The 246,271-nt window shown below is 51.6% G+C and overlaps 14 protein-coding genes and 3 non-coding genes across 20 annotated transcripts; 11 read left to right on the forward strand and 6 right to left on the reverse strand.

Annotated features, from left to right (window-relative positions):
- Positions 1–14,139: 14,139 nt before the first annotated feature.
- Positions 14,140–19,634, forward strand: LOC131211270 (stress-activated protein kinase JNK). 2 transcript variants are annotated; one of them, XM_058204678.1, is made up of 6 exons: positions 14,140–14,252; positions 17,799–17,928; positions 18,517–18,714; positions 18,799–19,063; positions 19,140–19,423; positions 19,497–19,634. In XM_058204678.1, the coding sequence occupies exons 1-6, from the start codon at positions 14,140–14,142 to the stop codon at positions 19,632–19,634; spliced, it is 1,128 nt and encodes a 375-aa protein (XP_058060661.1). The 2 variants fall into 2 exon arrangements, with proteins under 2 accessions (XP_058060661.1, XP_058060660.1); XM_058204677.1 differs by lacking the exon at positions 14,140–14,252 and adding an exon at positions 17,057–17,175.
- An 8,118-nt stretch (positions 19,635–27,752) lies between these two features.
- LOC131208291 (stress-activated protein kinase JNK-like) lies at positions 27,753–32,580 on the forward strand. The gene is made up of 4 exons (XM_058200970.1): positions 27,753–27,969; positions 30,959–31,171; positions 31,260–31,389; positions 31,469–32,580. The coding sequence occupies exons 2-4, from the start codon at positions 30,963–30,965 to the stop codon at positions 32,402–32,404; spliced, it is 1,275 nt and encodes a 424-aa protein (XP_058056953.1). The 5' UTR covers positions 27,753–27,969; positions 30,959–30,962; the 3' UTR covers positions 32,405–32,580.
- Positions 32,581–32,669: 89 nt separating this feature from the next.
- Positions 32,670–34,423, reverse strand: LOC131208242 (cyclin-dependent kinase 1). Its single transcript, XM_058200895.1, has 2 exons — positions 33,985–34,423; positions 32,670–33,900 (listed from the first exon to the last, which is right to left on the reverse strand). Exons 1-2 carry the CDS (start codon positions 34,131–34,133, stop codon positions 33,153–33,155), a joined length of 897 nt encoding a protein of 298 aa, XP_058056878.1. The 5' UTR covers positions 34,134–34,423; the 3' UTR covers positions 32,670–33,152.
- A 588-nt stretch (positions 34,424–35,011) lies between these two features.
- LOC131209183 (methyltransferase N6AMT1) lies at positions 35,012–36,280 on the forward strand. The gene has a single exon (XM_058202184.1). It carries the CDS (start codon positions 35,012–35,014, stop codon positions 35,687–35,689), a length of 678 nt encoding a protein of 225 aa, XP_058058167.1. The 3' UTR covers positions 35,690–36,280.
- Positions 36,281–38,744: 2,464 nt separating this feature from the next.
- On the reverse strand, positions 38,745–48,935 carry LOC131210287 (guanine nucleotide-binding protein subunit alpha homolog). Its single transcript, XM_058203513.1, has 6 exons — positions 48,750–48,935; positions 43,935–44,073; positions 43,640–43,848; positions 39,412–39,543; positions 39,186–39,325; positions 38,745–39,102 (listed from the first exon to the last, which is right to left on the reverse strand). Exons 1-6 carry the CDS (start codon positions 48,933–48,935, stop codon positions 38,745–38,747), a joined length of 1,164 nt encoding a protein of 387 aa, XP_058059496.1.
- Positions 48,936–55,562: 6,627 nt separating this feature from the next.
- LOC131209960 (probable G-protein coupled receptor Mth-like 1) lies at positions 55,563–176,590 on the reverse strand. Of its 2 annotated transcripts, none has more exons than XM_058203135.1 (7): positions 175,509–176,590; positions 174,400–174,616; positions 122,912–122,990; positions 77,221–77,402; positions 61,116–61,254; positions 57,430–57,601; positions 55,563–56,249 (listed from the first exon to the last, which is right to left on the reverse strand). In XM_058203135.1, the coding sequence occupies exons 1-7, from the start codon at positions 176,301–176,303 to the stop codon at positions 56,058–56,060; spliced, it is 1,776 nt and encodes a 591-aa protein (XP_058059118.1). In that variant the 5' UTR covers positions 176,304–176,590; the 3' UTR covers positions 55,563–56,057. The 2 variants fall into 2 exon arrangements, with proteins under 2 accessions (XP_058059118.1, XP_058059117.1); XM_058203134.1 differs by having other exon boundaries at positions 57,430–57,631.
- On the forward strand, positions 98,482–98,555 carry Trnat-agu (transfer RNA threonine (anticodon AGU)). Its single transcript has one exon. It is a non-coding gene; the product is annotated as a tRNA-Thr (tRNA).
- On the reverse strand, positions 110,592–110,665 carry Trnat-agu (transfer RNA threonine (anticodon AGU)). Its single transcript has one exon. It is a non-coding gene; the product is annotated as a tRNA-Thr (tRNA).
- On the forward strand, positions 114,284–114,354 carry Trnag-gcc (transfer RNA glycine (anticodon GCC)). Its single transcript has one exon. It is a non-coding gene; the product is annotated as a tRNA-Gly (tRNA).
- Positions 176,591–182,503: 5,913 nt separating the features above from the next.
- Positions 182,504–193,966, forward strand: LOC131209580 (rhomboid-related protein 2). 2 transcript variants are annotated; one of them, XM_058202676.1, is made up of 6 exons: positions 182,504–182,580; positions 187,838–189,080; positions 193,022–193,093; positions 193,163–193,234; positions 193,307–193,483; positions 193,548–193,966. In XM_058202676.1, the coding sequence occupies exons 2-6, from the start codon at positions 188,553–188,555 to the stop codon at positions 193,869–193,871; spliced, it is 1,173 nt and encodes a 390-aa protein (XP_058058659.1). In that variant the 5' UTR covers positions 182,504–182,580; positions 187,838–188,552; the 3' UTR covers positions 193,872–193,966. The 2 variants fall into 2 exon arrangements, with proteins under 2 accessions (XP_058058659.1, XP_058058658.1); XM_058202675.1 differs by lacking the exon at positions 182,504–182,580 and adding an exon at positions 185,328–185,447.
- A 511-nt stretch (positions 193,967–194,477) lies between these two features.
- On the reverse strand, positions 194,478–205,738 carry LOC131207935 (uncharacterized). The gene is made up of 7 exons (XM_058200571.1): positions 205,612–205,738; positions 199,612–199,734; positions 199,317–199,538; positions 198,758–199,246; positions 195,856–198,684; positions 195,657–195,791; positions 194,478–195,595 (listed from the first exon to the last, which is right to left on the reverse strand). The coding sequence occupies exons 1-7, from the start codon at positions 205,736–205,738 to the stop codon at positions 194,478–194,480; spliced, it is 5,043 nt and encodes a 1,680-aa protein (XP_058056554.1).
- A 17,685-nt stretch (positions 205,739–223,423) lies between these two features.
- LOC131211220 (cilia- and flagella-associated protein 91-like) lies at positions 223,424–226,022 on the reverse strand. The gene is made up of 3 exons (XM_058204622.1): positions 224,956–226,022; positions 224,740–224,896; positions 223,424–224,662 (listed from the first exon to the last, which is right to left on the reverse strand). The coding sequence occupies exons 1-3, from the start codon at positions 226,020–226,022 to the stop codon at positions 223,424–223,426; spliced, it is 2,463 nt and encodes an 820-aa protein (XP_058060605.1).
- A 2,346-nt stretch (positions 226,023–228,368) lies between these two features.
- On the forward strand, positions 228,369–228,997 carry LOC131207936 (uncharacterized). The gene is made up of 2 exons (XM_058200572.1): positions 228,369–228,769; positions 228,833–228,997. The coding sequence occupies exons 1-2, from the start codon at positions 228,437–228,439 to the stop codon at positions 228,995–228,997; spliced, it is 498 nt and encodes a 165-aa protein (XP_058056555.1). The 5' UTR covers positions 228,369–228,436.
- A 336-nt stretch (positions 228,998–229,333) lies between these two features.
- LOC131210763 (uncharacterized) lies at positions 229,334–230,193 on the forward strand. The gene is made up of 2 exons (XM_058204056.1): positions 229,334–229,816; positions 229,918–230,193. The coding sequence occupies exons 1-2, from the start codon at positions 229,334–229,336 to the stop codon at positions 230,035–230,037; spliced, it is 603 nt and encodes a 200-aa protein (XP_058060039.1). The 3' UTR covers positions 230,038–230,193.
- A 661-nt stretch (positions 230,194–230,854) lies between these two features.
- LOC131207937 (uncharacterized) lies at positions 230,855–231,815 on the forward strand. The gene is made up of 3 exons (XM_058200573.1): positions 230,855–230,894; positions 230,969–231,552; positions 231,615–231,815. The coding sequence occupies exons 1-3, from the start codon at positions 230,855–230,857 to the stop codon at positions 231,813–231,815; spliced, it is 825 nt and encodes a 274-aa protein (XP_058056556.1).
- Positions 231,816–237,903: 6,088 nt separating this feature from the next.
- LOC131208882 (elongation factor Ts, mitochondrial) lies at positions 237,904–240,713 on the forward strand. The gene is made up of 3 exons (XM_058201803.1): positions 237,904–238,006; positions 239,552–240,135; positions 240,216–240,713. The coding sequence occupies exons 2-3, from the start codon at positions 239,568–239,570 to the stop codon at positions 240,584–240,586; spliced, it is 939 nt and encodes a 312-aa protein (XP_058057786.1). The 5' UTR covers positions 237,904–238,006; positions 239,552–239,567; the 3' UTR covers positions 240,587–240,713.
- On the forward strand, positions 238,061–239,416 carry LOC131208884 (uncharacterized). Its single transcript, XM_058201804.1, has 2 exons — positions 238,061–238,227; positions 238,302–239,416. Exon 2 carries the CDS (start codon positions 238,393–238,395, stop codon positions 239,191–239,193), a length of 801 nt encoding a protein of 266 aa, XP_058057787.1. The 5' UTR covers positions 238,061–238,227; positions 238,302–238,392; the 3' UTR covers positions 239,194–239,416.
- Positions 240,714–246,271: the final 5,558 nt, after the last annotated feature.

The raw sequence follows: 246,271 nt of genomic DNA on the forward strand, positions 1-246,271 counted from the left end.
CCTTGGCGCGATCACACAACGGCAGCCACATCCCTTTCAGGCATCATCTGTCTGGTGCAGTAGCGCGTGGCAGTGGCCGACCAGAATCAGCACACACAGGAACAGGTTGCTTTATATTTGTGACAGGAAATCTAATCTGCTGCTGCTGCTGCTGCTGTGTAACAAGCACCGATCTTGCCGTCGTCCTTGCCGCTTGAAACAGCACACAATGACGGCAGCAGCAGCGGATGCGCTGTGAATATAGTGCTCTCCATTCGATGGTGGTTTGATGGCTCAACGAACGAATTCCTTCTGCCATCTTTAGACGTAGTTCGATGGAAGGTATTACCGACGCAAACCAGATGAGGCCGATGCATCGCGCGCGCTGAATTAGTTCGCCAGTTAGCAATTAGTTGTGCTTGAGCAAAGCACACCCAGGCGCTGCCGATTACGGCGATACGCTTATGTCGGCGCAAAGCCCTGGTGCCAGCTACCGTGCCAAGTGTTCTGGCCTGGCTGGTCCTGGCTAGACGGACGGACGTTGAGTTTGCCGCATTCAGCACCATTTTCTTCGCCTCAGTAAACCTTTTTAATGATGGCTCCTTGCGCGCTCCTCAATCGGCACAGCGACGATAACCGTCGGACGGTGATCCGTCTGTCGAGAGTCACCTTAAGAGCTTAATTAGTGCGCATTATAGTAGTTTTATAGTTCAGTTTCCACCGGCTCGGTGTGACGTTGGGCCCGAGACTGGATTGAGTCCGGTAACTGGCTTATGGACCTCATTCGGATCACGTGCATTTCAGCTGCGGAAGCAAGCTTCACGGGCACATTCACTGCATTCGCCAAACATGGCCCACTGAAACACGGATCAATCTGGTCCACAACGAGCTGAATTCATCAATAGTGAAGAACGGTAGAGAAAAAATTTAATTCAACGTGACGATGACGACAATAGATTAAAATAATGAATATGTTCCATCAAATGGAGAAGATCAGGGAGAACAAAGTTGTTGATATGTCCTGCGTTGGCCCTTTGAAGTTGGCCTCAGAATCGAGGCCACGCCAACATGTTGCTATTTTTGCCAGTGGGGACAGCAGCACGGTGAAAAACTCTGAATAGACCTAACCTTCGGTGAATGTTTGTTTTTTTCCGGCCAGTAACGCCATTGCTGGATATTAGCCCTCTGATAACCTTTCTCTAGCTGCTGGACATTTTTACGTTCGACTCGAAAGGCACGGAGTACCACCACCCGGGGCAAGAGTGCAGCAAAATCAAGTACAAACAACCCTGCCCATCCGTGACCCGTCGCGTGCTCTGGCCACCCAGAGCGTGGAAGGGTTTTCGTCCTTCGTCCTCCCGGTTAACATTTTCCTCGAGCGAAGTGTTTTCGAACGACCAATCGACCTGGATTTTTTTTTCACTGTCAACTTTTGCGAACGGACCAGAGATACGGATCCTTTGAAAGTGTGTGCCTGTGCCGGAGTGTGTAGGTTGTTCGCCAGGATGCTGTTCTCTGCGCTTCCGGCACTGTGTCCATGACGCACTGCGACATGATGTGCTCCGCTGGCACAACATTCCGGTGTTCGATGATGTGATGGAAGAAAATAGGTGGAAACCCTGAAGGGGCTTTACTAACTAATGCTCTCCCGTGAATGCATTAAAACTGCCATTCGGATTGGTAGCTTTTCAACCGACTAACTCTCTGGGACATGTAAATGGAAACTCACAAAAAGTAATGCTGTTCACGACGGCTTACCCGCAAAACACACGTCTCGGTTTACGAGGGGAGTGATAATTTTATTTGACCCCAAACCTAATGGAACGGCGCAGCAGCTCGTGGGCAATCCAATCGAATCACGTTTCCCTGAATCTCGGCTTTCTATGCGCCTGGCTGGCACCTGGCAAGCGGCAGCCCGGGACGCCGCGCCGATGTGTACCACCCGAAGACAAGTAAATCATTTATTCGTGCCCCAGCAATCTGCACTCCATCATCCAGAGCCTTGCCAGAGCCTGCACAGCGTGATCGGTGAAATTGGATATTGATCGCAAATGGTTCGCCAGCAGCAGCAGCGGATCGGTCGGGTACTCGGAAGTTTTGCGACGACCAACACCGACAGCAGCAGCCCCCTGGCAGGAGCCCCACCGCATGTGTAATGTATTGGAAAATTATACCGTTATGCTGCACCGAGAAGGACGGACAGGACAGAACCAGGGACAGGACGCGACGGTGCGGTGCAAATTGAATGCGGTTTTTCTGTGACAGCAGTTCAATTTGGTCCAGAGTGCCCGCGCGTGTCTGAGTGATGTTTCGAAGTTGTTTTCCGTCTGTCCCGTGAACGGTTCTGGACCTGACAGAGTGGCTCCAGCAATTGTTTTGCGCTAATGATCTGCTTTGGATGGCCTGCGTCCGAAATGTAGTCCTTGCTAAAGGATTTCTTTCATCGACAGCGACAATCCAGCCTGTGTCACTTTCTCGCTGACATAGTCTGGTCACTTGACACATGACTTTTAGTGGCCATTGTTCCCATCAGGTAGCAACGACAATCATAACGGTGGTCCCCGAGTTGACATTTTTGGAAAAGGGAGCGAGTAAATATTGATTTTCAGGTCGCCCTGTAGCGTCCGTCTACGCTGGCATGTTGCGAGCTGTAGGCGCGCTCGATTGGGTCGGGTTCCGCTCGATGGCAAGCAATGTGGCTCTCTGCTCAGTCTACCGACAGCACTGCGGCAGAAGTCTCTTGGGCGGTCCCCAACAGGAGAATAATGATGCACGGTGGCCCGTGGTCAGCGACAGGCCGGCGGTGCCAGCAAACAAGCAATCATCAACACACGGAACAATTCATCCATTCTGGCTACACGTCAGGTGCCGTGGTGGGATACCATAAATGCGTAGATAGCAACATAAATAAATGAACACGCAATATTGGCCACGCTGGCCCAGCACGGCGGAAGTGCACGTGGAATGCCGTACCGGCGACTTTTTGTTCAATATTAATTGACGGCCGACCAGACGGTCCGTTTTTTTGTGAACTGAAATTTTCATTTCCACAATCCTGGCCCTCTCGAGTACGGGTACGGGTGCCCAAGTTGGAGTGTAAAAATCGACCTCCCCAAAAGGAGGGATGGCGCATGCTGGACCTTCTCTGGCCCCCATACGGCTGAGTATGGCTGAGTTGGATCGAAGCCACCGAAGCCAGTCGTGAGGTGTGGCGGTGTACCCTTAGGCTTTCACGAGCCTCTGGTGGCGCAGCGCTGTAGCGAAAGAAACAACAACGCCCGTCAGTGGCCACCATTCAATCCGATAGCGCGCTGCACTTGGGCGTGTTGGGATTGAAAATGGGGCTATGCTTGCAAGTCATCGATTCGTTTGGTGGTTATTTTTTTCGTAATCGAAATGCAACTCGCGGTAAAAACTCGCAATTACTCAAACAAATCAAAACAGCCCGAATCGAAAGCCCTTTTGATGGGATATCAAAATGCACCTCTCCAAAAAGGCACGATTCTGAGCGCAAGGGATCCAGTTTTGTTGCCGTTCGATCGATAGAGATTCGCTTGAGTGGTTCCACCGCGCGCAAAAAGTGTCGATCTCTGATATTTCGACACTTTTGCGTACACTTAGCCCCCGTCTTTTGGGTGTGCTTGTGACGTGGTTTGAAATTTAAATTAAATCCCCAACTCGAATCAATTCTGGCGAAGAAAATCGAAAAACTTTGCCGACATCGTTATGTGGCCGGCCGATCAAAATGCGTGATGGAAAAAGAGGAAAAGTCTGAACATCGCAATCGTAAATGTTTGAGCAATGTAAACTTTTTCTGTGCTGTTTTTGAGGAAGCAGAAAGGAGTGCAGAAAAGTGGTTTCTTTCCCTTTTTTTACAATCGTCGCGAAGAAGTTTGCGTTTATTTGCTCACTCTTCAGACGGCTTCCGCCAAAACAACATCTAACCCGTGTGCGCCCGCAGGCCCTGTGATTGATGCTCCTCAAACGGAACAATGTCCGGAACGGCCAAAGAAAACGCCCAAATCTCGATAGTCCCGCCGAAGATAAATCAATGTCTATCTCGAGAGCTGGAAGACGCTAGACAACACGAATCAGTCACGAAGAAAGTGGCCGTTCCGGTTGACGTTCGGTTGAACCGGAACTGTAGTATCCAGCCTGTGGAAAAACCCCATGAAGAGGGACACCGCAGTCGACATTCGACTGTTTTGTGCAAAATCGATTCAAATTGCAACTTCCGAGTCTGGTTCGCAAGTGGGGTCCCCTATTTCTTCTTCACAATTCCCATTTAGAATCAATAGTCTGAAAATTACATCCACTACGCAGTAGCTCCCTACTTCTTCAGTTCGATTCTGCCTTGTCCTTCGGGAACCAAAATCGGGCCCGATATGGGAAATGAACAAATGCAAAAGTAAACAACTTAGAACGTTGTGTACATGATAGGAAATTTGCGTCATTGTGTTGGAGTACTGTGTTCCGCAAGACCAGCCAGGGCCGCCCTTTTTGCAGTGCTGCTCTAACCCGAGGACACACCGCGGCGTTTGCCAAACAGAGACCCATAAAGGTTGGCGGAAAATTAACAATAAACAAAGCCTGCATGATTAATGTGATTATGTTTCATGGTAATTAAAATAGAATAAATGGCAAATGCTCTCAATTCTGTTTAATGGCCGGCCCCCCCGGGGAAACTCCAATGCTCTCCAGTGCGCCGTTCGTAGCGAAATAAATGAGCATTTTAGCTATCTGGCACACTAGTGGGATGGTGGCCACAGGATCACGAATTGCCCTGTTTTCATATTCTTTTTTTTCTGTCGGACAAAAACTGTGTCTCCCAACAGGGCGGCAAAGTAGAAACAATTTAAAATTATATGTTCATTCACTTGTCCAACAGTAGTGCTGGGCGCGCACAGGGTATGGAGGTGTCCGCTGATGCAGCACCCGCGGGTCTATCTCTTGTTTGATGCATACAAATTTATTAATGACCCCGGGGGCGGCAGACGGGGACAGTGCATGATGTTATTTTGCGCTACTGTTGCGTATGCAATTGCTGCAATTATACATGAAAACCATATGGAACCGGCAGATGGCAGGATATCGCAAATTAAACCGATTACCCCATGGACCGGTGGCATTTGTTGTTTCACTGTTCATTTGCGGACCTTCACACTTGTGTTTTGATTGGGACCCCTATCGGATACAGCTCTGTTCTGATTGTGCCTTCGTGATGGTATCATTAGGGGTCTGCAGTAACGCCTGTTTGGTAAACTGACTGAATAAATAAACTTGGAAACGACCCGGTTTAACCAACTTTGTCACAGTAGAGGATGGCCCAATTCCTGCTCAAATCCTCTCTGCCCAACGACTGACAGCCTGAGAACCGGAAACTCTGTCCGATGCACGAAAGCATTAAATCCTCATCACCATCGCACCATTCAATTAGTTAGGCGAGTACTTTGCTTTTCCTTGTTTCTTTTCCATTTTCGGGGCCTTTTGGAAACTCGTCAAGGAGGAGTTTGTGGACGAACAGAGAAAAAAAACAAGGTTTCATCACTCATTGAAGGGCATAATTCTACCCTCATCACTCCGCGCACTTTCCATTACTGCGGATAACATCATTACAAACAGCGCGATAACTGCACGAGCGATATCCTCTGCTGTCCTGACTCTTCGCTGTACAAACGAGGCAAATTGCAAAGGCGCTTCGCTGCCCCTAGCCGGCCCTAATGGCACGCATAATGCGTATTCTAACTTAATAATTTGCTCACGGTTTTTGGGTTGCGTGTATTCCACGTGGCACCGAAAATAACTTCCACCCATGTACGACCTTTGGAAGGTCCTTTCCGTGGCCACACGTGCCGCGCGTCGTTGCGTCTACTTATCAGCTGGACGCTTCGTCATCGCCGCGTTTAATTTCGCAAAAATCAAGCCACTTGTGTGGTGTCCTACGCGATCTGCGTTGCTTCAACTCCTTGCTTTGATTTTCTAAGACGAGTTTCTAAGTCAAACCCCTTCTGGGCTTTAAGGCGCCAGATTTTTAAAGACTGAACACGATACTACGGGCTAGGGTGGTCGCAGATTTTGCAGATTAATTCGATTCCCACAAACAGCTCATCACAACCCCTACGCATCCGAACGCCGCCACGTTTCTCAGCTGGGTGCCCTTTTCGGTTCTTCGGATGAATAATAACTACTCACGCATAATTTCCACCACTGTCATCATCGTAACGTAACCTCCCGAAACCTGAAACCGGATCAAACACACCCGGGTGCTGCGGAACGTTAACGAAGAATTCGGAAAGGGCAGATTAGAGTGGTTCCCCGTTTACTTCACTATTGTGGGCCTTAAAAGGGATGATTATGCCTCCTGGGGTCGGCGACACCTCGTCGTCGGTTGAGGGCGGCTACTTTATCTGTTACATTTCCTCGAATTAGTGCTTCTTTCGTGGCGTTTTGTTTTTGTCAACACGCTGAACAGTTCCTTAAAATCTCTCCGGCACAACGAGTGCTGCTACCGGTCCCGGATTTAGAGATAGTCTCGAAATCCAGTTGTGAATAACTTGCTCCCTTTTAAAGCTGCAACTCATCTCTGTGCAGTCTATGAATATATTGTAATCGGGAGGCACTTGGGAGCTTCGCCAGTTCCTTTTTTCCCATCCCGTCATTGTGTCTGTAGCCAGACGGACAGTTTTGATTTTTAATGTGCCTGAACGTCAGAGGCGCGAAGAGTTTTGTCCATGTCTCAATTCGCTAGTTGCTCACAACGTAAGTGACAAGTTCAATTGAAGCTCCCCGTGGCCACAAGTTTACAACCTAACTGACGTTGGCATGTTTTATGTTCATTAAATATTTGAAACGCTGGCTACGGTGCAATCATCCCGGAACCCTCGGATTCCGTGGCGCGAAGCATACAGAGGAACCACCCTTACCCAGCGGTTGACAGCAGCCGGATGATGGGATGTATGTAAGCCCAGATACACATCGGCAACATATCGTCCCTGTACTCCACGGACGGGGCTTTGTGTTCCCTTTTGGGACAGCTGGAATTCGGTGTGAGGCATGTCTAAGCCCAGAGTGTGAGACATTCTTCGGTATGGAACGGAATAGATACCGACGTCCATTAAAACCCAGCGGCCTGAAGGTTGCAGTCTGTACCGATAGTACTTCTGCCGACCCTCTCGTGATGGCGCAGGAAGGTTTCACAACAGAGACATTCATTTGGACACGCCCTCACTCTCACCGGATTGTCCTCGGCTCCCGAAGTCGAGCCTGTGAGGCAGGATTTATGTCAGCAATTGAGCTACGAATTCTGCCCGCTCTGCCGCAGTGTTGTCGTGGTGTCAGAAAAGATGACAAACTTATAAACAATTTATGCTACGGTTCTGCTTCGGCTCGGCCGTCGTAAATGGGATGGAAGGAATCCCCGGTGCCACCGTATCTGGTGCGATAATAATGAAGGGAATTGTGGAAGCCGGAATGCAAATGAAGGCGATTTGCAGATCACGCCGCAATTGCAATTGCGGACGAAGATTTATATGATGGACTGCCCTGCCACCAGGCTGGGCCGGCAGTTACAGTCTCATGTGGCAGCAATGGAATGGAAATTAAGCTATTTGTTGGGTCGAAATGATCAGCACGACCAGGCGCCTCCATTATTGCTCCAAAATGTATGTATCACGTGCAGGTGACAACCTAGCTCATACTCGTAACGGTGCTCAGAGACACCGAAAGATATTCGACAATGGAACTAAATGTACGAAAAAAGAATTCTCCGTTTTCGGTGTGCGCTTTCGAACCTTCGAACGCGGCGGTAATCATAATTGCCATCGTCATGAGCAACGTGTCGTGCTTTGTCAACCGCGGGCCCGGCTTGACGTGTCAATGTTTCATTCGTTCACTCGGTCGTTGGGTGCTACATTTCGGTTTACCTCAAGGGAAGGGACCATCAGCGAAGTCATAAAAAACTTACGAACCAAAGCAAATTTAATCATGTCGATAAAAGTATGGCGGGTAACGGAACAGTCGTGCCTGGGCAGTCGTTGTACCCAACTTTCGTGGCTCATTAGCAGAGAAGGTTCCTCGCTAGGATTGCGGTCACCCTGTGCGACCCAACTGACCCAGCTCTCCACAACTGCCACCCGAAACGACTGGACGTCCATCAGCGTTGTGGGTTTTGGAAAGTGTGACGCTGTTGTGGATTGCGAGATTCCCCCGTGAGGTCCAACTCCTTACTGCAGAGGTTATCTACTGACGCACGTGAGGGTCTTTCATTAGCTCAGAAATCTGCGACTGCCATTGCAGTGTCGCTCTCTGCTCCAACTAGACATAGATTACGCATAGTCTGCCAATAAGGGTTCAATTACGATAAAAGCCCATCCCCCCCCGTGTGCGACCCCAGCATCAGCCTGTGTCCCGTCACCAATATTCCTTTTCATATTTGTTCCCCCCTCGGATGGAAGCTCATCGCGCGCTGGGTGAGAAAAAGAATATCATTATGTGCAGAACATGGCGAGCGCAGAGCACATAATAAATGGGAAGCATCCTGGAGTCCTGGCGACGGCATGTCGTTTTTGGGGCCCAGCAGGGTGACGTAGACTTCATGACGGGTCTGAAATGTATGTTTGTATCAAAATCGATAACATTATGCGTCCGTCACTAAAAATAGATGTGTTCTCGGCGGTCCCGCGTTCCCGCTTCGCGCGACGACGATGGGGCGAAGAGTACATTACATGCGCACATCACCACACCCAGGCCGCTATCGATTGATGGACGGCACAAAAGGACCTTTTTTTGTCCTTCTTCTACCTTAAATTGGTGCCCTGATATGATTGTTGTAATGTGCGATGCTTCGACGTAACGAACCCGGCTTCTCGGTGATGGTTGCGGGGCCATCAGTCGATGATGGCGGATGGCCGGCAGCGGAGTATATTTTAGGATACTTTATGGCGTCGTCCAACGGCCGATTAACAGTAAAATGATCCGATTCATCTTCTACCTGCCTGTTTTGCAATTACGCTGCTTTGTGCCATAAATATCACAGAATATATTAATGCTGCTTCTCCGTGAGTCGATGCTTTTCGCGTCTCAGTGCGTTCCACAAGCAACATGGTTAGCAAATGAAGCAGAACAACGTTTATCAATGGATTCGCACCGTTCGCGGAATGAAATTGGAGCTGCCCCTGGATTCGCGGCTCGGTAGTAATTTCCAGTCTCAGGAACGCTTCGCCCTGTCTTGCTGTTGATTCTTATTAGCCTAACAAATTCTCGAAAATATCACAGTCAGGTGAGGTGTTTGGCACTTTGGGTATTCGGAGAAATCAGACACTTGTGGGGGGACGGCGCTTGATATATGCGGAGAAGAGGATGCAGAATAATATGAATGAATTTTTCACCGCGCACGCGGCGCGGTTCTTGTGAGAATCATCACAATTGGTGATTTTATTTACATAAGTAAGGCGTGATACACTTTTTGACTGCCTCTCGCTGCGCCGTGCCGAAAGTCTAAACTTTATCGTTTGCTCTCTTTCTCTGGGCAGGTACAGTTAAAGAAACGCCGGCACCATAGAGTTGACACCATCCTCCTTCGCGCTATGATGGGATCTTCTGCATTATGGTAAGTGATGATGCCATCTTTAACCTCGCGTCTAACGGTGGCACATGGTGCCCATGGGCCGATGGGCATGATTTTGCGAAAGAAGATTTGGGTACGTTTTTTTTCTTTCACGTGCGCCCTTCGTTTGCGATGTTTTTTTTCGGTAACGACGATTCGTCTTCCCGGCAGAGCGTTGCCATAAATCTTCCCATCTCTCTCGGCCGGGCTCGGCTTTGCTAGCCGTCCGCCAATGATTCTCGGTCCTGGCAGTAGCAGCAGCAGCTAGCCGGCAGCATTGTTCCCGGTGAAACAAATGCTTAAGCATTAATGCTGTTTCATTTTTTCCCCATCATATAACTCGCAGTGCCGCTCAGAAAGGCAGAAAGCGATGGATTATGGACTATGATTATGATGGTACTGGTGCTGCCGTTGTTGCTGTTGGCGGTGGTGCGGCTTGTTGTAGCTTTTGCCGGAGAGCAACGATGAAACATAGGGAACCGAGTCCAGCGCGCATTCGGTACAAGTTTGTCGCAAAAACTGCAGCCCGGGTTCGGGCAGGGCGGCCAACATGCGGCGCCAGCATGGTGGCCTGTGCAGCCCACACCCCGGCTCTGGCTCTGGCTCTGGTTCTGGTTTTGTTCTTTTGCGCTGGTCTGTCGCCATGTTATTTTTGGACCACGGCCAAGGAGAACATCGCCAAATGGGGCGCGCACTCAAATGGGGTCATTAGATTGGGGACCGGCTGACGATGACCGCGGTACGACAGGGAGACGGTGAAGCTATGCTTCATCCTCTCTCTGTCCTTTGTTTATCCCTTTGACTCGTTATCACTCGGTTCCCCGGGGCGCTTCGGGGAGGGAACTGGACCGAACCCGTTGAACGGGGTTACTGAAGTGACGAAGCATCGGAGCATATTGCTGCGATGGTCAACTGAAAAGAAGGATTTTGTGTTCTTGGGAAGACCACCATCCATCGTTTAGTGATCCAGCCACCAACCGTAAGCCCACTGACCCGAAGATAAAAGGACCACTAAAAAGTAGTAATGTGCAGCCCGTCCGTTAGTGTCGCTTGACCAGTTTAATGGCATTTTTTCGATCCTCCCACCGCGATGTTCGATTGTAATTTTGTAAACTGTGTTGGATTACGGCAGCTCTTCTCGTAAAAGGTTTTTTTTCTGCTAAAAATCGGTTGCGCTTCAATATAGTTTTATTTATTAAGAAGTTAGATAAATGTGGGATGCTTGATCGAATGAAACGGTGGGAAGTCGATTTTGAGTGGCTTCACTAACCTAGGTACCGTTAAACTGGGTGATGCTTTGGCTCGGATTGACCTTTTGATAACTTTTCGGTTTGTATTCTGCTGCCGGGTTTTAATGTCAAGTTAATCCGACCGTGCCTAATCCGTTGGAAACAGCATGACAGCACCATTAATAGGTTTTATATTTTTATTCCCGGAACTTTCTCTCGCAGAAACTTGTTTTGCATTCTAACGACCCCTAGTCGTGCAAAACGGATTGGAAAGAAACCACAAATTCCATGAAAAACCATAATTTTCATCCAACATTCCTTTTGCGTAAAGGCATGCCAACATGGTGAACTGGCTCCAGTAAATACGAGGATTATTCGAGACATCTGCCTTCCGTTGAAGTAATCCTTTCTGTAAGTGTTTTTGTACGCTGGCGAAAAATGGGCGACGCAAACGATCATATGATAACTCTTGAAGCAAGAGCTTGAAGAAGAGTGGCTTTTCCTGGGGTATTATTGAAAGCATTCTAGGAACGAGCACCTAACTTTGCCTCGCAAAATCGTGCACACAACATAAGATCTTCTCCGGCGGATGGTGGGTTAATGCACACAGCGATTAATTACTCATGTCTAAATAACCATTATGCTATTAGGGCCGGCCTACGCACGTCTGCAAACATCATCACGTCAGGCTTAAACCTCTGCCACAGAGCTAATGGGGCAGCGTTCGCAGCATCTCGTGTGGTGCTCCACCGCTGACAACACTTTTCGTTTCAGTTTTGCACCGTTTCAAAGCGGAACCACCCTTCAATCAGCTTCAGAATGAAGTTGTCAAATGTGTCGTCCTGCTTTTCTCCTGGAACTCTTCAGCAGGACCATCTGCTGCGCGCACCTGTCACTGTCAATGCCAATCGGTCATCCCTCCCATCCATCCCAGATGAGGCCATCCCTCAGCTTGGTCATTAAATGACGATCGTTCATTACGATCCCGAAAGCAAATAGTAGGACGTCGTGAATCGCCGGCAGCTTCCGAGCGAGCGTTGGAACACACCCACCGTCAGGAAAAGGAACATAGAACTCGCGCCGCCCCCTTCAGTTGGTGGCTTTAATCCTCCCGAATCGCCAACATAATGCTGTGGATCCTAGACACCGCACTGTTTTGCTGGTTCCTCCTCAATCAATCATTTTTAATGAGCGCAAACACCGTAACTGCGGAACAGGCGAATGTACTTTTTTGATACATCCTTCTCTACCGACACCACCGATTGGAGCATTGGAAATGGAATTTTATTTATTCATGGCGCTAACCGTTGGCAGAGGACGAGAATGACCACCAACCACCGCGACACAACTCTCGCGCCCTTTAGGGATTTAAGAAAGCCGATCAAAAGCAGAGAAACTTTGAATGGGTTTTGTTTTGACGATCGTATTTCGATGGTCAAATACATCAACTTTATCGAACCGGAAACAATCCCCGTCCGTCCTTGTTCCCTTGGTGTCTAGCCCAATATCGCTTGGCTCGAGCGCCACATCCCGAAGGGGCGATGTTATTTAAGTAATGGGCCGGAAAGTTTCGATCGTTTTTCTCCGTTTCTCCACAGTCCTGGAGCGTGATGGATCGAAAGTGGGCCAAAAGTTCACATTAAACTCGACATCGAATCTCGATTCTGATTGTTTTTCGGGCGAATTGCAATCAATCGCCCGCCGAAAAGTCTCCGATGACTGGCTGGAAGATCCGACGAAAGACGTGAACTTACTGGCAGATTATCGAGTCGCCTGGAGATGCGAAGTTGTAAACGTGCCAGAAAAGCTGCACCATATTTGTGCTGTGCTTTTTTTATGAAATGGATTGTGTTCCAGACCCAATCGTTGTTTCCCGTTTGCTTTTGCGCTCTCTCTCTTCCGCTCACTTATTCTACTGGCCTTAAAGACCGGGATGATGATGGAGCACTCGGTGGCACGAACACTCTTACGCTCCGTTCCAACTATGACCATTGTTCCGAGCTTTGTAAGGTCCTGCCTGCCGAAGAAAGTACAACCCCACTTGGCTGGCTGAAGCGGAAAGAAAAGTTCAAGTTTTTCGCCAAGAATTAACTTTCACCAATCGCCGTTTGCCGCCGGCGGGCGGACAACGTTTCCTCCGTGCAAACCTCCGCGAGGCCAGCCCGAGTTCCGTTCCGAGTTTAATTAATCGAATGTAATTGTTGTACTAATGATTTCGCTTTGGTAGCCTGAACTTTTCTCCATCGCTATGCTCTGTGCGCGCGCCTTTCATGTTCACTGTGCTCTCGAAGGAGACGCCTGGTGCCGCTGCACAAATTGTTTCTTTCCGGATAAAACCGGCGGGAATAGTATTTCATTTGCTGTTCTCTGCCCACTTCTCTGACTTTAACCGACTTTGGTGGTAGGGCAATTGGTGATTAAGCAGACGGCAGGTGCTGTTGTTGGACTGGCACCGTAAAGCCATTTTGTATTTCCTTTGATGTCACGCACAATACAGGGACTTCGTATTCAGTTGCTTGCGTTTGTGGAATATTGAATTGTTTATTGTCCCGAAAAAGCCCTCAAAGCCTTGCCAGTAGCGCACTTTAAATTGGTGCCCAAAACTTACGATCCGTTTTGATGGTTTTCCATCTTCGATATCACATATCGTTCGAATCCAAAGGACTCCAAAGGCTCATTAGGTGCTTTCCAAGACGTTTTCGCAATTGCGTGCAAAAACACACTAATGTACCCACTGCTCCTGCAGCTGGACTTTTCTTAGCCGCTGCCAAAGTACCGCCATCGCCATTTTTCAACCCTTTTTCGGACCGGAAATAATGATGACTGCGCACAAAAATAATGCCTTCTGTGGACCACTTCAGCACAATCGGACGCGCAGAGAAGCGAAGCAAAACAAGAGGGAAAGAACACCCACCATTTTGAAACGAGCAAAGTTTTCCCGAATCACCCACCCGGCGGGGGGGCAGCGAGTGCAAATGTTCCTCACAGTTCCTTGCCATTCTTCGAGTATTGCCATTAATGGAGAAAGCAGTTGGCTGACGAGGACGGACCCTGGGAGACGCCGTCCTAAGCTTCGTTACCTAATAACCCTTCCAAGTGCCATTACTCGGTGATTGCCGTAGGCGGAATATGGGATGGCAGAGAGTTTGAAATTAAATTTTATATACAGTTCCGTATTGTTGAATGACTTTTTGGGTTCGGATCAACTTTTCCTCGCCAACAACACCGTTCACCGTTAACCGGGCTTTCCGTCTTCATCTCTCCTCTTTTCCCGCAGACAATAACAACAATTAAAGGACAAGTGCGAAACAACACCGTGGCTTCAACATGAGCTCACGTCACGCCTTCTACACCGTCGAGGTGGGCGATACGAAGTTCACCATTCTGAAGCGATACCAAAACCTGAAGCCGATCGGATCCGGTGCTCAAGGCATTGTATGGTAAGTGATCGAGAAACGTGCGCCACAGATCTCTGCCGGGGCTTATGCGAAAGTGATGTCCTCACAGTGGCCATCACCATGGGCCCGCTGTTACAGCTCACACTCGACACACTTTGGTAATTAACCTCCTTTATCGGAACGGAGCAGACAAGAAATGCCACTGTGACATGGGTTTTCGATTACTCGCCCGGTCCAGACCTATGCTCTGTGGCTCCTCTAACACAGACCACAATGTGATTAATAGTTGAAAGCAGGCATCTCGCGACGGCACGAATGATGGACACTGAACACCGCGAACAACCCATCAAGTGCCCGAAAAGTCAATTCTACAATTACCCATCCGAAGCCCGCGGGGGAACACGTGCCGACGCCATTCTGCAAGGCAGCGGAACCAGTGCACCGTATTCCGTTTCTGGTGAAGTTGGGCCAAAAGTTTCCAGCCACCACACGCTGCTAGTGATGAATAAAGAAGAAGCACATTGCGAATTAGTTCGCCTCGGCTCTCCGGAGTGCCGGGGTGCAAAAGGTGAAACAATTTTCAATTATGCACAAAGTTGAACTTCTACTGCCGTCATCCGTGTCTCGGGTCGGTCGGTCGGTCGATGTTTCCGCCCCACGATTGGGTTACATCGGAACATTGCAAGCATACCTCCCGGGTGCAGCATCCCGGACTCTGCTCGTTCGTTTCTTTCGCGGAATGGCTTTCGCTTTTCTCGGGCAAGGAGTAAAGGCCCCACCACAACCGGTAGGGATTCGTTCTGTTCCGAAACAATCACCGAGAAAAGGTGTGCCATAACCGGGCACCACCGCGTTTGGTTGGTCTCTTTTGAATTTGTAATGATTCCTGACGTACTGTTTTTTCCGCACAAAAGCCACCAGCACCAGATCTTGGGTGAACACGAACATTCATTAGTACCGTTGGTTGGCAAGCGCCCTTTCGGGTGAACGAATTGAAACACCGGTGGCTCGCGAAGGGCACAGATCTCTCGGGGTGAACGAAGGCAATTTCAATTCGTTACCCAGCGAGCGGAAAAATCGTTGACAAATATTAATATTGCCACATAAATCTTACCGCCAGCCACCGCGGAAACGCGGGACTCGGAAGCCGGGTGCCTCCGGAGACAGCGACATTATTTGGTATGTTTAATTTGCTTGCCCTCCAGGGGCAGATAGTTCGTTTTCTTTCTAGCATTTGAAAGCTTTCGTTTGCGGTAGAAGATGGAATAGACGCTCCGTCGTGGCTCCGTCGAGACTCGCGGTGTATTCGGTGTGAGAATTGACGCTGCTTTATGCATGAGCCGGAGCATCGTTTGCCGCCGCAGAAATGACATGAGGCGCAGGACCACAGAACTCCCAGAGGAAACTATGGCTTGTAGGAGAAAGTTTCCATGCATGAAATTTGTGCGCTGTGATGATAATAATAATTGTTATTATTTTTTACGCCGGTACGGCAGTGCTTCCAGATGATGATGGAGGAACCCAACCCGACACTGCCGGGCGGGACTTCCTCACAGAACTTTCACAGCACTACTGATGGGCAAACTGAGAAATTGCTTCAAACTTTACCGCACAGAAAATCCGGTGCTAATCACCACTCCCGTGGCTTGTGGCAGCCTCCGGAGGCTCCCTAGGGCGGGAAAGAAAGCGCCCGGAATCATGTTTCTGGTCATGCGAGCCTGACGCTGTTTGGTGGTGGTGGTGGTACTCTCGATATATCGGTCGGTCTCTCGTGGAGTAAAACAGCAGATGCCACAACACACGGCTTTGTGACGCATTGGGGCGTGCACTGATTCGTCGCTCCGGAGCAAGGATTATGTTGCAGAATTGTTTACCAATTTGCATATGCGCCCGTGCGCCGTCGCCAAGTCACCGGCACCGGACGGGTAGCATGTTCATGTGCGTCGGTTTTGCCGCTTGAATAATAATTAATCGCAAACAGGAGAGTAATTAAAGCGATTTTACCATCCAACGTTACGGGAGGAGGGACCACCGCACCTAATGGCCCGGAAGCATCGATCGGAAGCACAACCGCCATCGGCCCAAGCTGGGCATGTGAATAAAAGGAAAAAAGGCGAATTCACCCAAAAGTGTGCTCAATCATTGTTCAATCAATGGCTTCAGATCAATGGTGCATCTTCTATCAAGTGCTGCTGACCCTCTCTCGGGAAAGCTTTGCCGCACAGAGTTTGGCCTCAAAAAACGTGCGATCATAAATCACTGCTCGCGCGTCGTGCCTGACTCAAACAGGATAGGGAATTGATAAAAATCCTGTTGAGCCCGCGAGTCATTTTCCATTTGCAAAAGCTTTATGGTTTGGTGGCTTTTCGAGATATCTTTGTACCCTTGAGCTATTATCATCTATCCGATGGTGAAAGAAAGCGGAATGCTGTTATCAAAAGTACATGCTTATTGGTGGTGAAATGAAATCAGGAAGCTTTGGGAAACCTTTGGTTTTTTGCTTTGCATTTGGTGCTGACTTTTTGTGTTTGTTTTATATTTACGTTAATGGTTTTGTATTGTTTATGTTCTTTTTCATTTCGTTTCTTTAATTTCTTTTTAGCTGATCACGGTGCAAATAGTTGTTCGAGTGATGTAACACAGTTTGTTCATTTTTGCTGGTTGTTTTATTTTCTTTTTGTTACGTTTGTTGGTGTGCATGTAACTCTGAAGCTGGGGTTTTAACAGACGGAAGCCGTGAGTTGAAATACAGCAAATATTTCGATTGTCATCGAAGAAAGCACACGAAAAAGGGCTGTGGGGAAAGTGTAAAGAAGCGACCAGCTCAAGACATTTACAGTAAAGCCATGAACAGACAGCCGACAGTCAACTATGTTAGGTACCAGTTCGGGGACACGGAGTTCGAAGTCCCAGACCGGTATATTAATCTGGAGGCAAAAGGTTTCGGTGCGCAGGGCACAGTGTGGTAAGTCTGCCAGTAGCTGTAACTTTGCAACGCTCTACTAATGAGTGCAAACTAACAAATTACTAACACAATCATGGTGACGGTGTCTATTAAAACTCGGTTGGCTTAACAAACACTGGCAAACTGACAGCACTAACCGATATTAATCGTTGTTGCAAAATCCTCGCGAAGCCGCAACGATAATGCCGCAGAGCCATAATGCGTTTATTAAATAAAAAGCTGCCGGCATTTTAGAGTGTGACTGCCGTCGAAACAGTATTACGTTCGTTTTTGCATATGGTGTTCGGCGACGGCGCGACATCCTGAGCGCTTTTCTTTCTTTCCGCAACGCTTCTTGACAAGAGTTTGTTCCAGTTTGCTGCATGGGTCCCTCACACGCAGCGGGCGCGGCACACTGCTGCAGATGTCCGCAGTAACATTAAAATTTACATCTCCCTTCACTTCTCTGTCTCTAACGAAATCCATCGACGGCATCTGGTCGGCCGGTTTCGGCCCTCCCCGGTTGCCCTTCTGTGGCACCACTCTGGGGTCCGCCTGGCCGGCCGGTATCGTTAGATCGGAAAAAGGAAATGGAAAGGTAATGTGTGTTTGATTTATTCTCTGATTTTTATCTCCCATTTCAGTGCCGCATACGATACAGTAACCCAGCAGAATGTTGCCATCAAAAAGCTATCAAGACCTTTCCAAAATGTCACTCACGCCAAAAGAGCCTACAGGGAGTTTAAGCTTATGAAATTAGTCAATCACAAAAATGTAAGTATGCGTTTTCTGCTGCTTCCGACAGTCAGTCAGCCGTGTAAGAAGTCTCTCGCGTCAGCGATAGCATCTTGGGCTGTCACTTCTTGGAATTAATGTACAACAGCACAAAACATGTGACCGTAGCCATATTCAATTAAATATGTAACAAAATTATCCGAATCGTAGCGAATGAAGCGATGAGTTTGCTCTCCCCATTTCCGCGTAAAAGGCAGAAGCGGGGCGGGACTTGTTCCGTGAATCCATTTATCCCGCATTTGCTGGCGCCCTGCTGTCTGCTAAGACGCTTAGCCTTCCGCCATTTTCATTTTCTTCCTTCAATAAATCGTCGAGCTTTTCCTCCAACCTTGGCAGTCGGCAGCGCTTCGTGCTGTGTGATTCGTTTATGTGCGCTCAGAAACAAGCAAACAAAAACACAGCACAGCAAGAGGCATCCGGTCGCCGGGATCGCTTCGACAAGCGGCGAATGAATTGTCCTTGTTCCGGTCGCCGCTTCATTCGCAAATATCGATTAATCCGGACGAAATGGTGCGGCGCGCGCTGCGTACGTGCAACTGATACGAATCCAATTTCATTCCTCTCCAGATCATTGGACTGTTGAACGCATTCACGCCCCAGCGTACACTAGAGGAATTCCAGGATGTGTACCTCGTTATGGAGCTCATGGACGCGAACCTGTGCCAGGTCATACAGATGGATCTGGACCACGAGCGGATGTCCTACCTGCTCTATCAGATGCTGTGCGGCATCAAGCATCTCCACTCGGCTGGTATCATTCACCGGGTAGGTATCGCACCCGTTGGCGGTGGCCAGAGTCGTCGAGTGGAATTATAATCTAACATCGTGACCCGTTCACCCCACCCGCAGGACTTAAAGCCATCCAACATTGTAGTCAAATCGGATTGCACACTGAAAATATTGGATTTCGGACTGGCCCGTACGGCCGGCACGACCTTCATGATGACGCCATACGTCGTGACGCGGTACTACCGTGCACCGGAGGTGATCCTCGGTATGGGCTACAAAGAGAACGTGGACATCTGGTCGGTTGGATGCATCATGGGGGAGATGATACGCGGTGGCGTGTTATTCCCCGGCACAGATCATATTGATCAATGGAATAAAATTATTGGTAAGGGTCGTGGAAGCACTCGGCTCGAACGCACTGAAACCGCTGTTACCAATCTCTCGACTGTTCCATGTTGCAGAACAACTGGGCACTCCGTCTCAGTCATTTATGACACGGCTGCAGCCGACCGTGAGGAATTACGTCGAGAATAGGCCTCGCTACACAGGATATCCGTTCGATCGGCTGTTCCCCGACGTACTGTTCCCGACCGATTCGAACGAACACAACCGACTGAAGGCTAGTCAGGCGCGGGATCTGCTCAGCAGGATGCTCGTCGTCGATCCGGAGCATCGCATCTCCGTCGATCAGGCGTTAGTCCACAGCTACATCAACGTTTGGTATGACGAAAGTGAAGTCAATGCGGTAAGTAAGCAAACACCACACCGTGTTGGCTGCGCGCAGTCTTTACCGAGTTCTCTTGATTGCATTGTTACAGCCTGCACCGGGCCCGTACGATCACAGCGTGGACGAACGCGAGCACACGGTCGAGCAGTGGAAAGAACTGATTTACCAGGAGGTGATGGAGTACGAGGCACGCAATAACCTAGCGGACGGTGAGGGTGCTCCACGGTAGAAACCGGGGGATAGCTGTCCCGTCAGCACCACCGGATCACAGCCATCTTCAGACCCACACGAAGTAGTACCATCCGCGGCGGTGGCGGCAGCAGCAGCACCGGAACAGCTGGCGAGCAGCGCCTCGTCGGAACAGCAGGAAACAACCGCTGCTGAGGAAGGGATGTAGTTGCCCAAGGTTCCCACTAGCCATGCTCCCAACCCACTATTTTTCCGTCACCATTCTTCGCCGCAACCATTCTTTTACTCATCAATCTGCGCCGACATTGTTGGTGGTGGTGATGACGTTGATCAGTGTGCTAAGCACGCAGATTTTCAAGTAGTTTTCTCCCGTCATCCTACTAGGTGCGGTAACTTCTTCAGGTGTTCAAATAAGTCTCGAAGTCTCGCAGAGCTTTCTCGACCACAGGGCGCCTCTTGCGAGCATCGTGCTGTGCATGGGTGTGTGTTTTGCGTGGGTGCGCGGACAAGGACTAGGAGCAGCGGAGACGGAACGGCGTTCCTAGGTGATAACGCCGGTACTGATGTGCATTCTTAGAGTGATAAGGTTTCAAGAGCATCAATGTGTCAGTGCGCGGTGGAATGTATTGTGTAGCGAACATTTACCCGGCAGGCTGTCTGTCTGGTTCTGGTCATCAAAGTGCAATAATAATTGAGCGAAGCCCAGATAGGTGTGTGCGCGGTGGCAACCGCGCAAGCAGAAAGCGAAACACTGACCGGTGGTACAATAGCCCGTAACAAGGAACGTGATATTTAGAACCGAGCACATTGTTCTTAGAAGTTCTTAGAAGTCATCAAGGCTCGTTGCCCATTGTGTAAAGTTTACTTAAGCCATAAAGTTCAGCGAATGGATGACGGGGTAGGGGCAGAAGAAACGCGGAGATATTTGTAATCGCGCCCATACAAACACACCCACACGCACCTACACAGATATAGACACCCTCTCCAATGCGCCCTCGCTCCTGGCATTACCGGCACGGTCTGCTTGATGTAGAGTGTTGTGTGCTGTGTGCGACTTGCGCATGAAGAGAACTTTTGATCGATGGTGGTACCCCTGCCGGTGTTGTGCCCCACGGAGGACCGCTCTACTGTGGTGTGTCCAGTTTTGTTTCTAACAAAATATCTCTTGGCCAATACGGCAACCCGACGATCCGGCTAACTGTTGTGCGTTCGACTAGACACTCGACTGACGAATGGGTCATAGAAACGGTGCCGACGAGTGCGGAAAACAAACTGAAACCCATCTTGCTTCATTTCGATAAACACACTGCCCTCTATTTGAATTTAGTGAGACTCAAACGGCAAAGAAAGTTCGATTCAGTTAGATTGCCATAGGAATGATCATGCGGCACCGTGAGCTATATGCGACGGCACATTGGAACAATCCAGCAGACGGCCCAGGAACCGATTTCAAAACCTAGTTTTTAATTGTGTTTTAACGGAGTGGATAAGGATCCAGTTCGTCCTGCGTCTCAGCGAGACGTGCATTCGCGTTGCCATGCTTTGGGAAGGCTCTCGCCTAGCCTCTTCCGTTTTTTACCGTACCCTGCTCCGTGGCATGGCTCTCGTGGAGCCGTTGGGAGGTCCTTGAGAAAAACCGACACCCATGGGGGGTGCAAACAATGCAAAATAACCACAAGCACGTACTTAACCAACACGGAGGCGACACGTTAAAAACGGGTTTAGTGCACCAACCGGTTCGTTTCTCGTTTCAAAGTTGGCAAACCATCATCGTAGCACCAAAATGAAGCAAAAAACACATTTAATTAAACAAATAGACTCGTAACGCGTCGTAATCACCGATGCAGAAATCACCGACACATAATATACACAATAGCGTTCAGCATACTTCTAGTAGGGGGCCGTTATGGACGCATCCGTTGACGCATCGTCGGAAAGAGGGCAGTACTATTTACTTTTAGTAACGTAACATAAACTGTAGCGGAAACTTGTGTACATAGAGCCGGTGGGCCTTTCCTTCCCTTCAAACCGAAAAACTACAAACGAACGGGGGTTGCAAACAAACAAAACTAAGCAAAACTTAAACCAACAATTCGGTAGTTGATAACGGCAACCACAGCACAGCACTACAATGGACTTATCGCAAGAAAAGGGGGTTATATAAAATGCGCCAGGTGTGTAGAGAGCAAATTCGCTAATTAAGCTATATAATTACGGTTATTAAAGACAAGAACCGGGAACGGGAGCTGCCCCGCTTGCCCGGGCTCGCCTCATCCTTTAATGTATAATGAACAAACACTCAGCCACACACATCACATCGTTCGCTTCACATTACCGCGCGCCCGCTAGTGACCGCCCTGGCTGGCGGTCGGAACGCGACGTGACAGAGTACAGAGCGACGCTGAAGATGCTGATGATCGTGGGACAACCGGACGCGCTGTGTATGAGAGTGATTAGACCGTGTAAACAATATTAATAAAATAAATAGATCCGCTTACGGTACGCCGTCGTTGGGGTGGTGCTACCGTTGGGCGGTAAGTTCGAGTTTGAGGCCCCGCCGGCCGCATCCGGGGACGGCGGGACGTGTGTATATCAAACAGATGATGGTGGTAAACAAATGATGAACAACTAAACTTATAAACCAATATTAACACCTGTTTCCTTTCGTAACGCCAGCCACAATTTTCTTCAAACCTGCCTCTACAATTGCCACTCTACTCTCTATTTCTTACTAACCAACTAATGACCGTTGTCCGGATGTCCGGAATGTGTAGGAAAAAAACACTAAACTAAAGCACACCTTCTTCACCCACAAAAAAACAGACACTCATTCGTACGCCGAGCATCAGATATGCGAATCGTTTCATACAAATAATTAGAAACTAGAACAATGAAGCCCTACTTGGCGGCCATGGCACCGAGCCAGGCGGCCAGCAAACCGAGACGATACGATAATGTATGTCAGGTAAATAGAAGAAAAACAGTTTACAAAACACAACCCCTTAATCTTTGGCCGACGAAGGAACAGAGAGAAGAAGACAAAAGTATGCGTACCGCCATGAAACACGCCATGACCTGGTACGGTTTTACGATTCCGCCCTTTTTATAATGCAAAGATGATGAAACCAAATGCGACAGAGAAAAGGAATGCGCGAGAGAGAGAGAGAGAGAGAGAGAGAGAGAACTTTGGAAAGCGACGTGTTTAGCACCACTCGATAGGGAACTACGTTGAAAGGAGGTAAAATAATCTGTCGATAACAATTGTAGGCGCTTTTCCACTACATTCTTAGTAAGATTTCGAACTAGAAGGACCGCCGCGCGAACCCACGCACACACACCATCCACACACACCAAGTATAGTGTCCTTTTGTTCCGTTCCGCTGACCGACCGGCTGGCGAGTCAACGTAAACCAAACCTAGTGACAATCGCTTCGTTTTATTTCGCGCTCGTTCCGCGGGGGGCCCTTCTTTGCATCCGCACGAAGATGGCCACACTCTCGCAAAACACAAACCGACCGGAGCTTCCAGTTCCGTGCCCGAGCAGTAAAACGCCGGCAGCAGGTCTAGGATCGCGTGCTTACCAAACCCGAGGGCTGAGGAGGTTCCATAAAATCATCACCATTCAAAAGTATAACACGTCCAGATTCGCGGGAAGAACGGGGCGAAGGGGGGAGGGGCGAGAAGTGACCGAGGTACTCGAAGGCTACATTGAATAACATAACGCAAAAACTTACACACCAAGCATAGTTGAAGCAGTAAATAGAAGTTCACAAACCAAACCGAAGAAAGGGGCAAAGATATTTGACTGTTGGCATCCTCCTCCGAGTGGGGAAATAGAAAACAATAGCATTTGCTTGAGGAGGCACCACACGACGACGACACCACCCTTCGTTTCTCGCTCGAATCAGATACGCTTCCGTTGGTCCGCCGCGATCGGCAGTATGGTGATCAGCAGCTGATCCGCCACTCGTCTCTCATTGGTCTTTGGAATCGATCGATCTCGTAGGTTTGTGGCTAACTTTAAGAAATTCTAAACATGGTGAGACATGGTGGTGCAACAGGATAGCAATACACGCAAACGCAGAAACGAACCATCACAGGAAGACTTCGTGGCACGGGATGGACGAGTGTCCGGTGGGCGAAGATAAGATTGACACGGACACACGGTACACAGCGCAGAGTAGGTAGCAGGGGGGAGGGCAAGCAGTGCACCGGCACACCGGAACCGAGCGAGAGAACTTATTGGACACAATATTCGGAGCAAGAAAAAATTACAAAACACACACAAATAAACAACACAGCATTAAGGACATGATAAATAATATTTTGCGAGTGAACTGCGCCAACGCGCTCTGGCCGTGCCGTCGGGCGGGGTGACAGCTTAAAAAGGATATAACAGTAAAGAGAACGGATATTAGCGGTTCGTAAACTAAGTTCTAGCAAACAAACAAAAAATAAATGAAAACACAACACAACAAATCCCCGTCACGCAGTCCCGTGTATGGCGCGAGCGCGCCATCCCGCGGACGAGAAAAGGTAGAGCCCGTGAATAAGGTAAATCTTGTAACGATAAAGCAACAAAAAATGAAACAAAACGCAGGTTAATCGCGGGTGGGAAAGGAAGGAAGAGGGCCGTAGCGAAGGCGCGCTGGGGACACACACCAGGGGGGGGGGCGCGCGCGAGAGTAATCGAAGTGCAAAACCCAACCATACTTGCTGCTACCCAAAGTGAAACTCAAGCAAACCAGAAATGGACGGGAAGTGCTAGAGGGCAGTGACGTATCGAATCCGTGCGATAAGCGAATAACGGGGAAAATAAATGAATTAATAACTACCAATACAAGCAAGAGGGAGTGGCAAAAGGTGTACCCCGCATTTCCGTCTGTCAACGGACCGCCGAAATCTGTGGCCTCTTGGAGGGCCACAATACAGGGATTAAGAAAGTGGTTGATTGCGTCGGTTTTTTGATAACGCGCGCCGCACCGCAAATCTCGACGGCTCCGACCCCCCTTCCGAGTACACGCGGTGGAGGCACAATTACAAGCGAGCGATAGCGTACGCTGACCGTGAATCATCGACCGCGGCATCACCAACCTAGTGGCACAGTGACCGTGACTACCACCGCGAGAACCGCCAAACATATCTCGTTTGACGTCACAGCCGTAAACATCTCCCATATGCCGGGCCGCCACGCCGCGCTGTTACGCAATGAGTGACTCTCGGCCGAGAGCTCACACGAGAGCTCACGCGATCGACGCGGCGCGGGTCACAGCTGATCGTAGCGCGCGCTCTCCCGAAGGATTCACGGCACCGCCGCCGCCGCCGTTCCGGTTTTCTTTCGCTCGCTCGCGCCAAATCCGTGGGAGCTGCCGGCGCCACTTGATGGACCCGCTGACTCATAGCGACTCGCCGCTCACCGCCGGGGACATCGATGGAGATATCTTCTTTTAGGTTTTCTGTTCCGTTTTCTTTATTACAGGTTCAAAAACTGGATCCTCTTCGTCGATCCCCGCTAATGGCCCAAGAATCCGAGATCGCAGACAGAGAAAGCAGGCGACCACCGCTGCGGACATCAAACGCAGGCGCGGCTCCAAGCGCATGAGTCAGCCGCTCGATGATATCGTCGCGGAGCGGACTGGAAGCGAGCCCAAAAATAGCCCCACAAATCGCGGCGATTATCGACGGGGGCAGATCTCGGCGCGAACGATGATCGAGAGCCGATAACACCACACCGCACCGGTCCTCTGGTCCTCTGTAGTGTCCGCACCCGGAGGCAGTGGCAGCTTAGTGATACGCCGTTCTTAGTGAATCATTGCTTAAAACATTGCCGTCGCCTCCTCGTGTGGAGATCGTGTTGGTTGAGAAGAAGCGAAGAGCCCGGCCCACGATGCTCTTATCAGTGTTGCAAAATGGAACGACGGTATGATCTCATGCAGTCGGCACGGCGGCTAACCGTAGGATAAATCTTCTTCAAAACGGGGTGCGTCCGTGACGTTGACATGACAAGTAACTGGCGTGCCGTTTTCTCTCCTGACGATATCTACTATATCCGGTGTCCGAGTCCAGTTCAAACGAACCCCTGCCAGCGCCAAGATAAGACGCGCGCGCGGTCTTGTAAATCTCCTGGGATGCTCCAGATTGCGGCGGATCGGCGGGTAACTTTTGGGGAAGCACACACAGCGCATCCGTGTGCGCAATAGGAAGCCCCTAGGATCTGTTTCGGCCATTACATGTTAAGCCCCCTCCGCGGGGCTATCAAAGGACAGTTGAGAGAGATGACCGGTGAAAGTTGCTGAGTGTTGGCCACGAAGTTTTTTTTAAAAAAAAGATCAAACTGTCAACTGTCTCCACTCGTACCTGGTCCATCTAGTGTTTGGATTGTCCGAAGATGTCGTCCAAGTTTTCGGCTTCAGCTTCGCCGAAGAATCAATCAGTCAACATTTGTCGGAAGCGTGCGCCATCGACAGTCTCCTTCTTCTCCGACAGTGTGGGTTTTCCGAGGGTGGAAGTAAGTAATAAGAAGTGGGTTTGGAAATAAACTGTTAATATTTTCCAATTTTCTCCAGGCGCATAGCACATGCAAGCGGAGCCCTGCGGCTTACCCTGCTGCGTCTAGTTTCCGCGGCCGAGACAGAAGCAGAGCTTAGTGACGTCGTCGTGAATCATTGCATAAAACATTACCGTCGCCTTCTCGTGTGGAGATCGTCTGTGGAGAAGAAGTGAAGAGCTCGGCCCACGATCCTCTTATCAGTGTTGCAAAATGGAACTGTATGATCTCATGCAGAAGGCACGGCGGATAACGCTAGGATATATCTTCTTCAAGACGGCGCGACCGTGTCGTTGACATGACAAGTGACTGGCGTTTTCTCCTGGGGATATCTACTATATCTGGTATTCGACTCCAGTTCAAACGAGCCCTGCGCATCACGTGCGCGTTCTATACATCTCCTCCGATGCTCCAGATTGCAGCGGATCGACGGGTAATTTTTGGGGAAGCACACACCTAGGGCCCCTGATCCCTGTTTCGGTCTCTAAATGTTGAGCCCCTTTGTGGGGCTACTAAAAGACAAGTTGCCGAGTTAGGAAACGGTCAAACACAACTGTCTTCACTCGCACTTGGTCCATCTAGTATTTGGTTTACGGCGGTGTCTTCTTCATTTTCGAAGAAGAATGCGACGATGATGACGCCAGATAAAATGGGCACCAAACCGTCACTCGTGATGGGTGCATTGGCTTCTCTTGCACGACGTGTGAGTTTTCCGAACCCCAAATAAGGCTTTTAAAAGTTCGTACAGTTTGATTGGAAGACTCACCAGGCATTTTGAAAGTAAGTTTTTAATATTTCCCAATTTTCTCCACGCACATAGGCGCCCCATTTCGTAAATGTAAAAGTTTATAAAAAAAGCGTTTTACAATTTCCAGAACGAAGTTTGCCGTTTTAAAAGGCAAGTGATCGGCAAGTTTAAAATCCCAACCCTCGATGGACCACCCTATCGAAGGCCGGCCTACAAACTGTCGCTTTTCCGATGCCGAGGCGCGCGAAACGGATGTTGGAGTTCCCCGTCGAGTTGCGCAAGAGTTGAGCGAGATCCGGGCGATCCGGGCCATTCGGGGCGGCTCTCAAGAAAGGCGTCCTCGCGCGAGCCTCCACGGGCGTACCGCGAACGTCATCGATTGGCGGCCAACCGTCCAACCAACCACGACCCAAAAGCCCCGCGCGATGACGGCGCGGATGATTCATTGGATAAAAACTCCTCCCGCGACACCACAGCCGCGATGTAGCGAGCAGCATGTGTATGTGATGTCACTCGCGCCCGGCTCTCTTTCTCGCGCGGTGTCTGCACTCGCGCACGCGTTTGGTTCGGCCACAGTTTCAGAAATTCCGTCGTCGCGATCGGTCACACCGCGCGCGCTGTGTGTTTGTGTCACTCACCTACGCTCTCGCCCGATCCCGTTCGATCCCGGCGCCGCGACACAAAGCAACACAAAGCCCCCGGACAGACACGACTCCCGTGGGGGGACCCGTGAGTAATTGCGAGCGGACGGCAGGCGCGGGATCGAAAGTTTGCCCGCGGCGGCCGCGACACACAGTGTGCATTATTGTTCTACCACTTTTCCGCGGATTCCCGGGACACCGCGGAGCATAAAGTGACACGCGCGCGGACTGTGGTCGGTGTTGGTGGTGGGCCCCGTTTCTTTGTGCACGGCCAGCCACGAACCACTCTGCGCCCAAGAACCACCTTTGGCGCCCGGCCGCTTGTGTGTATTTGTGCAATTTAAATATTAATCCAACCTGGAACGCGCGGTGCCCCATCGCCGATCGATCGCCGCGTTCGCGCGAAGTGCCATCGTCGTCGTCGTCGTCGTCGATCAAGGTGAGTGATCCCCTTGGCTCCGTTCGCTTGAACTTGCTCCTCTAGTCACCGAGGGCGCATTAGTCAGCTGCTCGCGAAATACCGTTCCCATCACGCCGCACGCACGCACGCACGCACGCACGCGTGGTCCGGAGTTGTGCTCGCTCCCTCGCTGCGTGATCGTGATCCTTGTTTTTTTTTATTTCGACCATCCACCCAAACCCGGCACAGGTGATGAGCAAAATCGGAGTGCTAAAAAAGGAGACGCGAGCTGCCGGTGATCGTGACCGAACGCGCGCGACCGAAAGCGGAAACCGCCAGCGTTCCAAATCTCGCGTTGGCGCGCGCGTTCCTTTTTTTTTCGCGTTGATCGATGACGTCGCGGTCGCGTTCGCGGAAAGCGTGTGAGTAACCCCGTCGGTGGTGACGCCCGATCTGACATAATGTGTGCGAGTGGATCGCGTCCTGCCTAGAGAGAGAGAGAGAGTGCGGGCGAGAGGGTTTTTTGGGAAAGGCCCCACGCGATCGTGAGCCTGATCGCGATCACGTACTCCTTTTAACCCTTTTAACCCAGCACTGCACCTCGTACGCGATCGCCAAAGGGTTCCATCGGAGAGAGAGAGAGTTTGCGAGAGAGAGAGTCCACTTTCTTCGCTACGGGAATTACGGATTCACTCTCGCGCCACTATAAACCCACAACAATGAGTGGCACGTGCGCGTCCACTTTGATTACGCATTCTCGGTGGGAAGCTGCGCTCACTTTGCGCCACACTCGCGCAGCTGACTGGCCACGGCGGGATGGGGCCGCGGCTCACTCATTGTCATGCACATTGTGCTAATCGAAGCGCGATAACGGGCGCTCTGGTGGTGACGTCGCTCGGAATTGCCGCTAGCTTTGATCGAAAAATTGGGCGGTCAGGAACGGGCGCCTGCCAGTCGGCGGTGGACCGGTGACTCACGAACTCGCCATGTGGCGTGGCGTGTCCATTAATAGCGCCATTTAGCGATGCTCCCGGTTCGCTTATCACATCAGGGCAATCAGTGACGTGTGATGGCAGATGATGATCACACCGGCCGCGTGTTTCGGACGAACGCTCTGTCCATCATCATCACTCCGGGGCAATGCGGTGTCAATTATTCTCCGAAATGGTGGTTGCGGGGAAAAAATTGTACAAATCGAGCCTGGCTTGATTGAGTTATGCTCTTTTTTTGTTTGAGCCTCTCGTTGAATGTTTCGGAGATAAGCAGAACGGTGGTAAATTTGGTATTGAAAATTTGGGGAAATTTGATAAATAACACCCCAACTATTAGTCAGTGCGTTGTCTTGAGAAACAACAACATTTACCATTAGCGGTCATATTTTAGCAATTTCGGCCTTCAAACGCTCCTTTCGGGCGTTTGGGTTCACCAGTTGCACTCAGATAACGATCGTTTGGATTCCGGAATGAAGTGATGGATCAATGTTTCATCCACTGTCAACGCAAAAGTTACGATTTGATAATTTTAAACATGGCCAAGCACTGCTCTGAATCATCAACACGTTCTTTTGATTAACAGTGAGCATACGCGGCACCGAATTTAATCAGAGCTTTCTCACAGCTCAAGGAATATAAAGCCAACGCGTTCTTTTGCCATCTTTACAATGTCCTTATAACACTTTTCAAGCCAATGCTTCGCTTGAAAGGTATTTTTCCTCATCAAGAGGTATTGTAAGGCTAAAAGACAAAACCTATTTCGTCTAATCCTTGGTTCTGAAAATAACAAAAGTAGCTTAATGCTCTTAGTACAATAACTAATAATCTTATGAGTCTTCTTCTTGTGAAATTTTAACACCTTTAAAGGTTAAAAGTAGCTTAAAAAGCGATGAATTCAATAAGATCATGCGCTATTTTTTTCACACCATGTGTTAATCCCTAGACCCAAATTGGCCATGAAAGGATCCGTTTTATGGCGACATTCTTGCAATTCAAGAGGTTGTAACACCGGTACTAATCCCCCTGGCACACAACCGAATCGGATTGCACCAGATTTGAATTTGAGTTTGGATGACAGAAAGCCTCACGTGCAACCATTTCTGTATGATTTACCGAATGCGAAACGTCTTTTCAAATTATTATTATTATTAAAACGAAAAGAGCCGTAATGGACGTCAACTTCAAGTTTTCAAGCACTCAGGTTGAGGCTCTGTTAGGCCGTTTTGTTCGAACTGACGCCTTTCGCTTAGAAACCGATTAATCGGCGCCGTGAAACGGATGATCTACGGACGAGCCACAACCTAAGCAGCTTCAATGGGCGCTAAACTGTTTAAAATCACAAATCGAAACAATTATTCTTCTGGTGTTTCAATTAACCACAGCCTGGTGGTACAGAAGAAATAACTGTCACTCGCCATTTTCCTTCGAACTCTGCGGAACCCCTGGCCGAACCTACGGCGTGCTGATTCACACTATCGGCCAACACGTGTGCCGGCGCCGGTTATGCTCGCCGAAACCTTCGCGCGCGCGTTCGATACATTGCTTTGCCGACAGTTTGCGCGCCTCGAGATGTAGCACCGTATTTGCATTTTAAATGTGGTCGTCCCTCATTTATGGCCACTTGCTTGTGCAACACAAATTTGTAACTTCGCTTCACTTCGAACACGCCGAAACGTAGGGTGCGTACCATTACAAAGTGATCTTTTCTTTAAAGAAAACTTCTCGGTAAAGTGGGGTGGTGCTAATTGTGAGGGTAAACGGCGTAGCTCAAATCTTCCTAATTGACCGGTAAAGAAGGTGATCGACACGATCCCCGAAATCCCCAAAAATGAGCGCGCCCCGAGGGCATCGAGAGTAAGTGCGCCTAAGCGAGAGGGAGTCCGAGCAGTGTCCCTTTGTTTTTCGTCACCCGCGCCCCGGTGCCACGTGTGTGCGTCTGCGATTTAATTATCACGCTTTAGGTCGGGCCGCACAAGAATCGATCACGATCACGCTCACGAATCGCTGGCTCTGGCCCCCGTGTTGTTTGCTTGCAGGAAAATGGAATCGTCGGTAGACACCCCGAACCAAGCGCCGCCAGCGGGGGACGCCAATGGAAACCGAACCAACTCGAGTTCTCCGGCCGACGATCGCTCCGCCCGCCCGCCGTCCGGGATCCCACAGACTGTCTGCTACTTCGACCTACCTCGTGACCGGTTTCCGCCTTCGCACATGCGACCGATCGGCATCGGTGTGCAGGGTGCAGTATGGTAAGTTGCTGCGGGCGGGCCCGATCTTGCTGTTCCAAGGCAGAGACTACCACCTTCCTCCCCTGTCCTCCTGTTTTCCTTCTTGCAGCAGTGTGACCGACATGAAAACGGGACGCCGGTTGGCGGTGAAGAAACTTTCGCAACCATTCCAGAACGAAACGGTCGCCAAGCGGGCGTACCGCGAGCTGAAGCTGATGCGCCTGATCAATCACCCCAACGTAAGTCTGGGCACGGTTGGCACGGAGCGGAGCGAACAGAAAGGGCCATCCATCCACGTTTCCTCCTCTCTCCCGCCAGATCATCAAGTTGCTGTACGCGTACACACCGCAGAAAACGCTGGACACGTTCCGGGACGTGTACATCTTCACCGAGCTGATGGACGACAGTTTGCGGAGCGTGATCGGTAAGCAGCTCGATCACGAGCGGATATCATTTCTCGTGTACCAAATGCTGTGCGGTATCCGGTACCTGCACGCGGTCGGCATCATCCACCGGGACCTTAAGCCCTCGAACATTGTCGTGTCGTGCAACTGCGATCTGAAGATACTGGACTTTGGGTTGGCGCGCAGCGTCGAGTCGACCTTCACGATGACCCAGTACGTGGTGACGCGCCACTACCGGGCACCGGAGATCATCCTGCAGATGGAGTACGACACGCGGGTGGACATCTGGTCGATAGGGTGCATCGCCGCCGAACTGATCAGCGGCCAGGTGCTGTTTCCCGGAACCGATCACGTCGACCAGTGGATGTGCATCGTGCAGAAGCTCGGGACGCCACGGCCCGAGTTCATCGATCGGACCACGCCCGGCACGCAACGGTACATCCGCAACCAGCCCCCGGTGCCGGCGCTCCCGTTCGAGGACATCTTCCCGGACAGTGTGTTCGATGGCACGGCGCCCAGCAGCCATCCGCAGCTGACGAACGCAATGGCACGCGATTTCCTGCGCCAGATGCTGGCCTTCGATCCGCAGCAACGGCTGTCCGTCGACGACGCGCTCCACCATCCGTACATCAACGTGTGGCACTACGAGCCCGATTTTCACCGGCCTCACCCGGTGATCCCGTACGATCATTCCATCGACGCGCAGCATCTGACGGTGCGGCAGTGGAAAGAGTTGCTGTTCCGCGAGATCGAAGACATCCAAAGAAGCATGACGCTGGACGAGGTAGGAGCTGCCGGATCCTCCGAAACACTGTCGCCACCACCGCCATCGTCGTCGTCCGTTCGCTGACCGGCCCGCCATCCGCCGTGTGCCATTCTGGGGAGGCACGGGAACGCCGCTTTCCTTTTGAGGCTGTTACTTGTAAAGAGATTCTAAGTTATCGTAGGCTTTAGGCGATAGATCGGAGCATTTCATGAACGATCCTCTCTCTTCGCGGGATGAACGTACCGAGAGGGAGGGAGCGTGGGGGAAACAAGGGTGAATAGTGGTCGGACCCCGGGGCCACGAGAAGAGAGCGATAGTTCATCAATTTTTTACTAGCAAATTAGGGTTTTTATTAAAAAAAAAACATTCTACAGTCGAAGCTGGTGTCCGCTGCTATTTCGTGTTTTCTTTTCCGTTTAGAACTTAGCTACATCCTTACATTGATACATCCTGGCCGAACGGAGCCATCGAGTGATCGAGTGAGGTGCTGGATGCCGAGCCGAAATTGGGCCGCGCCCGTCCCGAGTAGAGATTCTCTGCTCTTTGCCGGAACGAATATTTACACACTCAAGCAACAGGAAGAAGCGAGTTCCCGACCCAAACACCCGCGACGAACACGGCCGGCAGACGGAGCAAACGGCGGAAAGGTAGGAAGGTGCACGCCAAACGAGAGACAAGAATCGGCCTTACAACGAAACCGTTTTTTTGGGCAAATTTTTACAACGATATTGAGATATTGGGACCTTTGATGGCCCCTTGCTTCGGGGGGAGATTATATAGAGAGAAATTACATAAATATGCTAGAGGTAGAGAGGGCGGCGCACGGTGGCCACTATTCAGTCGGAATGATCGAACGCTCGAACCCATCGAAGTACTTGTGCTCGAGGATCTTCTTCGCCGAGATGCGCAGCATCGGATCGTACACGAGGCACTTCTGGAGCAGATCGATGCCGGCCGAGTCGAGGTTGGACACCTGGTTGGCCAGGTTGTTCTGCGTCCAGCACGGGAACGTCGGCTTGTAGTCCGGCAGCGAGGTCACCCCCGGCCAGATGTCCTCCGTCGGCGTGCGCAGAATGCGGAACATGCGGAACAGCTGATCGATCTCCGAGTCGCCCTGGAACAGCGGCTTCCGGGTGGCCATCTCGGCGAAGATGCACCCAATCGACCATATGTCGACCGGGCACGAGTAGCGGTGCGACCCGAGCAGCACCTCCGGCGCCCGGTACCACAGCGTCACGATCTCGTGCGTGTAGTGGCGCACCGGGATGCCGTACGAGCGGCCCAGCCCGAAATCGGCCACCTTGATGACGCCGTCCTGGTTGATGAGCAGATTCTGCGGCTTCAGGTCACGGTGCAGGACGCGCCGCTTGTGGCAGAACAGCATCGCCGCCGTGATCTGGTACATGTAGCTCTTGACCAGCTCCGGATCCAGCAGCTTCTCCGCCGGCCTGCTGTCCATGTACTTCTTCAGGTCCATCGACAGGAACTCAAACACCAGGTGCAGTTTGCTCTCCTCCATCACCACATCCTGCAGTTGCACCACATTCGGGTGGGACAGTTCCTTCAGCAGCGAGATTTCTCTGCGGCGACAGAAGAGAACCCCGCCATGGGGCGAGACATTCACGTTCACGACCCAAACCGAGCCCCAGAGCCGCCCTACTCACCGGATCGCGGTCGACGGGATGCCCTCGTCTTCCGTTTCGAGGCGAATCTTCTTCAGCGCCACCAGCTCGCCGGTGAGCTTGTTGCGCGCCTTGTAAACGACCCCGTACGTGCCCTCGCCAATCTTTTCGAGTTTCTGATAGTTCTCCATACCCCCGGCCGGATTCGCGGACGCTCTTCCGTCTAGCTAAACGTTACTCTCTCGGTGGTGGTGCGCGGCAGCTGCTCTCGGGCGCGTTGTCGTAATGGATGATCGTCTCTCGGGCGTCGCAACAACTCGTCAAACAACGCCTGCTGCGTTCCTTTCCCGTGTTGGTCGTTTCGAGCGCACGGTGCGTTTTCGTTCTAACATCGGCCGTTTGGCTGATCGGTTTCGGTGCGCAGGTACACAGTGTAAAGGCGCGACCGCGCTGTTGTAAACAACAATCGAGCGGGCCCACGGCGTTCGTTATGTTTGAAAAGGGAGGGATTTTAACCGTCGACCAATGAGCGCGTGCTTCGATCGCTTTGGCGTTTGACATTAGACCGCTTTGGCGTGCACGCCGTTTGACAGCTGCCATGCCATTACGTTTGGCGATGTTTTTCGTCTCGCCTCAACAAATTTGCGTTACTTTGAGAGGCCGAAAATAAATAATTTTGGAAACAGACGATTTTTATCCACTTAATAAAATTCGGTGTGTAGAAATAATTATAAAATCAGGAATAACTGTAAATAAAAATTGTGAATCTGCGTACGAAAAGAAACGAATTCAAACAACCCTGAATATTTCAGCAGTTCAACTACCTTCTTGCCAGATCTTCGCTCCTGTTACTTTTGGACGATTTGAAGCAACATTTTGGTTGCGAATTTTTATTCGGCTTTAAATTACCGCGATTAAAAAAAAGTCATCGAAATTTCACAATCTCATATGGAAAAACATCGCCAAACAAATCGTAGAAATCAACGACACGAACAAACGGACAGGTAAACAAACGGATTGTCAACTGGGACGTCAACGAATGCGGAAAGCGAAGAAACCGGCGCATTCGATGCAAACTCCCATCTACAAATTCGAACCAACCGATTACGATGTGGTGTACGAGCCGGCCGAGGACACCTTTTTGTTGCTCGACGCGCTGGAAGACGAGCTGGAGGACATCGGGCGCCGGCAACCGCTGCTGTGCGTGGAGATTGGCCCGGGCAGTGGAGTTATCATCACGGCACTCCGCCAATCACTCTCCCTCGCATCCAAGGTAGTGCCTCACTGTCTTGGGTTCGATATCAACCCGGCAGCGTGTCGGATGACGCACCGGACGAGTGCACTGAACGGAGCGGCCGTCGATGCGATCAACATGGATCTACTCGGTGGTCTTCGGTCCCACACCGTCGATCTGCTCGTCTTCAATCCGCCGTACGTGCCAACCCAGCCGGCCAGCAGCGGATCACTTGAGGAGCACATAGGCGAGTTCCGGCGATCGGAACCACTAACCCACTCGTGGGCGGGCGGTGCGGATGGGCGGGCCGTCACCGATCGTGTCGTTGCCGATTTGAAGCGTATCCTTGCTCCCGGTGGCCTGCTCTATCTGCTGCTGGTGAAAGAGAACAAACCGCAAGAGGTTCTGCGATGCGTAGAGCGGCTCGGCTTCCGGGGGACCATCGTCAAGGAGCGGCGTATCCGCGGTGAACACCTTTTCGTCCTGCGAATCTGCGAGACCGATGCACGATGAGAGAAACCGACGGAGGGCGGATGGACGGATTGCACTGTTTCGACATTATTCTTTTATTTTTCCTTCCGTTCGCACTCGCAGAGCGCGCCCGGCTCGGCAATACGCGTCGAGCGCGAACGGTGCGTTCGTACAGTGGTCTAGAGAATCGTAAAAAATATGTACACATTATCGATTTGTGATCGGATCGGCCTCCTTCTCTCAGATCGGCTTGGACAGAGACAGATAAGCAAACGCACGGTGCCGGAGAAATCGGAACAGGCGTCTCCATCGGTTGCTTTGGGATTTGGGTTCGCGAATTGATCGAAGCTAGCTAACGGACGAAATGAAAGTTAGTGGCCGCCAGTGTGCCTGCTTTGTATAGCCTTCTTTGATGCTCGTTATTATTCGAGATGCGGTAGACTGGGGTCCCGATTTATGTATATTGCCGAATAACTTGTGTTTCGTTTTTCTTGTAATTAGCGTTCTGTGTTTTCCTTGCGCGTATCCTTATCATCTCTCTAGTCCTTGGCTACGCGCCCTCGCGTACACCATATCCATTACACGACCTACACGGTTTCCAATATACAAATAAAATCTCCATAAAGTAACATCGAACAACAACTTATATCTTCTTTTTTATGTGTACAGATACATACAAATACATACATACGCTTGAAGAGTCGGGGATCGGGGACGTGAACTGATGATAACGATGCTTCGTAACGAAAGTAGAAGAGCACACGAACGACCCTCCGTGAAAAAACCTGGCCCCATGTCTCCTCCAGAAACTGGTTGGTCTCTAAGGACGCTCAACGCGGTCAGTAAGATGTGCGATCGCGGATCGTGGTCAAGCTTGATGGGTTGAGGGGGGGCTGCAGTCTTGGAAAATATGGTGCATGATGTTCTAGGTGTCCTCTATTCGCTCCTCCCGCCCACCGAACGGTGGCAAAAAACTGTTCGCAAAAGCGAACCGTATCAAAAAGCGATTAAGTGCAACGGAAAACTGTTTTCCCCACAAAAGAAGGGTGTCCGCTTGTGTCTCGCGCCACCAAGAGAGCGGCCGGTAGAGCTGGCATAAGTTTGCCTAAAATGGTGTTTTCGGTTCTGTTTGCTCCGCTTGGTTAGTCTTTTGCTTTCCATCAGTGCGGCGCTCCACTTTCTCGCTCGATCAGTTCGAGTGGGCATTCGTTGGCTCTTAATGTTAATTCCGATCGTGCTATTAGTTTTCGGGCGCGACACGCCAGGATTCGTTTCCAAGCCAGTAACGGCGGCGACAAGCGGATTCACTCTAATCTACGAAGCGTACCCTTTCGGTCTCTTTCGGTTGGTCTCTGTTGATTATTATTCTAATTCCTCCGTTCGATCTTGCTCCATTTGGGGTGTGTTTGTGAGTGTGCGTGCGGTGAATTATTGTTTATGATTCGGCAACGAGATGCCACAAGTTTCTACGATTAAATGCTTCCGACAAAGGTTACACGAAGAAAAAACTGCCTTCAGCGTGCAGACCACTGCCGGTCAGTTCGCTCCTTTCTTACGTTACTTTCTATCTACAACGGGCTGCAATGGGCTGACCGGGGCAGCTCGATCTCGTGGCGTATTCGGATTGGGAATTGCTCTGCTCTGCTTGAACTACATTCTAATGATTTGTCTTTCTTCGTAATGCGTGATCGCTGCACAGGCCAGGGTCAGAAGACAGAACAACAACACCGACAGCGGGGGCTACTTGTTCCGGTGGGCGGATGATGGAAAGCGGTTGCCGGCATCCGGGAATGTATGCGAAAAACAACGGCGAAAAAGAACAGAAATCTCTTGGTGCCTCGTGGGAGCACCCTCCTTATGGCACACACTCTTCGCGCACTCGACAAGAAGGCTCAACATGGCAAACACGGGTGGGTGTGTAATGACTACAAGTGTAAATGGGTTGGTTGTAAAAACACAAACAGGAATTAGGTAGATGTGATGTTATCGGTTACAATCTTCTTCCTTCAGCGCGCCTTTCGAGTCCACCATTGCGCTTGCCACACACAACTGTGTTATTTCTATTGCTTCATTCCAACGCGGCGTTTGTGTGGTGTTCTTCGTCTTGTAAGATTAAAATTAGTATTTGGTTTTTTGTTGTGTAAAAGTGGTGGTGGAGCGTCTCGGGGGTTTCGTTTTAAGCATTTCCCTACATTCTCGTGGTTCACACGTATTTATTTAGTTCGTTCGAGGCGTTGGTTCGTCGCCTTCACGGCGCCTTCTGGCCGCCCACAGAGAGAGTTTAGTTCATTTCTTCGCCACTTTCGTCACCGAGCTTCCCTCTGCAGAATAAGAACTATTCAATGTAGTATAATACACAAAGCTCCAGACGCTCGGGATGGGCTTGCAAGCGTGGGCTTTGATGACGCGGCGATCGAGGGAATATTCTGAACGTGGAAAGTTAAATAAATAACGACGAGTAATGGTAGCACAAGAAAAGAAACATCAAAATGTGGAGCCTTTCCTTCACCGCATAAAGTAAGCTAACAAAAACAAACGAGTGAAACATGACGACGATCGTGGAATAATTCACATATTCCTCTAGTGGGCGAAAACAACGTCTGCAAAGATCCTCTTCTGTCCTATGGCAACAACCTCTGTCGGGGGGTGGGTTCGGGGTCTTTGCAGTGTAAATTGTGTCTATTCGAGGAGTAAGTAAACAATATGGCATCGCTCACAATTTCTGTCTCTTCTCGCTGCACCGTCGCCGCAGAACAACAGAAAACAACGATCGCTAGTGGCGTAAGGAAAGCTCACCTCAAACTTGCCGTGTGCCGTGTATATGTCCATCAAAGCGATTCCCTATTCTTTAGGCGATTTCAAACAACAATTAGAATCAAACAACGCGCGCGTCTAACACCGATCTAGTTCTTCCTGGACTCCGCGCACCATAGCTTCATCGTAAAAAGAAAGCAGCCCACGCGGGCGCCGCAGCATACCCAATTTCCTCTTCTTGTATGCTGTGCACGGGGCAAAACGGAACGGAAAGAAAACAATGAAGAAAGAAAAACTAAGCCGCGCCCCGTGATGACACACTACCCGCTCGCTCTCTGTCTCTCTACTGTAGCATCAGCGCCGACAGGTTACGGTTCAGGATCGTGTCCTTCACCGAGCTGAACACGACCTGAATGTTCTGCGTGTCGACCGCGTTCGTGAAGTGGTGGTAGATCGGTGTTTTGGTATTTTTCCGCACGTTCATAAACATCTGCAGGATGAAGTTCTGCACGTCCAGGATCGAGTGCGGGTTGCCGGTGAACTGCGGGTAGTACCAGCGGATGTCGGTCTCGGGATTTTTCACCTTCTGCTGCAGGAGGTCCGTCTTGTTGAGAAACAGGATGATCGAAATACCCTGAAAGGTGGTATTGTTCACTATCGTGTCGAAGATGTTCCGCGACTCTTCCAGACGGTTGGTTTTCCTGTGGCAGGGAAGAAGAAGCAAAGAAGGATGACCGTGATTGTGAGCATGAAGCGTGATCTTGTGCGGATATCCCTATCTTACCGGTCTTCCGCTAACACCTGATCAAACTCGGAGGTTGATACGAGAAACAGGATCGACGTGACGGAACAGTCGAAACATTTGGTCCACTTCTGGCGCTGCGTTCGCTGGCCGCCGACGTCAACAAACACAAATGGAATGTTCTGCCAAAAACAAAAAGGGGAACTCCGATTAAAATGCATCCATACCGCACTTGGGTGGATTTTGGGTGACCCGCAACCAAACTCACCTGTATCCTTATCGTAAACTCAAATACACCTTTAGTTGCTTTGCGACAGTGCAAAATATCACGATGGGTGGGTACATAATCTAACCTTGACACTCGCTCTAATTCATCTAGGAAATAACTAACAGAATCACTCTGTGGAGAGAAAAGAGAAGAGAAAGAATGGTGAGTGTGCTGCGCAATGTGTCGTAGAAAGTGAAATTATGCCGCGAATCGGGCATATTAAAATGTAACATTTATCACCCGCTTCTAATCTACTGAAGGCTCTTGGAACGTTAAAATAAGCGCCTAATTAACGGGAGCGGCTGGACGAGTGTGTGTTCGATTGGACCACTCTCTCGTGCGCGCCCGACCGCGGGAGACGCTAATCTTATGCAAACAATCTGCCAATGGCCGCCCAAGAACATTGCCCTACATTGGTCACCCAACATTGGCCGGACGATGCCGTGGGCAGCACTACTTTGGGGCAGCGCTCTTTGAAGGCTTGTGGAGCAGCGGGTTCCGGGGCTTGTTAGAGTCTGGCCGGTTCTTATCAAACGAACGGCATCACAAATATTATAATTCGAATAACACTCTCGCCTTCGATACCGTGTCCCCGGCACGCCAATGGCTGGCGTCTCGTGTCCGGAGCCCGATGGAAGTGCCACGGAAAATTTGCATCCCTAGCGAAAGGGTGTAATTGAAATCGGAATAAATAACTTCCGCAAGATAAGGAAGCGAAGGGCCCGTTGAAAGGCCATAGGTTAAGCTTCCAGCAGCTGAGAGCTGACTGAGCCGCCACGTTCGGTGTAAAGTGGGCCGAAAAACAAGGGTCCACAAAAGAGGGGAACCCAACGAAAACCGCAACAGAATGAAGCCCACCACCGCCGGCCACACGACTAAGCGAAACTTGTTTCACTAAATAGCAAATTTATACACCGTTTAGCTCTCATCGCTGTCAGCTTCTCTTGGTGAGGAGGAAAATTTGTCCCACCACTGGGTCGGGCTCGGGTGGCCACCCGTTCCGTGGGTTTTTAAAGTATCGCTGCAGGTAATTGCCACCACGCACAGCAGCATTAATCAGCGGGCCTCACACAACAAGAAGTCTTGTTCTCCCACACGCGCGCCGCGACAGGTTGACGCTGCTGGCTGGCCGCCCGCCACCAGGAGAGCTGCATATGTTTCTGTGCCACTGTGCTCCACTCCGATATGGTTTCGCCGCGTTCGATTGCGCCAATCGCGATTTGCGCCCGCGGCCACCAGATGAACGGGCGGACGCGACGGTGTTGTGTCTTGACGGGGCGTCCGTGGCCGGATCAGGGCCGGTGTGCAACGACAACCCGGCGTTGTCGTGGCTTATTGCCATTCGCACTGCGGAGGCAGCGAACGCGCTCGCTCCTTTTTCGCACATTCGCGCGCACACCAAACCGCAAGCGATCGACAGGTTACATAAAATCCGAGGACCATGTGTGTGCCTTATAATAAACGAGCTTCGTCTTGTCGGTGGCCATGCCGAGCAGCATAGCGAGCGAGTGGCCCCGCTCGCTGTTGCCGATGGTGCGGGCTTTGACGGTTGTCATAAATTTAATTAAAATTGAAATGAAATACAAATGCCGAACCCGCCGCTCGGCCGACGTAGGTTGCGGATAATGCCCGACCGTTAATAGAGCCCCCTTCGCCGCTCCCGTTTTGTGCCGTTTCATAAATTCTCTAGCAAAACGGCGTGCCCTATCATGGATCAATTCATCTCACTCGTCCTGGCCGCGCGCACACGGAAGCCGTGCCTTTCACGCGAGCAGCTTCGTCGTCAGCTGTCGCCGCCGGTTGGTGCAATAAATGCTCATCGTCCTGGTGGTGTTGTTATTAGTAGAAACCGCTGTGGCCCGCACGCCCATTTGCAATCATTATTTATTTTATTGGCCCTTCGCCGGGGGCTAGAATTGCAGCGCGCAGATACACAGCAGCAGCAGGATTCCGCGCGGGATTTGTTTATGATTTTAAGCTGTTCGACCAAAGTGCACCAAGTGCAATTAGCGCTTCCATATTATGCGCTGCCGGAAGCACTTCGTGAGCGCTCGGTTGCGGAGACGCATTGAAACAATTTTCCCGAAAAATGTGATCGAATTGATTGGGGGCCACTTTTTCCTAAATTACGCGCCACGTTACGATGGCGCGTGCCCACCACAACCTTGCGAAGCAATTTTTTAATGCACTATCTGGTGCGCAGCGTCGCTCTCGCGGTGCTGGGGTACGGCGGGTGATCGTCGAAGGCGGATCAATCGTGAACCAGAAACCAGATTGGCTTCCATGGCGCGCGCAATGAGGGAGTTGCGCTGTTGCGCCACCACCGAACGCTGCGCACAATTTTAATTTAATTAGAGCGCACTCCCAGAGCTCGAGAGGCGAGGGGCGAAATCGCTTATTTATTTACTTTATCCTTCAGCACCAACCGGCAGCGGAACCCTCTGCTGCGCCCCCCAAAAGTTAGTGTGCGTCTCGTTTTCCGTTTCATGTTCATTCTTGCGTTTTTTTCTTGCATTTCCTTGCCAGCCGCCAGCAGCGAAGAGATAACAACTTCTTCGTAAACAGTGCGCGGGCGTTTCGCGAAAGGCGCACCGGCTCCCGGCTGCACCACTCGCGGGGGGGATATTATTTTTAAATGCTTCGCACACACTTCTCACAGTGTGTTCGTTGACGATGGAGAGGAACGATCGAGACACACGATCGATGATTTTCCCGGAAAGGAAATCTGCGGCTCAGCATCGCGCTCAGCCAGTGGTTAGCGCCGCACAGGCAGTGGGTGTTTTCGCACACTTTAAGCATCACTTTCGAATAATCAACCTCGATCGAGATCCATCACCGTCGCGCGGGCGCGTTAAATGATCGCGGCCCAGCCTGAATCGACGCCACACCGAAAAACAAAAACTGGCCGCATCCGCTTCTCGTTGCGAACAAACACATTCCCGCTCTTTCTGGGTCAAGGCCTATTCGCCGACGACGACGACGACGGCAATGTTTGCGGAAAGAGCATAATCGGGTGAAATATGGCGTCCGGGGAATGCCAGCGAAAGTCTCGGAGGATGGAGCAGCAGATCGCTACCGCGGACCGGTTTGCAGCCGGACACTGGCGATCACGCGAGATTCACGATCGCGATCTGATGGCCATCAGCTGGGCAGGCTGGCGGCTGCCGGTGGCCTGCCGGGCCCGGCTGGGTTTGTTTGGAGAACCGGTGTAAGAAATTGGCTAAACATTTGGCCACCGGTGAGCAAATTTAACGCAAATTAATATGTTTTCTGAGAGCGCCAGCAGTGCGCGGCGAGCAAAAGGACAGGTTTCCGTGGGAAGCGTCCGACACGGAGCGAACCGGACCCTCGTCATGCGCCGGGGCCGAATGGTGCCAATGAAACTGCTACAGTGAATGCTAATGAAACCCCGTGCTACAGGCGTTCATTTATCTTCATGGCAAGTCTGAAGCTCATTTTTCGCATTTGCCATAATTACCAGAGGGCAACCCAACGTCCCGGCCCGTCCCGTCCCGTGGCACGGTTCACACAGCTGTGCGCCCGCCGCTGTCGCGCAGCGAAGGGCCCATAAAGTTTGACGCTGCTAATAAAATGTCATTTTTACAACCACCTAACCTTTGGCTTCGCGCGACCGCGACACTGTTGTGCGCGATAGCTTCGTTAGCAAAAACAAAACCTAAGACGTCCGAACCAATAGAGAGACGGCGGCGAACCGACGTTGCGCTGCAACCGTTAAGACCCGCACCTCACACATCGCAGCGAGCGCAGCAGATGTTTGGCGCACTCGATAGAGATATCGTCGGCGCCGCGCGCGCCTCACCATAACAAACTTCACAACAGCCTATCTGCCACCAAGCGGTCCAAGATCAAGATCGCTGGTTAAGGCGGTACAGTACGTGCCCCGGCGATGTCTTCCGCGTTGTCTTGCGTACGCATACCGACCTCGGCCACGCCAGCCGCGAGTGTTGGGCCTTAAAACAATGTGTTTTCCCCGTGCGTCATCGCCAGGGGACACTGCGACTGTAAAACTCACTTTCATCCGACGGACAAGAAAACCGGAAGCGTGGGTCTTTCTGTCTGTGCCATTTGTTCGCTAATCGAACCATTCTTACGTACGGTACGTGACGTGCATCCCCGGAGCTCCCCTTTCCAGAACTGTGCTGGAGCTTGCGCGGTTACGGTCAACTATGCGACCCACTGATTTGTTCTGTCGTTGGGGGCCACTTACAATTTGGAACTCCCTTCGCCGGTCGTACGCCTTCCGGATGGCGCCATCCGTCCACAGTATGTTGATGAGTGGAACGTACTGGTGGAACTGCTCGACGTCCAGTTTGGGGCCACTGTGAAACATAATCGCTTCGTTCGCGGCCAGCTGCGACGTCGGATGCTCCCAGGGTATATCTAGCTTATCTCTAGCGTCACACAACACTTGCATGCCTGAAAAGGATCGGATGGACACGGGTGGCATTAGAGAGGGGCTCCGTCTAGATCGAAGGTTACACCAGATTCGCATCACTTCTTACCTTTGACTATGTTTTGGTAGATCACATGTTGGTATTCCCTCATTAGATCGGGCTCGAAGTTGATCCTGTGGATGATCCGCATCTGCTTCAGAAACGTCGATTTACCGGATTCGCCTGCGCCCAGCAACAGCAGCTTCACCTGGGGGAGGTGGTCGAAGAAAACATGCATACGGGGAAGGTATTATTCAAGAATCTGTGTCAAGGGTCAAGGATTTAGTCATAAACCCGCTCTACGCTCGTCTCAGCAGGGGTCGATGCACGTGCATTACACAAGCGAAACAATGCTTTGCGGAAAGCTCATTCGAATAAAACCCCCCGTTTTGTGGTTGGCTTTTGACGAAGAAATCTCCAATCGAACGAAAAGGCGCGATGATGCCAATCGTTTACCTCGCGGTGGCGAGAAACTGATAGCGGAACTGGGACACGTGCCACAAAAACAAGTCGCCGTCGGTCGCGGCCAGTAGCGGCCAGCTCGATACGTGAAAGGATAATCAGCATTTTCAATTACCAACCATTCGATACAGTTGGCCAGCGAGGCCGGCCGCGATGCAATGGAATCTAAATCGAAGCTTTTAACGCTTTCGCACACCCTCCCGGCGGGTGACGACCAAAGCGCAGCTGTGGGTTGCAGCAGTGAAAGTGGTGCCGACGGGCGGCTGGTCAGCGATCGTCAACCACCCAGCGCGCCGCAATCTAGAAACAAAAATGTCGAAAAGAATGCTTTTAACCAGAGCCTTCAAGAGACGTGGGCATCACCACCACACTTCGTTAACCCACTTTTTGGTGGCATCACGTGGGGCTCCGTCTCCGGGGGATTCCATCCTGCGACCGGTCCCGCGTGCGATCCATTAGCACCTCATCGATCATCCTACGGGGGCCCAGTGAATCCGGACAGAGCGATGGTTGCATTTTCTCCCGACTTCCTCCCAAGCGCATCACGCAGGCGCTAGATGGCGGCGCACTTCACAAGAGCCGTCGTCGCCGATGGGGGGATTAGTTTTTTCTTCTTCCGTTAAATCCTTCCAAAATGCACCGTCGTCGAAAAGCACCCTATTCCAACTGCCCAATACGGCCGGAGATCTTGCAGCGAAAGCGCAGCTCTTCGCACGTCCTCGGACAGGGAGATGAACCAACAAAACAGCGTAAATATTTGCGGGAAAAGTGCATCGAGGGCGCGTGCATCGATCGCGCGGAATGCATCACGCAACGAACGCGGCAGCAACGCGTTCTACAAGACGCAGAACAGAAGGGGCACGATCGCCAGGCAATCTCTGGTATGATCTGCGCTTCGCATTTGCCGATGATCAACGGGCGGTTGTTGCTGCCAATTGGTGCCAAAGGGCTTTCTGGGTCAGCGGAGCGCGGCTACCGCAGCCGCGTCGAACAGACAAGGAGCGCGTGCGGATGAACCAATAGCAGTAAATCGAAGATCGCGAGAATCTTCACGAGACACCGCTCGCGCCATCATGCCGCCCGGGGGGCCATCCAAATGGCGACCTTCAACTTCCCGACTGACTGCCTGCCGCAGGGGTCTTGGGTATGAATTCCCCCGCGACGAGTACCCCGCGACTTTCTCCGTTCGATCGATCGATCGAGAAGAAGCCCCATGGGGCGACACAGGAGGATTGCAATTTCTCTTTCCTTATCACGCGCGGCCCAAGACGTTGCGGCGCGGTGCGGCGATCAGTAATTGAATTTCTTGGACGAGTAGAGCACGATCAGGGCCAGAGAGAGAGAGAGGGAGAGAGAGAGATCGAGCGTTCCTCATCACGTTACTGGCAAAGTGGTTTGATGGACGTGCGACATTCGCGTGGAAAAAAAAGGGAGAGCCACGGGCAACGATAGACGATCGGCGACCGACGAGTGGTGGTTTGGTGGCGAAAAATCTGTCTTCACATCCCCTTTCCGTCCAGACCCGTGGTGTTGACGGTCACCCGTTGACAGAAGACTGCATCCGTCGTCTCTCTCTCCGATCGCACTGTCCACTTGTTGGTCGACTCCGGTTCGCATCGCACCTTGCCAGTGAGTTTTCATCGTGAGCTTTCATTTGTTCAATTAACATTGTTTACAAGTTTCCGATCGCCGCCCCACTGGCCCATCTCCGGGAGAGTGCCAGGAGTCAGCGGAGTCTGTCAGCGATGGAACAGACCACGAGTGTTGGCCGTGGGTCAATGTCAAACGTTGGCACTTTTTCACGGCACCATAAACAAACCGCGCTGTGTCACGATGACAGATCGAGTCCGCGTGGCTTTCGATGCTCGAAGGGCGGGCTGCAAAAAGAAGTCGGCAATTTTGGGTGCCCGAGGGGAACACGCGGCGTAGGTCATCGCTGAGAGCCGCTTGTTGATAAGGAAACGGTTAATCAAGCGCTTATGTTGCGCACGCGCATTCCCGGCCCGGTGTTGATGCTGGGGTGGGGGCTACGTGAGCACGCATCGCAAGCTCATCTTGACCCCGCGATCGCTAAATGTCGCGGCTTCCGGTCGGGGATAGCACGTTGTGCGCACGTCAAAAAACCTCTCCGTTCGGGCACAAGTATTAGAAATTTATTTCTCTCCTATTGCTTCTGCCGCGGACGGCATATGCTGGCGCGCCGACTTCCTTCGGCCGCGCAGCACCGCCGAGAGGAGCTAGGGGAGGAATAATTTTAACATCCACATTAAAACAACAACGGTTCGCGTGTGTTCACGGCTCTTCCGGATCTCGCTCGCTGCTGTGTGTTGGACCAAAGAAAAAAAAACCCAACAAAACAACACTTTGCATGCATTGGAAACCACATCTTGCCACCGGATGCAGGATATGGAATCCAAACAAAACCTACTTACCCAGCGCACTGACTGCCGCCGCCCACTGGTATTGATTATTTTAACATTTTCTCAAAACATTTCTTTGCTTTTCTCCCGCGCGTTGTCACTCCCGTGGCCACATGGAGTTATAAAAAGTGAACGGAACGGTTCAATTTGACGTGTTTGACGCACGAGGAGTTCGGTACAAATCAGCGAGGCCAGGAAATCTGGTATTCGGCCCCCTTCGGAGAGGGAAAGAAGGTGCGTGAAAGTATGGAAGGAGAGTAGTGTGACACGCGGACAAGGGGCTGGAAACAGGAAACCTTCCTTCGGATCGGATAAGCGTGACGCGTGTGGGCAATGTGTGGGGGTCTTTTTCAAGCAAATCGTGTTACACATTCACCACCAACTACGAAAGCGGATTTAAGGGGGAATCCGTACCGAGGGTTTCGATGGCCCCGACCGGTGGCGGGGCAAGGTCGTTTCGAGGATGAAACTCGATCACGCAACCAAAATGGAACGCACCGCGGGAAAGCAGATCGTGAGATGATCTTCTGATCTTTCTGGAGCCGCCACTGCGACCGGCGACCGGCGCGGATCGTTCTCCGATTGCAGACCGCACGGGCCCCTTTAAATACCACCCTTGAGAAGGGGTCTGCAAAAAGTGCGTTTGGAAAAATAATCATCCTTCGCTGCATCATCCGGAGTGCAATAAACAAACGGCCGCCGGATGTTCGAAGGAGCTCTATTGGTTCGGTTCGGTATTCGGTGGCCGAAGAGAGGCTTCGAAGTTGAACCACTTATTAATCATGGGATTTAAAAATAGTGCCACATAATCCGCAACCGACGACAAAACAGTCCATTCTTGCGCACCGGGCGGTCCTCTTCCCGACACGTCCGACGGTCTCAACCGAAGACGCCGAATTCGCGGAACCGGACCCGAGGGTTGCGGAGGGAAATTTATGTGATTTCACCACACGGTGGTGTCCGCGCGGTCCGTCGAAGTTCTTCGCCGCCCGTAACCCCGGCCGAGCGCGTGGGGGTTTGTTTACTAACAGTGAGGTTTCGAGAAATGGTCGGGCAACAAGAGGACACTTTAACGCGTACGTGATGTTGGCGAGCCGAGAACAAGCATGTTTGTCATCTATTACAGACCATTACCGTAGAAATTTACGAAACTAAATTTATCAAAAGGCGGACACGGCGGCGCACGGTCGCATTGTCGCCCATCGATCTCGGTGCGGCTCGGCTCCGTAACGCCCAGGCACGGATCGCCTAGTAGCGAGGAACAACATTATGAAATATTCTTCCACATCCGACGGCGTCGCGTTGGCATAAACACACCATTTGGTGAGAAGGTTGTTGCCCATTTTTGCATACGCCTACAGGAGAAGCCCGCCACGATCTCCGGGAAGGCGCGCTCCGGAGCTTATCGGAGGTGGGTAGTAGGCACACCTAATCCGATCCTGACGGTGAAGGGGCGGCGGGTGTCATTTCATCACCGATCGATTCCGCCGAACCTTAGCGCTCGGGGCAGAACCGTATGAGAAACTGGCCCAAGAAGTGGTCGCTTTGTTTAATTACTTTTTTAACGCTCTACCGATAAACCCGCCATCCCCGATCGTAAATGAGAATTTATAATTCAGCGTAGCAACCGCGCCCGGTGATGGATCAAGGCACGACACGATCAAATGTTTACGTTCGTCGCCACAAAGAAATTGATAAGTAAAGGGGTGGGGGGGATCCGCGAGATCCGCGTGTGGCCAATGGCCGGATTCGCCACGGATTGCGCGCACGTCAGCGACGTGACTCACCGTCGACATCACGGTGACGTTGTGTCACCATCGGTCAACCCGGATTTGTGGCCACAGCCTCTGCGTTTATTGCATTGCACAATGCTGCCCCCTTAAGACATAACGTTGGCGGATTGTTTCGTTTCATCAGCTGATTGAGCATGGGGGCAAGGACCGAAATATGATCCCAAGTAAGCGCTAATTGCGAACCAGAGCCGCCCCGCTGTGTACGTTACCTGTCGTCGAAATGCATGTTTATCTTTCTCGAGAAATTTGTCGATCTCGCGCGATTTGTAGCGCTGCTCCAGCTCCTCCGGGCTGACGCGTAGCCGCAGCAGATACCCGAACAGGTCGCCGCAGCATCGCGAGCATGATAATTTCGATAAGGTGCTTTCTCTCCGCCTGTTATTCGATGCCGCCATCTTTAAATCTCATCACACCACGCACACCACTCATCTAGGGCCGTGAGCGTTCGAACTCACTGGCGGCCACCGACCAGCATGAGGCAGAGATCACGCTCGTCTCACTGCTCACCGCGCAATCCACACAAAAAGCCTGTGATCACCGTCGGCTCACGCGTGAGAGATTGGCTTTCTCTTTCTTCGCTCACCCGGTGAACTCGATTCCAGGCGCTGCTCACTCGCGTTGCTCACCTCGCCGACACCATTCACTCACCAGTAACTGGTGGTCGTGTATGCGTGGTTATGTGTCCAAATCGCTTCTCGCTTCTCCTACGCCCAGCTCACCACGCGCTTTCGCTCCTCTTGCTTTCACGCGAGAACAAGGATGCGGCTGCTCTCTTTGCACACACTACGCCACGGGCAAATAATACACAAAAGAAGAGGGAACGCTTCGCACACCCAACAAAACAGCCGTTCTCTCGTCGGCGCGTCTCGCACAAAAAGCACCGCGAATGGAATGAAATGGTCGGCAATCAAAGCGCACTTAGATCGCTTTTTTCCCGGCCAGCCCGCTATTCACTGCACCCTTTACGCTGGTGGTTTCCAGCGAACGGCGGCCACACTTCCTTTTTTGCCCACAGGCACACGCACGCACACAGTCGCTGCAAGGGGCCACCAGCGGCCTGTGACACGGTTCTGTAACGAAGGATTGCTTCTGCGAGCCCCGGTTCAGCACAATTTCATTCACCGCGTCGGTATCTTTCCGGCTGACTCTGCTTTCGTGCTTCTGTTACGACGGGAAACCGGAGCGATCGTGTCACGTCTTGTTGGCCACTAGCATCATCGTTCCCCACACGCTCTAGAGCGCGCTGGCACGATGGCGAACGAAATCCACTCTTTTCACGCACCAATCACCGGCGGACGGTCCCGGGGCCAGGTTTAATCGAGCCCCGGCGGATTCGGGCACGCGTTTAGCACACTTTGACGGCGGCTGAGGCCAAAAAACACCGTTTTTTCCGGAAAAAGGCAGCAGCGAACTACGTCAACACCGCACCAACGAATGACTTCCAGGGCGAATGAGCCAATGGGAGATGTGTGGATTCGACGGAGCGCGAGATCGGACGGCTCACCAGCGCGACGACACCACTACACGCACGGTTTGTTCACTGCCAGAAAGCAAAGGCGCGATGGTGAGAAGCGCGCTCTGAGTGAACGCGGTGAGTGAACCCGTTGACGGAACGGCGGCTCACTTTCGAAACGAACGGGCGATTTGAATTGATTTAATGATAAGTTTAATAAATCTTCGGGGGAGTTTCAGCTGGGAACGGTGTCTAAATAGCGACAATACGCTAGATGCAGCCCAGATTTCATGCATCGCGCCTACAACCCGTTCTCACACGCCCGAACGGGCGAAGGGTGAGTGAACGTTTATGCTGAGTTATGCTTCGCGTGTGTGGGTGTGCGTGCGTAGGGAAACTGTGCAAAAATTGTATGTTTCTTTCGCCGCGTTCCCCTCTGCCCCCTTCGCTGCACGGGTGCACGTTTGCAACCAAAGTGCACCTTTTATGCTGCCAGACAGCGCACCCCGCACCGCCGTCCCAGCGAGGAAAAGCCGAGGGACCCTTTTTCGTCTACGGAACGCGGTGGCCGCCGTATGTAAGCGCCTTTTATGTGTTTATGTTTATTGTTTCTAACGTCGTCCCCGCAGCGGCCAGATCTCGGGCAGGTAGAGCGGACCACCGGGAGGACGGGTCCTCGAGGGGGCACTTTTTACCAAAGAATTACTGTCGGTGCAATTCTTTATTTTTTCCCCGCTCCTTCGAGGCTCTTTAAGCTAAAACCTGGATCAATAGAAAATGCGCTGGGAATTTTGGACCATAAAAAACCCTTTTTTCGTGTCGCAGTGCCGCAGCGTCGGATTTGCATACCCAGCCTTAGACCCGGTGGAAACCCTCGCCGTTTTTCTAAGCCCGGAAGGTAAAGATTTGGTGCCCGAAGAGTGTCCCGCGCACAAGTGCCCGCTCAGCATTGAAGCAGCTTCTCGAAAATTCAGTCACTGGGACTTCCATTGTGGCCCTTGATGAACCAATTTGGCACGGTTTGTTGAAGAGTGTGCCGCGGCCGGACCAGACCGTGACTGTGCCGGCCAACGCCTTCTAGTGGCACTTTGTTGTGCATAATTGTCCAATAAAGCGCACATCCGCTAATCAAAGCGATCGTACGTCGCGCGTCACGATCGTTATGATCGCCGGCAAGAGTTGGCGCATAAATTTGATGAACATGCTTTAACGCGACCATCTTGCTGTGGAAGATACTTTTCGAGATTTCCAAGCATTGAAGTCCGTTGAAAATCATCCTTCCGAAAGCAAGATGACCGACAACTCGATTGCCACGTCAACGTTTCGCTCGATCAAACCCAATCGCAATAACTCGAATGAAGCAATTGCTCTCCAGCATTCGGTTCCGTTCGTTCCGAAACGCACCAAAACATGAGTTATTTTTCTTTCTTTCTACCCGATCCCATTCTGGCGCCTCTGCATACCCAGCCCAGAGGCCAGCTGACCACTTCCTGTGGCGATCGCCCCGAAAGTGGTCCAAAACGAGCGGCGAGGACACGGCGGGGAACGGGCCCACGTAAATGGCACCACCACCACTTGAAGCCAATTTCACGCCTAAGTAAGCAAAAGAAAGCTCTGAACGGTCGGGTGTCCGAGGTCCGGTCCACTTTTCGGCTCCAGCGCCCAGCGCCCAGGTAACCTTGACAGAAAGTGCAAGCGTATGTAAAAATTTCGGCCATACGCAAAACACGCCGGGCCCTCGCCCGTTTCTGGCTGTTTCTTTTTCACGTCGGCCTTCGGGCCGGTCACGGCACTCGAGCCCACCCTTTCGGGACCGGCCGCATCATCTGGCCGTTGTTTCTTTCGCCACATTCTTCGTTCATGCTGAAAGTATTTAAACCCATGTTGTACACGAAGGCACATAAAATATATTTAAATTTTTTAACTAAAACTCCGACTCCGAAGAAGCGGAACAAAGAAACAATGGAAGAGTTTCCCGATGGTACGCCAGGTGTGAATTTTAAATTACACCCCAAAAAAACGGCCAAAACGTCGCCGATAAGCATGAGGGGTGCCAGCAGCCACCCGGAACTGGTGGTGAGAAACGCATCGAAATCACCCCCCTGCGTTGGCTTGTTCGTTTGTCGTTATCGGTCAATGCACGCGCGGACCCACCGATTGCATAAACCAACATTGCGCCGGAATCCGGATCCCGGTAAGAGCCGATTGGGCATTCCGAGCGAAGCGTTGGGTTGGGCGATCGATGACGTCATTGCTTCGGGAGCGATGCCGCGACTCGTTCGATCTCGTATGTGGGTCGTTACCGTGATTTAATACCAGCAACGTGCGCACTTCGATCCCGATGTTTGACGATAAGCGGAGACGCCATGCACCGAAGCGGGTCAATTAATGCTGGGGCGAGATGGTGGCGGCTGCGGCTGAGTCAGCTGGCATAATGTCGCCTTCCCGTCCCTCCCGGAACATACCGGAACGACAGAGAGAGAGCGACAGAGTGGTACGTCACCGCAATCAACCTGCGCTCAACGTCCGCCTGCATGACACATGCACGCACCCGGACCCCCTCCGCGTAATTCCCGGTAGTTATTATGCTAATTGTAGACTGCCGCCGCCGACCGACCGAGCGATCGCCGCAGTCTTATGTCACGGCGACGCAATCCTCGTGCGCGCTGCCGGACGCATAATTATCCGCCAACGTCTCAGCGTCCGCGCCCAATATGCTTTGCTAGGGGGGCGGTGGCGCTGTTTCGCTTCTCTTCGTGTCGCCTTTTTCTGCGACAATTCAGCCCACAAACACGCAGCGACCGCCATCTGCGCGTGGCGCCACACCACGCAAGGCTTGGAGTCCGTTCGAGCGGCACCGTCCAATCTGTTTGCCGGCAGAAATTGACTTGTTCCCCCCCGCCCAGGACGCCCGGGTCATTTGCTATCAAAATAATCATTAATCAACCATTGCTGAAAAGCGCTTCTCACCTGGCGTAGGATGTGCCTTTTTTGGCCAAAAGGAACACGTTTCGGATGTGGCACATCGCACGACAACAAACATTATCGCGGCAGCTTTTAAAGCGGCATTTCTTGGGTTTTCGCTATATTCGCGTTCGCGCGCTGATATAATAAAGAGTTGGGTGTATACTTTATTGCATTCGTAGTAATAGCTGCATATAAACTGCGTATAAGCTCCCGCTGGTTGGCTCCGGACGCCACACATCGACACACGTTATATAATGATCAGAAATGCGCTAGTGTTCTTCGTACAATTCGCAATACAATGTTTTATGTTCGCAATACGTTTCGTGCGCCCTTCTTAGCCGCCTGTACACACCCTGCTATGGTCTTTGATAAGCTATCGAATCTTGTCTCCGTGGCTCTCTGGTGCATTCTTTTGCGGACCGTTCGTGGACCTACAACAATCAGTGGTTCGAGATCGGAAACGAATCCGAAACATCGGTCGGGAAGAAAGTAGCTAGAGACGGGCCTCGAAGGCCGCCTTTCGGTTCTATCGGGGGGATGGTGGCTTTGATTTATTGTTTAAGTGAAACGGTTAAATGGTAAACATTTGCCCAGGAAAAACAAGACGACATCTGCAGGGGTCATGCAGGAAGATAAATGCGGAACAGTTGGATTACGCTCTCTTTATCCTGAGAATGGGAATAGCTGGCGTGCGCACCTTACTGGGCGCGCGATCCTTCGGCCTCGCCTTGGAAAAGCATTTTCCACGCCGCACCCGATCGTATCAGCCCCCCCTGCCGGCCACATCGTAACACAGGGCAGGGCTTAACGAAAGGGGAAAAACGTCTTAAACACAAAAAGAAAATACTGATGGTTGTTCGCTCGCTCGCTCGCTCGCTGTCTCTGTTCCGCTTTCGATGCTTCACGGTCGGTCGGCAATGCAAATCGTTGCACCGGAGTGGACTGCTGCACTCCGAAGGGGCGCAGGGCCGCAGGGCCGCAGGGCAACAATTTATCGCCCCACCGGTGGGCTCGGATTTAGCATCTATCGCAAATTGATTAACTACTTTTATTTTATTCTTCGCTTAATTGGAGTCGGGTTTAAATTGGTTTCTCTCCTGTCGTTGCTCCTATTGCTGGGGCCGCTAATAATGTTCGATCACCGACACCTTTCCGCCACCGTCGCTCAGTAGGCGGGGGGCTTGGGCGAGTTTTTTTTTACATAACACTATCGAGGGCTAAAGAGAGAAAAGACAAACTGTGGCTATTTTCTGTGAACGCTGTAAATGCGGCGCCGTAAGATAAGTGCGCGAATTTATGTGCTGTGCAACCTGGTGCCAGGATCACCTTTGTCTCGAGTTTCTCCCCTCTTCCGGTGGGTGTTCGCTGTGTTTCGTTTTCCGCGCCATTACTACGGCGCTAGTTCCGCTTCCGATTCGTTTGTATAATTTTGTAAAAGGCTTCCAAAAGAAGGTCTGGGGTTTCCGAATTGCTTGTGCGAACGCTTGGAGTTGTGGGGTTTGTGCGATTTCGTTAGTACGTTAACAGGCACGGTAATAAACACGGTACAAAACTCCCCAATTCTCTGCCAATTGGTTTTTAGCGCCATTTTGTTTGCTCCTTTTGTTTTCGTAAGTCTGTTCGATACAGTCAATTGAACGATTGATAAAACTACGGCACCCGAGAGTAATCAGTCAAAAGAATGCGCTCGTCGTCAGGAGTCGCGTCGAATCGATGATGATTGACGATTGATTGAGAGATAGCGATGGGGCGGCTGCTGACCAAGTGTTAATCATTGAAACCGGTGTCCCCACCGCCCAAACAAACCCACCAAACTCCGGGTCATCAGCCGCAAAATGGTGCACACGAAGCGAGGACGAGGACTGTTTACATTATTTACATAAATACGGAGCCACTTTCGGGGCGGGAGTTGGTTAAGTAAACGCTTACAGCTAACAAAGCGCAAGATAAAATGATACAACTAAAAGCGCGAGCCACTCTAGGGAACGCACTCGTCTCGGGTGCGACTGGGGGTTCCATCTTAAACTTAAGTAAAGCTCTAATTAATCGCCTTAACGCCTGTGAAAGCGTGTCCAACCCACCGCCGGGAATCTCGGAAACAACAACTACTGAACCAATGAATACCATCATCAGGCGTCACCGTTCGACCCGCTTCACAGCCGCGTCCCCGCCGCAGACACGGTATAGGGAAATGTACACGAAACAAGCGCAAAAAAGCCTGTGAAAGGAAGTGAGCGCTTCCGAACATAATCTTAACATAGTTTTGAACATAAAATGTACACATTCGTGGCGTCACCCGATTTCTGGGATGGTTTCGATTTGTGACGGGCGCTTTTTTTTGGCAACATAAACACATTTATGATACATTCGATACGCAACGTTAGGGGGAACTCGTGCGCTTTCGGGGCTGGCCATTGGCGTTGGCCCCACCGTTTGGTTATGTAGCTAGGCGCGTGCTGACCGTGGGTTAGTGTTCCATGATCCTACTTCCTTCACTATGCTACGGATGCGAAAAAACGGGACTCGCGTAATGGGCTGTTAATGTGGGGTAGTGTATGGGTGTTTGTGAGTGAATGGATGAATTTCATTTATTTAAATATTAATTATTATCGCGTTAGTATACGTTTTCCGCGCGTGACGGATTCTATGCTACACATCACCCACTAGCAGAACCCGCGGCACTTTCCGCGGATTCGTCAAAAGGGTGGCCAAATCTACGATCCGGCGTGCCCGCGGATTCGATTCCTTGTCCGCACAATTTGGTTCCCTTCAACTCGCGCTCTGTTGTAAGTGTGGGGCTCGGTATTGGCCTTGCGCTGGCTGGCTTCTCGATGGACCAACAGAAGCCGATCGCGGGTCCGGTGATAGTGTGGGGGTCTGGATACTATGATATGCCTACGGGATTAAAACCAAGCTGTCCGACCACCAACCGTGAAAGCGATCCTGCTCACGGCGTGGCCATCGTCACTCCACTCCTCGTCGATGCGATCTGCGCGTCCGATCGTGTCCGTGTTGTTTCAATCTTTCCCGTCAGCATCGTCCTTTAGCCCGGTCCATCGCCCCGTTTGCGTTGGTCCACCGAGAATCCATCAGCCGTTCAGCAGACCGTCTCCATCGGGACCCGGTTCGAGGTGGTGGTCGTCGTATTGTTCGTGCAGGTGTTGTTGGTGATCGATTCGCCCATCGATGGCAGACCGTGCGACGAGCTGGAGTGCTGCGGACCGTGCGTGGTGTTCGTGAACGATCGGCCAGTTTTCGAGTTCCACAAACGCTTCATGGCGGCCCAGACCTGCGAGACGGCCGGATGCAGGGAGAGACGGAAAAGACGAAAGCGTGGTTATAAATTCTGATTTCGCGGAGCCCAACCGGCGCTCATTATGGGCCCTCGGTGAGAAAAGGTGGCTGGCTCGGAACCGAACCATAAAGCCCCTTGCCAGTAGATGGTGTGGAAATTTAGGATAATGAATATGAATGGTCAGTCAGTGTGGCCACAGTGGTTTGGGCCGGAGGAGCCGAAACCTTTGGTCACGCGCCCGACACACGATCGCCGGGAAATTGGTTCCGGCTGAGCAGGGAGTGCATTCTGGTGTTTGTGTTGTCCCGATCCCCGACTGCACTGAGGTCGCCGTTTTTAGACTCTCGCTCTCTCCTTTCGACAGTGCGCTGTTATCGCCACAGTGTGCATGTAGGCAAATGAGCATAAAGCACAGCTGTGGCCTATTAATAATGGCCCCCAGGACCCACGCCGCCGGCCCGGGTAATGTAGGGAAAGGTTAATTTAGCGTCACCTGAAGGGTGGCACGGAGGGGGGAGGGCACCGAGGCCACCGTCTCGCATGACATGGTGCCAAATGAGATTTTGTGGTTTTTGGTCACCGGAAAAACAGGCTCCGCATCCCGGGGCCCGAACCGGAAACTAGTTTCTGCTGTGGTTAACTCTTGTTACAGTCGGTGATGTGGTGGTGGTAAGGGTGCGCCTGAAAGGTAGCAGCAGAACCGCGCCCATTGCCGACCGCATCGACCACAGAGAAGAAGCTATTTTTGCGAAACTCCAATTCGGCCCCGGCCAACGAGGTTACTCAAATTTAATTAAAGTCCTGGAGGTCAATTCCGTGCAATTTCCCAAAACAAAACCTTCGCCGTGAAATTAGTCGTCCAGCTCTGGCTCCGGATGTTGGTCAGTAAAAGAGGTGCCATGTTCATTAATCACTGGGAGGAAAACTGTGGGTCCAAACCTACTCGCGGCCAGGGCGCTCACTTCACAACGCACGGTAGAGGCTCCGAAGGCTTGCTTTCAGTGGGCTCCGGCTGCCGGCTGCGGGCGGCACCAGGCTCGGGAAGCGAAGCTCATGCGACTGGCAAAAAATCAAACATCGAAGACAGCCATCGATCAGTCGGTCCCGGGGTTGACCGGAGCCCGTTCTAGTCTAGCGCGGCGCAAATTGGATTGGCCGAAGGGAGCGCGCTTACCTGCGGTTGACATCCGACGACGATGAAGATGAAGACGCCCTGCAGCGCGTTGATCAGGTCGGTCACGATCCAGATGTAGTTCGGGCCGCCGACGGCCCACGAGATGACGTCCGCCACCCAGGTTACGCCCATGACGACGACCAGCTTCAGGCAGACGCGCCCGAGGGCGGCACTGTAAGAGGGAGAAGAAACCAAACCGCGGCTGAGCATACGGGGAGAGAGGGGTCGGTGGATCATTAAATCATGCCAGAAACGAAACATAACGCACACAAACGTACATACAAACAGTCCCGGAACATATGTGAAAGGACACCGGAAAGGGGGACAAACTACACACGATTCCTACCAGACACCAACCAGTCTACCACCAAGCAGACCAACGTCTACAGTCCTGTGTCCTCCCGGCCGCCCTGGACCACAGTATCAGTGGCTACGGCGATGATAAAAAGCTTATTCCCGGAGCACCCACAGCAGGGCGACGATGTACCGTTCCAGCGACCCAGACTCCCTACGGGTTCCGGGAGTGGTTTCCAGACCAGGCCCGGCACCTTTTTATTTTGGCACATGGGAGTCCCCAAGAGATGGCCGTTGGGGGTGCGGGACGACCATTCATTTCTCGTTGTGTTTTATTTTATTACCATTTTACTATTAGATTTATCACTCCGGGACACTACCGGACCGCGGACCGTGCGGTCCGCGGTAACCGACATGCGGCCGGAATGCGGAAAGGACTCCGAACTCCGGCCATGGGATAGCGATAAAGCATGGCCCCAAATGCGAACCAAGGGCTCGGGTATCGCGGTCCCCGAGTGCGGGCGAAAGAAATGTTGCAATAAATTCTACTAAAAGGAACAGATCCCGTAGATCGCTCTCTGTGACGCTGCGAGTTGGTGCCACACTCCAGGTGGTCTCTAGGCAGGGCCGCTTTTGGATCTTTTGCCGACGGTGCTCTAATCGATCGTGCCGCCATCGTGGACCACCCTTGGCCGGCCGGGGAAAAATTGCACGGAAATCCGGGCCGAGCCGGCCGAGATCCGCGGATACAAATTTGAGACCAACTTGTCAGCGTACCCCAGGGCTACGATCTTATCCGAGTCACTGGCGGCGCGAGAGAGAGAGAGAGAGAGTGCCGCCGCAAGATGGATTGGTGTCCGTGGGGGGAAAAGTGATCTCACTCTGCCTGTGTCTCCAACAACGGCGGTGACCGTTTCCCAGCTCCGGTGGCCAGTGCGGCAAACAGGTTTCTACGTCGGGTGGGAAAGCTAAGGTTTGCCATCGACTTGTCAAGTCACCGAGCGGACCACCAGAGTAATCGCCACTAAGTAGTGTCCCGTTTGCACGGCGCTTCGAGGGCCGACAACAAATCCGGGTGACAACAATCAAAATCTAATTGATGTCGATCGAAAATGTGACGACATTAAATTGAAACAACTCTCGGACAGGCTCTCGACTCCACGGCTACGGTGTTAATTTATTGCCAGGAAGAGCTGCTAGGATTCGACCACCGACCGGGGGGTCGGTCTATTGCTTCGCATTTCGCTGACAACGACGAGCTCGACGAGGGTGCCTGAAATCCGTGTCAAAATCGTTAGTCGCCCGTTCGTTCTCTGTCGTCCGGATCACGGTTCCGACCCGGCGTTGTGCCGTTTAGTCGACCGGCCCCCAATCGAGCGAGTTGGAAAATGTATCAAGTTCCCCCGGGGGAAAGCCGGGATTTTCTATTTTAAAATTGACAAACAGGCCGATGGGGCGATTGGAGAAACATTGTCAAGGGCCCTCGAAACGTGAGGCCCGAGGCCCTGGACACGGACCAATTGTTTCGCCTGGCTCCACTTGACGACCGGACGGAAATGCATCATCGCCAATCGAGGATCGTCCGGGTCCGGGCATTTTCGTGTGCCGGTCGCAACTGCAACTGCATACGGCCGCGGCGTCCATTATTTAGTTTCGTCCTAGTGAAAGAAGCGGACGATTTAATTCTAGTGTTGGTTTCTTCCGGAGCGCCGTCATCCGAGGTCCGAAGTCGTCGAGGACCTTCTTGAAATTAATTGAAAAACAGACCAAAGCATCGAACGGACGGAAGAAGGTTTTCCCGCAAAAACCTAGCCATTTTTCGACGTCCCTTTTTGGGTGAAAATGAAGGCGAAATTTATTTCCGCACTTTCGACGGAACCATTGAGGGCAATTCGCACCGGCGGAGCGGTGGACCCGGGACAAATGTTCTCCAATTTCCGGCAAGGAGGCGGCGTATCTGGAAGGCACACACTTGATTAAATAACAATTAATTTGGCCGAGTGACAGAGTAAAGCATTGCTCGGTGCCCCGGGTAATTGTAGCTAATTAAACAATTTCTCTTCAAGATTTATGCGACATCGTAACATGGTGCCGTCTCCCTCCCAAAAAAGGATACCACCCCATTTTACGAGCTCCGACCAAGGGCGGACGAAAAAATAAAACAACTATCGTACCCCTTTCCGGCCGATTCCGAAACGGCGGCAGGTAGGAAAAACTTCAAGGCATTTCCACCGCTTTTCAAGGAGCTTTTAATTATTTTCCACCCATTAGCCGCCGGAGCCGTGAGCACTTGGGCCAATAGTTTCCCTATAACTCCTAGGGCGAGGTTTTTCTTCATTCGGCCCGGTGACCATTCGGCTAGCTGTCAGTGCCGGAAATGAGGTTGAACGTGACGACGCCGATACTGGGCATCCTGTCGAACGGAAACGATGAAGTGCTGCTGCTGCTGCTGCTGCCGGGTGCCTCCGGTCCCGGTCCGGGTTTGTGGTACAAATTCGTTCCGAAATCGAAAACTGCTTTCGACAGGAAAACTTAAAATGTGCTGACCCATTTCGGGGCACTCGAGCTAGTGCCCGCGCCGCGGCGAGCGGTGGAAAAGGATTCCGAGCTGCTTCCGGTGGGCAGGAAAAACGAGTGATTTTCTGCCATTTTTTTCCCCCCTTTGGGCCAACGATATTTCACCACGCACCGGGGGCACAGCTCTGCTACTGCTTTTCTGCTGATCGAACGCTTTCGGTTCGGTTTCTCGTTCTTTTCCCGTCGGGAGGAAAATTGCAGGCGCTGGCGCCGCCGAGTTGTTGCGAGTGAAGTTTGCGAAAGTGATTTTCCCGGGCGCTGTCGCACAATTGGCTCGTTGGTTCGATCTATAATGGAATCTAATATTTGAACAACGCCACGACAAATTATGATCGTTTGAGCGGCGTTTGGTGCGGGGTGCAGGTGTGCAGGTCACCCGCAAGGAACCAAACCTGTTTTCCCGGACCACAATAAATTGGCGTCATTCGTATTGGTTTCCGGTGGTGGAAGAGGATTTTTCGAGGAACAATCGAGTTCCGTGTCGATTACCGTTTTTCCCGGGTCCCGTGACATCCCATAAATCCCATAATGGGTGGCATTAAATGGCGAATTGATACTAGTATTGAAGCGTACCGGGAAGCACTACAGGCGAAGGCGAAATCTATCCCAAATAAGTGGCGCGAGTCGTGTGTAGCGTAGTGTTAGACAGCGTTTGTGTTAGTTTCGTTTCTTAGCATTAGTTCGCAGCAACCGATCGTTAGTCACCTTCCTACTGTCTGCTCAACAATTAGCACAGTAAAGTAGCTGATCTTGCATTGTGTGGCTTTAGTGACAACGGAGCGAGAGAAAGGCAGGGAATAGAGAACTAAGCTTACCGTTCCGTGGTCGACTTGACGTCATCCCGCTTCCAGAGGCCACAGGTCAGCTGACGGGCGGTCGAAGCGAACAGCAGCAGATTGATGCCGAGCAGAATTCCGATCGGTCCGAAGAAGTAGGTCAGCATTTCCATGTCACCTGCGAACGAGACGAAGTGAGTGAGAGTGAGTGAGCGTTTGGTGGTGAGATGTGACGAGCATAAAATCCGTAAGGTTGATCGCTCCTCCGATCGGTGAGGCGATCGGCGCCATCTGAGCAGCAGCTGTATAAATATTGTCCACGGTTCAGGGGCGCGAGCATGAATCTGATGTAATCCTGATCCGCGCTGTCTTCGAATGCGTCAACAACATTTTTCACCGGTGGTGGCGCCGACTGGCAAGATGTTTGGTACCGCCACGTTAACCGTGTCGATTGATGACCCCGCAGATGCGCGTAATTAAATTAAAATTGTGGTTCATTTTAAACACACCTTTCGGGCCGCCATCTTTTTGACCGCCTTTCGGTGGGTCGATGTAACGGCGAAACATGCAAAAATTGGCCCCCATCTCGAAACCCAACACGATTCGAGCGACATTGTTGTAACCGACACAATGTGTGCCACAATGTCTCAGGCAGCAATAAACTTGCCATGTTTGCTCACTTCCGGCACCGGGCAACACGCGGAAGTAGCCCGGTGGATTAGATTTGTCCAATTCCGATTGCCGGTCTGTGTGTTGTGACAAAGTAAGCGATGAAAAGTTCGCCACGACCAATGTCGGTGTCGGCAACCGACCGACCGACGGAGCGAATCGGAAGAAGGAACAGACAGCAAATTCTCGTCCACATCCGCCCGCCAGAAAGTTGCCCACCAGTTCCGGTGGGAGGTGAGTGGTATGTTTTCTTTTTTCTTTTTCCCGTCTACCGTCGGTCGGTTGGGGTCTCGTTCCGAGTTGGGCGCGCGCTCAGTCACCGGCAGGATATCCTCTCCCGAATCTCACCCCAAACACTGTTAATTGATCGAAACACAGCGACAACAACGTTCGCCGCGCCGGGAACTACCGTTTCCTTCCGACCGGTGGGAAATGGTCCAACATTTACATTTTATCGGTAAAACGATGAAGAATTTTAAATTAACAACATCTCCAACGGGCCCGTTTCGCTTTCGCAAGTCCCCTTTTCGCGCTCGGACTTTTCTGGACGAACAGACCCGCGGGGAGACACGCTGGCCGCGTGCTTTCCCGGGAATGCACTTTCACGACCACTGCACCTGCCTCGCCACGGGTCGGGTATTTTGCGGAAATCGAAATTCTTCTCTCCGACTTCTCTGGTGGTTGCCACGGCACCAGACACAGGGCGGTAGGTGCGGGTAAGGAATGCCGTGGCCATCCCCCGAGCACCAGCATTCGTAAAACATATCGGATTTCTGCATACCGAGAAGAACCCGATGGGGGTTTTGGGGATGAGCATTACCCGGGAAACGTGAGCCCCAGCAACACATCTCCGGGTCCCGAGATAGTGTGTCGATTGGCCACGCACAGGCGGCAATTACAGTACAATGTATCGGGTTGGGGGGTTCACAGCGAACAACTTTCAAAATGTCGGACGAAATATCCACCACGCAACCCACGGCGAACGGGGCGAGCAAAAGGCGGTTGGCAACATTGTCTCGGACCGGGTTCCCTATCTGTTCCCTTCCGATAAGCAAACGCCCCATACATCAATATCAAGTTTAGTATCTACCACCTGCCTAGCATTATCGTGTCACTCAGCGGCGCACCGGCCACTGACTGGCCACTGGGCAGCCTGGCTCCGGGCCGCGAGTACGCCAAGATTCAAATCGAAGAATAATCGATCGGTCGCCGATCGCAGCGAAAGTGCGCATAACAAGTCGCCAGCGCGCGCCCAAAGCATAGCGATGTTCATCACCCGATCGGCCATTTCTCTATCCACCCAGTTGGGGGGTTGGACCGCCGTCGGGTGGGGTGGTGCGCAGAAATCTAAATCGGTTTCACGCCCTGGGCGCGCAAAAAGGCTCACCATCCAAGGGAACGCGAAACTTTCGCCATCCGAAGCGGGGTGGGGGTGCTAGGGGCTCCGACTCGGGGCGCCCCTCGGGAACGTATCGGATTGAGAACTATTCCCCCCCGGCACGCCGCACAACACACGCTGCGAGATTGATTGGAGTCCGATCCGATGGCGGGTGATGATTAATTCGAGATGCTGACCATCATCATCAAGGCATACGATCGCGTCCGGCGTAGACACATTGTGTGCCGAGTGTGCTTCTGCCGTCTCATCGATCATCGATCATTCGCCCGGATCAGCAGCTGTCAATCGGACCGGCCGGCCGGCCGTTCCATCTTTCTAACTCTCGGCGTCATTTTGACACCCCCCGGCCGCAAACCGGTGCCGGACGGACCAAGGCCGGAGGCTCAATTTTCGCACTCACTTCGGACGCCCGACTCCTCGAGAAGAAAACTCCAATCCCAGTTCAAGGCCTAACCCAAAACCTCCTGTATCATCCCACAGCCCAGTGCGGAATTAATCTTTTGATTGCCGAGCTGCGAGGCGTCGATCGGTACGTCCCCCGTGATTGGCGGCAATAAAGTTTGGCGCCGAGCCGACCAGGCTTCTCGAAATTCCGCGGGGCTCCGAAAATGAAAGCGAATCTTTTGGGCCGTCCCCCGGACCACTCCGATCGAGCTGATCGAGTGTTTTTAATGGAAAGTGTTAAACTCGGAGTCACGGGAATGCCAACACATACACAGGGGGCTCGAAAAACTGGTCAACCGGTCAGCCGACAGGATGATTGATTGGCCCCGCGGGTCGCGGCCCGGCGGAATGTGGAGCAGTCGGTCAGGACAGTCAGTTTGGGTGCGTGATCCCCGAGAATGGAGATCGACACTTCCGGATGGCGCCCTGGTTAGGATGCATTTATTATGCCCCATCCGGAGCCAGGTCGCCACCGGGAGCCGATTCTCGGGAATCGAGTTCTCACGTGACCGGACTCGAGCGGAAGACATCATTCCGGTGCCTGGACCCCGGTGTGGCAGGTTCCACACGATGATAATTTAATTAATGCTGCTTCGCGTGGAATCCTAGCTAATGAGCTCCAGCACACGACGACCTTGGGACGCGAGCGCGCATCATAAACCTCGAGAAAGGTCCGATCGAAGCCCGCCATTTTGCTGGACGGGCACGCCGACAACAGTAAATCTTTGTGCGTAATTATCTCGTAACTCTCCAGCCTCCAGAGCGTTGCATCGGCCGCCGGCAGCTGGCCACTTGGTTCGAAAAGGTTTAATGATGCGAAAGCGAGAAGCCCTCCTTTGGTCCCAGAACGGATCGGCGCCGTGACCTAATTTCTGCACCGCACCTAAAAAGTAATCACCGAACTCTTATTACGCCGCGAAATGTGCGCCGTAATCCTGGCGGGCGGCGCAAACGAGGTGGCTTTCGGTGCGCAATTGCGTGCATTCCGCCGGTGGCACACCAAACGCCCTAATGACGGTCGCTGTTGATGGCACCTTTCCCGTCGAGACGACGACGAGATGACAGTTTCTCTCGTCGTTCGACGGGGGCACATCTTTTAGGCTCGGGCGAACAGCTTTCTAGGTTTGCCGAGCCACGGCCAAAAGTGACCCCAAAACAATCGCCACTTGGGACTCCTCGACAACTCGGCTCGGGGAAGCCCAATTGCGCTCAGCGGACGGAGTGACCGGAGCAATGAACGTAGTGGAAGGTTTGACGTAGCCTTTTACTACCGTTTGCGGACCTTCGATTAACGCCCGTTTAGTTTGGTCTCCATCGACAAACCTTTCACTTTTGGACACCATTTTTTGTGCGATGGTCAATAGAAAATTGAGTCTGGTCCAATCTGGGCTGTAGATGGTGCGGCGCCATGGATTAGAATGATTGAGGAACTGCGAAACGAAATTTATGATCCGATTGTTCCCCGGGTGGGGCGCTAAGCATTGAATGGTAAGGTCCTCCAATGGTCACCCGGCAGTCTCCTCTTTCAAACTACTCCATTCAGCGGGCCATTAGCAGGACCCGTTCTAGCGGTGGTCCCGTGGGGTCCGTTGGGTTCTTTCCAGAGGTATCTGCGAGGTCCGCTAGACAGTCCCTGTTTGATCTTGGCCGAACGGCTAGCCTGGCAGCTGGCGGTATTTGCTTATGCTACCACCAACCCGGCCGCCAGTGGTTGGTGTCGTCGCGGTCCTTGTCCACGATTGTCATATTTAGCTATTTATTTGCGGACGACTGACGCACAGACGCGGCGCTCAGTGCTTCAGCATCACGAACGACATGCCGTAAAGAATGTTTTATGTTGTACAACACAGACTCGGCGGGGGAACCCGGGTCGGCTAGTCATCAGGATGCGGACGCACATGCCGGGAAGTGTTCGACAATGGTACAATACGTTTTGCCGCACGTTTCAATAGGCATATTTTCAATTAAACACACGCCCGTCGGCAGGACCTTTCGCGGGCGGAGCGGGTGCCGCCGCCGCCGCCTCCGGTGGAATGGTGTTCCAATAAATTACTCCGCCAGCCAGCGGGAACATTGTTTAACATAAGGTGTGCGCGAAATCGGCACGGAACCGGTTATGGTTCCGCGGGACTTCCGCGACAAGTATTGCAATTGTACAGCAAAAATGAAACGCCTTGCGGGTGGCCATGTCTTGCGTGGGTTATGCTGCCGAAGGTGGATAGACCAAACGCTTAGCTAGAACGTTGAGCATCGAAAGGTCAGTGTTGGGGTTGGGCCGCAAGCAGGGTTATTAATTACGAGTCTAATTGAATCAAACGGCAACTTCGGTACACGCGCATTACGCGCTCCACAGAGAGTCCGTCCGCCCGTGTCTGTGCCCATTTGTTTCAAAAGAACCCGGTTCCCCGGTGGGGGGGATCCGGGAGTGTGGCCCAGGATGTGCACAATGTTGCGCGTCAGCAAACAATGCCAGCGTGATGAGTTATGGTATGGTCTCGATACGTGGAATGTGTGTTTGGTTTTAGCAGTTCCGCCACAGGTGCGTTCCTTCGCCGTCAGATACATTCCACACCCACCCCGCCACCCTCCCCGGTGCCCGGTGTTAATCAAACTCTACATTCCGCAACGTTCGTCCTGGGAGCATCTTCTCGCCGGCTAAACCTAAGACGTTTTGCATCCCCCCGACTGGGGGAGTGGTTTCGCCAGGGACACCAGCGACGACATAGTGGATTGAATTTATCTGATTTGCGGCCACGATTGTGAGGACGAGAGCCGTGCGAGCACTGCAGCCGATCCCGTGGAGCCGTTATTCATGAGCCACCGAGACGCCGTTGATAGCTCTCAGAGGGCAACCTCGGTTGATAAGAATTAACTCGTGGCCGGACTGGTCGGGTTGGAAGTGCCCAGGGGTGGAGTTTGTTGTTCCCCAGAACAATACACGCTAGTGGTGGGTGAAAAACTTTCCATTCCGTGGCCGCAGGTTTGTGTATTGGTGTCTAAACGAAGGAAAATTTATGGGCCAAACTGTGGCCCGTCCATAAATCAAGCCACCGCCGCCGGACCGAGGTTTTTGCATTTTTTTCGGCCCCCGAACGTGCCTCTGAGGCGTATAGACGCATGGGTCGTGGCCCTGTTTTTGTGAACCAACGTCTACCCAAAGGAACCTCATTTTGTACCGCCAGAATCTTCCACCGCCGGACGAGACCTTTCGAATGGTCACGCAAAAAATCGACGTAAAACAGACGAGGAGAGCCCAACAACGAGCAACGGTACCCACCGCACGGAGCCAATTAAAAGTCCGCGAGAGGGTAAGGCACCTCACCACCGCGGGCAAACCGATCTTTGAGGTCTCCAAAGTTCGTGGAAATGACAGCAGAAGCCTAAAAAAAAGCAAGTTGAACCGGTGGAACGACAACAGATACCCTGAGGCGGCGGCGGCGGCAAGAAGTCGCGACTTGAAATGTGCGACTTTCAGCTGGGCAGATAAATGAAATGGCTATCTTCATTACCGATTCGCAAACATTACTCGTCGCCGCCGCCACGCCGTGCCTGGGGGGGCATTTTTGAAGAGGCGACCGACAGGACGACAGGTGGCACACTTCTGTGTGGCCACGGTGAGGACGACCAGCGAAAGGTTCCCGTTCCTGGACGATTACTTTGTGGCATGCTTCATTCACGCGACGCGACAGCAGCCAGCGCAAGATCCAGAGGGATAAGCAAATTTGAAGAAGGGACACGGCGCCTTAACCTCTTGTTTAAACATTGAAGCCCACTGGCCTCGATCATTGGCAATATTTTAATATTGGCAAGCAAGAGCATCCGAAGCATTCCGCAGCGCCTTCGTTCGCCGGGCGCCGATAAATGCTTTATGACTATTTATGCGCCGCGCGCTTTGAATAATTCAGCCACCGGGCGGCCACAGAGGATCGTCACTGATGCCGCTTGCGGTACGCCCGATTTATCATCCGCCATATAAACCGCGCGGCATTACTTATGAATCACGGCCATGAATACATTTCTATTTTTAATGTGCACAGCATCACTTGCGTCGCCTCGGCGGCCGTTTTCAATTCTAAAAACCTCCGCCCCGCGACCTATGATTCTTGGCTAGACGGTCCAACGAAGAAAAAAAAAAATCCCCCACACACGATTGCGTTTATGTAGTCTTTCGCGCGCACTATCTCGCGCGCGCGCGCCTGGCGGGAACCACGCCAGTCCTCTAGTCCGAGTCCGGGTTCGATGCCGGTTTTTTTTTCTCTGTATCTCCCCTCTGTGCTCATCCGACGCTGTGATTGACAGCTTTACTGCGCGGATTGGTGTCAAATATGCTCGGCGCGCCTATCAGCTTGCCGCGCCGGAGCTTAGGTCGGAAGACTTGAGCATGAGCATTAGCGCACCACAATCCGGCCGGACAGATTTTCACTTTTCGCACATTGTTGGGCGATTCTCTGACTCTTACACTTCTGAGTCCTCTGGCTGAACCGTGTGGCTTGGGGCAACATCCTCTTCCGGGTCCATTAGCCCCGCACGGTCGAGTTTCTTTCCTTTTTTTCGGGCACGAGAAACAAAAAATGGGGTATTTTAACGAGACGACCACCATCAACCACCGGGGTGACCATCTTCACGGGGCCTCAAACACTTTCGCTTCATCTCCCCCCGGAGGGCAGGTCGCTTCTTCCGTCGATGGTCGTCGTTTAAATTTATTTAAACCTCACAATCGTTTAGAGAGGCTAATGATAATGACTTCCAGCGGAAAATTTATGATCAGAGATCACGGTTTAGTATGAAAGTTAAATCGTTTTACTAAACTTAGTGACAAAACACTTTTCTGCTTCTCCTTCCTTCGTGTTGAAGAACCTTATTGCCCTTATTCGGGGGCATTTGTTGGGTTCATTTGCAAACACATTGCCGGCATTGAAGCGCATCGTGCCCTGAAGCAGCCAGCAGCTTCGGTGAAACCTGCCAGTGACGGATGTTGCAAATTATGCACACGAGAAAACATGTTCCGTCGACGAATTTTCACAGCAGCAACAACCAGGCCAGACAAATTCCCGATCCCTCGGCTCGTTGCCGAAAACATAGTTTCGCTGGTAATGACGCCGAAAAGTAACATTTCGTAAAGAACAAGAACCACCAATACTTGACATTCGCCAAACGTGCGCATAATTGAGCCCGCGGCCGGATGTTGGTGGCCGAGCTGACAATTTGCACAACGGACGGAAAGGCTTCACCGAAACGGACCCCTTGCGGTATGTGCGACCCGCTGACTGCATGACCCATTTCCCACCGGGCCCATTACGGGCCCCTGTTTTAATCGCCCCGACCCGGGATCCGTCGGTCTGCGCATCATTCACTCACGCAAGACAAACCGGATGACAAACTGTCTTAAGTTTGGCCGAAATTCTTCTCTCTCCAGCGCAATTTGGGAGCTATTTTCGTTCTCCATTTCTGTTCCTTGAAATTCGTGCTTCGTTGCCGAAAGTCTTTTGTGTTCCGCGTGATGGGACTGTTTTTGCAGGCCGGCGGCTGTTAGTGATTTCTTTTCATTTTTTGTTTGAGCTTCCCCGATCCTTGGCATGATTTATAGTGGCTTCGGGGGGTTCTGCTGCTCCAATGACAAGGCATAAACAACGTTTGATGTCGAGATATGCGAGGCGAAGCGAAATGCTTCTTCAATCTAATTTAATCCACGAATCGCAGGTACGCGGTATTTTTCGGGAACGGGTTTTAATGTGCCGGAAACAAGCAATAAATGGTCGATTAAAGTATCGAGACCTTCTCCTACTTGGAAAAAGTCTCCCCCGTAGGTGGTCGTACTTTTCGGTTAATTTTGGGCGAAATTGAAAGCGCTACGTGAGACGGATCGTATAAAAACTGCGATTGAGATCACTATCGAGAAGGTTTTTTAGTCTAAAATTAGATTCGCTCGCCTGTCTTCTATTCCGCGCGCGAAAACTCCAAACGGTTATTGTTTCAATCGAATCGAATCCCAAGCCCCCCTTCCGATCGATCAGCTTTCCTTTGATCGCGTTTGATCGTAAGACCACGAAAGCAAAGGCCGCGCAAACAAACACACGACGCGATCCTGGCTGATCGCCGATCGGAAACGGAGCAAGTGATTGTCGGGTTCCGTCGGCCAAAACAAACAACGGAATGGACTCACGACACGACACACATGTGTCCGCGCGATTCGCTTCCTTTACCGGGGCAGGTGGAGCTTTTTGGGCAGCAAAAGTGGCGGAGGGAAGCGAAAGCGTTATGCTAGGGTGGCCCCAACGCGCCAGCATCACGAATCGGTGATAATCACTTATTAAACAGAGCGCGCAGTCGATTTCTCCGGAGCGCTGGGGGCCTTTCCGATGCAAATCAGACCGCATCGGAAACAGACATTGGCGGATTCCAACCACCCTCCGGTACGTCAGCAGCAGCCATCGTGATCGAAGATGCTAATTGGGCATCTCACACCAAAGCGCAAACTGAAACTCTTATCGCCGCCGTCGTCGTCTTGGATGCCCGGGCCCCCTTGGATCGCCACTGATTTATGAACCGTGCCGACGACCGAGCTTCCCGCTGGGTCAGCGGACACCCGCCAGCATAAACACAAGGGACCGCATGAGGCAAAACATGCCATTCCATCAGTGCCGGGGTGGGCCACCCGATCCACCCCAGGGGGTCCCTCTTGCTTTGGCCAATTTTTGAACACAACATGGATCACGGGGCCACCAAGCAAAACGATAGCTCGTGGGTGAGTGAGGTCTTAACCCACATTCCCGGCGGTTGGTACGGCACGGAGCGGTACGACGCGGATATGTGATAATCACGTATCGCCAAATGACCACCGATCGATAACCGATCGGGCTCGACGAAAGAAATCGACCCCGTAGGATTTCGTGGCCCTAACCTAAACCCAGGGCACCCAAAGGGGGCTGGGTGCTTCGAAACAATGGCATGATTGATTGTGATACGGTGTAACATTGCCTCTACCAATGCTCTGTGGGCCAATGTTGTTGATCACCGCACCGATTAACGTCGCGCTCGATCCGAGCGAGACATTCGATCATGATTCGGGTTATGTTGCGCACGCTGGAGGGTCGTTGGACAAGCACATAATCAGCATAACAGACCGTCGGGTCCATGGGCAAAACGGGATAGAACGTGGGGTGAATGCTCGTTTAGTGTCACACATTATCGTTAGGAAACTGACGGCTGGAGAATGATCATTGGGCTATGTTTCGAGTTGTTACGGCGCCAGATTGGGAGAGATTATCTTAAGAGCCTGCCGGGCGCTGAAGCACCGTAGGCGACGCCATCGACATGACTTCAAACGTCGTTAAGGGCGAGTCAGCAATTACACAAATTAACCCACGATTAGGTCACCGGAGCATCGCAGCGGATTGATTTATTGATAGGTGCACACGACGTAAATCACGCGTAATGCAGCATTAATGCGTCGGAGTATGCTATCGCCTAATAAATGCAAGCAATTTGTGCATCGTTGAAAATTAATTACTTCACTTCTTTTCTAGCGTCCCAACGGGACCCGCCTTCGGCAACCACGGGACCACTTCCGGTGCTCGGCGGGCAATCTTCGGTGCATCTCGACAGCGCTTTAATTTGGCCATAATGAAGGTGCTCAATTAACAATTATCATTATGCGTTAATCCGAGCCATAATCGTGGCCTTTCTCGCCCGCCAGTCGGTCGGCACGCGCCGGAAACTCCCGTGGACGGTGCGAAATCGCGCGAAAAGCGCACCGCACGGATCAGCGTGGAGTGTATCAGTTTTGCCAGAGCCGCTGAGCTGCACCTCGCACCCTCCTGCCCACGGCCAGTACCGCAATTCGCGCAATTATAATAATATTTCGGCCCCCCGAAGCGCGGGATGATCGATTCGAATGGGCGCAATGGTGGCGGAAGTAGTCGGCAGGTGATGAATAAATCATGATTAAATAATTTACTGCCAAACAAAAACAACCGAGGCCGGTGTTGAGCAATCTGACCAATCGCCAATACGCGGCCGACCCGTCGGAAGGAGTCTTTGTGATTGTATCCAGCTCTTCTGCGGGAGCCGTAATTACACGGACACTCGGCGGCCGGCTATCCGGAAACATGTAAGGGACCGTTCCGAGAGGGCCAGGACCAGGGCCGTCTGCTGTCTGGTGTCTGGTGTGTAGGATGAACCGTTTGAATGGCGCCATAATTACCTTCGTTGATTGTAAGAAAAGTTCCGCATTGCATCGCACAGGCAGCGCGCCACGAATCGGGCGCGAAAAGAATAACCCGGAGAGCCGGAAGTGTGGCCACTGGAAGCCGGCACTCGTTTCGATGTTGGCGCTGCCAACAGATAACATCCCCATCCCGGAAAATTACAGCCCTTCTGCAATGCGTTCGCCAGTGTGGCCGGAACTCCGGAGAGATGGGATAGTTTGGTGTAATTTATGAAGGCAAATAAAATGGTGCCCCGAAAAAGGCTCTTCTGCACTTAGCTCCAAAAGGACAGCGGATTTCGAGGATCACAGTTGAGCCAAACAGTGCCAAACACTTCTTGCAAACAACAAATCAAAGTTTGTGTAAATAAAACTCCGATAAAGCCGTTTACCTATTTGGGTCCTCCCCAGAAAGGACAACTTTTTCGGTAATTTACGGGCTTAATTTTCTACCCAAGCTGAATACAGGTTAGGCACATTTCATCAGGCCATCCGGGTCCAGCGTGTTGCGACATCATAATTATGTTTGCCACAGTTTAGCATGCGATGCGAACATAAACCCGCCCGTCGGCTCGACATCCATTCGACAAATAATAAATCTCACAGCCAGAAATCCGACGAAAATCGTCTCCATTGATTTATTCATACACTTCGGGCCGGACCGTGACCCCCCGCGGAACCACCGCTCGCATCGGTAAACAACCGCGCCCGAGGGGGTTCCGAGGACCCGTCCGTTGATCGAATTAACCACCGAGTGCTGGTGCGGAGCAACGCACCGGCCCCTCGGCGGCATGCCAATTTGTCAATACGTTTGCCATTTCGGACGTCAGCAGAGGCGAACGGGCAACTGTCAACCAGCAGCATCCAACATGGTGAAACACCGAGCACCGAGGACTGCATTCATTTTTCAACAACTTGTTACCTCGCTGTCGCGTGTGTCCAGACCGGTGGCGGCGGCGTTCCGATGCAAACTACCGCCCGGTGTTTGAACATCATCAGCCGGATTTATAATCCACTAGAAACCCATCCACCCAGCTGCCGGCCATGTGACCTGCCGTAATAGAAACGTCGTCCGTCCGCCAAAGTCCACGGCCGCGAAAAAAGCGGATAAATGAAATGGGAAAAATAGCAGACGTTTCGATGAACATCATCGACGACGCTGCGACGTCCGCGGACGCCTGGCATCGATCCAGTTTCATTTCACCGAAACCCGGATTTTATTACGGCGTGGCGGGAGGACAAATCAAATTATGGGTCCACCGCCCGACGCTGTCCAGTGTCTCGGTCCTGCTGGCTGCATTCCATTTCCAGAGTGGGGCCGAGAATATTCCTAAAATACTCCCCCATGGCCCGCGGTCAGATGGCCGCTAGTCGGCAGAGAATTTATAAACTCTTCCTCGCGTTCGCCGGGTTGCCCGAGCGATCGAAACAGAATCGCGGACATATTTATTAAGCGGGGAGAAATGTGTTTATCCTTGCTGCTGGACCCGCGCGTCACCGCCGTCGCCGCCGCCAGGCGTCACTGATTTATTTCGCTGTTTATTTGTCGATGGCATTCCGTTCGCCCGGGGGTGTGGATGGGGGTGCGCCCACCCCCGACAAGCCGTCGCGAACTGTCGCGCGCTGTCGAGAGTTTGTTTTCCAACCCCCGGAGCAGAGTTCGGAGCTCCTCGTCGAACACTCCAAAAATCCGTGTAATTCTAAACCCGACGAGCGACGAGAGCGGGTCATGCGGGCCACGCGCGTCGAACTGATCTTGATGTCCGGACGCACTATTCCAGGACGCTCCGTGGGGATGATCTTAACCTTTCGCAACGCACCCGCGGGTGTGAAATGGTTCCTGAGGCCGCCGGTTAAGTTATGCTCCCAAGCCCTTCGCCATTGGACCGGCCCGGATGTCATTGAACTAACGACTGCGAACGCCAACGCGCGTTCCAATATGTTCAAGGTTAGTGGTTCGTGAAAGAAATCGGACCCCGGCCGATGGACCGTCGTCCGGTCCGCCGACGAGGGCTAATCGAAGACTGTGGTTTCGTAATTTTCACTTTCTCACGCAACTTCTCACTCCGACGGGGCGTCTCACTCGCGCCGACGGAACCGGACCGGGACCGGGATTTATCGTATAATTTGATTTAAATTACACTTCTTCGGCCGACCGACCAAGTTGCAGAGCTGCTGCAATCGCGATACGCGACCATTGCGCGCTGTCGCTATTGCGCTCTAAGCTGCGGTCCGGGCCGCGGAGATAGAGAGATCGCTTCGCTGCCAATTACGTTGGCCGCAAGCGTTTTGATTAGCATTCCCCGCCAGCCTAGGCCGGACCAACCAGCCTCGGCTGGCCACCTTTCAGCGGCGGTGTAAATTGGCGCGTAAGAGGGTTTCCAATCGGAAGCTAAAGGACGACTAGACACGGACAGCAAATCTTGCCGGCGGGCAATAAAACTTCAATTTCCCGGCCGGTGCACAGCGCAGGGTGGTGGTGGTGCCTGCGTTCGGTCAGTTGCAGCCGAAGGGCGACAGCATGGTTGGTCCGTCTTTAATTAAAAGGCAACACAACATGCAAAAGCCGACATCAGGCTCATGCCGCGGCGTGGCACAATCACCGACGCCGTCGCCCGCTGGACAGCAGCCCTCCTGGTTAATGGTGTAACACCTTCGACAGATAACCTTGGACGGGTCCGTTGAAGAGATATAACGTTACGTTAGGCTATTAATAAAACCGATGGCTTCATTCGTAGTGCCGTGTTTGTCGTTACATTGTGGGCCATTCGTTTTTTTTTTCGGGGAGTGAGCTAACAACTTCTAACTAACGCACTGACCACTCATACTCAATAACTCGGGACAAATCAAGTGGTAATCTCTGGTCATGCGGAATAAATTACAATCCACAGTCAATTCCGCTCTATATCCAATTGTGATCCCTACCGGTTCTTGGATGGAACCACAGGCATCACTGGTGGCCTCATACTTGACAGGCCTTTGAAAGGCACTCCAGGCCGCCTGCAGTTATAACATCCAACCAGTTCTTGGCACACTCCTTGAGCATTAGCACCACTATCAGCACCGGAAGCAGTGAAAGTGTCATCGATCGAATATTGATAAGACCCCGGGATCGGGATCCGTTCATAATTGATATCAACTCCCGCATCCTGGGGATGGGAGAAGCTAATGGAATGATGCCTTCAGGTGCCATTCACTACGGGCGGACCAGCGCGAACCGGTGCCCCTTAGAAGCCGGTTCCCGGACGTAGGAGATGTCAGGAGTGATAAATGGAAGATTGATTTCCATTTCGTCTCGCCAGCGCGACCACTTAGTGGGGCTTGGGCCGAAGTGCACCACTGGCCACCGTTCACAGCCTGCAGGTATTTCAGCACCTCCCCGGTTTCAGTTGTTTTAATCTCCGCATGCACAGCCCAGGCACTCCGGGGGGCCAGGGATCCGGGATCGTGTCTTCGCTCGGTTTCTAGCCTTCAGGGGAAACAGCTTCACTGCACGTCGAGAGTGCATCGTCAGTGCTTGATGTCGATTTTGCATGTTCACGTAGCAAACGGTAATTGCGCCGGTAGGCTTCGAGAGCGACTCAGCCCGTCCCCGGTTGGTTCCCTTCAGGTGATAGTAATGATAGTGAATAATAAAACATCTATATCCCACTATCTTCAGCCAGCGCCGGCCACGAAGCCCCCTTATCGTTTCATTATTAAATGGAAGACAAATCCGGAACATCCGGAGCGCTGGTGCAGTGCCGATTACAAGGGGCTCGTCTTACGGTTTAGTAAGTTTGCCAAAGATTAGCATCAGACGGCATATTTTACTAGCGACACATTTAATCCTACCTGTAGGGTGGTTGATTCGATGACACCCTACCACAACACCGGTTCGTTAGCATACGTTCTGCCCGGCTCAATTTCGAAACGAGGGAGCCTTGAATGACAGCGCCCTGATTCCGAAGACAACGGGGGGCTGCCATCGATCGTCACGACAACCTACCGATTGAAATGACTTATTCAGTGGAATTCTGAACCCTACCGGAGAAAGGTGCGTCCTTACCGAAAACTTCAAACACTATCGCCTGAACGGCGTATGAAAATCGATGAACCCCTTCCCCGGGCACTGGGACTCCAAAATGGGAACGGAAGTATGACAGGAAGTGAATGAAAAATCGGAATGAAAGCAAACACGGGGAAGAAGCATGGGAAGCTTTTTGCCAACCCCCGGTAACTGTAGTCATTAATTTTGCATACTGCACTTTGAATATTGAGCACCAAATCGGGGCCGACTTCATCGGGCATCCGGCATCCGGAAGAGATAGAGGTCTTTGTTGGGATTCTTAGAATGTCGGGATGCATTCGTGTTGTGGTGTCCGCATTCTGGTTTACCGTACGAGGTGGATTGGGATACTCATCCCATCCATAACAACAACATACAAGTCAACATTTTACAAGCACCGGCTCGATGGCTCGATGCCGAGTGTGCAGGATTTTGATCAATGGCTATTTCTTGTACCCATCAATATTCAATACACAATAGCATCGGCATTACCGACCTCGGAATATTATCGCATCGTAATAAAATTAAAAATAGATCATCGATTCGAGTTTACACTTTTCATAACATCTCAAAGCATTCCTTTGGTAACATTCTTCATTTTCAAGACCCATGAGTTCAAGATTGCATTCCAGCCTTTTCTTACCAGAAAGCAAGGAACAAAGCTATTCCCTCAAGGAGTACCCTTGATTGGTTGGCTGCTCGTCATGCGTTGTCCGTCGTGCTCCGTCAAGACATTAGACGAGTATGACGGGGTTAAAGGCAAATAAGGAGCTCATAGAAAACAAACAGATGCATTCCAGGACTGGAGGCTGATTCGTGGACGCGGAGCATAGTAACTTGGTTCCGGAGCGATGAGCCACCACGCAACCCGGCACGCCCCCTTTCGGTACACATCCGTTCTTCGGGCACCGGACGCACCCACATAAAACGGGACGTCTAGCCAAGAACGGGTAACGGCTTCCAAGCACCCCCTGGCGGAGGTCCGTCCGTTGTGGAAGTAATTTAATCCTCCTACGTCTGCTACTTGCGCCAAATTGTACACTAACGGGCATGGCGGTGGTAAATATTGATCGAGCACATGCATCCCACCAGGTGCAGGGCACGCCAGTAACCCAGAGCCGTGATGCTGGCTGGCAAGCAAGCTTTCGGAGCCTACGGTCCCTGTCAGGGCTCTGCGTGGCACGCCGCCTTCGTATTGATTTATATAATTACCATAATGAAATGAAACGTTCGTCTTGGTCTCGCTTTGATTGTTGTGTCGATCCATCCCCAGGAAAGGTAGGGGTCTGAGCTGGGTTGGATGGGTTCACGGAGTATGTGCGTTTGCTAGGAATGTGTCAGACTGAGGCCGGTCTAGTCCAGGTTAGGTTTCACTTACCGAAGAACCAGCAACGGGCTTCGCCGAACCGTGGCTTCAAGTAGGAATCGCTGCTGTCCGGCAGGTTGTCGAGAATGGCCGCCACGCCGGCAATGACCAGCGGGACACCCCACGCGTACACCTCGTAGATCCGCAGCCGGCAGACTTCCTGGCTTTTCTCCAGCGACGTCGGCCGGAGATCGCTGCACGGGGAACGAAAGAGAAAGCGGGAAATATTATAAATACCAGAGCGTGCGACCGGACCGTGGAGCCACCACCGCTGGCGCAATCCTGGCTCCCATAGGCCACGTGGGTTGGGAAAATCGACGGTGAAGATAAATAAAGAGACATGCATGCATGAATAAATAAATAGTGTACCCGGGCCCAAGCCTCGCACAGGCTTTGGGCTAACGGTGATGATGATGCTCTGCAGCAGCAAAATATCCAGCCGCAGGACGCAGGACGAGTGGCCGGATGATTTCAGACTGCGGCACTGTCTGCGTATGCGGAAAATGAAGCTTTTCCGGCAATATGGGCAGACAGATCAGCAAATGAAGTGCCAAGTGCCGCACTCTCGACTCCCGAAAAGCGAAGAAAAGATGGTTTAATATCGGCCGAAAAGAGTTTGGCCAAACGTATCCGGGGTAGGTGCACTTTAAGAACCGATTCTTGTGTCAATTCAACAGGGGTCCTTCAGCCGGGACTCGAGCTGTTGGAGAACGCCTGTTCAGATTATAATCCTTGCGCAAGTATTGCCAGCATCGCCTTTAATGCGTTTAAAGGACGAAACGAATTCGTTGCGAATCTCAAGTACCGTCTTTTCATCCTTCTTCCATCATTAATTAGACGTACACAGGGCTTACTTTCAGCGCCGACACAAGCGCCGCACAGTCTAAGCCTTCCGAGAAGCTGAGATTAAGTGGTTGCGGTTCTTCAAGCCTCGGCTCGAAAGTCAGACCAAACTCTCAGCAAATATATAATCTCTTGCGCCAAAGACCACATCCTCATTACCGTGCAGTGACCACAAACTTAGTTCCGTTTGCACTTTTGCGTTGCAAAAACGTCGTCGGTTAGCCTCTCAACCAGGAACGGACGAACCAAACCACAGCAGATCTTTATAAACCTTACGGGGAAGGTACACTGAACAAGTTGTGTGCTTCAAAAGACTTCATCCCTTCGAACGCTATAAACAACATCTTTCGATTTGCGTCAAAAGGCCAAGATTCGATTTTCGTTCCCAAAAAGCCATCATCTTTAGGGTCGCACGTCCCGCTGCTGATGCATTGGGTCGTCCGAAAGACGGACTCTGTGGGCCAGCGGAGGGAACGGCAAATCCGGAAACATCCTCGACATGATTTATTCAAATGTTGTGCCGCCCAATATCTCACCCGACGGCCCGACGCGGTCGACAACAGCATGGTGGCAACATGACAACATGGCACACGGAGCTTTTTTATCTACTTGCTGCGTGATTTTCCGGATCGCTCTTCCTTAGGCCTTCGTTCTGCAGACGCTCCTGATGTTACCACCTTATGCTATCGAATTTCGGGTCCCCCCTGGCGGGACCAGTAACGCCTGCCATCTTCCGCTTCCTTTTTTTTGCTCTGCTAGGCGCCTCGGGGAGTTATGTCCTGCATTTCCGGCTACACATTGGCGCTTTTATTTTGTTCCCGATTGCCCGAAAAGGTGGCACCAGCTTGCAGGTCCGAAAGAGACACTATCCTCTGTCGGGATTTTGGGACACCGGGGTTCGTGACCATTGGTCTCCTTCGGTTACCATCTCGCCCGTTGATGTCCGTTTTGCAAAAATTTATGATCCGAGTGCCCGGATGCCGACGGCAAACGTGAAAATGTGGCCAAACATCTAGTATCACCGGTGAAGCCGAAGAGTGGAAAGGATGTTCAATATTTGAGTGAAAATTGTGTTTTATTAGAACTGTGTGTGGCACCGTTTTGGTGTCCGTATGATTTATGGACGGCACGTGAGAGCCACGGACGGAAGACGGACCACGAACCGGGCACACATCTTCTCGCCAGTGCCATCTTCGCAGCACGTGATGAAAGTCGAGCAGCAACAGCTCGGGGCCCAAGAAAGGTCCGGGCCGTCTTCGAAAGGAGGTGTGTACATTCCCTGATGCTGGGCCCGGGACCAAGCTTTGCTTTCATCTCCATGAACTGTAGCACATTAATCATTTCGATATGATTTTATAATGAAGCAAACACGCGAGCATCGAGGGCCATCGGACAGGAAGTGACCGGAGAGAGCGCACCGATTTGCATACCAATCGGTAAATCGCACTCACCGTGTCAACGGGGCCCGTTGAGAAATGGAACGCAAGGCCACCATCCCGGGGGACTCGAAGTTCGGAAAGTGAACCTTAATGTGCGTGTCGGACCGCAAGGCGGATCGCAAGCACCGAAAGGTTAGTTCGCTTCGCTTCTTCGTAGAAATCGATCCCCGAACCGTGTGTAGTTGAGTTCCGAGTCGAAGACACAGCGACGTCGTGACTGTTTCGGCGAAAGAGTTATGCGGTGTGAAATTACGAAATTTTTATTGCACGTTACGAAACCCCGATGGCCATGGTGCTGAGGTGAAATTGGTGTTTCCGTGCGGAGCAGTAAATTCTAATAGAAGAACGACCTTTTCGACGCTTCGACGTATCGCAAATCACGCGCCACGGAAACCGATCCGCGGCGCGGAAGGCGCCATTCGATGAGGTGTGAATTAACAAACATCGTTAGGCGTTGGGAAGAACTTCGCGGTGTCGTCGTCCTCGGCGAGGGTTATTTACGCCAGCGCTCTGTGGCCAACGTGAACCACAAAGAGTGACATTCGATAGAGCCAAAGACAGGGTTTACGACAAAGTGCGATAAATGTGTACGTCTACTTCGTGGTCACTCCTTTCGGAACAACCCACAAATGGACTCTCTTCACCGGAACAGGAAGCGATGCAACTGAGCCCGCCTTAATTGCATCTCATTTATCGCCCAAATTGGTTTGACAAATATTTCCATCAGGCACCGAAGCCGGAGCTCCAATTTCTTCGCCGTAGTTCATTGCATAGCTGCATCCGTTTAAGTTTTAATTGCCACAATCAAATCAAGCGTCTTCCAAACAACGGCCAGCAGCAATCAATCACTAGTTTGTAGTTTGCCTGTAATTACACCCCGAAATGAAGATTGACTTGCAGGATGGGATGGTCTCGACGGCGCCTTCCACTGACTTCCCCAGGAACCATTTCCCTCGCTCACACCGAAGTTCTTGGCGCAATAAACTTTTAACTCATTCATCCATGGTGTCACTTTAAGTAGACACTTCCCCGAAGGTTGGTTCCCCATCTGGGCTCGAATTACTGTAACAACTTGGAACAAAGTCCAATCCGTTGCGTTCCCGGCCACGGATCATGCCACCGTCGACGTCGTCGTCGTCGTCGCACGGGACGATGATGTATAGGCTTCCGTCGCCGGTTCAGAAGTGGCGGCTGCAGTTGTAGTGTCTCCACGGTCTTAAGTAAACGAATTAATTAATTTAAATTTCTCTTCACAGCTCGTCGTCACCCGGGCCCGTATTTACTCTCGAAACAGATTCTCTAATTGTCGCACGACTCACTCTCTCTCTCTCTTTCTAGCGATCGAGTGGAGTCGAGGGAAGCCAAACTTCCTGCTTCTGAAGAACTACTCATTCCGTCAGACTCGGCTCATTTTTGTGCCAATAGTTACGCCCTCAAGACAATTATTCTGAAGACGATGACGCCGACGAACGGCTTGAAGGCAAACATTGAAGACAGGCTCGGCAAGTGGAAACTCTTGCCGCCTGCCCGAGAACCGGTCCCCGTGCACACACATCGTCCGCGACACGGACAAGGGCCAACGTATATGGGGGGAGCCTGATCGCATGCCTGTTGGAGAGTTTTATCAATTAAAACATTTTAAAATTGTACAAGTTTTAATTAAAAGCGAAAACACTGACTGCAAGTTGGGACAACCGGCCGGGGGGACCGTCGACGTCGTGTCCGTTAAACGGCGAGGATCTTTATTTTTCGCTTTCCCACCCGTCGGCGGCGATTTTCCACATCCCCACGTTGCGCCGGCTATTATTTTTTCTTCGAAAGTTGCTCATGCACCAGACCATGGCTGCATCCGTGACCAGGGTGTCTGCTCGGCTGCCTGACACTGATCCTGCCGGGTTATTTTTATCCTACAACATGGAGGGTGTCCGTTCCGGTGGATTCCGGGACTACAACCGGGCAAAATTTCGAACACAATTACTAAACAAACACCGTGCCACGCTCCCGGGAACGTTAGTTTGGAAATAGTTTCCCGTAGCTTCCGATACGGAAAGTCCGGGAAACCACGGACCACGGAGGAACCAAACACGGGATACACGAAAATTTACGAAACAAGTTTTAATTTCCTTAACAACTTTTTAACAAGTAAGATGACGGTTCCCGGACCACAATTGTCGCCCGGAAGAAACGCTCCGCGCCGCGTTGGCACTCGAACGGGGAACAATAAGTTACACCGTTGTACCAGCTTAGATGGTGAAATAAAAATAAATCTTTCCAAGTGGCTCACTCTTTCGGAACATAAGCGGCGTGTCTATTGCTTTACGCTACGCATTTACAACACTTTGCGCGGCTCGCAGGTAGGCGGGATCTGAGCGGAATCATCGTCGATCGGTGCTTTCTGATCGGAAATGATGCCATTACGGAGCGAATAAATCAACCGAATGGGCTCGATTCGTTTGGGGAAATGCCACGAATAACAATAATGGGCACCAATGAAGGCCGAAACATCGTGGAGGTTGGGATGCGTAGGCCATACGGCAGGCGATGCAGTTATGTTATTAATCCCAAATGAAGATCCGCTATTAGTAAGACGGGACACCATCCCAGGCCGTTGCGACTGCGCTGCATCGGACGTTTTATTGTTCAATTTGTAGCGCTTTGTGAGGGGCACATTTGTCAAAATAGAATTAAGGAGACCGAAGGAATTCTCCATCTCCGGGCTTTCCGTCGGTCTCGGTCCAACGCTCGGTGTCTTCATAGTATAAAACATCTCGCTCAACGTCTTCCTATGCGCAGGTGAGTGAGTTCAACAACCGCGACCGAACGAACCGTTAAATCCAATCATTAACGGTCAATTTTGTACGAGCTGAGACACCTCCGAAGAGGGCTCACGCAAGAATGCTGGGCCCGCGGACGATGAACAAGCGACACCCGAACTGAAACCAATCCGTAATGGGTTGGCCCCCCGCATAAGATTCCTCAGCCACGGACCAACAGCAAGGGCCAGTAATTTGAATAAAAAGTGAAACCGTCCAAAGAGCCCATTCTGAGTAGGGACGAGCCATCCGAAAGGCAATCTCCATAAGCCTCCGGTTTTGCGCAAGAGACTTTTACCCAAAAAGTAAGGTGCCCCGTACCATTAAGGCTGCAGTAACGGTGGCCGGTACGTGAAACCGGTTCCCTGCCAACACGAACCGAAAGTGAAGCCTGGAGTGCCGCAAAACATAAGCTCCGCCAGAAGTGGGCAATCACGGAAAGCACGAAATTCGAGAATGATCAGGGAACCTCCGATTTCTCCACCGAAGCAGAAGTCTTTTCTTCTTATGATCCGTGTTTCTTTTGCGTATCTCGAAAGCTCACCATTGGCGACGGTCCAACGGGTACAGCTAAGAAACACTTTCTCTTTTCACAGTCCGTTTTGGGGCTGAAGAACCTTCGGGAGATCTTCGGGAGATGCCCACAAAAACGGGAACCTTCGAAATGTTACGGTTGTTTCTGGTGGTTAAGTGGTGAGGTTAGCTTAAAATGTCATTAAGACAGAAAGAATTCGCTCAAGCACTAGAGACGAGAAGATCGACGCAACTGGGCGCTTTCATCTGAACGGGGTTTCGATAGCAGGATCGCGTCTGAGAAATGTCTCTTTGAATTCTTCCCCTCGAGACACACCTCGCGCTCGACTGGAGTTTATTAGTCCGAGAAGAAAACGCTTTGTATATGTTCACGGACCGTATCAACACGCGCTGCGTTTTCCGCTCTCGATGCTGGAGGCGATTCTTTGCGCCCGGACCACAGACGAACAGTTGCGTCTGTCGGAACCAGACGATGCTGATTCGAGGTTATAAAATGTGACAATAAAATTAAAATTATAGCCAACCATAAATGCGGCAGAAGGCGCTGCGTGATCGGCTGAACAGCGACTAGTCCCAGCGGAGGAGCTCTCGCTCGCATTCTCCAGATCTCCATTCTTCACCCGGGAAGGAAGGTCAGGGACTTTCTGCCGGGTTCGAGAAATGTTTGCCAACATACACCGGAAGTCCAGCGAGCGGCACAAGGAGAAAAGGTCATGGTCCGCTGTGGTGCGATGTCTTATGACCGTGGCATAAAACTGCCGCCACCCATCCCCAAGCGGATGTCAATGATGTCCAACAGTACGTCTATTGGTGTTGTCGACGGGCCGACTACGACGGCCAGTTGTGGCTGGTGTTTTATTCGATTACGGATGAATGCTAAATCAAGACCTCAACGAATCGTATCGGCAGCTAGCACAGAGATTGCATGATGAATGCTTCCCTCGGTGCCATTTCTTTTCGGTGAACAGGCGTCGGAGTCATAAAAAGAAGTTTTCCTACAGCATCGCCGTTGTTCGGACTGATTCACGTCCTGCACGCCTATGGGAAGTGAAAATTGCTCACGGCACATCAACAGTCCCGGGCCCACGTCGGATCCTTTTTATGGCTTTTGTATGCGGCCAGCATGAATATTTGAAGCAGAAATCTCCGAGGGGCCACCCGATTGTTGTTTAGTATCGCGGTTTTCGCAGGCGATTCAAATAACTCGTCGCGCAATGCGACACACCACCACCATAGCGAGTGGCGATAGGTTTTATGAAATAGAAAAGACCCACTTTATGAATAAAACATGAATTTGCATTCACACGATGATTCGACGATGATGATGTCACGGGGGGAGTTATGCTTTTAGTCTTGCAATCATATTTTTCCCGGTCAGCATTTTTGTTCGATCACATTGTGTGATGAATTTTCCTACAAGCAGAGTCGCTTCTCCAAACAAATTAAATTGTGGCTTCACGACATACTTCACAACTTCAGCATACTAGCAGATGCTAGCACATCCTTGTAGCAGCCCCGACATCACCATTTAAAAGCCCCCGATTGGAACGTCGCCGTGGTGGTCGATGGCAAACAATTAAATTATTTGCAAATAATTATCAACAGCCAAGAGTGAAATTGAATTTAATCCAATTAACCAGCCCGAGGCTTGCCGGAGCGACAAACTCCGTCTTGCAAACCAAGTCGAAGGCTGAGAAGGAAAATTGCATTCCAGGATGGCATCGTTCGGGAAGATTCGTTGGGTCGATTAACTTTAATGTGCCAATGTGTCCCGGATGAGCTACCAATGTGGTTTCCCTCTGACGATAATTGTACGAGAATCGAGCACGGGACGGAAATAAAGTAGGGTCAAGTTTAGGCACACACTGTCCAAAGGCCACCCTCTAAAAGCATTGTCGGCCACCACTTAGCTCCCCACACGATAGAGCGAATGCATTCAGTTTAAACAAGAATTTGATTAATCTAATTTAATTAAATTAAGTTAGTACGCCCCAACATGGCGCAAACATGGCCCGGGAAGCGTGGAGAAGCGTAAAAAGACATATTGCTCCAGTGCACTGCAGCATCGTCGTGGGGCTTGCGGACCAGCGCCAATTTAGCAATCGACGCCTTGGCGCGGCGCCCTGCAAAGATTGGAGCAGTGTCACGATGAAAGTGTGCCTCGAATTTGCATCTGAATCGCGGACACGGTCCACGGTCACCGTTACAGCGGGGTCGCGTGCCCCAGCCACCGCCCCAGCTCCAGCCCAACCCGGGCCAATTTCAATTTATTTAAATCACTGCACTACATGGGCGCAGCTGGCGAACGGTGAACGATGAACGGCTGCCGTAATGGTGACATGTGTTTTGATTTATGACGTCAGGGTGCGACCGCTATGCGCTCCGGATCGGTGTCGAGTGTAGTAATGAGAACAAAAAAAACCCGACAAGCAGCCACGACAGTGAGATGTGCAGGATCAGGCGAAATTGGATCACCGTTTCGTTTATGTTAATTTAATCATAAGAATGCTAATAGTAATGGTTGCCAAGCAACAACTCTGCACGCTGGAAGAGCATTCCACGTGACCTACGCAAACGGGTTGGTGATCCTGCTGCACCAAGGCAGCAGCTGGAAGTGCGGGATTCAGTGCTTGCACCAAGACCGGTGGTGCGAGGGTTCAACGAACAGGGCCGGCCAAGGTTTGCTGGCTCCGTTCCGTAGTGGGTTGGTGTAAATGAGTTTCTAAACAAAACCCCTTCCATTAGCAACCGATATGGCCCAGTGCGCCCAGCCGACCAACAGTGGAGGAGGCTCCCTGTACTTGGCAAGCCCTTGTGGACCTCAATCTTGTGCTCTCAATTAGCACTACTTCCCTCGATCGAACAACGGAGCGGATAGCGTCATCGATGGAACCTTCCGAGCGGACGAGAAAGTCCACCGGAGTGCTGGCGATACATCCGGTTCGGGGCGCTCTGTGTTCGACGGTGCCGGCGGATCGGATGTCTGGGGTTTGGCCAGCTCGGCGTGTGTCTTTATTTACACTGGATTCGAAACACCGGACCGTTCCAAAGGACCGACGCCATGTCTTTGTGGCTGTGGGCGGACCTCCGGCATGCAGTCACACACAGTTAAAGCCAGCAATCAGTCCGTCCCGACGCGGGAAGGAAAAGTTCCTTAAATGCCGGAGCCAAAAACCCGGAAGGAGAGCAAAAAATCCTTGCTATGCAGTATTTTCCTGTAAAATTTCGTCGTTCCCAGAACGGATCCGGAAAATGACAGGGGTATAAAGTTCCAGGCGCTGGCGCAGTTTACTTTCTCCGGTTTTAAACGGTTCACCTACCGGGAGGGGGCGTAGGGACCGGAATCGAGTGCTGCGAACATGTTTGGCATTCCGTCTGCATTATGAGAACGATTTTGAAACGACAGCCCGAGGACCAAACCCGATGGTTGGTGATTTTCTAACGTTCAGGAAACTCCGTGTCAAGGATGGCTGGTTGGAAAAGCGGACCAGCTCCATGAATGGAAGTTGTAAATTGGTCCATTTTTTCACTCTCTCTCTCTTTCTCTGTCTGCCGGAAGCACTCGCAGCCATTGCAGCCCACCGCATGTGTGTCCTTCGGTGAAGATCGAAAGCCTGTTGGACCCAGGACCGGGTCGGCCGTCCTGTGCTTTGAAGCTTTTGGGCACCGAGCCAAACGATTTAAGAAGATAATCAGCAACTAGGCGCTTGGTTCGCGGTCCGGTCTGGCAGCTCGCTTGACCCGAACCGGATGTGCTGCTGGGTGAGGCAGCAGTGAAGCGAGAAGTGTGTGACACACGAATGAATTGAAAGAGTAGACTAATTAGGAGTCGGTAGGATATTCCATTTTCCATCTGACAGGCACGTGGTGTCCCACCGTTCCGATTCAGCGGGGCTCCGGTATTTGCATAACTTTCAGGCGCACGGACGAACGGATCCGGATGTCTCTCTCTCTCTCTCTCTCTCTCTCTCTCTCTCTCTCTCTCTCTCTGTCGGGTGGTGGTAAAGTACAGTTCTTAACCCATCACCAACCAAAGAGTCACGTTTCGTCAGCCGATTTGCATATTTTTCTACGTCGTCCATGCGCTTATCTGGAGTTCCTCTTATCTGAAGGATGGTCGGCTCCTTCTTAAGATTCATTCCTTGTGTCGGTATTACGCGGTCTTGATGCGTTTAAGATAAACCACAACGTTGGGACAGCCTGCCACCACCAGAATCCGTTGGTCCGTTTTCAGGGGACGAAAAGTTAAAATGTAGCCGTTTTTGACTTTAAGCAGCGACAGTTTTTGCACAAACATTCACGCTCAGCGCATCAGTTCGAGTCGCGCGAGAACGTAAACCACGAGAGCGACATCGTCTTTCAGCATATTTTTACTTTCAATTTTCCATGACGAAAACGGTACCCGTCACGTCCGTTCGCAGGCTGTAACCACGGTTCACGGTCATTTGCCGTGTTAACAGTATCGTTTAAGCTTGGAGCAATATTGTGGCACAGAACTTCTAATGAACGGGTTAGAAATAACTTTCCGGCGCTAAGGTAGACGTGTTTTTTATGCAACTTGATCGATGGATCCCGTGACAGTTGCATGTAAGCATTCCAAAAAACCAGTTCCACTTGGTAGAGGTCGGTAATTTGCAAACCATTTTTCACTGTCAACATAGACAAACAAGGTGCTATGCAAATGTGGGGCAACAATGTACGAGTGAGTGGCACGAAGTGACGATTTTCAGATCTGTGTTATTTATGTTAGTAATTAATCGTTTGCCGGTTTCTTTCCCGAGCTAAATGATGTGAAGTTTTAAAGTGACGATTCTGCCAATCCCACTTCTTGTAGGAGGCCACAAATTTAAGGAAGATCATCAGGTATAGCGGCTACCAACGCAAACGACCACACGAATAAATCTGCAACATCAAACGTGCAGCTCAAACTTGACTCACGTCAACGTACGTTTCGTCACATCCGAAGCATGAGCGTTGGAATTCAAGCGGATCGGAGCCAGAAACATTCCTGCTTCGCAACGACATCGTACCGACTATGAAGTGGATGTCGAGGGCCATATTGATCTCTTCGCTGGCAGCAATGTAGCACGGCAAGCGTCGGAGCGCAACCATCATCGTCGTCGACGGGAGCGAAATTGAAAAATCTAATTATGATAAAGTCAACCAGCAACCAGGCCGACCCGCGGAAAGTGCTTTTTCGTAGATTGGAAAAGAGTAACCGACGACAAGGGAACCTGCCACCGGGCCACACGGATCGAGAACATCGTTCGTCATAGACGGTTCTCGCTTGAAAAATTAACCTTTTCCACTCTGGGCCCCCCGAAAAGCGGGTTCCGTGGCATGTGTCAACCTAAGTGCAGATTGAAGTGTGGTGTTTGATGTTGGATTATGATGGACAACACAGAATGTAGGTGCTCTTCGGTGACGCTCGCACGTCCCGGCGCGGGAGCATAAAAATGCAGACCGATGACCGGATTCGGGACGGTGCACACGTGTAACACGGTCGATGACCCGCGCTCTCTGGGGCGGGATGCACTTTCTACTGCACCCTCGTATCACACCCATCACGCGCTATCACTGATCAAACAGTGGCAGCACTAGATTCCTTCCGAAGCCAGAGCCACGAACTCCGAGATAACCTAAATCGGAGTCTACGTAGATTTCAAACTTCACCCAAAAATGGTGCGCGTAATGGCGACGCAAGAAATTCGGATCACAAAGCTTCTACCGATAAACTGACCGTTCGAAACTGGGCGACAAATAAGTAACTTATGCTGAGACCCCGTGGTATGGCGCGGCAAGTTTTAGGAACCGAAAAGAGCCCCAGGCATAGGCACACGTGCCATGTACGGCATAACGGTGAGCAATTACGAACGTTTCGGTAGACCCGGCGGCAGTACCATCACCGTGCGCTCGGTTCCCGTGACTGTTCAGTGAACTCCATCTACCGTTAAGAACTGACTCATGTTTTTGTTCGCACGCGCCACACGCAACGCGTCTTACGCACCAGCGGTACTTGGTTTCAGAAATTGAACCTTGCCTGCGTCCGGTCCGGGGGAGGAGCGTATCCGTTGATCACATCAGCGGACGATCGCTTCCCTAACCTATATTCGAAACCGGACGGAAGGAAGCGAACGAACTTGGGCTGTGCTCCGTGTCTAACGGTCCATGGTACGTAGCGAGATTTAATAAACATTTTCGATAACCTGCGTGCAGCCATGCGCATTATTGTGTTGGATGTACGATGCCAGTGTTGGGCCGGTCAACACGATATTTTGATAACGGATAGGTTGCTTACCTAAAATGAGATAAGAAAATCAAACATAAATTGATTAGAGCATGTTCGTCAGGGCAAAACATAATAATCAAAGTGGGGTAATTTTTTAATCAAAATATTAGACTTTCTCTCTATCCTAGACCAGGCATATAGTAGGCATCACGATGCATACTGCTTAAGTCGATTGATCAAAAGAATAAATTAAACCAATTCTGCCCAGTCTGACTCTACAGCAAAAAAGAATGTTGTGTAAGAATCAAAAACCCTTTAAAAAAAATTCTAGTTCGAACAGCGCTGCCAATAAACGTTCCCTGCAAATCCCGAAAATTACCTTCAGATCATAAGAACGGCAAAGGGCAAACCGGTGGTATCAAATAGCTCTGTTTGCTGTCTTTACCCAACGCTCATGCAGTTTGGGTGCGCCAATCACCGTTGTTTTCACGTTCGCCAGCGCAACGAAAGGGTACGCCAGCTAGCACTCCATTAGCTCAAATCACGCGGACACGAACAACCGTTTAAGATAATAATCCGCAAAAAATCACCTCGAAACGGACACCCTTCGCATGGGAATGGATGCTTTTATCATATTTCGTTTGCGCTGCGCAAACAGAGGTCGCAGGTCCGTGGCCACGGTGTGGACGGTGGCTCCAGTTTCACATTTCACCAGCCTTCCCCGAACGCAGAATGCGGCCACGTGGACGAGGGACCGGCTGCGTGTGGCCGGGTGTGACAACACCCTAAGCCAACAAAACTTTATGAAATCCATTAAAACAATGTAATTTATGCAAATTGAATTTGATTGCTTTCAAAAACCATTTTGGTCGATGGCCTGACAGCACCCCGTCCGGTCGGTCCGATCCTCGGTGAGTCGGAACGTGTCCAACAGATTTGCCAAATCGTGTTGGCCGCAGCCGTTCGCCCTCCTAACTCGTTTGTCATTCACAGCCCGGCACCGCCCGGCACATCATCAGCTCGTTATTTTTCCACCGTGAAGTGCTGCTGACAGCGGAAGCCTTGGGCACTTGCCCGATTCCGATTGTCTCCTCCGCCCAACCAACCGCAGTGTCCGCCGGTGATGGTTGGAAAAAGTGGACCCTGGTTTCCTGGTCGCACACCTCGAAAGTTGGGCACCCCAAAATGCAATTATAGGACAACTGTCCACTGCCACCGCAACTGGAAAGGATTACCCAACTGCAGAGAGAGCGAGTCCCCGTTAAAAAAGTAGACAAACCCGGGACACCCTGAACGATGACTCTCCGATTGGCTATTATCATAATTGAGTGGCATTATCACACTCCGACATACAGTGCCAACTGCAGTGTTGAAGTGTCGTTTCTGCTGCTGCTACCGAGCCCCGTGACTGGCAGGATTTTCCCCCAATTTTTCTCGTTTTTACCGGGTGCTTAGGGAGCGTGCGGGAAATTGGCGAACATGCGCCCGATGACTCGAGACATTCTTTTCTCGAGTGGTCCCGTCCGGTCCCGGGAACACGGCGGAACCCCAAACGAGCGACCAACAAAACTCAAACACGGACTGCCACAGCCAACAACGGGGTTCATGGTTCATGTTTCAGATTTACCATTTTTCTATGTCCTCGTGCGAAGTTCTAAACAAAACGCGCGCGGCCCGGCTGTCCGCTGGCGTGTTGTTCCGACTTTGCTGCGGATTAGAAGCATTCCCGTTCACGATGATCACGTTGTCACGATCGCCTGATCGCCACCGGTTTGGTCCTGAGACGACGGTTGGTCGATGTACCAACTGCTGTGCGGAGTGTCGTCCGTGTCGTTGTTTCTTCTTCTAGTTCTTCCGTTTCCCGAGTATTAAATTATTCGACCGACATCAGCTGGCTGGCCGCCGGTCGGAGGTTTTTTAGGTCCGTTTCGGGGGCACCCCAAAAAATGGTGCCGGAAATTTACGGCACGGTGTGTGGATTAGCGGGCCCGAATGCGGCGTGGCGTGTTGAGGAATACGATATTTTACTTATATTTTCACTCTCACGGAACTCACTCAGGGACAGGGAATTTCGGGAGGATTTCGGGTCGGTCGTTCGGTTGACGTGTTGAGAAATGAAGCGGAAATACGATAAAGTAACCATTACTCACTGATGGTCCCAGGGCAAGTGGGACGCATGTGCAGTGCGCGGCAACAACGGGCTAATGTTAGGATGATTAAATGCAGCCCATAAATCGTGCCCCAGACCATCGGTACTGGCCGCCGAAGATGTGCCAAACGAATATCTCTTGTCATGTTCTATTTCCTGAGAAACCACGAGAGATTCAACAGTTTGGCGCCATGAATTGAATCATTCTTATTATTAACTGAGTTTTTCTGACTCAAATCAGCCTCGTTAGCGTCGTCCCGCAACAAAAGTAATGCCCTGTTATGTTGCAGATGCTAATTGCAGGCTTCTAGGAGCAATTATTCTGCTTTTTCGCGAAACGAACTACTTAAGAAAGGGAGTCACATGTGCCACTTCACACGAAAGGCGGTCAACTTTCTAGCGAGAACTAACTAACGAGAACCCTTCGGAAACCGGGGGCCAAAAGTATCATTAGCTTGCGGAATTAACAGAGCCCACGTTTTTTCCCTCCTTTTGGCACCTTCACGCAACGAGAGCCGGTAGTTAGCACCGTTGGTGCAGTACCGTTAGAGGGTCATGATTTTCCAGGAACATTTCGACACCTCCCACCGAAAACGGCGGAAAAGGAAGTCGGTGCGACATCAAGGCGTCACTTGCCGCCTGGACCCGTGTGTGACTTGCCGGCGTTGGCCATTATGGGAACGACTTTTCTCCGCGACAGTCGAACGGTAATTATTTTCACATCGTTTTCTGACTTCCCCCATCGAACGTCACCGCAGGTCGGAGTTAACAACGGGGACTGCTGGGCCAACCAAATCCTACGCGTTCTGTCCAACGTCGTTTTTGTTCCGCTTGCGCCGTTTGTCGTGCGCAGCTTTCCCTGGCATCAATCGCGGAGCGAAAGTCACGGAAAAGTTGCGCGCGAGCGCGAGCGGAATCGATCCATCGGGCGATAAATATCCTCGGCACGGATGAAGGTAGGTGTAGAGGTTATGTTTATTAACTGTCATAACAATTTGCTCGAGTGGCCGGCGAGAGGTCTCGCTGGCGATGTCTCGTTAGTGCTATCCGGCCGTGGCATCGACAGGACTTTGCCTGCAGCAACGAGAGCAGCTTTGCGCGGACCGATTGTTTTATGCCTTCACCTCGTTCACCATATTTGACACACTCGGGCAGTAATCTATTTGGGTGCCCCACTGGAACCAGTAGCAATAACAGTCCATTAGACGGCTTTTCAGGTGATTATCTCGGTGGTCCGGAGTGCAAAGAGAGCGAGCTGCACTGAGGCCAGAAGCAGATCTCCCAGGGTCAGTCAGCAGAACCCCGTCACTCCGCGTACGTGTTGGACTTCCTGACAGACGGCGAAGAAAAGTGGGAAACCAGAGATAACAAGATAATAAGAGGGCTCCCACCGTAAAAAGGGGTTATTAATGGTTTTGGTCGAAATGTGAAACGCATAAATGGGCGCGCTCATCGACGGAACTGATCGTTTTGGGAGGAACTCCCCACCAGTTTTGGGTTAAAAAAGGGCTCATTTAATCATTTAAGAAATTTTACAGGGTTCCCCCTAAAACCCATTACCGGCCGGCGGCATTCGGATCCAGCCCATCCCTGCAAGCGAGACCCCACGTTATTGACCGCGAGTTGGGTGTGAAAAGCTCATCAGACCGCACCTTTTCTTCGCGTTGCGGTTGAAATTCCTAGCGCATTAACATAAACGTATTAACCCACGGCGGCTACGTAGGGCCAAACACACCAACTTATCGCTTTATGACCGGCCGCCCGGAGATCCATCTCCCGTAGGGGTCCTGAGACATTGGGGTCCACCCCACACCACTCTGTCAAAAGCGGAAAGCTCATCGGCGTTAGGCGACGCCACGAGGCGTCGTGTGAAACGTCACGGCTCATCCGCTCAAACAGTCACTACGCCTAGTGTCAGTGTCACACATTTCGATGTCCGTTTCCGGTTGGACGGCCGTGACACTATATTGCTTTCTGCTCCCTACACGCACCGCGTGCGTAACGGTTGCATACCTTTCAGGCGTCGCCGCGCGGTGTGTTTGTGTTGGTGCGAGAAAGCGGACATTTGTGTGATTTGGCTGTTGTTTTTTTTCCACTCCGCGCACAGCCTGCTGATCTCTCCAGCCCATGACAAAGTTCCGAACCGAACCGGGCGCCCGACGGTCGTGGCATGCTATGCTGTTCCGGTCGGCTGAATGCGAATCTCATCATCTGTCTCCAGCATCCGGCTCGGGAACCGGAAGCAGAGCACACCCGATGATGGGCCAGACTCGGCTCATTCCGTTGCAGTTTGAGTTGTTTTTCCCCCGGCTTTTCCCCCGGCCAGCAAATCCTCGTTTGGGCACAGTAATCCTGCTCCCGGGTAGAGTTCCGGGTAACTTCTACGCATTGTTTGATTTTGCAGTCGCCCCGGGAAGAGGGAGTTTTTTTCTGCACGACTTTTGGGAGTAAATTTTAGTTTTTCCAGAGCCTGGCCGCAGACTAGCAAACATACCCGGGGACATAGCCCGTTCGGTTCGTCCTCGGTGAACTTTCTGCATTTTTGGCTTTCGCAAGCCGCTTTGTTTGTCGAACAGCTAGCCCGAGTGATGGCTACGTTCTTGCCGTCCGTTCTCCAGCAGCATATTTGGCGAACCCTTCACGGTACAGGGTGATTGCGTTTTACGGACAGCTGTCGAAAAGTCCACCGATCTGGACGGGATACGGGACAGGAATCCTTGGCGAATCGGACACCCTCGCTTTTCGAGCGGCTCGCAACCCGACGCGCTACACCATTACATTACAGAGTAACCAACATAACGCCTCGGATTATTGATGTTTGATTGTTATCCGATCGGTTTCGGGGTCCGCCGAGAGGCGGGTAATTCGTTCCCTGTCCCGGTTTGTGGGCTTGGTCACTTCCTTCTGCTACCCGATGGTGCTGCCGATAGTGCGATGGTGACTCGGTAACACCTACCGCAAAGAACACAACACATACACTTACGCTTATTGATCCTGTCATCTGGCGTAATGAACGAACGGCCGGAGTATCATATTTCATTGCCGATTTCTGGATGTCCTCAGGAGAACGCACATCGGTGTCGTATTTAATTGTCCCATCAAACCGGTGGCAGTTGTAAAGCACAAATCCTAATGCCTATGTGCCTATGACTCTATGCAAACAGTCCGGACGATGATGGGGCCTCGTAAAATCAACGATCCGTGTAGCGAGCAGCGCACACGCCTGATCGGTTTTTGATTACAGTGTTTGACGTGCTCGGTTACGATTATTTATTTGACACATTTAGAACAGGACCCCTGGTGCGAGTTTGTCCCGGAGAGTGACCGTTGTCGTCTGCAACAGAAAACTATGGGCTGCCAGTATGCCAGGCGGTGGCCGAAAACCTTGTGGTTCATAGTTTTGCTAAAACCATAGGGCTGCGAAATGGGTAAGATTTATATTCCCGTTTCCAGTAGCATTTGAGCTCGTGTTGGATTGCTTTGAAGACAATTTTATTATCATGAAAGAGGAGAGCCCTTTTGGAATGTCCCTATGAAAATGTTATTATATTTTTCAATCACCAGAACAAAACTAAACCCGAACCCGGCTCGGAAATTTATTTAAATTCAAATTTCTGCACGTTCCGTACCGGTGGTCAGTCGACTCTCGGACCCATCGGAGTCGAGAAGAACAATATGCACTGTGCCACTGTGTCGGAAAATATAAACCATTTGCTTCCCGCTTCGATGGCCTTGCTTGCCGCACCGTAATGACAAAAACACATGCAACTAAAACAATCGCACCAAACAACGATCCCAGCGCGCTAATCCCACACTCGGGCGGGAGATTGAAATTTCCGCACGAAAAATCAATTATTCAAAGCAACAGCCAAACAGGCCAAACATTCGGCGATTCCGGATCGCCTACGCCCGGTGCGCCAGGACGCGGGCCGAGTTTCGGTGCGCACTTTCCGCCAACGTTCGCGCCGCCGCCAAACACTTCAAACGGCCACGATTCCGCGGGGCATTGCGGGGCGGTCCCCTCCAAACCACGCGTCACAACATCACATCTGTATGTGGCGGACGCGCGCCTGCCTGGCACCGTATGGCGGATAATAAAAACCACCAACGCCGGGGCAGTACCATCCGGGAGGTAAAAGACACAAACCGCCAAAATGAGTATTGCACGTTTTGTGAAAATGGACGCCGGGACGAGCACGCGAACTGACCAAGTGTGGGACGGGAACCGGGAGCGGCCACAGCTGGTGCAGGAATTTGGCATACGCATCCGGTGCACTCGGCCAGTATTTAGATGCAATTTAATTACGCCTTTTGCCGATGAGCTGGAGCAAAAACGTGAACTTTCGACGCACCACGCCGCGATGCTGACGATGATGATGAGGAATGCGGTCCACTTGGCATATGGTTTTAGTCAGTCGGTTTTGACGGATGAAAGTGGACCTCCGGGGCCCGGGGAAGATTAGAAGCGTTGGCGTACGGTCGCAGAGAAGACTAATGCCAAGATCGATCGCTGCGAGTAGATGAAAAATTGAAAGATGTTTGTTTCTTTAGCGCAGCGCTTATGGTTTGCGCAGACAATCCGGCCAGTAATGGAGAGCCTGGGAGGATTATTTCTTGGGCCGCTGCTTGCTGGCCATCTGACAGAATGACTTCACACCGTATCCGGAAACTGCTTAATGGGCCAGAAGGCAATCAAAACCCCGTCTCCTTTTGTGGGTTTTGCAAATCCAACCATCGCAACGGGAAACTGCCGCGAAAAGAACAGATCTGCATCCTACACCAACCCTAAAATGTCGTTTGAAGTGCAAACCTGCATTCGAGTTCGATCGGGTACAGGGTTCGGAATCGGATTGCATCATCGTCATCGGCCCCGGGGTCTCTGAACCCTTCGGCTTCCCACAAAGGAACCAACGAAAAAAAAACCTGTTCGCGACTCGTGATGCAAACGATTCTGGAAGGACCGGACCCGGATTATTAACTCGAGCCACCTCACCTTCGGACATTGTTCGATGATGATTTCGGGCCTAAACACTGCGTCTCTCAGCCCCGCCACGCTTGCTAATGATTATGTCATTAAGGCGGAATGCTTGCCGCGAGGACGCACAGGTTCGGTGTGCGCGACTCCCACGATCCGATGCCCAAAAACGGGACGGAGCGCGCGCGCGCGCGGGCGGATATAATGCTGAATTAAATTACTCTCGGCTGATTTCCGTCTCAAGTTCACTGTTTGGGTTTTCCTTTCCTTCAGCCTTTGCTCTCGCTTTGCACCCCATTCATTCATGCGCTCTGGAACCACCTCTGGAACCAGTTATTGCGTCTTCCGGCGACCGGCGAAATCCGATCCGACACTGAAAGGCTTTTGCCGGGGAATTAAATTTCATTCAGAACTAATGCCGTCCCGGGGCAAGAACAAAGATGCAAATGCAGAAACCAACAGTCACCGTCGTCGTCGTCTTTTGTGGCCGTACTCCTACATCTTGTGCGGATTTGCAGAAACCCGCTGGGGAGGTTCCTCGCGTGTCCTTTTGTCCGTTTGTTCGGTAGCAGAAAGTCTTTAAGAATGGTTCACTTTAAACATTAAATAATGCTCCATTGAAAGCATGATTTATCATGGCAGTGCTTTTTACTACATCACGAAACCGAATAAATAGGAAGCGTATTGACTTGGTATCGTTTACTAAAAGCATGGCGTATACTCATCAATTAGTTTTCTGTTTTAAATTTCATTCCCATCGGAGGGGCCGTCGGGGCTCCTATCGACAATCCAAATATTGAACCATCGCTGGACGAAACCCGGATGCATTAAGGCAAATTACACCGTTCAATCCCATTAATGTGCTGTGATAAATTACAACCGACCAGCAATTGATATTCCCGCCGAAGCTTCCGGCTGTCCTTGGTGCTGTCGAGTCGACCAACCGTTCAGTAAATCAAAGCAGAATGCTGCCACCACTCATCAAAGGACAATTTGATCCATCATTTTATCATCAATCAATTTGGCACTATCGGCCCCGTCAACCCGCTCGCCATTGCATCAGTGGACCAGCAGCGTTCGCAGCAAAAAAGTGGATCGCCACCGGAAACGAGTGCATCGGGAACATTGCACTCGAATGCCTGAAGAGTGTGCTCCGGACCGCCCGGGGCTAGCACCAAATTGTGCCGAACCACTCGAACGATGCCCAAAACGCTTTTCGTTACGCTCGGCTACCGTTCAATGGTTGGATACAACGTTTAATAAACACCAATCCGCGCCGGGCTCGGTGTCCTCTCGGTGTGCCATCATCGAAGTGTCATTAATTATCCTCGGCGAGCATGGCCGGCGCTGAGTGTCCACCGTCACCGCGTTCCGGAAGTACGGTTCGACGCATCGAAAGTGCGCCCGTCGCCGGTAGAGGACCGTTGCTTTGAGGAGGACGGATACTTTTCTGCCAATTCAGCATAATTAATCGTCCTCTTTCGACCGCACGAAGGGCCGCCGTCGGTTGTAGCATATAAAAACAGGCATCACTAGGTCCTGCTTGGAGGGCACCACTGTAGTCATGCAAAACACGACGAAAAAAATGCATAGTACAAGTCGAAAAAAAAGTGTGTGGGTGTGTAGGTAAGCCAATAAATTTGAGCCACGATCAAAATTGAACAAATAACCAACGCCCGACTGGTGGCGATGTTTTGTGACATGATCCTCTTAGGGGCGGTGGGTGACAAAAGAGAAACACAACAAACGAGACGCACACCGGTTTTTTTATTTGCGCTATGCACCAGAAACACAAAACGAAAACTTTGCCACGGACACATCGGACACCCTTTGTGCCTCACGAAAGCACCATAAAGGGTGGCCGGCCCCGGTTATGGAAAGGATTCCGTTTTTCGCAAATGAAAAATGCAAAACCGACATTCTGCCCTTGCGGAAACGCGCAACCCACAGCGCGGGAAACGGGGTGTGTGCGAGGGAGCGCACCATGCGCGAAGGCTATAAATTTGCGAATAAATCATGCGAAAATATGAAAATGAATCATTCCCCAAATTCGTACGGAATGCGATTAAGGAAAATTCTGCCGAGATTATTTACCACACGCTCTTCTCTGATGCCAGCAGGGGAATAACATCTTTCGATTGGGACCGAATGGTGCGTGCAAATTAGTTCGAAGGTTTTCAATTTTACTGCTGCATTTTGCTTCCGTTCGACTGTTACTTTTCCGCAATGAAAATTTGTTCTGGAAGCTGGAACTAATTATTATACGCCCCGATCCTCCCTCGGGCAACAACGGCGCCGTGGCTTAGTTGGTTAAAGCGCCTGTCTAGTAAACAGGAGATCGTGAGTTCGAATCTCGCCGGAGCCTACCGAAAAGAGAAAATGCATCTCTTCTCTCTCGGGTGAGAAGAACCCTTTTTCTAACTTTTTTACATAAATTCAAACCTCGCTTTTGGGGTTCTTAAATTGTAATGTACCTGGAACACACCAAATGCAGTGTGCCAAACGTATCGAACCTTTTTGTGATCTTTCGGCGTGTGGATGTGAACGTTGCCACCGCAGTCCCGAACAAAGAAGTTGCAAGGAAGCACAAGCGTGGGCAAATGAAATTATTTATCACTTCCCAAACCACGGCTGATCGCGTCGTCGCGAACATGTCGCTGTGGCGTACCCGGTTGCTGAGAGATGTCGGCGCCTCTATTTATGTGTGTGGGGGGGTTAGTCTGGCTGGCGTAGGCGCTGCATGTTTTAGCGACTTCTCTTCACGAGGGCGAGCGCGGGCGTTAGAATAGAACACGATGTCACGCTGCGGTCGTTGTTACTCGTTTGCCAAACACACTCGCATGGCGCGGTCGGTCGCGAGTAATAGTGGAAGTGAGTTTCCGTTTTTAGCTTTCTTCCTGTGGACTGAGTGGCCACCGTTGCGGGCAGGCCAAATAGAGAAAACAATGAAGAATATGTCACCGCGGGGACGGTTTTCCATACGCCGCGCACGCCACGCTCCGCGCAAACACTGCGTGACACTGGCGCGAATGCAAATTCAATTGTGAAGAAAATGCAACGGTTTCGGCCGGAAAGACCGGCGGCCCACCACGGGAGGTTAATGTTCCTCTGTTCGGATCTCGACATCAGAGCACCAGAGAGCGTGATTCAATTTCAATTAAAACCAGACCCATTTTGCGCGACGGATGAATTACGGTGGACGTAGCCTCCCACCAATCGGCACTCAGACCGCTGACGGGGGCATAAGCCCCTCGAGAACGTCTGGTGAGCAGAAAAGTGAAATTTTCTTAATTAGAATTCCTGGACGTGATACGCGACCAACCGCGGGCGTTAAGACGCCGTGAATTAAGAGAGCAACTAAAAACCGCGCCTTTGAATCGACGAAAGCCACGGCATATCTGCTGACCGGAAGTCGGGTGGCCGCGGAGTGCGTGTCGCCGCTCGAACGAGAATCAAGCGGGCCGTGTAACTATAATTAGTGATATCCTCATCAACCGAGCGGCTGATATTTAAACTCGTGAAAAATTGAAAAAAAGCGAACCAAAATAACAGGATGGTTCTGCTCTTCTTTGGGCGGGCTGCGGTCATTCATCGGAGTAGCGTCTCAAGTGCCCCGACCGGTCGCGGCGTGCTTATGTTGCGAAAACTATGTGTGCAACATGTGGCCGGCCGGCGGTTCGTCACGAAGACCTCCGCGAGTATCCGCCCGCGAATGGTCCGCGAGTTTTAAGTAAATTAATTTCATTCATTAATTTCAATAAACGGTCGCTGAAAGGGTCTCTGCTGCCGGCGTCTCTCGGCTAAATGAATCTTTCAAATTGTTGGCCACTTTCTAAGAACGGCCCAGCCTGGCCGGGGCACGCTGAGAAATGTGTTTAATAATCCGTCCCAAGTGTGGTGGCTATTCGGCAAAAAATCGGTCACTTCCTGTCTGGGTTGCGGGGGAAGCCATGTGTAGCCACAGCCAAGCAACGCGATCTTCGGAGGGACTGATGAGTAGAATTGGACTGCTTGACGAAATTGTCTTCTATGAAATTGTGAGAAGCTTTGGTTTCTTATTGTATTCTGAATATTCAAAATGACCGTTAAACGATGACTTAACGAACCTAGTTTAGGTATCGCTAACAAATCACTACTTGGCACCATTTCGTACGCTTTTCTATTAATAGCAGCAAGCGAGTTCTGGGGAATTTTCCTTTCTTTCGCCCAAAGATCAGTCACTCTCCATTTCGTTTTCCATCACTTTCACTGACACTGCACTTTGTCAGCAGCGCAGCGCATTAATGACCTCCCCCCAGTGAAACGATTTGCTGATCCGGTTTTGGTCATTTCCTTTCATCGTCACGACTTTCACTGATACGGTACGGTCACGGTCGACGAGACCTTCAGAAATCGCGGAGCCTCGAGGGCCACCATCATTTACCGATCACTCACAGGCATATCATCAAGCGGACAGCAGAGGACCACTGCCGACGATGATGATGACGGGTCGGTGATGGGGAAGATGCATCGCGCGAGAAGAAATGCATCAAAAACCGGGCGCACTAAGCATTGCGAACGCCGTCCTGAGCGCCCGGTCGTAAATCGTGTTCCGTTCCGTTCCGCGGCCATTAATCTTCCGGACGCCGTTGAAGGCGAAAGTGAACCAGCGGCCGATCTGTTGGCCGATGCAAGTGGGAAGAGAAAAAATGGGAGCCTCACAAAGTTGCATTCAAATCCGAGTCCCATTCTTGAACTATTGAACGCAAATCGATCACCACTGGACATCCACCAGACGAAGGTCCTCTTGCCGGGGATCGGGGAAAGTGAATTTCCATTTTCCACGCCAGCCAACCATTGTGCCCGCAGGTGTGCGCATAAAGACGTTCAGTGGGCACGTCAAACATCGCCTCCGAGGCGATCGCTGGTCCGGTCGATGATCGGTGACGACAGTTGAGACTACTTACGCCAAGGGGCACGCAGGCGCAGCGCGAGTGCAACGAAAGGTGCATAGCCGGAGGGTTGACCATGGAGTGTCCACGGATGCAAGGCGGATGCTTAATGCGAACTCGACACTTACCTGTATGGGGAGAGCGAGAGAGAGAGAGTGGGAAAAGAGAAAGGAATGAGCTGTTATTATTATGATAAATAGGCAAATAAATGGTGATGGATTGATGTAGGGGTCCAGGTGGAAACGTAATGCGCTGTGAGCGCGCCCAGGTGCAACCGGCTGCATAGACATTCTTCGGTGCAGCGGATTTTTAAGTGAAAGTTCCCGGCGACGGCCTGGCTGCTATCGATATTCATTAACAACGACGACGACGACGGCTGGTTCCATTGACCGTGGAAAGAAAAAGTGAGCAGAGCAAAATTACACACTCGTCTGTCAAAACCTCTTCCACCGTCCAATATTTATGTGACCGGACTCGCTTCCGGACAGTGGGAGGAAACGACCGTGTCGCTCCCGGCCGGTGTGCGTCGGTGAAAAAAATCCTCCGAACGAGTGGTTGAAAAAACATATCCATCAGCCGCTTAAAAATGGCGGCCCACTGTTGTCGCAGCCATCAATCACCGAATGGTTAGGCGCTTGGGCAGCCTAGGGCAGCATAAATAGCGCACCATTCTCCCGTATGCGCATTTCTAATGCGCCGCCCGACGCGGCAACACTTTCGGCCGGGCGACCGAAAGTCCTCCTCTCTCGGTGCACGGACCCTTGATAGGTTGATTTATGCGGCCACCGGCCGGTTCGTGGCTGGCCGGCCGCGGCCAACAGATAAGCCCGGCTCAAATCTCCGGCTCAGCAGTAATTGCGCCAAACGCCGGTACGGCGCCGCCAGTCGCGAGAGTTTTCGAGCGGCGAGAAAAACGCACCCCTAAACATCCCTATTAAGGGCAGCCTGCCAGCCGCCAACAATGTTTCGAACAAGAGCAAATAGAATCGCGGCGCTATCGGCGGGATCCGATTGGTCATCGGCATCGGCCGATCCTACACCGCTGGCAGAAAGTGAGCGGTGCCCGTTACAAACAGAAGTAAACGCTCGTAAATCATCTCTCTGTCCGCGTCCGCGGTGGCCGCGTCCGGTTAGTTAACAGTGGCCTGTGTGGCCAGGGACACGCAGAGCAAAAGCGCGAACATTCCGGACGATGGCGAAGCACAAGACCCTCCCCGACAAGTCTGGCGGCGTGGCCACCATAACGTGGCACCGAGAGAGCGGGATAAACATTTAATTGAATCAACAAGAACCGGCCGGCTGGCTAGTCAGCGTTTTTATGCAATGCGAAGACACACATCGATCAGATCGTTCGGGGCCGCGATGGCGGTGTACGGCGTTGTTCTACAGCTCGCGAGTCCATCGCGAACGCCAGGATCCACGAGCCAATTTGATCGGTTAGTTGATTTAATCGCCAGATTATGATAATTATCGTTTATTAGCCGTTTTCGAGATTGCAACGATCTACGCGGCTAACGATCGTTATGACATTTTATAGCTCGAGGGTTCGAAGAGATCAAGCAGACATCGCTAACAAGGGCTAACCACGGAGACCGCAGACAACGTCGTAGCGGGCTCGCCTTCGTCAAGAGGCTGAATAACAATGCCTTCGCTTGTCTGGTGGCGGCTGGTATGCGAACGCTCATAATAAGGGGCTTGACCTATTCCGCCGTGCCGTGCTGCGGTATCCACCAGACATGTAGGAATATTTAGAGATGTCAAGTGTCAAACCATAAACCACACCTGCCCACCAGGACTCGGACGCGGCGTTCCGCGTAGTCGACGAAGCGACGGACTTCAGCACGAACTCCCTGGTGTCTAAAGAGAACTTACGGCCTCAGTAGTCCTGCTCTTCCACAAAAGCTCTCCAGATATGACATGTGACGATCGGAGCATTCTTTGTAACCCGGACGGATCCCGCCACCATAGAGGTTCACAGCGCATCCTTCACGCTCTGATTACGCCTCGGAATGCTGCCGTGCAGGTATAGGCCAGCCCAGAAGAGTCCAGATTTGTTGCACACACAATCCTGGGCTCCCGGGGCGGGTACGGATTGCACACATTCTTGTGGCTGACACTCGAGACGAGTGGCCATCAGCGATGGCGCGGCCCGAAGCAGCCTCCTCACCAGTAACCGGGCCGTTAGTTGCTATTCAGAGCAAGCCTCCTCTCGGGACGGCACCGGGACCGGGCCCAAGCCGTGGCTCAAGAAGAAAGCACATGGCCTGGCGCGGGCTCTGCGCCATAATTGTCAGGTTGCTCAATTCCAGAAGCTCTCCGAGGGCGCGACGAGCCAGCATTTATCGTCAATTAGTGATTGCTGTTTTTATCGCCATCATTAAAGCGAAACGAGCTGTGCGCCGAGTGCGTGGACCGAAAGCCAGAACACCTGCAGGCGGGCCGGGGCCACTCGGGACAATCGCCGCCAATGTCCGGCGAAATCAGGCGACTTCACTCTGGCAGTTGCCGCCTGGCAAGCCCGTGTAATGACAGAAATTATTCTCCTGTTTTAATTAAACCGAAAATTAATCGCCACTTGAGCAAGGGGAAGAGGACCCTTTCACGTGAGTGTCGTTCTGCTGACACGTTTTTTAAGGCACTACACAATTGACCTTCTCGAGTGGTTTCGGGTTTCCGATCCGGACGAAAACCAACCGCGCTTATCGCCGGATGACCATCGGATGATTATAATTTGAGACGAGTGAGCCGAGTGAGCCGAGCGTTTCCCACCGTCCGGGCCACGTTATTAAGCATAATTATTCAAAACGCATCCGATAAGTCCATTCATAAAACCTGACCAACAAGGTGGCATACATGGTTACGCAGTTAGAGGGGCCGACCGGCCGGCTGGCCGTTTGCATTTCGGGCTGCATTAATGCGCTCGAACGGAGGATCGCCGCGGTCGACCGGGTGCTGTGATGTGCCTCCGTTGATTGGAATCGATAAATCTCGCTCTGCCCTTGCAACCAGTTATCCTTCAGCATGCCCATCTTGGGGCAGCTGCCTTGCCCGGGGCCCAGGACGCAAGACCTCTGCCTATCACTGGCCACTTTGAATAGTTTGAGCTACCTGAAGTGTGTGACCTCGCATTATCGCGAAGAATTAATCTTGTTGTGCGCCCTTAAAAAGGAAACTGAGCCGACGTCGACGTCGGCTGAGACCACAAGAGGCGCGCCGTATCGCGAACGCACCTTTTGGTGAATGTCAGGCCACGGGATGAATGTGAAGGATGTTTTATTCAAAAGAGAAGAATAGCCCCCCGACTGCACAACAGAAATGGTACAAGGACGATAAACAAATTGTGCCGCACTTGCTTTCAATATTTTATGAATCGCATTTAAAGGGCTCAGCCTCATTGAGGCCGTTGTTTGTCGTCGGGTGCAGAAAGCATTGTGCCATAAGACAATGAATGGTTCATACATCCTAATTTGAGAGTACTTTCCGGGGGGAAGGATTTTCTCGAGCAGCACCCGATTAAAAAGCAATTCATCGATGGGCCGGACCAGCAGGACCCCGGCCGATCCTAATCCATTCGTTAGCCGAGCCGAGATTATCTCCATGACAGATGTCGAGCGGGAAATCTCGACAAGGATTATGGGTTCCGTACCGTTTTTCGTTTGCCAGCAAAACGGGTCGGCTTGCGGCGTACACCGTACCGTAATTATAAATATTGATCGGCCATCGGGCTTCGGTGAGGCACGAATGGCAAGTCAAGTGTGTGCGAGGATTTATGACCACGTCTCGCACCGCGCGTTTTTACCTCCTTCGGTCTCCGAGGAAAATTACACACTCCCGTTTTCGGCTCCAACCGACCGGCCGGTCGGGTGGAAACGTTTGCGAGCATACTGATGAGTGATGTGACGACAACTATGACGATGACCGGCACGTTGCTGGCCCCAGGCGGGCCACCGGACCGGATCTCCGGACCGGCTGGACAGGCTGCTGCTGCGCACAGAGAAAGGACAAAACATGATCGGAATATGAGCGTTTCCAATTAAACTTCCGAATCCTGGCAACCCTGGCGTTCGGCCGGCCAGCCAGTGCATGACGGTCACGCATGTCTGTAAATGTGTTTTCGTCACGTAGCCGATTGAAATGCAGCAACGCGGGTTGGTCGCCAAGCTGTGGGAAAATTCAATTAAAAATTTTCACGACCAACTCCCGGGGTCCGCAGGATAGCACAGATTGATGGGGCCGCACACGGTGGACGGTAGAGACCAATTAAATTGGACCAATTGGAGAGTGTTTAACTACGCCAGCGGGTGGGATTTATGTGTTCATTTTATGTTGCCGTCAACCGATCTTTCGACTGGGTTCCATAAATCATCACTCGCAACGATAAAATTGGGTAAAGCATTAAAAATATCAAAATGGAACAAGAGTGTGGAGAGTATGTTCGCAAACATTGTTTACAAGTTAAGCTTTGGATTGAGATTTTTGCTGTCATAATATTAGCATACCCCGGCCACAATGTGGCTGAAGTATCTAGCTGCTCGATGCCATGATGCGGCTCATGATTGACGTCCTCGGCTTGAAAAGCCCTTCGCATGCAGCCCACCGTGGCCCACAGCATAAGAAGGCACACCATGGCCTGCCATGTTCCACTTTACGGGCGCATTCTACTAAGTGTATGTGCCCCTACTTAGTGCGGTTGTCTAGGCGACGATTCCATTAAAACTCAAAATAATGGTGTCGTCTGCTGCTCGCTTTGAAGTACACGGTTCTTCACGAGCCCCTTGGCTGCTCTGGCTTGGGCGGTTCAGATCGATGGCTATCGAGGCGGGCCCACGAACGGGGGGAAGATTTTATGACGGCCCAGTAATCCTTGCACAGGGCGAGACTCTCCCCCTTCTCCCGTTTCGTAATGTGCGACGACGCCACGATACGCGCCGTCGCCGTTTTACGCCCGTTCCCCTAAGGACCCTTCTTCTGAGTGGCCCGCGATCGAAACGCGGTAATGGTTTTAACCTTTTATCGACCCCCAAGACTCTCTTCCCGACCTCCCCCTGGGGTCTCCGCGAGGTTTTTCCCCATTCGACTCATTACACAAAGTTGATTAACGGTTCGGTTACGGTGACGCGAAGACCGACGCCCAGGACGCTCAAGACGCCCAAGACACACACCGCCGTCGCTAGGATGATTGTAGGTGGCCCGCTCAATTCCGCTTCACGACATCGCCATATCCATCAAAATCGAACGTCGTAATGAGCGGCAATTTACTCCGGCGTGCAAAGCGTGTCATCATGCACCGCAATCAATTAGGGGTGGCCCCTGGACTTGGGCGCAACAGGTTCCTGCCGACTGGAAGAGCTGTGTTCACTTCCACGCGTGAGAATGTCGGGTCTCCGTTACGGCCGGGTCTCCGTGCCAGAAAATCCCAGAAAACGACCGTAATAAAAATACATGACGCTGATCCTGCCGATCGCAACCTTCGGTCGGTCGGTCCGGGGTGGTGCAATAATGTTGATCGCGCCAAGCATCGATCATCGTCTGCGCATAATAATTAACGAATCAATTTCGCGAACCCAGACCGTTACGCAACCTTGGCGTCGGAGTGCCGAGCAGTCATGCATACTTTGGGGCTGGTGGGATCACGGCACAATTGGTATATAATGTCTTCATGAGCCGCCCAGTACTTGAAGACTGTTGCGCACCCGATAGATGCATGCGTCAATTGCACATGCGCCGTGGAATGCGCCCAGGCAAGTGGTGTTTGATCATTTGAATTTTTACGGCCACCGGACCGGGTCAATTGCTCGCATCCGAGACCACGTCATATCCTCCACAGAACAGAACCTCACCTCACATTGAGTGGCCGCCGCCGCCGATAGGGCACAGTCGCGAGAGCTAATTTATTGGCAATTCGCCATCGGCATTATGAATTCAATGTCCAGGCGCGGGAAGGTCGCCAATGCAATCAGCGCCGATAGTCGATTTTATGGTCGCCCGGTCTTCGTCGGGCGTAACTCATTGTTGGGAGTTCTGCGCCTGGCCTGCCCTCACCGAGTTTGCCGAAGAAGGTGAAACACCTTCCCGGAGTCTATTAAAATTCATGGGGCCGGCTCTAGTGGCGGCCCCGTGGCAGGTGGACGATTAGACGGATCATGGAACGTAACGGGACGATGATCGCGCGCGAGCCGCTTTCGTCAAATACGGTTCGCTGTTTGACGAAATGGTTGTAATGATGTTTAATGGATCGGGCGCGCCGCTGCTGGTGGTGGTGGTGGTGTAGGGGCTCCGTTTGCACCGCCCTCTTGCCGTGGTGCCCCGGTGGTAAGTGGAAATGTCCGCAAATGGCGATGCCTTTTTATTTCCAACCACCAAGGCGCGTTTGCATAATGTCACCGGTTTAAGGCCATGTGGGCCATTGATAAAGGTGGCTCCACGGGAGGGGGGAGGTGCCCGCTGTTGGGGAATCGATTTAAACACATCTATTGCTGCTCCGCCTCGGCCGCGGACGCTCAAGGTAGTGCCAACTCCTTGCCGTGTTTAGAGAGACCCAGATTTATCTGCCCCGGTCGTCTCCTAGAACGGAGTCCGTGAGAAACTCTTACATTCGAGTGGGGCTTCAAGGGAACGGATAGCTAAGGGGGGGCCGCTCGATAATCAGCATAAGTGGAATGTGATAGAGTCAAACCGGTGACATTCATCTTGGGCCGTTTATGTCAGTCCAAACAAGCGCAGCGCTCACGGCGGAGTCACGACCGTGATGGATGGGATTATTTAACACGATCCGAATCCGGCGCAGTGCTAGATCAAAGGCGTCTCAATATTATTCAACTGAATCCACACACTCGGAGTGGAGTTTTCTGATCTTGCCCGATACGCGTGAGGCCCATTCGGATGGTGTTCTCCAAACGGGATCACGGCTTGGCAGTGAGCGGCGGGAAATCATAAATCGTGGCCGGAACATGGATTGATTAGATCGGGACCGGGATCGGGTGGCCGTCATCAATTCGGGAACCCTTCAACCGGTCGACAGAGTTGGGGCCACAGAATGGCACAACCAGAGAGAGAGAAAGAGACTCAACGAACCAGATCTGGACGGGGGAAAGCTTCTGGGCTTCTGTGGCCGGCCCTGAGATGGCCGCCCCAGGGTGCACGTCATAAACGATGTTCCCTGCCGGTGGCACGATTAAGTCGGCAGCCTCTTTGTGGGGCAGTTGCCATGCTACTTCGCCGAATCCGCGCTGATGACCTGCCAATCAACAAGTCGTTTAGAACTTTCCGGCGCGACGTTCGCCAGCGATGATCGCGAAATAATTTGATTGGAGCGGCTCACTCATTTTTTCCGAAATGAAACGGGAACGAAACGGGACCGTGATTAGGTTATATTTGGCAAACACTGGAACCCGTTATCGGTCTCCAGCGGTCCGTCCAAAATCGTCGCCGACAATCGAACTCCCGGGGATTCGTTTCGTGTGTTCGCACAACAACTAACGACTCCCGGAGGAGTCGAGGAGTTCCGGAGCAGCGTTCCAAATAAGAGGATGATTGCACTCGCGTGTGTATATTTGGCGGAGAAGGACTATGGTGGTAGCACGGTCGGGACACATAAATAACTTCGTTCGACCAACTTTCGGAGGACACGGAGCAGAGTTATCCTAACATCCGCAACAAAGCTCTCGCAAGCTGATATCAATCAACATTTTATCACATTGTTCACATCACACCCCGTTCCGTTCCGGGGCTGACCAATTCTAACGCCAGTCCGAGTTCGCTTCACATAGCGATGATATTTTATTGAATTATCGATGACTGGGGGGGTGCCGGCCAGCTATGCTTCGGAACAGGTGTTGCACCGAGCAAACTGGGCCCCGGGCCAATCGAGCGATTCGGTCCGGAACATTGCCGGAATGCTGCACGGAGAAAAAAGAATCTTTTCAAATTTAATTAAAATACCTTGCCCTAGAACAACCCGAGCGCTCTTCGTGTCCAAATTTGGCCAGGGTTAGGTTCAAAGAGGAATCACATCCGCTGGCCAGCCGAACCAGAGAGGTCTCATTTCCATTTGGAAGAACACGGGACCGAATCAATCTAATTTCCGGCTCACCTTTGTGCCACGCCACGCCACATCCCGAGACGTTTTAGGGCTGGTCAGCTCAGCTCGGGTCATGATTTCCGGTTCAACGGGTCTCGCATTTGAAACTCGATTGGAGCACACGGATTGCCGGTGGCTCGCACGGGGCCATAAAATTCCAAGTCCATTCCGAAAGGTTTCCAAAGTCCGAACGGTGCAGGTGCACAGGTCACTCACTAACGAAACGAATTTCAGCAATTCCGTGGTGATGTTCCGTGGCGCTGTTCGGACGGAAGCTAGATCTGATCCCCCTGGCATGTAGCATAACACATCGTAGACCAGCGTAGACCGATCGGAACGTGGAAGAGGGATCCGGATAAATTAATTTGTTTGTCTTCCAGATGTTTCCTACAACTATTGCACACCGCTGTCGGAATTCAAAGTCGGGGTTGTCGGGGTTGCTGGGCGGACCACGATGGCGTTGTTTAAAAAATTCCGATTCGAAAGAGATGCAGATCAGACGCCATCGCATATTCCGAAGCTCATTAGTCGAGGTGGGTCATTAGAAAGTGTTCTATAATTTGGCAAATCTCTTGAGGGCACCTTTCGGGCAATATTTCGAAGAATCAAGAATCAGCAAACTTTCTGCGGAATGATGATTATATGCCTGCGAGGGCTACATTAAGCAACTCAAAACTAGCAGCTTTGATGCGGAATGATTACACCCTTCTCGTTTGGGTAGTGTCGACCAGAGGAACGTTAACGTAGGTCGCAACGGTCGACAACAGAACCGAACCCGATTTTGGAAGCTGGAAGAACGAAGAGCAACCGATTCTAGCGCTAAGAGGTCTCTATCCCCTATCGGGGTTCCAAATGAAATCATATCAATAAACACGCGGCGAACGCTCGACAATCAACATCCGTCACTGTTTGGGATAGACGATAGTGCTTCTCGGGTGGCCCAGCCCAGAGATCAAGATCTCCATGACGGTGTTGTGTCCACTCTTCCCCCTAGGCTTGATGTTTGTTTTACGTTATTATGTTTTCATCTACCGACTCTCGCGGGCCGGACTTTTTTCCGCGAACTGAAGGTTTTCTTCTACATCATGGGTGGTAACGTAAATGTTTACTCGACTCTTTTTTCGCCTTTCGACGGATTCTAGCTGTCTCGGGTGTTCCCGGTGTTCCCGTGGACTACGCATAGGTTAGATCAATTTGGAAGAGGGAGGTCAACTTTGAAAGTAAATAAATCAAAATTTCGGGTTTGGTGGGGTTCCCAAATCGATTGTGTCGTGTGCAGGGCTTTAACAAACATATTAAACTTGTAAGATGCTAGGTATCGCATTTTAATGATTTCAGAATATCAGCCAAAAAAAACGTTCACAGCAAACACTTGCATCATGTTCCTGCTAGGCTCCGGCGAGATTCGAACTCACGATCTCCTGTTTACTAGACAGGCGCTTTAACCAACTAAGCCACGGCGCCGTTGTTAGCGTAGTGCGCCGTTAAGCCAGGTGATTCCATCACAGCATCCTTCTTTAAGGCGGCCTCATTGGAACCAGAGCACAATGCGCCGTATTGTTCAACAGACCCCGAAGGCGAAAACACCTTTCACTTATTTAAAGCACTTGGGCAAAAGGAGTGGCTAAAAATACATTCCACAATGGCCCATTGGTTGGCCCAATCTTTGAGGGCCTAAATGCGCGCTGTGAGAAAAGTGCAAACCTTCACATATTAAGTACCATATTATGGTATACAGAGGCCACTAATTTATGTAATTTAAATGTGACTTATATCACCTAACGCAATTCCAGGAGAGCTAGGATTTTTTGATTTATTGACCCCCGTTGACTCGGGCGTAGGCTGAGACATGTGTCTTCCCAACGCAAACACCGTCACCGACTGAGATCGTGTGCCGCTTTCCGGCTTGTCGATCGGGCAAATTAATCATCGATCGTGAAGCGCACCCCAAGAATCGGATCGATCACACCGCCATCCGAAAGCATGATCGCGCCCGGTTCCGAAGAAAGCGATCGCGAGCGCCACGCGTCGCCTTGTCGTCGTGAAAAGCATCGAAACCGAAACGACAGAAACGACGAAACAAGGAGAGCCGTTAGGATGAACGATGGACGTGAGCGGCGGGCGCGCGTGGCGAAAGTGGCCAGCACGGAGGAAAATTAATCACGGCAATTAGGGAGCGCGCGCTCTGGACAACGATTTTTCCTACGCTCCGCATGTGGCGACGCGTAGGATGCTGGCGTAAAACAAAACGGTCCGTGCGATACGTTCTCCCGATGGTGGGGTATGGCGGCCAGGAAGCGGGGTGTTACGAAGGGGGTCTCCCAATCCGCGCCCCGCGCACACCCAGCGCGTGATTAACGACTGGCGCAGCATATTTTTCTCTAGCGATTTATCATCGCGGACCGAAGAAGAAAGTCGACGATCGCATCGTCTCGCTTCCCGGCCGGATGTGCAAGTGCAAGTGAATTATGGGACACGATCGTCTTGTCCGCTGTTTCTCTCTCTTTCGTTTTAGCTCAATTGGCCATCAGACGATGTAACCAAGTTTCCTCGCAGGAAGGCAGCAAGCAGCGGACGGAACACCGAAAACAGGTGTCGTTCCGTAGCCATCGCTAGTGGTGGGTGGCATTTTCATTCTCTCCTTCTCTCTCTCCCTCTTTGGTTCTGTTGAAAAAAAAGCGGTCGCCGATTTTCCGACGTCGCGACAAATGAATTATTGGTTTCAAAATTGTTGGCACCCATAAAAACAAAACCAACCCGACCGGGCTCGGGGCCGGACGCCAACCAGTTTTTTTCGTGTCCGTCGGGTTGGTGGCGACGTGTTCGGTTGGTTGTCGACCCTGAAAATTATACGGTCGATTAGCATAAATTAAGTCGCCCTTTCGGGCCAGCGCACCGACGCGATCGCCTTCCTCCGTTAGCCGACGACGTTTCAAAACAATCGTGAACATGTTGTTTTTATTTTTTTTGGGTGACGATTGTGAGTTTTTTTTTATACTGTTAACACAATCGTAGTGAAATAAGCACAAAAAAAAATATGCTTACTACAGACCCACACGAGCAAACGGCCCAATAAAATGGGCACAAACGGCAAGAAATGTGTCGTGAACGAAGCAACGTGAACCGGGCGTCGGGCGAACAAATCAATTAAAATATGGTAATCTTCGCCGAGTGACATCGATGAGGCACATTCCTGCGAGCTGCCACGCCGCACGCACGCACGCACGCAAGAACCTGGCAAGAAAACGGGTCAGGGATTTGTTTTGCTACCGGATTCTTCGCATCGCATCGGCGAGCCGACACAGAATTCGGGTTGCATTAATCCACCTGCCGTGCGCCGCGGGAGGAATTCCAACGGTTGAGCAACCGCGGCGATGGTTCGTGACTAGGTCGTTCGGTAGCGACAGCTATAAATTCTTACAACGCAACACGCCGACGGTTGCGTCACCCCGGGCTGGCGATTGTAAAGTTTCCCAAAAACCCATATCAAGCTGCGCTCAATTTCAAATTCAAACTGTTCAAATATTTAGTTTGCCAATTGAAAACCGAAGCCGTCACGAGAGCCGTCCCGGTCGCGGCGAGTACTTCAAAAAGCAATAAAAATGACCCACTAATCGTTTCCCTATTTATCCGCAAACGAGTCACTAATTTGCATCTGGTTAGCGAACGGTCACGGCCACTCCGCACCGAAACGCGATAGCAAGCCAAAGCCCTTTTTTATGTGTTGTGCAAAATGTGGCACCGGTTGTGCCGTTAAATTAGTTGCATCGGACGTGGCGAAGTGCACACTCGGGCACGGTCATCGTTGCACATGCTGCAGCAGCAAATAACCGAACCGCCCGAATTACATCCAAACACCGGGATCGGGTGAGCTCTCTCAAAACCCACAAAGATGTCGACCATCCGTCCGACCACCCAAAGCGGAATGGTAAACTCATCGACGGTAAATGGTCAATATTTGCCAAACGGAAAACACCGCTCCGACTGGGGAGACCGCGAGAAGTCCACCGGCGGCGAACGCTTCGGGACGCAATAAATAAACTTTACCGTGATTAATTGTTCTATATTTAAATCTAAATTGCATCATAAACATCGCTCCGGCCCGCTGGACCTGAACGGACCGGCCAGACCAATCCATTCGCCGAGAGCCGGTCCCGAACGGTCCCAGAGTCCCGTGCCAGTTAAATGCCACTCTATGCCGGCGTTCCCGGGGGCGCGATTGTCGCCAGATGGACTCTCCGCCGGGAGCTGATCCGCGGAACGGATGTTTCGGAAGGCACTTTGATTTTCGCGGTCGAACCAGAAGCAACTCTCGGTAGTTCAAAGATTGACTGCAGATGCACCTCCCGGCCGGAAGATAGAGCATTTATTTGGATGCGTTCAAAATATGTTTTTTTTCTTTTTCAAATCTTCCAACTGCTTTGCGTCGGAGGACCCCGAAGTGAACGGCGACAGTTTACCGCGGTGGGAAGCGGCTCACGATGCGTGCACCGGACAAGTGCACATTTGTTATGCACTTGTGCTCATGCATTATGCAACTAAGTGCAACGGGCCACCGGGGCCACGATTGTCGGCCGTTGCGTTGCCGTTCTACGGTAAGCGGAATGCAACCGGGAATGCCCTTGCGATGCACTCTTCTCGCCCGGCAACGAATGCGGGGATGCATCACACGTCGACGCGGCCACAGACTGGACGAGAAGTGCGCCGGCGAAGGTGAAGCAAAATACCAGACAAAATCGTCAACCCGAACTGTGCTAGGTCGAGCGTCGCGAACATGCCAATGCATTTATGAGCGCACCTTCGCCTGCCTGCGACGGCCACAGTGTAACGAATGGCCACGTCCTGCGCGCCGAGTGCTGCTGGGTGCAGATACTATAAATTAGAATGAAGCATATCATATTACTATGATTGGCAATTTAGCATAAAACGTGACGAAACCAGATAGCACCAAATGGAAACGGGCTACCATGCCTCTGAGCCTGGCTAGAGAACTGCACCGGGCAGGAAAACTGTTTGTGTTTGGACCGGAAAGATCCACTCGGTGCGTGGTTGGGTCTTCATGTTGCTTCACTTCTCAACCAAGCATCGGTGGTTCAGTGGTAGAATGCTCGCCTGCCACGCGGGCGGCCCGGGTTCGATTCCCGGCCGATGCAAACCGTGAAACATTATTCTTATTCGTGTTTTTCTTCTGCTAATTTTAATTATGCTTTTAAACATTGCATTCCCAAAGGAACCATTCAAATAAAATAATCTACAGCATATTGCATATTTATGCGCACAACGAGCTTATCGAGCGAATAATTTACGATCACAGATCTCGTGGGGGTTATCAAAACTAATCACGGATTAAGCCGGTGGCCGTTAGTCGCAAAACGTGTATGTTGTAAATGTAATCTGCTGATAAAACGTTGGCGCGCGAGCCAACTTGACTCCATGCGACGATATGTGCGTCGCCTGCGTGTGTTGCGCTATCTAAAATGGCTTGTTAAAATAATCCAACCCGATGTTGTACACCTGGGATAACGGCACGAGGGATTTGGGGGCACACAATGTCAGGGTTATGTAACAACGGACCCAGTGTTCCACGGAGCGATGCATTTTTCCTGCCGCACACGCAGCGCGCGGTGCAAAGTTGTCCAAATTACATTAGGTGTTCCTCCGACTGACCACCAACAAAATTGGTGGCTTGGGAGCCCACCACCTCGGCACCGGCTCGGTCGGTTGGTTAGATAAATCAGCAAAACGGCCACGCGAAGTAGATGAGCTGCTCTGTTTAACATCGACACTCAGTTCCGCCCGCCGGATGGCGCAGCCCCAACCCAAACATAACATCACAAATTTGCGAAAGGAAGAGCGTCGCACAACAAATCATGTTATTCCGAATGACGACCCCGGAAACAAGATTATCCTAGACCACGATGAGCCCGCTCGGTCCCGTCTGTGTGCGTCGAGCATGAAAACTTCCCGGCCCTCGGCTCTGGAAGGACTCTGGACGGGCACGCTACCGGTCCCTTAAAACCGCTCGGTCGAAAGTCAAACCTCCAAACAAGCCACTTCCCGTCGGTGAACCTCGTTGAAGTTTGGAGCTTTACAGGGGCCCCGCACGAAAAACCCGGCCACACGGATTACAGTTGATAAAGTAAACACGACAGCAAAACATAACTTCCCCGCCGAGCGACTACTCCTGGCCGGCCAGGCCAGCACCGGCTTGCGCTGCTTAATTCGTGTGTATTTATGTCAAAAGCAATAATTGGCCCGCCGAAGTAGCATCTGGTCCGGGGAGGGGGGTTGGCCGCTAGCACGGATGCTGGCTTACTGTCGTCCGATTAAACATGTCCCCGCGCAACCCACCCACCCGCAGCAGTTAAGGTCTCGGGCACCGTTTCATTATGCTGCTGACCGGTGCGGCACACCCGACCCGAGAGCCTGCCAAAGCGGCCACCACACCGAATGCACTTTCCTGGGGCAAACAAAAAAGGCCTTCTCATTCATTGCAAATTTCCGATTGGGGGTCAGCGATGAAGTGTTTGGCGCCGGCCACTGAGCAGAGACCGGAGAGGCCGGTGGCGCCACCGAGAGGAGTTCCGAGAGACCTTCGCCATCAACGCACAGCGCGGATGATCTTTATGGAGTTGCCAGACACGGCGCGAGATCGGATCTCTCGCCGTGCGGCCTTTACGCATTCCGCCATATGCGAGATTAGTCGGTGCGGGATTCGCAGAACGAACGACGACGACGACGAGAAGCACTAGAGATGACGAAAGATGACAGCCTGGCTGGCCTTGTAATGGATCGATTATTAAAGGCAAGCCACTTGCTCTCTCTAGCTCTCTGGTCGAAGTGAGTTTTGCAAGGCAAATATTCTTTCCAGCATTTTCTCTTTACACACGACGGATGGTTTGTCAAGTCACAAAAGGGGCCTCTCCTATTAGAACGCGGACCGAAACGGAAAAGGATTTAATTCTAGAAAGGCACGGGTTTTCTTTGCATATTTTATCCGGCATCGTGGCGGCGTTTAGGTCTAAGGTCCCGTGCCGGTTATGAATGCAACCAATTTTTATGTGCATGCCGAGAGGGTTAATGGATCCGCAGGTTGCTTACACGGAGGGAGCACCCACTGGCCAGGGCTGGTCAGTCGTCAGTTGATCAATGTAGTTCATCTTTCGAACCATTATTTACCGCCCAGTGTTCACCCGGCCCGGCGGCATATTGACTTTTTGCCCGCGGCCATCGGGTTGGTTGCCGACTAACCGGCGGCGCTGTGGTCTAGGTCTAGGCGGCGGTCGATCCCTGAAGTGCAGCACTACAACCACCCGCCACATACACATGTATACAAATTTCATCGTATTGGGCGAAACTGTCGTCGGCAGACTGGTGCACTGTGGTGTGTGGTTTGGGATGAAAAACGCCACCGCCAGACCCAAACACCCTCCCCGCACACTGATGGCCTTCTGATGGTGATGAGGCGCCGCCTGGTTCCATATACCAACATGCACACACGGATATGCTGTGTGGGGTATGTCATTTTCCGTGGTCGGTGGCGGGCGCTGTGTGGCATCTGTTCGAGTGGTTTCGAATGACTCTACATATTGATGTGCATCACCCGCGGGCCACCACTGTCCCCCTGGCCACCCCGTGCGGTTAATGATCGAAGTGGTGAATTATTTTCATCTGGCTGCTTGTAATTAAATGCCATCGGCAATGGCAGCGCCAGCAAGCCAGGAAGCGTAGATAAAGGTCGAATGGGGAAAAGTGCATGCGGTGCATGCGGTGCATGCGGTGCATGCGGTGCCGATGCACTCGAGTGCACCGCATTGTTGTTCGAAGTATGTCCAATATCAAACGCGACCCCACTGCCGATCGGCTTCAACCTCCAAACTGTGAGTGATTTAGAAGCCAGCATGCAGATCATTGTGAGGATGGAAAATTGTGGCATAAAATAAGAGAAACTTTACGTTTTAATTCGAAAAAGTGCTGTTAAGTGCATTCCCACGACCGGGCGGGACACATAAAATTAAAATATAACAGACGACGACGACAGGGGTCCGAAGCTATCACAGCATCATTAGACTGAGGCTTGAAGGTGTGAGAAAATGCGTTTCAACACACATTTAAATAATTTGCATCACAATGCACCGAAAACTCATCGCTTTCTCATCCATCTTCTCACGGATCATCATTAACGGGTGTGGCTGCGTGACTGAGCGTCAAGAGTGTCGCCATCTTCACGGAGGGTGCACCTCAGGTCGGTTAACAGGCCGACCCCTGCACCATCAAATCATGTGACAATCATGTGACTGCCGCCAGCTGCACTACGTCAGATGGTGGTGCCAGAGGTCCGAACAAAAAAACGAACAGCGTGCGATCATCACCGTTGTCACCATCGTCGCCACAAATCACACGCTTTTCACCACAGCCAAGGCGAAGATCGAGCCCTCGGCTCTAATCTTGCCGATCCCTGCCCGAACACCAAGCAACGATTTAGATCGTTTTAGGCGAAAGAGAAAAGGAGGGCACCGGAATGCCCTGTTAAGCTGTCGATGATGATGACGACGGCCGACGGCGATGACGGCGAATCGGAAAGATTAATGCATTACCATTTATCACACGCGCATGTAGACGCATGTCGCCGCCATGTTAGGGACGGCCGGTGGGGCGCAAAAAGCCGAACCGAAAAACACTACGAAAACGGAACGACACATTTTGGATGATCGCGAGGAAGACGGGCAGGAAGAAGTGGACCGCACAACATGATCATCTGCTGCCACGACAGGCTGGCGACCGTCGTAGATCTTCACCACTTTCCCGAGTAGCCCGAGATGACGTCGTTGAGTTCGAGTTAACAACCGTTCCGAAATGTCAAGATCTGGATCGTCTTCTGCTCCGTCGTGAAGCGTGTGGCTTGCCTTTCCCCGTGGGACCCAGCGGAAGGATTAACCCGGACGGATGTTCGCTTCCCGTGGGAGGGGTCAAACGGGGTCCTCAGCTCGGGGTTTGTTTTGGGATTTTACAAAATTGTTACATACTTTCGGCGGCCATTACGGGCGGGTGCTCCTCACTTTCTCCTCGCGACACGCCACCCAAAGACGCGCGCTCCGGAAGAAATTAGTCGAATCGATCCGCCCTCCCATGGGGGCCGCGAAGAGTTCATCGACTCGGGGCCAAAGACGAGGCAAATAGAGAAGGAAAAAACAAACAGACGAAGAGGGGAACACTTTTCCGATGATTCAATTCCGATAGAAAATCGAAGAAAAATTATTCAACAACCCACGTTCCCGGCTTCCCCCAGGCAACGAGCACTTGATACCGATGGACGGACATGGCCTCCGGACATCGTGGCCCTGTGTTTGTCCAGAAATAAGCTCATAATTCAACGTACAATATTTATTTTTACTTCTCGCGCAGGTCGCTCAAGCCCAGGCATCGGGTGCGGCCGTCTGCAGGGTGCACATACTCTGGTAAACATTTGCCCATTTTATCTCTGGTCTGAGCTTCCCATATCTCTGCCCGGTTTCCCAGGGGCCCTTTCGGCAGCGAAAGGCCTGTTTAGGAGGCCCCTGACACCGCTTGGTGCGCGCGTCCTTACTTCCTCTCCACTGGGCGGAAAAGGTCAAACCCGCGCCCCTGCGAAGCGTAAAAAGTCGGCGGCAGTTCATATTTGTTGTTAGCTCAACGACTTGCTCAAATGTTTTGCTTCTTAGCTGCCTAAACAAAACAGAGGCTCCCGCACGGTGGACGCATGATAAGGTGGATTGAGACGTGGAACTCTCTTAATTAGAGGCGTCTTGAAGGTTGCTACCTAATGTTTGTTGTGCCCGCAGTGACCGCGCAATGGTAGTCCCCCGCTGGAACGTACGGCTTACGGCAATGTCCAGTGTTTTGTTGAGGAAATTTCTTCAAATATTCGACCACACCTTCATACATGTGAGCAATAGGTGAGTTGGTGACCAAAGGCCTAATGTTGCCTAATGAGCCTCTGTTCAGAACAGGTTCGTTAGAGAACGCGTTTCACTAGGAACTACACAATACACAACGAGAACCTTTGCTTCCTGCAGCTTGAGAACCCTCACTACCCCAAACGAAGTGTAACAAAAAAGGTTTTGCGGCACTTTCAAAGGCACGAACTTGGAGGATAAGTGCAATTGGTCACGGACCGTGATCTTAATCCCGCAAAAAAAGACCACCAGCGCCATTAAGAGATAGATCGGCAGGCAATTGAGACACACTCTGCCCTCCACGACTCTAAGCCCCAGGGTGTCGCCAGAAGCTCCTAAATTACGCGTGGCCTTCCTAAAAAGACCACGTTTGGGTTCCAAAAAAGAAGCAAACGAGAACTCTTGAATACCCGCCATTAAATTGGCTTTCCGCATGCGAGCCCGTCCAGTCGTCGAGAGGAACCGGTGGCTCCAAAGCGTTCCGTAAAACGCCCGATAATGCCGTTCGCAGGCACTTCAAACTGCGTTTGTCCGGGCCGCCGCCAGTCTTTGGACGTTTTTCGTAAATATTTAATGCATCAATTTTACGCTCAATTTCAAGCGGACGTCGTCTGAAACGGAGTCGGCGGCCATATTTGCGTACGGTGGCGTCCGTGACTTCACGAAGATACAATAGCGATTCTCCCCTACACACACTCCCATTTCAGGTGTACAAAAAAAAGGAAGTTTCTCAAAGAAGAACCTCCCCAAAGCGTCTCTTTGGTGCGAACGATAAAGCCATTCTGTCTGCCTTCTTTTTTTGGATCACAATCGAGGAACCGCGCTTCGCGAAACACCTCCGCCGAACGTCGAAATCGGTCGGTAGCGATCGCGGACACTTTTGACGGTGACAACCCAGTAAACCGGCACCCTCCAGGGAAGCATCTCGAATCCTGGTGACAATAGGTTCTCGAACGCATAATACCAGCGAGACATCATCAGCATTTTCAGTTGGTTCATCAACAGCGTTGTTGCTTCGAGGACTCTCTCGTCGTCGTCGTCGTCGTCAGGACGCCCAAACGGATACATTCAATCTAAATTTATGAATGTCAAACAGAGTCACACAATGGCACGGTGGCGAGAGAACCGGTCGGGAACATATCGGAAAAATTGGCTGGCTGCTGAATGGAACGAGCTGGTCGTTTGGGTAACACGAGTAGCGCAAAGTAAACATTCAACGTGGGCCCGACCGGGTCTAACAAGACATTTCGCACTGCCGAACGGGTCGGTAACGCAGTCACGGTTGTTGCAAGTATGTTGCACTTTTATTGCAAGTGCACCATGCGGGTTTTGTGCACCGCAGGAGCGCGTACCGTTCAGTTTACGCGTTACACGAAAAAACACTTACGGGCGGATCAAGAAAAACGAGACTAAGTAGATATCCGTCATGCATTACGTTACGCCGCTCTGCAAATTTCGACTTATTTTCTATTTTGTAAGAATGTTTTTTCGATCGCTATGTCAAGAACCGGTAATTATATCACGATCCATTGACCGATCTGTTAGGTCATTGGAATGTCATCAGAGTGATCCTCCAGCCCTACTTGAATACGCAAATTTTTAAGTTGGTGATACCACGACGCTTATGGTCGTTAGCAGAGGTCCTCTTCGAATTTTAACCGAAGTAACCGCGAAAGCTCGCCAACTGTGTTCGGGAGACCGTCCCCAAGATCGCACTCCTTGGATCGTTGAAACTCCCAGCTCCCCGAGCAGAATCGGCATTGGAGATGGTGTTGTGTCGGGTGGACGCGACTCACCATCTCGTTAACGACCATCGCGCGCCCATAATGGCGTAGAATGCCGCCCTCTCCCCGTTCGTGTTTTGTGTGCTAGGAACAAAACAACGGGCACCCAGGCACCGTCGTCAAGTCCAACCGCAGAAGGTGGGCGTCCTTGAGCCGCCTTGAGATGCCTTGGAGCACTGAACCCGATCCGGCGACGGCGGTGCTGCTTGACCAACGCCACACAGCTCCGACTTCGACTTCTCGATGGCTACGTACCAATGCGCGGAACCGCCGTACTCTAGCCCACCACGGACCTGAGTGGGTCCAAACGACAAACTGGAAATGAAACTAGAACGTGGTTTTCGCAGCAACCGCCAACAGATGGTAGCGTGGCGTTCGCCAACCCCCCGGGGGTATATGATCTCCGCGATCGGCGACCTTGACGAAGCTGGTAGCTGCTACCTACTATCTCAATCCTGACGGTTTCCGCATTACTGCGCGCTGCTGCCCGTTTTAATGGCCGTTTGCGGGATGCAAAGCGCAAAGTACATTAACATTGTGTATTCTCTCTCTCGCCGTCTCCCAGAAATGGTTCCTCGAAGCGGGGTTCGCCTGGTTCGTCCGAAAAGCTTTGTCATTCGTCGATTAACGCCGCTGAAGTGCTTCTATCACGCGGCCGCCCACAAAAAGGCTTCTGCTGGGGGTGGTGGTTTCACCGACTTCCCGTTCGCACACATTCGGAGACAACAACGGTGGCCGCCGGTTTAAAGGAAAACAATCGACGATCGGCGTCGTTGCGCAAGCATTTTCGTTCACCGAAAATTGCAAACTCACGACTCGAATCACTTTATAGCGCAGCGCAGTGCCACTGCGCTCGGTGAACCCGTTACAAAGTCTCTGTGGTGTCGTTTTTCTTCGAGACCACAAACATGGAACGACGGAACGAGATCAGGCGGAGGTTTCTGCAAATCATCGGCCGGCTTAAGAATTTCATAACTACATTCCCGGCCGGTCGGGTCGGTTAGTTAATGCTCACGCGGCCTGGCTGGCGACCGTCTTGAGACACGCCCAACATAGTTACGGGTTTGTTACAATTGGATCGTGTCTAGGTACTTTTGTATCCCTCCGTGCCGCCGAGTACCGTTAGCGGAGGGTGGCTCTGATCGTGGCTGATTTGGGACCTCCCTCATCATCCGTCGACAAGACTTTAACCCATATTTCATCGATCGTGAAAATCGGTTACACGATAGTGATGGGCCCCCGAGTCGCACTAATCGATGATGTGTACGACATGATAATGCAGTCGTTACACCGCACGTCAGCTGATGAGGTAAGTTCTAAATCCTATCAGGTACCCGAACCCATCTAGAATTTGAGGAATTCGCCGTGGCACGTGCACCGCCTGTGAGATGTTTGGCTGACGTTCACCTTATTGGGGAGGGTTCTATTTTCATCCTTCATTGCATCGCCGGTGCATTACTCACACATCACATCGCGTTGCACATGCCAGAAACTTTGCCCTAATTGCATTTCATTCCAGAGGGCCAACTTTTCCATCCCGGTTCCTGGTGGAAAGTTTACAGCGCGCCGGCACAGCATCAGCAACGCCAGCAACGCGAAACGAATCAACAAATCCTTTCAATCCTTCGCGAGCCAAACTTTGGGTGGAGTCAGCGTCATAAGCTAGATGTTTTACGGGCTGAGAGGTTCACTGGAGCGTTCCGGAACTCAACACCCACATCCGACGGTAATCCTCCTGTCGAATCCACCGTGAGACGGTGGATTCGCGCACGTCCATCTTTCCGCTGTCAATTAGTTTGATGGTTTCGTAAATGCAGCTCAACCAACTGCTAGTTACTAGACCCGTTTTTATCCGGGAGCCTCATCCAGGATCCGGGGGGAACGCTTGCCTTTCAGTGCGCGTCATGTCCACCACACAACACCATCGTTCCATCTACGGCCGCGATGAAAAGCGGGAAAATTCCAAAATAATGTCCCTCGCGCGAACTTACCGGAAAGTCCACCAGATATTGAAGCACATCGTGTTGAGCCAGAAGAACGCCGCCAGAAAGAAGAAGTGCATCATGGTGGCTGAAAAGAGCGAAAAAAGGCGTCGTTAGATAAAAGGGAAAACATTAATGTTTCGCTGAAAGGGAGAGAGAGTGTTGTGTTCCGTTCCGTTGTTACTGTTGCGCTTAGAGCCGAACTCTCCCAACCGTGCTGTAGAGCTCGTGATGTTTGGATGCTTTTCGGGAACATCCATTCCGAATGCACACCTCGTAGTCTCGAACCCGCGGGCGGGGGGCATCCTTGTTCGCCGAGGCAACAATCACCTGCTAGCTCCGGTGCGAGTTTTCCGCCCGGCTCGAAAGCTTTTAAGCGCCTTCATTCTACAGTTTTTTTTGGTTTTCCACCGACGGCCACTGGAAGCCCGATTTTTTCCGGATGTACGTCTTTTCACAATAGGTGTCTGGCTTGTTTTTCCTTTTCACTCTCTTTGTGTGTGTTAATTTTCTACCATTTTCCTTCAAACGACGGCTATACAAAAACACGAACGGAAGAGTTGATTCTGGTGTAGGATGCTGAGAACCACAGTTATGAGTGGTCAATCCATGCGCCATGAAGCCATTTCCATTTTGTAATGGGGCCTCTGAGTGTCGCAAACTAGAATATAGCATTAAGGTTCCTGGCCGTGTCAGGGTCTGTTATTACAAACCACTTCCAGCCCCCCAGATGGGTTCTCCGATCGTAGAAAAATAATTTAGTTCGCAGGTTAGCAATAATCGCTCGTCAACATCCGATCGTTCGACCGGGCCACAAAGTACGCCATTGCGATCCTGTGAGTAATGCCACACTCACTCACTCACTCACTGCGAGAGAATATTGTAATTAAATCTCATTAATCATCTAACCGGGCGATTGTACGGGCCACTCTCACGCGGACCCAGCGCACAGCGCGCTGTAATTAATATCGACAACTCCCGATCGACCAACATGACTGACTGTCATGCCTAACCACTGTGGAATATTTGCGTTTGAATGCGGCAACGTGACAGACTCGCGTGGGGCGCGATCAAGTATCACTCGCGTAGCTTACGCAACCGACCACCGGCTTTTCTAGGCTGGCGGCCACCGTAAGGTTTCATCCCAGGCAGGCGAACCCCAGCTGGAGGCGGTGGTTCCGATAACGAAAACACTAGGCACCATCAACGCAAGGACGTGCGAAGCCATAAGCACCGAGTGTAGTGGGGAGGGGCCCCAATGAAATAATTATCATAACTTCAAGCCAACTCCATTTCATTGCCACTTCACGCGAAGAGGCTCAACGTCACGACGAAATGCTCGTTCAAATTCGATTGTTTTCACCTTTGACGTAACGGACGCCCAGGCCCACGTTCGCGGCCGCGGAAAGGCCACGGGCTCAACGGTCAAATTGCCGGAGCCGTGGGGGCAATAGGGCACTGTTGATTCGACGAGGCGATCATTAGGGCGGACGGAATGGAAAACAAACACGGACGATGATTGGAAAACAAGCAAAGCATCGCGTTATATCACACACCAATTACCTGGCGAAGCAGATGAATTATGGATCGCTCGATCGCAGCGGAGTTTGTACAGCACGATCGCACGAAGGAGCCGGCACGATGGCAAAAGCTTCCAACGAAACAGAGTTCTGCAAACGTGGGTTTCGCAAATTGAAACCGAAATCATCCATTAAAACTGGACCACCGATGCTTCGCTGATTCGGCTCTTCGACAGAGGCACTTACGCGATCGCGATCTGTCAAAGGCACTTAGGCGCGATGGCGATCAGCTAGAGGCCGGGGATCGCGTTGCTCAAGTAGCAATCGGAACACACAGCCTTCAATTACCGACACATTGTAGCCAAGGCGGCATGTCATACTCTGGACACTGGGAAGCGATGAGTGAAATGTCGACTTCTGAAGAAACACCCCCGAGGGATCGAAGACACGCTTCTCGAACACGCTTCTCTAACGGGTTTCGCACACCCGTTCGCCACCATGATTGCTGCACGAGCGTGCCGATTAATATAGGGCCGTGCTGTTGGGTTAGTCGCGTTTGCTTCTAGTCCACCGAGAGCGTTGAGTTCAGCATCCATCAGCTGCGGATCGATCGACCCGTTGCATCCGCCGTGCAGAAAGTGCAAGAACAAACCGAATGATTGTGAAACGTGGCAGCAGCTCACTTTATGCTAAGTGCTCACCACCGTTAGGGCACTGCCACGCTAGATCTATTTCTGAAGATGCCGAGTCCGAGACCGGCGTCCCGAGGGTACATTTTAATGACGTCTCCGTCTCCCAGGGGAGTACGCGTTCTGGGGATCGGCCAACGAGCGAAAGAAAGTAGAGCTGCAGCAGTACGGTTGGGGAATGATATGGTGCCTTCCGCAGCATTTGCGCGGGATTCATTAGCGTGCACCGTGCTCCAAGAACTGATCACCACGCCGCTGGCTGCGATCAACAGCTGATAGCATCGTGATGCTGGGAAGTAAGCCCCACGACACAGCCGAGTCAATTTTGGTGTCTTCAGCTTGTGGGTCGTGATAAGCAATTAAGGTGAATACATTTGAAAGTATTAGCTCGTCTGCAGAAAGTGTGCTGCGGAACTTCCTTCAGCCAGCCATCGAAAGGCGGCAGTAGAACACGCCATATCGAATCACTCTACCATCCCTTAGACCTCGCGGGAGACGGTCGTTGCCAGTGTAACCATTACTGACAGCTCCAGCACTGAGAGGCCCAAGTGCCCGAGCACAACGTAGCGCTATCTTCCAGCGCGCGGTGGCGTTTGGAATAAATTTGCATCGTAATTTATGGTATTTAGCGTAGAATTTATTTTGTAACGGTTCGCGAGGAGATACCGGCGTCCCCCAGAGTCTCGCCCGCAGAGTACCCCTCCTGGCGGTTGAAAGGCGCATGAGTGGTTTCATTTGACCATTTGTTGCGCTGCGTGGCCGGTACTGTTTATTTTGGCATTTGCGCCGTCCCAAATACGGGGTGGGTGGATTTATGCGCCCACCCGCCAACTATAAGGCTGGTCGCGGGCAGGTGTCGGCGCATGGTACCGCCAACTCTTCGCCGATTCGGTGCTCTTTCTTCTTCCCGCACGAGGAGGCGTGCGGTGTGTGTTAAGTGTGGCCCAGTTTGGGAATTTGAAAAATGGATTTAAATGCGTGTCGGCCGGGAGTGTAGGCGCAACGTTCACTTGAAGGTACATCCCGAAGCGATCCGTTCCCCGGTAGAAGGTGTGGGTTCTTTGTTCCCCGGTAGGGGTTCCCAAATGCACCAAGAGCCGTTTGATATATAGAAACCCTCTCAACAAACGCTTGTCCCAAGCAGATAGAAAAAAAATATGCTCGGCTAAAGTGTAGAAAGGAGTCGCTTGACTAATAAAAACCTGTTGGCAGCACCACCGCTTAATTGAGGATAATTATTTTTCTGGTAATGAAATTTAAATCAAGAGATGTTACGGGTTGAGCGTAGCCCGGCGCACGTTAGCAAAAACACCATCAAAAGTCTCGCTCGAGCGGCCATAAACCGCACACACCGCGGCCAATCGCAAGAAAGTTGCCTTCGCCTGTGCATTTCGCCACACCGACGCCGGCTTTCGTCGGCCAGCATCGTGTACACAATTTTATGCTGGCCGCCGCCTCTCGCTGGTGCGGCGCAAAAAGGGCAGACAAAATTGGTGTTAATCGAGAGAAAGCACTTTGGCCGGGTGTCGGTCTCCAGGCGTCATTTGGAGTCGTCGCCGAGCGCGTGCGAACCGTGAAACATTTTCGTGTAATTTCCCAAGCTGGCGAAACTCGTGTACCGTGTCACGGGGCGAATTGTGCTCGCGGAGCGAGGGCGACTCCGATGATCCCATCATCGGACCCAAACCCTGACGGGATGGGTCTCCCGGTACCGTGTCATGATCCGTCGATGATCGTCAGCTGTGGTCTAACTTTCTTCTCGCGAGACAATCATCTTCATGCCTGGCGATAGACGGATGCGTCAAACGATCGCTACCGGATCGTGACGCTACGCGCACCATTTTAATGCGACCCGATCGGTGTCTGTTCCCAGCCCGTTCGATCGGCCGGAATCCTGACTCTTTGATGGTGCCACCTGGTCGGTGACGAATCGTAAAGATCAGAATTTATCCCCGAACCACCAGCCGATTTCATTAAGGTAGTGCCACCGAGCGCGTCGCCAACACGTATCAGCGTTGACCCGATCAGGGACTGTCACTTTCCAGCATCTTCCGCGAGACGGCACACATTAACGACAGGGCGAGCGAATGACATAAAAATCGTCTTCAACCATTCGCCCGTGTGGCGAAGAATCTGTGCCACCATCATCATCATCACCGTCGTCACGTTGGAAGGAAAATGATGCCGCCAGGTTTGTGAGCGAAGTTTTTCCAGCGAAACAAAAGCCGTTTCGCCGTTTAGCTAAAACGGCCCCATTCACGGCCGGCCGGCACAGTTTGTGGCCCAAGGAACATTCCAAAGCGACGGGCCCTCGATCGGATGAGCGCCCGTCCGGCACCGAAAGGGCTAGAAAATTTAAACGACTTGAGTTTTCTCGACCGCCCAGTCATTTTGTGTTACTTTCGCAACGGCGTGAGAATTTCGGGTGCCCAACTTTCGCCCATCACCGGGCGAATCAGGTCTCCGCCGGTGGGGGGCCCGATCCCAACAAAATGGTGATCCTGAAACAGCACGTTACGGACCATAAAAGAACGAAGCACCGCGTTTTATTGTGCCCATAATGGCTCACAACTGGTCGCGATCCACTTTTCGGTCAAGGCAGTTGACGGCCGGCCGAAGACCACCTACGATTGGAGCGTGCGTGCGTGCGTGAACGGGAGTCGTCGTCCGAGCGCTTCGTAAATTAACTCTCGAGTGTCTCACCGTGTCCAGCCGTCTGTAATTGATGATGCAATGCTACGCCACCCCACGCGGTTTGCGGCCAATGAGGCATCCATGTTAAAAAGCAACGTGCACCAATAATATTTTATGGAGAAGAACACAATTTTCTTTAATAAACCCACCACAAACCAAAAAAAACTACCCAAACGAGCTGCGTGTTCGAAGAAAATTCCCAATCCGCCCGGGCGAGGATGTCAGACGGCCATTAATTTTCGGCCGATTTCCGGGGCCTGCCAATGACCGTCGTGCACGAAAGGCCCTTTCGTACGGGACGATGGCCGACCAGCCACCAAAGTTACCGAAATGTAGTAAATCATCAAAAGCTTCTTCGAGTTCTGCCCGGAACTCCCCACATACGCACACGGATCGAGTGTCCAAGGGTAAGTAAATTAAATTTCATACATTTACCGGCACGCCCGGCTCGGCTCGGCTCAGCTCGGCTGTCCTGCCGGCTGCGAAAGTCCAGTCTAATGATGGTTCCCCGGGCGTCCGCCGGAACGGAACGATGTACTCCGGAGCCACTTCAGCTGCTGCCGGCCAGCCTGGCCAGCCGGCAGGATAGTGCACACCGGAAGGGACCAAATTAAATTCATTACAGTTGCGAGAAAATATGTGGCCCGCCTGGGTCCTTCGAAGGGACCAGTCTCTGGGCCAGTATCACACACGATGACCGTCTCGGGACCCTTGTGTATGGGTCGGCCATGGATACGGCCAGCGATACGGAAATGGGAGCAAAACGTTTCCATGATCACACAGCCATGAGGAGGACACTCTCGGATGACAACCTCATTTCTTCCCGTCCATAAATGTAAGGGGAAAAAACGCAACAATGGCTAGTTTTACAAATCATGCCGTGGCGAAGCGGAAGAGAGACTGAAAAGAGGTTCTTTTCGGCTTGGCTGGACACACCCAGCGACGGACTTAGAAAGGACTTGCTGTTGCTGTAAACCATCCCAACTCTGGGGACCCGGCGCCCGAGAACCAGCAATGACAATGCAAACAAATTATTCGCTTCCGGCTTGACCCGGCCCAGCGTTCCTGTCGAACGTGATGCGACGATACCGGCTATGCTGTGCTTCCCAAATTCCTTCTCACCCGAGGGAACCGTGACGGAATCTTGGCCACATCAAACTCTGCTCCGAAATTGGGATTATTTTCGCCGTCCGCTTCGTGTCCGAAAATAAATTTAGGGAACTCTTCTCCGGTCCGGGCATCCCGGAGTGTAAAGGTAAACGCAAACGCAAGGGATTGAATCAATCTGATGGCGGCATGTGGCCATCAGTCCAGGGCCCGTGCTGAGTGATGCGAATATTTTTGGACACCGCCAATAACTCGTCGGCTGGACGAGTTAGCAAACCCCGTTTTTCTTGGCCTCCCTGGCCAAGCCAAATGGACGGAATGTTTTGACGGTGTCCCGATGTGTCGAAAGCGCGGTGACAAATGGATTTTTAACACGCCGCTATTAACGCCCGCGCGCCCCCCGATGAAGCGGATCGAGTAAATCAACACCGAAAAATTCGGGCTTAAGCGGAACTTCGGAGCAGCTTGCTGGTGAAGTCCATTTCCTAGGAGATAAATCTGTTTTTTTTTTTCGCTCCGTTCCACAAAAATGGAGCTTCTTGTGCAAGAAAAGTAGGTAGCATTTCTCACGCGTCTCCCCGTCTACTTCCGCCTAATCTCGGCCCACCGATCGACCTCCTTTGCACCGCGGACCGTGCAAAAGCGAACGCATGGTGTGCCGGGGCCACATATGCTCGTCGGGCCGGAGATGATCTTCCAAATGTACCAGCAACAACGAGCGCTCAACGCTTGATTTATTCCGGACCAACTAACTACCACACACCGTAGGTCGCACAGTGTCCCTGCTGCGGGCCGTGGCGGCGATCACGACGACGACAGAAGGCAGAAAATCTCTCGAAAATCTGGCCCCCTTGATCTATGACCCAATTAGTAACGCGGGAGGGAAGGCGAGCGAAATAAAAAGAAAATATACAACGCCACCGGTGAGGAATCCTTTCCGAGGAAGCACGCTTTGACCTAGACACCCGGCGGTACCGAACGGGCCCCATCTTCAGGGCCATCGCCGCTTGTGTATCGCTCGGAGCTCGTGAACGTTGGTTCTGTTCCCTTCCGAATGGGGAAGATTTCGAAACGCGGAATATGCTCCGTTGTCTTTTAATGCTGCGGTACTGTCGGCTAATGCCGCGCCAAGCAAATAGGAGCGACACATAGACCCGCGGGAAGATAAACTAAAACCGCTCCGAAAAAAGCTACCGATTGTGCAATCAATTTCTTCGCGTTTCCGAAGCACAGCGTACGCATGTTATGTGCCGTTCGGTTTTCCGATCATGTTTTTTGGCCACAGTAGTATGTCTTACTTTTACGAGTATTCCTCGTTACGGAATTTCAATCTCTCCAACCAACGATCAAGATCAAAATCAACCAGCCAGCACCAATTCATAAACATCTGAAAGTGTTTGAATCAAGCCGAACCCGGTTGGCCTCATTAGCAGCCACGCTACTATAAATCCGCTCCGTAAAGTACCTGTTGATTTGAAGTACGATTAAAATATACACCTTTCGTGACGGGAAGGGATTGTTTGGCAAGCACGTCAACCAAGTGGTTCATTCGTTTGCCGTAAATTATCATTAGTTCCCTGATTGAAGGGTAACCGCAAGACATTTATGTCGCTTTGAGCAAACGAAAGTGTTTCTTCGCTTAGCGCACGCGATCCCCAAACACAAGGGACCATAAACTTTAACGTCGTATTGTGTCGTTAGACGGTTCCGTTAGACACCCTTTGACACAATCGGAATCGGAACGACGCTCTGTTCCAGTCCGTTGCGAGTGTTGTTTTTACAACACATTTTTTTTCTTCCACTTTCGGCCAATTTTTCCAAATAAAAAGAAGCCAAAATGGACGGCAGGACAACGTTCTGGAAGGAGCAACTTCTGGCAACAAACATTTACTATCGCTTCGCGCCAGAAAAACGTCAAACGCGAGGAAGGAAAATAAAACGATTTTTTATTTCCCGATGCTTGGCCCCACGACACGAGTTGATACGTCAGAAGTCATCTGACTTTTGGGACGACCTGGAGGACCGCAATAAAACTTAAGCTTCGCTTGCCGTCCAGCTACTTACCGCAGTTTTCTGGTAGGGCACCACCACCATGAGGCAAATGTGCCAATCTGAATCGTTTCCACAAAAGGTCTCTGCCCGAAGCCCCCTGGGCCGAACTTTTCTCGAATAAAAAAATGCGGAAAACTAGTTTATCTTTCACTCTGTGCCTTATTTCCCACTGGCGGCCTGATCTCTGATTGGGTTTGCATGCTCCTTTTCTCAAGGGCTCCTTTATGCTGCGCGCGCGCGCCCGTCAACCTACTGATCTAATAAATGTTTGCGTAAAAAGTTTGACAGTGCCACTGTCTGTCACATGCGCTTACTTTATCGGAGGCTTCTGGTCTCCTCCTGTCACCACCATCGACCTCGCGGTTCGCCGCGAAAGCCTAAAGCAATTTCGAAAAGTTCGCACAGTCCTTGGGGCACGGTGGCCACACGGAAGATCTATTGGCCTACTTTCGCAGAAAGAGACGGAGCTCCTGCGGGAGGTCTGCTCTCGGACTCTTCAGACAGCAATATTGTAGTGGTCAACGACGTTATTACGTTGCAGGTATCATCTTCCCGTTTTACGATTTTTAATAAAAACCCAACCCAATCGGTGGAAGATAAAATAAATTCTCTCGGAACCGAACGTAGCGAGCGACTTTCTTTCAAGAGCACTTTGGTGGCCCGAGTGGGAAGGATTTAATTTCAAAATCCTACCGACCCGGTCCGTCCGCCCATTCGACTTCCGGAGGGGATGCTTTTTGTTGGCTTTAATTTTTCTTTCTCGTCATGGCTCGAGCTTCCGGTGTCGGCGGTGTGGTGCTGCTCACCTCAGGATGGCCTCCTAGCCTGGAGGTGCATGAACATCCTTGGTATTTATCTTTGTTCTGAGCTAGGACTTCCAGCTAGGCGCTGGCAGAAGTGGCAAACAAGCAAGAAGCTGTTGGAAAAATAAGTGCGCGCGCGCGTGTGTGTGGTCCACGGTATTCGTCGGTATTTGTCTTCTGTCCCAACGCTTCCCGTGAAGTCCCGCCAGCGGCCACGAAACATACGGTCGAAGATAATGACATTTTTTATATATGGTCTTCGACAGTCATTGCCAAGGCAGCGGTGGCGTTTCGTCCGTCAACCCGCGCACTCTGTGGATTGTTTTTCCTGCGCTGAAGCTGAAATAATAGAATTTCCGCTTGATTTTCATTTCCTTCCGGTTTTGCTTGTTTGAGCTGGCTCCTCTGAAGCTCTGAAACGGCGGCCAAAGAATGTCTGGAGTAGCAAAAAAGGAGTCCCTCCCGGAGAGACACTGTCGTCGGTGAACGGTGCATCGTGACGTGAGATGGCAGCCTAAGAAAATCTGGCGTAGAAAATTGCTACCCTATCTGAAGGGCAATTCTAGGCGGGCATATTGTTTGATATACAATTTGAGACTTTAAGAACAGAGGAAAAACATAAACAAAATACCCTCGCAGCCTAACAAGGACTCAACGACAATATACAGTAATGAGCGTAAAGCATCGAAAATGGAGGGATAACGAGCTGACATTGGAACGGCGGGCAGAGTATATTGTGGTAATTAATGCGGATCGGATTAAAGGTCGAATGAACGACACGGGACGACGACGAATTTTACGTCGAATTTGGTTAGGCAAGGCAGAGCGCCATTTCTTCGCCACTGGAAACCGGCTCGTCCCACGCGCGCGCGTGGTTTCAACAACAAAAACTGACCTCAGCGAAGATCGCCACAGTGTTCTTGCGTCTTCACCCAAAACCCGCTGACCCTAACATTGACCAGATATTCCGAAAACATCGCTTCCGTATGGGGCGGCAGCTCCCACACAGAGCACAGAACTCCTTCAAAGCAGCGCGCGGATCGATTGCCAAGCCGAGGGCCGAGGGCCGAGGGCCACCGGTCAGTGCCAAGTTCACCGGAATCGACACTAATGTGGTGTCGAGAAACATAACGAGCTGGCCAGCCGCTGGACCGTGGACCATGAACTGAGAAAGAACTCGCACCAAGGTCAGTCAAAACCGGAGCCGGGAGCGGCTGGATGTGCGGAGGCCACCTACTACTACTGTCCCGTCCCGAGCCGTCCCGCGGAACACGGTGTTTAATTTATAATCCAACCATTAGTTTTCCCCAGCTTCTCCGCCAAGTCGGTCCGGTTTCTTGTGGTTCGGTTTTATCCCGCCAACTGGGAGTCCCAACTTCACGGCCAGCGTCGCGACGGGAACTCTATCAGAAACTTTAAATTAAACTAATCATTCGACGGCCGTCGTCGACGGTTCCCTAGAAGGGGTCGGCCAACGGCGTTTGTTTTCCGTGCCAGCGACGGATCGAGCGGATTCCGACGCCGGCGGCCATGTTGCCACCAGTCATACGGTGCACTAGGTCCTGGTGGGCCTCGTGTGGGTGTCGGTGGGTTATGCGCGGCGGGTCGGGCCGTCCACAATTTACAATCTCGTCGACTTTTAATTAAGTTCATTATTATGGTGGTGCTGAAAAAGTCGACCTCGGCGCTGCGGAACAGTTGGCCACAAATGGCGCGTGGGCCCTCCGGTTCCGACAGAAGCCGTGTGATTGCAGGCGACTGGTGGCCCACCCCGACGATGCAGCTATCCTGTATGCAGCCGTACGTCGCACGCCAATTTAGGAACCATTTTTGTCGCCTGAGATTGAGGGAGTTTGGGACACTTCTCGTTTCAAACTTCCCGTAGCTCCCGACTCACAACATCCGTCTTGCCCGGAGACTTGAAGGCAACGTCCTGTCCGAAGCGCCAGAAGCAACTCCCGTTCCGGATGAAGGTTGTGTTTATTTGTACATTTTATAATTTCACATAATTTATTAATGACCAACCCAGATCGTAGCCTTCAAACTTCAGCCACTCCAGGCGCTGGAGGGACGGATCGATGTGCACCACAGGGAATACACATCACGCAGCGTTCGAAAGGGAAAGTGGAAAACAACAACAGCACGAAATGATAAACAATCCCCGCCGCCGCCAGACCCGGGAACATGGTGCTACCACAGCAAACACAACAACGCCGAAAGCGTGAGCATCTTTGAACTTTTCTTCCCCCGAAACGCCTCTATGGGGCCTCTGTTTACGAATTTCCCTGGTGCCCACGGAGTGTTCGGGGCCGTCTGGCGGTTTTCCGTAGACCTGATTGCATGCATACACAAATGCGCCGGAGCCGTAGCGGAGCCGGAAAATCTAGCGCGTTATCGTAAATCTTAATGAGAAAACCCTGGAAAAGTGGTCCGTGGGCTGCAGCTACTAATTGGAAGATGGAGACTCGACTAATAAGGCGCGCCCTGCGGTCTCGACAGTTTCCAGTGCCGGGAGGGCGATGGGGAAAACGTGCGTGGAAAGCGATGGAGACAAGTGGTTTTGGCTTCTGCCTTCGATCCGACCATTCCTAGTAATCCATCATCACGCGCACGGTGAAGGGCACACATTTCATGTGTCACATTTTTATGACAAATTTAAATTTATTCTTGCTTACGTTCGCCCCCTTTCTGGTGGGGCCCCACGAAAACGATCTTGTTTACGGTGTTACGGAAGCACCAGAGACAATGTTGCTACCTGCAGCACCCAATTTTGTGCTGCTGGCAGGCTCTAATTATACCTTATTTACATACACTTCTGTATCCTTGTTTTACGGTTTATTTAGAATGCTCCCGACGCCCGGACCAGATACCGTGAAGCGGAGGAACCAAAAAGTGCGATAAGACGGAATTGGGCCAACCCAACCAGTTTGTTGGTGTATTAAAGTGTTGATGTCGGTGGAACGAAAACGGTGACAGTGAAACGCTATCCCCGGGAAAGCGGTTCCATTCTCTCGAATTCTTCGGGTAGATCGAATTAAGACCGTGCCCCTTCTGGCCGAGCTCTTTTCGCAGCTCGGTGGTTACCATAAAATAAGAGACCAACATCTCGACACACGACGACTGGTCGGGGTCTGGGGTCTTTCAACGGCACACTCGGCACCCGGCACTTGACGAGTAAGTAAAAAGAGGTATTAATTTTTTTATGTCCTCCCCACACCGACGGATGGCAGGCAGCGGCGCGCACTCGAAACATTCTTTTTCTCCCGAAAGTCCGAAAATAGGTTCCGAGGAAAATCTCGCGCTCGCGGGTCATAAGGGCCGGGTCGCGGTCCCGGGTCCCTGGTGTCGTAAAATTGGACCCCGTCACTTGTCTCCGTGACGGTGGAATGGCGAGAGAAGTGGGTCGCCGCCTAGCCGACCGGCCCGAATGATGGCCAGTGGTTCAATATGATTCAACGATTATTACACATTCTGTCGCGGTCGGCGACATGAAAAACCTACGAAAGAAAATCGCCCCACATCTGTAGGAACGGTTTTGTCCAAAAACTCATCCACAACTCTAAACCTGGCCTGACTCACAACATTGTGACACTTTCGAACCACAATTTTAGTATCCACCGGCGCCGATGTGTAATGTGTATAAATAACTTATTTACTAACCTCCGACGCAAACATCATCATCTGCGTCGCCCGCCCGAAAGTGAGTGAACCCGCGTCGAAGGTGTCGATAAAATGTACATTTCAAAACATTCCTCGCTCAAACCCCACACAGCCGACCGAGTGCGCCGGATACGCGTCTCGGGTTACACCGTGGCGCTGAATTCGAGCTCCAAGACGAAAGGGTTCGTTCGGAGGCATTCACTGGCGGGTGGTACTTAAGATCGGACGGTCCCATCTTGCCCTTCGGCTCCTAGTATCAGTTACCTGGACATGGGAGGGCGGCTCCTATAAATTCCCATGCCGCCCCCCCAATGCTGAGGGCCGCCGGAGGTCATTAACATTCATAAGCTCTAAAAATAGTGAGATTGACAGAACATCCCGAACCCAGAGCCGGGCGCGGTTTGAGGGCTAATTAATTAGGGCCTTTTCGATGTCACTCACAGTGGATGCGTTCCGAACGCCAAAAAAATGAACATTCTTAAAGGGCTACACGTCGGCTCCAATATCTGCATCCGCCGGGGCGTTTAATTTCGAGACGTGTCGAGTGGAAACCGGGAGGATATCCCGAAGAAGACATTATCCACCACTTCATTGGCACGCGGCATGCGTTGTGTGTTTCATCTGTCGTTAGAAATGTCGATCTTTCCACAACGACCACGGTCCCATTTGTCGTTGGCTCGTCAATCAAACGTTAGCCAAAACCGCTGGCTGGCAAATGACGGACAAATTTGCATTCCTTCCGAGAAAGACGATTCTCGGAGCGGAGCCAAACGTCCCGGAGCGATTCCTTGGCGCGTCTGAGAAACAGCATTTTTTACGACCAAAGGTGAAATGTGACTCAACCCGAATGCCGTTTTCGTCGTGGCTACCTCATGAATCGCTCGTTCGTTCGGGATCCCTTCTCGGAAGGAATCCCATAAACGCCGCTCGGGCAGAGTGTCTTATTTTTTAACCATCCCATTGGCATTGACCTCCTTCCGTAGTGACGTGCCGTGTGATGTTTGGAAGCGCCACGACAAAAAAGAACCCACATGTCCCGGAACCAGTGACCACCACGCGAAGAAGAAGATTGCGCGCCGTGGAAAAGAAGAGGAATTTAATCACCGCGCACACGGAATCGCAGTTTAGCAATACTTATCTGCACGCCTTGCGGTTACGCAGAATCATCATTATCCGGAGACGGTGCCCGTTTTTGTGTTGTGCATTTGGCCGCCGGTGGTTGCTTTCACTCGTGACTGTGCCCTTAGCGTCCACCTCGCAAAGGACGCCCGACAATGCCATCATGGAGAAGATTATCATCGAAGACGTTCGGTTAATGATTACGGCACAAAACCTACGCGCTCGGTTACAAACCTCAAAAAAGGGCTTCTTGTCGACACGAATCGAGCCAAATGTCAAACCGAGCTTACCTGTAACGGAAACGGAAAAGAAATGGGACACTGGGTCAGATCAAATGTAACTTGAGGCGGTGGATTATTGGGTGTTTCGGGAAAAACGGATTAGCTGTCACGGAGCGATGTCAACGAGACAGTTGAAAGGACTCATCGCACACCACTGCATAATGGGCAGCTGTACGCTGGACGTGATCATATTTCTCAATGAAATAGTGAACATATATCCTTGGGTTAGCCCCCAAATCAAGGATTAGCTGCTTATCGACGCAACGTGTAATCTCCTATTGATTTCATCAACAATTCTGGTGGAAAGCGAACCACCTATCAGAGAAAGGTTGGGCGGCTGACCCTGATCAGATGTTACACTCTGACACGACCAATTGACTCCTTTCTGTGGTCATTTGATTTCCCCGAAATTCGACGAGTAAAACATAGCATTGGTTCGAAAAAAGCAATTTAGCCAATGGTACGGTTCACATCCAGATCTTGCCCGATTCGGTAATCAATCTGTTGCAAATTTGGGACTTAGACCTAACCCTACAATTTGCTACCCGATTCCATACCGGGAATCGGGGGTCCATTTACATATCCTGCAATTTCGGATTCTAATTTACAAGGGACAAATTTGGGATGAACATAGCCTGAGACGGATACGGACAGTGCGAAATTTCATCCCCCTGCGGGATGATGACAGATGTTCACCGAAATTCTGATCCTTCGGCAAACAACAAGCAAATCCCTGGCTCAGGGCAAGCGTGTGTGTCGGCAGTAAACAAAGGTCCATCCCACCACACAATACCCACCACGGGTGGTAGGAACACGGCAGGAAGTTATTCATTTACTTTCCAGCGCTCGAGTATTTGGATATAAGACTCATCGAAAGACAGAAGACACAGGGCTACAGGGTTCCGCCGGGATAGGCTTGACGGAGTTGTGTCGAGAGACCTTCACATTTTTCCCGCTCGCCATCTCTCTCGCTGGAACTGCTGTGGCGGCAAAAATCTGCAACTTCTGCAAGTATATTTGCACGCAGAGTCGCAAACGCGGCCTCTTTCGTCCGGAAAGATGCCCCGCGTACATGGGACAGACCTTGAGAAGGAGGCGAAGGTTCTTGTCCTTTTTTTCTGTGCCTGTGCCAACTCGTCTTCTTTATTCAGCGCGCCATCCAGGATACGGCGACATGGCTGGCTGCTGATGCAGTAGAAATGAAAATATAAACACCAAAAAGTCACGTACGAATGACATCAGACAGCCGCAACATTTCTGCCCTCCTTCCGCGGCCTCGGGAACACTCACTCGCCGTGTTCCGCGTCTGGCGATAATTATTCGACTCATTTGCGTTCCCGCTGTCCCGCGGGTTTCTTTGGGCCGGGCGCGAAGGAATCTGGACGCTGGCTGCTGGATCCAGTGTTTCGTTCGTCCGGCCCAAGGCCTTGTTTATGTGCAAATTTTGTGAACATATTTCCGACCAAGTTTGCAGTCTGCCTTTTTAAACGGCGATCCGAGCGAGCGTAAGCCTCAGCTCCATCCGCTGACAGTGCACGACTCGGTACGGAAAGTTCTGAAGATTCAGCTAAATTTACCCTCGACAGCAACACTCTCCAGACAGCTCCAGAATCCTGCGCTGCTGGGTGAAACAAAACTCGAGCATAATTATAACAAAACGCGATACGATAGCATTTCTCAGCCTCCAGACGTGCGACGGGCGCCAGCTGTAGCGGAACTGTCTTCTGGTTTACGTACCAATCTCTCCACAATGCAGTCTTCGTGGACGCGCCGGCTAGGCATAATACCAGTACTTCCGGCAAAAGCGGCTGACGGAAAAAGTCCCGAATGTCAGCAAACGGTGCCGAAGAGACCCTAAGCCGGGGCGCGATTTAGAGAGAAGCTCACAACAAACGCTGCCGCTCGACAAGTTTGTCCGTGTCGGCCGAAGTGGTTTGCTACTCAGCAAAAAAGGATATAATTGTTACACTGGTGTTGGTAAGTGCCCAACCACCTCACGGTTTCCATTTCCACTCGCCCGAATGGCCGTGCAAACAACACAGGCTCTTGAAAGGACGAAAAAAAATGTTTCTCAACTCAAAGGACCAGTCTTCCAAGGATAGGGCTCAGTGCTTAGACTTCTATTTGCTGCTCTCAGTCGGCTGGCAGCGTTTTGTTGCCAAGGTGATACTGCACAGGAGATCCACTTCTACTTCTGGATGTTTATTATGAATCATAGCACCGTGTCCTTACCGAAAGGTGCTTCTTGTGCTACGGCAACTTCTTCATCACGGTCCGTGGCTAACCCATGATACCAGACTGGCCGGACTGAATGGAAGTTGCTAGTTGTCCCGACAACACTCCACACCAAGTTGAACATTCATTCTACCACATTCTTGGCCAGGGCGGCCCCGAGTGTGGCTCGTTTCATCTCGTTGACAGGATGATGAGCACACCGCTAACCACCATAACGCGACGGCACAAACTCTCGAGGTGACTGTCGGAATGATTCGACCATTTGTCACCGGGGCCCTCGAAGCGCACAGAAACACGCAGGAACGCAGACGCTAGGGACCAGAAGCGCAACAAGCTGCGATTCAGCAGTTGACCGGCATTGCCCGCGAGGGGTGCGCCGTTCCCATTAATTAGCTGTTGATAATTGATTTAATTAGCTCGGTTAAACCCGTGGCACAGACCGATGGCCGATGCGGACGGTGTCTGATTGGCGTCCGGACAGGAAATCAAACTCTCGCGGCCTCGACATTAAAAGTCCCAGCATCCGAGAAATCGGCAAGAAATTAACGACCGGCCGGCCGGCCGACCGACGGACCACGGTCGGATCGTGATCGAGGCGAACGGGCGCAGCAGAACACGACCTTTCCGTCGAGCACGCTTTCATCTGATACCCCGGGGGCCGCACTCGTGGCACGCATCACGTCATGCTGGGGGTGAAGCCTAACACGGCCCAATCCTTTCTCTCGAGCGTTTCGCTTTCTTTCGTTCCCAAAGGCCGCCAGAAAAACGGTTCGCCCAAGTTGAAGGCAAATAAATGCGAACCGTACGCTCCCCGGCCGAGCTGGGACGATCTCACGAAATCCGTTTCACTTTCAAGCGCCCGCTATCTGCCAAGTTCACGTCGGCCACCCTCACTGAGCCATTTTCCTTTGGCCTCAATCTTAATTTTGCGCGCAGCTCGCACGCCTGCCAATACTTTGGCTGCAGCAGACTGTCTCAAGTGGTGCAGTGGTGCGCTGCACCCCGCTGGAACCACCCGATTCGGTCGGAATATAATTACTGCGCCATTTTTCGTACAACTTCTGTCTGTAACTTCGGTCGGTGCCACCCCACCATTGCGTATTTAGTTTTGAGTAGTACACCGAAAGTAGCGTGTTTCCTCGACGGTCGGTTCACGTCGGTCTCGACGACGATTGCCAATCGCACATTCCTTGGCTCCTGGCCAGTTGCGGAGCCCCATCATCTCTGCGGTGGTGGCGGTGGAATTTTGCTTTCGGAACAGCACTTGAATCCACCAGCGTTGGACAGGCGCCATCATCTCCCTCGCCGGTGGTGGAAATTGAAACCGCGTCCTTGCAGCCAACCATCCAACTGACGTGCGTCGAGATGGACTCCGCACTTGGGGAGCGGGCTCCACCCCACCCCTGTCCACTTGTCGAGGGATTTATCGCGAAAAAGCGTATCCATTTAAAGTGTCATAAATCTTCATTGCAATCGATTTGCACACAGCAACCACCACTCGGCAGGTCCGGAACTCGGGTTGTGGATGCCCCGTGAGTCGCTGGAGGTCAGTGGTTGCTGCCACCCGCAGCATCGGATCCCCACGTCGGTGTCACAGTCACTGCTCGTGTCAACTCACTGTCCGGATCCGGCTCGAGCGTGTTCAACGATTTGTTCCGATTCGTTCCGAGAGAGGTCCCGGTGCCCGGGCGATAATTAATGTGATTCATGCTGCGCCCTGCACAACAAATCACTGTTCCAACGGTTACAGGAAGCCGATGCGTGGCTGCTACAAGAGCGACTGTTACTACATCCTGTTCCAGACCCCAGACGAAAGTCACGGCCGACTCATGTTCCGTAGACTTTTTTCCGTGTGAATAAAAAATGCATCACAACGTCAAACGGACGACAGACGGCGAGTTGACCCTGACGAGTTGCACCGCAAAAGGGCACCAGAAAGGGCTGACGGGGCGCAGACGGCAGGAACTCTCTCTCTCCCACGACTTTCGTGGCTGCCGCGAGGGTGACCCTCCACGTCAGGTCCGATCAAACATACCGTCCAGCGGCGGCTCCTGCCTGTCAGAGTGTTCTGCGGTCGATCCCGGGCCCCGGCCCCAACCGAGACGGCTGTCCAAAAGTTGACGGCAATGGTCGATCAGGCTCAGGTCAAGCAGCTGATTAGACCACCGGCGCAGAGTCACCACCCCCCATAAGACGAGTCCTCCACCCTGGAACGACTCACGGGAAGGTTAATTTACGAGAAAGGGATCCACCCTCACTCGGACCGTCCGTCGGCTAATCAGCTGAATGGCAGGCCCGGAGAGTGGATAAGACCCCGAAAGGCTGTTCCCGAATAAAGGAATGCTATTAACCCGTAGGTTTTATGAGCTTTCCAGCGGGAAAGATACCGGGCGAACGCGACTTCGTGCCCAGCCCAGCCGTTAAGGGACAGTTTTATGGAAAATAAAATACGCTGATTTATACCACAACCTTATCGAATGCCCTTCTTCTTCGTCCGAAGTCGATTTTGAATTATGTTCGAACCCGGCGGTTCGATCGAACTTGCTCATCGATGAGACGATCTACAAAAACGAGCTAATTGAATAATCAAACACACTTTTCGGCCATGAATAATTCAGATATCATCGCGGGATTTAGTTTTTTGCGTCGCAACATTCACTAATAAAATTAGAGAAAATATTGCCCCCTAAATTAGACCCCTTGGGGAAGTCGGGACCACAGACCCGCAGCCGGCCACAGACCAATCAAGATTGGGTCCTAATTTGATCGATGCTTCTGCGGAAGCGAACCACACCGCGGACCCGAAACTGGGCCAATTTACTAGCCAACCGTACCGTGCAATCACCTTCCGGCGAAACGTATCTTTAACTTTCCCATAAACAATCGGTCCGTGGGTCGGCGACGACACGCCGCCGAGGCTCCTACGCGTCGGTCCGAATCTTTCCGCAAAACATAGAAAAGGTGACTCGCAGTCGGAGCATAGAAATGGCCCACGCCTCGTCGATCCGCGGCTGATTGGGGTGCGGAGTTCGGAGCGAGATAGCCTAGTGTCCTACGGCTAGGTATTAGGGCAACGGAGAGCCCTCCAAGAGAGGGCGGCTCGCCACGTGTCGTGCGCGGCAAATCATGGCGCAATGAATTCGAATGACGCCTACACACAACGCCGTTTTGCGCAGACCACAGAAAATGGATTCCCGATTATTAAAAAGTACTTACACCGGCCGCCGCCGCGGGCCGCTAGTTCTCCCGGGAAACGTTTCCTCGAGTCGCTGGACCCACGCCGGTGCATCCATAAATCCGGCGGCACTCGTGACCATTGAACGAACGTGATTTTAGTACGCGCACATAAAAGTCTAAGCATTCTAAGTGGCCCCCGGCCGAACCACAGCAAATGCCGCTCGTCTCGGCTCGGGTCTCCTCTCGGGAAGGCAACAAACTGTAAGAAAGAAACGGCCGGTCTATTAAGACGTAGCCGCAGCGTGCGTAGCTAATGCGGTAAGCTGCGGGCCCCCAAAAGCCACCCATCACCCGGGCCCGGAGGCGGACAGCCCGCGAGATGGTGTACGGCGGCCCCGCGAAAGTTACCGGCGGCCGTGCGGTGAGTTGCGGTTTCGCCAAAGAAATCAATTTCTTTGGCACCGGAAAGCCCGGACCGGGATCCCCACGGGACGAAGAATTGCATTATTTTATGGATATTTTATGTCCCGGGTGGGTGCGCTCGCGAGGCTCGGTGTGGGAAACGTCGACCCCGGCCACACTACACCCCCGAGGGTCCGGAGGTCTCGGACGCCGACAATGATGACGGACGGTGATGATGATGTTCTGCTTCGCACTTAAACTGTCAGGCGGTCTGGTCTGGCGGCGATCGGGTTGCGATTTCTGGACCAACCGGCGGTCCGATGCCGGCGGCGGTTGGATAACTCAATTGTGGGGTATCTCACGGCCGGAATCTCATTTTCCCGAGGTGCCCACGAAAAGCCCATTGTCCACAGGCTCTTTTCCATCCGGGAAAAACCCGTAGGCCACCATCCATCACCCGGGCACGGGTCTCAGTGGGACGGAATCATAATCGTTCCCGTCCAAACTACGACGTGACGTGCATCCTCTGTGAGGGACAGTTTTTGCGGGCTCAGAAGAATGTCCACCAGATATGCGGAAACAGTCCATGCACAATAATGTGCATAACTAAACGTAACGGCTGTCGTCCCAGGAACGTGTTGCACCTTCAACCGGCTAGCCGACGAACTAAGGTTTGTGGTACTGCTTTCCCCACGGGACTACGGGCTGTCGTCGGTTGACGATTTTATGAGCGAATCCCTCGCTCGGGATGGCATTAATTGGAAATTCAATCCATCTGCCGAGCACCAGAGGCACGCTCAAAGCAAACGAGATTAGGGATGCGGTAGCGACATCACACCAAAAACCAATATTCCAATGCCGGGCCGGGCCTGGTTTGACGACAACTCGTTGACTCCGTGGCACGTAGGTCGAAATGTCAAAAATCCCAATGACAGCTAATCGGTCCCAACCACGCGACCACAATCGGATTGAGAGCGACCAGCGAGGTTCCACACGGCCCCAGCCCGTGGTTTTCCGACCCTCTACTGGAGCACTCTCTCTCCGTCAAGGCCACAAGCCGCAATCCGACGGGGCACGCGGTTGGTTGGGCCGCGTTTCGCGCGGAAACCGCCCGTCAAAACAATTCCAAAATACTACGCTGTCAGTTCGCAAACCCCGAACCAATCGGCCACCGGCGGCACGGTCCCCGTTGGGAAGCGGCGTTTGTTTATGGTTTCCAAAATTTGCGCCTCCAACTAGTAGCGGGCGGACGGCAGCAAAAAAGCAGAAAACCTTGCGTCCTCGGGGGAAATTTGGTTCTTCGCCCGCCAGTCCGCCCGACTGTGCCACTTTCTCGGAAAAACTCTCGAGCGGAGCGCAAATTCATGGCCCAGAAAGTGGAGCAGAAAAATTCGATCTACAGCGCATAACTAAAACTCGTTGGCGTAGGAAAAGCAATAGACAAAAAAAGGAGAACTAACCGGCGTAAAAATGCGGGAACGCGCTTGCGGGTGGACTGAATGTTTATTTTTCCTGCCCACCCGACGGAAGTGGAGATCCATCTTCGGGGCCTCATCACCCCGCTGCTGCGTTGCGCACTTCATCGTCTGCCCGGTCGATCGGTGTGTAAATTTGTTCGGAAAACAACCACTTTCGAGGGCAAAGACAGCCGTTGGGATCGGTCCGTTTGACGATCATCGTCACCATCGTGGTCGGTCGATCGATCAGACGCCGCCGCGACGTGTTGATATCACTTTCAAAACTGTTTTCTGGTGACTCGCGGGAATTCGATCCAATTTACCAATGCCAACGCATGGTGACACCTACGTAAACATGAGAACGCTGATGACACGCTCGAGGAATGCTTCGACGGACTAATAGACGGCTTTCGGGGGGATCGACTTTTATCGGCCGTCGGACTTAAGCCAAATCGATTGCAACATTCTGGCCCTTGATGCCGGTGTGCAAAGGCGAAAGTGAACCACCATCTTGGGCCACCCAGTGAATCGCCCATTGTTTGTAGCTTTCCCAAACAGTGGAGCATCCGATGCTGCTGCTGGAGCAAGAAACTCTCCCTTTCTATCGTTAGGTATTGTTTCACAGCATAAAAATGCCAAACAAACAGTCAATGCGAGCTGCAAAATTAACGCCACATTTCCACAATCGTGAAGCATAAATTCCCAACTCAGCATAAAACGGAACCTCGCGGTGCGGTGCATTCCGTTACTTTCCCATCAACCGGTCGGTTGGTTGGCCGTAAAAACAAACACGACGACGAGTGTGCCGAACAATGTGCCGTTTCGAGGAGCAACCAGAGACGTCCGGCTGGGCGATAAAATGCAGAAAGGTGCAAGCAGAAATTTCTCTTGAAAATAATTCGAAACCTCACGCCGTATCAGATAGAGACACGCCCTGGCCGTTCCTAGAAAGCGAAGCAATGCACTTTTCGCGGCGTGTCATGTTCCGACGGCGACGCGTGATGACAACAACGGCTCGGCTGACAGCCAACAAGTTGCCCGTCCCGCCGATCGCTTCCTTTCGCTGCCAACACGCGCAGCCCCCCGAAATTGATCAGTCTGACATGTAATTAGCGACTGCAATTCGGGCAACCCGGGATACGTCCGGATTCGCCGGTTTTCGTTGACGGCCCTTTTTTCTACGTAATTAATCGATGCCCGCGACCCGAATGAACGAAAATTACAACCCGTTTACAGGCTGCTCTTGGGCTGGAAATCTCGTCCGGCCGCACCCAAAACGGGACTCTTCTTCCGGTGCGCTGCCCAGACCGACCAGTGGGCCATCAATAAATGTGCTTCCCGCGGGTGCACCCGGTGAAAACTCACTCGTCCAGCCCATTTGCGTTCTCATTTTCTTCCCAATCGGCCAACCAATCGCGGGCGCCGGAAACAGCGAAAAAAAAGCATCGCTACCATCGTAAAAGAATGCTGGTGCGAAATTTATGGCGTGAAATTAAATTAAATCAAATAACGGGTCGGCTTGGCCGGGCCGGCTGTTGCAGCTCACGTCGCACCCATCCGCAGCGCATGCATTACAGTGCAACCCGCCGACGGGCATCCCGATGCATTTCGGTGTGGCCATTATTATTTCATCACCACCGATCCCGAACGGGCACTGGCGAATAATCGCTCCCGGGGCCCGATCGTGTGCGATTGGCCACCACGAGCTTTCATTGCGAAATCGGATTGTTTGCACCGGGTGGCAGCGGCCCACCGTTTTATCCACCCAAACCCAAGACCCGATTGAGCGGGTTTTATGCTCGCCTTGCGGCCTTTATCATCGACGGCGGGGCGATGCGTGGGGTGATACTGACGGCTTGACGGCCGTCAACGTTGAACAATTTTATCACGCACTCAGTCACCCGAGGGGGTTTTAAATATTTATCCAACCAAATAGATGAGTTATTACCACCGAGCCGGGCTAGGATCGGACAAATAATGGAAATATGCGACATGCGACAACAAAAAACAACATATTTATGCAAAAATCGCTTGTCCCCCGCGGGCAGTGCCGAGCGAAATCGAATCACACCATCCACTTCCGGAATGCGGCTGAAGTACCAAGAGCGATCGTTTACTGGGTAATAGGCCTAGCGTTGTTTTTTGGACAGTTTAAAAATGATTTTACAGCTTCTATCAAATCGTTAACCGTTGATCATTTATCGTTCTTTGTATGGAAAATAAAAATAGTTATTCGCATATTCTGATTGCACAGATTTTTTAAAGTCGTTTTCGCCAAATGCTGAAATATTTTTTCATTTACCAGAGAGCCCTTTTCAACGGCCCTTTTCAGGACCAGTATTAATCCAGAGTCGCTGACTCCTTTAGAATCCTAAACACATTCACAGAGACTGAGGTTCACCGCTCTGAGTCTTTAGAACGCAAGTACCACATAAAGAGATGAATGTAGCTTCATAACTCAACAACGTGTAAGATCGAACATTACAAAAGATCAACAAACATCAAGCAATAAATCTAAGCTAGTTTCCGAGCATTTGCATTGCTACTCTAGGCCAATTGGTTGTAACATCACTTCGAGTGATCGACCGAACGCAGGAAAAATGCTTGTAAATTTGTGTAGCATTTTTATGTTGACTTTGATTTTTTCTTTAATTTTTTATCACGTTTCAAATGAATACAACTGTTGACACGATTGTTGCGTTATGACATTTTGTTCACGATTCACGTAGCACGTTACGTCACGAGCTCTCGATTTGACCAATTCAAACCAGTGTTGGCAGGAAATGACGTATACGGTGACAATAAATGGCACGTTTTTTTCACACGACCAGTTATTTAGTTAGTGAGACGTGATTTCTTTTCCTTGTTTCCAAAAATTGATGGGAAAAATGTCTCATCCACACGTAATTTTTCTCGTTTTTCGCCAGTTTTCATTACGACATTGCGAACCAAACCCGTTACCGCTTTAGGTTATACATTACCGGGCTCGACGAGGCGCCTAGAGGCGCAGCCCGCAGTGAACCCGGAGACCACTAATTGTGTTGTTTTTTTTTTCATTTTTATGTTTTGTGTTTTGTTTGAAACCATGCGATGCACCGTGTCCACTTGTCATGCATTTTAAATAAACACACATGTGACATGTATTTACGAGCGCGGCCACGCGGACAGCAGCAGCAACAGCTAATGGATGCATTTTAACGGGGGCAAATAATAAAAATCCGTTGCACCGGCACGCCGGGCCGGGTTTGTGAAACTGCTGGGGCCACCATCGCAGGAATAAACACATAAAGTGCATAAAAGTGCCGGGAGGCTCATAAAAAGCGTGCGTCCCACGGTTAACGGGTTACCGAGGCAGGTTCAGGGTTGTTGCGCCGGGTGGAGGGCAGAGTGTTGATGTTTTATTTTAAGTCCGCCAGCGATATTGAAATGGATTCCATCAGATCGGTTCGTAGTAATCGTAACGGATTTATTGGCCCACCCGTGGGCGACCCGCGAACCGGAAATGCTCGCTGATCCGTGCCGGATAATATTCTCGCGGTTGTAAGCTATCTGTTGGCAGGATCGGTGTGTGCCGGGCAGAGTATTATTTATTTAATTCCTCAGTACAACGAAAACAAATTTAGCTCAGGCTCAACCCCGGCGAGGCCAACCCCACTGAACCGTCCGAAACTTAATCCGTTTCGGATTCGATTCCGCAATTTGCTAATTTGTTCATTTTCTAATATTAAATTACCATAAACCCCACTCAAGCAGACTTACGGGGAATGGGTTCCTGGTAATTGGCCCTTCCGGGGCCTCGACTGGCCACGAAGGTTACGGTAACACGTTGTTATGTTTTCACTTTCGCACATACGCATGACACCGGCCCCAACGGCTGGTAGCCATTCATTTCGCGCAGCTGCTGACTCACCTTCAACTGACCTTTGCGGACAGTCAGGGGTCTGCGGGCTCAAAGGAGAAAAAAGCAGCCTCCAGGTGACAGCAGGGATTTGCGCACGCAAAGCCCGATTTCAAGTACACCCCGGACAGCAAGATGGCCGGCGCACGCTTCGGTGGGCCAAGGTGACTGTAGCCGGGGACAATGTTACAACTGGGTACCTCAATGCCGTTACGAAGCGAGCAAAAACGGACCCTCGAAAAGAGTATGCAAAAGAGGTGAAAGTTGGTGACGAATCCGCGCGACCTTACGTATGCGGGTTCCGGTGCCGGAACGCGAAACCCGATGACGATGGCGATGGAATTCCCGGCCGAGTGAGAGTGAAACGCGCTGGGTCTCGGCACCCTCGCACAATCGAAGCATAGGCAAAATCGCCTGACCCCCTACAGTTCGCTTTCACTTTTTTCCCGGCTCACCGCATCCTCGGGTTTGATTTCGGTACGAAATGCGGCACAATGCCGGCGATCTTTATGATTCGCGAAACCGATGCCAGGAGGCTCGTTGGGGGGTTGCGGGGTGATTTCGGAACGTTGTAAAACTCCGATTGAAACGTCAGCGACGATACGATGGACAGACACCGCAGACCGCTGATCCGTAGCCTGTTAACTTTCGCAAAAGATGAACCCGGTAGGCTAGGCTACCGTGTCCTTTGTTATGCTGCCACCGAGCGGTAGCATAAAAAAGTGGACACCCCAGCGGGCAATTGGCATCCCGCGGTGTGGCCCAACGTGGCATCCGATCGGCTACCGAACCGCGGATACGGATCTCTCGCTCCCGCTCGGTTGATTGTAAATTGGGAAATAAACTTTTGACTGACAGCTGCCACGGAAAGGATTGGAATTTGCAATTTGCGAATAGAAAGCATCCCGTGGCCGAGGTAAGATCGCGTCCAGCGATGTAATAATCGTAGGCCTACATCGTGCCCTGTGAATGACAACATGTTGGCAGGCGGGCGAAAGAACCCTCGCCAGCATAACGTGCACAATGGAATCCGGACCGCGATTCATGCTGCGCTTTGATGAGCCACTTCGGACGGACGCCAGATTAATGTTTGAACATGTTAATGTTTTTGCCCACGTTGACAACATGATTTACTGCCGGGCCGTTCAAACTCGGACACAACGGCCGAACTGAAGGGGGCCGTACATACAACAACAACAACACGGCAAAAAAAACGATAATAAACAAACATTTACACGAGTTCACTCAACTCAATCCACCGATCACGCCGGCACGTGTCAGGTCCGTCCATTTTATGTTTCCACATCCGCGCGAAAGATTTTATCGGCCCGGGTCCGGACGGGATATGGATTCAATGCTGGGCGGGCGCTCGGGCAAAACTGCATCATTTCCGTGTGGCAGCCGTTTCCCCGGTGCACTCCACGCCATTTCGCAATTTATACGACTTTAAAGTGCGCGCAGTCGGCTTTATCTTGATGGCGAAACATAGCATAACCGTGTGCCCTCGGTGCCCTCTCTCTCTCGCGCTCTAATCGATAAACGGAATTGAAGAGAAATGCACTAAATGAAGTGCAACGCTGACGAAGTTGTGCTGGTGTGTGAGCAATTTGTTTTGTTTTCCCTTTATGCTCGCTCGCTCAGGCAATTATGTTCGCTGGGGCCCATTTTCCGTGCCGTTCATGCTTGGCGAGCATTGTTTTCAAACATAAGCCTTCTTATCACCCGCGCAAGCAACTCATGTTGCCGCCCTTCAAACACCAACAGAGGCAAACAATGCAATCGAGCATAAGTTCAGGAAAACAATTATAAATGATATTTAATTTCGTTTCCTTCGGAGCGGGTTGGGCCACGGTTCGGGCTAGGATCTTTCTCTTTCGCCCCCGGCCGAAATGAGGCCAAACCGGGTTTGCTTAAAAAGAAACTGCACTTGCACCGACACCGATGTTGGCCGGCCGGCGGGACGCGCGAATATCGATTGAAGGGGTGTGATGCCGCCATTGGAAAGCAATAAAATTGAACAACAAATCGTCACGAAATGGGCCACCGGCCGATACGCGGAAATGTGCACCTGACCTCAATTCCGGTTCCGCCAAACAACACAGACCATCCCATCCGGATCGGCCCTCCGGAGGTCCGGCGGACAGACAAAGGGTAGGCCAAACATTGAAACATAACCAGGCGCAAGTTGGCAACCGGCTGACCGGGAGGCGGCTGGAGAGCAAAGAGGAACACCTCGCCGACCGGAAAGGTCGCTCGCTGGAGCGCGAGAATACAGACGGAACGTCATTCCCCGTGCGCCTTCGCGTTCAGTGTCAGGTTCGTGCCGCAGGCGGATGTCGGCGTCGTGAACGTGACCCTCTTTCAACTACTGTTTGCCGTTCGTTGTCTGTCTCTGGCTCATTTATTTTATTTTACTTTTTTTCGTTTAATGCTGCCGGGATGCGAGCTGTCATCTTCCTCCCGACCCTGACATCTTTCGGAAGTCAAACTTTCTCGCAACACTACTGGGGAAAGCCGTGTAAGTTTGATGACTCATCGACTAAGTACATTCATCGTGTTTCCTTAGACCGTAAGGACTCTGCTTGGCCATAAATCGTCCGAAAGGGACGCCCCCCGTTAACCGATAGATATCGCTAACCTCGCGTTGCCGAGCGTGCGTTGAACTGGATAAACGGAGGACAGTAAGCCACCGAAAGCGCCCGCGGTTACAGAGAGATAAATTGATCCTTTTAAGGAAATTAAGGTGAATCACAGCTTCACAGCGATAGCAATGGGGAAGATGTGTTCCTGCTCAGAGGATTTCAAGGGCCACTCTCGAGAGGGTCGCTTCAAGTAATTTATTGTCCACCGATCCGCGCGCGACTCTATTGAATTAGGCGTCAGTAAGTCGATCGCTATGGGCTGCTGTTGGGGACGAATGTTGGACGAATGACTTATAGGATCGACGGAACCGACAAGAAAACAGAACCTAACAAGACTGAGTACTTTCTATCAACATTTCTTGCCCCAAGGATTGTTATAATGTTCTGACAGTTTTCTTACAGAAGCTACCGGGACCGAGTGCATCGTGATCTCCTCCAAAAGCCGCGACAGTGCTTCACTTACCTGAAAAATAAAAGAATGGGAAAGTTGTTAAATCGATAATCGAACCAAAGATATTTAAGTTGCAACATTGATCATCCGTCAGGCAATCACAACCGCCTAAACACACGCACATACCCCAAAACTTTACCAATTTCGAAAATTACATAACCCCTGGTAACGGCCCGAGTCAATGTTGACACGCTGCTCCCTGGCACATTTTGCAACACCCCACGAAAAGGATACGTTTATGGAAATTGCCTCCAAAACACCATCTGCAGTGTAGATGTGCGCATAAATTATTCACAAGCTCCGTCGCCCTTAGCTAAACCAGATGACCCGTCCGTGGAGCCCCCGTTTCGTCAGTTTTAATTGTTTCCTTAGCGCGACGGGTTTGTCGGGAGCGGAAGCCGTTGCCAACACATCAAACAAGTGGCAATTTCTAGCTTCCTTAGTTCAACCGAAAGCCGGAACACTTCGTTTGCATCCTCCGTCCAACGAAAACAACGGGGGCAGGGCGTTGTCGTATTCAAATTTAATGAACCACTTTCGGTAAGCCCAGCCCACGGCTTCACCCTTCAAGACGGAACCCTTGGCGTCAGTCAAAAACTTCGATTAAAATCTTATTTTCAACGCTTCATCCATTCGGGGGACGGAGAGTTCGCCTGTGTGTGGTCCCCTTTCCTGTCGGCGCCACCAGACCGTGTCCTTTCTTCGCACCAAAAACTCGCTACCGGCCGTCGTGTCCTGACAATAATTTAAGCCGCACAATGGGAACAACGGAAAGTGAGGCGAAAGTTTCTTCAACGCTTGGCTTCTTGGCGGACGTCTTGAGTTTTGTGCGAACAAGGGAAGACAGCGCTCCCTGAGCCGTATTGTCACACACGCCCCTCCGGTCGCCCTGCCTGTCGGGCCCAACACCAAATTAAAACCACCGCCATTGCATTTTTCAACACGCCACGCGCAGTCAAATTACGTCAAATAAATCGACAAACAGCATTAAACGGTGTGGAAATGGGAAATTGCGTGCTTTCAACACTCTCCGCACCAGCATCGTCGAGGCGGGGAAAATTCGAATGAACAAAGGGAAAAGTCCTTTTCCAATTAGGGGCCCTCGTCAACAAAGGCCCACGGGGCTGGCGTGCCTACCGGGGCGTAAAGAAAACATTTAATTTCGACTGCTGAATCTTCGGTGGCCATATGCCGGATGCTGCTGGGTGGTGTGGTGGTGTATGTTGCTGTCCGTCGTGGTGCATAAATCATTTACTATTCCGAAATGAATGCCCGGCCGTTAATTGCCCAGCCGACCCGCGGAATTTCGATCCACCGAAGGCACATTTTTCTCGAGGGACACATTTTTCATCGCCGACAGCGGGCACAGCATGCCCAGGGTGCCTTAATTTCTTGCCACCAGCAAGGCAGCCAGCTAGACCGTGTACGAAAGACTTGAACGAGCGCTCGGAGGGTAACTCCACCGGTGTGGCCGGTGACCCATCTTGGACTTGGAGATGAAAAAAACTCCCAACAAAAGAACTGACGGATAACATTAATCGCATTATTAACATTACATTTGCTGGCTTAGCGACAAAAAGTACGTCCTGTGGCACGTTTACTTTGAAAATAATTGAGTCAGTAAGATGAGGTGCAGAAAAATCAGCACTTCCACGGCGCACAATCACAGGCAAGGACCCTCGCCGTTTGACGTTGAGCAAAGGTCGAGGAAGGGAAGAATCTAACTAATTTATAGGGCTGTGGCCGACCGAAACGCGGAGACAGCAAAACGTCGGCCGATCAGAAAGCGAAGGGGACGAACATAATCATAATTTGTTCTTCGGCGTCACACTGGCGGCACCGTTTTGTCCCTTCGTCCTGTCCCGCTGCCAGCATGGCCACGATAGTTTAGTTCACCTCACCACATAAGAAACACACCCTTTCTTATCGCCCATTATGTTGTTATGTCATGAGGTTTTTCTTTCTTCTTTTTCCTTAGGTTCATGTTTGTTTCAACGCGGCCCTGCATTCTAGGCGTATGGTTTGTCCGCCACCCTTCGATCGATCGAATTTCATCGAACCGCAAAAAAACCCATGAGCCACTGACGGCGGGGAAATTGACGCATTTTCTTCGCGCACGATTTCCAGGGCACGGCGCCGCCAGGACCACCGGGGCCGGCTGTGAGAAATCGCAGTGAATCAATCTGCCCAAGTGTTTACTGTCCTCCCGTCAACGGCACGGTGTGAGTAATTGAGTTTGTCGGAGAACGGTCACAATGTGGCGGGGAATAAGGATATTGTTTGTGCGGGTCAATAAAATGTGTTTTAGACCCTTTTTTGACACCTGCAAATGGGTGTTTTTGAATTAAACTAATATCAACGAGTCAGAGTGTGTGTTGTACATTTTAAGTCCGTTTCTTGGTCACGCTTCGTTTCCGTGACGGGGGTTGTGGGATACAAATTTCGCCAGATTAAGGCGACTTCTTAGTCCCTTGATGCATAAATTTACTCCTCGTTTTGGTGGCCTGCTCTCTGCATTCTTCATACACGGCGCCCATAACCGTAAAGCCCAACGCGACCCGCACACGTCTTTAGTTTTGCAAACACTCGGACATAGTTTGTATGTAAATTTTCACGGCGTTGCCTTTTACCCGCCCGCGAAAGAATATATGAGTTTTCTTCCCCCCTCAAAAGGGTCGTGTTACAAAAAAAGTGAAGGTATGTCCTTTCAAATTCCTGTGCTCCGTGTGGGAGCAATCGAAATTCATTTTTCGTCCCAGCCAAGCTCCACGCCGTGGGAAGCGTATTTGCCTTAGGGCTGCAGCTCCTATTTGTTTGCAGAATCGAGCAGAATTTTGCTCGTAACCGCTTGTACCTTGCAGCTACTGGAAGCCCACTCGCAGCCCAACACGGTCTTTGAAGTGAAACCGGAACCATTTGTTCGTTGGCGCATTGCAACAACGATTTAATAAGACTTCTATTTGTCATGAAAACATGTGTAAACATAGCGGCGACGGAAGGAGAGCGACTGGCCCGGGGTTCGCTTTACCTGTCCCTGCCTCACGCCGAGGCGATGAGTAAAAAGGACGAACCAACGCCTTTACACGCCGTTTTCCTCGGGCTAAATTAAATAACATTCCCGCTACACGAGCCCGCCCGTGCCCACAGGATCCGGAAATTCTAATAAGGAAGCCAGAATTTAAATAAGACTGGGCTTCGCAGTTGCCCAGCCAGCCGTTCTACGGTGGAGCTCTCTTTCTATCTCTTTGTTGCCCAAACGACGAATTTATATTTAATTCATAAACAATCCCAAGTGGTGGTGCCGCCATCTGCGGAAAATAAGAAACGAAATTCGGGATGTTACCGGAACTCGGGAAGCATGTTTTCTTGCCGGCTTTTTAGCGCAACTTGTTTGCCCTGGTGCCTTTAAACATTTTATAAGATTTTAAATCTCGACCGATTCGCGCCACGGTTCAATCGAAAGTGGAAACAAAAGTTGTAGGATTACTTCTAGCTAAAAAAACAACACAACTTTCAGCTCTTTAATGTAGCTGAATAAATGCATGGCCGTTAATGTAACGATAAGCTCCTTTCGCGCGGTCCAAACACTTCACTAGCGAGCGCAGACAAGGTTTGGCATTTAATATTTATTATCAGGAAATTACTGGAGCCCGTTGGACGTCGTTGGCAGCGTGCAGTGCAACCAAAGTTAAATAAGCAGTTTCGAAACGATAGAAACATCATCGTTACAGCAGCAGCAACAGCAGCCGACAGAGTTATTATCAACTTTGCCACTAGAGAAAAAAAAAGTGAGTAACGCCCGGGAAGTACTTCGCCGTCGACAGAGGACCGCGTGGCGTGGAAGAAAAATCACCTTTCACATCATCATCGTCATCAAACGATTGGACAACAACGACTACGACCAGACCTTAACGAAGTGGCCATGATGATGTACTTTACCGTGCCCGCCAGTGTTCTGGTGGCAAATAATTCATCCCCGACACCCGTCAACCGTGAGTCAACTTTCACTCAATTCGTTTCTGGCGGCGGCGAGCTCTCCCGGCGGCCGCCGTCTTTTGACTTTTTCACTCCCCTGCAGTGAAACTAAATTATAATTTCAACCTCCCCCACCAAGGATTGGTTCCGGACCGGCCACAACCTGGCCGTCGGTCGGGCGCCACCGAAAATGATGCCCGTTTTCTGCAGGTGAAATATGGTTTCGTCAGCCGTCTTCCGGCACACGTTTCAGTTCCTCGGGGAGCGTATGCGGAAACAAAAAGGGCTGCTGTTTGCCGGCGAGCAAAAACTTTCGCACCACCCCCCGACACGAGACTTCCGGTGGCGGGAAGAACCCGCCGCCAAAAACCCCGCAGGATGCAGGTTCGGTTGGCGCACGAACGAACGCGAACGCTCCTTCGCTGGCCAAACTTTCTCGACTCTAGAATGGAATGGTGCTCATGCCATTGTCGAAAATTCAGTCTCAGAAATGGCGGTAGCCAGAAGACTCGGTAATAAGGGAAACGGGAAGGCATTAAAGACATCCTCTGTCTGCATTCTGGTCACCGGGCAAAAAGTTGACTGGTGCGCGCGCGTTCGACCGCCATCATCGATGAACTTGTTCCCTTAATAACTGTCTTAAGACTGCCTTCACTGGCGAGAGGCCTCTCCACTCAGAGTTTCTGCCGGCAGAAGGTGGTGCATTTGCATGCTGACAAGCGACGCTGCGATCGCTTAAAACGGAGACAAACTCCGGCAGTAAAACCTGAGCTCCGGAGGGCGAAGAGCTGTGTGATCCGCGACGATTTGTACCGCGCATTAGCTCGTCGCAATCCGCAATCCGGCGGTGGAATCCTGTTTCTGGCCGCACCGGCAATGGCAGGCTTACAGGTAGCAATAAAACTGTTTTACAAGATCGCAAATGACAGATAAATCTAGTCCCGGGGACGACGACGACGACGACGAGATCTGCACACGATTTGCGTTTCACGTGATGGCGCACCGGAGATTGCGCCACGGTCACATGCCATCATCCACTCTCGGCGACGCTGTCGTTTCCGTTGTGGACGCAGGCTTCCTGCGAAGACGTTGCGCGGCCACTTGACGAGCAGCCACTCTGGCAGCCGGCTGCCGTGGATCGACGGCGAAAATCGAAAGGGATCGACGGCTGTCAGTTCCCTCTACAGGTGCATCTCGTGACGCGGAGCAAAAACGCGACTTCCGGTTCGAGGTCGTTTAACTGCAATAAGCTCCACTTTGACAGACATGCCTTTGGAAAGCTCAGCTCAGCTAGACAAAGTCCCCATGAGGCGATGTGTTGCCTCCAAAGCTGAGAAATTCTTCGGCTTGGGTTCGTTGATTAGAAGCGGTTTTTGCATTGCACACGAACGTCCGGAGCAGGAATCCCAATAATTTACTATCGTTTCGTACATTTCGAAAGGTTCGAAAAAATGCTAAAACAATGATGATGCACGATGCATGGGAATGATGCACAACCAGCAGATGACAAAGAGCCACTAGCTGGGAACGGAATAAATTCACAACCATTCTCCAGCCGAACACAGATCTTTGGCAAAAAAAGCGAAAACCCCACCAAAACAAATATCGTCCAGAGCCTAAGAGGATCCCACATTCCAGCCTTTCCAACTATGCAGCCGTTTGGAACAACAACAGCAGCAGAATGGAGAGAGTGGACCGGCGGATTATCGCACCATAAATCCGTCAGTCACATGTGAGTGGTGCGCGGTTCGGAACGCAGCAGCAGCATCGTATGTCACAAAAATGTTGCCTTCTCCGGGAAGCTACAGTTTCATACGCCGGTATTTGATACGCAGCCAGACTTTCAGGGCGCTCCACTTTTTATCCTTCCCATAGTTCGCTTCTGGTTGTTATCTATTGTGGCGGACGAAAGCGAAAAAAGAGCGGACCACGTCAAAACTCTTTCGTACTTTCGCCAAACCAACCACCGTCGAAACGAACAATTCAAAATATTTTTCCCGCGCAAACAATAATCTGGTGCGGCGTGTCCCTGTGTTCGTGGGGCCTAAACTATGTTGGCCAATAAGCAGCCCCGCGCCGAAAAGTCGCCTGCCGAGCTGTTGCTGACAGCAGAGTCGCCGGTGAGTTATGCTGCGATGCTGTTCCGAGCGAGTGATTTACGAACGGTTCGATCGGTTGGTTTGTGTTGCTTTGAAGTTGGCGTTTTTTGCTCTTTTAATAAACCGGCTTTCGGGTGCACTCGCCGCAGAATGGAGCTTCAGGAACCGTGGCGTCAGGGTTGTTTTCTCCGAGTAATCCCTGCACGCACACCGATTTCCCTACGCGCTCTGTCAGCGAAACCCATCCCCCACGGTGGCATAAATATGAAATGCTTTCTAATACCCCATCATCTCCAGCGAATGCGATCCATCTCAACGAGCCGCCGGTAATGAATAGTTTCCGTAACGGTTTGCGGACGTTGATTATGGGCCCTAAAACAAAACCCGAAATCTGGGGAAAGTACCGTACACTTCCCACTTTTGCATAATTACGATAATTGCATTCGGTTGTTCTAGTTACTTTATTCAGATCACTCTTGTTTTCGTGCGAACGGGGGAGAGATTTTTTGGTACGACGCCCCCGACGGAAGTACTTTCTAAATGGTGGTGGGCCACCAACCCCCTTGTTATGCTGCAACCCGCGCACGGTACGACCCTTCAACCGACGACCGCTTTTCACCGATAGTGATCTAAATTCGGAGTCGGAGCGACCCAAACGCGAAAGCAACATCCAATTTGCCGTCGTGAAGTGAAGGAACTCAGCCCGAAAGTAAAAACGGACGACCGGACGCGTTTTGAATGCGAATGCCGCCAAGAGTTTTGCATGCGTTTTTTTCATAGTGCTTCTGGAATGGGCCTGGGCCTTTCGCCCGGCGCCCGGAAGAGACGGCAGGAAGGCAATAAAAATTGAATCGATTGCCGGGCCAGGCCAGACTTACGGATCGTGGGGCCCCGGGACCCGGCCAGGCGGCCGGCAGCATGATTTAATTACACCGATAAGACTTGAGCCTCTTGACGCCAGCCAGTGTAAGAACGGCGCCCGACGCCAGTTGGTGGCGCCGCCACCGCGTCAACCGGCGACTGTCCTGGGGAGGTCTGCTTCATGTCTGGCCGCCACGGCGCACTCCATGATTCCATCTTTGATCTTTCGCCCGCCGCTTCTTTGTGCCCGAACGCGAAACTCTCAGCCCCAGAACCGGCGGACGGGCGGGTGGCGTAATTTGCGCCCATTTCCTACCGACATTTGGCCCCGCGTGCTACGCCAGTGCGAAATACCGCTCTCGGTGCTAAGTGCAAATTGCAAACAAATTTCACCGGAAGCGAGCGGACCACACGCGATGGACGTGTTTTCCGTTGGCGTATGAAAAATGCAAAAGAAAATTCTCGGAAAGCGAGTTTTTAAACGCTGCTCGCATATGTGGCAGTGCTGGAAGGATTAGAGTAAACACAACCGGAAACAACCGGTGTTTCGCGTGTCCGAAAGAACGGACAGATCCTATCGAAAGGCAGGCGCACCGTTATTCAGCTTTTCAATACGCGAACCTCAACCGGTCCTAAGCCCGAAAGTGGCGTTAGACACGCAAAACTGGGCTGTGCTGATGAGGCGGACCACTTTTTGGGCGAACAAACAATGGAAAGTAAAAGTTTGAACAGACATTTCGTCCCTAGAGAAAGTTTGATTAATGCAAAAAATCTAGCCGTCAATTTGGGACCTTCGGTTTTTGTGGCTGGCGCCACAATGCAATTATTTGTGCGCTTCATCGAAATAAAAAGAGGCGTTCTTGAGTCAGTATTGATTGCCATTATTCAACTGATTTGCTCAATTTATTTAGCACGTTTGCCGACCGTATCAAATCTGCTTCGAAACAGCCAAATGGCTACCCGAAGCGACCACTTACAGAGCAGAGAGAACTCCACGCTAATCAAGCGATCGATCGCAATTTAGCACCGGTGACACTCCGACGATGTATCATGTGACGCTGGCACATCCTTCCCAAAGTGCTGGCTTTCCTGCCGCATTCGATCCGAGTGAAAAATCAATGTTCAAACGCCAGCAGCCAGCCACGGGATACGTTTGAAGTGCACACTGCAAACAAATGGCGTGGAGAAGCAACACACACTCTCTCGTTTGTCGTCTCGACATAAAATTACCAGCATCGGTTCCGGGCTCGAGCATCGAAAATGTAATAAAACGCCCCGAACTGCTGCCGGCGGCGAAAAAAATTTATCACAGAGCACGAGCTTTATTCATAGAGCCCTGTTCCGGCGGCTCCTGTCGCACAGCTGTCGCATCACTGTGAGTGACATTTGCAAAAATATTGTCACTCCGTGTTGTCGGTTACATAACCGGGCCGAAACGGAAGAGGCCATGGGGCAATCCGCGGCCTGTTTCCCGAACAAAAAAAAACCACCTTCCCAGACGCCCGAAGAGATGGAAAATACACAACACTTTGATCATACGCGAATTGGAAAATGACTTTTCGGAGCGCCACCGAGGGCCAAAAAGCAACCCCCGGGGGCCCCAGGATGAGGGTGAAAAACACAATTTCCTAGTTTCGTCCTTTCGCGCGCGTTCACCATTTCCCGCGATGAAGTACCATAAAGTAAAGTGGGAAAAAGACGCCAAAAGCTATCGATGCACAGCGCTGCACGGCCACGCGCTCACTTTTCCATTTTCCACCCCGAAAAGGAACGAGCGACCGCGCGAGCGGAAAGCTTATTTTCCATTTCGGGCAGTGGGAATCCGCGCAACGGTGGCGCAGACAGCGCGGATTTGGCCGCATGGACGCTCGGCTGAAAACTCTTTCAATAATACGACAATAATGTAGATTAAAGAACGGAAGCCACCGTTTCCCCGGGGTTGCCAGGGAAAATCGAAATCGAAAAAAATGGGCGCCCTCGATTTTTCCACCCTTTACCCGCCGCCCCACATCGATACGCGCCTTTGCACGAGAGTTCCCGAATCGAAGGACGATTGCAGATTTTCAACACCGCCTCGCGTTCCTTATCAACGCGGCCACGGGTCGGGTCGGGATCGTTTGTTTTCGTTACCGCGACGGAAGACGCGGAACGCGGATTTTCCTAGGTCCAGCTAGGGTGAAGCCTTTCAGAACACCAGTGGCCCATGGTTCTCCGGCGCCGGAAGTCCACTGTTCGGACCGACAAAAGGTGGCCCCAAAACAAACGGCGTCCAAGTTGGATGTTATTATCCAGCCGTCCGGCCGGCCCCAGAATGCAACAACGACGAACAGCGATGGCATCCTTTTTCCGTGCAACAACTTTCGATAAAACGAGGGTTTTCGGTGGGATGGTTCAATGCCCAACAACCGGAGCGGTGTTCGAAGCTTCTACGGGAACACACCCACTCCGTAGACGGTCGTTAGGCAGAGGCAGAGTGAGTGGATTGAGCAAACTAACGACCGGTAGAAGGCCCAACTTGGGCACAACCCAGCAACATGAATCAACGCGTACAGTGCCCGGCAAACAAACACCATCGGCGGGATTTTAAAACGCAATTCCCTTCTTCACTCCCAATTTATGTTTAGGAAGTAAAGCACCAAAAGAAAATCGAAACATCGAATTGTATCGACTCGAAGCAATAGTCAACCATTTTTTTGTCTATTGTCACAATCTGCACGGGACTGTCGAGCTCGCCAGACCACCGATAGCACCGATCCAGGACAACATGGGCGCACCTGTAGTTGTCCGTGGGACCATGTTATTTCGCCCATTGCCACCCTCAGGTATCGCATCGCCACAGCAGCCCCTAGCCCGGACCGGGACACACCTTTGGTCATCGTACGAGTCGCGTCCCGAAATCAAGTGTTCTTTCTTCTCCGCTCGACCGGTAAAAGGCTCCACAGCCTCCCGGTGGGTGAATTTCGAACGGGCAAAAAACATTTTGACCGGAAGTTTCTCGCCAATAACGAAGCGAATAAAGTGCATCCTTGGCAGCGGGGAGCGTATCGATGCATGAAGAAAAAGATAAATAAAACTCGGGGAGGGATCGCCGCGATGCTTCGGCGATTATGTTGCCCCGTGTTGCATCGAACCCGAACGAATTCATTTTCATTCAACAACGTGCGCCATTTCGTTCGCGCCATGCGGGAACTTCTACCTTTGCTTCTCCGAAGTTCCGGCCCGGTGTCAGATCCCTAATTCACCGCTCCGACCGTAGACGGTGCTTATTCGGTATTCATACACACAAAACAGGGATTAGAAGGAGCAGTCGCTTCCGCCGCGGCGAATTTCCGGCAGCAACATCACCGTTTCCCTCCATCCCGGGAAAGCGTCTTGCTGCTTCGGTGGCCAAATATTTGCCCATGTTTTTCTCGCTCTCTATTTCGCTATCTAGCAGCAGGAGCACCATTTTATTGACTTATGGCTCGATGGAAAAGAGGACGCCCAAAGCATGTGTCCGTGTCTGTGTGTTGTTTGATACCAGCATAAATTAGCATAAAGGCGTTCGATTCTGTTCACGCTTCGAAGATAAAACGGTGGCCCGAAAGTGGCATCATTTCATGCATCGATACCAACCGCCACACTCGGGCGCGATAATCCAATTTCGTGCAGTTCGGTGCGTCGTCGCACACGGAGCGAACGAAGGCGAAAACCCAATTCATAACACGCCAGCATATTGGGCCGAAGGCAAAATTGAGGCAAGTTTACGATCGCTCGAATCGTGAACACGGTGCCCAAATCAGAAACATAAGCCTCACCTTTTTCAGGACCACTTTTTTGGGGTGCGCCGTGCCCGAGGCGATCGTTTAGTCATTAATTTCTCCTAAGGCTATCATTAAGTTACAAACAGTCCGCGAGCGGATATCATGTTGCAATCGGATCGCCATTTAAAAATTTGCCGAACGAACCCTAAACACCGGCCACCGTGTGCTGGCCCGTCGTCCAAGCAACGGCCAGCAAGCAACATAAACGCCAATTTCCCAACTTGGACGCCGGTTTTTTTGTTTGTTTCTCGATTTACAACCCGCTAATCATCTTCAAAGGCCAATCAAACGAAGCAGACGCGAAACTAGGCACCGACCACCGCCCGATGATGGCCCAACGTACATTGGAAACCCCGCTTTCGGAGGGCTAGCACGACGCGAAACCATTTACGGACCGCGGCCACCGACCATATTGGGGGACCGGTGGTTGCAGTTTGCTAAAACGGGGCCCAATCGTCAGTCAGCGTCAGTGGTGAGCCTCCTTTGGGAAACGTACACCGTCCAAAAATAGACCATGCCAACACAACGAAAACAACTCATCGCCTGCCCAAAAAAAGGCTGGCGGCACCATTTTATCAGGCCCCCATTTTGGCCAGCGAGGGCCCAACGCCAGCGTCAGTGTTTGCCAATTTGCAAGCCTTGACCGTTGCATAGCAGCATAATTAGTGGTCCGTTGGGCGAGCGGTAGGTGCAAAAAATCGTGACAACCCCGGTGAAGATGCATCGCCCGGGAAGAACGTTGAAGCTATGCAAACGGAGCATAAATTGGGGCCGCACTGTGAGTTCTGTAATTTTGAACTGTTTACACTCGGGAGCAGCCCGAATTGGAGCGAATTTAGAACCGAGCCGGATCAGCTAGTGGGGGCTAAAAAAAACCCGGTTCCTCATAACTACCGGCCAACGGCAAACGGGCCCTCATATGAACCAGTTACACCGCCAGCCGGAAGAGTAATGCCGCCGCAAAAGCATCCATAATGAACCATCACGGAGGCCCCAGCAATAAAACCCACGAAACATGAAAAACAACCGAAAAACGAGTGGTGGTGTATAATTTGCCGGTAAATGCGTATCTTTCATTGCTCCGTTCCTTCGCATCCGGGAGTTCCCGTTTTTATTCCTCGGGAAGACGAAGGAACACCCCGTAACGGTAGCGCAAGGCAGCTTTTCGGTGAGCACGGTACCCGCTGCTTTGGTGCATAATTTTTCCGCCAGTTTTCCTACGACGTTGGTGCAACGACGAAAGCGAATCGACGGGAAACGACACGGAACAAATGGACAGCCGGGCCGGGGCGACCATATGATGGCTTCCTGATGGCTTCCCAGACCGGACGTGGGTCGACCTTCGGGTTCGACCCCCTTTTCTGGTGCCAACGAAGAACCGCTATCAAGGGGCAGCAACAGCCAGCAGACAGCCAACCAGACAGACGCAGGCCACCGTGGCTTGTATTTAGCGGAAACATATCATGAGTCAGACAAACACAGAAACGAAAACCGCGAGCCGCAAAAGTAACGGATCGTCGCGGTCTCCGGGAACCAGAGAAGCGAACGGCCAGACGGCGACCCCGTTGTGTCTGGTTCTGGGCAAGTTGGGTCCCCACCGGGTGCAGCATATTATGCGAAACCGTGGGGGAGCGCCCCACTTTGGCACCCGATCGGTCCGAATGGCAGCTTTATTGTGCAAACAAACGAAAAATTTTGAACAAAAAGTTTCGCTTGGTTTCGTTCCAACCCCTCACAACCGGTATTTCCGCTCCCCCGGGGGGCTTCTTCTCGGCGGGTGGCTTATGTTTCATTCAACACACAGCACAACCACCGCGATACGGACGCGATAATTGTGGGTCCGAAAAATTAGCACCCGCACAAAGTGGATTGACCGATGATCGCCAGGCCCGTAATAATAACAGTAATAAGGATAATCCGAATTTAGTAAACTGTGAAACGAAGTGGCGCGATTAGCAACCCGCGATTCCCGTCCCGGCCAAACGAGCTCCCCGAACTGATCGCCCTGGGCGATTATTTGCAGATCGATGTTGTGTTTTCCTTCGTTCTCTCTCTCTCGCGCGCTCTTTCACGGGGTCCCGGTTAAGGGGGAAATTAGGGCAAGAAAATGTGCGAAAAATTTTCAACAACCAATCCCCGCGCTTTTTCGGGCCTCCCTAGGCCCCCCGAAACCAATGTTCGTATGCGAATGCTCATGCCGCGGCCCGGCACGGCCCGAAAAACTAGCCGCAGGCTGTTCGTCATGCCAGCATTTCGTTAATTATCCGTCTGGCGGACAGAATCGGCGAACGTTAATGGGCTTTTTCCGGGTAAGCATTTCGCGTCGGGAAAAACCGACATCGCAAGCGGGCCAAGCGGTTCCATTCATTCGCGTCTACACCACAGACGGCGGGAAAACCCTCGGTGCGCGAGGGCGATGCTTTTCCGGGATGTGGCGAAACTGGTTTCAGAATTTTTTAGCTCATTTCCCGAATCGAATGAAAATGGGGGGGAAATAGCGCTTCCTGAAATGCATCAGCAGCTTCACCATTTCCAGTGCAGCATAATTGTCCACCGAGCGCCCGGGCGATCAATTGCGCGGTGCACGGTTCATTAAATGATTTGTTTATTATCGTCGGGTGGGTTTTCATGGAAATTTTCCTCCAAATTTATCTGATTTACCCCATCGCTACGTCGGTTGGCACTCACCTGGCAAATGGCCTGCTGTAGTGGGTCTAGTGGAACTTGGTTTTTCAATTAATTATGCTCAAACTACGCATTCGCACCGAACAGATTCCAATTTTTTTTTGCCTGCATGAAGTCGTAAATTCACGGGCTACGTTTACCAGGCTGTAAAAAAACCCCGATCCTTAACCATGTGGCACCGCCACCGTTTGATGTGGTCATATGTTGCTAGTAAATGTTGCATAAAATACTAACCGCCGACAGCCGGCATCGTCTGCCAGCGAGAGCAACGCGAAACACCCCCATCATGATGAAGGGCCTGTTTTTTGGGAAGGTGGATTTTTCATAATTTTTAAAACACGAACCCGGCCGAACGGAAAGCAAACAAAACGAACCACAAACCAACCCTCCCGAAATTCGCTACTTCGCTCCGCGGTCTATAGTTAATGAGTGTTTATGTTCAGCCGGTGCCCTTTGAGGGTGGCAAAACCACCGGCCGGCCACAGGCACATTGGAGCGTAAAGCAAAAATTCCTGTTCATACGGGATTTCGCTCGCTCTGCGTGTGTTCGCCTTCGCCACGAATTTAATATTTAATCAAAATTCTGATTACCCAACGCGCAGTGGCTTGGCCGGCCCGAAAAATCGCCCGAAGGTTCAACCAACACCGCCGCGATCCTCAGCCCGTGGTCCCGAAAGGGGTTAAATCATAAAAAAACGAAGCGACCCTCCCATTCGCAGCACGCTGACGCCATCATAGGTGCCGCGCGCAAACGGCGCGAAAGGAAAAACGTTAGTCTTAAAATATTTGTGAAATATTTTTTGACAAATTTATAAACCTCCATTCGGCGAAAATCGCAGAGAACGGACAGAGGAAGGAAGAACCCCAAACTACCCATCGCCGTTACCGAAGTTACAGCAGCAGGATGACTAGGGTTTGGCGCACGCCGTCCAATCGGTGGCCACGCTTTCAAACGATCAACCGAATAAACCAGAAACCGTTCACCTCTGCACCGTGTCCCGACGGCTGTGACGTGCGTGGCCATGCTACGCCCGGTCCGGGTTATGTGTTGCGTTGTTTATGCTGTGTTTATCATTTCATAAACATAAATTGCCAACCGTTGAATAAACACACACCTGCGAGCTGGGCGGTGGCGGTTCCTTTTTGCGCGATAAGCTGACCGTTTTCTTGGGATCCATAACCTGCTCGAATCGAACCGATTCTTTCAGTTGGTCTTGCATTCTAAATCTGTGAAATCCAGAAATAGTTCCAGGTAAAAGTTCGAGCAACAACCTCAACTAAAATGTTCTCCATGTGGTCCATGTACCATTTTACACAATTTAATAAAAGTATATAACCAGGGCACAGAGAGCATACCAAACAATGGTCTTCCAACGAAAACGTCGCCGGGACGTAGAAGAAAGGAAAGCGCCCAAAAAGCTGGCAAATTGCCTAAAACAATCGCCCTCGCTTCTCGTGGGGGTGGTAGAAAATCGAAAACATGTGCCACAACCACCCACCCGTAGCATAACAATGTAAAACAAAGGGTTACACACGCCGCGTGTCGGGTGAAGTTTCATGTACGCGACACGGAGTGCAGCGAGACCGTCTCGGTGATTTTCTGTACAATATCAACCGGCGGCAGCCATTCGCCGAAATTGGCACCTCGCTTTTGGAGCATGGAGATGAGTTCCGTCGGACGTAACCTATTTGCGAACGGAGAAAAAAGCTACCACCAACTGTCGCTGCAGCAGGAAGTGCACTTTGGTGCATCGAAAATTGCACCCTGACGTGGCACACTGGTCGAAATAGAGGGAATTGAGTGACACCGTCACAAATGGAGGATTCGATCGAGCGGAGAATTAAAACATTGATCAACCGTTTATTTGTTGTTACACAACGTTTAATATTCTGCAGTTGGTGGTATTTTGGAATATGGTAAAAATATTTCAACCCGAATTTACTGCATCGCATTCAAAATATTGCCACACTTGCTGCTCACTTTAGCATGTGGTTCAACATCTCACCTCGGAATCGACACCAGACACCCGAGCAGGACCAGCAGAGTCCGTTTGCCGCTATTAATAAAACGCGATCCGGGTATGTCTGTCCGGTGAAACCTAAGTCCTCCTACAGCACGGACTAATAATTAGTGCCACACACACCTGTCGCAGTGTCCGGCCAGGTGGAACCAAAAATGTGTAAATTGGAACGCCCCACCAGACCGGAATGTGTCGATAATCGTGCGCCGTGCTTTAAATTCCGTTCACAGTGGACCGGCATTTTATTACGATCGCCATATCGCCCCGGGAACGTGTCAGCCATCGTCAGATTCCGATCCGGTGTTGGCAAAAATTAGTGCACAACCCGTTCGTTCCCGGTCCCGGTCCGGACAATTAATTTCGCGTAACCCGGAAGCCAGGACCACGCTTCCGTATGTATGTGGGACTGCATCCTGTTGTCGATCTCATTAGTGTTGATTGCGTTTACAACGACATCATTACACGGCGCCAACGAGCCCAGCTCGAGTGGTCCACGGCGGAGGTCCGCGAAAAGTTTGTCGAAACGATATAGAAATCAATTTGCATTAGCAGCGCACCGTCTGGAGCACACCCAGCAAGATGTTCCGGTGTGCCGATCATCCTGCCGGCCAGTGGCCAGAGCATACTGCCCGCGGTGGTACACGTGGTGACACAGCAACAGCACCAGCACGATTGAAATAATTGTCCACCGAGGTCAGTTTGCATCCAGCTTGCGTCTAATCAACCAGCACCAGCCCGGGTCGAGAACCGAGTGTCCGAGTGGCCGCAGCGCGCCCAAGGGTGTCGCTGGTCAATATTGACACCAATCGAGAAAATGAGAACAACGACGTTCCACCAGGCCACTCTCCTAGACGAGCTAGCTCGGCTCTGACGACAGCAGCACTCGGCGCATCTCCTATTAACTCAACGGCCGCGCGGCCAGAAGGGTGTGAAAAGATCACTTCTGCTAATTGCAATTTACTGACCACGACCTGCCTCTGGTGGGCGTACCCTGACACACTCTCGCCCAAGAGTTTGCGGTCCGGAGTTGTGAAGGGTTCTGAACTTTTTTGCATCAAGCAGAGCGCCGAGAAGCAGCTGTCGAAGTGAGGCCACCACAAACTGGAACTATTTTTACACGATTTTATTTTTGAAATGTATGCAACAAATCTCGCTGCCACGTCGTGTTCTGGTGACTATTGAAGCATATATTTCATGTGCCTGGCACACAAGCCGAGAGAAAGAGAGGCGGTCTACGAACGGCCGACGGGGGAAAGTCCCCGGGCAGCAGCGAATCATAAACAGTCATGATTACTATTTACGAACGCATCGTAGCCATTTATTAAGGGCGAGCGGCACCCACAGCGGACGGACGTGCCCACATTACATCACGGGGCCCACGACGGAGTAGGAGTTTGCGTGACATTTGCACCGTCGAGTTTTCGCTTTGATGTTGCCAATCACGACAATCCGTGTGGGTTGGGTTCGTTGGGATTGTGCGGGGAACGGGACAAAATTACACATCTCAACCGAATACCCATCATCAGCATCATCATCAACAGAGCCACAGACATGACCCACACCAACACGGCCGACGCTCCGATCACGGATCATAAATTTTCCAAATTACAATCGGTCCCAGCTTGGCGCACATAAATCAACACCCATTACGAATCGGTCCGCTCGGAAGGAATTTGCAAACTCCGTTGCCTCGGTGACCCCTCCCACCAAAAGGACACACAATCTTCCGCCCACGGTGATACCGCGTTCCGGCTAGCATCAACCTGCCCTACCTACTCGGAACTCCCTGATAGCAGTAGGGCGGAAAATTAAACTAAATCCCTCGCGCTCATCCGGAGCGCATCGGTCCGGTCATCCTCCCTTCTCAGTTCCGATTTGTTCCGAAGACACTTCTTTCGCCGTCGGATTATTAAAAACCGTTCGCCCCTTTTTTGGCGCCCAGCTAAGCACATTTCCAACCGAGCAGACGGGAGGGTCCCGGGCCACGACCACAACCGCCACTTTCACCCGGCGGGAGGGTGGATTTCATTTTGATTTGAAATTTAAATTACAGACTACGCTGCAACGGGACTACACGCGCGGAACGAGAATTAGTTCTGTTTCGTTCCGTTTGATGAATGGTCTCTCTCCTGGGTACCACCGTCTTGGGATGGGTGACAAAATGGCTCTTGCTCTCTGAGGATTTCCAGGTGCATCGAGTTGGCCCTTATGCCACAAATTATGACACTTCACTGCCGAGATCCTTATGCCCCTTGGTGGGGTGGTCATCGAAATCGGGACCCATCGGTATCGCCCTTCGGCAGATGGTGGTTGTAATGAAGCGCACTACGATTCGGTGTGCACTCATCGTGCTCAAATTAACTGCTAAGCCGTTGCCGGAGCCCGGGGATCGACGTTAATGACGCAAGAGTGACTTTTCATTTGCTGCTGCCCGCCGGGGTGGAAGTTGCGTGAGAAGGCACGTTTTCGGCGCCATTAAAAGTAAAGGGAAAGTGGATGAGAACCACCTCAAAAACCTCGACTGCCGACTCTCTTTACTCTGATTACACTTTGATCTTAATAAATTGCGAGATTCGTTTGAGAAAGCACAAAAAACGGAATAAAAAATTATAGGAATTTCCGTAGGAGAACCAGGACGTCCCTTTCGTTTTCCTTCAATTAGAAACAGGATACACCACAAACGGAGACTCCCATCGCCTTCTCTACGAACACACAACGTCTGCTGCCGACAGTTGTGGCCGGCAACGTGTACCGGAAGAGAAAAACATTGGAGAAGACGGCAACAGATTATGAATATCAAACGAAAATCACTGCCCATGAATATTTTTCGCATAATCCCAACCCGAACCCGTCAAATGTGGGCTCTGCCAGGCATCTCCGCATCGGCCACGGGTGAGAAAAGAAAAGATATTTGCAATTTTATGATTCATTTCCTACGATACAGCCAACTCCAGCCGGAAGGACCGATGCAGCATCCGGCTCCGTCGTCGTTCAAGAACCCGATGGAAGTTCAGTTAGGGGACGGCAAAAAAACCGGAGGCCGACAGCTTCTTTTCCATTAAAAAATCCCAACGTTTTTTCTGAATTGTGGGACCCTTTCTTTCCCATCTCCGAATCGATCTGACAGCAAATACCGGCCCCCTATCCAGGTTGGTCCTGTCGCGTGGGGCAATTTTACAATTCGTTCCCGGAAACGGAACGAAACCGAAAGGAGAAAAACTCCATTTTCCGGATGGTCCCACGGGCGGGCCCCCCCCAAAGATCCTGCCGGTGGTGGTTGACGGCCGTCAGTAACAGACCACGATGGGACCGACGGCGTACCTTTTCCGATTTCCGACTAATCCACCCCGATGGCCACTGGCGACTGCGCGGCGATCCATTAGACAACGTACCGGCGACCCCTTGGCTCCTTTTACGCTCCGCAGGATGCTTGTGCGGGAACGGATTCGGGCGTAATCTGGAAGCCGTTCTGCGGTCGTCCTTGTAAAAAACAAAAATTGACCCCCAGCAACCAACAACCTCCGGAGCTAAATGGCACTCGACTGTGTACACAAACCGAGCGACGCTCCGTTCGGTGAAATCAATTTATTTATCGAACCATTTTCCGATTCCGATGCGTTCTCGCACTGGCACGGCACTGGCACTCGAGTCGGCTTAAGGTCAGGCCTTAAGGCCTTGTGAGGTCGGTACTCGGTAATAATACGTTATTTATGTCCTTTTCCGGCATCCGGCGCGGCTCGTGTCTTCACAAAGAAAGCGATTAGTCCTTCGAGGACTCCACTGGCCAATGGCAAACAAATAGCTGGGAGCAGATGGAGGGAGGTGGGCCGGCCGGACACATCTCATTGTCGTCCATCATTGCCAGATTTTACCGCAGCATGCGGTTTGCGGCAGTCGGCACCGGCCACCGGCGCTCACCGGAAAACCGCAAACCGCCGGGCCGATGTACCGTGGCAAGCATAAGGAAGTGAACGCCGAGCCCGTCTTGGGTGGTGCCGTATGACAATAATTTCACCCTCTTATCGCGCCCTTACCGTACTCGAGTGCGGCTGGATACGACAACTTTCGGTAATTATACCGAAGTTTGATTGCTCCAACCATTATTGCATGCCCCCTCCGGTCCCGTGGTTTATCGTTATCAGTGCCACCCCGGACATGCTGCTCCAGGGCCAGCCGATGTCCTGCGGAAGAAAGCTGTCCTGCGGCACGCAAACCGCCGAGACCGAAGATGATACGCGGCTCGGGTTCAGCCAATAGACGTCCAATGGTATCCTTTCGCTCGAAGTGCCATCCTTCACGGCACAGGAGTAAACAACCAATTTTGCCAGAACAATCACACGGCCAAGCGAGCGGGCGCAGACGGCCACATTAGTGTGGTTCCGGTTTCCGCCGATGGCACGTGATTTTAATGACCTCCCAAACGTGGCCGGAAGAAGACGAACAGGATGCACGTTCTGGTGTGTCCCAAGTAATGGAGCATTTCAAGGGACAGCAGTGTGTTGAGAAATTAACCCGACCCCATTCAGAAGCAGCAAGGCTTTAATCAATCTTATTAGATGCAATTATAGGCCACCGATGTATGGAAAATTCATGCAAATTATGTTCATTGGCTTAATGTTACAAGAACCCACAGAGCATCAGCCAAACGATTGTTTGATTGTCCAAAAACTGCGCGTACGGCTGAAATTTAAGTGAGTAACTCAGAAGGTTGAGATCGGAAACATATCAGCTCACCCTCGTATTCCAGTAAATTGCGGAAGCCAAAAATATTCGTTCTTCAAATGGGGAAATGGAAACATAATCACTTTGCTCAATGCCCTTGACACCATTCACTCAAAATTGCCTGAATATGTAACCAACTTGTCGCGGCGTACGTTGATTGCCCTATGGGCGAACGACACCAGGCCCTGAATGGAAACACTCTTTTCATAAGTGATCCAACATGTGAATTCTTCGGGCAACCCTTGCTTAGCTACTAATCGCAGGACATCCCTAAAAATTAATTTCATTTGGCCACCCTCTCTCAGCTCTGCTTGTAAAAATGGTAAATCTCTGGTCCAGGACAGGGCTCCTATTGGCCGTTAGACACATACGAGAGATTAATTTTATTGCCTAATGTTATGCTTGGTACGGGTACCATATCCTGGGGTGCTGTTGGGCGTCCATTCGTTATGACACATGAGGTAGTGACCGTTGGCCACCTAGCGACTGATGACGGCATTTAAGTTAATGTTATTATGCATCTCCGGACACCTGCCAACACACCGAAGACCCTTTTGCAATTAAAAGGCTTCCCATCGCTACGAGTCACCCACGGTGAGCCTCATCGCTCGATTATTGGCCGTTACCTTAAGTGTCCCCATCACTGGGGGGCCACCCCGAATTGATATTCCAAAAGTTCGTGTTCCGTAATTTCCGCCCTCACGTTTGGGTCTGGACTCCCCCCGCGACACGTGTCGCTCGCAATTGAACGGGTTATAGCAGGGAACTGCAAAAGGCATAAATTAAAGATTTCAATTTATGATCTAACGCCAAAACGTTCTCTCTATCTCTTCCTCGCTTTAACCAGTGTCCCCCAGCGCGCAAATTCCACTCGAAAAAGGAGTGCCCGTGTGGGAACGAAAGACACATAAACATGTTCCGCTCTGACCTTCCCAAAACCCAGCAGCAGCAACCGGCGCAAAATTGTCGACCATGAAAACCCGTAAATCGAGGCAGAAAATCTCCGCCAGCAGTCCCCGTCCCTTCACCGGAGGAAATTCCGGCATTTTCGCCAACTCCTGCAACACGGCGACGGCGGCGACTACGGCGGCGAGGAGATGATCCCGTAAAATGATTGCAGTGATTTAGATTACATCAATCCGCACGAGCAAACGGTGGCGGCCAACGGAACCTGCAGCGTTGCCGCCGAACCCCTCGCTTCTGCCACGGCTACCCCTCCGCTGTGCAGAAGTTGGAAATTGAAATTCGAAATGCAACGGAACGGGTCCAAGATATCTCCGGGGCCGATAGCCAAAGTCAGTGGCCACGCCAGTGAGCCGCCGGCAGGGGTGGCGGCAACAGCATTAAATAGTGAGCTCGCTCACTCGCCCGGTCGGTTGAGTTACTTCGGCCCCTCACTGGTTTGCCAAAACTTTTTGCTGGAAGGGTACGAACTTCACCTACCTTCCTGTTGGGCTGCATTTACGATCTGCGTGGCTATCAGTCTATTTTCCGGGCAGGCCACGTCGGGGAAGCGGACCACTGTACTTTCTGCCTGCACCGTGCAATAAAACGTTCTATAAATCTGCTACGGATGAGCAGATCCCGGGACGGGCCGAATGGATGACTCGTATCGAATCGGGCAAACTGATGGTGGATACACATCATGGGTGACTTTGTCATTCAAATTAAATACAAACATACCGGATATATTTCACTTCACGCCGGACCCGGTTGCTTGGATATCTCCTAATGCTCCTATCTTTGCAGTTACATAATTTAATTTAATAAATTATCCGTAAACTGTTGTGGGAACTTCTTTTGAGCAAACTTAAATTCTTCTTTGGTCTACGAAATTCCAACCAAAGCCGGCAAACGGAACATTTACCTCCGAAGGGGAAACAATGTTGCAAACGTTTCCTTCCAACTTTGGTCCGTTTGCTCTTAACTTGATTTGAAATAAATTCTTCCTGAGGCACGTTCCGTCTCCTCGAGGTTGAATATTCGACCAATCGAGTGGTTCACCGGGCAAGGCCACAAATCTCACCACCACCGTAAACCGCCGGCTCTGGACCGGAGTCACACTATAAATCTATCCAAATTCCAGCTCCCAGCCAGGGCTCCAGCCCGCCCAGAAGCCCACAAGTCCTGGGAAGAATGAAGTTTTCGTTTCGCCAAATATCTCCCAAAATGCTCGAGCAGCACTAGTCTTCCTGCGGCATAATCCTATCAGCGGAGATCTATAATTTACGGACAGTAGCGTCGTCGCAGTCGCAACTATAAAGGTCTGACCATTGCAAAGGTTTTCCGCAACTAGAGCAATCTTGGACTCAGTTACATGCACGCATTCGAAACGTATTATCATGTTATACAGTTTTCGCTAACGATGCCTCATACATAAATTTGTACCGTCCACAGAATGTTCCCAAAACAATCACCACCATGCCCCGGTTCGACCCACAGTGGGTCTTTGGTTGAGAGCCGCGAATTGAGCAATCTCTTGCGGGTCAGCCAACGCAGGACCTCCCGCTGCATGGGGCCATTTTATCCATTCACACATGCCTAGGTCTTCCAAAATTTATTTCTCAGACTGCGTTGGATGGTCCACTGCGAGCAGGACACACAACAGCTCGGCCGACATCATCACCATCGTGTGTGGCCACGCCAGTCGTTATGCTATCGTAGATAAGGGCCTCACTTTGTGTACTTCTTTAAATCATAAATTATCAACACTTAGGGCCTTCGTCCACCATCGTCCTGGGAGAATGGCGACCAAGCCGACCCTTTCGGGCTAGCTAACGGGTGGTGCGGAAACAAGCGCACTAAGCTCCAATAAACATGGCGAGCATGCGAAAAACACATAATAAGATCTTAATTATAGATAACCTTCCTCATAAATGGTGCCTCACGTTCGACCTCTCCGGGACTCGGACGGAACACACCTTCCTGTGGATAGTGAAACAATCGTTTCCTTTCTTGCCACCGAACTGTTGGCGGGTGGCTCAATCACGACGGGGGTTCTAGTTCGAGAACTTGTCCGAGGCCTATCACCACGGACAGGCAGAAGGCGCGTTGCATAATTGTATAATTTGACTCCTCCTTTAACCGAATCTCGGGACAACATAAAACCACCGCAGCAGTGGCGTGCGCTCCGGGTGTACTTACCTATCATCGTGCAGCCGGGGCCGGTGATGGAGTTGCCGGAGAGTTGAGTGATGGCCAGCAGCAGATCGCCCACCAACAGACAGGCGACGTAGTGCGTTTGACAGCGCCAATGCAGGACGTGATGCTGCGACGGCACCAGCAATCCGGTGGCCAATGTGGCCGCCAGAAAGATGGTCGAAATCAACAGTCCGGCCGAGTACAGCGCAAAACGACCGTCCTGAAACGAGGTTTAGAAAGCGTAAAAGCGAACGAAAGGTTAAATCAACATACTCATGGATCGTTATAGTTTGTAGTCTAACTTAGCGAACTATACTCAAAATCATTAGGATATCAGAACTTTTTTAAAGATTGTAAAATAATCTTATCCTTTTCCCAACTGTTACAGTGAACCGTTTGGAATCAATTCTCGCTTCTTCAGCCGTAAAAACCGGAAGAGGCCAAAAAGAAATAATGCTTATCTCTACTTATTGCATTTTTCCAATTAATGTTTGCATAGTTCTTCGGCCCATCAATGCTGGGCAAGAATCAATAATGAACGTTCTCTCGAAACTTGAAACCGCTCACTGAACCGCCTGAAGCATTCCCGCTCATCACCAGGCAGGAGGCAGGAAAAACGAAACAATATTGTGAATGTTATGAAAATCATCATCAACATCAACACCGTTACGAGCGGGCGAACGAGCCACCCCTTCGGGGCACCGAGTTTCCCGTCAATAAGCGTAAACTCGCTTGAGGGTTTGATTCAAATCGCCAGCAGCAGCAGCACCAATCACGGAGCTACTCTCGAACGGAACGGAAAATCGCCTTACTGGCGAGATAACAACGTGTAGCGCCGGGCCGAAGCTAAAGACCCTTCAGCGAAACGACTACGACGACAACATCCTGGTAGGGCAATGATGCGGAAGATTTAACACAACCCCCCATCACACGGAACGGCCCCTGCCGGGAGGATGAATGGAAATTGATTTTTCACCCAAAACCACTCCCTCGGTGCGAAGAACTTAATTCCCCCGGCCAGCGGCCCTTCACAGAATCGCTGTCCGGTTGGGGTAATTTGATGCGATTCGTCGTGTAATCCAATTTTGGGTCTTGGCATCTCGCTGACCTACCTGTCTAGCGATGGGCACCGAGGCGGGCTGAAAGTGTTCGGAGCACGTGAACACGTAAACTGTGCGATCGTCATCTAGCACGTGCTCCAGACAGTACTCGCTCGAGGTGAAGATCTTGCCGGACTCGATCATCACCGAGCCGGTTTGCTCCTGCAGCCGCGACTTGTCGTAGATGCCGGCGATCGCGTGCTCCTTGCAAGCCGGAAACCCGTAGCTCAGCTCCACGTGGGGCGAGTGGACGATGCGCGAATCGTACAGTTCGTGTCCGCGGGCCAGATTCGTGCACGTCCGGTTCGCCTTGTCGTACGCAAAGTTCGGGCCACAACAGCGCCACACGACGCTCGTCGTTTCCGGGGCCACCAGCGAGTCCATCTGGCTTCCGTCGCCGGTAATGGTCGTCCGGCACACCAGCGCCACCCGTTCGTCGACACAGTAGTCCGCCAGCGCGACCAGGACATGCTTTTGGTTGAGGAACAGTGACCCGTTGCCCATCAGCGTGACCGCATTCGAGGCGTACACCGTCGGCAGCGGACAGGACTCGGGCAGCTGTTGCTCGACGAACTTCATAAACGGGGGCGCCGAGCCGATATCCTTGTACATGATGTTCTTCGCCGGCAGGTAGATCGGTGGCACCCACCGGGCGATCCCGCCGGCCACGCACTGCCGCGCCGACTCGTTGTAAAACTCGCCCAACCGGCAGCACTTGTTGATGCGCACCTCCTGCGGCCGTGTACCGGCCAATGATGGGGACGCGATCAGGGCCACGATCGTCACCAGCGAAAGTAGGGCGCACATTTTTGGTCACTACTTGTTTTTCTTTATTCTCGTTACGTTTTTTGCTTCCACAAGGGCAAGGTTACTTCTTGCCTTCCGGTTTATCGGCCGTTTTTTTTCTCTCTATTGAACTATACTTAGCTTTACACTCACGCGCGCGTCGATCTCTCGCTCTGTTAAGGCAATTTATTGACACAGATCTGGAATTCAACCGAGTCCAGACAGCACCCGGCAACACATCATCATCATAATGCACTTGTATTTTTCTCCCGTTTCGCTTGGCTTTTCCCTTTTTTTTATTTATTTACCGCTCCGCGCCGTTTCTCCGCGATCGAGATCCGAGCGCAATCGAGACTTATGCGATGCACTTGACGGGCGCTTTTCTCCGATCTTCGTACCACTCGCGAAGCACTTGCTTTACAAAAACGGCGCTCGGTGACTGGTGCCACTCGGGGCTGGGGTTTATTTTTGCGGCGTACAGATCCGTGACTCACTCACGCGATCGCTTCTTCAACCGGAACTGCACTTGCCGCGGGCTCACGCAGGCCGATGAAACATATGCGAAAACGATGCGACACTCGCTGTTGGCACGTTCGTCCTACAACACAAGAGAGAAAAAAAAAACATAATGAAATGCGGTTAAATGCGAAACAATAGAGGCCGGTGGATAAAGCAGTGCGTTGAGCCCCGATCAAGACTAGCGATACCGGCGATCCGTACCGAGCCGATGCGTTGCGTTGAATGTGCGTGAAGTGCCTCGCGGGGTTTTTGTTGAGTGAGAGAAGGCAAGCGCCGGAAAGGACCGACACGGCTGCGCACCGCCCAGCGGCACGCGAATAGACATCGCGCAGACACCGTGCGCCGAGCTAACGAAAATAAATGCAGCTGAGTGCAGCTGACAATTTAAATAGCTTTAATCGCAAAATGTATGTCGGTCAACGACAGAAGATCAGGCAACGATCAAGCTTGGATGGAACGCATCCTGCCCGCAGAGTGTTGGCAGCTTGACTGGCCGAGTGTGTCCACAGTTATTTGTTTAGACAAACTCACTTTTGTGCAACTATTTTTACACTTCTGAAGGAGAATAAATTTACAGCACGATTAAGGTTAGTGCGCGAAGACACATATGGAGCATTATCATGATGATACGTGTCGGTTTCTGATATTGTTTACATTTCCCGCGTCCGCCCGAGTTTGCCCGTTCCCGTTGATCAAACAATCATTGCGTTCCGCGCGGATCGGTGTTTAGTGAACATTAAGGACCAGTTGACAAACATTAACACACGGAGAGAAAGGAAAATAAACACTCCTAATTGCACGGCATTACCGCCCGAGAATCGAGAGGCGAACGGCGTATAATTATGATCCTGCCCCGATACGCGCCTGCCATTAAGATGTCATAAATGTAAAATTCCAATTTCGTCCCACTGAACCGGCCAGAGGACCAAGAATAAGGGGTTTGTTTCTTCTTCTTTTTCCCGCCCGTAAGTAAATGGAGCAGAAGGAGAGCGCACGAAACGGGGACCGGTGGATGATAAGAGCCGAGCGAAAGGGACGCAAAGCACAATAATCTCAGAACACGGCCGGCTCGGCCGGATCGCCATCGAATCGAAAGCCGTGAGGAGACCGTGAGACCCGAGAAACTCCTTCGGTCGTTCCGGTGAACCTGTTTCCCCACCGGCATGTGACCGATCGATCGGTGCCCCCGCCAATGGACGTCACGCCGGTCGGTCGGTTAAAAACCGGTTTTGCGATAAGCAAACGATACATCCATTCCGACGCCCGACGCCCGATGCAACCGAATTTGATCGGCGGCCGTCGTGAGCGCGTCATCAAAACAGGTCCAGTCCTGTGTCCTGTCCATCCATCCGCGAGGGGCAAAACGAAAAAAAAGTATTAATATGAGAAGAGCAAGCGCCACTCAGAGAAGAAAGGGTTCATAGTTTCACGACCGATCGAGACGGGCCGGGCCAAAGCGGGCCTTACAGCGGAGCGGATCAGAGTTTACAAATACACCAATTAATTACTGTCACCGGGTGCGTAACGCCACACGCACACCAGCACCAGTGGCCCCGGGCTGCAGATTACCGATCGCGGACGACGTGAAGCCATTTGCAGCTCTACACCGTTAAACCCGGGCGCCTGGCGATTCTCATTACGAGGCAAAGATTGGATCGTTCAATTCCCGAAAAGATGATGCGAGGCGGCCGACCCGAGAAGCTCATGATCATGAAAGATGACTAATTTACCCATCCGAACCAGCGACAGGGGCAGGGAGATGACCACTCCTTTTACGAGGCGGAACGAAATAGAAGCTCATTTATAACCCAACAATTTGTACGCGCTCTCCACGGTGCCGGTCTCGGTGATGTAAGCCACAACCAATCTCCGCTCCGCCTGCCCCGATGCATTCTTCTTCTTGGCCGCCCGCGGCCTTCGGTGGGTTAATTAGATTGCGCACCGCATTTCTTTTCGTTTCTGCGCTATTTCACTCTCCGTTCTGTCCGGTGGCGTCCGACCAATACCAGCGAACTGATGCTGCCGGTGGCTGAGAAAGTGCAGGGCAGGGTACGGGGAGGAGCGGTGCGGTCTAACACAGGCCCCTCTCGGACACACGGTTGTGTAGAACACGCGGCAAGAAGAAGGGAAAAACAAAAGCCTAGAACGGCGGGGGATGGAAGAAAAACGAAACCTCAGGTAATGAAACGAACAACGATCAACGGCAGAGCGAAGGGGCACAAGAATGGCCGCGGCCGGTAATAAAGAAATACCTTTCCCAGGCCAATCCGGAGCGTTCGAGTCGGCCGGTTAAGCGAACGATCGCGCTTCGCTGCGATCGGACGAGCGTTGCGCTATTGTTTCGCTGCACGGGTGGCCTATTCTAGAGCCATCTTCCATTGTATCGCTCCGGGCGCAATACTTTCTAGCATCAACACACGGGCGCCATTGCTTGCTGTCTCCACGCACTCGATCTTGTGTTTGCGACAAACAAATCCCGGAGCGGATTCTACTTACACAAACTTACACTTGATAGGACCGAAAGTGGATCGAATGGCGCATCCGAGATCACACAAGAAGTAGCCGAAGGAAGCACGTACACAGCACACACAGAAAACGCGTAACCTTTTATGCCGTTTCACACCCGCTCCAGAAGAAACACGCGAATTACTGAAGCGGAATAAAATTTGCGTCGAAATGGAGTTCTCTGCACTACTATTTCTGAAGCACCCGGCGCGCGTGTTTCGTCGCAAACCGATGAACGAGGACCGCACTTCACTCCGCGGCGCGGCAACGTGCGACTTCTGCGGGCTGGCGGTGAATGTGCGTGTGTGCGTACAAAAGGTTCGAGGAAACGCCGCGCGGTCGAAAACATCGCCACGACCGAAAACATCGCCACCCGATTCACACCCGAAGCGGAACGAAACCGATCCGACACGCACACCAGCGCGCCGCAACGTAAACAATCGTGTCCGTACACGGTTTGCCGGTCGCTTCGGGTCGCCACGGTTCGGTGTGTGCGTGCCGCACTGTTCGGGCTGCTGTCAGATGCGTACGCGCGCGATTCGCCCGTCATCTGGCCCAAACGGAACGGGTTCTTATCGAATAATGATTGGCGAAACGACCGATCTCGCTTCAATCACGCGGTCGCCTTATCACGCTGGGTGCGTGGGGTTAATCAAAACAATTCACGCACTCCTTGGCGATGGTTTCACATATTTTCAATCACCCACTGACCCGGCCAAAATTCCGTCGCGTACATGGAATAACAGCTTTTAAACCCTATCCAGACGCTACGATGCATCGCTACGTTGTGTCAAATCTTTCTATCGTAGCTATCTGTGGAGCGTCTACACGCTACGATTTTTCATAACGATTTGCAACGGATCTACCGTTGTCAGTATTATGGAAACAGCCATGGAAGCAACACTGTGTTGGTTTGCCTTACCATTGTGCTTTTCGGTTAAAAAGCGAAAAAAAGAACGTACAGTAGTCGAGGAAACGGCTTTTAAAGCGAAGCCATTATTCTCACGTTAAACTTTTGCGTGAATTGGAAGACGAACCAAACGATTGGAGGAACTATATGAGGATGACCCTTGAATGGGTCTCTTGATCCCGCAGAAAATGCAGCATATCTTAATACCACAAGCATGGCTTGTATATCCGATCTGCTGCAGACCCTGATGCTGCCGACTTCCTCACTTTCTCCGATTCTTTGCGGTACACTGTCCTCAAATTATTTATTTGTTTTTCCCCACGATTTCCCCAGTGCAGGTGGAATCGATTTCTGAAAACAAACGTGTTTAGGTCCGTGTTTTTGGTCCGTGAAAATAGAAATAGAAGAGAAATAAAATGATTTCCGACTATTTTTTCAGACTACAGACTACAGATTTCAGACTACAGACAAAGCGTGTGCAAACAGTGTTTACGGTCGGATTTTCGGTCGGCCGACCCATTAACGTTTTGACAGCAGCGCAGCAGTTTGGCATTAGTCTGTAATGCCAAAAACATTACATTACGCATCGTCTGTCCCCGCAGTTATTAAATTTTTATGTGACCCGAATTTGATAGCAATTTATTCACTATAATAAATAAACACACTTGTTCCACACGAAGTTATATTTTTCCGTTTTTTGTTCGAACCTGATTTCTCTCGTTTTGAATTTAACCGTGCGAAGCTCGACTGCAGCGCCATCTGTCTGTGAAACGGTGCAAACATTGCAAGCGCCTTTCCCGAAGCTCTCTGTACAGTGTAGTGCAAAAGGATTGGAACACGTTCGAAAGTTCGTTTACCGCTCGTTTGAAACAAAATATTATTTCCTTCGCTGATTAAGGAGAAATTTTATCTAATTTACTGAAAGGCCTTAATAAATTATTCAAGCAATTTAGTTTTTCACATAAAATAGCTTTAGCGAACAGTTCCCTGTCCCTTCGGATCAATTTCATTCGCACTCACATAACCATTAACACAAGCTGACGCACCGGAACGATCAACGCTGCTGCCCCAAAAAGGTTAATTACAAACAATTACTTACTATTTTCACAGGAAACAAAATCCACCCCTGGCCGACTACCATTCATAGTTAAATTTTCACCGATGCACACGACAAACGTGTTTATCGCGCGTTTTCCTGTTGCAGCTCTCCGTCGAACCCTAACCGAGAGTCCTTCGAGGACCCGTCGGCCGTTCCCACAGCAAATAACTCATATTTGATAATGAATTCTCTAGTGGCGTCCCGAACCGTTCTGGTGCCGGTAGGCAAACGGCTACCCCAGCAAACGCCACGCACTCGACGTTCGACTGGAGTATTGATTGAAAATCCTCCCCAATAGAAGAATTCGACGACGTCGATGGTTGATGATGGCGCACAATAACGTTAGAGCGGATTCGAATAAGGTAACTCAATTAAGGTTCCAACTGCATCATGCGTAAGCCGTTAGTTATGGAGAGTTTTTTTTTCAGTGGCCCATTAGAATGCCGCTGCAAATCTGAAGTGCATTTACCTAGCGGTGAGTGCAACAACCCTCAAATCATAACGCCCATCGCGAGACGGTTCGGCCGACGGGCGGACCGGAGGCCTGTTGTTGTTGTAGCATTGTTTGCAAACCTGCCACTCCACCCGGCGTGTGACAAACGCGTTATCAAGCGGTCGAAGGGCGCGGTTCACGCACGGCAGGTCCTGTCTGGATGGTGCAGCAGCTGCCGCTGCCGCGCCGCCGCTGCTGCTGGATGGTAATAAAATAATTCCACTCTGTACGACAAATTTCGTCCCCTCGAGCACCGGCGCCGGGTCAATGCCGTTGCCCTAGGGGGCCCCCGGAGCAATCTGTGAAACATGGGAATGGATGGGCGTTAAAAAAACTCCTGCCCGAACCTGCGTCTCATCGCCATCCGGCGCCATATTGCCATGGTAACCCCAGCTGACGAGCGAGAATGTGGACCGGAATGCGTACGCGTTCATTCATCGTTCAACAGCACACGCGAAAGGGCTCGGACCGGGGACAGGACACGCAGGCAGTGCGCGCGCGCGCGCGCCTGAAAGGTAGGCAGCACCATTGCACCCCGGCGCTCTCTCACGCTCTATCGCTATCAGTTACGGTCCGGTCGTTGCCGCGTCCGGTCACGGGATTCGTGGTTCAAAGGAGCCGGCTGCTCCACGTGCGCGAAGGGTGGGTGTTCAGTGCAGTGATTGTGGCCCTGTGATTCACGTCGTGCGTTGCTGGGAATAGGCCCGCCCGGGACAGGGGAATTCTCAATTCTTCCGCACGAGCTGCGGCATCACGGGCCGGCATCCGCTAGGTAGTGTAAACATTCATCAGTACATCGTTAGCGGTTCTACCAAGAATTCAATTCAGCAGATTCCGCGCCGGTGCGGTGGGCAGCGAGACACGCAGTTAATGGCAAAAGAAGTGCCTCTAAATTTGGATCTTCGTCCGTTCGTTGCCGGTTCCGATGTGATCCGGTGCTGATTTAGATATCGTTTTTTTTCCCGAACAGCACAGCGTTTTGAGATGTTTTCCGGACACAAGATACACGTGTTTATTTGTGTTTCCAACTCCTACGACGGACTCGCGGTTGCCTTTCGATGGGGAAGTGTTTCCGTTTTTTTATGTCTTCACCTGTCAAAGTCGGGGACGGGGATTTTTATGGTCGATCCCAACCGGGATGGCAGACCACCAAAGGTTTTTAAAAATATTACACCATTAGCCTGCTCACTTGAATCAATTTAGGACTTCAATCAGAAGCAGATTGTCACCGGGGGGCGTTAATGCGGATTACGGAATACGTCTTCTCACCCATCAATCACCCGGCCTGGCTCCCTTCTGATTGTTTTCGGGGCCGCAGGAAGGAAGTGCACGGGAGACAAACTGTCGCCAGGAAGCCGTCGTGCTGTCTCGGCACGTGCCACTTGTCTTGGGTGGAAAATTCGAGCACGAACGCCACAAAAGTCCACCACATTAAGCCATCTTCATCATCGATGTCCGACACAGCCGAGTTGGGTCACGTGCAGGGAGAGATTGATGAAACCAGAAGCTTCCGCGGTCGGACGGTGCGTGTTGCATCACGGTCCTTCAGGGTTCGATTCCGTCCGCAATCCCGATCACTAGTTTAACTGCCTCACTTATGTTATGTTATGCTGTGCGCATCCTACCCGTTCGGTTCCAAGGGCACATCATAAACGCCCGCTCCGAATGATCGCATAAAAATGTTCCAGGACAAATGGAAGCAAAACAATCGCCCCGGTCCGATGAACAATGCCACCGTTCTGTGCTGATCGCCGGCAGATGACGCATTGACGGCGAGTTACGACGAACTGCGCGAACACGGCACCGCACGGAACGTGTCACGAATCGTAAATTGCCACGAGGCATGTCGGCTAGACCGGAGGAAACAATGTGTGTATCAATATAAATACGCCCGATCGGCCGGAATTGTTGATCGAACAACAAACCCCCCAAAACCAACGAACCGTTCGGGAGGATTTGGCACGTCACCTCTTATCGATGAGGCGCCAGACAAGTGCCGCACCATTTGGCGTGCGGTTCCATCTTGGGAGCTGGAAGTCGGTGTCCGATCGCCCCTTAACCGCTGGACGATGGATTTGATCGGAATAATGAAACGGTTGTCCCAAACTAAGGCGCACGGTAACGGCTTGTCAGTTCCTGTGAGGGGTCCCGATCGAGGTGCCGGTAATTGCCGAAAACACTGTCAGAACATAAACTTTCAGTAGCACCAAAGGGGCCCGGAAAAGGAGCACCATTTTGGGTCCAGCAAACCCCGTTAGAAGGCTTAGCGCGAACAGGGAAACGGAAGGCGATAAATCAGTGGCACCTCATTGGCAGTCGCTGACTTCGCTGATTTGCGCCACCCGATCGTCGCTGTCAACGGGCTCGATCACCCTAGAGATTTATTGTGGCCCGTGCCGGTTCTTCGTGACTTCCGAACCGGAACCTGCTCTCGGTTATCAGCTCACAGTAAGACGGTTAAAACGGCACAGTGTTTGCTCAATTAGTCATCTCGGCAGAGCAAGACGCCGGACGAGATGTCTCCGGTTGCATGTCGGCTGCGATCGTCACCTAATGGGTCTGGCCTGCAGGATGCGACTCGATTACAACAATCACAGTGTCGGGCGCTAACTTGAATGCCTTTGTTTACTTGTCAATTAGTCACCGGGCAATTCGCGCAGTGGAGCACATAAAGCGTTCGCCACTCGGTCCAAAAATAACGCAAAGAACCCTTTCAACTCCGAGCCGCGCAATTAAACGGAGCTCAGCTCGGCTCGGAGCTAAAATGTCCCCTCTTGCCCGGCATTTAGAACGCAACGTTAAACACTTTCCCAATCCGTTTGCCGCCTTAATGACTGCAGCAACTGCACATCACCCCGGTGGCCGGCCTATCTCCCACGATGATCGCCCACGACGCCGGCGAATGATGGCGATGAGTTTCCGGTGTGCGCGGTTCTGGTGGCCGATGGCATACAGTTGCCACCAAGTGTCCCACCCCAGCGCATAAGGCCCGTCGGCCAGCGGTCCCCATCCCGGCACCCAGGCGACTCTGAACTCCACCGGCGGCCACGGAATTGAAATGTATTTTTAACCCAAAGAACCGCGAGTGCGTCTTCGAAAAATGCAGGCCATTCTTTGCGCCGCACGCGGAAATGTTCGCGCCACGCGGTTGTCAACGCGGCCCGTGGGAAAACCGGCTCTGCCACAAATGACTTACGCGCGTTAGACGACCACGCGTGGCCACTTTGATTGATTTTCCAGGCGACCCAATCGCAATCGGAGATGGTTTTGTCGTTTCAAAAAAACAATTCCGAAAACAAACCGGCAACGGGACACACACACTGTTGTTGTCCTTCTTCAGCGCGAGATCCCTTTTCAATGCCCGCGAACTAATCGTCTGCAACAGACATCGACGCGCGCGCTACAAAACGGAAGGCCGATCGATGGAACGGCACAGATTTACACTAGGCCCTGCTCCGGCACCACGGTGCGGATCGCGTTAGTCTACGCCGGTCGCTGTTCTAGTGCGGACCACTAGCGACCCCCGCGGACCGGCAAATTCCTTTTCCGCGCGACAAACTTGTTGTGATTTCGCAGCGTAGTAGGCGAAGAAATTTACACACGAAAAAGGTGTTTGTTTGGTTGCCACAGAGACGAAAGGTTAGCGAAAAGTGCATACGTGATCGCTACATAGACATCACCGATCGGTGATCGATTCGTGTTGATCGTGTTGTGAGGCCCCAAGTTGCCATGCCCAAAAGCGTATGAAAAGCAGCAAAATCCCGTCCGTGCGTGGTTTGAACTCCCAGTGGTCTGGTCGGGTCTGGTTTGGCACCGTGCCGATGTTTTCTGGTAGCAAATTAGGACGAAGGAAAACCCTAAAAAACCTCATCAGATACGCGTCCAGTGAGCGTCTGTTCGAGTCCGTGGCGTGGCAATTGAACGTGATTCGATTGAATGTGCGAAACCAAAATAGAAACAGTCGGAGTTGCAGGACAAAAAACACGCATTTTATCTCCTCCGATCGACAAGTTTATTTACAATTCCGTTGTGCAAACGGCTCCTTATGGGGCCGGGGTCTGTTTCGATGCCGGTGGAACACAGCTTCGTAAACTGTCGCTTGGCAGTTTAATAGGATTACACTTTAAAACACAAACAAACTACCACAGCCCACGGTGGAAACATATGCGGAACTAGCACGTGGTTGGTTCGGTTTTTTCTTTCGGCGACATACGCAAATTAGTTTCGATGGTGCCACCCAAAAGCGCGATGTTGCCAGTTGGGCGGGGAAAAAACTACGCAAAACCAGATTGATTTTCCTACCATCCGCATTATCGGCAGATGAAACAGAGCCGCTTACCGACGACTATGTTACATAAATTGCACGCGATTGATAGTGGCCGGAATCGGCACACGCTGGGCTCTATCTTCGCGTGGAGCCGTCTTTAATGTTTGTAATTCGTCTTATCAAGTTTTGAGACAGCACTCGCTGCCACTGTACACTCCCAATGCTGCCCGAGGTAACCAATCAACCGAAATGATTTCCAGTTTTCATTACTATTCGGCTTTGTGTTCGGCAAAAGAAACAGATCTTTCAGCGCAGTGACAAGGTCAACCGTTGAGATTATTTCGCAGCTTAGGGTTTTGTTTCGTGACCCAATCCGTGACAAAATCGAAATTTGCCAGCACGCGATGGGCGTTTGTTTTTTGGTGGTTTCGGTTGGGCAAAAAATCTCCCACCGCACGGGGTGTTGCCTCAATGACAAATTGTTCGCTAAACTGCCAATAATTATCGGTCGTCGTCATTGACAAAAAGACACGTTCCATGCAACAATTATTATAATACGTTCGGTTCAACACCAAGGCCGGCCGGCTCGTATGAATGCTGATCGTATCCCAAAAAGGGTGACACTTCAACTGCGAGGCATGGGAAATCCTTTCTTAGCATACGGGATCTTGTAACTAAATTTTAAACGTTTGCGGTAAATGATTGACCATCGCTTGTGGCGATCGCACCCCTAAACGATCTTCGCCCGTCGGGCACACTATGCTAAGCAGAGCATTATTTACAACACACGGGCGCAGGGCGTAAGGTTTCTTCTTCATTAGTCGCGCGATGGGGAGGCAGAAATAAATTCATCTCGAAAACAGTGCTAGACAGGTGCGTCAGTGAGGTCGCCGTCGTCAAACCGCAAACGGTGCCCCCTCGGCATCCCTGAGACCGGAGTTACGAAATTTGCGGTCACAGCGCCGTACCAGCGCCCGAACCCGAAAAACCACAGCTATCTAGCTCAGTTGTCAATCTGCAGCTCCGACATCATCTGAGTGTCACAAGATTTTCCAGAGGCCCTCCGTTCGGGAGGAAAAAACGCCTCGCCGAACGCTCCCAGTCGTCCGTCTTGTTTAGGGACAGCAATGAAGGTTCTATAAATAATCCGCCGTTTGGAGTGCGCAATGATTGAGGGCTGACTTTTGGGAGCGCCACGGCACCCGGTTGGACGATCTGTCGAAGAGTCGAACGTAGTTTTTTCTTTCCTTCCCAAGTCCATTTTTACTTTCGCCCGGTTGACAGTAGGGCCAATAAGAGGCCCCGACGGGGACCGACTAATGGCCGAACCCTGGAGGTGTCCGTAAATATCGGGCCGTTTACGGGCGTTCTCGGTCGCGGGGGACACATCTGTTTCGGCTCGATCGACACACGCAACAGTTGACCGTAATTGATTATCTTCCTAAAGCGATCCAGCCAACTGATCCTGCCCGAGGCCGCCTAATGCTTGAACCGAGAACTGCGTTTTGTCATTAGTACCGCTTAGGTAAACATTGCGTGGAATGTTTTAAAAATAAAGCAGAAGGGCCAAGGGTCGTATTAATTATACTGACTTTTACAAATTAGTCTCTCGTTCCGTAACCTTTCTCTCGTAGTAAGTGATCGTATCTTTGGCTACCTATAGACGGGGTTTAGGAGCAAGATGTACAAAGAACAGCTCATACTGGAATTGAACATTGCAAATCTGAGCTAATCTCCTTCGATTGCTCTTATCATTTTACAGGAACCTCTACGTCACACAAAAAAACGACGTCAATTTGACACAGAAAGCCGAACGTGAGAGTGCCAATACGCTGCAGTGCAATCCCTCTGCCCCGATAGGACTTATCGCCCGATTAAAGGCAACCAAGTGAAACAGTAATACCACCTCGGACGGACTCCCGAGTGACACAAATCAGTGACCACCCAGAACCTGTGCGATTTCGACGGTGTTTGCGGTTCGTCCGTTTGTAGTGTTTTTGCTCTAGTCGAACTCAGCCGAGGGCATCAGCAGATGTCCGCCGAAGGGTCACTGAACGACCACCGTGTTCCAGGACAACGATGAAATGCGCTCAAAACATAAACATTTCGTTCGGCAGCATATTGTGTGGCAGACTTACTTTCGAGTGGCGGGATTGATGGGCGAGCCAAGTGGTGTTAGCCCTTAGCAGCATCAGCCCTATCGGTGCCATATTCTCCTTCCGCTGGCCATCACCGAAGGGGTGCCTCGGGGTATTTGCCGATGACGCATCGCCCTTGACAGCTTTCATCGTGATATTAGCACAACTCCGCTCGGGGCCCAAGGCTTAGCATCAACCTTGATAAGGTTCGATTTAATTGCCAAATCGTGCCCCAAATTAGCATTAGTATCATGCCCGGGAAAGGACCCAAACACCGCGGTTGATAGGTCGGACGGGCCTCAGGCGAAGACAGAACGTACCAAAAATCCTCCAAAAAGCATGAATCAAGTGACGGATTCAAGAAACCCGGCAAAGGTGGTTCCGGTGCGCCGGGCCACGGAGCCAACCGACAAGACCGCCACCTGTCAGCGGGCGTGGATCGAAAATGACAAGTGTCGACAGGCGGGATCGGAACGGGAACCGTTCCTGCTGGTCTCCGCCACCGACGAAGGCGGCGAGTCCGGCCTGGAGTGTGAACGATTGCTGGCGAAAACTGCGGACCGTGTCTTCTCCATCGACCTGGAACGGGGCGGCGGGACGCCGAAGAAGTGTGATAAAGCCGGCGCCGGTGAGCTCACACCCGGCGCAGAGTCAACCGACAGCTCAACGGGCAGCTCCGGCGGAACCACGTCGAGCCGGAGCAGTAACACGGACGACGCCAAACTGGTCTGCGACAAGCTGCGAAAGGTGAGCCGACGGAAGCGGAAACCGAAGAGTCGCGTGCCGACGGCCGCCAAGCTGCTCCAGTTATGTCAGTGCTGTCCTTGGGCCGCCCCGTGGAGTCTGCTCATTGTCAGCGCCCTGCAGGTATGTTGGCTGGATTTTTTTGCTGTTGGAGTTTTGATTGGGATTTGGGGTTTGCCGAATCCAATTCGCACCGGCATCCGATTTCGATTCCGACGGTCCGATTGTTTGGCTTCGGGCGGTTTGAAGTCCTCCTTGGGAGTGATAGATTTGTTTATTGGCGCGAAATTGACCCGTTCCGGGCCACCGAGTGCCCGAAGGTTGATGATTTGAGCGATTTTGAAGTGAGACAAAATTAAGAAATAACTTAACTGTGGACCTTTCGATTTCTTCGGCGTTTCTAGTGATTTGAGCGAAGGGACACTCTGTTAACATCAACTTCCAATGTCACAACAGTTCCTTCTAGTTCCTACCCATAGTCGAGACAAGTGACATTCCCGTGGGCATTCAACCTCTCCCTTTCATCATTCTTAACTTCCTCTAATCCTAAACACGAACTCCATCAATCGTCCATCTTACTTCGTACTTTTCCCGTTCCCTACTCATCACAAACTCTTCCAACGTCCATCCCGAGCAGAGAATCGATTTTCTTCCAGCCTCTCCGAGGCTTGCGTTCCTCTACGTGGCTCCAGGTCAAACGACTTCACTTGCACTTTCTAGCGCTCGCCTCCCGGTGGCTCTCCCGGGCAGGAGAGAGAGGCTGAGATACCGAGGACCATTAACCCAGAAACGACGGGCCCAAAAAGGACACGGTTTTCCGCATCGTTGCCTCGCGGACGCACCAAGTGGTGTCGGAAAAATCGATGTCAAAAATTTATTCCATCCTGTAAGGCCCACACCAGAGCCCCACGTGGTGGCGTCAGGATGGAGTATAGGGTGTGGCATTTGTGCTGGGTCGGGATGCTGGGACGCCTATTTTCACGTTCAGCTCTAAGCCCACGATTTGTTTTCCGCCGTTTTCCCGCGTTCGCTAGGGCACGGTGAACCCTTCCGATAGACTTGTTGGCACCATATTTTCACACTCGTCGATAACAAGAATATTGAGGCCGGTTGAAGGAAGGAATTTGGGCGACCGAACCGAACACAGAGCAAGATAAATAGCCCATCGGAACAGCTGGAAACTTGTGCTTAATCATAGCGTAAGATGATGTGCTAACGAAGGCCCCCACAAACAAACAAGAGGGGGACATGATTACGGCCTAAGCCGGAATTAGCATCAATTTTGTGCCGATCGGACGAAGATTTGATGACGTAAAGCAACAACAAGAACCGCGCCAAACGGCCGTAAACAAGAGCGCACCCTTGAACGCAGCACTTTATGTTCTTTGTCCGTTGCGATGTAATTAGTTTATTTAATTTGCTGCGCTTTGTGCTTTACGCTCGTTGCACATTGTGTGCGGTGATGCAGAACGAATTGCATCGAAGATTAGCGAAGAGTAAGAGTGTCCCGGTCGATTGTCAGGTCGGTGCGTTCCGATTTGGAGCGGCGCACAATAATCTTTGTTACCGATTCTTTTTATTGGCAGACCCGGTATTAGTCACGGGAAACCCACACGGGATGGCCAGGCGGCTGTTGAAAGTAACTTGAGAGGAAGTTACCTCGGTGATGTTTCGATCTAAATATTTGAACGCAGCCTTGTCAACATATCAAGTACGGACATTTCTCGAAGGTTTCTATTTTGTGGAAAAACATTTTTTGAGTGTAAATAGATTCCCAATTTTCTGTTCCATCCCAAGGCTGTTAGCTCTTAAAGAACTGCTACACTCGAGGGTAAATAATGTCTACCGAAAGGGACCTTCATCTGACGTTTACTGTCGGTCGCCTTAAGGTTCCCCTTCAAAACGGCACTCACCATTGAACTTCGGAACATCCCCTACGTATCGACCACCCTACCCTGGGGTTATACCCTGTGATCCGATTCGATGCGCCCTTCGACTTCTTGCCCGGCCATCTTATCATTGACCCACACACCTCGGCAACAGTAATTATGGACGGTTGGCACTGACAAAGACAATGATTGAATAAAATTGCAATAAAATGCAAGCCTAAGGCTTGATTGAACCGTAAGCGAATGGACGGGCCAGGCACTGGCCAGAGCACCCCCCCATTGGAGCATAATCTCCGGCACCCCAGCCAGCAGGGTCGATCTGCTTTCGGGCAAAGAATGCACCGGGGCGTCCCCGGGGGTGATTGATGAGACGGGCGCGAAACACAGTGTCACGTGCGCCGGAGCCTCTTGGAGTCAGAGTTTCCTTGTAAGGAAAATCTTGCACCACCAGGCGACCCTGAAGTGCGCGATCTCTTCGATTGGCGCGCAATGCGGTAGCCCGGGCCGGCGGTTGACAAGTGGCAACTTCAAACTCAACTATGCTACTACATTATGTGCGCCCCGAGTTAGTATGTTGTCAATTACTAGCGCCCGAAACGGACCGCTGCCCCCGGTGACAAAGGTTAGGCAGCGTTCCAGCAGCTGCATTTGCGGTGCAACGGGGAATGTAAACAAAGGTGCAGGCAACGGCGTCAAACCTCGGCACTAAATCCAATATTGGCACAGTCCCCTCAGGTCTATCGATTGTGTGACACGGGCGTAGCCGGGTCAGTAGTGTTCGCCAAAGCCACTCACGGTCCACGGGGAATGTTTACGGCCGGTTTGGTAAATGAATCGTTTCGATTGATCGGCTGCCCAGTGGACAGCTTCACGGAGACAATCACTGGATCTGTCGAATGGACCGCAATGGAACCGAAAGAATTCGGTTGCAACCGAGTGCCGCCACGTGTGCCGTAAACTGTGCCACGGAATGCACCGGATCGAGGAAGAAGGAACAGATTTAAGTACGGATTTGGCCTTCGGACATTGTGTCAGTAGAACAACGGAATGTGTAACGCTACCGGCAACCCTGACCGAGGTATGGCTTCCCCGCGACAAGCGGAAAGAAAGCCATCAAACTGCACGGAATCAGTGTCCGCATGCACTCGCCAGCCGGCCTTCCCTTCTCGCCGAGAAAGTAAGCCAAACTTACGTCACCGGATGCACCGGACCTCGCGTTGGAGGCCGATTAACGATGTCTAAATATCGAATGATTTGTGCGCCCGTTCGGTGGACACAATTGGACGTTCCGGTAGTCACCGATCCGGTCACCGGTGATCCGGTGATTCTATGGCGAATCGGTGTCAATTTACAGGTCCGAGACCGAAACCGTGGCGAACGCATTTTCGTTTAGAACCAAGTTATGGTTAATCGCTGCCACATTATGGACGCACCCGCTTCACGGCGAGGCGATGAAAATAGTTTACAGCCAAACTGCGGGAAACCTCGTAAAACACAATCCAAATAAATGGGACCCATTCGACGAACAATCCGTCACTCTTGGTCCTTGGCTCGGGCGATATGTTTGACCGGTGATTCGGGCAACCTGATACCGATGGGGTCGGATCGGATGGGCGGGCCGGGCTGAGTTTTCCGCGTTTTTCCAACAACAACAGGTCGTAAATCAACGGCACTTCACTGCCACGCGCCGGAGTCGGGAAGAAAACCTCGAATGCGGTGCCTACGCACGGGGTTTGAAGTCCTTTAAACATCTCTTTAAGATTTACGAGAATCGTGATATTTTTATTTAATTTACGTCGATGAAATTTACGACCTGCGCCTATCGATGTGCGAGTTTCCGGGGTTTTTTTGGGTCGAATTCACGATGAGACGAACTAGTACCATTCTCATCGTTAAACGTTGTGGGAAATAGTTGAAACGATGGCCTTGGTTTTAAACGGTATTACGTTGGGTGCCGTACCTCAATCGCTCTTAGAATGGAAGAAGAACATAAAAGGAAAATGTGTAGACTCTCGAGAAGGCCAACTCGGCTGCCATATTAATATCGTTTCTCGCACGTCATCACTTACGGCGCAGAAGCGGGCAACGCTTCCGTAAACAGAAAGCATTTAACCCATTAACAGTATCAAGGACCGTAGCGCGCCAATATATCAATTCACTCTCTCGCGCCCTCAGATTATCGTCTTCACCTTCAAGAATGACGCCATCTATCGCACGCTGATCTTCTCGCCGCTCAAACAGTACGAGGTGAGTATCCCCGAACGAATTGACCTCCGGCGCGTTGAAACGATGTTTACCACTCGATAATCTCGGCAGATCTGGCGCTTCGTGACGTACACATTCCTGCACGCCGGCAGTGTCCATTTGGTGCTCAACATCATCATACAGGTAAGGGGATTAAACTAGGACACGCGCGGCCAGTTAAATGAGCCCCCCTTTACTTGAAACTCCACCCCGTAGCTCCTGGTGGCGTTCCCGCTGGAAACGGAACAGGGCCACGGGCCCGTGCTGCTGGTTTACTTTGCCGGTGTCCTGGCCGGTGGATTCGGTGCTTCCGTGTTCGAACCGACCCTGATGGTCGGTGCATCGGCCGGGGTTTACTGCCTGCTGATGAGCCACATCCCACATATCACTATGGTGAGTAGCCGTCGGGATCGTCGGGACAGCGTTTCACCACGTTCTCACTTCGCTCGCTTCGCAGAACTTCCGAGCCCTGTCGTATCGGTACTACCGGCTGCTCGCGGTGCTGGTACTGTGCGTCAGCGACGTCCTGTACTCGATCCGACACTGCCTTACCAAAGGAAACCTTCAGCCACGGATCGGCGTGGCGGCGCACGTGTGTGGCGCCATCTGTGGTCTGCTGATCGGGTTCGCGATCTACCGACCGAAGGAGGCGCCCGGTTCGGACCGCACGAGGGCTGTCTTCCGATCGCTACGTTACCTGGCCATCGCACTAGCCACCGGGTGGCTAGTGTTGACCGTGCTGTACAATCTCGACCGTACCAATGTGATGGAACTCCTCTAGCCTGAGCCGGAGGGCCGATAGTCAAAGTAGTAGTAGGTTAAGCCAGTTCCAGTCCAGTCCATTTTGCTATAGCGCTGTACAGTAAACGAATAAGTTTTGACACCATTTTTACTCGACCGCCTTAGTCTACGGATGCCTTCTTTATTCCGCTTATCCGACACAGAGGGGCTGGGTGCTAGTACCTCCGCGCTAAATTCCCCTAACCTTAACGTAACGAAAGAAACCTACAGAAATGCTATCCAAGTCGGGGCGGGCGGGCGCGAAATCGGATAGCGCTTCCATGTGGTGGGCCTTACGATGATGCGCACGATGATTCCCGAACCAATTCCTACGGTAAGTGTTCTGGTGCCAGATCGAAGAAGCAATCGAATCGCTAGTGACGATTCGTTTGTGTGGGTAAAACTTGTTGTCATTTCTAAGCCCTCAATGCGCCGCGTTCGATGGCGCCTAAGCCTAATGATTAATATCACGAAAATCACAGTAACTCCCCGTTCGCTCGGTCCTCGTTCGTTCCATCGCATCCATTCACGCACTGGCACACCTCACACCATCTCGCATTACCCATATTAATGAACAACTCGCTGCGTCAGATTGAGGGGGGGGGTCCTATCGACGCCGCCGACAATCGAGCGGCGTACAGTGGACGCCCACTTCGGTACACTTGCACTCCAGACACGGTCCCGACAGCTCCGAGATGATGCGCCCAACGCGGTACATGCGCCCGTAAATGTTGCACCCGGCCAGCTTGAGGATCCCGACCGTGTCCTTGACCTTCGACTTCATGGTAATCTCCGCCGTGCCCTCGGAGTGGTGTTGCTTCAGTTTGTTAATGTCGACCGGGTTGACGACGTACGAGCTCTGGTGCGGCACACTCGGCGAACCGTCGGCGATCAGCTGATGGTGGTGGTGGTGGTAGCGATCGCCGTGATGCTCTGCCCCGCCACCGTATCCGCCGTATCGGTCGAGCTCGTTCTGGGGATCCGCATCCGGTTGGTTGATCGGTTTCGTGTGGAAACCCGGGTTAAGGAACGGCAGATCCATCAGCGAAGGCCGGTACAGCGTTTTGGTGTCATTCTTGGCGCTCTCCACCTTCAGCGTCACCGTACCATCGTGAAGCTCCTCGTCCGAGGGTGGCTTCACGTCGCCCAGGGAAGCCTCAAGCCCGGCGGTCGGATCGTACACGGCCGCAAGTCGCTGCGGGAGCGTCTTGAACGGCGGAATCCCGTCGGCCAGCGCAGGGATCGGATCACTTCCTGTGCTCGAGTTTCGCAGCTTGTTTTCGGCGATCGTATCTTCCTCGCGGAGCAAATAGTTCAGCATATTCTCCAGGCTAAACATACCGCTCGGTTCGGGGTCCTGCTCGGTCCCGCCGTTGGTCGCTGGCTGCACCGGTGCCGGTGACACGGGTTCCAGCGAGTGATGCACCGAAACCGGGAAGTTCAGTTCGAAGCCGGTAAAGTTCGGTTTCGAGGGTGTCGTACGCTCCGTTGTGGCGACGTTCTCTTCGGCCACCGAAGACGACAGATAGTTCGTGTCGGTTGTGATGGAAATGATTTGTTTCTCGAACTCATCCGTGCCCTCACTGGGATCATCCAGCGCAGCGTCGAGTGAGGTGTTCTTCGTCTGCAGCGTGGAAAGTAACTTTTCCTTGTCCTCGATCAGGGACATCAGTGGAGGAGCCGGTTCTGTCCGGATCACGTCGATAAACGGATTGACTGGAGTTGCTAAAATAAAGGGAAAAGCTAGTCCCGGTTGGTCCACTGGGTTCACTCGCCCGTCACTTACCTCCATAGGAACTGGTCGGAGTTGCATTGTATGGTAACTTCGCGTTATGCTCTTCGGCCTCGATCGGGAACGGTGTAGTGACGTAGCCCTCATAGTAAAACTCCTCCTTGATATGTTCCTTTGGCACGAACCCTCCTGAAATGGTTTACCGATTGTTATCTGCAAATAAAGCACAAGGTTCCCCACAACCGAAACGAACCTTCCGTTTTCGTTGGCGGTGAAAATCCGCTCATGTCGGTCTCATCGATACTCGGCTGCAATTTGTCTACCTTCGCCCCACCGTACGCCAACTCCTTGTGGTTCGTGTAGTAAACGTTCTTCTCCGGGTAGCCCACACCGTACTTGTCGTAGACAGGCACGTAAGTGCCCTCCTGCGGCACCGACTCGTACTTTGTGGGGATAAACTTCTTCAGCTCGTTCTGGAACAAATCCTGCTTCTGTGGAATCTCCGCGTACTTGTGGATCGTGTCCGTATCGTAATCGTAGTCCGTTTCGTCCACCGTGTCAAACTTGTCGCGAATGGTTTTCGTGTTGTAGTATCCGTTCTTCGCATCGACGTCATAGTTCTCGGTCAGCGCCGGGTAGTTGATGCTGCTGGGATCGTACGGATACTCGTACTCCGCGATCGGCTTGGCTGCCGTTTTATAGCCCAACCCGGCATGTAGCACCTCGTGCTCGTTGCTCATGGCGTACGAGGATGGCGGTTCGTACGGTTCGTTTACGATCGGGTAATTGTTGGGGTGGTTCTTGAAGTACGTGTACGTCGGCGCCACGATCTTGGCCGGTTTCGGTGGGTCATTCTTCTTCACCGCATCCGCCGGCAGGAAGGGGATGATTTTCAGGTTCGGCAAGCTCGGCGGCAACGTTGGCTCATCGTAGTCCATACCAACGTCCGTTTCTAGGATCGAGGGGATGTTGCCTACCTTGTGGAATCCACTGATTGGGATGGGCTTGGGAGTGATGGGACGGTACTCGGTTCGATTCTTCTGTGATTGCTTGCCGGAATCGTTCCTGGTCGCGTCGAAGATATTTGACAGTCCACTCAGTAGCACCGAAAGCAGATTATTCTCCTTCAGGGGGTTCGGTGGACGAGCTGCAGGTGTTATGGGTTTGCTGGGCAACGCTGTAACCGTCTCCGGTGGTGTCGTTGTATCGTTCTTGTCGATCACTATTGATTCCGTCTTTGGTTCAGCGGAAAAGCCATCGGTTGTGCTTTCAAAATCGGTCGTAGAATACGTTGCCTCATCCTGAACGGTGGACTCCTCCGACAGATTTGCCGTCGTAAGTGTGGTCAATTCTTCGCTGTCGGTAGGAACCGTGGAAGAAGTGGTCAACTCATCTGTGGTTCGTTCACTTGAATCTTTTATCGTAGACGTGCTGTCCACCTCGAACGTAACCACCAGATCATTCTCGATAGCCACGGCAGATGTTACCTCGTTCGTCAGAGTGGTGGATTCCGCAGGTCCCGGGGTGCCCGTGGTTCGGGTTGCCAACTTCGACAGCACGGTGGACGGTATTTTCTCCGGTTCGAAATCGACAAACTTATTGTTGGGTCGTTTCATCGTTACGGTCGTCGTAGTCGCCGGCTCACTGGCAGTCACTGCCGAGACATTTTCAATCTTAACATTCAACGAGTTAAGGATCGTTTCCACCGTCTGCTTATCGACGAGCTGATCGATCTTGAGCACCACGTCCAATGGAGTGGAACTGACACTGCGCGGAGTGGTTGGCACTATTTTCGTTGTCGTTGGCGTAGTTTTCTCGGTCACCGCTACTGTCTTTCCTGCTGTGGTTCCAGCGACTGTTGTTTGCACGGGATTCGTGGAGGGCGACGATGCAGTCGTAGATTGGGAAGTTGTTTTGGGAAGCTGCGTTGTACTTGGAACTTTGCTGGCCATTGAGAGCTCGACAGTTTTCAAGGCTGCTACGGTGGATTTCGTTACACTACTGACGGTTTGCTTCAGTGACTCTAGTTTCGGTTCAACGGTAGAGCTTCGATATGTTGTCAGTTTTTCAGTTGTTGGTGGCACCGTAACATTTTCTGTGGTGGTCGTTGACGATGCAGGAGCTGGTTGAGTAGTAGACGTTACAGGTAACGTTCGAGGTTGCAAAGTGGTCGTCGATTTCGAAGTAGTTGGATGAGCAGTGGTCGTTGAGGAAAATATAACTCTGGCAGTGGTCGTCGGAGGCAATGTGCTTGGTTGGACTGTGGTCTTCGAAGAGCTAGTGGTAGGTTGTGAGGTTGTCGACGTCGTTTTCGTTACCTTCGTAGAAGTAGAAGCTGTCGTGGTGGATATTTTAGTAGTCTTATGAGAAGTTTTTAATGGTTCCACAGTTGTGGTTGGTCGGTGTGTCGTCGTTGTTGTGGATAGTTTTGTGGTCGTAGGAGAGGTACTAGAGGTAGTTCTGCTTGTCGAGGACACCGTCGTCGATGAGACTGGGCGAGATGTAGTAGACTGCTCAGGTTTTTCTTCCATCGGACCACTGGGAACACTTTTAGTTTCCGCAAGAGAATTCGAAACATCTCTGGGAGGCTCTTTCAGTAGTGAGTCGGACTCTAAGTTTTGGAAGTTCGGCTCATTCACCAGCAAGATCGGTATCTTCGGTAAAGGCTTAAACATCACCGGCACGGGCGGAGCGTTTCGAACGGGGAAATTGAAATCCGGTTTCTCGATGTAGATCGCCTGTGGTTCCTGGATGATCTCCACCTTCACGGTGTGCTGCTCCGGAGTGGACTCTGTTGAGGTTGACGCGACGGGCTGAGCCGTTGAGGTCGTTGTCAGTAGCAAATCATCTTCCCCGGCGTCGTCGATAAAATCGAGACCTGCGCGCAAAAGATCAAGGAAACTTTTCTCAGACGTCGTACTAACGGGTGCCGGTTCGGTCACTGGTGCTTCACTGGTGCTGGTTACTGTCTTTTCTTCCCCTTTCGGTGCATCCGGATCGGGTCCGAAAAGGATCGAAAAGAAATCGAAAGGTTCTTCTTCGTCCTCCATTTTGCGTGCGAACGGTTTCTGCTCACCGTGTTCTAGAAAACCGAGAGGAAAAAGGTACATTAACGAAAGGTACAATTTTAAGGCACAACAATTCGGAACACCTACTGCAATCGTAGCGAATGGCGCAGCACTCCCCTCGAGGTACTCGCGGTGTGCAGCCTTTGATCGGAGGGGCACACTTCTTCGGCGTGCACTTGCGCTGCCCGCGGATACAGAAGCACACCTCGCACGGGTCCTCGGACTTCATTTTCTCCCCATCAGGATACGTGTGCCCACCGACCGTGCACCCATTGCTACGGTAACCTCGCCGTTCGGCCATCCGTTGGTAGTGTTTATTGTTTATCCTGCGCACGTGATTGGGCGATGCGGTCGAAGCCTCCAAAGCGGTACTCTTCACCGGAGTCTTTCCACTACAGTCGTACCGAATGGGACAGCACGTCGAGTCGATAAACACGGGCGCGCACTTTTGGCTGGGAAGGGCACACTTTGGCTTGACGCACTTCTGCCGCCCATTGATGCAGTAGCAATACGAGCAGAGCGACGAGCTGACCATGGCCGAACCGGATTTATAGACCGTACCGTTGACGATACAAGCTGTAGAAAAAAATTATTGTGAGTTGACTGAACGTGCAAGTTTCATCGCTTTCTCCAGCCGTTCACGAACCTCCATTATCCTCCACATCTTCATCGTCCGAACGGCGAAGGTACGAGTTCGGGTTTTCCAACCGCTCCTGGGCGGCCTTCTCGTAGTAATCCAAAAAGTGAATCTTCTTCCGATCGCCATGATTCTTCACGGCCAGATTGAGCTTCGAGCACTGCAAGTAGGGACAGCAGGACCCACTTTTGTGCACCAGAATGCATCCCCTCGGAGGCGGAATCGGTTGCTCTGTGGAAATTCAAACGTTAACTGCCGCCTGGCTCTGGAGCGCCTGCCAGTATGCAATGCGCACAACACCTACCGGGGCAAACTTTCAGCGCGCAGATGAGCGTCTTTTCGGAGCATTTGCACATCAGACAGGGTTCCTTTGTCGGCACAATCGATCCCTCCATGAAGTGGGTTCCGTTGTAGTAGCAACTGGATTCTAAACAATGAACAAATAATGCCTCATTCGTTTACAGTTAGATTGAAAAACAGGACAGTGACGGATTCATTCCTACTTACAAACCGGTTGTTACAAATTTGCATCGAAAAGATCAATAAAGTATAGTGTTTAAATAATACATACAAGGTAGACATGTAAAGCTTAGGCACGCCCAAGTGAAACAGAAAATTGATAAAACCCCTAATTCCCTAATGGAACACTCGCGATCAGTTAATAATCCGTTATAGCACGTCTGCTAATTTTACGTTCCTTTAAGTGCCATCAACACACACGCCCATAAATTCCCCCGGGCCTGTATTTCCGTCGTCAGCGAGTCCCCAAACCTGTTCTATCAAATGTCGAACCGCTAGACCGTCGCCCGGTTATTGACATCCACCGTGTGGCCGAAGGAGCAAAAAAAAAAAAAACTTCGGCTCGAAACGCTCAACACAAGAAGGTGACAAAGTTCCTCGTTAAAAACTCGCTGCCGCTGCGAGATCTCGCCGTCAGCGCGGCTTTGGTGACACATTTTTCGTGGCAAACCCCGGGATGGCTCTTATACATTTTTTCGCCATTATATCAGCACCGAATATTCAAATTCATTCTCCTTCACGCCGTACCGTTCCGTGGATGAGCCGCGCCGATATTCAAAGCAGCTCTCCGATGCTGCCCCCCTCCGAAGAATGTGCGGGTTCCATGGGGCCAAGAAAATCGAAATCTATTTAACGATCCGTTCGATCTGCATTCGGGTAGAAAGTTTTCCCTGGGTGCGCCCCGATCCGACAGTGTTCCGATCGTTTATCGATCGTTTCTCGCACGCTTTTCCAGTTACTTTTCTTTCATCGTGGCCCGCACCCGATCGGGTGATGCATTAAAACATAATCAAACAGCCGCTTGAAGCCGCTTTCCAACGGCCGAAGAACGGACCGCGGAGCCGGGCGAACCCGGCGTGAACATTCAAGAAAGCGACGTCGGCGGTGGTGATGGGGAAAGGCGGGCCGAAATGTATCGAATCGCTCGAACACACGAAGCATTGACCCATTCGGGAACCGGGTTTGTGCCCGGCCACGGCCACTGCGACGATGGGGGTCAAGACGGCCAGGAAAGTAGTCCACGATCAAGGCTCCCACCCCGTACGGTGCGCATGAAACCGGCGATGCTTTACGTCACACACGGCGGAACAGGTTCATCGAACTACGGTGGGGGCAGCCAGTGTTCTACCGGGCCCCCGGGTGCTGAAGATGGAGAACCGATTCCGTTCACACTCTCTGCCACGTCTAATTGACTCCGGTGATCGCACGCAACGATTTGCAACCAGATGGCCAGGCCAGGCCGGCGGAGAATCCTGGGGCGAAGGCAGCGCGGCGCACACCTAACCTATATTTTCGTCGACACTGACATTGACAGCCGTGGTCAGAGAGGGACGGGGAGCAAACTGAACGGCTCGACTCCATATGATGGCTCCCCTCTGGACCGAACCGGGAACCCGCACCACAGAGACCGTCGCTAATTTGCCCACTCATCGCGCGCGGTGTCCTAGTTTTGCGCGGCCAAGACCCGGGGAGGGGACGGGGTCTGAAACAAATTGCGGAGCGGCCCGGCCCAGCCCACCACCACCACCAGGGGCGTATTCTTTCACTTCGGGACGTGCCTCTTGAAATCAGTTTCTCCTTCTGCTTCACTTCACTTTCCTGTGGCAAGTGTGTTGTTTGTTTGCCTAAGGTCCCCCGGACCCGTTCTCCACCGAGTCCTGTCACACCCACCGGGGGCCCCCCATTCGCTCCCTCTTTCGCTCTCGAAAACGCCTTCGCCGGCTGTCATTAGGGCACGAAATCAATTCGCAATGGTGGACCCCGACTAAATAGGCCCCCTCCGGGACGCGGACCTCTTTAACGCCACAAAGTAGTGGCCGCGCAGCGTCCAGCCTCCACCGCCCCAGCAGCAGCATCAACAGTGGGATATGTTTTGATAGGTGTTTAAGCGGTTTTGCGGTCATTCCTTCTCCGTCTTTCAGGGGGGGTTCCGATTATTCCGAAACAGACGAATCAGCATCAGTCGATCGGTATAATTGATGGATGTCCCTCGGCCTGCAAAGCTAAGGAAGATGAAAAATCGTTCTGTGGAGCGCTGGGACACCGAGTGATCCCGTGATCGTTTCGATTGACGAGCATAAAATGAGATGTTTCTGACAGTCCGACACATCAAACATTTCTCTCCCTTTCGCTCTCTCTCTCTCTCGCTATCCTGACTACCGTTTTTGCACGGCTCGTCATCACCATTGGCTCGCGAAAACAAATAATGAATATTAATAACGTCAGGGCCATAAACATGTTTTTTATCGTCCAATCGGTGGTCCGAGTGCTGTTAATTGAATCAAGATCTAACACGCGCTGGGGCACTCCTGTTGCCGTACAAGGCTGATAAATATTTCAACGAATCCACTGTCGTGCTGTGCGTGGTTCCGCTACTTCCGAGAAGTGTTTATTTGTGTGTCGCCTCCAGTAAACGCTTACAGCCCCCATCTGGCATTAAATTGTAGCCCGAACTGGCCAGCGGGCCAGCCTCTTCTCATGCATTTGAAAGCAAACACTCCCGGGCTCTTTGGTGTGAATCTTCTTAAAACAAGTGCTGCGCCCAGGGGGGCGCCAGAAGCGCCAACATCACTTTGGCTCCGTCCTGCTATTTGCGTCCGGAGGGCCATCACTGTAAAACTGCCCCTTATTTAAGGGCCCCCCCCCCCCCCGGGTGTCTCTTGCATGGCGCGTGTAAGAGCCCAAACTGCATTTTGTTGGGAAACTAAACGGACCGCCTGGCGAGCATTCCACAGCCATCGGAATATATAATGACCCAACGAAGGTGCTGCCGGCGTCGGTCGAGAGTTTTGCCCCACGCACGGGTTCACCATCGGTGATGGGTGCCGCGATGTCACCAGCGGGTGTGGCGAGTTGGCGTACGCGAACGCGCGAGCATAAGCATAATATTTAGCACACGATAATTTCACGCGCTCTTTCGCGCTCCGTCGGTGTCGGTGATGATGGTCCCGAGTACACACCCGAGGGCACACGAGGCAAAAGGTGCGGCGGAAAGAAAAACGAAACGCGCCGTAACGAAATTAGGCCCGCGGGTCGCGCCGGGAAACGTACTTGGCAAGCGAGAGGAACTAATTTGCATTCGCACACTCGATCGAGCTAGATCGGCTGGATGTGGGCTCGATCCGCCCGGAGTGCGAGCGGTGGTGCTTCCGGAGGTGTCCCAGTATTCGGAACCAACCACCACCAGCTTTCCAAGCCCCTATCGGGCCACGGGTTGGCAGCAGGCTAAAATGCAGGTCACATTCTGTTTTCTGCCACTGCCACTGCCATTCAAGCCACCTGTGCAAAGCTCTCGGCTGCGTCCCTATTTCACTGCCGCGCCGCTGTGCGGTGAGAGTTCGGAAAACCTGCGGCTGCAACGCGCCGAGCGGTTGAATAATTCATATCAAACGTGCAACAGGCGAACCAGAAATCATGTCAGCGCGTGAGATCATCTTCGCAACATCCATCAACACAATGGAAACCCGATCGTTGCGCGCACTGTCCGAGCTCACTTACATAAGCTGGGTGGCCCGGCAGGAAAAAGGTGCCACCATAAACACATCACCCATCAAAAGGCGAGACACAGTCGAGCGAATGAGTTTCCCGCTTGACCGACCGTTGAAGTCTTTCGTTTTTAAGAAGCCATTTACACCGTGACAGCGGCAGTGGCGCTGCAGAAGAACGTTTGCATAATCGAAAGCACACTAACCAACTTCTCTTTCGATTCGAGGCCGCTCATCAAACAGTAAGAACGCAGTCAATGCCGTGCGCCATAAAGTGCCACGATCGCCATCAACCGACGCCGCCGAGAAAGGTGGTCAATTTAAGGCTTACTTTTGCTCTCTGCCTTCTAGACTCCGGCATTCCTTTGGGCTTGGGGCCAAGCAGCAACAAAAACAACCGGGGGGTAAGTAATTGCTGCTGCCCTGCCCCGGGATGCAGACAGGATTCCCGCATTCCGATCCGAACCCCCCGGGGGGGGCTGGCAGAATGTAGCGCCCAACGCGAAGCTGACCCACTTCGGCCGGGAGGCCAAAGCGCAACATATACAAAGTGCGCATCGTCCTCGCCGAAATCGATCCCGTCGGCGTACCGTCGGAGTCTCCGGAGAGTCATTTCGGAGTCTGTGCCGCTGCATTCAATTAATTTAAACCATTTTTCTCCCGCATGACGTACCCGGTTCCGCGATCCGCGGTGCAGAAATGAGGACTCGGCCACAGCTGGACTCCCCAAAACCCGTTTGCGAACCTGTGCGATCGTTCCGATCGTTTAATCTAGTTTTTGCCACACGCGGGAAGCAACTATTTATTATTTTTAGTCGTTTTTGCTTTGCGCCAACGGGGTTTGCCCTATTTGTTGGTGGCGTAGCGTTTACCCGTTGGCCCCCCCGCCCGGAACGGTACGTGTGAAAGTGGTTTTCGGGCAGGGCAGCACGGGGCCACATGTGCCACTTGTTCCCGCCGGGAACTACAACCCTGGATTCCGGTGTGCAATCTTGGTGCTTGGTGCTACGCCATCGGTTCGCACAGCAGCACCCGGCCGTTGCTTGTTAACATAGTTCTAACGGTAACGGGGCCGCCGGCACGGAGCCTTATGCCACTTGTTTGGGATCATATCGTTGGCCAAAAAAAATTGCCGAAGCTTCCTTCCCGGGCGTTTGCGAAGTTCGATGGAATTCGAACGGAAAACGGATCGCACGAACTGCAAACGTTCTGACCGGGCTGCCTTTAAATTATTTTCCTCCGGCGGACCGTCTCACCCTCCAACGATGCCCCACCGCCCACAAGCTGGCCAGTGGGAAAGGAAAGCTCCCGAAAGCTCGTTATTCAATTATCGGCAAGCGTTTTATTTCCTTTAAGCGATCGTTTGCCCCACACATTCGATAACGAGAACGGGACCCGTCCATAATTACACCCGTTGCATTGTGAACTCGCGCAGTCGCTTTCTGCCAGTCACCCGCACCCTCCCACACCCATCAGACCCGTGAGCCGACCATTCGAAGGCGAATCTGCGCGGCAGGCGAAAAGCGAAACTTGGCGTGCCACATTTCACCGTTTCGCCCCTGCGGGTGTTAAGCAAGCCAAATTAAGCACTTAATGGTCGAGCGCATAAAAAAGCACTCCCCACGGGGGTCTGCTGATAAAGGATGCAGCATCTACCAAACGCCCCGCGCGGCTGTCAAGTCGCTGCCCTTTCGCCCATCGGACACGCCAGCAATCGGAATTGGTACAACGTCCGTTTCCACATAATTATTCACCCACCCATCGTGGCCAACCTACAGGTTTTTTTTCGTTCGCCACCACACGAAATTAAGGGGAAGCTCGATCCTCGCCGATAGATACGCTCCAGCGAGGAGCTACAATATTTTGGCCGTGCGCGGTCATTCTTACAAAGTAACCCGCAGGAAAGAGTGATGTTCTAATTGGTCAAACCTCTGTGGCAAGTCTGCAAGTATAATAAGGTGCGAGTTTCGGGTAGAACCGGAATCGAGAGTAATGGTCCGCGGGCAATAATCGCGCCTTGTTAGCACAGGGCATTATGTAAATTTGGTCTACACGTTTTGGCAACGCTCATCATGAGCTCATTCTTCTTTAATTTTGCGCGTTTTTTAAAGGTTTTTTTCTTCTTAAGAGATTTTAAAAGCATTTTAAATGCTCACATAAAACGGATCACTGCACAAAAGCGCTACAACGGCAAATGGTCCTGCAGTCAACAGAAAATCAGTTAAAAGACAATCGAAAGGGGCCATAAAGTGGTGGCCGCCGCAAGAAAATGGCACATTCTTGCGGGAAAGGGCACTTACGGTTCCGCTGCAAACGATACCCGTCCGCCACCGGGCACTGCGCCACGATCGCCAGCAGCATCAGCAGCGACATGCAAAGGAACGGCGCTGCCCATTGCGGGCAGCAGGCCACGCTCTTCGGCCCCATCGTCTTTATCTTCTCCGCCTTCTGTATCGCGCACTAAAACTTGGCAGCCGAAAAGCAGCGTTCGCCACCGACAACACTCTGCACTCACAAGAACTAGACCACTGGCTCTGCGGAAAGGCACCGTACACCGTAAAGGTTTCTGGAGGAGGTTTCTTCACCGAAACAGAACAACGACACACGGGAACAGGTCAGGCCGAATCGGCGGCACCGGCCAGGACACGGTCGCGCTTCGGTAGCTGTTTAATTTCGGGGCCTGCGAGCATGAGCACCACCGCAGCACCACACCGCATCCGTTCTCTGTTTTTTCGCGGACGTTCGAACGGGGAATCAATCACTTGCTTTAATGTTGCGCACCGCTGTTGCTTTGGCCAGCCGACCCGGGCGCGGCGAACGTTGGCAGCGACGGCTTATTGACGGACGGTCGATAGCAGACTTCATCATCATCAATCATCTTGCGTATGTGTACCCGCGGGGGATTCGCCTTTCCACACGGGGAAAAGTAAATTAAAAGCACGAAAACTCATGCACAAAACGAACACAGATCTTTTCCTTTTTTTTGAGCTACGAAAAGCCCGATTTTCACTCCCGATTCGTCGAATCACACGACGTTTCAACGCCACCTTATTCACGCCACTATTTTCGCAGACTGCTAAGATTGGGTGGGAAAACAACTCGTCGCCGTCGTCGTACGCCAACTGCGATCCCTAGCAGCGCAAGAACGGATCAACTCTTCTTCGACCACACGGTTCGCTGCCTGAGCGCGGAATGATCGCGAGCGGCCACCGATCGGTGGCAAGAAAACTGGGATTTTCTCGGGTGGAAATCTGCAAAGAGAAGAGAACGCCCGCCGATCGAGAGAGAGAGAGAGAGAGAGAGAAGGACGCGTATGTGTGCTATGCTGCGTGTGGCGGAACTCGTTCCAACCAAGAACGAAGAAAGATGCGCCGCCCGATTCGCGTGCGAAGACACTCACATGCGGCAAACGGAAAGAGATGGACCGAACAGCTAAACGCAAAAGAGCGAGAGAGAGAGTAACAAAAGAGCATCAACAAACAGAGAGAGTGAGAGAGTGTCAGAATCGGGAGAGACATGCAGAGAAAAGCGCTGGTGGAATGAACCCGAATCTGCGCCGAGCCCCACAACCGAAAGTCAACAAAACTTGTCCGACCGAAGCGAGAGAATTAATAAGAGAAAAAGGTACGAGCCGAAAAAAATCAACCCGAGGTGCCCGCCCCAAACGGCCACTTCCTTCGCCTCGTGAGTGGGAAGTGCGCTCGTCGTGTTCGGCGGCACGCACAATGGGGGGTGCGGCCCTTCGACCCACCGCCGTCCAGGGTCCGAAGGTCCGAGAATCCGTTAGACAAACATAATCAGCGTATCAGACCATCATTAGACACCGGGCGCAGTCTAGGGAAAACAATATTATCTTCTACCACCTTTCTTGGCGTATGGAAATGAGGTCCGAAAAAGGAATGAAAATGAGAAACGAAGGCAACCGGAAGGAAGCTGACACGGACGGGCTCCAGAATTGGCAATCGGATCGAAGAGAACGCTCGTTTCGATTAACCTTTTTGCTCCACTTTCGCCCCAGCGTTCGTCGCGTTCTTGGTGAGGCCGTGAAACGACTGGGGGAAAAAACGGGAACCAACAGGAACCCCCAGCCAGTATCGATGCTTCGGTTGCTTGCCAGAACAACAGAAACAATAGAATGTGTACCTGAAACACACAACCTCCTCAGAAGCACGCAAGCGGCGCTCGAAAAAGGGTGAGAAGTTTCGGTGCCCAGGAAACGAAGAACTGCGTCACGCAACAGGCGACGAACCCGGGTTCCCGGGGGTTAATCACACCCGGCGAAGCGTAAATTAAAATGTTACCCCACCAGAGTCACCACCGGATTGTCGCCTGCCGCCGGAGGGCCCCATTACGAAATCGGTTGCCCGGACGATAAGCGACCGGTGGCCCCAAAGTAACCGTAACCAATTAGCAGATGTTTGTCATAGCTGCTTCCCGGTGGCGGTGCTGGCTGTTGGTGCTAATAAAATGCGAAGCACGGGAAGAACAGTGTGCGCCGGAATCGTATCACGCAGGACGGCCAGCCGGCCAATGACTTTCTGCGCTGCGACGGCCCATGAGAACCGAGATCACGAGACCCGAGGCTACTAATGCGCGCGCCATTGCGTGCTCATGGTTCCGCCCGTTGCGAGAGGTCACGCATGAATTTGCCTGACGTTTCGCTGCGTTTCCCGCGGACACGGAAATCGTCGACCATTTCCGCGCCGGTCGGGGACAACCCCCTGCGCTGGCGGAAGAAGATTTATGCTCCAAAAACCGCACGGATTGTGGTTGAGATCGGATTCGGAAGCCGAATCGGCTGGGGAGTTCGTCGACCTGGGGATCTGGTGGTTGACTTGGGAGCCATCGAGATCCTGGGGCAAACAAATATCAAATTCGGTCACTTTCATTGCCAATGAGGATCACTCTTGGGGGCGGACCGGAAAATGACACCATAATCAGCAGAAGCGCGCGACTTAAACGTGCGACAAGCGGGTAACCTGCGTAGCCGGATCGCCACACCGGAACCCCAAAGTTCTGCTTCACCCTCCGACGTCACCGTTCGAATCGTCTGGGTCGCGTGGGCCCATAAAACGTAGCTCCGGGCGGGCATGGGTGTTCGGGTGCCTCCGGCCACGGAGAAGGCCCCCCGGGTCGTTTAGGTAACACACCCCGGAAACCCGTTATACCGGACGCGCCGTGGAACTATTCCGCCGAATCGGACCTCTGGCCACTGACGCGGAAGGCAGCGGGCGGAGGGTGAGGGGTTGCATTATAAATTGTACACACGCATCGCCGGCAGCGTACGTGCACCCGCCGACGTCGGTGCTCCGTGGAGGAATCTTCGCGCTGCACACACGGGATTGGAGTTGGCCGGGAAGGCTGGCTGGTTGTGCTACTTTTGGGCAGACCCCTCGTCCCCACCGCCTTAGACCTCCTGGTTCTGCCCGGTTCGGTGAGGCGATGAACTATTTTCGCGGCACTGACGTCGTATGTTTTGGCTTGCGTTTCGTGTGTCCGTCCATTTCTTTTGTTCTGTTGCTTACTCAACTTTTCACTCCCTTTTCGGGGACCACGGTCCACACGACGGCGCGGACCAGAAGTTCGAGACGATCATTTCCGCCATTAAAAGGTGTGACCTGTGCGACTGAAGTTGCAGTTTGGCAACTCACGCAAAATGGCTTCAAACACACTCGATCGGCCGCAATAAATCCGCAAACGGGACGGCCGTGAAAACGGTTCACCCAGTTGGGCGATAATTGTGATGAGCCGAAGCCCTGCGATCTCCATACGGTGGTGATCGTAGCCTGAGAGGGCGTGAAAACGGTTGTTCTTTGGTTCGAGGAAGAGTTCCGCGGTCGGACCGCAGCCCGCAGAGATGATCTTGGTCCCGATCGCACAGCCGTAATCTTGGATCGGGAACCGTAATTTTTCCACTCACCCACCGGCACCCGGCAAGTGCTGGAGGGGGGATGGGGGCCGTGTTTCCCGCGGGCCGTGCATTCCGGGAGGCTCTGATAAATGATGATTTGTAGTTTCATAATTTTTGGGCCCTCCGGGCCCCGACCTCCACGCGGCCGAAAGGGCAACATTAGCTGCATCTTGCTGCCTCTTGACACCGAAGTGCCGTCGGGCCGGGGTGCTGGGAAAGGTAAATGGTGTTAGTTTTTCCCATTCACTCTTCCCGTCCCGCCACCCCAACCCGGGGCCGCGTTCGGTTATCTGCCGTAATTTTGGGTGAATGCAAAACTGGGTCAATTGATGCCGCTGCCCCGCGTGACCGCATGGAGGCGGCGAACGGTCGATTGGACACTGTTCCGCCTCCGCAGCGGCCTTTCTACTTCTGGGGCTGGGTTGTGCCTTGGCACTAACCATGGCGCGATTTGTGCGCGATGTTTATATTGTTTTGCCCTAAAACGGTGCGCGTCACATTTCTCACGTTTAACGCTGCCAAACTCGAATCTTGCGCATCCGGACCGATGTGGCCCGGTTTCCTGATTCCTGTTTTGACAGCCCTCGGATATGGCGCATATTTCTTGGGCTCAATTTTATCAGGTGAAAAATTATTGCTTTAGAAAGCGTAATTAACGCGTCGCACAATTAGGTCCGCGTATAAATTAAACACTCTTTGTTTAGGGGGGGCGTAAAGTAGGTGAGGCCGATAAAATTTGATTAATTGTTAATTGTTTCAAGCCGGGCCCCCCGGGCTTTGGTGTCCGGAATTTAAACCTTTGCAGTAGCCGCCTCGCCGCGAAATGGCCAAGATAAATATTTACCACTCGAGTAAGTTTGCGAAAAGGTGACAAAATGCAAAGCCCGTTAATAGTGGTTAAATATTTTGCGGTGACCAAAACCCCGCCGGGCCTCTCTTGCGTAATTCGTAATGGATGTGCACTCATTGAAACCCATCAAATCCGAGGCTTCACACGCAAAATCAATCAAAAGACTGCATCATCAAGCGACGAACCTTTTTAACGGGGTCCCCGTTGTCATTTGCATCACGCAACAGTGCACAGGCTTGTGGAGCAATCAGACGGGACCGGCCACGAGGTGGTCCCCGTTCTTACGGTCCTTTCCTACCGCCCGGGGTGCAGCGATGCGTTTGGCACGTGTTTGGCTTCAGCGCTCCAACCCGAGAGAGAGAGGCTGTTGACCATCGCAGATCGTCGTCGGTATCAGATCGCTCGGATGGCCGTAAAACAAAACCCCAACCCCGGTCAGAAACCGCAAACAAACCGCAATGGCACAGGGTGCAAGGGCGTAACGCCACCACGGCACGGCAATGGCAATTAAGAAACCCATTTCAAGAATTCACATGAGAACATTATAACGTGCCGTGTGTGCCGTGCCACCGCCGGGGTTAAATCAGAGATTATTTTTTATCCCCCTGACCATAAACGCATTTGCTGGCCCCAACTCCGAAGAAAGTCAACCCCTCGCCGGGCCAACCGTTATGAACTTTCTTCGGCACCCCACCCGGCCGACGTCGAGTGATCAACGACCGGCCACGGGGTGGTGAACCCTTCGCAGCAGCAGCAGCGCAGGTGAAAAGGATTAACAGTTGTTTGCGGGTACCTTCTAATGAAGACCGTGCCGGTGGGTACCGCGAGCGGTCATTTGATCGTCCATCAGCCGGCTGACACATCGACAGTCCGATCATTAACGGGGCTGCGCTGGGCTGCGACGCCCGTAATGATCGTAACGCGCTGATGATGATGGTGACGGTCGAAGCACCACTATTACGAGCGCTGGAATGTTGCACAGCTCCTCATCAACATCGGCAGCGTCGGGGGCTTCCCCAAACTCCCGGAAGCTAAAGCCGTTTAGCATAATCTGCCGTAAGGTGGAAAACGCCACGGTGCAGGGTGTCGCTTTCCCACCCTGGCCGTGACCCTGGATGAGATCGTCCAGCGAAGTGCAAAAAGCAGGCTTTGTCTTTGCCACGGCAACGGCCAAACAACCATATTTAACATACGATTCAAATTGTTTGCATTGCTGAATAATCTCTCCCTTTCTATCTCGCTGTCCCCCCGGCCGGCCGGCCGGGAGAGTGGCGCAATGAACCCGCTTGAGATGCGGAAATTGCCCCCGACTTTCTTGCTTCTGTCCCCTTGCAGAACGGAAGAAAGTGTTCGAATCACTTCCTCAACACTGGCCACAGAACCGGCGGCAGCGGCAGATTCCCATTTGCGTTTACACACAATCGAAGCGCAAAAGAATGACCAGCGGCAGCGGGGACCGAGCACGGCACCGCTGGCCGCAGGCCGGTAGCATAAAAATAAAAAAATAAATAAACCCACCATAAACAGTTAGCTTTGCGGCATTTCGCGTAAATTGCTTTTGCGGACTGTTTTGTGGCCGGCCCGGTCCTGTTGCTCCTATTTCTGCTTTCTTTCTTCGCTCCGCGCTCTACTTCACCCTCCGTGGGTTCGTGGTCTGCGGACGCAAGAAGTTCTTTTCGCGAGTGGCCACGCATCTAATGAGTGAGTCGGGAGTGGCGCCGTGTTGTGCGTACCACTCCCAGGCACAATAGGATCTTATTGTTCTGCCTGTTCACAGGCAAGGCACTCGCCGCTCAATCGCTAGAGTGAGTCGACTCCGGGGACACCTCCTCATCCGGGCTCGGATTCATGGTGTCACCCGTTCCGGGGCGGCAACAACAACAGCAAAGCAAACCGGAGCAAAACCGGACGGTCCGTGTCCGTTCGGTGTCCGATTTGAGGAAACAAGATAACGAGCCGCTTGCTCACCGAACGCCCCAGAGCCCTCACGACAAATCATCTTCTTATGTCTTATGCGCTTCAGATGTCACAGCGGAGCGCATTTGCTCGAACTCCCACGGCGGTCCGAGGTTTATGCGCTCATTGTACGGTCTGGCCGTAGCCCTGGCCGAAGGCGATCGTTAGCATAATTTGTTCATTTGTATGGAGCGCCCACGGCTAGAACGGTGGACCAAGGGGACGGATCACCGCTGACCCGCGCGGAGAAGCGCAACCTGCAACCCGGTGCAGCGGCCACAGAGAGCCACGGTAGAACCTTACGGCTTACGGTGCTTTACTCGATTCTTCTTCCACCAGGCAACGGTTCCCGAGGGAGGATGGAATGGATTAATTATTACACTTTCCGCATCGCTGGCAGCGCTTAGCCAGCGGATTGATTAGCATGTATGGGGCTTGGTTGGGAAGCCGAGCCTGATTTTCTTCCCATTTTCTTTCACGGCACGCAACCGTCAAAGGTGGTTACGGCATGACTTGAAGCTTTTCGGTGCGATCCGCGCCAGGTTTCGTGGTTCGCCTGCGTAAACGGGTCTCGCATGCTAGGCCACAGAACGGACGGAGCTAGGGGCATCACGCAGCCCATTGGTTCTTACGCCTCACCGGGATCGGAACACGGATGAGAACGCCAACGCCGCTAATGGGCCGCACGATATGAACCGTTTCTGTTGCTTCTTGTCCGTTAAAGGGGCATAATTTGGGGGCCCGACTGAGCTGGCGCTGGTCTGACGGACCCTTTCAGACAATTTGGCGTCTTTTAGATCGGATCCCTGGGGGGCTACACCCTCTCTTCTAGATGCCGTTGCGTGGAACACGAATTAAGCACCGGCGTGTGATGCGGCCCAAAACACCCAAAACGGTAACGAAGGGCACCCTTATAACGAGCGGACCGTAAAGTATACACTAACTTCCGGAAGTGCGACCGTTCGATTCTGGCCCATCGGCCGGTCGGTATAACAATCCGGTCATCCGGTGGATTATAAATCACGTCAGCACTACTCCACACGATCCGAACGTATTTATGGACCCCGAGCGAACCGAACCGACGAGCGTTGGCACTGATTGGGAGACCTCCATTATGTTACGTTCACGGGCACGTCGAGCGTGTTGCGCGGCTTTTCGCAGAATTCCACAAACGTCGGCGTCGGTGGGCGGACTTATCGCTGCCGGGACATCATGACAGGGAGTCGGCACACGGCCAGTCGAAAGACAAACAAACAATGCCGCCGCCGCCGCCGCCGCCGCCGCCATTGCCAACAATGACAATGCATCGAAACTATGCTCCGGAGAAGCGATTTGAGGCGATTTGTGGGGTTTTGCGCTGGAAGGTTGGTTGCGTACGGGCGACTCGCCTGATTGTGCCAGCTCTCTCCAAACGCACATAAAGTTTGATGTGCGATCGTGCAAAATTATGATCACCATGCGCATACCACGCGCGCGATAGGGATCGGCCTCGGCGCGCTGCTGCGTGGAAAGCTGCGCTCGTAAACGGAGGGTAGTTTATTAAATTTAAATTGACCATGACACGTGGATCCATCGGCTCGAAAGGTGGCTCGACTTTTACCAGTCCCACACGGTTCGTTTTTAATATTAAATTCGTTCTTTTCGTTCACTTTCGATCAAGCTGATATTGTCCGTCATTATTTATCAGCTATTAACATTTTTAGGAGTAACTTCATAATTCGATCGGTGAAGTCGTTCTAAGACGCAATTGTTGTTTCAGCTTACGGACTTATTGAACCATACGTTACATCCTTAACTCCATACACACCATACAAAAACAATGCTAAAATCGAAAGCGAACGACGGTCTGGGAGAAGCCGGAATACCCGGACCGACCAAGAACCCGGATTCGCACGCCAGGCCCGCCCCGTACCGTAACTCTTTTGGCGAATGGCATTTTTATGATCGCTGGCATTTTGTTGCCGTTCCGTGTGCCGAGCTTAGAACAACGATGCCTATCAGCATTCCAGATCGCCCAGGACATCGCACGCCTGACCTTCACCTTTACGGCGCAGGTGAGAGGAAGAAGCTCGTTGGACTTTTATGAACTCCAAAACTATTTACAACATCGGCGCCGAAGAAAATCGGCGCCCCTATTTACAGCCCCCCCGGCAACGATCGGCGGCGATCGGCGAGGGATCGTGAAACGGAAGAAGAAAACGTTTTACCAGCTAGCTGTAATTATTTAATGGATATTTTTTACCACCTGCGAGGCGCTCGGGCCTAATTGAAAGCTGAACATTAAACCGTTTATCTGCCTCGTCAAGTGCCTCGATCAGCTCGGTGCGCAAGGCGCATGTTTAGTGCTTTTCGGGCGTGAGCTACGAATCAAACCCCTAATCTAATCACGGCCGATCCGGCGGCGGCGGTTTAGTGGTCGGTCGGGTTTGAACGGTGACCTGCTTTACATTCAAACGGCTGGCTAAATGGGCAAAGTAGCAAAAACTGGGAACATGGTTCTCTTTCTTGGCCAACCATTCAGAAGAACCCGCGCGTGGAAACGGAAAAAGTAATGCATGCTTCGAGGTGTGTTACAACGATTTTTTGCTCTCTCTCTCGGCTCGGCTCGCAGTACCTCCCGCTCAATTACTACGCCCTCTAACGAGGTTCCTGTTCGACGGCCACGGAAGGTTAGCACGCATCTTTCGCGGCCCGCTGCTATCGATGCCCCGTTTTTGTCGGCCACGGCGGCTTTTTCGCGGAATTTCGGTCACAAACGGCTTAGACGCGGTCGTATTATCTTCGTACCCCGTTCGGAGTTGAGGGATTTTTTACGCTTCTTCAGCATCGGATCGCTCCGGTGCCTTCGGCGGGCCCCGGACGGTGTGATTCGATTTAATCCAGACACGTACACGTTACAACGATTAATTCACCTGCACGCACACTCCCGGACCGGATTGCTCTAGATTTGGCCCTCTGCGTTTTATGCAATCTCCAACCACTTCCGGCAACAGTTTGCTATTTGCGACTTTCATTCGCCAGCCATCAGCGCATTGTTGCGTGCGTATCAAAAGCAAAGCTTCTTGGGCTCGTGCCTTGCGTAACCAATGCCGAACCGACTGGAAGCCCCGGGACTGGATCTTCCTTTTCCTGTCGATGCGCACCATAATCTGAGAACCGGCTCCGGGGACTTTGGGTGTACGATAATCTTCCCCGTGCGGTGGATGCAACTGCCCCGGGAAGTGTGCAACCTGTCAGGCGGCAAGATTTCGAAAACCGGCTCCGAAACCGGGGGATGAAAAGGGTTGCAGGACTGCATTGTGAGCGTGTGGTGACGGGCTGGGGACGAATTCGGTCGAACGTTCAATCGAGCTACCCGCAGCGGGTATTGACTCGAACCTGAAGCTGTCTCAAGCCACGCCCGGGAAGATGCGCCAAACGAAGAAGCTTCGAGGTGCTCCTACCAAAAACTGCCCCGTGATGAGTTTGGAGTCCCACAGGTTTCGCGCGCCGTTTCGGCCGTTCCAGCGAACCGGACGCAGAAGATGTTAACGGCAATTTGTCTGCTACCTTCTGATGGGGATCAGCCCGGGGACTGTCGAACCGCGACGAGCAATGATCGCACGGCCCTGCACCATAAGTGGTTTCCATTTTGAAGCGCAGGTTCAAGGACAGAGACCGCGCAAAAGGAAGGTTTTGCCTGGGATGGTCGCGAAAGTGGCCACCATCTTTGGTGAGCGCATCGCTGCACGAGGCAGATAACTTTCCCGATTCATGGTTGCATCGCAACGGTGCAACGTCCGTTCACTTATGCAATTTTTTTGGACTCTCGAACTCTCACTGGAGGAGGCAAGCGGACGGTGGATTAGTTTTAATGTATGACGAACTGATTGAATTGTCAATTTTTGTTGTCTGGATTTTTACCAAGAACTGTCCACACTTCTCTCTGATGAACTAAATTAATGAAGTGAACTAATTAACTAATATTAGGTTGGCTAAAAAGAAATCCATTATTTTTGGGTGAAATTCAAAACTATACATAAAAATATACATATTTTATGTATTTATTTATGATCGAATGAGGAGGTCATCGCCGAAACTGAGGCATATTTTGAAGGGAAAGATAAATCGTTCTACAAACATGGTATCGAAAAGTTAGAGAAGCGTTGGACTGACTGTATCGCCTTAAAAGGAGACTATGTTGATGAATAAATACAAATTATATCAAAATATTGTTGTTTTATAAGCTATCCTACGGACTTATTGAGCGAAGTGTTATGTTGTATATAAAAATCAATCGTGGACCAATCGAAAATGGACACCAAAATCAAAAGCTTTAAAGTATGGTTAAAACTGCCGATTGGCACATGTTGCAGGTACCGATGGGTCATCCCGTCAGACCGTCCAGAATCCCGGCCACAAATGAAATAGCTGGAGCCATCGCCGGTGAGCTTTGAGAGGCGACGGGCTATGTATGAAGGCACAGGCCCGACGACTGCACCAAAGAAGGAATACGCAAAGCATATCGTCTAAATACGCCCGAGGATCGTCTCGATTGTTTTATGTTTTTTATGAATTATGACTTAGAATAACTCGTCTTTTGTCATTTCTTTCAATTCTTCTTTCTTCATGTATTCTTGTATATTGTTTATGTTATATGTTATTGTCTCGATGTTGTATAGCCATGTCCTAATATAAAATAATAAAAAACGAAATGGAAGAAGCTCTGTGTTCGAAGTCGCTCTAATGATAATAAGATTTTCAAATATCACTCAGCCCCTATGTCAAACTTTCTGGGAGATCTCAACGTGCCATTCTTCACATAATTTATACAGGGTGCTATTGAAAAGTAATGAGCCTTATATTTTTTAAGCAGTTTTATTAAACCTTTTGGCTTACACCACTAATATTCTTCAAAATAGGACCCTTGAGCGTCAATACACCGCTGGTAGCGGTCCTTCCACTGCAGGAAACATTTTTTAAACTCATCCGCCGGAATCGCGTTCAATTCGGCTGTCATAGCTTTTTGGATCGCCTCGATGGAGTCGAAACGCCTTCCCTTCAGCTTCCTTTTCACGAGCGGGAACAAGAAAAAGTCCGGGGGGGACAGGTCTGGGCTATAGGGAGGGTGGGGAAGCACCGGAACCCCCATCTTAGCCAGTGCAGAGGTGCAGAGGTGCAGAGGGCAGAGGAGCGATCCAACGATCGCTGCATTTTCGCCACTGCAAAATCCTAACACACTTTTAAAACAACTTTCACGCGCGGAGCGATGTTGACTGCACCGCTGTTGCCAGTGAACTGGGATCGGTTTCCCGTGGAAGGGGAAGGTCCAACCTACATTTTCTCCCACCAGCCGATTCGGTTGGTCGCTTGTCGGACGCTCCGCGCGGGAAGGCTCATTACTTTTCAATCGCACCCTGTAATGTCATTTTTTCAGCATAATTCAAACAAACTGAAATAGTGAAGAACTTAAGATACAACAGGACCTTTCACTGCCAAATTCCTTTATGTTCTATCAAAATACTAACACATTGCACAACATCCTGCAGTGCAGCTCGGACCTTCTTTAAAACGCATTGAAATGGAGACCGTTTTCCTCTAACCAAAAAACGGAGGTAACTTTCCACGACGCGAATGTGTCCCAATTTCCACCTCCCGGCGCGATGACAGTGCAACGCTCATAATTACACACGAGCACACTCGGCGTTGTTGGTTCACTTCCTACCATTTTCCGTGTGGCCAGCATAACCCCCGTCTCCAGCGACGCAGCCGCGGCCAATCTGCACTTTTGATCTTGCGACAAAAATGCGACAACATCGATACGGTGCAGCTCAGGTGCTGGTGGTGCAATATCTGGCGTTCTATATCTGTCCCTGCCACGGCGTAACGCTTCCGCCGTTGGCGGACCCGCGGTGTAGGTGATGGTGCAGCTCATGTGCAGGTTTCCCCTCTCGGTGGTTACGATGGATCATGTAATTATCCGTGCGGCATCAAGATGCGTCCCGAGTGCTTTCCCTGCCACGGACCGGGTCGGCAAATCACGCTTTTAATTGAAAGCACAACCCTCGGACACAATCCGGGAGCCCGAGACCGAGCCAGCCTTCGTCTTTCTGGGTCACCTTCGACAGGACCGGACCGGTGGACCGCATCGGGTGCCTTCCCCCGGGGCCGGCCCGTCATTAATCGGATCACTGTTCCAATTTAGCCGGCCGAAGCCGAACCGGTTCCGGGTGGCCAGTAGCCGTGGCTACTGGCTCGATCGTGGAAATCGCTCGTTATCACATCGCGCCGACCGCGCTGCGACGCGTAGTAACAATGTGGCGTCGTGCCATCGTTGGCCGGGGCGGTTTAATAGATGCCGCAGGGGACACACCGAGAACAATATCATCATGCCGGTGCCAGGAGCGGAGCCCACTGCCGTACTAATCATACGGGGAAATTAATTGCTTTTAAATTAGCTGCCCCTCCGGGCGATCGCGATGAAGATCGTGCCGTGGGCCGGCTGGCGCCAGGGCTGGGAGTGTGAAAGTTGCGCCTCGATGTTCCGGTGTCCCGGTGTCAGCTCATGCTACCCATTCCTTCCCGGTGCGCCGATCCCTTAAACGGTTGGGCGACTGGAACCGATGCTAATGCCCGCTGCAAACAGCCCGACCCGGCGTAGGAACTCCCTTATTATTGCACCGCAAACACGCAGGGTGGGTCTATGCGGATCGTCAACATAAGGCAAAGGCCCCCAACTCCACCCAACGGCAACAGAAAAGGGAACGAAACGTCAAATTGATTTCCATTCAATGCGGACGGCGGTGACAAATACGTTCGCTCGATTGCCGACAAATTGGACACGACACGGCGTTCGCGGTGACCGACACCAAGGCACGATCCTGGTCGATCGACCGGGACGATGTCGTCGGGTCGAGCAGATACCCATGGTTCCCGTTACTGTCCCGTTCGCTGGTACGCACCGAGACACCGAGCTTGAAGTCCGAAAGACGATCTCCGGCCCAGAGAACGACTTCCCGGGACTAACGGGGTTTCCCAGGTCACCCCGAGCGCACCGCAGGGTTCGGTGAATGAAATTCTCACGTCGTGACAACGGCACACCCATCCCGGACGGGATGGGTCAGAACTGCGGTGGGGACCCCCGGAATCGTTCGGAACCATTAAGAAGGAACCGATCAATAAAGGGAGCCGGTAAAGGGAGGACGCCCGGTTTATCGTCGACCGCTCGCTCCATGCAAATTGGCCGGGAAAGCGGACAACCCAAGGTAAGGTGCTCATCGAACGAAGCTTTCCATACAATCGGCTAATTGATTCGAGGAAAGCCGCACTCGGAGGGCCTCCTCGGTCCACTCGGGAGCGTGATTATTTGGCGCAGCATAATTTCATCAACCCCATCATCATTAGGCCACTGCGTGGGCCACTGATTTTGGCGGTGCGCCTCATCATCATCATCATCATCATCTTCGTCGGGGAGCCATGCAAACGGACCCTTTCTCGTACATTTTGCGCACCGTACGTACGCAATTGCGCATTCCCATCCGTTCTCGAGCCGGACCATTCTGTGGCGTCCGGTTTTTGGGGGGTCCAGCCTGCCAGTGGGGGTGCCCAACCGCAGCGCCCAGCCGAGGATCTCGGACAGTGGGTCGCGGACCATCGGTAATCCAATTACCGCACAACAGTTATAGCAATTTCGATCGCCCACAACGGGGCGCGCAGATAAAACGACCACACCACGGCGAGGGCTGGGCAGGGTGGGCGATGGTACCTCCCTTCCCTTCCCTATACGAGTCGGGAAAAAGTCGGGAAACAATCCAACATAAACTATGCTGGCCCCCGCGGTTCTAGCCGCGGAGAACCGGATGGGGTCGTGCGCCGGTCGTGCCGGTGATGGATAAACGTAATCAGCCCCGGGGACGGGGCTGGAAATTGAAAATCGTGCATCTCATCGCCACACACTCGACCACCATCGGTCGATCGGCGGGCGGATCGATGAGATCCGGTCGATTCGGCGGACCAGCGCCGTGCCGTTTCGTTTATCGGCACCTTCCGGGCCGTCCGGGGTTGTCGCCGACACGATCACGATCGTGGAAACAATTAGCGCAGGGAAAACACCTCGAGAGACTCGGCTCATTAGCTCACGCACGCTCCTGGGCGTTGCTCAGTTCCACGAAGCCCGTGGAAACCCGAGCGGGAGAAAATTCAGTTTTCTCGGTGCCGGTCTGCGAATGGCGAAATTGGTGAAGAGTGAAAATCGGTGGCACTCGCCGCTGGGAAACTCTTGGCCCGTATGGCGGAATCCCCCCCCAAGCCACTGGTTTGCCGGTGCGCTGAACAGGAAACGGAACATTCTGCTCCGGAACGGTCAATCGATCATACAATAAATCAATTCACGAGCGCACCTGTAATGGGAACCGTTCTTTGGTCGTTTGCTAACAGTACAAAAAAAATGAGTCCCTGAAACAACCCAACAAGTGCCCCCGTGTCAGTCAATTTTATGATGCCAATCATAACCGGACCCTGCCCGAAATCCTGCGCAAACAGGAGATTATTGTTTATATGTAGGGCCCCCCCTTTCTTTCTCTCTCTTTCTTCTTCCGATTGGGGTTTCGCGAAATGGTGGCACGTGAAACTGCCCCACCACGACCCGAAAGACATCAAAGAGATTCGCGCAAAGCCGGACACTGGACCAGACTGTCCGCTTTCCAAATTTATGGCCACTCGCTGGCGGGACAACCGTCACGGGCAGTAATGACCCAATGTCCCGATGATGAGCTTTTAGAGAGGCTAATCTCTGATCAATCATCGATCAGCTCGGATTGATCCGAACTTTATTTTTAATGATGTTTTTACTGCCGCACTGGGCCTTCAAGCCCACCCACTCCCGTCGCATTTCAATATTTGATTGCACCCGGTCCGGCAATCGGTTCTCGGAACACCGAAACGGCTAGCGACCGTCACGGGGACGGACTTGGGCTTAAGACACGCAAAAATCTGCTCAGCCCGATTATCTTTGATTTCACCATTTCACCACGGGCAACGTTCCCGGGCCGCATCGGTCTTTAATCAAGGGGGCCAATTCGGGGGAACAGATGTTACAAATTACGCCACCACCGGGCCGGCAGAGCGGGGGAGGGGGCAGCGAACTTTTCCACGGCGGCCACGGCCAGGAACCTATGAATTACGACAAGCACGACGACGGTGCTGATTAGGCACCGTGGTACGGGAAGTGCTGGCCGCCCGTCGATCCTGGCTTCCCATCATCATTACACCCACGTGATCGCGCACCGGCGGCAGCTGCTAATCAAATCCGGGCGACCGACGTTATCGTTATGCAACATAATCACGATGCTCACTCACTGTAGCGGTAAACAGTTTCACACGTTTCACCGTGCCCGCGCTAATCCGGCCCGGCCCCCTTTCCCGCGCTGCCCCGAAGCGCAACCGCTTGGTGGCAATCATAACAAAACCGGCGCGCCCGATCCTCGGCGCGACGAGTGAATCGGTTGCCCGTGGCAAACCGTGTTCCTCCGCAAACCGTGAACCTTCGCCGTTTGAACTTGAACTTGACTATCAATCGCCAAGCGCACCATTACCGCCGTTTGCGCTTGTTCCGCGGGCCGCGCTACATTAACGCCAACGGCGCGAGAGGCCGCTGCAGTCGAATGTTCCGCCTTCGACGATCTGGCGACAGAGAGACATCGTTGGTTTCGTTACTAAAAATGGAACGTGGTGGAAAAAGATAACCCGAACCGGTGCAGCTGAGCCCGATGAACCGCGCCGATCGATAAGTGAAACTTCCCCGAACCATCTGCGTGAACGAAAGTAGGTTAGAACGTAAAAGTGGCCCTGGTGGACCCTGGAATTTATGCAAAACCGATCGCACACCCGACTCAATTCATGGGCCACCCCATTCATGAGCCATCCGTTGCGTTCGGTTTGACTCATCGATCGGCGATCGAAGGGGGGATCAGGTAAATGGTAGGAATGCGTCGCGCCGGAAATTACCACGGACTACACCGTGTTGATTAATGGGTGATAGTTGGAAACTCGAAGTGGCGTTTGGTTGCCCGGCGCGTTCCGAAACAAAGTTGTGGCTCCGCATTCGTGCAAAGCATTCGACCTTCCTTCCCAAGCAGGTTATGCCCTTCGTAACCTACTTTTGGGTGGGGGCCGAGATTCAACTGCTCATCGCCCAAATGTGGGAGGCACGATTTGATTGTAGGCAAAAACTGAATTTAGTGTTCTGAAATATTTTTACGTTTCTACCAGCAGCACCTGAGGACTTGAGGAGCAAAACTTGGTTATGATTTCGAACACCAAATTGCAGCACTATAGCCAACATATTTAGCTTGTGCAGTTAGTATAGAATAATATGAAAAAGGAAGCGTTTATCAACTTTCGTAGTGTTACGCGTTACTTCGTCTCAACAAGGTATTAAAATTAAAGTTTAGTTATTTATGAATCATTTCCAGGAGATTTCACGCGCGTCCTTTTGCAGGTTCGATCGCTGTGGTATTTTAAGAAAACACTTCGATGTATCGTTCATAAGTATCAATTAAAAAGTCACAGCTATGTTCATAGGCGCAGAAATATCTTAAAATATAAAATAAATGGCTTATGTAGTCTATTACAGATAATTTTCTTTATTTGCTTTGGAACTCATGAAAAGCAAATAAAAAAGTTCGTAGATACTTCCCAAAACCATTTATGTCCGCCTACAGAGATAAATATCCCTTGGTGTGATTCGTTCGATGAAATGTTAAAAAACATCGAAAAAAACATCGAACATTGAAAACCACCTACCGCATCACCAGATGGCGCTGGCTCTTTCGACGGATTTCGAAATCGAAATTAAGGTTTTGAATTGACGGTTTGACGTTCAAAATCGTTATTACAAACCTTAAATAAATATACACTGTCCAATAAAATAGGTAGTTGTGCAAAGCTGTTACAATTTGAACTCTACTCAAATCACTACTTAACCAATACTGATACTGTACTTAGATACACTAGTTTAGGTCATTTTTTAGCATCACCAAAGTGCTTGGAAAAACATTAAATTAAGTGAGAAATGCTTTGTTGTGGATAAAAACAAAGGAAACGCAAGGTAAACCAAGAAAAACCAGGCCAGCAACAGATCGTGCCATATCAATTTTTCAGAACGATTTGCTCAATAATAAATAACATTATTCGCCCAAGAACTGTCCATAGGCGGTTGTAACACGAAGAAAAAAATTAAATTAATCTAAAAGGATAAAAATATATTTATAAATTATGCACCCAAGAAGTTAGTGAAACTATACCCCTGTTTATTGAATGCTTGCAATATGAACCAACGATATCTGAGGGCAGTGAAAAATATGAGCCAAGCATTAAATCCGCATCCTATATTCGATCCGTGGTTCACAATTGGGCTTTAGTCCGTGACGTCCAGCACGCGACTGAGAATATCTTCGATCATCTCGTTGGCCATCTGTTCGACCTCTTCTTCCTCCGCAGCACCTGCTCCGAACTCGCCACCATACATTTCCGCGCCATCCTCAGCCAGACCAAAGAAATCACTTCCCTCCACACCTTCTTCCTCGTCCTCCGGCAGCTCTTCGACTTCGTTCTCCGAGTACGCCGATTCCGGTGGCTGAACGGCACGATCGATCAGCCCGCTAAGTAGCTCCTTTACCACGCGCCGCTCTTCCGGTTGTGGTGGCTCTGTCGTGGGACTCACCACCTCCACCGTCGGACGCAATGGGACATCCGGGTGCTCGCCTTCCTCCTGCTCGGTGTCTTCGTCCTTGCGACTGTATATCAACTCGTGAACGTTCGCCAGCAGTGGCCGTTGTTTGAATTTAATGTTTTCACGGGCCGCCCGTCGGAATATGTCCGGGAGGAGCATTTCATCGGCCAACGAGCCCGCAATAATGCCCGGTCCGTCAACGGGCCCCGTTCCAGGATCGGTCACTTCCAGCGGTGCAGTATCGCTTCGACGGTCCGCTTCCTCGTCGAACTCACGGGCCAGCTGGTGGATCCGTAAGCGCCACTCTTCCACATTGTCTCCCTGCTGTTGCTGTTCCAGCAGCGCGTTCTCCAGATATATGTCCAGCTCCTCACCTACGCCAACCCCGAGCGACTTCCGGTCAGTGCGGGCTTCCTCGCTCACTGACTCCCGTCGTCCGCGCTCCCTTTCGGCGAGCATGTAGAACGCTTGCGTATTGCGTTCATTTTGCAGACGCGTCAGTTCTCGCTCGAGTGTTCCCATCAGTGAACTCATCTGGGCATGGGAACTACTTTCCACGAACTCATCCAGCAGCTGTTCGTTGCGCAGAATGTGCAGATAACGCTCGCGTACACTACCGGCTCCCGGCACTCGGCCATGCACTTCGGAGTGGGGAAAGAACTCTTCCACTACCGGCAACCGGTGGGACGCTATCAGGTCTTCCATGAGATCGTGTTCGGAGGCATAATCCCGATGGATCAGTTCTTGTGTTGCACGGCCTCGAAGCAGTCGCTGTAGCAGTACCGCTTGCTGGTAAAGTGTGTCGTTTTCCTTCTCCGGTGACATCGCCGTCAGCGGCGAGACGATCAGGCTTTCGGTCGGAGAGGACACCACGATCAGACACTGAGGCACGGTACGTTCGCTGTCCTTCCGGTTGCGGAATTGCTGTCAATTGAAACGACAACGATATGACCAGAATGGTTCTGCTAAAACTTTGGTGCTTTTCAGTGGCCAGAACCTACCTTCAGCGATTCGTACAGCTTTCGCAGGAAGTTATCCGACCAGAAACCCTTCTGGAACTCGCGACACACTTCCTTCGGCTTCCAGAGCTCCGGCCTTTGGTCGCGAGGATCGATAAACTTGTGCGCGATCGTTGTTTTCTTTTCCAGCTTCGCCAACCTGTTCGAAGGAAGGAAAATTGTAAAATATTGCCAACCGTTTGTCCCAACCGTGCTTACCCAACTTCGATGAGATTGGGATCGTAGTTGTACGACTGTTTGGAGTACTTCTTTCTTCCCCCCGTCAGCGTCTCCAGCGAAACTTGCGGCACGTCGCCCTGCCCGCGCATTCTTGACCCGTAGCGTTGATTCTTCTCGTGCCGTTTCCGGTCCAGTTTTCGGAGGTTGCGCTCGAACGTTGCCTCCAGCTTTTGCATTGCATGATTGCGCGCCTGATTGATGCGTCGCTTAGTGTTCTCCATCTTCCCCTCGGTCGCCTGGTGTGTATCGCGTTCACGTTTTTCCATAATCTTTGCCACAAGTTGAAGACGCAGTAGCTGGTACCGGTCAATCTGCCGCTCTCGGGCGACCCACTCTTCCCACTCGAAGATCTGCAACATCAGCTTCTGCTGGCGCCATTCATCGACCGAGTCACAACTGCCGAGCGCATACTCCCAGGTCCGTTTACGTCGGGCCCGCTCCACGATCTCGACCTCGTTCACACCCGGATAGCGCGTGTGCTGCAGCATCTCCGCTACGTACACGATCTCGGCCGCCGGCATTACGTTCTCCTTCAACACGGCCGTCGGCATCCAGGGTTGCGTTTGGGCCGACGATTCGCGGTACATCGTCTGCGAGGCTACCTCCTTAAAACGAGGCTGATCCTGGCCCTCCTGATCGTAACCATCGCACCCGCAGTACTCATCTTCCGCACTATCGGCAACATACCGGACGTTGCAACCCGTTTCACCGACATTCGGGTGACAGAAGAATTTGGGTCTCTCGGCACCGAGCACTTTCGACGTGTCGGAGCCACCAACTCCCGGATGGTGAAGCCGCAGAGGGGACACATGCACTTCCGGGAAGTACGGTAACGGGTTGCGGTGCATGACGTAGTGGTTACGCGTTAACCGTGGCAACTCACTAAACATCGACTGGTACACCGGGAAGATTCCGATCGGGGCTGAGCGCGCGAGGGCAGCATGGTTCGCACGGCAGACGTCCTTCCGGTCGGAGGCCACATACAGTGGGTCGTAGATGTGATCGAAGGCCCGCGAAGGTCCCACCATATGACTGCGGTACGTCATGATCCTCACGTTGGAGCACTCCAATTACCAAACGAATTCAGGTGAAACAATTTTGTGGATAGATAAAAATGCCTTCACACTGCCGAGAACACGACGATGAAAATTCCGATACACTCCAGGTGACGGACAAGAACAACAACTGATTTTTCATTAGGAAAGTAGCCTTCGCTTTGGTTGCTTGATTTGATCGATAAAAGCAAACAAACGGTCACGTTCGCCTCGGCACCATGGTAACGGTTTGGGACTTGCCTCAAACGGCACAACCCGGCAACACGTGTTTCGCAACAGGTTGCTTCGATTCTGATGCAACGGGTTCAAAATCAGCATGCGATTATGATTTTGTAGTTGCTATGTACCTGTCAGTACCTGGCTATGTGATTAAAGTTACGTTTGCTTGAAAATATGCCAACCATAACGATGACGTCATTTTGTTCTACCAATGCACCGATGCGTGGCAAAGTTGTTCTTCCCTGACGAGAGGAAATAACATTCCCCTTCATTGGGCACCCAAGCAGACGAAAAAAATTCCCCACGTCGCGAGCATAAATAAACGCACACATCGCAAGCCGACGAGCCGCAAAGGAATGTTTCATTACTTTCCGCGTAGATAGTAAATGGCAAGCGAGCGAAACATCGTCGAGTGTAATGCACAATTACTCGGTTGGTTGGCACCCATTTCTCAGAGATCCATCAGGACGTTTATCGGAAGCTGGTCACAGTTGGGCCACTCTAGCGGTAGCGGTAAAAACCACGAATACGGGAGACCGATGTTTCTACCACAACCACAACTCGGGCCACACTTTTCAGTTCCTGCGGTTGCTGCTGATAACAGAGCACCATGAACTCCGAGTGCAAAAAGAGCCTCAAACTGGGACTATTTTCTTTGAAGCTCCAGTGCGACAGTTCTACTTTCGCTACGGCCAGTCGGTACCTAGTGGCCACAGCTATCGGGTGTGCGTAATTCGTGGTGGGAAATTAAACGTGTGCTAATGTGAAGTGATACAGAGATGAGATAGGTTTGTGAGCAGAATACAGTTGAGAAGGATCTGTTCTCATCGAACGATCGTCAATTGTGCTAATCGTGTGCGATCGTTGAACCAGGGAAATCGGTTTGAAAAGTTCAGTTCAAACGCTATCGAGAGCTGTCGATCAGTCGCACTCAATGATGGCAGAAAATAATCGATCAAACTCGGCGATTGACATGCCGCCGGCAGGCGAAAGTGCCAGTGACTCATTACTGAGTGGCGTCATTGGAACGAGAGATCAACGGTCCAGTTCTCTGGTCAACTCTAAAGCCACCGACGCGATGGAACTAAGCTCCAACATTCTAGAAACTGGCAGCAGCCGTTCCGAAGTGGATGGCCGCGCTCGAAGGACTCGCGCAAATCAAACCCAAACCTACGACATCCACAAAGGAATTGCCGAGAGTGCGATGGACATCTCGCTCCTGACAGCCAACGCCAACCAGCTGCGGTTGCTCATAACTTACAACCAGGGTTCCAAGACTTACGTCGCCTGCATCACATTCATAATAATCTCGCTCGTCCTGCAAATGATGGTGGCGATTTCCATGATTGTAGTTTCAGTACGTTTTTAATAACAATTGTGAATTAGCCATTTTCAATCCCCGTATTGTTATTCACAGCTCACGAAACCCCAAAGGGACGATCCAAGATGGAAGAGGGTTAAAATCATTACATCAGTCGGTGTTGCGCTCATCACGATGATCAATATCCTTGTAGCATCGTTGGTTGTTACAGAACAACCTCCCAACGCTATCGTAGCGACTTCCGGTAACGTTATCGGCATGCTGACTAACGTTAGTGTAACGCATGCGGCCATTTAACGATCACGGTAAACAATGGTGGCCTTAATCGACTCCTTTTGTGTTGCAGTTAGAACTTAATGATTCGTTTCGCTGTGCTTCGCTAATAGTCGATCTATAGATATGCACTTCTGCTCGGATAGTTTTCTTTGGCCCTGTAAGTCACTCAAAATATTTATTTAAAAAATGCCTTAAAGTAATGATACAATAACTATTGGAATCCTTTTTTAAAGCTATGGTGGCATCCATGGTAATAACCGACAAATAGTGTTGGCTTATGCGTGGCCGCTACACGTAAACGCACAATGACTGTAAAAACCCCCCAAATTGACTGCGGCAACCCAAAGCTAAGCTTGTTGTAGCAGTCGTTACTTGCCACTGAGCTTGAAGCTCCTTGCAGCCTCGCAGCTGATGCCACGAATAACGTTAACTTCGACTCTAGAATTAAGGTCACTTCCGGCCCGCTAAGTGGAAGCCGTTTACTTCTTCGCACTACGCAAAGTACTAAGACCGCACTAAGACCGGGGTTCGGCTCACGCAGTCGGCGATTCGCGATTTCATTCAACTTCAAGCCCGCAACCAGCACATCATGACCAACGCCACGAACGCTTACAGAATGCGCGATGGCAACGGAAATCTTTATACTGGCCAGCTGGAGACGGAAAGTGCGGGAAGCCACGTTCTCACACCAGCGGATGAGCCGTCGGAGTACTATTACCTGGCGCTAAGTTACACCGGCTACGACTTCTTCCGAAGTGTCGTCGAGATAGCGCTAACCATCTCGTTCCTGGCGGCAAATAGTAATCTTCTGCGGTTGCTGGTGAGCTTCAAGGAAACGGAAACGTTTATCGCCAGCGAAGCGCTGGTAACGATCTCGATCCTACTGCAGATCCTCGTGGGAATCGCTATCGTCACAATCACGGTAAGTAATGGTAACGATTGCAAAGTAAGTTTTTGTTTTATTTCACTGAATGTCTTACAACAGCAGGTGAACGATCCCAGTCGGTACGTGAAGATGAAGGCATTTGCCGTAACCGGTGCGATTCTGATCGCGCTGGTTAACCTGATGATACCGTTCATTGTCAATGTTGAACACTCGAGGATCGATCTCGGTTCGATCTACCGAAACTACGCGGGAGCTGGATTGTGATGCCGCATATCGTTCACAAGCAGTGGTTCAGTGTAAAATTTGTGTGTAAATAAACTGTACACAGTACTGGAGCAGTAACGTCAATGTTTCCATGTTGCTGTTTTGCTTCTCTCACGCGGTGCAATGATGTTCATACCTCACGCATGGCTGGCTTGGCCAGACCAACGGCTACTTGCAGAAATAACCTTGCCACCGCTCGGGTCTGGAGTATGCGAGCCCTTGGTATGCGAGCTATAATAGCCCTACGCTTCGATGGGCCAGATTTCAGACGTTCGTCAGACTTACCGTGCGCCGGGTGTGTTTCGCGAGATAACTGTACCACAAATCGAGCTCACCATGACCATACCGGAGTCGTACCGCCGGAGTCCGGTGCGCGGTGAACGAGTGTCCCGTTTCGAGAAACCGCGGCATTACGTAGAACAATCCGCCAACCGGGGCCGGGGCGTGCGCATCTTCACCGGCGAAGAGAAACAGCCGAAAGTGTTCTGCAACCCCGTGATATACGACCAAGATTCGGTGCGCCGCCAACCGTACCAAGAGAACGATTGGGAAGACAACGAACGGTCACCGAACCGGGCAACAGATCGGGCCACCAACTCATCCGGCTCGGATAGTGGAGGAGCTTACGACGTGCGCCGTTCGGTGTTGGAGAATGCCCTCAACATTGCGTTCCTTGCGGCCAACTCCAACCAGCTGCGTCTGGTGACGACGACCGAAGTCGATCGACAGGACACTAGCACCTATCAGGCACTGCTGGGACTGCTCGTGGTGTCACTGATACTCCAAATTCTTAACTGCGTTGCAATGCTGATTATGTCGGTTAGTGCCGCTCAGAATTCCGGACATTCCGGCAAACCGTAGCACAGGAAGGTCAGTGTCATGGGTTATACGATTTCTTTTCTGCTTCCTACTATTTGCAGACACACGCTTCCCAACGTTGGCCTCTACTGCGAACCTTGGCCTGCGTTGTTGCCTTCGTGATTGCACTACTCAACCTGGCGGTGGTCACAGTGCTCAACATGCTACTGGAATCGGACTGAGCACTAGTTTAATGAATTTGGAAATTAAAATTATGAGCGTGTGACTTATATTTAGTTAGCGATCACCGGGTGCCTTCTCTAACATGTGTACACAAGTAAAACATGAATCATCTCGTATGGAATGCCATGCAGGAATAGTAAAAATTTATCACGAATGAAATAAAATAAACTCGAAGATAGTGAGGATAATATAAATAGTTACCAATATAAAATTTTATAATAAAACTATATCGTGATTTTCTTCAAAAAGTTGAAGGTTTGCGTATTTTATTATATTTGTAAATTTCAAGAAGAATAATTCAATCCGAATACTATCCAATCATTCATAACATTTTAAAGACAAGCGTTTTATTGGACACTTTAAGAGAATTACTTTATTTCTTACTGTATGTTAATTGGGGATAATATGGTCATTAATTTACGATGTTCAATATTAAATCAACGCATTTATATTGTCTAAAAAATTCACATCACGATTAATCTGATCCTTTCAAGGTGTTAAAACCTGATATGAAATTCATAGTCACGTCATGAACAGATCCATCAGTGCTCAATCGTTCGTAAAATTGCAATCGTTTGTAAAAGCGATGGTCCTTCCGGGTTTTTAACACGAACAGCATGGTTTTGCAAAGCATTCATATCAGCTAACAAAAATTGGTAGACTTCCTCCATGTTCGCAGGCTCTTGTAGGTCATTGCTGATCAATTGCATCGATGATCTCCACGTGCGATAGCTACGTTTGATGCAGTTCGTTCGCAAACGGCGCAAAGAGCAGTGCAGTGCTCCACAGATCAGAAAAGTCTGGTGTAGGGTTTCCATGGAAGGAAAGGGAAACTCTATCTTCGGCTTGATTAACGGTACTTGGCGACTGACCTTATTGTGTTTTGGTGTTGCACAATTTTGATCCTTGTATTTTCTTCACGTTGCGAAGGCTACGGTCTCGGTACGATCCCATTTTTGATCAGTGCAATGAGTTATCGTGAAAATGAGAAGCCGATTGATCTTCCCATTGTGTACCGTCACAATGCAGTACCATCCAGTGCAGTCGCTGGTGGCCGCAGAACCAATATAGCTCGCAGTTATCCACTTTTGGGAAAAAGCAAAAGTGATCTCGATTTGTCCAGTGCAAAATTCGAGTACAATCCGAACGGAGAATCAACCTCAAGTGAAACCACGGTGACTTCGCTTATAGATTTCACCGGTACCGATAATCCGACAGCAATTGATACACCGCCCCGACCACCGCCTCTGCCTCCTAAGCCTCCTATCACCGTCACTGGCCTTTTTGAAACGGATAACGGGCGCCGGGCGTCTTCAATCACCCCTTCGTACGACATTTCCAAAGGTATCGCCGAGAGTGCGATGGACATCTCACTCCTGACGGCCAACGCCAACCAGCTGCGGTTGCTCATAACTTACAACCAAGGTTCCAAGACTTACGTCGCCTGCATCACATTCGTCATACTCTCCCTCGTCCTGCAAATGATGGTGGCGATTTCCATGATTGTAGTTTCAGTACGTTTTTAATGACAATTGTGAATTAGCAGTTTCTGAACTCTGTTTATTGTTATTTACAGCTCACGAAACCCCAAAAGGACGACCCAAGACGGCAGAGGGTCAAAATCATTACATCAGTCGGTGTTGCGATAATCACGATGATCAATATCCTTGTAGCATCGTTGGTTGTTGCAGAACAACCTCCCAATGCTATCGTGGCGACTTCCGGCAACGTTATCGGCATGCTGACCAACGTTAGTGTAACGGATGCGGCCAATTAACGATCACTGTTGTGTATAACAGTTGGGCCCTCTTTACCGCTGTCAACTCAACACAGACGGATAAACAGATGCGAGCGTTATCGATCGAGCGCCGAAGATCGAGTGTGTACCGATCGATCGAGCGCCGAAGGTCGAGTGTTGACCGGGAGAGCGGGTCGACGACCGAGGGAGCGATCGACGCGAAAAGCGAAGCGAAACCGAGGGAGTCGCGATTAGAGATTGGCCAAAGCTAGTAATGTTTTACCAATCGGCTGAGGAAATAAAGAATTTAAATTTACCAAACCGTGCTGAAAACATTTTGGACCACGCGGTCGCGCTCAACACTAAAACATTATATAGGATAAAACATTAAAACATTAGTGCCGTGACCAGGACATTAAAACATTATTGATTATTGAATTGATAAAACATTAGTGCCGTGACCAGGACATTAAAACATTAATAATTGATAAAACATCAGTTGTGTTTATCATGAAAACATTATTTCGTGTTTATCCTGGTGTTAAGTGAGAGAACATTGGAAGAACACTGGCTCAAACACTACCAACGAATTGTCACGGAGACAACCCGACGGTGCTGAAAAGTGAATCCGAGACGGTGACGTGACTGAAGTAGCGGTGAAGAAATGAGCGGTGTGAAAGTAGGCAACTGCTCTCCGGGTCAAGGCGGCGTCCTGTGGCCGGAGAGAGTTGAGGGCGTTGTGCGCGAATGCGCGGGCGCCAGTGGATGGGTGCACGTGCCGGCGCGCAGCGTGCACCCCGGTCATGAGTTGGAGAAAAGGGCGGCAACGGGAGCGCGTCGGAAGGCTGCTGGCGAGAAGACTCCAACGAAGCCGGCGTACGATCGCGCAGATCGTGAGAAAGGTGAAAGGGCGCCCATCGTAAAGTCAGGCACACAGCGGGCAGAATCGGTGCCGACGACGCCTCGCCGCAAGGAAGATGGCGTCACTCAAGGAAGGCCCTCGTCAGGGGCTAAGGAAGATGGAAGCCACGCCGGGCCTGATCCGGGGCGACGGATTCAGCCGAGCATGTCGGCGAAGATGGCGGCCAAGCCCATCGTCGAAAAGGGGCGAAAGATCGGCCCCAAGCAGAAAGCGGTGAAGGACGATCTGCGGGACTTAACACCAGAGCTAGAGGCAACCGCTGTGTCAGTCGTTGATAGTGCTAGTGTCGCCCCTTCCCGTCTCTCCTGTAGAGGACAGCGTGAGCTGGAGAGGTTAGAAGAAGAAAGGTCCTTCTTCACAGCCTATCTCGAGCGTAAGTACGCCATAATCGCATCAGCGGATGAGCGGAAAAGACGCCGAGAGGGAAGTGGTTGTAGCCAGGGCTTCACCGTTTCAAGTAGAACCACTAGTTGGGTGGAGGAGGTCCGGGACCAGAGAGCACCTGTCAAGAACTCGACGATGGCACCCATGACTTCCACAGTAGTGGTGCAAAAACGGAACAAAATGGGAGAAAAGAAAGATTCGTACACCGAAAGGGATAACGACGAACCCGCGGAAACGTCTCATCGGCAGCATAAAAAACACAAGAAACACAAGAAGTCGAAAGCGCAATTAGTGACGGAAACTTACGACATAGCGGAAGAACAGGTTTTGGATGAAACCATTGAAGTGGTGGAAGAGATCGAATACATGGAAGCTGACCCGGAACAGGAAATGATTACCGAATTAAGTAGCAGCGACTTGCAGGCAGCGGTAGATTCAAGCGCGATCGCTGGTGAGAACGGTACCGCAGCGACGTGCTATCTGCGAGCGAGCGTAGGAACAGACGCCAGTGAGGACGATACCGCAGCGGCGTGCTACTTGCGAGCCAGCGTAGGAACAGAGGTGAGATGTGTCCCAGTAGCCGGGAAGACGAAAGTAGCACCGTTGCGGTTCGTCTCCATACCTAGAATGGAACTGAACGCCGCCCTCTTAGGAGCCCGTTTAAACCAAACAGTGCGGGATTCACTAACGTTCGAAGTGCGCCGCAATGTCCTTTGGAACGACTCACGGGACGTACTCTGTTGGATCCAATCCGATAGTCGCCGGTACAGCCAGCACGTAGGTCACAGAGTAAATGAAATCCTGGAGCTGACGAAGATGACTGAATGGCAGTGGGTTCCCAGCCCCGCGGATGACGCTACCAGATGGGTGGGTCGGCCCGATTTATCATCCACCTCCAGGTGGCTCGATGGTCCGGCATTCATTACTACGGACCCAAAGGAATGGCCACAGATTCCGAAGAATGTCCCTACGACAGAGGAACTACGAGTGTGCTTCTCTGGTCACCATCGACTCATAGAAGTGTTCATAGATGTCACCCGTTTCTTGAACTGGAAACGGTTAGTACGAGCAACGAGCTACGCACTTCGTTTTATACGGAACATCAGAACGAATATCGAGAAGGAGCCCCGCAAAACAGGCGAAATCACCCCGTGGGAGATCAAGACCGCAAAGACAGCCCTCTATCGTCTGGCCCAGAACGACGCTTACGGTGATGAAGTACGTGCCCTGACACCGACCCGTAAACCGACGAAACACGAGCCAACCGTGTCCAAGGAAAGCACGATCTACACGCTATCTCCTTGGCTCGACGAATACAAGGTGCTTCGAACGCGGACCCGCATAGCTGCGTGCCATTTCGCTACGGAAGACCAGCGGCACTGCGCACTGCGGAACCTCTTCGCCCGACGCGGCCGACCCCTCGTCGTCTATAGTGATCGCGGGACGAACTTTGTTGGAGCAAACCGGGAACTGCAACACTCTGAATGCATAGTGAATCAAGAGAGCATTATCAAAGAGATGGGTGTAGACGATATCGAGTGGCGCTTCATTCCGCCGCTATCGCCTCACATGGGAGGTAGTTGGGAACGACTCGTCCGCACAGTGAAGCAGAACCTTATGACGGTATCCTCAAAAGCTAGGCTCTCGGGCGAAGTTCTCCGAAACCTAGTGACCGAGGTGGAGAATACCGTCAACCCGCGCCCCTTGACTCACGTTCCGGTAGACGATGATTCCGCTCCCGCAATAACGCCTAACCACTTCCTATTAGGTTCTTCAAGCGGAGACAAGCCGATGACTACCCAGGATTACACGGGAAAAGCCCTACGACAAAAGTGGCTGACTTCGCAGATGCTGGCCAACGTATTTTGGAAGCGCTGGCTAGCAGACTACCTGCCAGAAATTACCAGGCGAACGAAGTGCACCAGCAGGTCAGGGAGGCGAAGGTGGGTGACGTGGTGGTGGGTACGGCCCCCGAGAGGCCGCGCAACTATTGGCCCTAGGGAAGATAGAAAAAACTCACCCGAGTCAAGGCGGGAAGGTGCGGCGCGTAACCGTGCGGATAGGGAAACGTTTCTACGAGCGACCGGTAACGAAACTCGCGGTGTTGGACGTCCAACCCAACCAACTGGTCACGGAAGGCATTGACGCGTAACTAAAACAGGGTATGCGAGTTAGTGGAGTAAAAACACAGCAGGACAGGCTCACCAGAACAGAGAGGATGTAGTTGATTGAAGAATAGAAGGTTGAAGGAACGAAATGGAATTGGAAGCGAAGTTGAACGTTGAGAACGAAAGTTCGTTGATAGCACCACCACGAGGCAAGCTGACAGAAACTGAGTTGACGGCGGTGAAGAGTACGAGGGGGAGTGTTTTTTTTAAATTTTTCCCGATGCGGGAAAACAACCTGTTTCTCCCCCCCGTGTTGATCCTGTGTGGCAAACAGGGGGGCAGGTATGCGATGTATCGCATTTTATTCAGATAATATATATACATAAATACATAAATAAGGCACATATTTACAAATAGCTATACATTTAGTCACTTTCGCAAGTCGCGGATGTAGCCGTATAGACGGATCCAGCTCCGCTACAAGGAGCTGTCAGTCGCTACTCCGCTCTTGCTCTGCACAGCCGGACAAGGAACGTACGGTAAACAAATTAACAAACGGCGTCATTAACCACACGGTTAACGAGGTGTTTGTCGGATAAGTTGTGCAGAAGGCCAACTTATCTTATTGCTGCAGCAGGCGCCGCAGCAGCAGCCGCGGCCGCAGCATCGGCCTCCAGTCGCTGTTCTTCTCGCCACGCCTGTTGAAGTTGCAGCGTTACGGCTCGGCAGGCTCGGGCGAAGCGCTGCCAGCACTCCGGGCTCCGCAGCATCTCGCTCGCCAGGTTATCCGGCGTGAGGGGGGTGCGGCCGTCGTCTGCCAGCATCTCCGCTCTCTCTCGCTGGAACCGCGGGCAGTAAAACATTGCGTGTTCCGCTGACTCCGCGGCACCAGGGCACCAGCTGCAGTCAGGGGATCGTGCGAACTTCTTTATGTGTAAGTACTCTCGGAAGAATCCGTGTCCCGAGAGCACTTGGGACATGTGGAAATCCACACGTCCATGTTTCCTGCTGACCCAGCGCGTGATGTCCGGGATGACTCGGTACGTCCAGCGTTGATACCGGCTAGCGTCTGGTTTTAGCCCCGCCGCCGCCCACTGCTCTTGCCACTGGCTGATAGTGCGCAAACGCTCCCTTTTGCGCAGGGCCGTCGCGTCTGGTGGTGGATGGGTGTCCTCCGTTTGCTGCCCAATCGCTGGCCATCGTCGCCCGATGCAGCGTTCGTCCTCCTGCAGCAGCAGTACGATGGGCACCATGCTGGCGAGGGCCGTGGCCACGCTGTAGGAAACACTGCGGAACGTGCTTGCCACCCCTTGCGCCAGCCTGCGCTGCACTCCATCCAGGAGTCGACAGTTGCTCTGTATCTCGAGGCCGGAACGCCGCTTTGCCCATAGCGGGGCTCCGTATCGGATCATTGACGTTACCGCACTCGCAATCAGCCTGCGTCTGTCACTCGTCGCTCCGGAACGATTCGGCATCAAGGCCCGAAGGACTCGAGTCACCTGGCTAGCCCGCTCTGCCACATACTCGATGTGCGGTCGCCAGCGCAGATGGTCGTGCAGCTGTATCCCTAGATACCGGATCGTCTGCTTCGATTGGCAAGCAACCCCGCCACCGACGTTGACGCTCGTGTGCTGCCGTCCCCCTTTGTGGCTGCTGATGACGAGGACCTCCGTTTTCTCTCGGGCAAGAGAGAGGGAGTTTGTCTCCAGCCAGCTCTGCACTACCCGCACGGCGTCCTCGGCGGCCTCTCTGGCTTTCTCCACGTTGACAGCCCGCACGATGAGCGCCAGGTCGTCCGCGAAGCCGACACTCCGCACACCCTCTGGAAGTGGCAGCGACAGGACACCGTCGTACATCACATTCCAGAGGGTCGGTCCAAGGATTGAGCCCTGCGGAACGCCTGCCGTGAGGTTGCGCGCCTCCAGCCCACGGTTGGTTCCATACAGCAGGGTACGACCGGTGAAGTAGCTGCCCAGCACACGCAGCAGCTCCGGGTGCACCTGTATCCGTTGGAGCGCAGCACCTAGTTGGCGCAGTTGAACGCGTTGCGCACGAGGGGGAGTGTTGTGTATAACAGTTGGGCCCTCTTTACCGCTGTCAACTCAACACAGACGGATAAACAGATGCGAGCGTTATCGATCGAGCGCCGAAGATCGAGTGTGTACCGATCGATCGAGCGCCGAAGGTCGAGTGTTGACCGGGAGAGCGGGTCGACGACCGAGGGAGCGATCGACGCGAAAAGCGAAGCGAAACCGAGCGAGTCGCGATTAGAGATTGGCCAAAGCTAGTAATGTTTTAGCAATCGGCTGAGGAAATAAAGAATTTAAATTTACCAAACCGTGCTGAAAACATTTTGGACCACGCGATCGCGCTCAACAATCACGGTAAACAATGGTGGCCTTAATCGATTCCTTTTGTGTTGCACTTAGAACTTAATGATACGTTTTATTCATTTGGTTTTTTTTGATTGGTGCTTTTGAAAGAATTAAATGTCGACGCACGCTTATATCAATCGTTCTTAAGTCTTATTTTGAAAAAAATACGTAACAGAAAATCATGGCAATATTTTTTCTCTCGTAAAAATACTCAGGCAGCGTATTTTGTTTCAAATATATTCAAATTCGTAAACAACAACAAGACCCTTCTGGCACACTACGCCCTGCAACTTTGCGCAATTGACGTTTCATCTTGACAGCTGTCAAAGGAAAAGAGTTATTCTTCGAGTGTGCGTGATTGCGAAAGAAAACTGCGTTCCGTGAATTTCCGTACACACTTCGAATACGTTCCATTTTCGTTAAGAAGAACACGCAGAAAAGGTAAGCCACCCGATAATCGACGGCCGTTAGAGTTCGAACCTATCGTTTCCTATGTAACGGGACTGTCCAAAACACCTACCGACTTGTGGGCCCGGCAAATGGCCTCCTTGCTCCGACATGATGTAATAACACTTAACGATCCGGCAAAGCTGCTGGACAAACGGAAGCATAATAGAGGAGTCGAAAACATAAGCCACACTTTCGATGAATGAACCCGAAAAGTAAACCAGAGAATAACATAAACGCTGCCACGTCGTCACATCGTGATCACTAATTCCGGTCCGGTCTGTTTCAGATTGCCTGGCCATTGTTGGGGTCTGTTTATTGATGAATGAGAATATACCTCAATTCAGATTACCCGCTTGATCGTTTGGCCGCTAGCAAACATGAGCGAACCGATCGTGGTGATACTGTCGGTGGACCAAACCGTCAAACCGGAATCGATAGTGGAAAAGATTCGTAAACAGCCAAACGATCAAAACCAATCGGTGCTCTCCGATCCTCCGGCCACCACTACCTATCGGTATCATATTCACACGAAATACTACGACACGGATGTGCTGCTCTATCCGCACGATTCAGCTGCCACGACCACACTCCCCAGTGCAATACTGAAACGGACCGAAGGAATATTGATCTATTTCGATGCGCACGATCGAACGTTTCTCGAGCGGCTGCCGGCGTACGGTGCTTTCGTGCAGCAGCAAAAGATCGAATTTGGTATCCTGCTCTGCACGGCACTGTTGGAAAGCGAGTCCGATGGTTTAACGTACGGCGAGGCGAAGCAACTCTTCACCGTGCTCGATGTGATAGAGCTAGAACCGAACGCGGATGATGATGATGAATTGCCGGCTGGAGAAGCGATCGGTGTGGACGAGCTAATACAGGCGATGCACAATCACATTTGGTCGAATGTGAAAATGCACCGAGGGAATCGAGTGGCGGCCGCCGTAGAAGAACCATCATCACCTAACGAAGGCGATGTTAGCGATGCTGCTGATGTCCAAGGTCCAGTTTGCGACGAAGAGGAGCGTATGATCGAGGCCGCGCTGACTGGGTTTGAGAAGCTGTTGACGGAAGTGCGAAACTTTCAACCCAACACAACCTCCTGGAGCCGAAACGAGCGGCTCGCGTACGCCCAGGAGCTGGCAGAAATGTTCGACAACATGGTCGAGGAGGACGATTAGCGATGGCATACATAATCGTTCGTTAGGTTCTAAGGACCATCGTACGCTGTGCGCATTTGGGATGAGCGTTGCCCTACACCAAGTTATTTAAAAGACTTCGCTTCTGACGGAACGCAACGTTTTTTCCGCGTGGCCAATCTCGGCCCACCACCTGTGTTATGCTGACGGACCGGCTGTTGACAGTGGATTTATTTACGAAGGTGTAGAGTACCAGAAGAAAGATTATGCAAACAAGTCCGGTTGTTTATATTACGTTACTATCCTACCGAACTAAACCATAGTGAAGTTCCCGTGTCGAGCGACTGTGATCTCATTCCGATCCGATGTACATAACTTTCTTTCGATTGTCTTGTTACAGTCCTCTTCACGGGACAATGCTGTTCCGCTACACACAGCGCTTCGTTCAAGCGCACACCGGGTTGTTCCGGCACTACGCAACCGCCGAAAAGAGTGCTCTGGCCGCGCTGCGTAAAAAGACTGGCTACACGTTCGCCAACTGCAAAAAAGCTCTTGAGCTCCACGGTAATGATCCAGCAAAGGCCGAACAGTGGCTCCGGGAGCAGGCCCAGGCCATGGGTTGGTCGAAGGCTACCAAGCTCGAGGGTCGCAGCACGGCCCAGGGTTTGATCGGAGTGCTAGTGCAGCGTAACGCCGGTGCCATGGTTGAGGTGAACTGTGAGACCGATTTTGTAGCACGCAATTCCAGCTTCCAGCGGTTCGTTCAAATAGCATCAGCCGCCTGTGTGCGTCATCTGGCGCATGTGGAGCCTGATGCAAACCTCACGAAGGTGGGCTTGAATGGAGAGGCGTTAAAACAGCTCGTGCTGGAAGATGGCAAAACTCTTGGCGATCATTTGGCATTGGTAATCGGGATGGTTGGCGAGAATGCTACGCTAAACCGTGCCATCTGCTATAAAGCTCCGGAGAATATAGAATTGACAGGTATTCTCGCAGAAAGCGGTTTATTATCCTTCAACAAACTCACAACCAACATTCCATTTTGATCGTCTCCACTGCTCCAGGTTATGTACATCCCGCTCCGAACGATGAAACACCTGTCGATGTTCCGTTGGTCGGCAAGTACGGCAGCTTGGTGGCATTCCGAGCGGAGCAATCCGATTCTGAAGAAAACGATATCACACTGGTGGCCCGTAAGATTTGTCAACACATTGTCGGTATGAAACCGGAACGGATCGGAGAGCGCGGCAAGGATGAACCGGCTGCTGATAAGGACGACGAAACGTGTATGATCCATCAGGAATATCTCGTCGACCCGAACTACACTGTCGGCGAGGTGCTGGAAGCCAGCAGATTGCAGATCGTCGATTTCCAGCGATTCGAGTGTGGCGAGAAGAGTAAAGCGGACGATCAGAGCGTTCAGGCGGTCAACTAGTGAGGCAACGATTACGGTTACCTAGTCACCAATGAATTCATTTTATTCACGTTAACAACACGTGCTTCTCCGCGGGACAACATTACACCGATTTGAATAAAAGGTGAGTTTCCCCATGGGTCATTACTGAAAAGGTAGTGCTTTTGCTTTCTGCTGAAGCATCTCATTTGCATCCGAAAACCTCAATATTCTGGCTGTTCTGTTCTCGTCGTTAAATAACCACCTGCCAATGACCGACCTTGAGTTTTTTCGACCAAATTCCGCCCACATTTTTCATCCTCGTTTTGTAAAAAGCTCCTAAAAAACTCAACACAGCTGTTAACGTATTCTGTTCGGCGTAACCGTGTTGTTCGAATGGAAAAACGGGGTGAAAATGTGTCCCAGTGAAATCTGCCCTGAAAGATCACGGTGGCCCCCGAGGGGTGGAAAATGCATACAAAAAAAAAGCTTTACCCATTTGCAGATATTCGTACGAGGGGAAACAGCCCTCCCGGGAGCTACGGTCCGTTAGGCACGTGTGGGGCGCCCGTTTACGAATCTCTCCGCGCTCGATAAGCGATCGGTTTTTTATCTTCTTACCACGGGGGAATGGAATTCGAAAAGTGATAAATGTGCGAACAGCTCGTGAAGGTTGAAGCAAAACATACGGGCTGTGAAAGCAAAATCAAGCAAACGTTTTCCTAAACCAATGAAGTTGTTTCGATATTCGCACATCTGCGCGCCGAACAGTCACCGCTCATGGTGCGTAAAACGTCGCTCTACTTTTACCACACACTGTGCGGGGTGATCAGGCGAAGCCTCTACGCAGACATGCTCTGCAATCTCCGCATGTGAGAAGCCAGCCGAAGATCGGACCGTTTTTGCTGCCCAACGTCCAACGATCAGTTGCGGTGGAATCGGTCCTGTTAATCGGTTGATCATGCTCTCAGTTCGCACCAAAGAATCAACGGAACGGTACGGTTTTTGCTCTGGCACCCGCCAACGTTCCGTTGGACACTAGACAAACAAAGTGATCTCATTTTTTATCACAGTGTGTAAACTCATTCAATGGCCACACCATCGATCAAGCCAATTGACACGCGTTGATCGTTAATCGATTATGTGCGCTATCGATTCGATCCGATCGTTGGTGACATTGCGCGTACTGGACGAAGTATGCCGCAATTGAAATAGCCACTGGCCACAGTGCGTGTTGTGTTGTGATCTTCCCATCGACTGGGTGACAAACGACGGTGAAAACGGTTCGAAGAAACATTTTCCACCCAGCCGCAGTGTCGCAAGGGTGCTACCGTTTTTAAGTAGAACGGGAATAAAGTAAACATCGTGGAGTGGCATGCGAAAGGCCACCGCATCAGTGGGCGCACCGCGGACGGATGATTGTTTGCCCTGTCCGTTGTCACCGGCACGTACTGTAACCACTACGACAACGCGTACACCAGGCCAAGCCCTCTCGTGGAGCCATCAACCAACCTACTCCGGGCAACAATAGAGCTGCTCCGGATCGGTCCCAGGCAGGGTGAACCCACCCTGAGGCCAATTGGTTTAGTGGAGCCCACCACGCCACACATGGGACAACGCGACTTCGCCATTCATCCAAAAAGCCCCAGAACCCAACGGCTCACTCGCGAGTTGTCGCGCGTGACGCTCGGAATCGCACGGCGCAGTCGGTTTTCCGTGCACCAAGCACGATTAGTCGAAAGTGAAATTCGGTTCCCGACGGACCGTTGAACTGATCGCGCGGTTGTAGTTACGGCAACCGACTAACGATCGATGGTCGCGTTTGCCGTGTGAAGTTTTACCAGTGTCGTGTGACGGTGACACTTTTTCGCCACAATTTTGGGCGAACGAACGGCGATGAAAGAACTGTAGCAGTGAAAGATCTTATCCTACGCTAAAGGGTAAACGTTTAAATTTTAATCGGAGTAGTCAAAATGAGGAAACACTCGCCTAAGGTAAGTAAAAATCATACCCCAGGATTGTGAGAGTTAACTTGTTGTCAATCATTTTTGTTCAATTTAATTAATTTGACGTAAGACTAGCTTCAGTAATGAGGCTTCTTGAACTATAATGTGCAAAGCAAAGTGTTAATTTGATAGAAAACAGAAGCGAAAACCATCTGGCGGTACATTCATTTGCATCCTCACCGCACACACGTTACCGGGCTAGGCCACAGCAGCATAGCTGCTTGATGACATCGCATGATGGTGCTTCTTTTCGGTATTTATGCGGATCTGTTTCTACTCCAACGAACCGAGGGCACTGTACCATGCAGATGTCTGCCTGACCGCGGTGTGCTACCGCCAGCCGAACAATAAATTACCATTATTTGTCAAGCCCTATCTTCTCCCTTTACTGCACAACTTCCGGTGACATCGTTCTAGTTCCCGCCATGGAGCGCACCTCAAACGCGACGTTCTGGCTTGAATGGCAAAAAATTGTCCACTCGCCCGTGTGCTGGTTGGTTGCAACCCTGGGAACGTCGATTGCTGGGAAACCGAACCGAAATGCTTCCGAAACACCAAACTTGTCTCGGGGGCACTATTGTTGACCGACAGCCTGATGATTTGGAGGCCCGGTGGATCGGAACAATAATAACAACGACCCACGCCCGCAGCAAGAACTCAATGGGGCCGACGGGGATGTTAATATTTTCGCTAAGGTAGATTAAAAGCTCGTCATGATGTTGCCAGCATTTTGTTAGTGCCTCCGTGTGACTGCGGATCTCGGTGATGTATGGGTTCCGCTGGCAGGCTTTGGTATGATGGAAAGGTCTCGAATGGTTGTTGCATATTTATACGGGCGGAAAAGGATGGGATTCTTAAACAGAATCTATCGCATCGATACTGTGCCTTTCTATGAACTGAAAACTACCAAGAGCATGGGAAAAATCTATGAGGACATAATTATGCAATCACGTGCACTGGAACGCTCTTGCGACACCACATTTGCCCAATCTGCTCACTCTGCTAAATGCCAATTGTGATGAGATGATGCCACAAACCACCTTCGCTCCCAAAAGAACGAAACTCGAATGTACCGCACCGAAGGGCTGACTTACCAAATCCGTGATCAAGCAATCATCACCGGTCCCTTCGCTTCGTATCGTCTGCGCTGGGATCGCTGAAGAGGAGCCGACGAGAAAACGATGCTCGACTTCAACCATGAGCCACACGAACGAGCCAGGAAAAGCTTACACGGCGTTCCAAAACTATAATTTGTGTTCCGTTGTTTGTAGCTCGAGTTCGTTTGTTTCATGCTGGGGTCTCGCTGGCTGTCGCTAGTAATCGCTCACCTTCCGATGGGGGGGTCGGCCGTCGGGCCCATGTTTATCGCTGGAGGCACATACACGGCAAGACCACAAACGCCCCAGACGCGGTTGCGCTGGGTTGAAGATGGTACACGCGGAAAATTGCACAAACAAACGCCAGACGGAAAGGTCAACCGGCGCTACGCTTGGCACGATGCCAACAGCTGGTGCGAATGCAAGGGGGTAAAAATGGAGAATCTCTCCACCGAGTCTCGAGGGGAAACGTGCAACGAATGAGGAATCGATCGACGGCTCGGTTGGATCGTCCGCAAAAGGTGATGAACCGTGAAACGAAATGAGCCTCAAAGTGTTGACAGGCGCATCCTAAAATAATCGTGCTGTTCGGCGGAAAACGCGGTCCAAAAACTACCGGTGAAGACAATGAAGGGTACCAAAACACCGAGTTAAACAACAAATGACTTCAACCGAGAAAAGCTGTAGCCGACGACGAACCTGAAGCGAACGGAATGCTTTGAGTGATCATCAACACAGTTTGGATCAACAATTCTAATGCGGATTTTAATTTGCTGTGTTAACCTTTGGTAACATGACACATGATAATTGCACAACATTTGCTACTCGTTATACATTATCGGATTATGCATGCAATGAATTTCTGGAACAACTGAGATCAGTGTTGAAATCAACCAACAAACAATGTATGTCCTACAAAATTTCTCCTATCATCATCTCTATCGACCATTATTTGTTCCCGCTACAAGATCATAATTTTCACGCTTCTGCATTTTCATTCCGCCACATTAGCATTAGTGATGCTTTTCTATGTGTTGGCTTATTTATTTTGTTAATCACAATTGGCAAAGACTTAATGTGCAAAAAAGGCTAATGCGCGATCGATTCGTCTCGCACTGGGTAACATATAAAATAAATTTGCTTTTCTTTTATCAGATTTGCTACGCTTTCGTCCAATTGCAACTCGGTGTATGGTCAACTTCGAGTGCCCGCGTCGGCCAGGCTGCCGCGACATGGCTAAATCAGCTTAGCTTTTATTGTCCATTTGTTTGACTTACCATTTCTTGGGGCAGCCTTTTTGCTCCACCATCCACCGGGGAAGCAACCAAAGGTGACACAAAGTCACGCGACGCACCCAACGGAACAACCAAAGGGCAGGAAGTCATCGAAAAACAAATGTAACGGCTGTAAAGGAAAACGATTGTGTACATTTCTGGGGCCGTGACTTTGGGGTGCAAGAGAAAAGTGCATTCCGTGTGCCTTTTCTACAATTTCTTTAATTTCGTTCGCACCGCTCGTGCCGTAATTTATCAGTTCGATGCCCACGAAGAATGATCCGGTTTCGTGCCCCATTGTGTTCCCCAAGCGGTTGTCGTGGCCGGAAGGTTCTTGAATTATTCCTTCGCGTGGTAAAAACGCGACTCGGTGTGCACCCGCACCTCTAGATTCCTTTTTGAATCATTCCCCTCTGTCCGGCCGATGGCGTAGCCGATGGACCTTGAATCTTACGCCGGACCGATCGAAAAGCAATAGTCTTTCGAAGATAGCTAACCAGGGCAATCAAATCGAATTATTTACGGTTCATTACTCAATCAATATCCAACTTGGCGGCGAATGTCGAGTCTCGGAATGGAAGAGTTCGAATGCCACTTCAAGCATCCGTTTGTCCGATTTGAACCAAGGGTAGAAATGGGTTAAACAATAGATCCATCCGTGGGCAGAGCACAGCAATAAACAGGGAAAAGCGGGACAAACGATGATCACGCTTTGTCGCCGCTTGAACAATAGCGAAAATCCAAGCGCTGCTAATCGGCTTGTTTCGTGTTCAACATATTTCAGCGGACGTCGTGCGGGCCCCCAGATTAAGGGGGTCGCAGTCTATCAATTAAGATTTATTTCCGTTTCGGTCTCTTTTCCGTTCGAAACACCATTTTCTCTCGACAAATGATGAGAAACATAACTTCGTGAAGGTGGACTTATAATTAGAAAGCAACCAATGATTCTTTCCCTTGTTAGACCGACCGATGAACAGGGTCAAGCAATGCGTCAAACACTAGTTGACTTATAATAAAATAATACAAATTGGTTTAGCAAGTATTACCTAGTGACGCTGGAGTAGCGTGAAATTTTCTTTGGAAACCTGAATTTTGTTTGTTTTAACTTCACAAGTGGAACAAAGGCTTCCCTCAACACCTTTTCGATCTGTTTGACGATTAATCTCAATTTTCCCCACATCGAAGCGATGATTTCAATTATCTGACCCTTTCTCTTTTATTCTCAATTGAAAAATCAATTCATTCACTCCGTACGGTGGCCCCGAGCGGGGAGAAAACTTCCCCCATGGCCCCGGCGTGTGCGAATTAAGGAGAGAAAATTGCAACGATTACATACACCCTTAGGTGCGC

Source organism: Anopheles bellator, chromosome 2, assembly GCF_943735745.2.
Source record: "Anopheles bellator chromosome 2, idAnoBellAS_SP24_06.2, whole genome shotgun sequence".
Classification (NCBI taxonomy): Eukaryota; Metazoa; Arthropoda; class Insecta; order Diptera; family Culicidae; genus Anopheles; species Anopheles bellator.

What these genes read in the sequence shown, in the direction of transcription:
- LOC131209580 (XM_058202676.1), top strand. Translation starts at nt 188,553, where the DNA reads ATGAATCAAGTGACGGATTCAAGAAACCCGGCAAAGGTGGTTCCGGTG. An exon ending in TGCTCAACATCATCATACAG is followed by an intron (nt 193,235 to 193,306) that starts GTAAGGGGATTA and finishes TCCACCCCGTAG; the next exon opens with CTCCTGGTGGCGTTCCCGCT. An exon ending in ACATCCCACATATCACTATG is followed by an intron (nt 193,484 to 193,547) that starts GTGAGTAGCCGT and finishes CTCGCTTCGCAG; the next exon opens with AACTTCCGAGCCCTGTCGTA.
- LOC131211220 (XM_058204622.1), bottom strand. Translation starts at nt 226,022, where the DNA reads ATGACGTACCGCAGTCATATGGTGGGACCTTCGCGGGCCTTCGATCAC. An exon ending in CCCAATCTCATCGAAGTTGG is followed by an intron (nt 224,897 to 224,955) that starts GTAAGCACGGTT and finishes TCCTTCGAACAG; the next exon opens with GTTGGCGAAGCTGGAAAAGA. An exon ending in AGCTGTACGAATCGCTGAAG is followed by an intron (nt 224,663 to 224,739) that starts GTAGGTTCTGGC and finishes TTCAATTGACAG; the next exon opens with CAATTCCGCAACCGGAAGGA.
- LOC131209960 (XM_058203134.1), bottom strand. Translation starts at nt 176,303, where the DNA reads ATGTGCGCCCTACTTTCGCTGGTGACGATCGTGGCCCTGATCGCGTCC. An exon ending in CGGTGCCCATCGCTAGACAG is followed by an intron (nt 174,617 to 175,508) that starts GTAGGTCAGCGA and finishes ACCTCGTTTCAG; the next exon opens with GACGGTCGTTTTGCGCTGTA. An exon ending in AGCCCGTTGCTGGTTCTTCG is followed by an intron (nt 61,255 to 77,220) that starts GTAAGTGAAACC and finishes TCTCGTTCGCAG; the next exon opens with GTGACATGGAAATGCTGACC.
- LOC131211270 (XM_058204677.1), top strand. Translation starts at nt 17,057, where the DNA reads ATGAACAGACAGCCGACAGTCAACTATGTTAGGTACCAGTTCGGGGAC. An exon ending in CGGCTGGTATCATTCACCGG is followed by an intron (nt 18,715 to 18,798) that starts GTAGGTATCGCA and finishes CCCCACCCGCAG; the next exon opens with GACTTAAAGCCATCCAACAT. An exon ending in ACGAAAGTGAAGTCAATGCG is followed by an intron (nt 19,424 to 19,496) that starts GTAAGTAAGCAA and finishes GCATTGTTACAG; the next exon opens with CCTGCACCGGGCCCGTACGA.
- LOC131207936 (XM_058200572.1), top strand. Translation starts at nt 228,437, where the DNA reads ATGACCAACGCCACGAACGCTTACAGAATGCGCGATGGCAACGGAAAT. An exon ending in TCGCTATCGTCACAATCACG is followed by an intron (nt 228,770 to 228,832) that starts GTAAGTAATGGT and finishes GTCTTACAACAG; the next exon opens with CAGGTGAACGATCCCAGTCG.
- LOC131210763 (XM_058204056.1), top strand. Translation starts at nt 229,334, where the DNA reads ATGACCATACCGGAGTCGTACCGCCGGAGTCCGGTGCGCGGTGAACGA. An exon ending in TTGCAATGCTGATTATGTCG is followed by an intron (nt 229,817 to 229,917) that starts GTTAGTGCCGCT and finishes TACTATTTGCAG; the next exon opens with ACACACGCTTCCCAACGTTG.
- LOC131208291 (XM_058200970.1), top strand. Translation starts at nt 30,963, where the DNA reads ATGGAATCGTCGGTAGACACCCCGAACCAAGCGCCGCCAGCGGGGGAC. An exon ending in GGTGTGCAGGGTGCAGTATG is followed by an intron (nt 31,172 to 31,259) that starts GTAAGTTGCTGC and finishes TCCTTCTTGCAG; the next exon opens with CAGTGTGACCGACATGAAAA. An exon ending in GCCTGATCAATCACCCCAAC is followed by an intron (nt 31,390 to 31,468) that starts GTAAGTCTGGGC and finishes CTCTCCCGCCAG; the next exon opens with ATCATCAAGTTGCTGTACGC.
- LOC131207935 (XM_058200571.1), bottom strand. Translation starts at nt 205,738, where the DNA reads ATGGGGCCGAAGAGCGTGGCCTGCTGCCCGCAATGGGCAGCGCCGTTC. An exon ending in AGATGTGGAGGATAATGGAG is followed by an intron (nt 199,247 to 199,316) that starts GTTCGTGAACGG and finishes TTTTTTCTACAG; the next exon opens with CTTGTATCGTCAACGGTACG. An exon ending in CGCCATTCGCTACGATTGCA is followed by an intron (nt 198,685 to 198,757) that starts GTAGGTGTTCCG and finishes TCGGTTTTCTAG; the next exon opens with AACACGGTGAGCAGAAACCG.
- LOC131208884 (XM_058201804.1), top strand. Translation starts at nt 238,393, where the DNA reads ATGAGCGAACCGATCGTGGTGATACTGTCGGTGGACCAAACCGTCAAA.
- LOC131210287 (XM_058203513.1), bottom strand. Translation starts at nt 48,935, where the DNA reads ATGGCGGCATCGAATAACAGGCGGAGAGAAAGCACCTTATCGAAATTA. An exon ending in GGCGAAGGGAGTTCCAAATT is followed by an intron (nt 39,544 to 43,639) that starts GTAAGTGGCCCC and finishes TTCTCTCCACAG; the next exon opens with AGTGATTCTGTTAGTTATTT. An exon ending in AGTTTACGATAAGGATACAG is followed by an intron (nt 39,326 to 39,411) that starts GTGAGTTTGGTT and finishes TGTTTTTGGCAG; the next exon opens with AACATTCCATTTGTGTTTGT.
- LOC131207937 (XM_058200573.1), top strand. Translation starts at nt 230,855, where the DNA reads ATGGAAGGAAAGGGAAACTCTATCTTCGGCTTGATTAACG. An exon ending in TATCTTCGGCTTGATTAACG is followed by an intron (nt 230,895 to 230,968) that starts GTACTTGGCGAC and finishes CACGTTGCGAAG; the next exon opens with GCTACGGTCTCGGTACGATC. An exon ending in TTTCCATGATTGTAGTTTCA is followed by an intron (nt 231,553 to 231,614) that starts GTACGTTTTTAA and finishes TGTTATTTACAG; the next exon opens with CTCACGAAACCCCAAAAGGA.
- LOC131208882 (XM_058201803.1), top strand. Translation starts at nt 239,568, where the DNA reads ATGCTGTTCCGCTACACACAGCGCTTCGTTCAAGCGCACACCGGGTTG. An exon ending in GGAGAATATAGAATTGACAG is followed by an intron (nt 240,136 to 240,215) that starts GTATTCTCGCAG and finishes CCACTGCTCCAG; the next exon opens with GTTATGTACATCCCGCTCCG.
- LOC131209183 (XM_058202184.1), top strand. Translation starts at nt 35,012, where the DNA reads ATGCAAACTCCCATCTACAAATTCGAACCAACCGATTACGATGTGGTG.
- LOC131208242 (XM_058200895.1), bottom strand. Translation starts at nt 34,133, where the DNA reads ATGGAGAACTATCAGAAACTCGAAAAGATTGGCGAGGGCACGTACGGG. An exon ending in ATCCCGTCGACCGCGATCCG is followed by an intron (nt 33,901 to 33,984) that starts GTGAGTAGGGCG and finishes CTGTCGCCGCAG; the next exon opens with AGAAATCTCGCTGCTGAAGG.